The sequence below is a fragment of the Styela clava genome, chromosome 2 (assembly GCF_964204865.1).
Source record: "Styela clava chromosome 2, kaStyClav1.hap1.2, whole genome shotgun sequence".
NCBI lineage: Eukaryota > Metazoa > Chordata > Ascidiacea > Stolidobranchia > Styelidae > Styela > Styela clava.
Genome location: NC_135251.1, coordinates 16,897,504 through 17,185,861, shown reverse-complemented (window position 1 = coordinate 17,185,861; position 288,358 = coordinate 16,897,504). Strand labels below are relative to the sequence as shown.

General features: G+C 34.7%; 16 protein-coding genes, 1 long non-coding RNA gene and 1 other non-coding gene across 25 annotated transcripts in view; 7 read left to right on the top strand and 11 right to left on the bottom strand.

Moving 5' to 3' along the window:
* The window catches only part of LOC120335691 (protein phosphatase 2C-like domain-containing protein 1), a 10,317-nt gene extending 9,548 nt beyond the window's left edge, over window positions 1–769 (bottom strand). Inside the window, exons 1-2 of the mRNA XM_039403269.2 lie at window positions 606–769; window positions 1–83 (exon numbers count right to left, since the gene is read on the bottom strand). The exon at window positions 1–83 is cut by the window's left edge and continues 35 nt beyond it. Of these exons, the coding sequence (XP_039259203.2) occupies window positions 1–83; window positions 606–726 (204 nt within the window). The 5' untranslated portion in view covers window positions 727–769. The remainder of the gene's footprint in view (window positions 84–605) is intronic.
* A 145-nt stretch (window positions 770–914) lies between these two features.
* LOC120336911 (putative ATP-dependent DNA helicase HFM1) lies at window positions 915–6,233 on the bottom strand. Its single transcript, XM_078109916.1, has one exon. The coding sequence runs from the start codon at window positions 5,435–5,437 to the stop codon at window positions 1,601–1,603; it is 3,837 nt and encodes a 1,278-aa protein (XP_077966042.1). The 5' UTR covers window positions 5,438–6,233; the 3' UTR covers window positions 915–1,600.
* Window positions 6,234–7,685: 1,452 nt separating this feature from the next.
* On the bottom strand, window positions 7,686–12,578 carry LOC120335567 (uncharacterized). The gene is made up of 2 exons (XM_039403098.2): window positions 9,856–12,578; window positions 7,686–9,477 (listed from the first exon to the last, which is right to left on the bottom strand). Exons 1-2 carry the CDS (start codon window positions 12,560–12,562, stop codon window positions 7,841–7,843), a joined length of 4,344 nt encoding a protein of 1,447 aa, XP_039259032.2. The 5' UTR covers window positions 12,563–12,578; the 3' UTR covers window positions 7,686–7,840.
* Window positions 12,579–30,218: 17,640 nt separating this feature from the next.
* On the top strand, window positions 30,219–32,584 carry LOC120336293 (F-box only protein 48-like). Its single transcript, XM_039403938.2, has 3 exons — window positions 30,219–30,604; window positions 31,071–31,187; window positions 31,916–32,584. Exons 1-3 carry the CDS (start codon window positions 30,509–30,511, stop codon window positions 32,087–32,089), a joined length of 387 nt encoding a protein of 128 aa, XP_039259872.2. The 5' UTR covers window positions 30,219–30,508; the 3' UTR covers window positions 32,090–32,584.
* Window positions 32,585–33,599: 1,015 nt separating this feature from the next.
* LOC120336292 (cation channel sperm-associated auxiliary subunit gamma-like) lies at window positions 33,600–61,578 on the bottom strand. Of its 5 annotated transcripts, none has more exons than XM_039403935.2 (25): window positions 60,685–61,578; window positions 59,707–59,874; window positions 59,295–59,465; window positions 58,966–59,037; window positions 57,452–57,711; window positions 57,163–57,346; window positions 56,998–57,085; window positions 56,646–56,831; window positions 56,161–56,352; window positions 55,419–55,532; window positions 54,363–54,764; window positions 53,952–54,097; window positions 53,499–53,588; window positions 52,495–52,649; window positions 51,729–51,854; window positions 51,493–51,634; window positions 51,018–51,162; window positions 46,103–46,258; window positions 45,425–45,590; window positions 44,366–44,541; window positions 43,611–43,741; window positions 43,141–43,249; window positions 35,277–35,393; window positions 34,503–34,565; window positions 33,600–33,729 (listed from the first exon to the last, which is right to left on the bottom strand). In XM_039403935.2, the coding sequence occupies exons 2-25, from the start codon at window positions 59,830–59,832 to the stop codon at window positions 33,662–33,664; spliced, it is 3,585 nt and encodes a 1,194-aa protein (XP_039259869.2). In that variant the 5' UTR covers window positions 59,833–59,874; window positions 60,685–61,578; the 3' UTR covers window positions 33,600–33,661. The 5 variants fall into 5 exon arrangements, 4 of the variants coding, with proteins under 4 accessions (XP_039259869.2, XP_039259870.2, XP_039259868.2 ...); XM_039403936.2 differs by having other exon boundaries at window positions 59,740–59,874; XM_039403934.2 differs by lacking the exon at window positions 59,707–59,874.
* Window positions 37,182–39,313, top strand: LOC120337733 (uncharacterized). 2 transcript variants are annotated; one of them, XR_013473849.1, is made up of 3 exons: window positions 37,187–37,463; window positions 38,213–38,380; window positions 38,777–39,313. XR_013473849.1 is itself a non-coding variant. In XM_078109802.1 (2 exons), the coding sequence occupies exons 1-2, from the start codon at window positions 37,418–37,420 to the stop codon at window positions 39,253–39,255; spliced, it is 525 nt and encodes a 174-aa protein (XP_077965928.1). In that variant the 5' UTR covers window positions 37,182–37,417; the 3' UTR covers window positions 39,256–39,313. The 2 variants fall into 2 exon arrangements, 1 of the variants encoding a protein (XP_077965928.1); XM_078109802.1 differs by lacking the exon at window positions 38,213–38,380 and having other exon boundaries at window positions 37,182–37,463.
* Window positions 61,579–67,124: 5,546 nt separating the features above from the next.
* LOC120335258 (uncharacterized) lies at window positions 67,125–78,405 on the top strand. Its single transcript, XM_039402742.2, has 8 exons — window positions 67,125–68,353; window positions 68,583–68,705; window positions 69,053–69,169; window positions 70,319–70,491; window positions 70,998–71,062; window positions 74,688–74,738; window positions 75,195–75,270; window positions 75,805–78,405. Exons 1-8 carry the CDS (start codon window positions 67,508–67,510, stop codon window positions 76,634–76,636), a joined length of 2,283 nt encoding a protein of 760 aa, XP_039258676.2. The 5' UTR covers window positions 67,125–67,507; the 3' UTR covers window positions 76,637–78,405.
* A 470-nt stretch (window positions 78,406–78,875) lies between these two features.
* LOC120336896 (endoribonuclease Dicer-like) lies at window positions 78,876–114,485 on the bottom strand. Its single transcript, XM_039404676.2, has 38 exons — window positions 114,325–114,485; window positions 113,376–113,544; window positions 112,574–112,701; window positions 112,262–112,399; window positions 111,133–111,258; window positions 110,314–110,517; window positions 109,416–109,659; window positions 108,766–108,880; window positions 106,696–106,774; window positions 106,087–106,196; window positions 104,936–105,139; window positions 104,152–104,469; window positions 103,429–103,549; window positions 102,959–103,137; window positions 102,534–102,714; window positions 101,976–102,081; window positions 101,178–101,287; window positions 100,273–100,452; window positions 99,168–99,266; window positions 97,930–98,044; window positions 97,485–97,695; window positions 96,677–96,832; window positions 94,992–95,183; window positions 94,341–94,705; window positions 93,222–93,465; window positions 91,210–91,336; window positions 89,940–90,063; window positions 86,839–86,967; window positions 85,799–85,900; window positions 85,181–85,231; window positions 84,992–85,104; window positions 84,277–84,499; window positions 83,764–83,927; window positions 83,009–83,243; window positions 82,426–82,610; window positions 81,590–81,805; window positions 79,798–79,991; window positions 78,876–79,240 (listed from the first exon to the last, which is right to left on the bottom strand). The coding sequence occupies exons 1-38, from the start codon at window positions 114,358–114,360 to the stop codon at window positions 79,084–79,086; spliced, it is 6,150 nt and encodes a 2,049-aa protein (XP_039260610.2). The 5' UTR covers window positions 114,361–114,485; the 3' UTR covers window positions 78,876–79,083.
* Window positions 114,465–119,867, bottom strand: LOC120336898 (nucleoporin SEH1-like). Its single transcript, XM_039404678.2, has 2 exons — window positions 118,764–119,867; window positions 114,465–116,199 (listed from the first exon to the last, which is right to left on the bottom strand). The coding sequence occupies exons 1-2, from the start codon at window positions 119,834–119,836 to the stop codon at window positions 116,115–116,117; spliced, it is 1,158 nt and encodes a 385-aa protein (XP_039260612.1). The 5' UTR covers window positions 119,837–119,867; the 3' UTR covers window positions 114,465–116,114.
* A 6,076-nt stretch (window positions 119,868–125,943) lies between these two features.
* On the top strand, window positions 125,944–128,796 carry LOC120336343 (uncharacterized). The gene has a single exon (XM_039404007.2). The coding sequence runs from the start codon at window positions 125,989–125,991 to the stop codon at window positions 127,255–127,257; it is 1,269 nt and encodes a 422-aa protein (XP_039259941.2). The 5' UTR covers window positions 125,944–125,988; the 3' UTR covers window positions 127,258–128,796.
* On the top strand, window positions 128,778–137,255 carry LOC120336342 (WD repeat-containing protein 76-like). The gene is made up of 13 exons (XM_039404005.2): window positions 128,778–128,903; window positions 129,573–129,717; window positions 130,113–130,222; window positions 130,718–130,871; window positions 131,763–131,896; window positions 132,518–132,711; window positions 133,205–133,358; window positions 133,736–133,894; window positions 134,319–134,440; window positions 134,894–134,989; window positions 135,301–135,456; window positions 136,236–136,395; window positions 136,790–137,255. The coding sequence occupies exons 1-13, from the start codon at window positions 128,844–128,846 to the stop codon at window positions 136,946–136,948; spliced, it is 1,803 nt and encodes a 600-aa protein (XP_039259939.2). The 5' UTR covers window positions 128,778–128,843; the 3' UTR covers window positions 136,949–137,255.
* A 142-nt stretch (window positions 137,256–137,397) lies between these two features.
* On the bottom strand, window positions 137,398–153,106 carry LOC120336341 (uncharacterized). Of its 2 annotated transcripts, none has more exons than XM_039404003.2 (18): window positions 152,854–153,106; window positions 152,583–152,693; window positions 152,356–152,421; window positions 151,628–151,775; window positions 151,382–151,510; window positions 150,570–150,777; window positions 149,295–149,467; window positions 148,214–148,410; window positions 147,557–147,666; window positions 146,531–147,072; window positions 145,911–146,128; window positions 143,322–144,683; window positions 142,293–142,859; window positions 141,049–141,188; window positions 140,031–140,202; window positions 139,337–139,508; window positions 138,089–138,232; window positions 137,398–137,905 (listed from the first exon to the last, which is right to left on the bottom strand). In XM_039404003.2, exons 1-18 carry the CDS (start codon window positions 152,866–152,868, stop codon window positions 137,721–137,723), a joined length of 4,659 nt encoding a protein of 1,552 aa, XP_039259937.2. In that variant the 5' UTR covers window positions 152,869–153,106; the 3' UTR covers window positions 137,398–137,720. The 2 variants fall into 2 exon arrangements, with proteins under 2 accessions (XP_039259937.2, XP_039259938.2); XM_039404004.2 differs by having other exon boundaries at window positions 142,293–142,856.
* On the bottom strand, window positions 151,025–151,160 carry LOC120336982 (U4 spliceosomal RNA). The gene has a single exon (XR_005568918.2). It is a non-coding gene; the product is annotated as a U4 spliceosomal RNA (small nuclear RNA).
* Window positions 153,107–158,365: 5,259 nt separating the features above from the next.
* Window positions 158,366–160,429, bottom strand: LOC120335377 (uncharacterized). The gene is made up of 3 exons (XR_005568664.2): window positions 160,368–160,429; window positions 160,170–160,231; window positions 158,366–158,484 (listed from the first exon to the last, which is right to left on the bottom strand). It is a non-coding gene; the product is annotated as an uncharacterized LOC120335377 (long non-coding RNA).
* A 3,008-nt stretch (window positions 160,430–163,437) lies between these two features.
* LOC120335547 (protease-associated domain-containing protein 1-like) lies at window positions 163,438–165,078 on the top strand. The gene has a single exon (XM_039403073.2). It carries the CDS (start codon window positions 164,229–164,231, stop codon window positions 164,808–164,810), a length of 582 nt encoding a protein of 193 aa, XP_039259007.1. The 5' UTR covers window positions 163,438–164,228; the 3' UTR covers window positions 164,811–165,078.
* Window positions 165,079–165,819: 741 nt separating this feature from the next.
* Window positions 165,820–167,919, bottom strand: LOC120335548 (large ribosomal subunit protein uL29-like). Its single transcript, XM_039403075.2, has one exon. The coding sequence runs from the start codon at window positions 167,834–167,836 to the stop codon at window positions 167,465–167,467; it is 372 nt and encodes a 123-aa protein (XP_039259009.1). The 5' UTR covers window positions 167,837–167,919; the 3' UTR covers window positions 165,820–167,464.
* A 1,637-nt stretch (window positions 167,920–169,556) lies between these two features.
* LOC120336684 (uncharacterized) lies at window positions 169,557–181,434 on the top strand. Of its 2 annotated transcripts, XM_039404415.2 has the most exons (12): window positions 169,557–169,746; window positions 170,070–170,207; window positions 170,504–170,647; window positions 171,360–171,500; window positions 172,252–172,386; window positions 175,477–175,614; window positions 175,945–176,067; window positions 179,102–179,221; window positions 179,595–179,717; window positions 180,012–180,134; window positions 180,487–180,639; window positions 181,027–181,434. In XM_039404415.2, exons 1-12 carry the CDS (start codon window positions 169,695–169,697, stop codon window positions 181,248–181,250), a joined length of 1,614 nt encoding a protein of 537 aa, XP_039260349.2. In that variant the 5' UTR covers window positions 169,557–169,694; the 3' UTR covers window positions 181,251–181,434. The 2 variants fall into 2 exon arrangements, with proteins under 2 accessions (XP_039260349.2, XP_039260350.2); XM_039404416.2 differs by lacking the exon at window positions 172,252–172,386 and having other exon boundaries at window positions 169,569–169,746.
* Window positions 181,435–182,924: 1,490 nt separating this feature from the next.
* Window positions 182,925–281,845, bottom strand: LOC120335318 (uncharacterized). The gene is made up of 124 exons (XM_039402809.2): window positions 281,678–281,845; window positions 280,972–281,053; window positions 277,378–277,456; window positions 276,187–276,412; window positions 274,670–274,846; window positions 273,561–273,729; window positions 272,403–272,524; window positions 271,884–271,994; window positions 271,343–271,417; window positions 270,639–270,782; window positions 269,948–270,085; window positions 269,536–269,704; window positions 269,172–269,278; window positions 268,253–268,424; window positions 267,750–267,878; window positions 267,091–267,223; window positions 266,329–266,469; window positions 265,352–265,607; window positions 264,580–264,774; window positions 264,045–264,250; window positions 263,287–263,425; window positions 262,024–262,176; window positions 261,155–261,304; window positions 260,446–260,680; window positions 259,367–259,597; window positions 258,435–258,570; window positions 257,883–258,075; window positions 256,839–257,021; window positions 255,776–255,973; window positions 254,821–254,970; window positions 254,210–254,333; window positions 253,607–253,761; window positions 252,723–252,858; window positions 252,109–252,217; window positions 251,581–251,703; window positions 251,153–251,399; window positions 250,416–250,638; window positions 249,635–249,860; window positions 248,987–249,149; window positions 248,124–248,408; window positions 247,229–247,468; window positions 246,655–246,816; window positions 245,897–246,065; window positions 245,085–245,263; window positions 244,258–244,413; window positions 243,469–243,695; window positions 242,411–242,648; window positions 241,776–242,006; window positions 240,985–241,149; window positions 240,151–240,310; window positions 239,446–239,546; window positions 238,926–239,090; window positions 238,133–238,305; window positions 237,205–237,398; window positions 236,690–236,814; window positions 236,137–236,298; window positions 235,494–235,652; window positions 234,609–234,788; window positions 233,960–234,073; window positions 232,518–232,658; window positions 231,205–232,329; window positions 230,457–230,583; window positions 229,942–230,061; window positions 229,341–229,482; window positions 228,920–229,097; window positions 227,866–228,111; window positions 227,125–227,411; window positions 226,590–226,707; window positions 225,517–225,899; window positions 223,806–224,920; window positions 222,869–223,008; window positions 221,736–222,230; window positions 220,296–221,200; window positions 219,468–219,713; window positions 218,587–218,753; window positions 218,236–218,357; window positions 217,803–217,944; window positions 217,039–217,249; window positions 216,533–216,747; window positions 215,916–216,121; window positions 214,837–215,114; window positions 213,987–214,124; window positions 213,424–213,568; window positions 212,673–212,809; window positions 212,110–212,242; window positions 211,590–211,742; window positions 210,806–210,994; window positions 210,035–210,328; window positions 209,159–209,292; window positions 208,431–208,689; window positions 207,791–208,195; window positions 207,078–207,295; window positions 206,500–206,619; window positions 206,237–206,362; window positions 205,689–205,838; window positions 204,805–204,990; window positions 203,813–203,941; window positions 203,150–203,302; window positions 202,787–202,840; window positions 202,270–202,527; window positions 201,664–201,768; window positions 201,338–201,514; window positions 200,597–200,794; window positions 200,079–200,232; window positions 199,864–199,982; window positions 198,930–199,091; window positions 197,044–197,292; window positions 196,815–196,899; window positions 196,035–196,177; window positions 195,540–195,656; window positions 194,504–194,743; window positions 193,340–193,484; window positions 192,554–192,714; window positions 191,727–191,862; window positions 191,102–191,322; window positions 189,983–190,218; window positions 189,742–189,874; window positions 188,597–188,692; window positions 188,194–188,316; window positions 186,947–187,183; window positions 185,772–185,981; window positions 185,027–185,181; window positions 184,636–184,808; window positions 182,925–184,121 (listed from the first exon to the last, which is right to left on the bottom strand). Exons 1-124 carry the CDS (start codon window positions 281,736–281,738, stop codon window positions 183,991–183,993), a joined length of 24,147 nt encoding a protein of 8,048 aa, XP_039258743.2. The 5' UTR covers window positions 281,739–281,845; the 3' UTR covers window positions 182,925–183,990.
* Between the last annotated feature and the right edge of the window lie 6,513 nt (window positions 281,846–288,358).

The following is a 288,358-nucleotide window of genomic DNA, read 5'->3' as shown; positions in this document are numbered from 1 at the left end:
ATTATCTTTGAATTTTTCAAGAACTTTTCGTAATAACATCATATGACGTTTTGATAATGAATCAATGTTACGAGGCCCTTTGCCTTAAAAAAAAAATAGAAAAATTGAATCAAGACAAGAACAACCTAACTAGGTAGGTATGTTGAATTACAGATTAGTGTGATAATATACCAAAAAAAATTAAACCATCATTATGTCAGTGTTACAGGTCCTCTATAACGCACACTCAAACCCAAAACAAATATTCGATTTATTTTGGAATTATTCATATTCAATAATATGAATTTTTTATTATATTATTTTTAATTCTAATAATTCAGCAGTTTAAGTTTTAAAAATTTCTTGAAAAGTCTCACAAAAAGATATTCATTTAATTTCCGAAAACTGAAATGATAGAGAATCAATCAAATAATCACTTATTTTCTGACATAACTGAACTTACATTTATTGAATATATATTTAACTCTGTTGAACATGACCCAATTTATAATGTATTCGAAATTTCATATTCGATAATTATTTTTCAAAATGTATTCAAAATAGGAACATACTGTGTTCCCGTTATCACCGGCCGTAAAGCATTATTACTAATTATTCAAACAAACCTTCCTTGAAGCGCATAATCCTCATTGCCCTATGATGCTTCCGATGTTCCAAAACAGAAGATAATGGGAAATAAGTTTTACAGAAATTACAGCGCAATGATAAATCATTTAATTCTTCCATCACTGCTATTTTCACAAAAAACTGAAAAATTTATGAAAAAATTGAAACAAAAGTGAATTAAAGCAGAAAATATAATAACATTTTTCAATTAAAAAAAAACGAAGGAACTGAAAACATAGAATTGAATAACATTAATTAAACAATCAAACATTTCAATAACAAAAAATAAACTATCTAGAAATTGCATAAACTAACACTGAAAAACTTCAAACAGAAAAATATTTTATGACTGTTTCATGCATTTGATTAAAAAAACAAATTTCATTTCATTCTTATATAAATTCCATCGTCAAAAAATGTTACATAAACTATAGTCAATGACATTAGATTCTAGCATCATATTGCAAATGCACATATTTAAAGGTAGTTTATTAACAACAATAGTTCTCTATTTCATTTGTTTAAAATAATTATCAAGGATTAAAAAATAAAAACATTTCTTCAATTCGTTCATTCAGAATATTTGCAAAAATCTCAATGAAAAACCTGAAGACAAACCATTGAAATAGAAATTTGTTTACTAAATCTATAGAGGTATATGCCCATATTACTTTTTATACAAACTGAAATTTACTTTTCTGTAATGCTTTTCTGAATTTCAAAAACTCAAATCTACTTTTTTACCATCAATCTACCCCATTTGAAATGATTGCTCATCCTTGTATATAATTCTATTACCTGAAATATATGAAAACACTTACATATATGTAACAAACTGCCTGTAGAAAGCGTCGTTCAGAGAAAAGTGTAAAACATAACTAAAATAAGGAACTAATGACTGAACCCAACTGCAAAGAACTTCTAATGCTGGATGTAGTCTTACAGTTAGTATCTGTTTTGGGCAAAATTTCTACCCCTTGCTGTGATATAATAGTTACAAATCGAAAGAGTCCAAAATGCTAAAATAAATTTGTTGAGCTTTCTCAAGTTCTTTTTTGTCCGCTTTCTTAATGCTTGTCACTAGAGGATTGAATGTCTCATTTGATTTTGTAGCTGCTGGAAATATATCATCGAAAAAAGACTTTGGTGCACAATTTTCTTTTTGTTTCGGAAATGGTGATTTACAAACTTCTATCACTGACTTGTGGGAACTTGTACATGGTATTTCAGATATATTATCAGATGTTTTACCTCTATAAAAGCAGTTTTCTTTGGATGATGATGATGTTTGTTTCATTGTAGGTGTAAATGTATTTGATCTTTGGTTTGAAATATAAGAACAGCTGGGATACATTTTTCCAGAAGCTTTTGATGTTATAGGTGTGTCATCAGGAGTTTGTCTCAATTTATCATACGAAATATCTGAAAATGTTGGCGATAATAACTGACGCTTTACTGGGATGGGACTATTCTCTTCTGCTGTTAATAGTACATCATCTGAAAATTCATGATCAAATGATGAAGATTGCTTTTCTTCATTTACAGTTTCCTTCAACCCATCATCCCAGTCGTCCCAATCCAAATCAAAATTTGGTTGAGCATTAGCTATATTAAAATCATCCACAGAAGAATTTTTCGCATCAGGAGCAAAATACAACTTTTTTCGAACCAAATTTGTGTTCACCGTTTCATTTGATTTTCTCTTATTGACAAAATGGCTTTCAAAAGAATTCTTATTCTTAGTTGTTACACGTTGGTTTTCATGTTCACTCAGACCCTCCAGATACATTGAAATAGCCGAGTCTGCATCTTGATTTTCAGATAACTCATCATCATTAATATCAATAAATTCAGGCTTATTATTCCATAAACATTGGCTTGAACTTGGGACAAAACTCGATGATTTTTTGTATGAAAATTCCTTCATCCAATTTGAGATATTTTTTGAAGAATATCTTTTTTCTGAAGCATTTTTATTTGTATATTTTGATTTTAAATTTTTTTTCTGAGTTGATTTTTGACAAACTTTTTTCTCTGATGAAGGGCTAGGAATGCTTTCAAATGAATCAAACAGTACATCATCATTTGAAACGGGAATACCATAACTTCCATGCATTGAATTATTATTACCTCCAAAATATCTGGATCTCTTGTAATCTGTGTTAAAATTGTCTTCCATATCATAAGAGGTGGATTGTGTTGTTCGATTGGCAAAAGGTTTATATGTGCATTCGACATCTAATCCGGCCCATTCCTGACTACACAACACCAATTTTAATTCAAGATCATTTGCCATCCGTTTGACTTCAATATTAGTTGACCATTCCGAGCGCAGCAAATCCGAATCAGTAAATTTTCTTTTGAGATGTAAATTATTATTGGAATCTCCTATGATCAGTAGAGAAGTATGCTTGCCAAAGATAGTTTGTTTTCTTCTCAAATCATAGTGGTTTTGTATTGATACCCGAGCTCTAAAAGTTTGGGATCCAAACCCACGAGATCCAAATTCTTCAATTGAAACTTGATATTTTGGCAAATACCTTACTGCATCTTGTAGTTGATTACCAAAAGGCGGATGTCTGTTTACTATCAGTTCCAGTTCTCTTGGATTTCGTTTTCCTACAGCTTCAAAATTCCTTATGCCACCATTTACCAAAGCAGTTGCAAGAACTGGCCCTATCCCAGGAAGTTGTTTACAAACATAAGGAGAATCGTCCCACATTTTAGCTTTGATGCACTGGGAAAATTTAGCAGCATTCAGAAGAGAATTGAAGTCAGTATTTTGGAACTGTAGTTCCATAAAACATCTTGACACACGAGATGCAATTCGAAAAATCTTGTTCATATCTTGTTGCAATGCAAACTCTTGCAATGGAAGGTTTCCCAGAACAGCCTGTAATAGACAATTTACTTTCATTTGTGATGTTTTTATTCGACTTTCCATCGGATATCTAATTGTCATTGATGTTTTATTCTTGTTGAGTTTATTTAGTACAGATTTCTCGCTAACTCTCAGATTAATATCTTGAAATTCTTTGCAACTAGAAACCAAGCCTGTTAATTCTTCAATAGTTGGACTTGATTGAAATCTGAGAAAATTTTTCATAGTTTCAAATGCAATACAATATTGTGCCATAAGACGACCTGTGGAAGTAGTTTGAAGTACGTTCGGATGAAAAGATTCATTGATATTGACTAAATTTTCAGATGCTAAAGCATTCAAATTACTGATGCAAAGGTCCTGTAAATGACTCTCAATTTCTGCAGTACTAAGTCCAGCTGAATATCCATAATGTACTGGATTTCTCAGTGCCCTAATGTATAAAAATGTCGATTTTATCCACTCCAATGCCAAACTAGCATCAGGAATGGTTCCAAGCACAATTTCTGCATTTAAATGTTCAATGAGATGCTTATGTAGTGAGCTTTCAATTTGTTTTGTTCCATGAGTTATGTTTTGATATTTTTCTCGATTTTTTTGTTTTGTCATAATAACTGCTGTAGCAGTTGTATCAAACTGTGGTCTGCCAGCTCGCCCAACCATTTGCATAAGTTCTGACTGTGAATACTCTTCACATACACCACCAATATAATGACTCGTCGACTTGATGATCACCAAATGGGCAGGAAGATTAACACCCATAGCAAGTGTGCTTGTACTAAGTAAAACAAGAATATGTCCTTGGATAAAACCCTTTTCAACAAGTTCCCGATCATGAAAATCTAATCCAGCGTGATGGTACGCCACACCTTTCATCAAACAATCTCTTAGTTTATGGCATCTCACAAGGTTTGCAATTTGATTCAGGAGTCTTTGGTGCATTTCATTGACAACAAATCTAGAATCACAAGCCAATCTAGATGCAGCCTGCTCCACACTTTTCCTAGTTGAACAAAACACTAAAGTTGGTTTATTCTCACAGTAATTTTCAATTACATTGCTGAGTTTGTAATTCAAGCTAACATCAAATTTAAATTCCGAGTCTGTATAGCATGGATAACCCAAAACAACAACATTAAGCTTAACAGGTCTCAAGTCATTACTGAGTAAAAAGTGAGTGGCAGGTAGGTCAATTGAACCAAGCCAATCTGCTATATCAATAACATTAGGAATTGTAGCAGATACTGCAACAAATCTCAAAGCATGATTAAAATTTGATCCTGTTTTCATAGAAATATGGGATCGATTTGTTTTCATTCTACTAATGACAGCTTCCATCGTAGCTCCTCTTGATTCGTCATTCAGAAGATGAACTTCATCAATAAGAAAAAGTTTGATCTGACTTATAAGTGTTATATTATTGTGCCAACGTCGAGTGGTACTGTCCCATTTCTCTGGAGTCGTAAATATAATATTAGCCTTTTGCAATTCAGCCAAATCATCGTTGTTCGAATCTCCTGTGAGCTGTGTACATTTTAGATTAATAGATTCAAACTTATGTCCCCATTCAGAATGACGTTGTGCACAAAGCGCCTTAATTGGGGCCATGTATATAATTTTTTGTTCACTGTGAGGCCGTGAATATTCATCACATTTGAGAAGCATCCGGATGATAGCAAGCTCAAATATCATAGTTTTTCCAGATCCTGTCGGTGCACAGACGACAAGTGGATTATCAGTGTACAAAACGTCATCAAGAACAGTTGACTGAACAACATTAAAATATGGTATTCCGTCAAAAACATGCCGATATTTTAGTGGTATTTCATCCGTTGATCGAAGATTTAATCTTGTAAATGCTGACTCATCTGTATCACTTGCAAATGGGCTTCTGCGTGCATTTTCTGGTGATTGAACTTGCAAATGATTGTCAAACTGGAAACCAGCCATATCATGGAAATTATGCTACGTTCATACAATTAAAAATTTGAAGAATGCATACCATCTAAAAAATTCCCGGTTCAGATTTATAAGTTAAATATATCTATGAATAGCCTGGTCACTTAGATTATAGCGCAATGAGAATAAAAAGATCAAGACAACAAGAAGAGATGTTTATAAAATAAATAGAATTGATAATGACAATGGTACAATAACAATGTATGTCTTATATTCTAATGAAATTCATGGGTAAAATAAGTCAGAATAGCATAGCTAAATGATGAAATGGTCGATTCCACTGATAAGACACTCATTTTGATTTAATTATTAAACATATTTTTCAGGAATTCGTATTTTATTCATAGAACTATCTCTTTTTTTATCTTTAATTTTGCAAAAATATTTCCTTCGTTTCATGTTACCATGAATCGGAACATAATTATCATTTCAATAACTGAAAAGTACCGTAGTCTATAGTCTACATCTTCGTTTTAACAAACATTAGTTTATCAACATCTAAGTTAGTTTATCAACTTCAATGATGTTGAACTTGTTATTTCATTTCCATCTTTACAAGATTAATATACTCTATCTAGGGAAGCTACCAGAGATACTCCCTTCCACGAACTCTTGCCACATCAGAGTTTTATCCATTCATTATCCACGGCCTATGTCAGAGGACGCAGCTTCGCGCAAGCAGACGACTCATTTTGGTCTGGCGTCGTTGCGTCATAGAAACCGCGACGACCCATGGCCATTTGACCCGCGCTTTAAATGATTGATGAGCTATTATATGTTTAGCAGTTATTTTGGATGGAAACATGTTATTCATAAGAAATGGATATCGGCTTTTATATTTTGTATATTTGAAAATCTCGTAATTCATTATTTTGTAATTTTTTTCGATGAATGAAAATATAAGACATCAATCAATCAATCAATCAATCAATCAACATCCCCCGAAAATAAGCCCTATTTTGTGGAAGAAAAAGGAAATAGGACGCAGTGTTATTTTCGGGTAAACACGGTAATGATCAATTTTGATATCTGAAAATCTTTGGCACAATACCACAAGCAAAGTGGTATTATTTTCGTTGTATGGCATCAAAATATTTGGAGTCTGAGTAGATTCCAAGAATATTTATTTAAAAAATTGTAAGACCAAGATATTTATGTAGCTATTAACCCTCTTTGGGCCCCTTTATCTTCTAGAAGTGGAAAAATCTGATATTTAGTGAAAGCAATACTTTTAGATCATATACTATAAATTTTTAAAAATTTTCAACACTAGTGCAACTTCTGCCCAGAAAGGACTAATTCTAAGATATCACATGTATGTTGTTCAATTTTCAATACTTTGCACCAGTATGTATACTACGATGATTGAAAATATTAATGGGATTGTTAAACTTATTTCATGGCTCGATTCAATTATGATTAAAAGGCGCATTAAAAGTAAACAAATGTTAATATAGATCATGTTTTTGCGCTCTAGGACATATGAGTTGACACTTTCGTTTACCTATTTCTTCAAAATTATTTTGAAACTGAATTTCCATATATATTGAAATGCAAAAATAATTTTTAGCGTGGAAATCATTTTGATCACGCTACGCTGCGTAAAATTAGAAACCAAATTTTTTTGGCAGCAGAAAAATCGTTAACAATTTGTGTATTTATTCAGTTTTATGGTTTTAATATTTTTTGCACTGTATGTCTTCTCTTTTTACTTCAGACTTTCATTTGAATTCATCGATCGCCCCTGCCCCCACTCTGGAAGACGCTATAAAAACACGGCCAGCGGTAGTTTTCTGCAGCATTTGTATTCTGGGGTCAATTCCAATTTTGTGTACACATTTATTGTTTTGCTCAGCAATTAGTATAGATTGGTTTATGAGTGGATCGCAATACTTTTATGGTGTTGTCGAAAGTAGAGAAAAACTGTGCTCCCCCGAACGTTGAATTAGCTTGGAGATAGTTAACTAGCTAGCTGTCCTCTGCAATTGCTCTTTACGTAGTCCAAAACTGCCAAACACTAAATGGGCAAATTCTCTAAGTTCCCGTGTACCGCTACTATAGACCTATTAATTGCAATGTTTTGGAACATTGTAAATGTCATTGGGCGTCAATAACCAGGAAAATGCTGTAGATGGAGTACGGAAATCATATGGAGACAACTCTGCGGTGCTTGTTTAGTTATTTGCTATATAGGCAAGTGGTCCGTCTATCCTTACAATAATAAGTTGATATAGAAAAATCACTCTCTGCATAATTTATTGATATAACAACAACGTTAATGATGGGTAACGCGAATATTACAAGCTACAACTTGGAAACAATAAACACTATAAATAGGGATATAAAAAATATATCTTTATGACAAATCATTAAATCAAAACTACATTTTTAAAATCATCTAACTCCAGCAGACGATTTGGACTTCTGTTTTTGTAAAACCATTTGTGTGACCTTGCGTTTATACTGAAGAGCTTTTTTCCGATTTGCTTCATAGTACTTCTTTCTTTCTGCATCACGCTTCCTTGCGACGACTTCAGGGAGTGATTCATATTTCATTTTGCTTGACATCTTCATCTCCTTCCATCCAAAAACTCTGTCTGCTTTATTTTTGGGTGCAGCATTAGTGATTTCTTGTGCAGATGGTCTCGGTGAAACATCAGCTCGCTCATTATGGAGAGCTAATATCTGCTCGTGAATCTTTTCTTCCAAATCTTTTAATTTCCTCTCTTCTGCGCGTAAAGCAATATCTTCCTGTCTTTCCCATGAACGCAAAACAAAATCTCTTTTCTTGTCCAAAAATGCATCTTGTATGTTGACATCAACAAAACCCATCTTTGGCCTGTTGCTCATGCTTCTTTGTCTCCATGGTGGCATATACTCATATGGTTCATACCAGGCGACTGGAGATTGATTCAATTTTTCATCAGGTTGCTCTCTAGGAAGCTTCTCTGGCGTAAGATCAACAAAAAATGCGCATGGTTGTTGCTTCTGAGGTATGTTCTCTTTACCCTCTCCTGAATATATTTTTTCTTTGTTTTTTCGTTCAGCAACAACTTGTTTCGGGGTGACTTGGTTGCTCTTATCAAATGATGAATAAATGCGTTCTTCTGTCGATTCAGTATTACTTAGTTTTGTGAATGAAGTTTGACTTGCAGATTCAGCATAAATCTTTCTTCGATTTCGTTGCGTCTGTTGAGGGATATTTGTTGAGTTAGTTCGAAATACTCTGATGTCATCTTGTAATGTTTGTGCAGATTTGTTGACAAGCTCTTGACCACCATCATCAAGTTGACTATGTTCAATGAACATTTGCTCAGATTTTTTATGAAGATTTTTCTCGTATAATTTCCGTAACAACTTCTCCATCAATGGAACTTTGGTTGAAAATGTTTCAAGAAGATTCATGAGCTCTTCATCAGAACTTGAACTAGAAGGTTCTTTGTTAGTGACAGGCATACTGGCACTCACACCTGTGTTTCTTGTTCTTGTGGACTGTTTACCAACATTTTTTTCTTTCATGAGAAGATTTTGCACCTTTTCTGTTGATATTGAGTGCCTTTGTGGAGCTGAAAATATTGGAGGCATCGTAGGTTTCTCTTTTCCGAGACGAACATATGGTAGAGGTGCAGGTTCTATAGGGGTGGGAGATGGAGTTGAAACAGACTGCTGATCTCTCTCAACATGTTTCTCATTGCTGCCAGTCAAGCCGAATCTCAGATACCCATTAGCTGAATTTCTGAAATGCCCAGATTTCTCATCCTCACTATCATCAGAAGACTGTGACAAAGTAGTTCTACGGTGGAGTTCAGTGTCACTCAAACTCAGGTCGAGGTTTTCTTCCTTCCTCTTATGCTTTGGGGTCGATAAATTCTCAAGTAGAGTGTTTTCTTCATCAGAATCATCAGAGCAAGACTCTGGCTCGAGAGGTGAGAAGTCTGTGTTTACTTCAATTTCTGTATCCTTCGTAGGTTTCTGAATTTCAGCTGATTTTTTTTCTCCCTTATTTTGTACATTCTCTGGTACATCGGATTCTGTATATGCAAATAATGAAACTCGGTTATGGTTGAAAATGCGCTTTTGTAATTGCATTTTCAATACAAATCAAATGAATTACGGAATATGATGCAATTAACAAGATGTCATATTCTAATTTTTCAACCTCTTATGTACCACAGTATAATATCATACTGTGCTTATTTAAATATGATCAAATTCAATCAAATCACAATAACTCAATGAATTTACTACTGTGGTATCTATCATAGAATGAAGTTCCTGGTGTATGATTTTGCAATATCATTGCCAAAATTAAAGATCTGTTTAATTGAACCATTTTGGCAAAAATCGTTTCAAATTCAGTTTAATTTTAAGTATTTTCTTCAAATACTTCAATGAAGATTTTGACTTACCTTGTTTCGATTTTTCTTGATGTTTCTGCTCAGCCACAAGTTGATCATACGTTGGAAGAACTTTCCCAATACGAGGTTTTTCTTTGACAATTTTTGGCGTTATGATTCTTGGAGATTGATAACCTGATACTCGAGGAGTGGTAAAAGAATACTCAGGGTTTCTCATAGGTCTTTCTAAACTTTTTTCTGGAGTGCTTCTCGTGAGTGAGGAATATGACCTTTCCTTAAAATGAACCGATCTCGGTTGAGATGATTTCTGTGACTGTTTGAGGTTCAAGGAAGATGACAATTTTAAATTTTCTGTTTGAGCTTCGGGTAGTCTTCTTCGCTCATAACTGTGAGGCGGAGTCAAGGATTTCACGGTGATATGATCTTCAGATGTATTTATGTTAGTATCTCTCACTAATTTTTCACTAGATTTGTCTGGCATCCGTGGTTCATACATTTTGATTGAAACATCTTTTTGAGGTGTTAGTTTCTTCAATTTCACTCCATCTTGTCTCAAAGATATGCTGGGACTTTTTTCTGTATGAAATGGTCGTTCCCCTCTCAGCCGCTCTGGTCGAAAGTATGACGATGTTTCTTGCATATCCTGGTTTCGGCGAGGAATCTGTGTGGTACACGGTTTTGAAGGCCTAGGTAAAGGACTTCTGTATTTTACTACGGGTACAATATCAACTTTTTCTGGTTCCTCCCATGCAACTTTTCTTGGTGTAATGAATGAATAAGGGGTTTGAGTTTGTGTAACTTCTGGCTCAAGCTTTTTGTAACTTTCGTTCTGTGGTGTGAAGATATCATAATTTTCTTTTGGATAATTACCATAACGGCCGACAATTCTCGACGAAGATTTATGAGGAGTAGATGAGCCCCCTACTGGGTAAGAACGACGGGAGGAAGCTGATATACTTGCTTTTCCTTCATTTGAAGGCTTGCCATCAGAAAATCTCATAACAGGCATTTCATGAGAAGTTTTATTTTCTTCCATTGGTTTTGACTGTCCTGGTTGACGAAACAGAGTTTTCATCGCTGGTGGTGTTTTTGATTTTGAATTTCTGAGAGACTGAGGAGTTTGTGTCAATGAGATTCGGTATGTCTCTGGAGAACTTACATCTGATGAATCCGTATCTATTTCACGAGCCTGCATGGGGGATGACTGTCCAAATTTAGTGAGAGGCTGTATTTCACGAGACGGTGTCAAGGCACCAGGAAGAAACTGCCTTGTGTATTTCCATAAATTAGTTTTTTCAAAATTAGATATTTCATCACTGAAATTAGAATGTTGAGAAATTTCATTCACGTTGATATCTGATAAATCCCCTGTTATCATGTGCTGTTGTGCTGATTCTTCTCGCAATAAATTTTTAACCTGTGCTGCAAGACTGTCGACGGTGCTCGCAATGCTGTGTTCAGAAACAGTGTGTGGCCCTCTGAGGCCACTAGACTTTGAATTGAAAATTTTTTCCTCTTGATTTACAGCAACTGCTCTCTTCACTTTTTCCAATATTTCTTCATCGCCCAAATTTGCTGGAAGATCCAGTTGTGAATGGTTTGTAGCAGAACCTGCTAAGGATTCATGAATAAGTTCCTCAGTAGGTGTTGCATTGTTTACATCAGAATTTCTACTCCGTAAAGTGATATTACTTTCATGAGAGCATCTTTTTTCTACTGGAGTCGGCAAGCTATCAACTTTACTTAGCGACGGTGCTTTGGTTGAATTCAGAGTACCATTGGGAATTTCAGATTCTGACAATTTAGACAATGGTAACTGACGAGGATACGAAAACGGTGTTGAGTGAATTGGACCTCCACCAGAACGAAGAGTTTCAAGTCTTGTATTACTTGGTTGGTGTGATCCAAGTTCCGATAATTTTTCAGGTTCATGTTCATGCTGTCTTCTTTGAACGTATTTCTCTAAATGTTGAAGTTTTTCTGGATCATCTGAAAACTGAGGAGTGTTTGGATCAGAATCAGAATAAAATTTAGCATTGCCTGTTATTTTAGCATTTGAATTCTCAGAACTAGATTCATCTGATGAAGTTTTAGTGACCTTTTTCATATATTCCGACAACACAGGATAAGAATTTGAGGCGATATTAGATCTGCTATTTTTCATGGGATTATCCACGACTTTTGGTAGGTCGCTGTATTCAGTACTATCAGAAATATTCATGATGTCATCAGAAGAATCTTGTCTGAGCTGTATTGGTTTATCTTCAGCTCCATTACCCTCAGGATTACCAAGATCATCTCTATTTCCTCTAAGAATAGAGATATCGGCACTACTTAGTTTCACAGTATCATCAGATTTATCCATTTGCTCTTCTTCAATCGACTCCTCTTTTTCATCTTGTGTCTCGACCTCTAATTCTGTATTCATATCACCAGGTGGAATATGCTCTTGATCCGCAGTCTCAGTTGAATTTTCCACATCTTTAAAAAGAGTAAGCATTTTCTCTTTTATTTCACTATCAGTAGATGCATTTTCATTTGCACAGCTTAGTAACTCTGGCTTTTCCATAGATTCTGCATCATTGTCTTCTTCTAGTAAACATCGAACTTTGTCAGCAATAGAATCATCTGCTTTTAAAATTTTTGACAACCCACTTAGATTTGACAAATCTGCTGTATTGTAATCATCAGTAACAGATTCACTATAAGCACTTTCACAATTATCTTCAGCAAGTAAACTATTATTAGGATTATCCATCTGCGAATTTAAAAAGATTTGTTTGACATTAATTAACAAAGACATTATTTATATTGTATTTTTCCAACCTTACACACCTTGATGGCAGCATTGCACAAACTTATAAAAATACCATCAGGATAAAAGCAATCTATATTAGAATAACTACATAGATAAAATGAAACCATTGAATAGATGAAAGATTGGTCACAGTCATAAATATAGTCTTGACACATTGAGTTATTCATAACGAAGAGAGTGATCCAATATCTGGAAACTTACACCTATTCTTGTGCAAAATATAAAGATACCACCAACAAATATGAGTCATTAAACCTACAGTCACTTCAAATCTTAACACTAACCAATCCCCTACTGCATTCATTATAAATGCAACATATAATCTCCTTTTGACATATTAATACCAATTAAACGTGGATTAACAGATTAAATGCTGTAATAAATTGCAATAATATTTCAGATTCAGTGATTATCGATCAGGTGATAGGTAAAGTTAAATTTCCAATAATAAAAGGGGTATATTAGTAATGACTAGAAAAGTAATTAATGACAGGAAACTTTGGCAGTTAAATTGGTAAGGACATCACCTCACTGATTTAATGAGTGAGTGTATAATATCTCATTTAGACATGCCATTTAAAATAATCATATCCACATTTTTTGTTTATGATGATAAAAGGCAACTATTTTAAACAATGAAGACTTGTATTGGTTGGAATATAGTTTTTCGTCATCGAAAATACTTCAGTACAAGAGTGCATAATATTATAATTAAAAAAGTACATCTACTATCCAATCCACAAAAATTCTATTTCTTCAGAAGTGATCAAACTTTTGAAATGCTCTACGGTAATTTTTTTTATTATAAAAATCATCAAAATTTTATTTGATTACATCAGTTGCAAATACTTACTGAGGGCACTAGCGCCCAGGGATGGGAAATTTAAAATATTTATTATTCCAGAATACTTTAATCGAATTCTAAATGATGAATGTTATTCTAATTTCATTTACAATGATCTAGTCAGAAAATAGTGGTTATTCTTGCACCACATTGCTAGATGTATTATGCATTGAATTTTGGCAGCAAACAGGCATCTCCTGTCTAAATGAAGTTTGAAAATTTGAGCAATCTCAATAATATTCAAATCAGGACTCACATTATACCGGTATACTTTGATAATGAACAGTAATGTGCAAAATAAATAAGAAAAACTTTGAACTAGCAGTTTTTATTATTATGATTAAAGCGATATATTCAGATATCAGACAGACACATTTGTGAGAATTGATTAGACTGCCTCACCACAAAAGCTAACTTAAGTAAAAATTTACAACTGGCAAAGACACCACTGACTACTGAGTAGATCAAAAATAAGACCTACTGCAGGGATGGGTAAATATGGCCCGTCAAAGCATTTTGCACTGGGCCCTTGCCTTTGAAAAAGGTTGTGAAAGTTATACCACTTACGGTACCGGTACCGGTACCAAATTAAATTTATTTTTAAACTTTATTTAAAATCTGAATTGTTAGAGTAATATTCTCATGTTTTGTCATATCTTCAGTTTAACATTCCGGTTTGCCTAATTTGCTTTGTCAAATAAATTACAGATATTAAATGCGACTTCCTGCCTTTACGCCAACTGCAGAACTGGTTTATCATTCCTAATAATGGAATAAATTTCCACACCATTTATACTAATTTTTTATTAAAAGTTTCAGATATAATTTCCTAAATTGTATCGTGCTATACTTTAAATACAAATATAATTAATGCCTTGGCAGAAAAAATAACATCTTATCAAGTGGAACCGGATAAAGCGATAATTTTTACCACAACCAACCGTCGTAAAAGAGTACGAGACTGCAAGCTTTTTTGAATGTTCGCTCCGGAAAATACGTTACCGATTGGTGCTGGCAAGAGTCTAGTCCAGGGCTACTCAACTGGCGGACCGCGGGGGTAGTTATAAAATGGCTATGTCCCATATGTCCGCTATGTCCCTACTAAAATGGCTATGTCCGCTATGTCCCTACTAAAATGGCTATGTCCCATCTAAAATTGCGACTCCGATATTTTCCTACTAAAATGACTATGTCCGCTATGTCCCTACTAAAATGGCTATGTCCCTACTAAAATGGCTATGTCCCATCTAGAATTGCGACTCCGATATTTTCCTACTAAAATGACTATGTCCGCTATGTCCCTACTAAAATGGCTATGTCCGCTATATCCCTACTAAAATGGCTATGTCCAATCTAAAATTGCGACTCCGATATTTTCCTACTAAAATGACTATGTCCGCTATGTTCCTACTAAAACGGCTATGTCCCTACTAAAATGGCTATGTCCCATCTAAAATTGCGACTCCGATATTTTCCTACTAAAACGGCTATGTCCCTACTAAAATGGCTATGTCCCATCTAAAATTGCGACTCCGATATTTTCCTACTAAAATGACTATGTCCGCTATGTCCCTACTAAAATGGCTATGTCCCATCTAAAATTGCGACTCCGATATTTTCCTACTAAAATGACTATGTCCCTACTAAAATGGCTATGTCCCATCTAAAATTGCGACTCCGATATTTTCCTACTAAAATGACTATGTCCGCTATGTCCCTACTAAAATGGCTATGTCCCTACTAAAATGGCTATGTCCCATCTAAAATTGCGACTCCGATATTTTCTTACTAAAATGACTATGTCCGCTATGTCCCTACTAAAATGACTATGTCCGCTATGTCCCTACTAAAATGGCTATGTCCGCTATATCCCTACTAAAATGGCTATGTCCCATCTAAAATTGCGACTCCGATATTTTCCTACTAAAATGACTATGTCCGCTATGTCCCTACTAAAATGGCTATGTCCCATCTAAAATTGCGACTCCGATATTTTCCTACTAAAACGGCTATGTCCCTACTAAAATGGCTATGTCCCATCTAAAATTGCGACTCCGATATTTTCCTACTAAAATGACTATGTCCGCTATGTCCCTACTAAAATGGCTATATCCCTACTAAAATGGCTATGTCCCATCTAAAATTGCGACTCCGATATTTTCCTACTAAAATGACTATGTCCGCTATGTCCCTACTAAAATGACTATGTCCGCTATGTCCCTACTAAAATGGCTATGTCCGCTATATCCCTACTAAAATGGCTATGTCCCATCTAAAATTGCGACTCCGATATTTTCCTACTAAAATGACTATGTTCCTACTAAAACGGCTATGTCCCTACTAAAATGGCTATGTCCCATCTAAAATTGCGACTCCGATATTTTCCTACTAAAATGGCTATGTCCCTACTAAAATGGCTATGTCCCATCTAAAATTGCGACTCCGATATTTTCCTACTAAAATGACTATGTCCCTACTAAAATGACTATGTCCGCTATGTCCCTACTAAAATGGCTATGTCCCATCTAAAATTGCGACTCCGATATTTTCCTACTAAAATGACTATGTCCGCTATGTCCCTACTAAAATGGCTATGTATGTCCCATCTAAAATGGCTATGTCCCATCTAAAATTGCGACTCCGATATTTTCCTACTAAAATGACTATGTCCGCTATGTCCCTACTAAAATGGCTATGTATGTCCCATCTAAAATGGCTATGTCCCATCTAAAATTGCGACTCCGATATTTTCCTACTAAAATGACTATGTCCGCTATGTCCCTACTAAAATGACTATGTCCGCTATGTCCCTACTAAAATGGCTATGTCCGCTATATCCCTACTAAAATGGCTATGTCCCATCTAAAATTGCGACTCCGATATTTTCCTACTAAAATGAATATGTCCGCTATGTTCCTACTAAAACGGCTATGTCCCTACTAAAATGGCTATGTCCCATCTAAAATTGCGACTCCGATATTTTCCTACTAAAATGACTATGTCCGCTATGTCCCTACTAAAATGACTATGTCCGCTATGTCCCTACTAAAATGGCTATGTCCGCTATATCCCTACTAAAATGGCTATGTCCCATCTAAAATTGCGACTCCGATATTTTCCTACTAAAATGACTATGTCCGCTATGTTCCTACTAAAACGGCTATGTCCCTACTAAAATGGCTATGTCCCATCTAAAATTGCGACTCCGATATTTTCCTACTAAAATGGCTATGTCCCTACTAAAATGGCTATGTCCCATCTAAAATTACGACTCCGATATTTTCCTACTAAAATGACTATGTCCCTACTAAAATGACTATGTCCGCTATGTCCCTACTAAAATGGCTATGTCCCATCTAAAATTGCGACTCCGATATTTTCCTACTAAAATGACTATGTCCGCTATGTCCCTACTAAAATGGCTATGTATGTCCCATCTAAAATGGCTATGTCCCATCTAAAATTGCGACTCCGATATTTTCCTACTAAAATGACTATGTCCGCTATGTCCCTACTAAAATGACTATGTCCGCTATGTCCCTACTAAAATGGCTATGTCCGCTATATCCCTACTAAAATGGCTATGTCCCATCTAAAATTGCGACTCCGATATTTTCCTACTAAAATGACTATGTCCGCTATGTTCCTACTAAAACGGCTATGTCCCTACTAAAATGGCTATGTCCCATCTAAAATTGCGACTCCGATATTTTCCTACTAAAATGGCTATGTCCCCACTAAAATGGCTATGTCCCATCTAAAATTGCGACTTCAATATTTTCCTACTAAAATGACTATGTCCGTACTAAAATGGCTATGTCCCATCTAAAATTGCGACTCCGATATTTTCCTACTAAAATGGCTATGTCCCTACTAAAATGGCTATTTCCGCTATGTCCCTACCAAAATGGCTATGTCATCTACTACATTTTTAATATAGCCATGCATATCTGAGAAAAAAAGCTAGTATATGTCTTGATGCAATTAAAATAAGTTTATTGCTTAGGCATATTAACGAATTTTGTCAAGGGCCGACTCTATCAAGGTCTACATATTTAATAGTCATTAATGAAAAATTATATTTTTCGAGTCTTTCTCTTCCTTTTTTCTCCCTTTTTCAATCCAGCTGTTTGTGATGGAGATATTGTTTGCAATTTACCATCAGTTGATGAACAAAGACGAGGAGGACATTTATCAGGGGAAGACAACTGAACACGTTGTAAAAAATCTTTAAAATATTTATTTCGTTCGACTTCCGTCATCAGCATCCAAGTGTATACGGACAACGAAAATTGGGCATATGGTCCGTACAACGTGTATGGCCCTTGCTTCAACAGTGCCTTTCTCACATCGGTATACGACGACTTGATTATATCACCAAGCATGTGAATTAAATCAGGAAGTTTATGTTGTCTCCAATTGGCAACGCATTTCAATACATGGTTTAAGGACTCGTTGTTGTTATTTGTCCACAGGTATCCATTTGTATGTGACTTTTTTTGCCAAATATTATTTTTAAATAACGGAAGAAATCTTGTTTTGAGGTATCCAACAATACCTTTGCACCTGGTTTTACAGTACGATACGACTTCTTCAGTCTTTGAATCAAACTCTTTTTCATTTTGGCAATGAAACAAACCAAAAATTTCACTAACAATTGATCTCCGGAGGTTTTCACTGGTACCGACCTTATCCTTAAGATAATTTATTAAATTTTCCCTCATGTGTCTGCTGCAAAGGACATGAGTTGAATCCGGGAAAGAAGATGTGAAAGCACCGTGTAGGGCCGATTCGTCATCTGTACCAACGGTCAAGTTATCCAACTTTCTACCAAGTTTGGATTTTATGTTGGTAAAAAATTCTGTAAATGTGGATTTGTCAGATTTGTGGTGTAGGACCGAAAAACAATGGGTGTTCACCGGATTTACATGACAGCAAGGAAAGATTTTTGAAAACTGTAACTGTGACGTAGACTCGTCCTAAATTGAAAGTTTTATCAATCCCAAGAATAGTTTTACCTGAGCAACAAAACCGCTTCAGATCCAAGCATTGCTCTTCAAAGAATAAAGTTACATTAACAGATTCCATTTTACTGTGGGTTACTTTTTGTACAAATTCGTTTGTTTGCGCCATGTTAATGACCTCTAATATCTCGTCAGCGTAATTTTTATGATATATTTTTATTCCTGCTCCCTGCTTTTTCTTTTTTTGATTGAACCTCGCATTTTCGATTTGTCTTAGATTTCTGGGGTTTTCCTCCGCATGTTGTTGAAAATTAACATAAAGTTTTTTTGCAGTAACGCCTTCACATTTAGATATAATATTTTCCATAACGTCTGCTGATGTTCTTATGTACGCCTGTTGGTTTATCTTTGCATTTCCATGGGGTGTATGACCAGGAAATATGCCCTTGTATTCCACTACTGCCACATTCATACCAATGTGGCCATCGATCCAAGTGATTCATCGTTCATAGCCAGTCGGTTGCCGAGCATAATAACGTCCAATTCTCCATATTTCACTCGTTTTGGGTTGTGGCTCAATAACTGGATATGACAGTTTTTTTCCGTGGCGCGATCTTATGCAAAATCTCCCCCCTTTCTCATAAATATATTTAACCTCGTCATTTTGAAGTAAATACAGAGCGGAGGTATAATTGGTTTGTTTCCAGCTTCCGCAATCGTCTTCGAAAATTTGCTTCACTTTTTTCTCTTTTCTGCGTATGTTTTCGTTGTGATCAACTATGAAATAACAGTTGTTTTATTCCCCCGTTGGTATTCTAGGACTAACTTTCACGGTTTTGTTTTTGAATATTTTCAACAATTCTGAAATATCCAAGAAAATACTAAACGGAAGCTCATGCCAGCCCTCGTCTACAGTGTTTTGGTCAGGCTGCGCATAAATCATACTGGATATCATATTTTCAGATTCTTCAGTGTGGCAATTTGAAATCTCCAGACCTGGTCCCTCCAGATCAATGCAAGTATTCAAAGACAATTTTTGACTTTGTCGAAGGTGTCTCTTTAATAAAGGAACAAAGTGATTGGGTACGAAATCAATAAAATTTGCAGAAACATTTGTTGTAGTCCACATTAGGTGAAAATATGGACCCCGTCTCGAAGAAACCTCCCTACCCTGGATACTTATTGAATAAGCGGGAGATCGCATGTCTGTTGGGCCGGTAGAAGGCTGAAAGGAGTTGTATGAAACTTTCAATGCGGCGCTAAGAGCCAATGAGCAATCCATCCCACAATGGCTGCCAATTGTCGCTGCACAGTGTAGTACGTTTTTCAGATCCAGAGTAACGATCCTAAAGTCTTTAAGGACTGGATGTAAATTTGTACTCTCGATGTCGTAACACTGGGGATAAGACAGAATTTCAATAATAGTTAAGAAGCAAAGATGAAGGAAATGATCCTGTGTACCAAACAAAGCAAAAGAAACTGCCTGATACAGGCAATTTCCATCACCTATCGTATATATCGGTTCATATTCATCTAAAACCGATGGCGACAATTGTTGTAACAGAGTATTGGACGGTTCATCTAATTCACCCTGAAAATTCCTCGATTCTGGAAACTCAGGAAGCTTTACTTTATGTGCGTCCATCAGCATTTGCTCCTGCTCAGCTATTTCTTTCAGGAATTTATATACATTTTTGGTATCAAAACTCACACGATCAATTTTGTTCATAACTCTTCTCATCGACACCTCGAAATCATAGCCATGGTCAAGAAAAACACAAGATTTACAATAGTAAGATAGATGTTTTTCTCCCCATTGTTGCCGTAATTCGGTTTCTATCCGGGCACAATCGAAATGGCACCAGCGTTCACAACCAGAACATTCAATGCAACCAGTTGAACAATCCAAACCGCAAAACAAGCATTTGTATGATGACTGATACATACCTCGATCCGGCAGAAATGAAAAAAATCGTTGTGCCAGCGTCGACAAATACAACATGGTGCCAACTCGCAATAAAAAGATACCACACTCATGAATTTTCCCAGCATAAACAATAAATGTGTTTTGCTAAATAAATTCTAAATTATACGCAGTCCAACAAGTACTTTAAAAATGCTATCTTAATTTTTGATAATTTCCTTGTCTCTTTCTTCTTTACGGTATAGTCATACTATGTGGCAACGTTGGGAATACTAGCTTGGAAATGTCCTTTGTGACGTCACTAATACGGAATATATATTTACAGGGTGGTCCAAGGTTGTCGCCTCGCGGGCCACAAAATTACTTTTGCATTGTTCGCGGGCCACAATAGTGCCAAGAATAGGTAAACAGTGCAATACAAAACAAACACTTTTATTGTGCAAATACATAGTTATCACTCAGACATAGCCATCACAGGCTAATAGAATCCGCATTCGATTTTTAGTTTTCTATGATGTCTACCGTGTTTCCGCGAAAATAAGACAGTGTCTTATTTCAATTTTCTTTCGAAAAATATCACTAGAGCTTATTTTCGGGGAATGTCTTATAATTTTATTCATCAAAAACAAAATTAGAAAGTACAGAATTAGGAGATTTTCAAATAAAAAAAAAATATTGAAACCGATATCCATTTACTTAAATGACACGTTTTCCTCTCCCACACGTTTTAGATTAGGTAAAAGATAGAAAGCCAGATAACGATTTAGACTGCCAAGCACATCATTCAACTTCGCTAGTTGCCTCAGCTAGCCATAACACTAGTCAATTCAGTGACATTATTGATGTAACAAAATGTCAAAAGTTTTTTCTATTCAATTTTATTACGAAACAACACGAAATGCGATTTTTTGATTACTCTCCGAATGTGACGCGGGCCACAGATAATAAAGCGGCGGGCCACATGTGGCTTGCGTGCCTGGGTTTGGATCACCTTGATATCTACCTTATAGGTAAGTTTTAAACAAAATATTAACTACTATCATTCAATTTATTTTGACATTCTAGAATAGTTGATTTTAAAAATGTGCAAATTTTAAATCAAAATTAGAACTTGAAAAATTGCATCTATAGTCTAGAATCTAGATACAAAGTAACAGTTGATTTGATGTTAATTTCAAAGTCTCTTTTCTTAACCCTACGTCACAATTGATTTTGTGGTGATGATCATGTTCGATATAAATCTATCAATTTTGATCCGATATTCCAGACATAGCTATTTTAGTTGAAACTAATCGGAATCGCAATTTTAGAACATAGCCATTTAGGACTTTGCCATTTAAGTAGGGACATAGCCATTTTAGTAGAGATATAGACATTTTAGTAGGAATATAGCGGACATAGCCATTTTAGTAGGGACATAGCGGACATAGTCATTTTAGTAGGAAAATATCGGAGTCGCAATTTTAGATGGGACATAGCCATTTTAGTAGGGACATAGCGGACATAGCCATTTTAGTAGGGACATAGCGGACATAGTCATTTCAGTAGGGACATAGCGGACATAGTCATTTTAGTAGGGACATAGCGGACATAGTCATTTTAGTAGGAAAATATCGGAGACGCAATTTTAGATGGGACATAGCCATTTTAGTAGGGACATAGTCATTTTAGTAGGAAAATATCGGAGTCGCAATTTTAGATGGGACATAGCCATTTTAGTAGGGACATAGCGGACATAGTCATTTTAGTAGGGACATTGCGGACATAGTCATTTTAGTAGGAAAATATCGGAGTCGCAATTTTAGATGGGACATAGCCATTTTAGTAGGGACATAGCGGACATAGCCATTTTAGTAGGAAAATAGCGGACATAGCCATTTTAGTAGGGACATAGCGGACATAGTCATTTTGGTAGGGAAATATCGGAGTCGCAATTTTAGATGGGACATAGCCATTTTAGTAGGGACATAGCGGACATAGCCATTTTAGTAGGGACATAGCGGACATAGTCATTTTAGTAGGAAAATATCGGAGTCGCAATTTTAGATGGGACATAGCCATTTTAGTAGGGACATAGCGGACATAGTCATTTTAGTAGGAAAATATCGGAGTCGCAATTTTAGATGGGACATAGCCATTTTAGTAGGGACATAGCGGACATAGTCATTTTAGTAGGAAAATATCGGAGTTGCAATGTTAGATGGGACATAGCCATTTTAGTAGGGACATAGCGGACATAGCCATTTTAGTAGGGATATAGCGGACATAGCCATTTCAGTAGGGACATAGCGGACATAGTCATTTTAGTAGGGACATAGCGGACATAGCCATTTTAGTAGGGATATAGCGGACATAGCCATTTCAGTAGGAACATAGCGGACATAGTCATTTTAGTAGGGACATAGCGGACATAGTCATTTTAGTAGGAAAATATCGGAGACGCAATTTTAGATGGGACATAGCCATTTTAGTAGGGACATAGCGGACATAGTCATTTTAGTAGGAAAATATCGGAGTCGCAATTTTAGATGGGACATAGCCATTTTAGTAGGGACATAGCGGACATAGTCATTTTAGTAGGAAAATATCGGAGTCGCAATTTTAGATGGGACATAGCCATTTTAGTAAGGACATAGCGGACATAGCCATTTTAGTAGGAAAATAGCGGACATAGCCATTTTAGTAGGGACATAGCGGACATAGTCATTTTAGTAGGGAAATATCGGAGTCGCAATTTTAGATGGGACATAGCCATTTTAGTAGGGACATAGCGGACATAGCCATTTTAGTAGGGACATAGCGGACATAGTCATTTTAGTAGGAAAATATCGGAGTCGCAATTTTAGATGGGACATAGCCATTTTAGTAGGGACATAGCGGACATAGTCATTTTAGTAGGAAAATATCGGAGTCGCAATTTTAGATGGGACATAGCCATTTTAGTAGGGACATAGCGGACATAGCCATTTTAGTAGGGATATAGCGGACATAGCCATTTCAGTAGGGACATAGCGGACATAGTCATTTTAGTAGGGACATAGCGGACATAGCCATTTTAGTAGGGATATAGCGGACATAGCCATTTCAGTAGGGACATAGCGGACATAGTCATTTTAGTAGGGACATAGCGGACATAGTCATTTTAGTAGGAAAATATCGGAGACGCAATTTTAGATGGGACATAGCCATTTTAGTAGGGACATAGCGGACATAGTCATTTTAGTAGGAAAATATCGGAGTCGCAATTTTAGATGGGACATAGCCATTTTAGTAGGGACATAGCGGACATAGTCATTTTAGTAGGAAAATATCGGAGTCGCAATTTTAGATGGGACATAGCCATTTTAGTAAGGACATAGCGGACATAGCCATTTTAGTAGGAAAATAGCGGACATAGCCATTTTAGTAGGGACATAGCGCACATAGTCATTTTAGTAGGGAAATATCGGAGTCGCAATTTTAGATGGGACATAGCCATTTTAGTAGGGACATAGCGGACATAGCCATTTTAGTAGGGACATAGCGGACATAGTCATTTTAGTAGGAAAATATCGGAGTCGCAATTTTAGATGGGACATAGCCATTTTAGTAGGGACATAGCGGACATAGTCATTTTAGTAGGAAAATATCGGAGTCGCAATTTTAGATGGGACATAGCCATTTTAGTAGGGACATAGCGGACATAGCCATTTTAGTAGGGATATAGCGGACATAGCCATTTCAGTAGGGACATAGCGGACATAGTCATTTTAGTAGGGACATTGCGGACATAGTCATTTTAGTAGGAAAATATCGGAGTCGCAATTTTAGATGGGACATAGCCATTTTAGTAGGGACATAGCGGACATAGCCATTTTAGTAGGAAAATAGCGGACATAGCCATTTTAGTAGGGACATAGCGGACATAGTCATTTTGGTAGGGAAATATCGGAGTCGCAATTTTAGATGGGACATAGCCATTTTAGTAGGGACATAGCGGACATAGCCATTTTAGTAGGGACATAGCGGACATAGTCATTTTAGTAGGAAAATATCGGAGTCGCAATTTTAGATGGGACATAGCCATTTTAGTAGGGACATAGCGGACATAGTCATTTTAGTAGGAAAATATCGGAGTCGCAATTTTAGATGGGACATAGCCATTTTAGTAGGGACATAGCGGACATAGTCATTTTAGTAGGAAAATATCGGAGTTGCAATGTTAGATGGGACATAGCCATTTTAGTAGGGACATAGCGGACATAGCCATTTTAGTAGGGATATAGCGGACATAGCCATTTCAGTAGGGACATAGCGGACATAGTCATTTTAGTAGGGACATAGCGGACATAGCCATTTTAGTAGGGATATAGCGGACATAGCCATTTCAGTAGGGACATAGCGGACATAGTCATTTTAGTAGGGACATAGCGGACATAGTCATTTTAGTAGGAAAATATCGGAGACGCAATTTTAGATGGGACATAGCCATTTTAGTAGGGACATAGCGGACATAGTCATTTTAGTAGGAAAATATCGGAGTGGCAATTTTAGATGGGACATAGCCATTTTAGTAGGGACATAGCGGACATAGTCATTTTAGTAGGAAAATATCGGAGTCGCAATTTTAGATGGGACATAGCCATTTTAGTAAGGACATAGCGGACATAGCCATTTTAGTAGGAAAATAGCGGACATAGCCATTTTAGTAGGGACATAGCGGACATAGTCATTTTAGTAGGGAAATATCGGAGTCGCAATTTTAGATGGGACATAGCCATTTTAGTAGGGACATAGCGGACATAGCCATTTTAGTAGGGACATAGCGGACATAGTCATTTTAGTAGGAAAATATCGGAGTCGCAAATTTAGATGGGACATAGCCATTTTAGTAGGGACATAGCGGACATAGCCATTTTAGTAGGGATATAGCGGACATAGCCATTTCAGTAGGGACATAGCGGACATAGTCATTTTAGTAGGGACATAGCGGACATAGCCATTTTAGTAGGGATATAGCGGACATAGCCATTTCAGTAGGGACATAGCGGACATAGTCATTTTAGTAGGGACATAGCGGACATAGTCATTTTAGTAGGAAAATATCGGAGACGCAATTTTAGATGGGACATAGCCATTTTAGTAGGGACATAGCGGACATAGCCATTTTAGTAGGGACATAGCGGACATATGGGACATAGCCATTTTATAACTACCCGACCGCGGTCCGAATCTGGACCTTTCGACCATTCAATATGGACCGTGTCTGAAGCATAAGCATCGTTTTAGAGTTTTCGTTGATGATTTTGATACTATTTACATACACGGCTAAACAGTTTGCTGCACTGGTACCGATGTGCGACATTTGTGTCCATATTTGTGAGCCAATCATTGCTCTTGTATTTAATTTAATAAAACATTTGTTTATTTGATAAAATAATTTTCTGAAATGTCCGGACCCCTGTAATTTTGAAGTTTTGTAAACGAACCTTCGGTGGAAAAGTTGAGTAGCCCTGGTCTATTCTACAAATTATCGTGCCATTTTCGATTGAATTATTCGATTCAATTTGGAAACTTTAGAAAAATGCTTATCAAATAATTTTGTATTTGGCTCTGCATGAAAAAAAATACAAGTTGAGCATATAAAAAATCACATCTTTTAGTCATATAGCTTTAAAAATATCACATCCTTTCCCCTCGATAACTCTAACTGATTTGTGATTTTAAACATGACTGTTAGATAAGGCAAATTTGCAAGCCAAAAGATATCTTTAAAATCAGCAGTCATCGAAAGTCTTTTCTGGGTTAGAAGCATATCGTGTGATAGTATGTATCTTGCAACATTCGGTACGGTACACATCCTATTAATGGGGTACACCCTTCAGACGTTTTGGTACACCCTGGGGCAGGGGTGGGCAACTTCTCTAGTCGGCGGGCCAGATGTGGGAAAATGAAGTCCTCGGCGGGCCGGATCATTACAAAAAATACTTCGGTATCCAATCTTTGTTAAATGCTCGACACTCTCTGTCAATTTTACGTTTCTTGGGATATTCCATGGTTAATAAAACTTAATATAAAATCTAATTTCTAAAATCTATTTATATTTTGAATCTGAATATAACTGATAACAGTAGTAGGAGAATGTTTACAACGCTCTCTGCTTTGACCTTAGATTGTTTGTTTAACAAGTGTGCTAATGCAATTGTTTTGCACTAAGGCAATTGTTTATTTCACCAGCTCGCACTGACAGTGCGCTGAGAGTAGAGCAATCGGTAACTTTCAAGAAGCGTCGGACCACATTACAGAGTGTGTTTGGATACAGTCAGCGGGCCGGTCAAAATCCCGTCGCGGGCAGGCCGCGGCCCGCGGGCCGTATGTTGCCCACCGCTGCCCTGGGGTGTACTATGCACCCGGTTGGCGAGCACTGGACTAGACTCACTAGAGCAGTGTTTTTTAAGTGCCGACTTCCGTCGCGGAGTATTTCTAAGTGTTACATACAGTTTTCGAGTAGATCGTGACATTACCATTTCGTAACAGTAATACTAATTATGAAACAATGTAACAATTAGAATTATGCGTCGCATCCCGTTAATTATTACATTAAATGAGTACGTCCCTGCATGTTGGAAACTGTGAGTAGGCTACAAGGCATATAACCTAGTATATATTTACGATATAACCAATTTGTTGAATTCGCGTATACAGTAGCAAACACGCCGGTTCATGTAGTTGTTAACCTTATGTCCAATGAGTTGTATTTTGAATATTTGCTAAACAGGGTTAATATACTCCAATTTTTTACCCTAACTTTGTGTTTGAATATTCAAGCTACACACTGAATAATTAAAAAAGAAGAGGTGACGAAGTAAAAGAAAAAAAAATGGAAAGCTAGAAAAGTTGTACGGAAAAAACATCAAGTGTGGTTTCATTAATGCAGGAAATGACTTTTAGTCAAAAGCACATTGTATTGAGTGTAAATGTTACGTTGTGTGTGAGCTTGGCTCCTATCAAGCCTCGACTTTATCTGATAATATCCAACATGCAAGCTCAAGTTTCGCATCGATAGTAAATTACATGTTCTCTTAGGCTTTTTTGGGTACCACTGCTCGGTAACCATTTTTTCGTTTCTCGTTTGTTCGTTCACCCTGATATACTATTTTCCATTTACCATTTATTGTAATTTAAAGCGTGCACTTTCAACACGGTGAAAAAATAAATTACTACATGTAAGATTTCAGATTCTCATTTTTTTTCGAAAAATTCTCAAAATTAAAAACTATTGTACAGTCGAAAACAGAATCCTGAGTCCGTATAGGTGTATACTTCCTTCCGACAATAACCAGGCAAATTGTCAAGGTCCAACAATCCTCAACCAGAGCCTGTTGAGTGCGGTAGACCTATTCACATCCTCGACAGAATCGTACCTAGACACAAGATCACATGTAATGTTTAAGTAGGGTGACCATATTTCCAAACCCCAAATGGAGGACACATCATTCGGTAGAACCATGTTTTACCTGTGCCTGATATGTATACATTATATATCTACTAAATATCTAGGCTTAAATATGGAAGTGACAATAGACGATGTGACGACAATGCAATAATTTGTATTTTTGTCTTGTCAACATGCAACTGTAAGCTAATCTTGCCTTCATTCACCTTAGAAACGGAAGTATCGTATCCGCAAGTAATTCACTCCGCTTCGCTATTAGTCTTCATAGTCACTTTGAGTTTTATCTTTTCTGAGGCATGGATTCGCGCGGCGGTGTGGCTCAACGGATTAAGCGTTTGGAATACGCTCGCCACCGCACCTCTAATAACTCTGCGTGGGTTCGCAGGTTCGAATCCCATGCAGGGATGGTTATGTGTGAGAGGATTGCTGGACTCCTCGCCGTCGTTGGGTGGTTCACGTAACCGCTGGTCGGTTACGGCTTCCTCTACCACCAAGTCCATGCTTCCGAAAACAGACAATACAGTATCACTAACTAATCCCATACCCGACTTGGAATGGTAACCGGACGAGAGGCCGTGGTTCGCCATATGGATAAGCCGTCTTATCGGCTTTCCTCTCCCCCGGGATAAATATGTAAATCCTATCCTATCCTATACTTCTGCTTTAATTCTTGTGTAAAATGGGTTTTTACTGGGTCTACTGACGAAATTTTTTGCCAAAATCGAAACTTCACTAAATTGCGAAATACATATGAAATTACGTAAAAAATAATTGCAGAACAACACGATTTTTCATGATAAACGGCTATGCATAACAAGTATGCATTTAACCTAGGGCAGTGCTTCTTAAGTTTTGCGGCCCTGCCGAACCTCTCCACTATTGTGCAAGCTCCCGTCAAAGGTTTAAACTAGGATCTCAATCAGAACTTCACAAAGGGGAAGCTAATTTTCTGCAAGGTTATATAAAATGATCATTGTGGTGTAACCTTAGAATTAGATACTAACTAATACGATGTGTGTGTAAATAGTGATTGTTGTGTCACAATGGTGTCGCAGCAACCATCTTTTGTTGTATAGAAGTTGCATTTTGGAGATTCGAAAGATGATATGATACCTCAAAAATGTTGGTAGCTCGAGTCATTCGTGTCCAAAACTTCAAACTGCATCCGAATGCGGATTGAAACGTTTTTTTTCACGGATTTTTGCCAAAATTGACATAGCCTACATTATGAACTAGCGCAGTTTTGATATGAGTTTTAATGAAATGTACTGAATTCAAGATGTAACGGTCATTGACATGTCCAGTAAAACATATATCTGCGCGAAGCTACACCCGGCTGAGCCATTTCACGAGTTGTTTAAACATATAAGATTGTATATCTTCGATGGACTATCGTAATTTTATTATTTTTTCTTAATTAGTAAGCTGGGTACTAGAAAGATTTTATTATATATAACTATTGTAGAGAACCTTCGGCGAACCTCTGGAACAGCTCCTCCAAGTTTCTACTTACTTTGGAATTTTCTTAGCACATCAAAAACTGTTGAGTATATCATAAGAGAATTTTGAATATTTAATCCCGCGAAAAAGGAGGACATTTTGACTTTTTAGAGCGTCCTCGGAGGACACAAAATTTTCAACGAAAAAGGAGGACAAATCCTCCAAAAGGAGGACGTATGGTCACCCTAGTTTAAGTTCACTAAGTTCAAATACCGTATTTGCTCGTTTAAAAGCCCGGGCGCTTATTTTTTTAAACATACTCACTAACCGAGCCCTTATTCAAACCGGCCCTTATTCAAGCAGGGGCGCTTGTTATTTTTAAATGAAAATTACACCCAAAAATACCGGTAGATAAGATCGATCGTTACAATAATTAATACCGTATATTGTCATTTCCAGTTCTCAAGTATGATTTAAACGAGAATAATGAAAATTTTGACTTTTTCTACGCACCGCAGGTACAAATCCGCAAAAAAAAAAACTTTTACACCGGGCGGGTATTCAAGCACCGGCCCTTATTTATTTTTATGTCCTGTTCACACGGGCGGCTATTCAAACGGGCCCTTAATCAAGACCGGGCGTTAAAACGAGCATTCACGGTATACCAAAAGTAATTGCATAAACATTTAATACTCTTTGTATAGAGTTCGTTCGCTGTTGGTCGAAAGTGGCTGAATTTTCGAAATTGTTCGACACAATGGTTTTCATTCAAGAATGATAAATCAAAATCCTCATACCATCAGCTGTAGCGTGGTTGCGCAGTATCCACAATAAACTTGTTATGTCGGTCATTTATTTATCATAAACGTGAGACGTTTTCGATAAACATTCGGCGTCTGTGACGTCATATTTAAATGGCCAACAGCTGACAAAGCCGCAGGGCGTAGTAAACATTACCACTCGCCGCGCGTATTTGTTAACGATTACGTTGTGCAAGTTAACGGAATTACGTTCACATATTCAAATTTCATTGAATATTTTGTATGAGATATGTATTTTGTAGTACATATATTTTTTTTTTTAAATTAGACATTTTAAAATAAAAAGTAAATGATATCATTTTAATCGAACTTGAGGTAATTTGTTTGTTATCGTGTCAGCTTTTGATTAATATTGTGACACGACGAGTAAAAGTGGTATCAGTGACGCTATTATTGATAAGTTGGTAGGCTTTAAATATGCGAATCGTTCGTGTAGTGCGGCATGCGTGAAAACTGATATGGAGACGTGGGACATAACAGAGAGTCTTCCCTTCAATCTATCTGAAGACATATTTTTATTACTGGACATTCCGAGTTTGTGTTCTGCCTCTGAGGTAAGTTTTTGGTATGATATTGGATGAAATCATTCGACTTCAAATTTTTGTACCGGTACTAAATTAATCACTTTAAATTGCAAAAGATATGCGTACAGATTTTTTGTAGAGTATAGTATCACTTTCTTATCAATGTTTTTTTCCTGTCATTTCATAATTTCTGATTGGTACTCGAAAAACTATAAGGAATAATTCAGATGGATTTCAAAGCTTCCTCATTTTTAAGAGGACCATTTCTATCAATATTTGAATCTCAGTTTTGGTATTTCTATTTTAAGTAGTTGAGTTCTAAAGCGCTTTTTTGTTATAGGGATAAACAAAGTGAATGTGTATAATTATTTGCGTCCGGCATTTTTTTACAAGATTTAAAGATAGTTTTTTTGTACATTTGAGACATTTCTTTATCTGGTCGTTCAGGATTATTGTATGAAAGTAAAAGTGAACAAATTGACTATTTATTTGTCAGGTTTCTACACAATGGAATCATTGCATCAATGAGTCTGATTATGTTTGGAAGAGAAAATTTTTAAGTCTTAACTCGTGTTTATCTGGCAGTAAAAAAGTAGAAACATTACAGTGGAAGGTGAATATAAATTTTGAACCTGCATTCTGTAATATTGTCTCAAAAGCATTGTTTGAATTGAATTAATCTTTATATTTTTGCTATTTTACTCAATGACCATATGTTTCACATTCTGGGAATCAATTAAATTGATACCTAATCCCGATTGATTATTAACACATGACTAGTTTTATTTGAAAGAACAATTTTTATATGCTAGATGACTTAATGTTTAATTTAAACTATGAAATCAAATATTTGGTGCTTGCTAATTTCTAAAACATACTGCTACTGCTGACAAGGTACAAGTAGACGAATTACTTTTTGTCAAACATGAAATAATAGAGATGGCTGTAGTGTTTCCCGGCTTATGTGTTGATGAAACATTTTAGTTAGCTAAAATTGCTGTAACAGGGTTACTTGAAATTCACAAAAGTAAATATTATGACATGAAAGAATTTGATCACAGTCTTTCTCTGGTACCCAAAACTATTTCCTAACCAATCTCTCATAAAAACTGCTAGCTGGTTCATAGTGCCAAATGGTGAAAAAAAATTTTAAATTGATGTTGGCTTTTTGTCCAGATATCAAAGCATATAATTGTACATTGACAAACATCTAAATATCAGTAATAAGAAGTTAATGCATTACCATCCACTAAATTTGGCAAACATTTCAAACTACTTTACTCTCTGTTCTATACTTTGAAATGATACAATGAACGGTATATATTAATGCTCACTTTTTAGGAAATGGCAATCCGAGAATATTACATACAACAATACAAGTCTGCATGGCTTCGAGGTCAATTTAGTTTAATAAACTGCTATAAAGATCTCAGAAAATGTACTGAATACATTCAAGTACAAAAATTGACTACGAATGATTGGGGAGAAATATTTCAACGAGAGCTGGATCGTTAATCAACTACAAAGCACATAACCAGTCAACGCGTTTTGAATTTTCCGCTAATAAAAACTGTGGTCTAATATGAACAAATTGCTAGTTGATTGGTCTCACAGAGTTTTTTTTTAAAGACTGATCAGCCCCCGTTAGCAAATTTTCATAAAAAGATGTTCGACATTGCGTTGAAAAAATATAGTACAGAGCCCAGTGCATATCTACTCGTCTGTATTTGTTATATTATTGTATATTTATTTTTATTCTATTTTCCAAACTTGCACTTATAAACAAATGTCTTTATCTTTATACTTTTGGATATAGAATAGTTGATTTATAGAACCCTGCTCTCTGTTGCATACTGGGTAGATATCTAGTCAAATTTCATCGGAGAGCGCATTTTAAAATCATTATTTTATCATCTTAGTTCATTTTTGTCAAGAAATTTTATCAAAAAAATCACTTTATGTTTTGTTCTTATGTATACTATATGAATAAAAATATATATGTATGGGGAATATTTGTGTGCTTCACTGAGTTCGTGGCAGGCTGAGATCTTAATATAAATCTATTAATATATCTCAAAGAAATATAGGGGTTTCAAAATTTGGAGTTGGCAAAATTTAGAATATAGAGGCAGCAAGCATTGGGAGGCGTATATTAGTATTGGGTTGTGACAAGTTTGGCTATTCTGGTCCAGAGTGTTGTCCTTTGTTGTAATAACCATCAAATTTTCCACACAGGACTTGAAAATTTTTTTTCCTCATGCAAAGTGTATTAGAATATTCTAACACTGTCTTACCCATTGTCATCCTATAACACAAAAATCAAGCAATGTCTGAAAAGTACTCTTGTTAAGTTTTTTGTAGGTGACACTTGTTACTTATTAATTTTACTTACACTAACCGATTGCATCTACAACATTCTCACAGGAGTTGAGGATTATTGGAGCACAGTGCCCAGCATGAATATACATGTTGGCAAATGGCAATCGTGCATTGTTTCCATGAAAGGTTGACTTGATATTTGATGCTATAAGACAGGGGTGTGCAACCTTTAATACAAAAGGGCCATTTACAAATAACTGGGCGAGACCGCGGGCCACACGTTTATTTAACATAGGCTTTCTATTAGTAGCAGGAACAAAAATTTTGGTTATTGATCTTATGACATGTGTTGTTTGCCTCACACAAGACAGCTGTTAGAGCACTGTAACGTCACAAGCATAGATAATAAATTGGACTCAGGTATAGGTTTTGCAATGCAAACGGAACTAAATTAAAAACTCTTTACTCGAGTCACACACCATTCAAATATGGCACTTCTCAGCGGGCTGCACAATTTTGCCTTGTTGGCCACAATTGGCTCGCGGGCTGCAGGTAGCCACCCCAGCTATAAGATTGTCACGGTGATGTCAATTTTAGCTTTTATAAAAAGTTTTCCTTCAGTGACTCAAGATTTATACTGATCTACCCTAGACAGTTATCAGGCTTTTCTGGAAAACATTTCTTTTATAAAAACAGTGTAGTCAAAACAATGGAAGAACAATAATATATTTATGATGAACAAACGATTAAAACAACGCATAAATAATTTCAATTTAACTTCAGTGTTTGAGTAGAAGTTCTAGAGGTGTTACTTTTCGTGTTTAAAACTCCATGAACTGCAATAAAAAACAAGGTATAAACCAAGGCTCTTTAAAAGGTGGGTCGCAAAAGGGCTCAATGGGGGCCGCGGTAAAATAAAATACGCTAAAACAAAATATCGACCAATTTGAAGATTGAGAACCAGTACTGAGACCCACACTCACCGAAATAGAGAGAAGATTCACCTTTTTGTTCAAGAATATGCAAGCTCATCAATCTCATTTAAAGGTATTGTCAATTTCATTATTATTTTTAAATTTTAGCTGAATCCTTTCACTTTATTAGTATTTTATTTACTGGGCGTCACAAAAAATTTGTACTTGCCAACTGGGTTGTAATGAATAAAGTTTGAAGAACACTGGTATAAACAATACTGGTGTTGATAGCATTGACCAACGCTACTATGAAAGACAGTATAGTAAATAAGTTTTGACATATAATAAATAATTAATAGTCATACTTCGCATATCAACATGAATGTAGCTGAATTAGAAAACACACCATGAATGCCAGAGGGCTTGGCACATTTATCAAAAACTATTCTTAATTACAATTTTGAACTTATGACCATGTGTTTGTGTTCCACACCTCCAAACTCTTCCAGTATGCAACCATGCTTATCAATTTAGCATCACAGCAAATTTTCGTATGTCTTCACTTCACAAATTAAACTTTAAATCTGGTGAATCACGATTTTCATGACTTTAATACACAGTGACTGTGTTTATTTAAGCTAAGTTTAAAATTCTTTAACATCAGCACATGTAAATATATCCATTATTATAATTACCTCTTAGAGAACTTCTTTTCACACCATGTTCTTCAAGGTGGAGACTTTGAGCCAACAAGGAAGCTGTAGAAAAATTTGCTCATATATAAATAAACAATTACCATGGGAATTTTTAAGTTATATTCGTGTTCAATGTGTATCACATCAAAAGTTTTGAGACATAGCAAACTTGAGGACAAATTTGCTGTTTTGTTACAGTGGTCCAGCCATCTTGAGAAAACCTAGAAAGCCCAAACTGTGGCTAGGCATGTCCAATGACCACATCCCCTGCTGTTTGCATCATAAAGTTAAACTATCTATACTCCCGTAGTATGTGTACCAGGTTAGTGTTAGGCCATAACTTTATTCCGATTTTCCTTATTTTAGTTCTATTACGAGTTCAGGGACTGTCTGTGTTAGCCTGGCCATATACCCCCTGTTTATAAGTTTCAGTCCCTTCACAAAACTTCATGTAAAATTGGTGAACAAAATTAGTTACCTCCATATTAGTACACATACTTTTGGAGCGCCAAACTATCTACTGGGCATTGTATGAAGTGTAACCATGGTTTTCTGTGATACCGAATAATTTGAAAAAGCATTGTTTTGGTTGATTTTTTAAAGCACCTATCAGATGTTAGATTAGGTTTATTTTATTTCTGACCATCAGATGAATTTTAAACGAAAATATTCCATATCCCTCCCAAAATTAGATATTTACTACATAGTTATAGTTTATCACCAATTTTGAATGTATTTAAGTACTTGATTCGTTCTTGACATCTTTATACTCACATTTATGTCCAGTGCCACCAGGTAGGCCAGCAGTTTGTATTCCGCCAATAGTTAATCTTCTGTTCAATATTTCACGGAATTGGGGTGGTGGTTCAGCAAAATCTTCTTCACTGTCACCTGTCACAATTTTCAATGAATTGGTCACAATATTGACTGTTAGAAATCGAAATTTGATGATTTTTATAAGCATGATTTTACGGAATGAATAAAAAATGAAATCTAACAATTATGAATGTACTTCTTTTGGATGACAAATAATAACAGTATATCAGGACCATCAAGGTATACATCTGAAACAAATACGTGGCTAACAAACCCCATACCTGACATGGAGTGGTAACTGGACCAGTGGCGCAACCAGCGGGGGGGTTACGGGGGTCGTGTCCCCCCGTTTGAAATTTGTTTTTTTATTATTGTTCTACGTTAAAACAACGTCGTTCCACGGTCATAACAATCCGGTGAAAACTACTTTTTTCCAGTGCTTTATCACCTCGACGTAGTTTAACACCGCCCGACTTCAATCATACCTTTTTGCTGATAGTTAGGTAATAATCGCTATCCCCGCGTAAATGTTTGTATTCGAAAATGAGATATGTTATCTCAAAAAAGTAGAAATCGCGCGCTGTCGATGCGAATTGAAAGCGACAATAGCATAATGCTATCTCTCTCTCTCTTGTGACGAATACTCTCGTGCTTCATCATCTTGACGCAATGTAACGCCGCCCCTCTTCATGTTATAATAATGCAGTAGGAACTCTGAAAATCTGGATACGAAAATTATTTTCGGAAAAATATTGCTTCGATTAACCTAAGATTTTCTACATAAAGGCCGAAAACCGAAAACGCCGTAAACATCCTACCGCCCCCGTCCACGTTCTGATTTAAAAACATTTCACAATTATTTCATTTTTTATCGCAATCGAAAGCAGCCATGTGAGGCACGGCAATAACTAACAGTCGTCGTGAAAGGTTTTCAATAAACTCTGACTTGAAGTGCTTATAAGACGTCGAGGACGTTTTTGGTTGAAATTTTTTTACATTTGTTATCGTATATTTCAATTTAGTCAAGATATGTTGTGCGTCTCGGCAATAAACTCAAAAGCAAATCCTGTCCTAATTAATTGTTTTCATCCTCAGTTTCGATAGTTATCGAACTTAATGGGAAATTTTTTAATTTCTTGCAATCTATAAAATAGTTTCTAAATATTATTTGGTTTCTATCGGAGATTTTATCGTTATCCCGAGTCCCGACGTCGTTGATAACAATATCGTTCATTTTAAGTTGGAGGTATTGGTTTATAATCAAAAAATTATAACACATAGCATGAAAAATTTAAATCAACGCTGACTCAAAAAGTAAAACACGTTTTTCCATCTATATTCTCCATTGTTGGCGGACGGAAATTTGGGAACCGGGTTTAACTAATTTGATTATGATGACGATGGTAAACAAAAGTACACAAACATACCATATCGTTCTTAGTTTTTAGTCAGATTCAGATATTTTATTTCGTCGTGCATGAAACATTGTCAACAAATAATAATAAATTTAAATAAATCAAAAATAAACAATGTTTCGCAATTGACGAGGAGTCGCGAAAGACTATTAAGTCATCGTGTCAGCGACACCTATATGCTGGATTACAGCAACAGATATAGCAAAAGACTTGGGTTTATCACGTACAATACGGTACTAAAAAGCATAGAAACAACAACAACGGATGATAAATAAAATGCGGAAATATGAAGAGCCATGAGGACTTTAATTAAGGAAACCGGTACCGCTTGACGAGCGCAAGGGCGCCATCAAGCGAATGCGATATACCTCAATGTACACAATTAAACGAGAATAACGCTTATTAACATGACTAAGCACTTTGAAAACTGGATCGACGTGCCCAGCAACGTTAATTTCAATTTGACAGAACTTTACTGGCTTAATGAACTGATGCATGCTGAAGCATGCATTTCTTTCACATTTAGGTTATATGATGAAAAGTTGTCGAAAGTGAAAAACAGAACTTGGCACATACAGAGTAAATGACGATGCGAATTTAGAATACAGTGGAAGAACACGATTGCATCCCGGTATGGTACCGGTAACGGTTCAGGGAATATACGACTAGAAGAAGATCAGACACATGAAAAGGCAATGTTTTCAGACTACTGGCAAAAATAAACATCAAGGTAATGATTTTTCAATGCATGTTTGAAGGAGATGTAGTTCATTGATCGAATACTGTCAGTGAGCGTGTTCCATAACTTGACACCAACGAATTTGATGGAGTTTTGAGTAAGCTTGGTGGAAAAGCGATCCACAAAGTAAGAGCCTTTAGCAGATGACCGTGTCCCATAGGAGTGAATACTGCTCTGCTTTGAAAAGTAGTTAGTGAATGCTGCAGGGAGTTTATTGTTATGGTGTTGATGCATTAACTTTAACACTTCAATTCTATGTATATCTACAAGTTTAATAATTCTTAGTTTATTATAAATAGGACTTAGTTGTGTGCGATAAGCAACATCAGAAATAGCGCGAATGGCCTGATTCTGCATAATTTCTAATCGGTGCAATAAAGATTTATCAGCAGAGCCCCATGCAACTAGGCCATATTGAATATGGGACTGGAATAGGGAGTAGTAAACCATGCGTAATGTAGGTAGCGATGTAAATCTTTTAAGTTTATATAATATCCCAACCGACTTGGATAATTTAACGGCCAGGTTTGAAATTTGTGTATCCCATTTCAATTTGTTATCAATATATATGCCAAGGTATTTATAAGAAATAACGTTTTCAAGTTGTGTACCATCAATTTGGATTGACAGACCATTTAGAGATTTACGCCTATATGGTGATATCAACAATGTTTTATACTTTTCTATATTTTTTGTTAGTTTGTTCGATCTCATCCAATTAGCCACCTTTGCAATTTCAGCGTTTGCTCTTGATTGAAGAGCTGCATGGGATTTGTCGCTGTCGAGGAGGCTAGTGTCGTCAGCAAACAATTTGGTTGAGAGCGAAGAGCAGTGAACTATGTCATTGACATATACTAGGAAAAATAATGGGCTCAATATACTACCTTGTGGAACTCCGTGAGTCACTGGTAAGAGAGAGGAACAATAAGTTCCCACTTTGACATATTGTGATCTATCGCTTAGATAACTAGTAATTAGTTTATTTGCTTGTCCCCTGATGCCATAATGATTCAGCTTGTAAATTAAAATGTCATGATCCACAGTATCAAAAGCCTTTTTTAAATCTAAAAATGTTGCGCTAACGAACTCTTTTTTCTCTAATTTATCATAAACATAAGATATTGTATCTAAATTGGCGTGGGATGTCGAATGATTATTCTGAAAACCAAACTGAGATCTGTTTATAACATTATATTTAGTAAAAAAACTAATAAGTCGCCTATGGATCAAGCGCTCAAATATCTTATCAATCGATGAAAGGATTGATATCGGTCTATAATTTGGAACACATTTCTTATTTCCAGATTTGAAGAGGGGGATTACTCGAGCAATTTTGAGACACGAAGGAAAGATTCCTAACGAGAGAGAACAATTAAAAAGTTCAGCTAAACATGGCGAAATGAGGTCAGCAACAAGTTTAAGGAACCGAGCTGGAATATTGTCTGGACCTACTGCCTTCCTATCTTTCAGATTTTGTATTTCTATTATCACTTCGTTTGAATCAGTCAAACTCATGAAAATGGACTGGCTTACACGATTGCGAAGAAAATGTTTGAAGCTAGTCATATCATTAGAAAACTTGTCTGAGAGACTGGACCCAACCGTTGAAAAGTACTTATTGAATTTGGTAGCGATTGAAATACCATCTTTAGTGATACAGCCATTCTCTCGGAAGATTTCATCAACATTTGTTTTGGATTTATTATTTGTATGTGTAATTTGGTTAACTATCTGCCATGTTGTCCTTGGATTACCTTTGTTTTGGGCAATAAGATTTTGGTAATAAATTTGTTTTGCTTTATACAATGTTTTTGACAAAACATTTCTATAATTTTTAAAGTAGGAGCGTTGAGAGCTGTTACCTTTCAGAAAATGGGATTTGAAAATCTTATTTTTGTGTCGAATACAGCTATTTAACCCTTTACTCAACCAGGGCTTTAGTTTTAACCTTTTCTGTCGTCGTGAAAGTGGCCGAAGGGGAGCATGGCGATCAATTAGAGTATTGATTGATAGTATAAATTCTTCAAAAGCACTATTGTAGTTCAGGGCATTCAATTGAAATGTATCAAACAAGTTATCAAAAATGCTCTGTGCATCTGTGCGAAAAGGGTCAATCGAGAAGTTTGACATGTCCCTAGAAATTATGCAATCATTTTTATGAATAGGTGTTACACCACTAAGAGAACACATTATTGGGAAATGGTCTGTTATATCTGATAGAACAACATAGGAATTAATTTTCAAATTTGTCAAATTGGTGTACATGTGGTCGATCAATGTTGCAGAAGTTTGACCTACTTTAGTGGGTTTGGTTATCAAGGAGAAGGCATTATGAGAAATGAGCATATTAACATAATTGATAATTTGGACATTACTGGATGTTGAAAGCAAGTTAATGTTAAAGTCACCGACTATCAAAAAGTGTTTCTTAGCCAATTTAGCTAAAGATATTTCAAAAATATCAGTGAAATAAGTTATGTCATTACGAGGATGTTTATAAATAATGCCAATAACCAATCTGCTAACAGTATTTGCCAAACTGATCTCAAACCACAAATTTTCGCAGTTGGAATAGACGATATTATAATCTGTAATTTCATTAAACGTAACGTCATCCCTGATAAAAGCAGCAACACCACCTGCTTTAGTGGCAGATGGGGCATGAAGGAAATTATAGCCATCGATGGTATTGAAGACATGATTTTGGGGTAATTTAGATTCGCTTATAGCAATTATATGAGGAGGTGATGGCAAATTTGATAATAGTGTAGTCAAATGATCTAAATTCTTTTGAAGGGAGCGAATATTCATATGAAAGATCACCAAATCAGATGATGTTTGAATAGAGTCCAAATTTACAACCTCTAAATTGTTGCACAGAAGATTATCACAGGAGAAACCCGATTGAGAATAACTACAGTGACCAGCCATTTAGATGACTAAGATTATATGAAAGTAATAATAAACAGATAGAAAACATATTATTTGACCAAGCCATGTATAGAAATAAAAATACATGAACAAAATTAAATAAACAAATAACCTTACTTGATTAAAGAAAGGTCATCGTCAGTTATAATGGGGATGGTGTTAGTCATTTGATCCTTTTTTATAAGTACTCTTCCATTGTGAGTCCATAAGTACTTATAACCACATTCATTCTTCAAGTTTCTGGCTTTGAAGAATAATTCTTTATTGGTATCAGTGAGGTTTTCAATTACAAATATTTTGGTAGATCTTGCAAGATGTGGAAAATCATCTTGAATGTTCGATGATCTGAGCTGGCGACGATTTTTCAAAATTTGGTGTCTTGTTTTTCTGTTTATGAAGTTTACAATGATTGGCGATGGTTTTTTGTTGTTATATTTGGACATCCTGTGGCAGTTCGAGATGTCGAATGAACGCAGCGGAACATTAATTCGGGCTGCCACTTTAATGACCAGATTTTCACAATTTTCATCAGCTGCATATGGAATGTTATGAAATTCAAGATTGTTGAGTCTGGATCTGCGGTCTTGGTCTTGTTGGCGTTCTGTTAGAATATCAATTTCTTCTTCAAGATTTTCAACAATATTTTCGAGTTCACGAATTTTTTTGTTATTTTTAGCAGTAACGTTGTTTAGTTCCTTATAGTTGGCATTTAACTCGTCAAATTTTTTGGAGATGAAGTCTTGGCTTCTTTTTATATCACTAACTTCATCTTTTATTATGCTTATGGAAGATAGCTGAGATTTAACTTGCTTAAGAGACTCATCAAGCGACAATAAAGATTCCTGGATGCCGATGCTAGTTGGAGTGGTGGAAGATACATCCATAGCTAGTTTTTCCAAGTGTTGCTGTATGATTGTAGGTATTTCGAGCCTTAATGTTTTAAGCAAAGTGCTTTCAAGTACAGAGACTAAGTTAGAGACATTAGATTCTGTTATATTGGTAACTGTGGAAGAACTGGCAGCAACGCGATCTGTGGGACTTCTTCGCTTTGGTGGTTCAGGAGGAGTGTCACAGGATCTTGAGGATGACATCATGTCCGTCGCTGATTTCACAGATCAAAAAAGATGTTATGTTCCAATATTGCTGCAGGCTCAAGTTCTATTCCAGAAGTTTAACATTTCAGTGACAGAAAATCCATTGAAGACTATTATATTAGTTCAGTAGTTACTTTAGCTTATATCTGCAAACTTAATTATACAGCGAATATTTCTCTGTCCTTTCTTCTTTCTATGTGCATATTAAGATATTAATTGAACTCTGCGCTGATTTGAATATTTCATGTCGGCTGTTATGTATTTTTGTTTATAAATGAATACCGCTAACTTTAACTGAACTGATGTTGTCATCAATGCCGGATGCCGACGAAATCCGCGATAGATATTAAATACTATTTAAGAGCTATTTTATACGCGCTAAATTAGAAGAAATGAAAAAATTTCCTGTTATGTTCGGTCACTATCGAAACTGAGGATGAAAACAACTAATTAAGACACAATTTGCCGAGGACGCCTAAACCATCTCGACTAAGTTAAAATACCCGATAAGAAATCAAAATCAATCAAAAACGTCCTCGAAGTCTTATAAGTTCTTCAAGTCGGCGTTTATCGAAATTCTTTCATGTCAGGAGTAATATATTGCCGAACCACACATGGACGACGACGCTAGAATACGTGCGCCATATTCGGGATTATTATAAACACGAAAAAACAGTATTTGAATTTAAATTCGATTTGGACATTCCTGCATTAAATTAGTCAGTTTTTAGTTGTGTTTCCAAAAATTAGTTGTAAATCAATTATTTTAATTGTCATTATGTCTTCCGGTGAGCTTCAGTTTAGTTTAGAATTTTTCCGGGGTTAGGGTCGGGAAAAGGTCCATTCGCAAGAAGTGCATTTTGTTTTTAGTCTTGACGAATTCACCCAACGAGCAAGGCGCGGCACGAGGGAAACACTGGAATTTATTCAAGCCGTGTTTTCAACGTTGAAAATAATTAACAGCTTTTCGTTAGCAATTCGCTGGAATGTAATGAACGGCGTTTTGCTACCCACGAGGTGCAAGACATAGCGAAGCGCCGTTAATGAACGAGTGCAAGGTAAGCGAAAGGCTGGGATTTAATCGATGGCGTTTCCCTTTTAACCATAAGCAATTTATCGTGGTCAGCGGGACGACACCTAGTGGCCTTGCGACTTACGTAGTGGTTGCACTGTGTAAATTCCGGTCGGACCCCCCCGTTGAAAACAGCCTGGTTGCGCCACTGAACTGGACGTGAGGCTGTGGAACGCCAGTGGTTGTAGCGTTAGGCCCAACTGTGGCGGCATCGTACGATAAGTTAAAATCCCGTTTTCTAATCCCAGTAACCAGACGTGGCTCTGGAACACCATCATTTTGTGGACACAGTGGTTGAAGCATTACGCCCAACTCTGACGGCGTCATAAGTTAAAATATTGAGTTTTAATCCCATGCCCACCACTTCACACAGTGTGTAATTGGGCATAGCTTCGTATATATAACAGTAGCTGCTCGAGCAGAGTCTTGTTTGGAGCAAATACATATGATGTATAAAATCAAAATGGAAACTTTGAACACATCATAACTCGTCCACAAATCGAATTACCATACCCTATTATAAATTGAAATATAGAGAAATCGTTATATAGGTTATGCTCAGGTGTCTTACTTTCATAAAAATCTTCTTTTCCCAATAACTTTCTGAAGAACTGATGTCCACCTCCAAAGTTCCAAACATAATATAATATGGCCAGGATGAATAACACTGACAACATCACCTAAATAAAATGAATTTAACAACTTCAAATTAAGAAATTATAGTATGCTTCATTCAGAATGCTACAATCCAGGTGGCAAGACATATTTAATAAGAGGTTACTGTTCAAGTACGCTACTGTTCTAACATCTAATTCAACAGATTGGGTCCATTTGTACAGATGCAAGTTACTGGATATTTACGACTGCATGATCAAACTAATCAATATATTATTGGCACAAATATCCCAGTTGAGAGTATTAAGTTGTGTGAGGTGGTGTGCGAAATATAAAATTTTATATATGAATATATGATATTATAATTAATAAATAGACACACATTACTCAAAAACCTTTCTAGATTGCAACTTAAAAATTGCTTACCAACATAAGCATTAGATGAACTCTAGGACTGAGTTCGATTCCAATTAAATGAATCATGAATCTCATTGTGTAATCACAATTGGTTGATGAATCTACTCCTTTATTGGAAACTTCAATTTGAATATAAAATTCTAAATAAATGCGAAAATGAAGGTGAAATAGGAAATCTGAATAATATTGTGAACGTGATTAATTTCTATGGAATACTATTGCATGAAATGAAAAAAAGCATGAAATTTCTTGAGCACCCATATATGACATCTTATTCGATATGGAAATATTGAAATGTATAGTGAAATACCATCAATAGTTTTTTCTATATTTGTGACTGTGGATTTGCACACACTAACTGCAACAATACTGTAGCAGTGATTGAAACAGCATACTGAGTAATTCAAAAGCAATAACAGATTCACTTTTATTCATTCGATATATTCACAAACTTTTTTTCTTAGGACAATGAGCCTAATATTCATTTCGGTTGATGTTGTAGTCGTAGACACTTTCAAATTATTTCTTGGCCATTTAAAAATATATCAATTCACAAATAAAAATCAGATATATGTTTTAGGTTGTACGTACATCTAGGCAACGTGCAAGAGTCTTATGGTTCCACCTATTACAGCACTATTAAGTTAGTAAGGTATTCATAAAAATTCAGTATCTCGTAATGCCATTCATGTTAAAACATTGTTGGGACTAATATGATGTTCCATGTATTACCAATATATTTTCTCTACCAATTTTCCATTCACCTCCAGGATTGTATGTTCCAAGTGGTATGTTTCCACATGGAGAATCAAGACGACATTCAAATACAATACTAGCAGGATCTTTAGCATCAAATATCAATCTGCCAGTTTTCTCATCTTTCATTCCTTCACTTGAACCCTCAAGCAGAACACTCCATATCAGGCTCAGAAGACTTTTACTATAATACCAATAAAGTTATGTTTATATTATCAATGAAAAATAGACAATTGCAATCATATAATAGGAAAAAGGAAAACTAGAACTCAGTAAGCAGGTATTTGGGTGGTTCGCATTGGATAGGATTTACATATTTATCTCAGGGGAGAGAAAAGCTGATAAAATGACTCAATCATATGGCGAACCACGTCCTCTCGTCTGGTTACCAGTCCATTTCGGGTATGGGATTAGTTTGCCAGTTATTTGTTTTCAAATTCATGGACCTAGCGGTGGGTGGTCAGGCTAAGCGTTAGGAACACGCTTGCCACCCCACCTCTTATTACCCTGCACATGTTTGCCGGTTCAAATCCTGCAAGGTATAATTATGTGCGCGGGGATTGCTGGTAGTTCATGTAAGCGCTGATCAAGTAACAGCTTCCTCCATCCATCGAGTCCATGCATATGAAGCAAATAACTAACCAGACAAGATGCTGCATTTTTAACATATGATTAAGTCGCCACATGACTCTCCACTCCTTGGTATCGTTATGATGATCTCACCCTATCTCATGTAAACCCGACCGTAGACATATTCCTAAATCTAACCAATCCTGATAAACTCTAGACATGGTAATAGTGACAAAAAGATTTAAACAGTGGAACATGGTTAGGCTGCAATGTGGTTATAAACGACTAAAAATATATTCAATCCCGGCTTTATAATTATAAACCATCAATTTTATTTAGTAACTTCTTCGAATAGTCTAACTATAAATCACGATTAATATTTATGATGGTATAAGTAAGAGAATATCAACATGGCTATGAGTAACTGCATATCCAAGGTATAGTTTTGCAGAAAATACAAAAGTGATTATTTTATGAACGAACAAATATTCACTTACCTATCTCCTGGCCTGTAATTATATGACAAAATCTCTTCTTCATTATATTCTCTAACATTTTGAAGATATCCTATACCTCCACCTACTATTTGTAAAGTATAATTTCCATCGAAAATTGACCGCTCCCCAGTAACAAGGTCTTCAACATAGAACGCTGCAGCAAACTCTGAAAATATTATAGTTAATTAGGAATGAAAAAAATGAATTGTTCATCATCCCTGCAGAATTTGAACCTGCGGCCTCCCTCCCAAAAATTATAGTGTGATGTCCTAATTTCTACTCGCCATTTACCCATGTTGAGCTAAACCAGTGTTTCTTAAACTTTCATGATCCGTGGCCCCCTCTCAAATGTTCTCAACTTCTGTGGCCCCTCGTTTTTCTATATTTTTGCTCCTAATGCGTTTCCATAAATAATTTCATGTTCCACATTTAATAACAAAAAGCCAGTAAACAGAAATAAAAATAAATGCATTTCAGTCAAAGTATTGAAAAATCACAGTCAATTTACTTTAAATTAACGTCGTCATTAAAAATGGCACTTAGCAAAAAACTTAACTAGTGGCCCTCTGAGGGCCCACTTTAAGAAACCCAGAGCTAAACTAACAAGCTGAATCTGACAACTATTGGTACATACTGTTTTCATGTTGAAAATTCTTCAAAACTACAAATTGTAATTACCAGAGGTTGTGAAGCATGGAACATCATCTTCCACATCATACAAGCATTCAAAATTGTCAGTCCTTCCTCGATTAAATAAAATTTCTAATGAGCGTTGGGAGTCAAACATCAATCGACGAGCAGGTGGGCATCCAACTTTGACCAACAAATTTTGTTCTAAATATCAGGAAGAATTTACTGAATTGTGCAAAAATATATATCCCATATTGCATAGAATTTATAAATACTATGCACTCAATATCTGTAAATATCTCCCAATAGCAGTGTTCACTATTAGCGCACTTTTTTGCGAAAATTGCGAAACACTTTCGCAACTTTTTTTAGGGACTGCGAAATAGCACTTTTTTCCGATTTTGAAGAGAAATAGCACTTTTTTCCGATTTTGAATGGAATAAAAATTCAAAGTTAACAAATATTTTTGAGTATTAAGTTGACAAATAAGTAACATACTAGTACTTTTGTAACTCAATTCTGCATATCATAACGATATTTACCAGAATTCTAACCTATGAGATGCAGACATAGGAGATAAAGCTTTTGCATTAACGGCAAAATTCTTGTTTATAATATGATTATTATACAAGCACACCGATTCCGCTTCTCCCGCAAAAACGCTCCGCGTGTTTTGAAACCATATGTTGGAATACTACCCAGTGCGTTTCTTTGAACAAGAGTGGTCATGTGACTATCAATGATATCGATGAATTCAAAATGACTATAAAAGTGTTAGTAAAGTGTTATAGTCACTTTGGATGAATTGTGACCAAAGTGCACGATTTTTAAATCAGACGAAACTTTTAGCAGCATGTCACAGATTTGCAAAATCACCAAATTCACAAAATACCATTAAGTGCCATTTTATTGCAATCACAATGTTGAAAGCACGTGGCATTTTCCGGAATTTTGCGATATTTACACAACTATTTCTCATTGATATGCGAGTACGGGTGGGCAAAATTCAATAATTATTTGAATTGAATATTTTTAACCAGTACCGAATAACAAATATTTTTGGAACGTCGGGTGGAAACATTAAAAAATCGGCAACAAAGCCTTTTTACTGGTTAATTCCGTTGTAATCGCTAATTGATCTTGTCACCGATCGTTTTGGCGGCGATATCCAGGTTTTGGTAATCCATATTCTTTTTTACAAATATGAATTCTTGCGGGTCGGCGGACATCGAAGTTGTATATTTCGGGTTTACCCGTTCGTTCACATCGGCAACAGCTGTTGAAGACATTGAGGACTCAAATTAACATTTGCGTTGGGTTTAATATTACCTATCAAGATTTGTAAATTTACCGTCCCAATTTTATGCGAATGGTAATATTATTGTCGATACCGTGATGCAGATATTTATTAAGACGATAATTAACTTTCTCATGTATTTCTATGGTGATAAACTTCGCAAATCTGAAATTGTGCCAATCCTGATCGTTGATTTAAAATAGTGAATGAATAATTCGGTAATAAAGGCATTTCTGCGTGGTCATAAGACGAGATGACGTTAATGAACAGCATTTCTTTTACAGGATATTTTACGTATTCGACTTAATGCTAAAAAGATTGGGCTCCAGTGCTTTTTTTTTCGAGTGCTCGAGTGTCTAATAGAGGTCAGGTGCTAATTGTAACTAATTCCCTCAAGTTTCAACTGTTTTCAACAAAACAATACCCGGGCGATAATTATAGCTAAAATGTTACCGAGCAATTCACAATTTTATTTATGGAATTTGCAAATTCACCAGTTTCTTGACGATTTTGATAATGTCACGCCCTAATTATTAGTGCAAAAAAGACTCCCCTCCTTCCGCGGCGGTTTGACGGGTTCTTTGTTCCATTCTTCAGAAAGTTCTGACAGAGGGGATATAGAATACTGAATCCGAAGGGTTGAATCCCTGTCCACTTACTGGTGATTTTCCGTTTTGGAATGCGTGAAACATTCTCTGTTTTAAATTAAATGACGTTTCGCGGGCTAGAGTTTTCCCCGAAATGATGTGTACCAGACGTTAGTTAGAGGATAGATAAAACATTAGATTAATACTTTTCGTGACGCCTCGTTTTCGAAAATACAAAGTTATATCGCAAAAAATGCGTTTTGATACATTTGGAATGAAACATTATTTACGGTTAATTCAGATCTTATTTTACTCTTCATGACACCCGATATCCGAAAATACAGTTGTATCGCGAAAAATGTGTTTTGTTACATTTAAAATAAAACATTTTTGCGATTAATTTAGATCAAATTTTACCTTTCACGGCAACCCGTTTCCGAAAATACAAAGTTATATCACAAAAAAATGCGTTTTGTTACATTTATTTTGCATTCCCAATAAAATACATATTTTCCCTAATTTAAAGTCGTCGATGAATCTGTTCCTGTCATTCAAGCTCGACACACGTTTGGACGAGTGTGGGGCGGTTTTTTGGTCGACGATAAATTATAAAGTTGCCACACGTTATTTGTATAACGATAATAACTGAAAATTAAGATTTTATAATAGAAGTGAATTTGTCTCAAGATGGTATTTTACGATTCTTGCCCACAGAAAATAAACACGCTGACAGGCTTGGTTATAATTGATATTCGTTTAATTCATTTTACACTATTAATAAAAGCGCCACACCATGTATGGTCCGCCGGCCATGTATGGTCGAATAAAATGTTCACATATTCGAAACATGACTTGGCCAAGGATGGAAGGATCACTAAAGAGCTAATAGAAAGTACATACGCGAGGGTATGATATTAATATCGAGAATATTTGTGAGCATATCACAGGACGGAAATATTTTGCACCCGGCTGTTTGTTGGCAGAACAACGATACGCTAAAGTTAATTGATCGAATACGGGGAAGTATTTATTTATCATCTCACTTACGAACATCCAGGTTTTGGCGGAATTGTACGATCATGTTGTCTTTCTTAAATAATAAATTTTTCAATAAATGTTCATTTTACTTTTGCGTCTTTATTATATGTCGGGTTTTCATTTATTTTAAATTCGAAATTGTCCGAAATACTCCAACAGGTGTATAGGTACAATAATAATAGTACTTACCAAAGTACTTACCAGGGAAGTTTAATACACACGATGTGTAAAAGGCGTCGTAACTCCCGTTTATTAATTATAATTTTTTTTACATTCTGCTTAAAAAACAACGGCAGTCATCTCACGTAACTCTCGCCACCAAATCTTTTTTGTTTTGTATGGCATCGTCTTGGCGACGAATTTATTGCCGACTGAATTTTAATTGTGTTTTAGGATAAGTTATTTTCTGTTTGTTGGTTTCTAAACTTTACAAACTTGGGTAGCAATTACTATTAATGTGAGATTTGTGCATATGAACGATTGAATATCGTGACTAGATGTCCGATATCTGAGAATGCGTAATTCTCTTTCAACATTAATTTTCAGGATATCAGCGTTCATGTGGTCGAATAAAAATTATTTATCAAATGGATTGGTATTTCGAGACACTCTCAAAATTATTTGGGATCCACTATCATATCATTCGTTTATTTTTTATATTCATGTTTTTCTCAAGAATCACCCTCGTTATATTTAGTGTACCTTCGCAAAAGAAAACTCTTTGGTGTCATCGTTCCTATTAGTGTAATTGAAATATATGGAAACCTCGCAAGTGGCGTTGTGATGCGAATATTTGATACTAGGTCAGCAGCATTACAAAGAGTGCTATTTATGAATGCTGAAAGTACATGACATTACTAAACATTTTGCCAATATATAATGTTTTCTGCCTGATTTAAACTAACTCGCACCCAAACCAAGGCATGTCGACATTTAAAAATTACTTGTCTTTGGGTAAGCTCTGGAATAGTATAATATAAATGTAAATGAGAAATTAGGTCACGCTAGTTCACGAAACGGGAGGATTTTCAAAGTGATCTTGTGTAATATTTCGGAGAAAAGAGTTTGGAAGGAAAATAGGTCAACCTATCTCCTAAAACAGGGGAGTATCCAGTGTAATATTTCGGAGGGAAAGTAGGTTAACCTATCTTTTAAAACAGCGGGTGGCGACTTTCAAAGTGGTTCAAAATTAATAATTATCAGATTAGGTTTAGGGATAAATCGAAAAGTTGAATTTCCACCGCACCTAACCCTAATTAGTTGATTGCTATTTATATTTGGGGAGGGGGGATTATTTTGCACGGGATTTGTACAAACGATCCACCCTGTATCTAATATGGTTTCCAGCCTGCCTTGTGTCTGTTAAATGGAAAGAGTAACAAATGTAAAAGTCTTTGCTAATTACGCGAGTAAGTAACTGACACGATGATACATTGCATGAAAGTTTTGTCCGCGGCAGGTGTTAGCAGATGTCATTTGGTTGCCGATGAATTCGCTTGTTTTAATTAAACATGAATTCGCTTAAAGGGAACTGGGTTAACGAAAAGGCTTCTCTTTAATTCATAATAATAACCGGAGGAGCGCTTTTTCGAGTATCTATGCTGTTTTAAATGGGTTATATGAAAGGCTAGGGCACCTAACTTGTTAAAATCGGCAAAAGCACTTTCGCACTTTTTTTTTGGACTGCGAAGCACTTTCGCACTCATAATTTGCTTAGAGTTAACACTGCCCAATAGACATTTTATTTAGTAAAAGGGTAGCTTATACTCTAGCCATTATATACTGGTAGATTTCACAAATAATAAGATTTCCATTTCTTTTTCTGTGGAAAGTTGATGAGATGGTTTCATTGTGAGGTGAACCATAATCTGTTGTCCTGTTATCAGTCAATGTTAGGTATGTAAATAGTTAACCAGTAATTTATTTTCTGATCTATTAACTTAATGGTGGAAGAATCCGTAACCGACTGACAGTTTTGTGAATACCTGTTTAAGTAAAGAGTAATATATGATATTTATATTAAAATAAACTCGTAAATTACCATATGAAGTTCCCTCAGGTACCGTTGTACAACAAGAATATTTTGAAGATGGTGATGCAGGATTCCATGGATAAAATGAAGCAGACACAGATGTCAAATGTTTACCAGGTGGCTTGTGGCTGGTTTGTTTTCCAGTTATGACAATCTTGAAACAAATTTTTGTAAATATGTTTATTTGTTTCACAATAATAGGATATTCAGACAAGGTGCGTGTGGTGTTATAGTGCGGTGAATTAGGTAAGCCTTAAAGTCATAAAATTATGATTACATAAAGTTTTGAAAAGTATAGACATAGATTGATTATTGCAGAAGGTATCATTAGAAAAATTATTAATAAAATATAACCAACTAACACACATAGAGTAGCAGATTTTCCAGGTACCTAATTTAAACTTATGTTACTGTAAAATGAAAAAATATATGAAGAATCTTATTCAAAGCACTCTCAAAACTCAAAGTACTCAGTTTAACATACCATGTAAAGTATACTAAAAGGTGTCTGAAGTCGTACAGGGGTTATGTCAATTGCATTATTGTTTGAAGTAACAATGACCAATCGCAAGTCATTAAATGCTATATAACTATCCGACAGTGCATGTTCAATTGTTATGTTGAACCTGAAAATTTAAACAAAAAATCTTTTCATAGTAATACATATATATAAAAACCATGAAAAATTTGGCTATTCTGGATTTTTACTCAATACGATACCTATATTCTTGATTCTTGTCCAAGTATATTACTGATGGAAGGCCACATGTTTCCGCATTCCAGGTTTCATATTTTCCGAGTGGTTGAGCAATTTCATGAAGATATTGACCTTCATGTATATACATCCTTAAAATATCAAGATCACTTCACTTTGATTTCTTGTTAATAACTAAGAACTGATGTGTAAAACATCTACAATAGGACTTTCATATTTACGGCATATTGGACGAGAGTAAAGCCAGTAAGACAGATTAATAACCATTTGGCAAACCATGTTTTTTTTTAACTGGTTATCAGTCTGTGGCGGGTATGGTATTAGTTAACTTTGTATTTGTTTCAAATACATGGATTTGAGGCTGCAACATGCAGTACATGAAACACCTTGCGGCGATGAGGAATTAGGCATTCCTCTCTCACATAATTTTTTCCCCACATGATTTAAACTTACGAATCCATGTAGGGTAATCACATGTGAGACGGCAAGTGATTCCTAATGCTTAACATGATGCGCCAACCGCCGGGCCTTTGTATTTGACCATGATATAATCACAATGAGAATTGAATTGTGATTATATCATGAATAAAAACATGTTGTTGAATATAAGATAAATGGATATCATAGCAGAGGTCTATTTTTCAAAGCCCTGAAATGAATTTTGCATCAATGCATTAACAAGAAGAGGAAATAGACAAAAAACATGTCGAATGATTAAAAAGATCTGAGCACATGTCAAAGCAATTACGGTAATCAAAACTGACATCCTACATGGGATCATTCGGTAGAAAGTCAGCTATTGCCAAAAACTTCAAATATTGTTTCAATGGTTCGTCGTGAGTATACCACCATCTATTGAGTTTGTAATTCTCTTTTTCACGAATGTAATCATTCTCATTCAACCACCATTGCGTTTGATTGATTTTCTGAATATGAATATGTTAGTGTGTATGACATGTATATGGGTATAAGGGCAAGTATACTGAATATATAGTAAGAAAATAAAATCGAACTATAATACTGCACATTTAAAAATTTACACAGCAAAGACAATAAATACATTAATTGGTATTAATAAGGACAAATTTGAACAAAAATTCATTCATTCATTAAATGAGGTCTATTTTGGATAGGATTTTCATGTCTATTATGAGGAAGAGAAAAGTCCATAAAAAGGCTTAGCGCCATATGGTGAACTATAGCATCTTGTTCGGTTACCAGCCCATGTTGAATATGGGACTATTCAACCAGATATTTGTTTCACATGCATTGACTTGATGGTGGAAGGAGCCGCAACAGACCTGTGGCTTTAGCGAACCACCTTACAAAAGCGAGAAGGCCAGCAATCCTCTCATACCTAATTATCCCCACAAGATTCGTATCTGCCAATTTCTCAGGGTAATCAAGAGGTGTGGCGGCAAGCGTATTTATAGCGCACGGCACAATACAACAAACATAGAGATATTTATTATACAAGAAAATTAACTTCAGACTCTAAAACATCAGACCATAAAAAGTTAGTTGTAAAATTCCATATTTCAAAACAAAATTGTCATGATTTTCATAATTGAAATCAGTGTATTCACTATAATCAAAATTCAAGTTTAAATCAATAACTATATTCAATTCCATGTAATAAAGTTCTGAAGACCCTGTTTCCTACTGTGAAGATAATTTCTTCAACCGACCATTTCAAATCTTATATAACAATTTGAATATCTGTGACTCACCATAAACTATAATTTGGAATTGTATTTCAATTAGACTGTGCTCACCTGTCCAGAAAAAAATCTCTGTTTCACCGCAAAAAATGTAGCCAATGAAGTTTTGTCATAAAGATGGGGGAAGTATGGATTTTTTTGAGCCTAAAATAAAGCAACTTTTAATTTTAATAATTTTCAAAAAGACCATACAGTTTCAAAGCCAATCAATGAATTATTCAAAAATAAATTGTAAATTAAAAGCAAATAGTTTGTTAGAATATTTCATAACTTGGTCGAGAAACTGTGATGTGACTGTTGTGGACAAAACTTGGAGACATTATATGAATTTCGTAGAAAAATTTAGAGATATCCAAATTTCAAAGCAGGTTGGATATAAGAATCTATTTAAAATTCATTCATTGTGAATTATTGGGTTAGAAATATTTTAAACTTTTCTTGATTGGAAAAATTTGGCAACTGATATTAAAATCTGAATATGAGTTCACATGAATGATATACTGATACCTTCGGCATAAGTTGTGGAGGGTAAATAGAGAAATGTCTTATGCGTGAATATCTGGTATGATTGATATGGAACACAGATGAATCAGCTTCACATTGAAGTGATAACCTTGGACAATTGTAGATTTTATCACATTCTAGGTTTGATTCTGAAAAGCACATAAAAAAAAAGATACATTCAAATTATATCAACAAGTCATTTAATATAAAACGTTACTTTGGAAATGTTACAGTCTGACCAAGCTCTTTTTATTAAAACACAGACTAGCTCAAATTTAGTACTCAGTAAGTCAGTATAGTAACTTACTGCTTGAAAATCAATTTCGAAAAATGTGAATGTAAACAATTCAAAAGAGTAGTACGATATACTTCACTACAAAATTATAAATAATGTAATATGAATCATACACAAACCTTTTATTTTAATTTCCTCTCTTTTAAATGCATATTCATTTCCATTTGTAACATGGTAAGTCAGGCCATATAGCACATCAGATGAATCAAAATAAACTGCCAAGTGTGCTTTTTCTCCAGTACTAACTTGAGTTAATAAATGAGAGAAATGTTTTTCAAAAGGATAGGCAGAACCGACCCATATTTTCCCATTTGACGTCAAAATACTATAAATGTTTTTTTCATTAGGAGAACTGAATTGAATAGCATGATCAGATTGGCCTGAAGATTGAGCATCAAAGGAATGAACCCAACCAAGTATGCCGCTTCGAATGTCATAAACAAGTAGAACGTTGCCCCAAATGTACAATGTACCATCGGGTCTCGTCAAAGTACTGATTCCAGCAATTTCAGTTGACTGACCTGAAATTTTATATCACAATGTCAAGAAAATATGAAACATATAATGTTTTTTACTAATAAATCTTAATTTGTGCAAGTTTGATACTATCAAGTGTACCTATCAGACAGAAGAACTTTTAGTCCGGAAGTTTTTTCAAATAACTTCAGTTATGTGGAATCCACCACCTCATTGCTGTTTTCCTGATAGTTTTGATAGTTCCTGATAGTCTTATGTCGGTCACTATTTACTAACGTAAAATTCTATACTATAATTCTTTATAGTCTATGTAAATCTTGGCATTTCAGTGATCGTCTGTAACTTTGCTCAGAAATTAGCCCTTTTTGTTTCTGAGCGAGTGTGTGTGGCCTTTCTTTGGGCACATTTCTTACATACATACAATGTATGGTGTGAATGGATAAATGGAGTATGATAAGAATAACAGCAGGTAGGCTCGATCACACACATTACCCAACATTTAAAAATTGATTTGACTTCCTCAGAAAGATAAATTTACTTAAACTCATAGCTAGTATATATATTTAAAATTTACCATAGTTTATTACATTGATTGATTACAGTAATATAAATTATTTAAACTGGTTAATCAAATTCCATACACCAATGAATATTTTGAAAAATTTTGACAATAAATGTACAGGAACGTAGTACATTACCAGAATATTCTTCAGTTTGAGATAGAAAAACAAGATTTTCTTTATCCTGAATTGTTGTTGGAAGCTTGTTCATTATTGTAAATAATTTACTCCATTGGCCATTTGTTACAGAACCTAGAAATTGAATATGTTAAATTTATCGCGCAATGGAGCATGTGACTGTGTAATTAGTGCTTTACAAGAATTTAATCTTACATATACCGTAGGTGTGTTCAAATGTGAATTATAACAAAATGGTATGGTGTTTTCAAAATATAGAGCATAAAACTTATCAACGGATTCAGTGTTAACTGTAATTTATAGGTCATAGCATGCAAAAAAAAGAGCTGATTTTCACACCCAACCCTACCCCTCAAAGATTTTATATATCTTGCTTATATTATACAATGCTTATATTTACTGTATCCCGCTGAGGCGTCGAAATGTGTATATATATAGATATAGGCTATAACAGGTATCAGAGTCAATATTGTAAATCCCGATGCAATGCGTTTTCTTAATAATGTTACATGAAAAAATGTGACCTAACTACAGACACAGGATGCTAGCCACAGAATGCTTGCCAAATAATTCCAACTTAAAGTATTATCATATGTGTTATTCCCTGAAATTACTTTTTTATTCGGTACGTATCTTGGGTTACGATGTGAAATCTTTGATGTATACACCTATTATGATTAAAATGACTAATTTGTAATTATTGAATATTCAAAAGAATTCAGCCCTTGTCATAAGTCTTTACCTTTATATTTTACAAGAGTTAATTTTGAAGTAGAGATGCTCTGCAACAAAACAAACAGTTCCAAATAGGAACTTGCATCAAATGAATGTCCAATTATACTGCAATCTGATTCAGACAAAGATGCCGACTGACAAACATTGACACCGTTTGAATCATTCAATTGCTTCATATATAACACTGCATCTGGTCTATCTATCAAATAACATGATAAAATATTGTTAATTAGGAACAGTTTCTCAAAGTGCATTTAGCATACTATAAATTTTCGATTTGTTTTGGTTGTCAATAGTCATTTATTTAATATACAAAGTACAATTTTCTTTGAGGTTACCGGTAATTCAATAAGACTGGATTATGCAAATCATGCCACAACAAATACACACTGGCAACTAAAATCAAAGTCAAATTTTACCCAGTGCAATTTGATCAGTAAGTAATATTTTTAAAATAAACTTCATTTTGTATTAGAATTAAAAAAAACTCACTTGCATCTGCAGAAGTAATAAAAAGTTGCTTTTGACTCGAAACAACTATAATATCTTCAGAATATGATGGAGGTGAAACAGTAGCACGCTTTAGACAAACTATGTTCTCCTTGGCATCATCATAAATAATTGAATCCCTGATAACTTTCCAATTATCACTCTTTTCCGCAACCAGAAGGAATGGCCCTGTAATAAATTGACTTGCAACCTAGGTGATATGACAAACTTCCATCTCATCAAGTATGATATGCCTAATTAATCCTATTTCTGAATTTGGGTGTAAGAAATACCATAGGTGTCCATAAGTATGCAAAATGTTCCTATTTAGATAAAAAAAATTCCCATGGAATACCTGCCTTGCTCATATATAAAATCCTTTTTTGAAATGGAATGGCAAAATCATCATAATCAGAGCATTGAGTTTCCTGAGAATTCATCACCTGTTTCAAAGATCATCAATGTTATAGTAAAAATACAGATACCCAAAACAAAAATAAAATTTAAAACTGGAACCCACTTCTTCAGAATGGAGATGCTCAAACTCATCAAAGGAACTAAGAAGGATATTCTCAACATGACTGAACACCATAGAATATCCGTTTGAAGACATTTCAGGAACCCATTTATGTTTATGAGGTGGATAAACAGCTGATATTATATTTTTGTCATACTTATTGACAAAATCACCATGGAATGGTATTCTGTAAAAAAATATATCAGAAGTATTTACATGGAAAAAAAATATCCCAAATCTGTAGTATTTAACATATATTTCATATTTACATGGAAATTTAAGTCACCTTTACCTTATTTCTTGTAGCATAATATCACCAACAACAAGATAAGGCAGTGAAAAGTGGATAGTTCTCAAATTTTCTGCCATAGGAATCGGATACAGAATACATAACTTTAAGGTAGGTTCTTCATCAATTTTATAAATCATTCCTTGAATTTTTAATAAACTATTTCCACTGTCAAAGTTGTTTTCAGTTGTAGATGGATAAAATATTTTTGCTGTTGGTATCGCTGTACTTGAAAGCAACCTCATCATAGCCATGTCCGATATCTTCCAAAAATAAATCATGTTTTGTATTAATACATGGTGACCCAGTGGTTAAGGCGTTTGACTCACCTACTCCCCTATGATAAAATCTCTGCTCCAAATTCAATGCCCAACCTTTCACCCAGGGTGTAATAAATGCCCAGGGTAGACAATGTCGAACAGGGAAAATTACGGTCATTTCAAACTATAGTAGTTCTTTACCTAGCATTGGCTGCTGGTGCAGAGCCTAGTTAGCGGCAAAAAACGTATATACCCAAGTCGCATGAAAAAATCAAAATCGTGTCTGGCTGGGATTGAGCATGGAGTATAGTGGCCACAAAATGCGCAAAGGCGTCCTGTGAAGAACTTTACTCTTATTTTTTCAGTGGCATGATTTCCCCGCTTTTCTTAATATCTCTTATTCCTTTTACCTGACGTTTCAAAATATATCTGCATAAGAATACTAACAATTTTTTTTACCAATCTTTTACCAAAATGGCGGCGTCGCTGTCCCTATGGTAGTCAAAAATGCAAGAATTAACAGTACATATGGGTAAAAAAAATTATACGCTGAAATTAATTGTCAAATATTAGAAAGATATTCATACGAATAATATTATTTGCTTTACACATATCATGCTGATTTTGAATGACGACAATCCTTCAGTTTTATCAAAAACAAATCATTTATTTGGGTGTCTTTTTTTATCGCAAAAGTCATGTTAAACTGATATATTTTGCGCTAAAACCCGTGACTGTCGTTTGTGAATAAAATCACGGCAATTGATCACGTGACTGTGCAATTAGCGACTGACAGGAATTATATCATACATTTACGTGTGTCTAAATACGAGTTATAACAAAAAGGGATATGGTGTTTTCAGAATATGCATCATGAAACTTATCGACGATTCAGTGTTAACTGTAATTCATAGGTCATAGCATGCACAGAAAACCAGCTGATTTTCACTGTCAACTTTACTTATCTTTATATTTTGCTTTATAGTGCTTATATTTACTCTACCCCGTGAAGGCGTCGAAATGAGTATATTCATTAGGTCAGAGAGACACACAATCTATTCTATATAGTCAATCCCGACGCATTGCGTTGCGTTTTCTCAACCATTTCGAAACTCGCTACACTGTCTCAATAATCATAAAAACTATCTGCCGCGTCATGTTTTGAAGAGAAAAAAATTTGTTTTCTACTCGAATTTATTATTATTTTTTATCTTTCGCTGTATTGAGTATAAAATATAATTTGTTGATATAACTCACTTTTCCGTTTTCATCTGATATCTGCACCTTCGCAAGATGAGGAATCATTGTCTGATTTTCGCTTCCAGAATCCTGGCAGTACGTCATTGAAATAAACAAAAATCTGTTTTTGAGGGCTTTTCTCTGTTTTTACACATTTACTGATAGTACATCAACTCGTTTGAAATCTAAATATGGCGGTTTGAACGTGGATTAAATTTGGGCCGAAATTTATGATTTTCGTGTTTCAACATGTAGTAAATTATCTCGGAGTAAGACATAAGAACTCTTTTTTTCAGTTAACGCAAACTTCCTATCACAGTTTTCAACAGACAAAATATCTTGATCACCTGGTTCGAAAAATCTTGCGGGATGGACGCAATGTCTACTGCGCGCGACGCAGCATCAGGATGACTGTCGATTTGGAATTCCTCTTCAAGAGTAGTAACTTCCAATGTCCAATGGAAATTTAGTGCAGAAACACATCGAAGCCACACCCATATGCAAAGAACTATCATCCCCTGAAAATTATTTACATGAAGCAAAATGGTTATCTAGAATTGTCATTTTGCTGAAAGCGAATATTCAAATTTGTATTGATCTTCATTAACGGTTTCTGTATGATTTAGTCGGAATTCACTGGTACATAGTTGTTTTCCTGATCCTATTCACTTGAACTGCTTAAAATCCCATGCCAATAATCACTAATTACTGGCGTTTAATGCGCCAGTTTATTTATGTAAAAGTTTAAATAGCGCTTACTATTTTGATGGTCCCCAAGTTTTCTTTACTTACTACTGCAGTTTTGTTCACTTGAGCTTGCATTGAGCAAATTCGCTGAGTAATTGCAGAAAAAACAGGTTCATTTAAATATACAACAGTTCTCATTCATTCACTTTAGTGGCCTCCGTATGTTCATTTCCAGAATATCTGTGGTTTTTGGTATTGCTTATAAACGTTTACTGGTAAAGCTTACTTCAAGAACATGTTAATTGGAAATTACTAGTGCCTACCAAAAGCGACAATAAATTCACATGACTTAGTGATCGCTTGCGACTGCTCTGATGGTGATCATTAAACTTTTATATGAGGAACCGTCTTTAAAAAATCTTATATAAAAGGTATTCAGGATAATGATAATAAACCCAAATCGTATTTTAAAATGAAAAAAAAAAATTAATTAAGGCATTTTGCAGTCTGGTATTTACTTATTATTCACTTTTTGTAAGCAAATCGGTGTTGTTTACTGATATTATTTACGATTATCACATTTGTCAAAATGGGCGCAAAATTTGGCAATAAGATAATATAAAAGTGCAATCAAAATCAGCATATCGTTTCAAATTGTATTCGACATTCCCACGTCGAAAGAAGCTTCCATATTTGGGCATACCTAATTGTGGCAAGGCTTATCATAAAATTATATAATTTCTAAGATATAGCTATTCTAATCTAGCGAAATCGTAGGGTGGTGAAGAGCGGCATGATTAGTCTAGCAGTAATCATCAATAGATCTCCATGCTGCCTTAATTACTTGAGCTATATCAACTTGGACACGAATTTCACGAGTTCTGCGGTGGGATTCGCACTTACAAGTTGCATCCGAAGAAAGTCTTGGATGCTAATTAGCCACCAGCAAGTTTTAACGCATCGTATGATTAGTCTACCAAGTCTTTATCATATAACAGACTCTTGAGATGGTTTTATACATGTATGCAGATAGAGTTGTATAATCCTCACCGTTCGATTATCCGATTCCATATTAATTCTGTTGACCGATGATGTACTGGCGATCTTCGTACGTAGCTTGCTGCCCCAAAGGCTAAATTTTCTAAACCTCATTAGTGACGTGGTAAATCTCCCCCAAATCTTCATTGTGACGTACAATCTACTTGAATCTCGCAGGAATGGCGTTTATGTGCTACAGTTACATCAGAGCAGTTATATAATGACTCTGGTTATTTTTAATTCTTCCATAGGTTTCCCTTGACCTCAAAAAATGTAATATATATTATAGGTTATATATATATTATCGCCCGAGAAATCTTGTCAGACACGGCTAACAAACCTAATTGTATGTCACGTTCGCACTGTTTATTCAGAGAAGTTATCTATTGAACTCAAAATAATGTGTTATATAGGTCCAACGACATTGTTTTAAGTCATTGGTGGGCATTAAATGCACTGAACTCAGTGATTAAATCCTGTCAGTCACGACTGATCGCTTCCTTGTGGAGCGTGTTCGTTGTACTTTGATGGCGCAGGCGCGCAAGTCGACCAAACATAGTGTTAGCTGATAATCCGAGGATGTTGGTGTATAGGCAGCTAAGAGCTTTGGCGACCTTATTGTTGTATTGAGTCGAATTAACACGAAATAAAACTGATGTGCACTTATTGAACGCCAAAATGAAGACCCGAGCTGTCGTACCTTGGGCTGGTATTGCTGTGTTATCAGATTATGATAGTTCTGTAGTTGGATGAGAGTAGGCATTCACCTTTTTCACATTTTGGACGGCGAGGTTTTAAGACAATATGGGTGTAATTTCGATCTTTTTACATTAAAATTTCACATTACATTTTTGTTGGGTGTTATTTGAGCAGTTAGGGCATTCATTTAACATCACAATTTTGTTAGGCGTTTTTTAAGCAGTTACGGCGTTTACTTCACTAGACCCCATTTGTAAATTTAACCACGGTAGGCCTATCTCGGGTCTCGTGTAGTTTCGTACCTAACGTACTTCTAGTGGGCGTAGCATAACAATGTCAATCCTAATCCCCATCTGATTACGCCATCCAAAAATTAAATCACTACGACATCACAATCACGTCATAGAGCTTGCCAAACATACGCACGATCGACCGAAATGGCATTGGCGCCGACGATAAAGAACTGACTGACGTTATCGGTCTCTCTCCTATCGGAATCGTTGCGACGAGAAAACGAGAGAAATAACTGTTCGATTTCGGGTGCTCGTTTGCGAGTCTTGGATGGCAGTTCGTATAGTTTGGAGGGCTCTATTACGTCACTGTGACGTCGTAATGACGTAATTTTCGGATGGTGTAGTCAGGTGGGGGTTAGGATTGATACGTAAAAAAATTGACATGCTACGCCCACTAGAAGTATGTTAGGTAAGAAACTACATGAGACCCGGTATCTCATGCTGTAAAATAGGCCAAGGTATAGTACCAAATGATTCAATTGACTTATAATTTTAATTCTGTTATTTGTAACGCCTACTATTCTCTCGAGCTATAATACTACTTTAATGGTGAAAGTTTAACAGTATTGTAAAAGATGCCTCATACTAGTATTTATTCATATGATATAGTAGTCCAAAACTCAAATAAATAGTGGTGGCGATAGGTAAAGCTCCTAGTATTATTGTTGATTGAGATATGCAGATATGATCTGTGATCAGTCGAGCTGAACATCAACACCTTTTTTTGGAATTAATGCTTTTTTTACATGTCTCAAAACAACACTTTAATACACTTACACTTTATTATATATTTTTTATTTACGGGTGCTTGTTATATTTTGAACAATTTTTCTCTTAGCTAGCTATAAACACAGAAGCAGTTACGGGTTGGAATTATGAGATAAACCCATAAATACTATGTATCAACTACTTCCACCATGATATTAATTGATATAAAAACGAGAGGTCATCTTTTTGCTTATCCTTTCTCCTGGAATGAATATAAATATCCTATTTCAACTGTAGCTGTATGGAAGTTGATTATCTAAACAAAAGAGGATAATGATTTTTAGCATATCGGCCATATGTATCCAAGCTCAGACATAATAATACAGATCATAAAGAATGACGCCAAAAATGTCGAGGTAATTTGCAACTTATTCTAGAGAGAACGTGACTTTTGTGCAAAGCATCCTAAATTATTGAAACTTTTGAGTACAGTCATAAACAGAGAGAAGTTTGTGTGTTACATAAGTTTTCTTCGTTTTTTCATATATTAGGTATTTACATATTTTAAGTAATTAACAAATTTATGGTACTATTTTTATGTCACCCTTCATCATATGTAAATAGAGTAATTGGTCATCCTCTTTATGGAATCAATATATTTTTTTGAAACAAGTAGCCTACAGGAGTGGTGACTCCTATGGGCCGGGGCCACGGCCCATCTAATTGGGCCACATGGGCTGTGGCCCATAGCTTGATGGGCCGTGGCCCCATCAGGAAAAATTCAATTATCTTAACAAAATTTTCAATTCTTACCAAATTGTCAATATTCGAACAGAAAAAATATACTCCTGTAGTATGTGTGCCAGGTTAGGTTTAGGACAAAAAAAATTTAGATTTTTTACATTATAGTTCTATTATGAGTTCGGGGACTGTCTGTGTTAGCCAAGTGAATAGTTTCTTTACACAATTCGATGGGCCGTGGCCCCGGCCCATGGGCCGCAGAGGAGTCACCACTCCCACTCCAATTAGCACTCCCTTGCTAAGGTAAATAGACTATTCAAACCTTTTCAACTTTCGACGAGTATAAAGTAGATCATCACTAAAAGATATCTGAACAATTACTGGTTCACAGGAGAAGATGTAGATTGTAGATTTTTCTAGATTTAAGATCATTTAATTAATGGCCGTCGCAATGAATGTCTCATACCAGTGGTTCTCAAACTTCTATGCATTGTTGCCCCTTACGGCACTCTCTGCATTATCATCGCAGACAATACAAAAAGCTTCAAACAAATTAATTACTAACCCAATTAAAAAAGTAGACTAATCCTAGATCCTGTCATTGTTAATGAGACTGACAAGCTCGGGATCATCAACGAGTTTCAAATATTTGGAGATGTTTTAGTCAGGTACAATCTTGATGGAATGGTTTTTGTTTGTTTTGATATTAATGCTGGAGATGAAATAGGCATGGTTTTATTTTGTCAAAAGTTAGCGGGTGTTCGCCAGGTGACTTGCACCAAAATATATCTTATTTATCTTTTGTAAATTTAACTTTTCAAGAATGCACTATCACCTTATAATATCACTTTCGCTCCCATGGATTGTTTCCAATGTTTTGCTGTATGTATGTTGTGTATGTAATAAAACAAATATACCGGTGCAAGCTAAATTTGGATTGACATTGGTATATTAAAACAACACACTGCATAACTTTGCTTTCTTTAGGCTATATTTAGTCTGTTCACACTCATTAATCACTGGTATTATTTGTTTGGTACATAATCATGTTTCATATCATTGTTAGTCTTAGGTCAAATGATATAAAAACTAATGTCTTGCTTGGACATTAAACATTCCTCAAAATTACAGAACTAAGAAATTATAAGTCTTTATTGGCACTATGATTTCATATTATGTAACTCCAATTAATAGTCGATAGTATTTGTGTTATATAATCCTTAGTGGCATCTTGAGATTATCAGGCCCAATTTTTCAGAATTCCAAGCAGATATATGCCTTCTTTTACAACTGAGAAGTCAGCAGAAATTTTTTTTTTTAATCATGCCAAGTTTCGTGTTAGTCTTTGCTTTTATAATTTTTGAATTTGCCTTCACCATTGCTAGAGAAAATACAAATTTTTCAGAACTATTCCCATTCTGTAGTCTAGTCTAGTGCATTCAGATTAGGTAACAATGTGTTCCATTTGTCACGGCATGTTTGCATTTCTACAGAAGAAATTCCACACGTGGGAATCGGCTTCTGTGCATCAGTTTCGTTTGTTCAACGTGTGGCGGATTATCGCATTTAGCAGACGGCGACCAATTAAACGCGGGATACCGTGATACTGTTATCTCGACTTTTACCGACTTTATCTTTGTGGGACTCGGCATTACCTATTGTTCAAACAACCTACAAAATTTTGGCAATCCACAATTGAAGTTTAAAACTATGATTCTACGATTAGAGATGATAGTGGACTCTGTGATGGCGTAGGCATCCGTGACATTTCTTGACTTTCATGAAAATAATAACCGAAGCGCGCCTTCCGCTACTTAGTCAGCGACGTTTTGTTGTTTTGCGATACGTTTTATTTATTCTTTATGGTCGTAGCTTTCCTGGTATTAATTCTTCATGTTAAACTCATTATGTATATCAGGCGGTGTTTTCGGCGTAGTTTTACTAATATTATTTAGAAATTCACTATTATTGTGATCCGTATTTGTGCATACATTATAAAATATTTTAACTTTACAACAAAGCCAGGGTGCAGGGCTGCGTATAACGCTCGTTGGAATCCTTTAAAAATTGAACAAATAAAGGAAACATAATTTTATACGTAAAAACAATTTTCATGCCCAGGGAGGGAGGAATACAGAATTTCAAAATTGAAAAATAGAGTAATATGCCGAAACAAGTTGGGAACATTGGCCTGGTGTTTCGGTATATAGGTATATATATATTGCCAGTGCCGAGAGTAGTGAGTAACGTTGCGTCTTATTATATTTATTTTTCTTTAAAATAGTTTCAATGGCACGATGTGAATAGGAGATGGCGAAGCCCGGCCCCGTTTTGACTTACGAGTTGAATCAAAAATTATTTTAAATTACGGCGAAATTGAGAATGGAATCGTTTTTATTACATATAACCGCCTTTAGTACGGTAATAACTCGTTCGTGATTCGACCGGTGCTACGGCAAGTATCAGTCGGAACATGGAACATAATGGAGTTGCGTCACCTGTTACCAAGCCAACGAATCATGACGTCGCATTGAACAATATCAAGCAAAAATCGACGACAATAAATTCCATACATAGAAATACGTTTGTGGTAAGATTGAAACCCACACCAGAGAATTTGTTACTACCCAAAACGAATTTGTTACAACTTTTCAAAAATAGCGACGCAAATATGTTTCCGTTGTCAAGGCGTTGGGAATAGAAAAGATAGTCGTCAACAGAACTTTGATTAAAAATACGAAAAACAAGATGGCAGTTCCAGTCAGAAGGGATGTCAAGTCGGCAAATAATAACGCTACAAGAATATCTGTGAAAATACCTACCACAACAATAAAATTGACGACGTCCAAATCACCTCTATTTATCCGTGGACGCCCACAAAATATCAAATAATGAAAAACAAGAGACTGATACAGAAAAGAAAGTACGTTAATAACCCGTCGCGCTTAATATATAATACACTTTGCATTGCATTTAAAAAAAAAATGAACTAAAGGGTGATCGCGGTGTTGATGCGTGTTTTATTATCAGACTATGTTAATTGCATATATATAGACCCGCATTAGGCTAAAGGCACGTTCGGTTACTGTCATCAAATATTACATGAGCGTGACTTTATTAGATTGAACCCCTTGGGAATGGCGTTGTTTTCGAACGAAGACATAAAACGCCTGAAGCAGAAACGAGAAACAAGAGATATTTTTGAGCGAGATTTGAAACGCGTGCAATGAAGCAAGGAAGTGAGTAAAGGAAGTCTTAATCATCGTCTCCATGGCAACAAGAGTGAGATGCAAGCCGCGTATGTGCGTCGCGTCACACCTCGGGTCATTCGCAGTTACACTTTGTTTTAGCGAGTAGTGTGTCGCACTGTAGCGCTTGTTTCAAATCTGATTAATTGTTCTGATTGATCTTTAAGCGTTTTGTGTAGACCTACCTTTGGTGGATTGTAACTGGTATTTAGCAATTGTGATAAATTTTGGAGTAATTATTAAAATTAATTTTAATATGTATGTAATGTATTCGGCCGTTAATACTGAAAATATTCTTGCCCATCCAGCGCGTCACCTAGTCCATTCCTTTTATTTAAAACGTAATGTTATCGTCCTTTACATTATCGCTATGATTTAAAATGGATTTGGGGACATCTGAGTTTTGCGATATACTATTTTACTAATTGTAGTAAAGCCCGTGTTAACGTGAAGAAGCAAGTACGAGTGTAGGTCGTATATAGACTAATTTGTCAGATGTGAATAAATTTACTGTTACATATTTTACGAGGCTGTCGCATTCTGTTTCGTCTGTCTTTTCCGGGTAACGATATCCCGTGAGATTTCCAAACATCAATTTTCTAGTTCAGACGAAAGACATTTCGATTTGCTAGTCGTTGTTATCAACAGTCAGCTAATGACCTGTCGCCGTCATTCGCCGCTTGTTCCTTAGTTAACCCTGCTAAAACGCTTAATATGAGTTATACTATTTAGGTTCATTGTGCGTGTCCGAATTTTAGCGTTATTACAGTTGAGAGGCATAGCTTTTCATGTTCGAGTTCGTGATTTGATGTTAATATTCCGCCTAGCTACCGTTACTACGCAAGCGAGTTAACTTATAAATATATAAATGTGCTTTTTACTCTTATTGTAGGTTTAAATTGCCGATAATTGCTTTTGGCGAATCCGTGATACGTGTTTCTATTTGTTGCTGGGATATTAACAACGAATGTAAAATTGCGATTTCAATGTGATACGAAGACGATTAATCAAGAAACACATGGGCGATTGGAATCTTTAATTATATCATTGTTTTCAATGTTTAGGTGTTTTCTTTGCATTCGGCTGTCATCTTTTGCGAACATGTTGTGATTAAATTCTTATCGTGCTTAAGATAGTAATATAATTATGATTCTTAATGAAATGTCGTCGCCATCGACCGGTGCTACGGCAAGTATCAGTCGGAACATGGAACATAATGGAGTTGCGTCACCTGTTACCAAGACAACAAATCATGACGTCGCATTGAACAATATCGAGCGAAAATCGACGCCAATAAATAGAAATACGTTTGTGGTAAGATTGAAACCAGCACCAGAGAATGGAGACGGTAATCAAATTCCCAAAACGAATTTGTTACAACTTTTCAAAAATAGCGACGCAAACAATGTTTCCGTTGTCAAGGCCTTGGGAATAGGAAAGATAGTCGTCAACAGAACTTTGATTAAGAATACGAAAAACAAGATGGCAGTTCCAGTCAGAAGGGATGTCAAGTCGGCAAATAATAACACTACAAGAATATCTGTGGAAATACCTACCACAACAATAAAATTGACGACGTCCAAATCACCTCTATTCATCCGTGGACGCCCACAGAAAATCATAAAGCATGAAAAACAAGAGATTGATACAGAAAAGAAAGATGATGATATTGGAAAGAATCTTGCAAATTTTATGAATTTCAAACTCTCCAGCATTGTTCCATCTCCCATAAAGCAGGAATCAAATCATGATGGGAGTTTTCAATTTTCTCATGAAAATAAAAAAATCAATAACCCTTCAGATGATGATCTTACAAGCTTATCATGGCTTATCGAAAATGATAAAAGTTTGACAAAAACTATTCGAAGTTGTAATCCTGATGATGCTGGTATTAGTTTGAGTGGTGACGAATCAGGAGAAGACGATGATATTGGATATGCCGAGAATAAAGCTGTTTTCACAGCTAAATCAAAAGTAGATTGTAGTGGCCAGGTAAATAGTTTTGATTCACCTTTTATTAAACTATTGTATATATTATGCTGTGGAATTGGAATCTGAGTCTGGCGTGTTCGTAAGTGTTGGGCCAGGCTTATAGATTCCTTATTCCTTTTATACCTCACTTATATAGCCTACATTAAATTGACAAATGGTTCAATTCAAAATTCAAATTTTTGTCTCTGCTCATTATATGATTTATTTTAATATATTTGTCTTAATTAAGGGTGGATTCGCGACGAGGCAGTATGGACAACCTTACAGTCCAAATGGAAAACCTCCATATTCGTTCAGTTGTCTTATATTTATGGCCGTTGAAGATTCACCTGAAAAAAAGCTTCCAGTTAAAGTAAGTTTTATGTCTTTGACTTAAAAATACTATAAATACAGAGATACTGTAAAAAGGTCTTTATAATGTTAGTTAGTAGGTTATTATTTACTTAGTGAATGGCTGATAATGTTCGAGAGAAATTATTTCAAATACAAAATGCATATTTGTAACTTTGTATTCCTTTGAATTCCTAAGTAACCATTAATGATGCTATTTGATCATGTTCAAAACTTTCTTCTCCTGGGAATTTTTCTGTTGCAAATTGTCATGTTTTATTAACATTGTGTCGTGAATTTAATTCAAAGCCATTTTCATTTTTTTCAAATTCCTAACTAAAGTCATTCATCATCTTCATACATTTTCAGGATATTTATTCATGGGTTTGCAAGCATTTTCCATATTTTCGAACTGCACCTTCGGGTTGGAAGAATTCAATAAGACATAATTTATCTTTGAATAAATGTTTCAAGAAAGCAGAAACGGTAAGAAATGTCTTGGTTTTAGTAATTTTCCTCCCGTGTATTTTTATATCCCAAACTGATAAAGTAAAAAATAACTTAATTGTGTTCTCTCTCACTATATTATAGACAACAGTTTTATTTAAAAGACTCCTGGTATATTTACATTGATGCTAAGTCTCTATTTCGCCTACAGAAAATTAGACTCAACCCGCTATATTATGGAATTGATAATCCTACACTGAATTGTATTCCCTGTTTATTTATGATAGGCAATGATTTTAATTTTGTGTGTATTTGTGTAAATTTAATACTTTAAAGGAGTATTTATCATTTTTTTATTTCGTTTATTAACGGTATATATATATATTTACTTGCAAGAAATGCATTGCTTGTTTACTTGTTTGTAGAACATGCAAATATGCTTTTTCTTTCCTACAAAAGATAAATTTACGTGAGGATTAACCCGAACAGTTGATAATTATTATTTTAATGCCAGTCACACTATGTTTGTACAAACTGCGTCTCTGACAAAGTAAACACCATGCTTGCAAATTCTAGTTTTAACAATCAGAAAATACAGACTTGAGCACGTTTTGACTATCTACCTGAAGTGCTATGTCGCACATCAAGATAGTAATTGGTTAGAATAAGATAGCTTTATGATGCAATTATCCTAACCCTGACCTGGTACACATACTACGGGAGTACCTGAATATGTAAGTCATAGTAGGTGAGAATAACTGCATCTCATGATAGATAAAAAATAGCCATGGCATGAAATATATTATCACTTGGCTCCTAGAATTATTTTTAATATTTCATCGCTACTGTCAGCAATCAGTAAATAGAAAATTGTTTGATTGATTTTGGAGTGTTATGATTTTGATTGTACATTACTTCTCATTTACATGAATATTTTCACATCTACTCGCATATAATAGGATTTAGAGGCATAGAATCCTTTCCAACTAAAGGCTTGATCATACACAGGAATATGTTCGTTTTAGTCCACTGTAAATTGTCCTGTAATTATTATCATTTTTCTTCTATTGTATAGAACAGCAATGATTTGCCGCACATTAAAACTCTACCCATATGTAGCAAATAATTTGAAATTGAATGATTTATTGCATTGTGTTGTTATTCAATATCATATTCTATTATTTTTAGAACAACAATACACATGATGCAATAAAAGGATCTCTTTGGTGTATAGATCCAGCTTATCGACCAAACTTGATACAAGCTTTAAAGCGAACACCTTTCTATCCATATCTGTATCCAGGAGGAATGTGTCAGCGTCAGCCGTTATCATTGAATAACCTTGCCAGCTTACTTCCAGGGTATGTTTCCTTGCTTTGTATGACAGGGGTGTGCAACCATTTTTGTCGGTGGACCATAGAACCAACTTCAGACATCTAGCTGGGCCACACAAAAGAATTTAGTTTTTTTATGTATATCAACGAAATAAAAAATTTACGCAATGTTAAATTATGTTACAATATAATGTTGTAAGCAAGCACTATGAGAGCCTGCAGCAGCGAAATACATTGGCGGCCACCAGAGCGCCGTGAAAGGCCAATAAAAGAGAATGCGGGTATAGCTTGGCCTTACATTAATAAAGGCACCGGGCAAAACGGCGAAAGATATAGCGCAGCGACAAGAGCAGAAATACGTTATGTAATTTTACCCGAGTGAGCGTATTTTCAAACATAAACTGTTGGATTAGGATTTTATGTGTTTTGACAAGAGCTACACTAAATGGCTTGGTGGGCCATGTTGTGGGCCGCGAGTTGAGATTGTTTTTGTTGATGTTTTGCGGTGCTAACTTACCTAGTTTGTTTTACAGAGTGAAGTCTGGACGAGTTCCTCTTTGGTCTCCAAGCATGACTCCATCGCAAACATCATGGACAGGTATGTGCATTGAAATTTTTATAATATATATATAAAAATAAAATGTTTTATCATGGTAGAATACAAGTGTAAAAAAAAGTAAAAACATGAATAATCAAGATATATTGTAGAATAGAAAAAATTATGCAATAGTCTGGTATGTTCACAGGTGGATAAAGCATATTATGGTGAGGGGTTTGATAGACAAGTATCTCAACAAATTAATCCACTTTTCACATTCTGATTTCTATTGAATTTATTGAAAACACTTTGTAGCTTAGTTTCAAAGTTTTATATGAGTCCTACATACACCAGAAAATTTAGCTAACTTTTTGAATTATTGGTTTATATATAGGTCTATCTTGTGGAAGTAGTTTTTATTGTTTCTTACTTTAGAAGCATTTGATAGTGAGATTTAGATTATTAGCATCACTTCATTAAAGTAATTAATAATATTTATGGTAGTTTCCAATTTTTCTAAAATTTATAGCAGAAATGGCATAATGCTATTTAAAAGTAGATGTTGTGAACAATTAATATATCATGTTTGAGAATGTACTTGGAGATTATGTTGATTTATATCATATTTGTATTTTGTGTATTGTGTGTGATAGTAGTAGTAATTCCAGTTAAGTACGGTACTCCTTAAATCCACGGCTTTTGTACAATTCCCGCTCAAGTATGTTGACATTATTAAAAAGGATTGCGTTGAGATATCAGGATTAGGAATATAACATTATAAACAAAAATAGACTTAGCGCAAATTCTATGCGAATATTTTTGTCATTGTAACCTTGTAATCTACAACATAATTCTTAGATATATCGACTCTAAGCCAACATATTTGAAAATTTGACAACAATACAATCTTGTTACTTGCAACAAAGGCGCCCCACAGTACACACACGTTATCACGTGATACTTTCGCGCCAAAAAACAACCACGTTGGGCGTCGTTACATCTGTCTTGTTTGTTCAATCAATTATTATCCTTTGCCTTCGTCAAGGACAATTGGTAATTTTTCATAGCAAAGTCAAGTGAAATAAATACTGTTACGTAAACATACATTTGTGTGTCCCAGAATATTAGGTTATTAAGAAAATGGATCAAATGCGCCGAGTGCGATGTCGATTCTTGAAGGCGTATTCGGTATCGAATTTTTCGTATTATTTTTATAAACTTCGCTGTGCTGTAATTATAAGCTCTTTCTGTGCTTGAATCACTTTAGTATGGAATATGGCATGTATATACATTCACTCGAAATTCAGCGCCACACTTAATTTTTTATTCGCGATGTCAAGCAGATGTCATTTTAATAAGATGAAGCTGTACACGATTGTATGTCAATATTTAATGGGTAAACATGAGCGCCATTTGTGACTTTCTCATTGGACTTTCCCGCGCGAATTTGTATTGTCCCTACACAAGATTTCCATCTGTATCAACGGTAATGATTGTGTTAGATTCACGATTTTTTTATAAAAGTTTACTCGGAACTGTAAATTTAGTACATTTACCGGCTATCACGAATTTATTATTACGCCTACCAACAGCCGAAAATTCTGCAATATGTTGCGATGTTTTATACAGTTAGGTACTTATATCAGCGCGCACGGAATTTCATTTTGCTGTCGATAATTTTAATAATAAATTTTTGTGGAATATAACTGCATTGTTTTTGTGGTAGATACGATCGTTGGTCACTTGAATCAAATTTTGAAAGTTGCCGTGTATTTAAAAAACATATTATGTGCTAAAACTTACATGCGACACGTATCGCCTTTCTGTTACTTTGGACGTTTTACATCAAAACACCATTACTTTGTTCAAACAAAAGTCTTAAAATCACGAACCGTTACGACAACCAGTTATTAGTGTTGTCATGGCAACTTTTAAACTGGGTTTCGAATTTCTGTTCCCCTCGTTTCACTCGAATGAACGTCATGTTGTGAAACACACTGTGAAGGAATTTGATCAAATTTACTAAATAAACAGAGCCCATTCAGCAGATTTGAAAAAATTTCTGCTTTTATCAAAAATGATGTCTGGTTTTTGTGACTATGACTTGGCTTTATGGGGATGTATTGCTACTCCCAAGTTACGTACAATTTTATTTTGAATGATTTGACAACACCTTATCATAAAAAGTTTATAAACTGCTCACATAACGCCGTATTTTATCACATTTGAAACCCATGATACGTTTAAACTTTAAATAAAAGTGTACATTAATAACGAACGCCATATACGATAACCTAATGCAGTACACTTTTAAAAACAATGATTGTTGAGTTTCACAAAAGTCGCAAATTACGCTTTGAAATGTCTTCGGTGATTGTGTGTGAAACATAGCGCGATCTGTTTGCGCTGCACGTGTTACGCGCGACTTTGCTTCAATAGTAGATCATTATTTAAATAGTTCACCTGTGATCTAATACGCCGACGGGTCCATATTTTGTAACTGGAAAGTACCTGTGCATATAAGAATGCGATTCTTGATCGATGGCGAAATTTGAAATTCGTCGTGTCAAAATTAATATTGTTAAAAGATGTGTTGTGCGTAATCTGGTACGGGTCGCGTGCTGAAGAAATTTTGTTGTTTGTGATCGTAACTATTAATTATTGCGCAGAGTTATTCTTATACTTGTTTCACTTTGTTATTTGTTATACTTTTGTTAAACTAATAAATTTAGTTTGAAAAATCATAAAATGCCTATTAATAGAAATTAGAGAGTGAATCAGAAAATAATATGATATTATGCGACCAGGGCTGTGGAATCGTAGAAAATTTATAATTGACTCCCTCGGACTCCGGATTTGGAAAATTTGATTTTTGATTTCTACTCCGGGTTGTAAAAAATTTGGACTCCCGACTCCAAGAAAATCAAATTTTGATAGCGGGAATTTGGACGTAGGCAAACTTCGTAAATAGTCTTTTTGAGGACGCTCTGTAGTTTGTAAAATTAACGTTTTTTGAGTTTTAGTAGAAAGTTATGACTAATTTTATCACCATCGAATGTTTGTAATTCCGACTCGGGCGAATTCGTAATTTCGATTTCGACTCGGTATGTGACTGAGTGCCTTCACACAAAAAATGCAACACAAAAAATGCAATGCGTTAACTATTTCACTCCTTTAGCGCCTATTATATCGATATCGAAAACAAAAACATCTCGTTAATATCGAGGTGTGAATAAGACTATGTAGTGTTGCACCATGCAACAATAATATATGACCAAGCATAATACACATAACAAATCGGAACAGAATTTCGCAAGGGAATACATGCGGGATATCAAGCTAGGCGAATAATCATTTTTCATTGTATCATTTAGTTATTGGATATGTGTTAAAATGGCACAAAATTTATACTGATAATTCCCGTAGTCTTATTTCTCGCGTAACGATTTAATAATAATATTTATATCGATGCTTATAACGACATTTGCACTAGAGTCGCACTCCAACGCGCGAAACGGTCATCAGCGCGATCAGTTACCACGGACAACATCACACGCTAATAAACAGCCAGCTGCCACATGTCGTCAAAAGTGAAATATTCCTATATATATATATATATATCATAATAAAATACTTAAAATTTGTTTGTATGTGTTAAATATAATGTCGTGTTTGTGCTTTATAGATCCAGACGTTGCATCAGCAGCCCTCAACTTAATGGGATTAAAAGGGACAGGTATGTATGGCGAAATCCATATTTTTTGATACTGAAATTAGATTTGTGATATCATACACATAATGTGAGAGGCTGCCTTTATTTATGACAAAAATAAACATGTATATAGATTGGGGGCTGGAGAATCTAAGAATGTAATCTGGTAGACAGGCATAAATAATTAAACTAACATCCATAGTTGATTTTGACACTACTAGCACTATTGATGTTCAAGTCATTTTACTGAATTATAACCTCATGTTCTAGTATTTTCTTCATCCCGGCGCATCAGAATTTTTTAAATAAACGACTAGATCATGACTTCTTATTTGATGCTTTGTATTTTTCACTATTTACCAGTATGTAATTTGTATAGAAGATTTCATTTTGGGCCTGACTAGCTTTTTTGCCCAAATATGTTATTTAAATAAGGTTTGAAAATGACAATGGCTCATAAAATGAATTTTTTTTACATAGATACTATTGATCAACAATCACCTAATGTGAAGAGTACCATTCAGGAACTGACGGCAGAAATATGCAGTAGGAGCAGGTATGTTGATAATACTATGACGATCGATATAATAATAAAGAAATTAAGTAAATTCAATTATCAAAGTAAAAAATTGTTATGTGTTCCTTCGTATTTTTGATCGAGTCACTTGCACTCACTCTGTCTGTAACTTATGTTTACTTTGTTTTATATAAATGTCCTTGTAAATTTCTAACTAAGGCTATCCATACTTCTACTTTATGGTTAATTTCAATTTGAATGTTCTGATTTGGGGCAATACCATAGTACAGGGTGGCGTTCATGAGGTCTTACAATTTTTTAAATTGTGAAGGTATTTAATTTGTCCACACCCAATACCCAATATAGTTTGTTTGCTTCTACAGGTGTATTAAATTAAATTTGAATAAACACTGATTAAAACAAATATTGAAAACTAACTTCATACCAAAATTGTAATTGTAACAGGACTTTATGAACACCCTTTATACGCTCAATTTTTTGAAAAGTTTAATACAAGTTAAGTATTTTTCCATACCATATCAATTCATTGAGCTTATTCGATTCTTTTTTTAGAGATATAATTGGATCCATACCAATCGTAATAACCGATCCTGCTGATGATCATACCTACACAACAATATCCCTCGCACGACATCGTGAGGAAGAAACAGGTGATAGATGTACCTCACCAGACAGTGATAAGTCCGCACCAGATGCTGCATACGAGTTCGAAACTTGTGGAACGGATTTTGAAACAGAAGACGAGGAATCTGGCTTGTATGGTGAAGAGTGCGATCTAGGTGACAGCGGATTCGCAAGCTTGCGTGGTGGAAAAAAAAGAAAAGTAAATGATACCTCATCGACAAAAAACAAACGGAAACGAAATTCAAAATCAACGGAACAAGAATCTAGAAGACAGTCTAGTAAAAGCAGGTCGAAACGAAGCTCCCCGAAGCAGGGTTTAAAAGTTCGTTTTCAAACAAAAAACAAATCTAATAAATCTGGAAATAGCAAGAAAAGCTCAAAATTTGATGATACAAACAGCGATGTTGACAGTGGAAAAGATTCACCGAAAGTGGAAATCAAATCAAGGAGTAGAACAAGAAAACGTTCTCTTTCTAAAGAAAGCACATCTGAAAAAAAGAATAGTAAAAAAGTTGTTCGAACGAGGACTACACATTCATCACCTTATGGAACAAGATCGTCAACACAGACAAGACACAGTAAAAGAATTGCTGCATCAGAACAAGGAAATGCGCTGGAGAAAGCATCTGCTAGAAAGAGAAGACAAGATAGTATTTCCATAAATTGGGAAGATGAAGAAGAAATTAAACTAGCTGCAGGATCTCTATTGCATTTAGCGGGAGTGAGATCCCCACAAAGTTCGTGTTTATCAAACACATGAAGTTTGAGAACTAATGAACGCAGAGATCCAAGTATAGGCTTAAGTCATTGCAATTCAGTGCTTCCGTCCTTCATCCCATCAAGACTCATCTCTAGTTATTAGTCAGTAGAATTCGTCATAAGTAATTTCTTTGTAGTACTGCCATCTTATCACACATATAAATCATTTTGAACAAATTTTTGCGGAAAAATTGTACAATTCTTCGATATTTAAACCAGTTAAATATCAAGCTGCTATTTTCCTTTTACATCAATTAGTAGTAAAATTCAATCATCATTTAACATCTTATTAGTACCTATGCAGGTTTATCTAAATCAGTCTTCCGTCATGATTTTTCTCTATCATTGAAAACCGTTGTATATTGTAGTCGAATCATAAAAAAGTGCAAGAATGTTGTATTGTAGAATACTGCCATGCTTTTTATTGTGTTAATCATGAATCAATATTTTAGAGCTAACATCTTGCCCAGGTTTTCATTCAATAGCTCTAATAATTAATAATGTATTTTGGGAATCATCACTCGTTTGTTCATGTTATCATCTTACAGTAACCGCAGTTTAGATCTATTTAATTATTTCAATATTTTAAATAATCAAGGGATTCTTCGATTATGAATTAATTTATAAAAGGGGTATCAATCTTGTTTACGCCTTGGCAAGTTACAAAAGTAAAATTTACTCCTTCAACCGTGCAGACTGTCTATTCCAGTGTGTTGTAAGTGCACTATGCTACACTGTCTCTCTACAGCGGGAGCATGATACAACACCCAACTGCGCAATAGATTACTTCGCAATCTTCTATGTGGTCGACAGCCACATTTGGCCATGTACTTACTTGCTGGGAAAATTAACTCTGAATACAATGCAAACATTAGGCGTATTATAAGATTTTTGTTTCATCTCTTAAATTTGAATTGTGTCTTTATGGTAACAGCTAGGTAGGAGATGCTATACAATGAGGGTTTTCACTGCCAATAAAATATTTTACCCTCAACATTCAAGAGACAAACCGATAATTTTTGTACAAAATTAGCCAGTATGGATATTCCAACTATTAGTTTGATTAAGAGAAAAAAGATTTTGCTCTCGAAACTTATGCCATATTTTGAAACTCAATCTTATCAAACATATTACATGGATAGCAAAAATAAAAAATTTTGTATTCTGAAAAGTCTGCCGTAAATTGTAGATGCATAAGAAATATTATTGGTATATATTTATGGAGTCTTATTATATATACTGCATTGCATAATTTATTCATTAAGCTGCTATTACATTGTACATATCATACACAATCATCCATTCTCATTTTTATGTTCATGTTGCTTCAATGAAAAACTGGATTTGTGATTTTGCATAGTTTTACGCTATGCAACTATTGAGAGAACGTGATTTGTCAATAATGCAGTTCTGTTATAATTTTTATTGAATGTGTTTTTGTATGGTTAATTTTTGCTAAAAAAGCGAATTAAGTTATTAAGAACAACTATCTTTGTGGGCATGAACAAGTAATTATTATTTTTGTTATCACTAAGCCATCAGCTGTTTGTTTACCCAGGGTGAAATATATTTTTTTTGTCTGCGGACATATACAGATTGTTCCAGTCATAAAATTTAAATCATTTGTGCCTGAATACAGAATAATATATTTAACTCTGATTTATTCAATGAACTATGTGAGCTGTTGCTTTTATTTTATCATTTGTCAGGGATGAATCCAATCATACAAGTCATGCTTGAAAACCAATTAAAAGCCATCTTTTTATTTTGCTTCTGTTGTATTTTCTTTTTTCTTTTGAAGGTGTAAAGTATAATGACTGAACCAAGTAACACTCATTTTTGAAGATATGGTTTTGGTTATATTGGTCATATGAAGCGTATATTACTACAGCATTGGCTGGCACACACCTCAAAATGGCCGCTACTATAATTAATATAAATAAAATGAACCATTATTTTGATGAAGTATTTATAGAAAACAATGAATGTCCTTAATACGATTCAGTCAGAAATATTGTTATTATGCATGTGTGAATAATAAAGGAGTTACTGAAACAAATCTGCTTGTTCAATGAGGGCACTATCTAATTTTGTTCGCCTACTTTATTACAATCAAGTAATGTTTGTGTGAAGGAACCTCGGAATAGGTGAAAGGCAGCTAGGGAGTTCAGTTTTATCTTCCTTCACCTCCGATGAATACTGATGTGCCAGACCAACCCCCGCAAAGAAAAATCTTGAACTAACAGTGCAGAATAGCCTTTGTATTGAAACATGCTGACGTCATCATACAAAATACAAAACAGCAAAAGACAATGATCTGATGTAAAAATCTGAACTTTGTAGAGGTTTCATGATTGGCTTAAATACATGAAGACACAGTATTCATTCATACATGCAGGCTGAATAACAACACAAGACTGATTGGGGGCTGATTTTTAAAACACACACTCAGACATCATCTGCTTGTGATTTCAAAAACCTCAATGCTCTTCTAGCAGCAGCGGATTTGGCAATTCTGTAGCTTCTGCCGACGCCTTTAAATGATCCTTTGCCGATAACTTCAACAGTGACTCTCACTTTACCATCACATCTTTTTTCAGCCCAGCTGCAAAATAAAGTGGTTATATTTAAATCACGGACATAGCTTTTTCGAAGATTTCTTTTCCGTATAACGCTGGAATGTTGAATGAAATTTGAAAGATCTAGCAACAAGTTTCCTCAAAGTAAGGTTTAAAGCCCTACAGTGTTGGGTACAAATCAATGTCAATCACTAAGCTAAATTTTTAGTTGAAGATTCCCAAGTCACTTTGAGTCTTAGATGATAAATGATGGGTTGTCAATGGGGCCTTCCCAGCACTGCCCGAAACTGAGAAGAGTACCTACTATTTGTTATTGTAAGCACCACTGATCTGCTAAGATCAATGGACTTTAAAAAATCTATTTTCAATTATGCTTGAACGCTTGAGTCATTTACTCGACTTGAGGAACCATTTACCAAGTGACTCGAGTAATCTGAATGGAATTACTCAGACTCGTGACTAGACTCTGAATTTGGGGACTGCTAGTACATCAAAGAAAAAAGAATCAAGATTAGTCTGAATCTACAATTCTGTGATCTAACTGTGGCTATTGATCCAATGTACAAAAGTACGGTAAGGTTACCTGAATTTTGCAGTCTCTGGTTCCATTTCCAATAATTCTCTGACTGGGGCACGTGGGACACATGAGCTGAATTTTTCAATGAGTGGATTCATCATTGGTTTATAAACTCTCCAGACTTCATCTAAATCCATCCCACTATCCATGTATATTGCTCCAGCGACTGACTCAAAAATATCACCAAGAGCTTTCGGCACCTATCACAAATTGAGATATTTCAAAGTTTATTCTTACATACAACATATTTTACTCTGAACAAGGTCCTACACAAGCAGCCCCTGCTAGGTAAGGAGTTACTATAGTCTGGAACAGGGGTGGGCAATTACTTTTCTCAGTGGGCCAGTTACAGATAATAGACTTTGTCACTGGGCCAGAGGTTCAAAACTCAAAGTGGAACTGTGAATGAAAAATGTAATTTGCAGGCCCAAACGCTAGTTTCGGGCACTAGTCTCGGCAGCGACACTACTTTTAGAATGACATAAATATGGGTGAGTTTGAGGTATAAGTGGCTCGTTTTGCACATTATATTCGAGCGGAATATACGTGGGGAATTACGGTATTTATTTTAGCAAAAAATTCATTTTTTCATCGATATTTGCAACAAAATTTATATTCATAAAAACTAAAGTCATAATTTCAGCGGACACAAGTGGGCCAGGTCGAACGCTTCAGGTCGTAGTTTGTCCATCACTGGGAATCTTCCCGGCTTGTCAAGGCTTAACACTTCAACCACTTTTTCAAATGTTTATTAGAGTCAAAATATTGTCTTATAATCAAGGTGGTTTCAAAAGAATGTTACGGTTATTGCAAAAACCTAAAATACCAAAGAATACTACATTACATGTTCAGGACTGTACTCAACTAATATCAATTCACAACTTATGCATAGATGGTATAATTTATCGCTCAAATTTAATACATTCGAACACATAGGATAGTTTATGATACTGACGCAAGGTAATAAAATGTTAGTAAACAAATGTTAGATAAAATCATAATGCAAGTAATAAATGCAGCTATAAATTGCAACAATAAATTTAAGAGACAGTTGGTAAAACTTTAACCAAATACCATCTTGTATCACGATACTGGATGTTTTTAAGAGATTCAAATAGGGATTTAAGAGAAATTCAAAATAACGTGATATCTAGTATGCGTGTAAAATTGTATTTCAAATAAACAAGTATATCATTAACAGTATTTGGTGTCAAGTACTGGTGAATGCAATAAACTGTCAAAACTTGAAAAACAGCGTCAAGAAATGATGTCACTGTGATATCATAGTTCTACGTGCATTTTTTCATGCATAATGAAAAATAGGCGTTCAAATGTCAATTTGAGTACGTTGAGTGAATTCAAGTAAATCCACTCTACTCACAGACACTATGTTGGCATTGGAGTTTAAAAATCTCGTATTCCAATTTTCAACCTATGGCTACCACTTCATTCAGAATGTAATTATTCAGATATGCAGTCTTTATAAGAATAGTAACTTCTCTCATAATTGCTCGTGCAGAGACTTGTTAATACAAAAGATGCCATATAATAAATAATAAAAAGTAAAATAAACAATTATCTTGTTGGCAATTGGTTCAAAACTAACTTTGAAAAACTTCGGAAAAACTAGAATTGTTCCAATCCGACATTGCCCGCCTAATTTATCATACTCAGAGTAAGGTTCGTGCATGGGATTGGAACTCGGGATTTTAACCTGCAATGCCATCATAGTTATCCATGATCCATCCATTTTTCCTACATTTTCTCATGCTTCATTTAAAAAAAAAAAGAATCGCACCTCCACATCTTCATCCTCCTCTTCCTCTGCATCATCTTGATCTCCAAATAAATCACCAGGAGAAACAATAACAGGATTCCCCTCATCTGAACCATTATTATCTTCTTCCGAATAATATTTCTTGGCGAGTTGAGCATCCATACCTTGTGCATCGTCTTGCTGTTGTTGATAGCGAACAAAACCATCAATAATGTGGTGCAATTCAGGAGATACAGCCTACAAGAAACATTTTAACAAAATATGAAAGACAATTCTAGTTATGTGAGATTGTTACAGACTGTAATAAACCATCACCAGAGCAGCACTCTCATACAAACATGTAGGTAAACAAATACTAATTACTAAGCAGTGAAGCGATGATTACAAAGGTGCGGCAAGACAACCTGATCAAAGGATTCACACAAGTAGGATAGGATATCAATTTTTTATTTATCCTGAGGGAGATGAGAATCACCGTTAGATAACTTATCATATGCTGAACCATGGCCTCTCGTTCAGTTATCAGTTTTAAGTTGACAAAGGAAATGTTTAACCACTAATTTGTTTCAAACTCATGGACTTAATGGTAGATAAAGTCGAAACGGACCAGAGGTTACAAGAACCATCCAATGTTGGTGCAATCTTCTTGCACATAATTATAACTCATAAAATTCGAACCTGCAAATCCACACAGGGTAATCAGAGGTGCTATAACAAGCATATTCCTAACACTTCGTACGATGCACCAACCGCCTAGCTGAACCAAGTACTACCATAACATTAATCCTTTCATCCGCTCTTATTCCACTAACATTTTTCTTCAAAATAAAGTTTATATAATGATGATTCTGTCTGACCTTGAAAAATTTATGAAAATCGTGTCGAACAGCAAGAGAAGCAAATATGGTATTGTTGACAAGTGCGGAACGAAGATCAGTGAGGGCACCAGGTGAATGACGTTGTGATGGATCGTTATATAACCGACGAGTAATAAGGAAATCAAGGATCGCATCACCTAGAAACTCCAAACGTTGATAACAATCTGAACAAGAGGAAAATATATTTCAGCATTGTTGAGGAGGTTCTAGTTATTAACTCAACCAGAGTCGCATCAACGCATCGAAGCGACTTAAATCATCTAAATAAAATGGGTACTCAGACCTAACTCAGTCAGTATACTTCAGACTTAAAAAGGACGAACATTATTTTTCACAAAAGCCTTATTGACTTGTCTTATTTTAACCCTTCTTAGACATTGAATTACGATATTATGTATGTGTATTTGTAATGTGACTAGCATGTAGAATGTATGATCCTATTTGGACGCAAACTGCAAATTGTTTTTCTATCAATAAAATGAATAATATAAATTGAAACATGTAGGAAATATCATTGACCACATAGTAGTTACCATTTCCATCCCTATGGCCTACCGCTTACCTGTGATAGTATTCAGATAATATGACGCATGAGTGAAAGCCTGCAACAAGTATCCTTTGTTTTTAAAAGTGTAATTTATTTTTTGCTCAAACGCTGCAAGATCTTTGGTGAATAACTTGAGTTTTCGTAGTCCAGAAGGACTTTCATCCAAAAGAACGTTAGTTGGTTGTTTCAGGTATCCATATGAAGGCTTTGCAGCTGTTGACAATTTATCTTGTGGCAAGCGAGGTAGCACCTAGTCAAAGGTAAAAATTATAGTCAGAATCCATCAAAAAATAATAGGTAAAACCTATTATCATTAGATAGTTGATGATTACAAATAATTTCGACCATTTGTAAATTTACTACTTTGTAGTTCCTTTTTGATATACATTCAGGACCATTGATTTCGCTTGACATTGCCTATCCAATGTATAACACCGTATCTATAAGATGGTGGGCATAAGATTTGTAGTTTCACTAATATCGTTCAGTTTTTTAGTCGTATTGAAATACAACTTTATACACACATCATAAGACAGAGTGCGAGTTGTGCGTAGCTCTTGCTAATAATCTTTTGAAAATTGTATAAATGGCAAAAACAAAGTATTTTACGCCTAGTGAGGAAGAAATAAGGAGAATATATAGCAAAAAAGGTTTGGAACCACTGCTACAAAGGCTGGCCATCTTTTCATTAATACAATGATTTCACTTTAAAGACTAAGAAAACTGCATGCCGTCACCTACAATTTAATCGTAAATATTCATAACTCTACCTTGAGTCCAAAGTAACACAATAAAAGCTGAGCAGAGCGGTGTCCACAAGTCGTTAAATAAGATCCAAGTATTGCTTCAACACAATCAGCAATTGATTTATCAGCCAAGGAGTGTTGTGTGTGAAGATCAATTAACAAAGGATCAGTTGCACAAAGAGGTTTACCTAAAAATGATTGTACTTCCTCAAAATTCAAAAGTCAATAAAGAATGTTATAAATCATATTTAATTGTACATACAGGATGACCTCGAATGAAACATAACCTATTTTAAACATGTTAAAGTGAGAAAACAACATTTGTGCAGACATTCTAAGAAACTGAAACTTTTCGGTATACGGATACACAAACAGAATTTCCAATTTTCTTCATTTTCGTAGAATTGAGAAATTTATGGGTTCTGTTTCTTTGGGTCACCCCTTATGACTCAAATAGTATTGCGAAACCCAGGTTGAAAAGCACTGCATTAATAAACAATACATTGCAAAAAATTTAAAAAATTCATAATATTATACCTTCCGCATCAACAGGAGTCCAGGTATCAATCACAAATTCGCCATTTTGATTCCTCTGATTTTGTTGTTCATTTCGTAAAATTACGTTCCTATCGATAAATCTTCCAGTGAAGCTCGGAAAACCATTCTGTCTTCTATAATCAGAATGAGAACTTCCATTCAGTCCGTTCATTCCTCCGACCAAACAACCTCCCAACATGTTATCAATCATTTGAATTTCATCCTAAAACGAGAGCACCAACTTGAAATAAAAAATATGAAAATGTTCTCAAGCAATCGCTGAAAAGCAGAGTTGTGAAATATTGAACTGAATAGATAGGAGTATTTAAAGAAACAAGTCCTAAGTAAACAGACTAATATTTGTTAAATACATATTTTGTAGTTGTTTTTAACTAATTTGTAATAATAAACTTCATATAAATAAGAATAGTTTCAGTAGGTGTTCGCGTTGCAAATCAAATTTTTCAAATGATAAATTTTTATAAGCATCCTTGCATTATATGCATACGAATCCACTAGCACAAAGGCAATGAGGAAGGATAAACCTCTACTGATAGATAAATTTTCAAATTAAAAATATTTCAATCAAGGATTTTAAATGACAAATTTTCAAATCAAAAATTCAAATGATAAACGGCATTGGCATTTCCGGTGCTGACCACATTTTCAATACCTCAAAAATCTCACTCACACTACATTTTAGTTGAGCACAAACCTCGTCAAACACCTCTTCTTCCTCCTCATCTTCACTTATATTATTATTCAATATTTCTTCTTGTTTCTCGGTTGAGGATGTATTCTCATCTGATGATGATTTTTTGTCAGGCACTAAAAAGAACAATTTGGTAAACGATCAGCTAAAAATATAAAATAATCATTCAAAGAACTTCATTTAAATTCTTACTTTTATCCACGCTGGGCGACAATTTCTGACCAGGAACACCAGTCCAAACACCTGTGTAATAGGAAAAAAGTTTTGTTTCTAATGCTACAATGAAGTGAAATACTTGATGCAAATTAGTTTTAGTATCGAAGAGGTCTGTTTTGTTAAATTGTTGTGGTGAGGTGAATTTATCAATTTATCAAAAAAACACTTTTGTTACAAAAATAATAGACAATCATTTTCAAATTTTCAGTAGTAAAATTTGCTGACGCCACCAGAGGGATATTTTTTGTTTCAAATTTTATTTAGGTGAAAGTGTTGGACTCAATTATGACAGCATTGCTTGCATGTAAAAATCTCGGGTTCAAATCCCCCTGCCCACCCCTTTATAGAGGGTGTAATGAATTGCGTCGGCAATACTGAACCTGAAAGATTGTATTCCTTCTCAGAAAAAGTAGTTTTTCACATATCAATTGCTTCTTGTGCAGAGCCTTGTTCAGAACGAGAGGCATTTATTCTCTCTCGAGATAAATATGTAAATAATATCCTATTTTGAACGTGGACATATTGTTTAAAAATATTCGATAACAACACTAATATCATCAATTTCTATCACAAATTACCTTTCTATACACTTACCAATCTCCATGTCATCATCCAAACTATCATATTGTGAATCCTTATAAATATCATCATCATTACCAGTATCAGGACCATAGATACCACCACCAACAATGTATCCTAAGAATAAAAGAAAACGAAAATAGACTATATAGAAAGGATATGTATGGTGAAATGTTAGTGGTTATGCCCTTAACCAAACCATGAGTGCATTACTAATGAGCCACAAGGGGCTCCATAATTGACGCATCATTAGCTCGGCGGTTGGCACTTCGTGCTCAGGTCATAGCATCTCTGATTACTATGCGTGGGTTGAAGTTGAAGCAGAGATTGATTATGCGCGAGATGATTGATGAACTCCTCGCTGATGTAGGGTGGTTCACATAACTACTCGTCAATTACTCCTTCTTCAGCCATCAATTTCAAGCATCCTATAAATGACCTATTAACCAACTATTCCTATAAATGGCATGGAGCCCCAATATTGACTTTCCCCCTCTCCCTGGATAGATATGAAAAATCCTCTACTATAGAATGATAGGCCCGTCGAAATATATTTCTGATTATGAAATTCCTTCTGAAACTTTCTCAGAACCACCACAAAAGTACTGGGGGTTTATATAGTCCAGTTATAATCAAAATTTTGTTATTGAGCCAGCTCTCAATATATCTTAACCAGATTTGTTCAATTTCAATAAATATTCACTTCGTTTAATACACCTGTACACTGTGTTTCCACCATTACTTGCACGAAGCACAATAAAGTTTTTTGCGTTCCAGAAGCGTGTGTGAAGGAACTGAAACCTATGGGCAGGGGGTATATTCACTCGGCTAACACAGACAGTCCCCGAACTCGTAATAGAACCAAAATAAGAAAAATCGGAATAAAATCAAGGCCTAACCCGAACCTGGTACACTCACTACGGGAGTACCAGTTTTATTTCACCAACTAATATAGGATGTTAAGAATAGGAATTTACTTGGTTAAAGTCAAACTTGCTGGTCGCTAAACTACTCTATTAATGTAAAATTCCCCCTTTGAATATAAAAGTTCTCACCTGGAGGCAGCCAATTTACTGCAGGATCAAATATCAGGGCAGTCATTTTTCTAGGCAAGTTTCTTTGTTGTCCGATCCTGTATAAATTGTAGTTGGACACTTTCTTGCTCCTCATGTATGATAGTTTACCTGCAGAAAGATTAATTATAGAATTGATATAAGTGAAGAAATAATAAAACTCAAACCTGCGATGCCACTATATTCAAGTATAACGCTTTAACCACTATTTAACACATCTATAAAAATTACATACATATAATATACATCCTCACATATTAGCCGAGTTCAAACCAAAAATACGCGCCTAACTCTGATCGCACTAAAGCAGGGGTTCTCAACCTGGGGTTCGCGAACCCCCAAGGGTTCAGAAGGAAAAGATTTCCAGGGGTACTTGGATGGTAGTCGAGTTTTCCTGTTGCTTCTTTTAATGTCCCCCAACAAAGAAAAACTAAGTAACCACCAGGGGAAAATGCATAGATTTTCCCTGATCTTGCGTTGTTGTGATTGTGACCAGGGATGGCCATTTCCGAATACTAAACTATTCCGAATACATTCTAAAATAATGTTTTCGAATCTGGAATTCCGAATACATTCTAAAATCGGAAATAACACATTTTTGTTTTAGTTTATTAAAACCCAGTAAATTAGGAAATAAGCTTCAATAGAAATATCAGAATGAAGCCACAAACCAACAGTATATGTACACAAAGTAATTGATAGTTTATAGCTATCAATAAAAAAATAGCAACTTGTGACACAGTCAGTTCATTAAAATTATTCACTTTGTACAAATGACCATATATGAAAAGATAGCTACTAGGAGTTGTCCGACGCTCTCTATCATTGGTACCATGATATTACGATAATAGTCAAGTCTATTGACAAAAATACTACTTTTCTGAGAGTAATAAAATTTATTGGCAATACAGGCAACAACAATCGAAAATCCATTATGTCTTCAAAAATTCTAATATTTAAGCCTAGAGTATTCTACTAGGCTACCTACCAGTATATTTGTATATAAATTTATGTGAACCATTATTGTTATTGTGTGTAACATATTGTTGTGTTTGGAATTAGAAATGAATTAGTAGAGAATAGATGACCACCACTGCCAGAGCGCAGCCTGGATTTTCGAATTGGGAAATTCCCATTGCCGCCTGTAACACCCACCGCGATTCCACGCTCGTTAAAAGAGCCGTCTTTTCAGCGTATAATGATCATTCTGTTACGTAAAATATTCAATCCATGACAACTACGACATTCTAAAATATCATTATATATTAATTTAATGTGTCCAACGTAACTCGCGGTTGCTTCTTCTTACGTCAAAAAAAAACATTACTATTCGATCCACGGGGATCTGTGACCTAAAATTACGAGATAAACTGCCTGATGTATTTAATTTTGATACGTATTTTTGCAATATTGCCAACTCGTTATCGCCGTTAGAAAAATCTCAAATAACTATATAAAATCCTGTTAAGTGTAGAGTATAATTCATTTCATACAATGAATATACATATGAAGTTTAGCAGTAATTTAAAAATACATATTCATCGCCGCGATTATGCCACCTGTTGAAAGAGTCGACTTTTACAACAAATAATATAACAACGAATATATATTTTTCTGTTGTGCAAAGTGATGAATTCGTGACCGACACGGGCATATTTAAAATGTCTTGCTTTATTAATTTATTGTCTTCAATTTAACCTGCGGTTGCGTCGACAAAATAAAATCCTCACCACTCTTATATACCATTGCAATCCGCGGTCATAAAAATAAAAACGTGAGGTAAACTGTCCGATTAAATATTGTTTTGATCCGTATTTTGCGCATTCGGCAGATTTTTAGATGTACTTGTTAATGAATATTAATAAATATGCTGTAATATCTCAGAGTAAAATTTATTTCATTACAATAAAATTGATTGAATATACTTTAGATTAATTATATTATATACATCCTCACAACTCGGGGAAAAAGTCGCGTTTTGAACCTTGTATAGTGTTAACAGAAAATATTCGACGGCAATTTAAAGTAATGGATAATCAGGCCCTCAATTAGTGACCAAATCCCGCCCTCAATTAGTGACCAAATGTTTTTTCTAAACGCCGACCAAACATAATGTGTGCCAGAGGCACACGAAATTTTGCGATTTTCACTGCCTAGGAAAGCGTTTTTTTACTTTTCGTGGGCCTCAGTAAAACTTATATTGTTTACAGTTTTATTTTCAGTATTTTAAATTGTTTCTATCGAGAATGTTGTCATTCAACGGAAACGTCTTGGAAGCGGCGTCGAAAATGTGTGACGTCACACAAATATCCGATATTCTTATGAACTTGAATTCCGATATTTGAATGACGAGATATTCGAATGGAGATATTCGAATACATTCGAATACTTTATTCGAATTGGCCATCCCTGATTGTGACGCAACAATGTGAAATGCACGGCCTAAAGGCAAACTGTGAAATCTCAAGAAAAAAAATGTGCTGCGAGCATTGCAGAAAGTGATATGCTTATTGAAACTTGAGAGAGATTTCAAGAATTCATTAGTTAGGCAGAGGACAAGGAAAATAACATCAACATGAAGATTTAAATTAGTTACAGCAGTTGGTCAATAAAAAGTTGTTGCAACAAATTTTCAGTCAATATATCACAACTTTGTTTGTTGTCTGATTACTGGGGGTTCACATTGATTATTTCGTGACTCGGGGGTACTTAAAAGAAAAAAGGGTGAGAACCCCCGCACTAATGGGTCGGCTTATATGCGCCTAACTCTGATAGCACTCAAACGAAATGACATTATGCCAACTTAATTCAATCAACCCTTTGCTGTGATAGGTGCATTACGATGTGTTACGATTTGTAGGGTGGGCTTATATGAGAGTTCTTATGAAATCACTGTTTTGGGGCCTGTTTTTAGGTAACCCGCTTATATGTGAGATCGGCTTATATGCGAGGATGTGTGGTATTTAATTTTAAACCCTCCAATTTGGATACTTTACAATTGATCCCGGTTTTTACACCAAATTATAAGTAAATATGATAATGTGTCCAGAATACTTCACTTTGACAAAGCAATATTATCATACCTTCGTGTGCATCTGGATAAGTGCAAAATAAATAAACAGTAACAGCATGTTTCAGAAATGAATCACCAAGCATTTCTAATCTTTCCAGATTGAATCCATCACTTGCATTTGAAAGAGTCAAAACCTGAAATGCAACAACAATATTATTAAAATTTTGAAAAACATGGTATACAAACTTTTCGGCATACAAACCAGTCGTTTTGGACTAGACAGTTCAAACCACAAAGTGGCTATTGGATCGGACGTTTTATACTACGGACTGTTCAAACCACAAGGTGGCAATTGGACCAGATGTTTTAGACTACAAACTGTTCAAACCATAAGGTGGCAATTGGACCATATGTTTTGGACTACGGACTGTTCAAACCACAAGGTGGCAATTGGACCAGATGTTTTGGACTACAAACTGTTCAAACCACAAGGTGGCAATTGGACCATATGTTTTGGACTACGGACTGTTCAAACCACAAGGTGGCAATTGGACCAGATGTTTTGGACTGCGGATTGTTCAAACGACAAGGTGGCATAAGATGGTTTATTTACGAGTTCAATTTTTGGTTGCCTCGCCTGCTGTTCAAAAATAATGATATACAAATACATGCCAATTTATGAGAGATTTGGGCATTAGGGATTTAGGTTCTTTACGACTGGTAATTGCAGTATACCAGTGTCAACAGTTTACCAGTATGTGTTGATAGCGTAATGAATGTTCCCAAACATTAAACAACACTCAAGGTGACAGAAAATTAAACTTACGACTCAAATAGACTTATGTCACCACGTTGTCCAAAAGTTTTGTGTCAGGGGTGGAATTTTTCCTATGCATTTGCATTTAGCATTACTAATATTCTTTAGGTATTTAGTATTATGGTAATACATACCGCATTTATAAATAGTTACAAACACATTACAAACTATTCAAACTGCACAAAAAGAACAAGAAAAAAAAAAGAATACGAATAACGTGTATCACAAATAATAATCCATTAGGCTGAAGACTGAACAACAAAGAAAACATTTTTTTTTGCAAAGCGAAGGAAAATGAAAAATTTCGAAATAAAAAAGAAAGGATTGTACTGAGAATTGTTGGGGATCACGGTCTTAGCCAGTTACTTCCTTGTTCAACCCAAGATCACAACTTCACACAAATTGTGGAAACTGCATAGGTCATGTCATGCTAGAAATGGCTCTTCAAAACCATAATAGCATTTTGTTAAAAAATAGAAATAGAAAACCGTTAAAAAGAGTCCAACATGGAATTCGATCATACCTGTAAAATCAGCCCTGGGCTTGGACCAGCTAATTCAGATTTGTATTGAGAAGACAACTCATCAATGATCGAACTGGGAATTGTTTTAAATAAAGAATCATTGTCTGACAATGGTAAACAATCTTTCCTGTAAATAAATATCAAATATGATTTGATGAAATTACACTGGAATTAAACTCACCTCATTCGAACACAAAATGAATGATATCATATGAATTCCTACCAAAATATATACCGAATTTTCCCGAAATCATGCCTATATCGAGAATAGGCCGACTCCCTAAAAACGGCCTTAAAACAACGATTTTATAAAAAATCGCACATAAGCCGGTCCCACGAATTGTTACACGCCGGACGCTTAAGAAAAACGTAATAGAGAACAAAATTACTGTAACGCAAACATTTCTCACGTTTATCGTTTCTGCATGTTAGCGAGGGCCGTAGGTTGATTATTACCGGTAACTCTTACTTGTTAATTTATGTTAATAAAATCTATATTGCTTTTCAATGTGTCGTGATTGTGTCGGGAGTTTAAAATAGAGTTCCTGAATTAGCATAAAACAATTTCCTCTGATCGCCACAACGACGATTAATTTCGTTCCTTGTCCGTTTCAAGGAAAGAAATAACGCTGTATTAACACATTCTTATAAATCACTACGAATCTTAACACGCCAGACGCCTTAAGAAAGGTGCAGAAAGAAAACAAAATTGCTGTAACACAAATATTTCTAACGTTTATCATTTCTGTTTGTTAGCGACGGCCGTAGATCATTACTCGTAACTCTTACTTGTAAATTCATGTTAATAAAGTCTATATTGCTTTTCGAGCGTCGTGATTTGTATTAATGGAAGGGATTGTTGTCGGGAGTTTAAGAGAGTCCCTGAGTCAGCATAAAACAATTTCCTCTGATCGTCCACAACGCGGTTAATTTCGATAAGAGTCCTTATCACCGCCCCTTAACGGATAACATATCCATATCGTAAAGGTGATTAAAAGTCGTGCGCCGTTAATTGCCTCTATGGCGAAAGTGCACCAAATAATAAAGTTTTCACCAAGAAACAACTGGCCGTAAATCGACACTGTTGCTGTTATATAAAAGAAACACAAGCAAAAACAAACAATCACAGCCTGTACAAGCGTCACGTGTTAAACATCAATCACAGACTGTACAAGCCATCAGCTGTATGATAACACAATTCACTTTCACAAGCGAGTGTGTGTGTGGCGACGCTTTTTATCGTGAGAACTTGGTATGGTTTGAAGCTTTCGGAATTACCGGCAAGTCAGCATAATATCATCTCGTTGCGTGATGAAATTCTCATACGTGAATGAGCCGATTTTTTTGGTACAATCTGAGTCATGCGCGTATACGACGGACCCTTAGTTTGGCAACTTTTTTTTTGAGTTTTAAACTCAGCCTATACGCGATCATATACGGTAAGAAAAAATTCAAGAACTTTATCTGTGACAGTGATCTTAAATACTGTAGATAAGGACATCTGTTCTCAAAACCAACTTCTGAAGTCTCTCATGATCTTCTATAAAAATACCTAGTTCACCTAGTGCAGTAGTTCTTGAACATAGGCCTCGCTCGCTTTTTCGAATTTGTCAAGTCTCGTGCTCCCAAAATAACTAGCTAACAATGGGATACAAATAACAGATCTTAAGACGAAGAAAGTATGCCTTTTTAAAAAAACGTGTATATGGAGTAAAAAAATATGTGTATGAAACATAAATATCACAAATAAAGAAATGTAAATATCCAAAATAAGGTAGGCAAGATCAAATCTAACAAATATTTTTATTTTTAATTAACTTAACACCCCCTCCAAAAATTATCTACGACTTCCTTGTGGGTCGCGCCGCTCCGATCAAGAACCACTGCGTTTAATGACAAAAAATTTGGTACAGTCAGAGAATTAAATAAATCACAATTTTTTTTAAATTAATTTTGCCATCGTGAATGGTACTGTGACAGCCTCTGCTCAAGAATTACACATAATTACATACCTTTTTTTCCTGATTTTCTTTTTCGATTTTTTACAATCTTGTCCAGGAATATCAAACACGAGTTTATAGTCATCTGAATCATATTCAAAATCAAACTCAAATGAATCGGTTTCATCGGAGTCTTTGTTATTTAAATTCAATTCAATCGAGACAGATTTCTCATTGGAGTCAAGATTGGAGGAGTTTGAATTGTCAGTCGTTTCAGATTCAGGCACGATACAAGATTCATGATTTTCCTCAGTCTCTGTAATTGATAATTACTTCACATAAATCAGAACTCTTCATGCTACATATCACATATTGCCATACTGTTATGGCAATTGCAAGATAGGATTTTCATATTTATCTTCGAGAAGAGGTAAGATAATAAGACAACTCAATCATATGACAAGCCATTGTCTCTGGTCTGGTTACTAGCCCAGGTCAGGTATGGGAATATTTAACACGCTATTCGTTTCTGATGCTTGGACTTGATGTTGGAGGAAGCCATAACCGACCAGAAGTCGGTTTCGTGATCCAGCCTAACCTCACCCTCTTATACATATAGTTATCGGCCATGGGTTTCGTGTCTGCTCACATGAGCAGGTTCATTGGAGGTGTGCTAACATGGATATTCCTAAAGCTTAGTATGATGCACCCACCTCCCAACCCTGTGAAGGTTTTGATTTCTATAAATTAAACAATGAAACGAGGCACATATGACGTACAAGCTGTGTGAATTTTAAATGAAATGCATTGTCAGTCTAGATCTTGGGTTCAAGCCTCATCATCACCATCTCACCCAGGTATAATAAGTTGGGTGAGTCAATGTCGAACTAGAAGGAATCTGTTCTTCCAAAACTAGCAGCTACTTTCGTATTTGTAGCTGTTTCTAAAGATCTTGTTCGCAGTGACAATATGAGAACATCACATGAAAACATTGATGGAAGTTGATTGATCAGTTTATCCAAACTGATCATTTAACGGGCTTATCCTAGGAACTTTGCACGTATAGGACGATTTATAGTGCAAGCAGAGTTATGCGCGTATAAGCGGAGCCCTTAGTTTGGGAACTTTTTTTCAAGTTTTAAACTCGGCTTACATGCGAGGATGTACGGATGGTAACATTAGAAAAATTACCTTTATCATGAATTTCAGATTCATCAGTTTCTAGATCTTTAGCAGTGATATTGTTTGCATTATCACCAGTAGAGGGCTTTGTATTTGACAGTGTAAAATATTCTTGAGCATTTGACAAAGAAACATCATTTTCTTCAGAAACCATTTCAGGAACTGTAGCCAATGCCCCGCCATCGTTGTTATCGTTCTCTATCGAATTCTCTGGATTTTCATCAGATTCTTTCAAAATTTTTTCATTAGGAAAGTTACTCCAACCAAAATCTAAATCGGGCCATTGTTTACCGAGAGGTAAAGAACCTTGTCCAATACCAGAATCCTCATAAATCTTGTGTCTGAGTTCTTCCGCTACTAAGATAGAAGATAACCTGTATAAGATAAAGTGAAAATAGAAATTACAAGACTCAATCCCATCTTAAGAAGTTCCACAACCCAGGTCAAAACAATTCTCAGAGTATTATTATGTTGAAACTGAACCATAATTTCACAATATTGGCACGATGGACTACCGAAAATATTCCCATTTTTCCAAAAACAGTAATTCCATGAACATCTTTGGATATCAGTGACTGCCTGTACAGGGTTTTGTGGAAAAAGGCCAAATAAAAAACTTCAAAACAAAATATCCAATAAGTTTATTGTTACTGCTTTTACCTGTATACAATGGATGGAATACAAACTGCCTTTCTCCACAATGAAGCAGGAATAGGATGCAAGTCACAAAGTTCAGGTACAAGAATCTGCCTGTTTGTCAAAGTTTCGTATTTAGCTCGTTTCTTCTCTAAACTTGTTACAGGTAGTACCTTTCCCTTTTGATTCATGTAACGTGGGGTGAGAAGATTTAACCTGAAAATATAAACCATTAGAAATACAGCGAAAATAGAAAAATTTTTTTAAATTCGTATGACTATTGCTATTCATTGCAAAATGGGCAATTGTTTGGTGGTTAAAGCGTTAGACCAGGGCTACTCAACTATTTTTACCCAAGATCTGCATACCAAACTTTAAAAATATTTGGGTCCAGTCTTTCCAGAAATTATATTTCGACATCTTGAACATGCACTTCCTCGGCCGACTAATGAATATTAGCTAATCAAGATTGTTTATTATGGCATTATAGTTCTTTTCATATATATTTAAATCTATGAAAGTGATTTTATGAATGGAAACTTCAAAAGTGGGGCTAATGATCCAAAATAAAGAATTAGGCACGGACCGAATCAAATACCCGAAAGGTCCGGATTCGGACCGCAGTCCGCCAGTTGAGTAGCTCTGCGCTAGACCATTGGTGTGCAACAGGCGTCTTGCGGGCAACAACCCGGCCCACCAAGCCATTTAGTGTGGCCCTTATCAACACTCACATTTTTCCCCCATCAAGCATAATATCCTAATCCGACAGTTTAAGTATATAAAAGCGATCACATCGATAGAAATACATAATGTATTTTTTTTTCTTGTTGCTGCATTAAATCTTTTGCCGTTTTGCCCAGTGCCTTTATGACTGTAGGGCTAAGCAATAGTCGTATTCTCTCCTCCTGCCTATCCCGCGGCGCTCTGGTTCTTGCTAATGTATTTCGTTGCTGCACGTTTTTATAAGTTTGTTTATAACATTATATTGTGATGTAATAATCCGTAAAAATGTTTTGTGTGGCCCAGCTAGATGTCTGCAGTTGGTTATATGGCCCACCGACAAAAAATGCGGCACACCTTTGCGTTAGACGAAACCATGTTGGCATCGTAGTTTGCACTTAGGCTCAAATCCCATGACCCCCACCTCACCCAAGGTTATGTAATAAAATAGATAGGCAATGCAAAACCGAAAATATTCTGATTCTTCGAAAAATAGTATCTCCTTACGCATCGCATCGTTAGATATCAGTGAATGCTTATACAGGGCTTTGTTCAAAGTGAACGGTGTGAGCGTACAAGTGTTATATGAAATAAGGAATATAGGCAGCAAATGTTGAAGAAAAATAGTAAGCACCATCCATTAACTTGAACAATTTTTCTTCACAACTAATGGACCAGTCGATTTGTATTTTCAGATAAATTTTTGAGGGGTTGTAAAGCTACCGTAATTAAAAATAAAAACATTTGTTAGATTTGATCTTGCTCGCCTTATTTTGGGTATTTACATTTCAAAATTTTTTCATATCATTATTTTCATTTATTTCATTGTTTACAATGCATCCACGTATTTTAAATGTGTTTTTTGAACAAAACATACTTCCATCTTACTATCTGTAGCTTATTGTTAGCTAGTTATTTTTGAGGTGGGTGCAAGACTTGACAAATTCCAAATGACTTATGTAAACTAAATTTACTTATATTATATTTACCTCGAAGAAGTATGATCAACGTCCAACAGTGGTTGTTTTAAGCAGCTTATATCAAGTCCATATTTGATCCTATAATAATGATGGAAACTCTCGTACTCAGAAGATGGAAAACTGCTATATGGATTCAAGTCATCTTTGATTTCAGCAACATAGAATCTGGAATGTAAGTCAAAGAATAATGGTTAATTTACCTTTCATTTATCGAATTTTCTGGTCAAATAAAACTTGCTAGTGATACAGTCAGAGAGGTCAAAGTCCTGTATAAAACTAGGTAAAAGAATTTTGATGTGCTCAGTGCAGCTAATGATGGGCATATAAAGGTGAAATGAAGTAAAAAACCTAAATTAATACTGATTAAAATGAAACAAACCTGGTTAAGATATTTTAAGAACTGACTTCATAACAAAAATTTTAATCGTAACGAGCCCTGAATATATCTATAGAAGTTCCATATTGTGCAAAAGTATATTGTTTTGTCGGCGCTCAAGAAGTGTGTGTACCAATGGAAGTAACTAATTTTGTTCGCCTACTTTACATCAAGTTGTGTAAAGGGACTGAAACCTATGGGCAGGGTATATATTCACTTGGCTAACACAGACAGTTCCCCCAAACTCGTAATTATAGAACTAAAATAAGGAAGATTGGAATTGAATTATAGTCTAACCCTGACTGGTACACACACTACAGGAGTACCCGTTTTGTCTCAGTTTTCAAATCTAGCAGCTAATTTCGCTTGCCGTTGGTAACTTGGTGAGATGAGCGTACTCTGCTTCTGTTTTGAGTGAATTCTCTTAAAAACGCAACTTGCCTATTTGGTTGATCAGGACTTCTATATTTGGCAACAACCACACCATCTTCATATTTTGATCTCTTGAAAACAAAAATATTTTTTCCTCCTTTTGATTCTAGTAATCGATGTCGAAACCATGGATCTGATCTCATTCGGTCATCGATTCGTCTTTTGGAATCAACTTCACACATGAATTTCCAGTCAATGTCAAGATCAGAGGTAGGTGTTTCTGGAAGGTATGTTCAATATGAAACTGTTTATAGCTATTCCGGGATTTGTTTTTCTTGATATTCCTCATCCGTGAGTAGAGTTTCTACTGTATCCAGTAATTTCCAATAAATAAAATACTAACAAGAATTAGCTCTTGTGTAACCTATTATCCTAAAGTAGTGGAAATGTCAAAAGCATGACAGTAAACTATTTCCATTCTTACTCTTATCTAAGAAAACAATATAAATCTTACTCTTATCTAAGATAACAATATAAATTTGCGTTGGAGATAAGTCAGGTTTAAATATCAGAGGTACTCTGTCAATCCTCAACATATCAGAGAATAGATAGTGATGAAAAGAACGAATCTGAAAATATAAAATACAACAATTGTTTTGTAAAGAAAAAGAAAACAAAAAATTATTACCCAGATACGACTGAATACTAGTTCTTCCATGTTACTAAAAGACACAAAATATTCTCTTAGAAAGCAGCTGTACTAATGAAATAGTCAGTATTTCAAGCAAGACTGCGGAGTTGAAGTTTGACATGTTTTCATTGGAGTCAAGAGTCGGAAATTCATACTATTAATGATGATAATCGAGAAATGAATATTGTACAAAAATTCAAAAAACTTTTGAGCTCAACAAGCAAGTCTAACTGTCTTGCATACATCAAAAATTTTATTATCAAGATTTGATTTTTATGAGAATTCAGAGTCAAAACTTCTATCAAACTGGAGTCAGAATTATTTCAACACCGAATCGGAGTGAACTGCCTATATGAGCTGCCGTACTCTATCGGTCGGGAAATTTCATGCGCCAAAGGTATTTGATAGAATTCAGAATTCCCAACCGGGGGACACAGAGCTGTTGGAGTGGGAGGAGGGTGAACAATGGTGGGTGCAAAACTGAATCACAATGAAACCTCCCATTCTTCCTAGATTCATTGCTTGATAAGGGTGCCATGGGTCATTAAAAGTTTGAAATCACTGCAATATTTGAAGATACCCCGATGGTATTGACGAGAACTGAATTAAGTCTCACTTTCAATCATCCTTTACTGGCTTACTATGATTTTATATAGTTCAGTACCTCTTTATACACCGGTTCTCAACCTATTAAAATTGCTATGGTTATTAAACAAATTATCTTTCATTTATGTCGCTATATGTGAATTTTCAAAAATTGAAACGATATTATTGACACTGAAGTAAATGATTAATAAAGTAAAAGCGTTCATTTTTGCAAAAAGATATTTTAGTTTCTCCATTGAATGAATAATTTAATGGGTCACAGAACTTTTAATCAATGAAATTGAGCCACAAAAAAGAAAAGTTCGGGAATCGCTGTCTTAGTATTACAGTGATCTGCCATGAGTAAACTCGTTAATAAAAAGCGGAAAATAATGACATAAAATTCAGGTGAAATATCAATTCTAATGAAAAATTATTTTATACAAATAATTGATATAAATTTCTGGCATTCTTACCATCTTAATGTGATGTAATCCAAGGCTGATGAATGAACGACATAATTTCACACGGACAGATTCTTCACCAGATCTGGTGAATATAGGAAAACCTAAAACCTAGAGATAAGATAAGCATCAATCAGTGATCAAAGATAACATTGTTCAGATTCATTACATATAAAATGGAAATATTATAATATCAATCAACATAATACACAATTTCTAACGAAGCTTAACTATCCTATAGCAAAAGCAACTTTTTCATACAACGCTTCTTTGCGCCCTTTGCTCGGAACAAGTCCCTGTAAAAGAGGTCACTGATACTTAACTACTATTCTCCGAACGAACGATATCTTTCCAGTTTGTCATTGCCTACCCAATTTATAAAACCCAGGGTTAGGTGACGGGTATGGAATTCAAATCTGACATGTGAATGAATCGCTACGCCAAAGGGTCAATAAACCATTGACTTCATCTTATTGCAGCATCCTAAGGACACAGGTCACAAATAGGCCCTGCACTCTGAGCAATACAAGAAACTTGGAATAAAGGATAGGCAGTTCATCATATACCACATATTTTGCTAGGCTAAGGTAATAAATCGAGAGTTTCTATAAATAATGCAACAGTTTCAATCGAAATTCAACTCAACAAGTTATGTATTAATTCATTTGGAAACAAAAAAGTGATAAATACTAAATTATAGTTGTATTGGAAGGATTATTATTTACAATATTTGAATGAATCTTGTGCTATTGATTTGATTTCTGCGGGACCAGCTACTTATCCTTCTTCTATGCATAAAATGCAAAAGAGTTGTAGCAAGAGTGAAGACAACTATTCCATTCTAAGTAATTGAAGAGTCTTGCTTCACAATAACAAAAATATACTTCTGAAACGTTCAGTCTGACTGCAAGACTTTTGAATCACTTAGAACCGTACGTACATTCACTAACATAATATTCATATACATTTTGCTCTGCAAAAAAAGTTTTTTAAAAAAAAAATCATCAAGAACAACCAATGATTTATGTTACGACAATAAAATGCCCAAAATTACTAATCTAACAGGTGGATAATAAGCATGGATATTCTAGGCTGAAAAACATAAAAGACTTCTCACAGGCGGTAACGGTTTTGCAGATAAAATTCCAAAGCATCTTGTAGTTTCCTCAGGAGCATGCAGTTTCCGCCTTCGTACATTTAACTCGTCTGGCATTCTAGTATGTAATTTCATTTCAATTTCATAAAGAAAGAGAGGTATATCGGGACGAGGTAGGCAACCGGAAAGAGCAGCTGGGACCTAAATATATATAATAAAAAAATAAAAACACTAATGCATTGTTAAGTAATCTTCTACAAGGTGCATCACACTTTTTATTTGAAAGACGCTCTATATATGCAGAAAATGGTGAATGTTGAATCGTTTTTTTAATATGCTCTGAGAAAGGCTTTGCACAAGTGGCCACTGCTCGTTAAGGAGCTGTTATAGTTTTGAGAGAACAGAGGCATGAGATTTGAACCAAAGATTTTAACCTGTGATGCCATAATATTTAAGTAGAGTTATTTACCCACTCATTGCCTCCATTCTCACTCGCACTCTAGGTGAGGAGATAGGGTCAGGTTGAACAATGTCTAATAGAAAACTACCATTAGCCATTTATTCGGTAATTTGTGTATTCACATCTTGAGTTATTTTTTATTTTGAATGTTATTTTGATCATTTTAAGATACTTTTTTCAAAGCTACATCATGATGATTTATTTACTGTGCACCACATTTTAAAAGTAAAATTAGCAAACACAGGTCTGAAAAATATTAATTAGTTTAAATTTTAATAGCTTTTCAGCATTATTACATTATTACAAATTCCAAAGTTCCTTGACTCTTGCCATAACATAACTCATGTGTGTGTGATAGATGAGTGATTACTGAACAGGCCTAGATCTAGTAGCTGCCTGCCCAGAGCCTTGTCTGAAGAGAAAAGTTGTATACATATATATGACATACTCCGTAATTCAAATTTACCTCCTTTTCGTAAGTTTGTCTCCGTTTAGTTGTTCCAGGTCTTCCAAGTACGCTAGATTTCTCTTCAGGCCAGGGATCAAGTTCCTCAGCATATTTGACCATTTCTTTACCTTTGAAATATGGAATGAAGCAATGGGCATCATCGTGGGATACTTTGATGGGGAAACTATGATTTGAATTGAATGGATTTGTTTATATTATGTGGGGTATTTCTGAATTGGCCGGACATAATTTAAATGCAATTGAGTCACGGCATGCAAAATCATGGCAATAATCTAACATTGAGGAAGGATGTTGGTCGCAAATAAATAAAGGTTTGAGAGTGGCAACCCAAGACTGTTACTAGTAAATACCAATATAAGATTGATGTAAATTACAAAGTGCAAGCTTTGGTACTTTTAAAGATTCTTGTTGAAAAACTGCCATTCACTGATAATAAACTTTTTTGATCTTCTGCCATTACAGACCAATGACCATCTTTTGATACAAGTGTCAAAGCTATAATGGTTTTAGTTTTGATTATAGGTAGTGCCTTATAACCATTTTCATGTTTGGCTGTTAGGGATGGACAATTACAGGAAATGAGATTTTCTCAAAACCTTATAATATGACATAAGTTAATTTGTTTCTGCTGCGAAAAATTTTGACTTGTGAGAAATTTTAATTTATAATGTATAAACATCCTCTCGCTCCTGAAATTCCGGCTTTCCTGGCACATAAAATATCTCACAATGACAGAGATTCAACACAATCATTAAAATAATAAAATTACATATATGAAATTGCATATTTTCTAACCTATCGGCATAAAATGATCATCCAATTCTCCTGCTTTATGTAATACTTTACACGCTTCCAGGGCAACTGCTTTTTGTGCAAGTAATACTGATGACATTTGAGTACCCTGAAATCAAAAAGGTTCAATCAATATTATGTTGCATCGTGCCAAGCATCAGGAATACGCTCATCACTGTAGCTCTGATTACCCTGCGTGAGTTCGCAGGTTCAAATCCCATGCAGGGATGGTTATGTGCAAGAGGATTGCTGGACTCTCCGCCGTGGGGTGGTTCACGTAACCGCTGGTTGGTTACGGCTTCATTCAAAATAGAAAAATTTATTAAAACAGTAAAAATACACCCCTCTTTAAACCCAACACTAATTACGTGAAAAAGCTAAAATATGGTTTAAAGTTAGATGTGAAGATCTTTAGCATTCTGTTATATTAAGAACCCACACAACAAGTCTTAACCTGACGGGAGCAGCTATTCAAATGACAATATAACCATTACTACAATTAACAATGGCAGAATTCTTCTCAACTTAGTCTTTCATTTAGTATCTTTTATCCTTACTTACCTTGATTGGATTTTGTACATGTGCATTGATTGGTAACTGAAGTGAACATTCAAAATATTGCTGCCTTGTTCCATTGAATAATGAAGAATCCATATTGCGAGCATCTTTGCTCGAGACTTCAAAAACTTCACATCTCGGACTAAGATGAGTGAATGGATCACTAGGAAGTCGACTGCAATATCTGAGATGAACATAAAAATATACACAACTGCTAACTTACAATATATGTGGTGTGTTCAATTGCAAAGGGAATTGATCGATATCCTATAAGCAGTTCCCAAAGGTGTGGCGATTTGCCAAGTGCACTTCGATAATTAAATTATGTTAAACTTGACTAAAATATTATCGAATATTTTACATATTGAATTTATTAAAAATGTTTTACTGTTTCTTATTTTAAAAAGCCACTTCTTCAAACCTCATACCTGTTAATAACATGAATGGCAGAATCCATAGTTACGCAAGTACTAGGTCCCGAGTAATAAGGTGGAATATTATCTTCATCTTCAATATCAGGATCATCTTCTGCCACATCAAAATAATCGAAATCAGCAGGAGGCGATTCTTTGATGACTTGATTCCCATAAACTGAATCTTGTAAGACCTGGAAAATGTTTAAAAACAACCGTTATATTGTTGCTTTTTTGAATAAATTAAAATTTGACCAGGGTTGTTAATTGGATAAAAGACACCAAATAACAGACAGGGCTGTTATATGGCAGTCGTATTCTTGCCTTTGAAATAAGCGTTGATGGGCAAACCAAAGACTGGGCAGCTTTGTGTAAAACCGCGATATTGAGTTTCCTGGTAAGAAAGATAACTGTTATTTATTCAACATTGTCACCTTTCATACGAGGTTGAAAGATGCTGAATAATTTTTGATTAGAAACAATACCTTCTCAATCTTTTTATATTCTTGCAATCTTGTCATGAATTCATTTTTCTCTTCTTCATTCACTAACATCATATATGTTGAATTATTTGACCGTACACGACTTTTCGAAAGAATATATGACCTAAATATCATAAAGGAAAAAATTTATCAAAAATAAATATTTTCATGTAAGTTAAATAAAGCAAAAAGATACTGTGAAAAAATGCTTTTCCCACTAAATTGGAAGTACCAAACCCTGTGAAGCTAGTTTAAGATTGTTTGAATTAGGGCTTTAAAGTTCGAGTTGTGCACATTTTTATTAGAGTCGGAGCCGTATTTTTAAAGCCGTAAAAAAGTTTGTTGTTGATTCTGATTTCCCCAGAGTCGGGATTTTCGACTTCCAATGGCAAAAAAATAAGTCAAAATTGTATATTGAAGAAGTCTTGAATACGCAAAGTTTTGTTATCAAATTGTGGCTTTTTTTATAGTTTGGAGCGGAAGTTTCTTATAGTTTGGAATTGGGAGTCCGACATAATTTTTTTCAACCCGGACTTGTTGATAAAGTTTCCATACTTCCCAGCCAAGATATGAATAAAGATAAGTTTGTTGAGCAGAGGACAAGTAAGTGCTATACTTCAGGTGGGTCAGATTCATTATAAAAGATCAGTACTTCCATATTGGAACACATACTTCTAGAGCGCCAAAAAACTGTTATAGCCAAATGGAATTCAGAATCAAACCTACTTATATGTATCAGGAACATCAAATCTCAGTACTAAATTGCATTTAGGTATATCAGCAAATTCTTCTAAGCAATTGGTAGATATGAGTAAATTGATTTCGTGACTTCTGAAACTTCGTAAAACTTCTTCTTGCTTTAGTTTTTCAGAGTTTGTTGCATTGTTGTAAATATCTTGAGCGACGTCCGTTTTTTCCAAAATATTTGTACTAGATGTCGGTGAGGTAGCGATAGATGTCATATGAGCACTGGATATGTGCCATAATTCCGAATCATCTTTACTTGCTTCTTTCAAAAGTCGTTGCAGCATCAAAGCTACATATCTGCAAAACGGGCATGCAATGCAATATGTGGACACAAAAGTACTGCTACCAATAAGGTAATGGCATGGCAATCATCAGAATAGTGAAATAAAATTAGGGATGAGGAAAACGGTTAATTTCCAGAATCCTGAACCCTTTTCATACTTATTTCCCTAATAACTGTAAAAAACAGTAAAATATGAAATATATTCACAGCAACGAAATATAAAAGTAATAGCCTTGTGATGGAATTGTGATAAACATAACTAATATATGATTTATCATTTTACATATTTTATTTATCATAACAAATGTTTTATTGTTTCTCATTTTAAATGTTGTCTATATAAATCAATAAAATTCTTCTACCTTTCATATGTTGAAAACTTTGTTTTTCATTCTGTTATTATTTTTATGAACATCATTGTAATTCAAAATCGTGGAATTTTTCCTCATACCATGGTCAAAAAAGACTCAAAATACTTACTTTTCTCTAACAAAAACAATACCACACAGAGTATTAGCATGATGGTATTGTCTGGAAGATCTTGTCATTCCTGGTTTAACATCAGCTTCCTTTTTTCCATCTGTTCTTTCATTTCCATTCTTCAGCATCATCTGTTGTTCCTCTTCCTCTTCATCTTCTTCTGCATCAGAATCTTGCCACCAGGATACATAACTAGCTTCTGATCTGGGATGATTCAATGTGAAAAATAAGAAAAAGTGGTGCTCCTGAAGTATGCGCACCAAGATGTCGCATAACCTGAACCCTAACCTGGTACACAACCTGAATTCAGGTTGTGCGCCATCTTGGTGCGCATACTTCAGGAGGTCCGAAAAAGTTCTATAGCTATTCTATACAATCTAAATACACGGATTTGCAAAATTTGAAACTCCCAAACAGACTACAAGATCATTTTTATTTTCTCAATCTGGGCATTTCCCCCTTGGGGGTTCACATAGTGGTTCTCTGAGTGCATAAAGCAAGGGCCTCCATTGGGCACCACTTGTGATGGCCACATTGATTTATAGTATGAATTTATAACTACAAATTTTAATGATATATGACGTATAACTATGATTTGTTTAATACTTTTGACTTTTTTGCATTTGTACTTTTACTTTCATTGGTAGGCTTTTTCATATCAAACATGTCGAATGAAATAACCGATGGAAACATGTTTGAAATAAAACTAGGATAGGATTCATCCCGGGGGAGAGGAAAGCCGATAATGCGGCTTAATCATATGGTGAACCACGGCCTCTCGTTTGGTCACCAGTCCATGTCGGATATGGGATTAGTTAGCCAGTTTGTTTTTAGATGCATGAACTTGATGGTGGAGAAAGCCGTAACCAACCAGCAGTGACGTGAACCCCCCTATGGCGGCAAGGAGTCCAGCAATCAGGAGATAAAAGCGATGAATGGTGATGAAGTGATGAATGGCCTAGTGGTTGACGCGTTAGACTAAACTATGATATCACAGGTTAAGATCTTCCCAACTATTGTAGCAGTGGCTGCTTGTGTAGAGCCATGTTTAGGGTGAAAGTTCATAAAAATATAAGCTTTATCCAGCTTTTGCAAGAACATAGTCTAGCTTTGTTATGGGGCAATCCTGGCTACATATCAAGACAACTCACCTATCATTGTATTTTGATACTTTTGGATTTTCATTTTTTCGTTCAGGTTCAGCAGTTGGTTTGTATTCTTTCAAGACTTGCAGAAGACGATTGACTTTTGGAGAAACAAGCTAGAAAGAAAACAATATATAAGACTGTAAAAGTATTGATACCTTCAATATTGTCTAACTCAGTGGTTCTCAAACTTTTATGAACTGTTGGCATGTTGGCCCTTTACAGCACTAAATACATCATTATCACCACTCAGGCAACATGAAAAAAATGTAAAAAGTTATTAGCAATTTTATTGCAAATCAATTAAATAGTAGACTAATCATAGTACATGTTATTTTTTATTGAAATGGATGGATTTTTTTTAATATTTGGCGACATTTAGGTCAGGTACAGTCTGTTATCATCCCATGTGCTATTAGAAGGGCGATTACTATGTTTTGATAGCAATAGCGTCACGTCTGATTTGCTACATGTTGAATGATGAAACAAGTCTTGTGATTATTCGGATATTTCAAAATTGTGCTATCGCCCCGTTATTACCCCTTCCGGATTTTTCGACCTCTTTTGTATCTTTTTCATTCTTAAGGAACGATATAACTAGCGCATCACATTTACCTTCAAATCACTTTTTCTCTGACTTCCCATATATGTTTGACACAAAGCATAAACTGCTCTGAGATGGGAATCTGTGTGCCTGAAAATCAATAAAAATCTGGTTAAATTACACCAATATAAACAATGATAATGGAAAAATAAAAAAAAGAAGTCAAGATCATTGTCTGATCATGGTCGAGTTTTTTCATTTCAAATAACTCAACATCGATGAGCAAGGTTGCAAAAAAATTTACATACGGTTTTGACTCAAACAATTTGAAAAAGGTTCAAAATCCAGATTCTGGAAAATTGAAAATTTTGACTCAGGAACGCAAATTTGAGATGACGACTTAGTATTTGACTCCATTATCAAAAGAAATATTGAAAAATCAGACTAAACAGACCTGCTTCTAGTGAGCTGTGAATTGCCTACAGCAGCGGCTACCAAACTTTTTGTTCGTGTGGCGCCAAATCATCAGGAAAAAAAACTCACAGCCCATTTTCACAAAAAAAAATGCTGCTTTCAAATTAAACTCAATTTTGTGACATGTAGGCCTAAGAAATAAAGGCAGAAGGTCAACTCTTCTTCCTTATCTCTGCCTGATTTTACTTTGAAATGCCAAAAAAATCACTCTGTTCGCCAAACTGCATCCTGCGATATTGCAGCAACTAGTGTCTAGCTAAATTGTTACCGTATGTAACAATAAAAGCAGATACTACGTAACAGAAGTAAACAACATAGAAAGGTGAAAGGAATTTATTTATTTACATACAGTAAGAAAAATAGAACATTTATAATAAATACAATTCGTAAAATATTCAATCATATTTTAGTCATGTTTAACACAATTCTGTTAATTTTCGTAGCACACATATCAACTCGCCGCACCTGTTGGGAACCACTGACCTACAGTATATCTGACGATAATATATACTCAGGTTAGTGTTGAAGAGGCTCCGGTCGTTGACTAGACTGGAGTTGAAGTAATCTAACAGAAAAGACTCGTTCTCATACTCAAATAACTGCAACTTAGTGAGACATTAATATAAGATTGACACAACTTCGGGATGACCAGTGGCGTAGCATCCACCCCCGCAACCCAAATGTGCATTGCAAAAGCAGTAATGCACATCTTATAATGTTGATGTTAGTTCTGCTCAAATCGTTTTGTTACGTTACAATGCCGGAGTCATCGATTTTCAGCGTCGTGTGGTTTGATCGCACCGGCCACCGGCACAATTACGTAGGCTGTCAGATTGATGTCGAAAGAAAAACCTCTTAGTGGCGCACAAAAACGAAGAATAAAGGGAAGAAGAGGAGGAACGTATGAAAAAAATTATTAAAGTAACCAAGATAAACGAAATATTTAAACCAAAATTGAACCAATTAGACTTGGGAATACCGAACGTAACTGGGGAGGAATTAAGCCTAGCACCGGCGGTATCGGTAGAAAACCACATGCGTGTTCAATCTCCAAAAATGATGGCGCCGGCGCGAATGAATTTTCTTGCAAAACCTACACGACAATGATCACAGGTAAGCTACTGATTTTTGAAGCAAATTGAAAAAATTGATATGACGAAGATGGTGAATGAGTTTGCTAACACGAAAGCGCAAATTTTAGGTTACCATTGCTTTTTTATAGCGACATGTTATGCTTTTTGAGGAAATAAAAAAAAAACTTTGTTTCAGCTTATGTCCGAGAGTTTTGAGGGGCATTTCCACGACTTTTTTATGCGGGGGGGCCCACGAGAGTCTTGCTACGCCACTGGGGATGACTCAAGGCTTCGATGAACAGTGACTCGACTTCATCAGCAACTCAAGTTTAGGAACTTTTTTTCAACACTGGATCAAGGCTGATATAAGATTGTCGCAGCCCATGGATGCAGTTTTATAATAGAAAACTTTCAAACGCAAGAAATTTCAAATGAAATGAATGCAAATATACAATGGAAAAGTATATTACATTGAATCTTACGCTTTTCTAGATACAAAACGCGATATTAACAATTTTACATGATATTTTACGTCATCCATTTTAAAACTTAACTACAATTATTGAGATAAAGCAAGAGAGATTTGAAGCATACCGTAGCAGCATAAATTTCCATTTATTGACATTATCTGTACATTTGTCGAAAGAATCCTGATTTCTGATATTTTTTTGAAGTTGTTTCAACAAGAGTATGACAAGTCTATGCGCACCTACAAAACAAAAAACATTGTTATTTATGTCCGGCGAGAGAAAAATTATATTTACAGAGCACAGTAATTCACTGTAATGTGTGTCACACAGTTACATGTTTTTCCCATGCTCAATGCAGCATGGTTGGTTCATACACAGCTTGGCAATGAACACATCTTGCTAAGCATTTAAAACTTTTTACCATAGCACCTCAGATAACCCAAAAGATCGAATCCCAAGGGGTATAATTATGTGCGACTGGACTACTTGACTCTCCGCCGCCGCAGGGTGGTTCATGTTACCGCTGGTCGGTTACGGCTTCCTATACCATTGAGTCCATGCATCTGAAGGAATAACTGGTTAACTATTTCGATACCCAACCCAACTGGTAACTGCATGAGAAACTGTGGATCAGGACATCATCGTTGCCCATCTCCACGGTTTAAATACAAAAACCATATCCTATACAACCGGTGTAACAGAGCTAATTGGACAAAAGCTTGCATCAAAATTTAATCACACAAACTTAACATATATAGGTTTGGCGATACTCACACCATAAACCAAGGATGTCCAACACTAACAAAACTTGTGATAAAACAGTAAGAGACATGTTGACCAAGTTATCAACATCAATGTCAGGTTGAGTGCTTGTATCGGAAATTTCAGGGTTTCTATCAGTATCTGACGTTTTTTTATCATCATCCTCAAGATTATTTTCCTCCATAACATTCTGTTCTTTTATACAATTTTCCTCCCTCGTTTCCTCTGATTTAACTAACACAGTTTTTGATGAAATCTAAAGTTATATTGATTTTATAAGAAATGATAAATGATCAATTGAGTACTGGACCATAGGAAACCTAACTGAAACAGTAAAATTTCATTTCTTAACAAAATAGTACCGGTAGGTCTTTAACGATGGCTGCTAATCTAGAGAATCGATCAAAATTAAGATGCAAAAACGAATAAAAGGCCGAAAGTATATTTTTTGAGGTGCATGACTTGAAAATTTACATTATTTATATTTTATTGCTTTAGAATACAATGAATAAGATGACAATAGTGATGTGTTGACGTGACACAACCAATTATTCAACTAATTGATAGGAATACATTTCAAGTGTACCCTGTGAAAACCTACGCAAAATTTGGATCGTGTGGGGGGGTGATCAGATGCATGTTTTATAAGTGATTAATAATAACTTCCTCGACAATCCGTGTCCCATGTACAGATTACACAGGGTTTAAAGTTCAATGGTAAATTAGCTACGGTAGTTATTCCTAAATATAGCACTGACAAGTGGTGAACTGGCGGTCTTAATATTATGTCTTACATAACTTTATCCAGATAAAAATGAATAGGATGTGTGTTTGTAGTCCAACAACATTATTGTACTTTCTGTAAAAATAAATATCAAATTAAATGAATTTATACAACTAATATATATACCTTGCATATTTTCAACCACTCAATTGCAGGAGTTAATATTTCTCTTATTTCAGAGCAAATTTTGTCAGGTTTTTTTCTTTTCAGTTTGTCATCATTATTATAAATTTCTACTGAAGGTTTTCTTGCAGCACAAAGAACAATTTTTTCATCTGGTTGTGATGGAGAAAATCCATCCAATGCAATCAAGTCTGTCGCAGTCTCTGCCTGAAAAAGGTAAAAATATTATAATTTTTCACAATCCAATCCAAGCATATGCCTAAGAATATTGCCAGATTGAAACAGTAAATATTTTTCCAATAAGATATTTATAAACCTTTTGCTCTGAACAAGACTCTGCACAAGAAGCTACTACTGAGTGAGGAGCTCCTAACGCTTGGAAGAACCAGAATTTTTTGATTTGATATCACTTATTTGAACCAGTGATTTTAACCTGTGATGCTATCAGAGTTAATATTAACAATAAATAATAGGATATAATGAATTAAAGATTTTAAAAATATCATCTCCACTATTCTGCATCTCAGTTTCAATTTCTATCAATTAACGATGAATTCTGCAAATTTTTCTATTGCCCATGACCCTACTTTATAATAATATTCAAAATTCTATATTCAGTAATATTAAATTTAAATGCATTTTAAAAAGTAAATTATTCAAATAAAGTCACTTAATCACTTCAACATAAAATATTTAATTATTAATATACCAAATGCTGACATTTATAAACAGGCATGTCCATAAGTAATGACTGTATTGATTGAGACTCATTTCAATTAGAAAAAGAAAAATTAGTTTCAGTCATCAGAAGGGTTCTATTACCTTACAATGAAGTAATCTCTCCATTTCATTGATGTCTTTTTCCAATACTGATGCTGAGCCATTTTCTCGTAGTAGCGAACAAGTTAACCCCAGAATGTACGGATTTTTTCCCGCTTTGTCAAAAACCTTTTAAATAATGTAGAAAATACAGTGAAAGATGCCTGACTTAAAATCAACACAATATTTCAAATTTTTCTACCTAAAAGACTAAACTTAACAAATTCAGATTACCTAAATTACACTAATCAAAATTTAATCTTCCATATGTAAAATTGAATTATATTATTTTATCTATATTGATAAGATAATTTCACATTTAACTCTGAACATGGCTTCATACAATAAGCCAGGGCTTGGTTTAAAATCATGGCTTCCTTCAAACTGTGGCTACAGCTCCAGTGCTTCATTTTTTATGTCAGAGCTCTGGCTCCAGGGCCATTAGGGTTTTTAGCTCGACCACAAACATGAAACATCAGTCCAATAGCAGTTATACAGGGGTTTCAAATTTGGAAATTAGGCATTCAAGTATATAAATTCAACTTCAAACTTTTTATGTAGTATTAGAAAATTATAAATATAATATAGGCAGGAAAGAATGGATTTTTCATTAATCATATTAGGCATCAGTTGCTGAGGCCCATGAAAGTTTCAGTAGGCCCCAGCCACACTAGTTATTTTTTTCTAAGCTTGGCTCCCGCTCTGGCTTCATGTTCTGAATTCAACTCCCCAGTCCTGCTAGAAGCCACTGAGGCTACTACGTACACTGAAGCTATTGCAAGAAGTTTTCTTTAGATAGGACCAAAAAAAATGGTATGATGCTGCCTAACCAATTTACAGCATATGAAGTGATGAGCACGGGGTTCGAAACTGAGAATATTTCACCTGCTACAATAATATAGGTCCAATGGTGAAACCACTAGGTAAATGAGAAGAATCCACCACAATATAATCCTATAAAAACTAACTATGCTGAAGATATGTCTAATACAAGAACAAAAGTTTTCTAAAAGTTTGGCACTCATAATTAACAACAACAATTTCATGTTCAAATGAATATAAAAATAGGTAAAATTACGTATAATTTCTCAAATTTATCAGCCAAAATGATAAAAATCTACGTTTTTTATACCTGTAAAATCTTTCTGTAGTCACTGTCAGGACTTAAAATCGTATGACAATCATCCAATATCAAAATACTTGCAAATTCAATATCAAACATATTATTTGTAATAGCTTCAGAAAACACTTCAGGTGTTGTCACAATAATCTGTAAATAAGATTATATTCAAGAAATGATAAAAGATTAAATTCCCACTCTCAAATGTATTTTCAAACACGAATTCCACACAAACTCTTATAGAAACATCTGAAATAACAATAACAAAACTACATAATACTTGAATAATCAGATATGAACAAATTGTTATTTTTTTTGGCTCACCATGTTTTGTAACATAATTTCATCCCATCCCCATGAGTCAAGTTGTGAACCTTTATCAGATGTAATTGATGCAATGCTCATGTCAAGATGACATCGTAGCTTTAAACCATACTCACGAACAAAATAATCTTAATATATATATATATATATAAAATTGATATTTAGTCAGAGATATTTGAATTACTTATTAAAATGAATGCTGGAGGAAGAATGCAAAAAATGTTTTTATGGAATAAAAAAATCATGCTCTATTACCAACCTCAGTACATTGAATTTATAAATCTTATCCGTGGTATTACAAATAATGGTAAAGATTAATAATGCCTAATTTTGCCTATGTCATGCTGAAAATATAGGATATGATAAAAGGTAGTACGATAAGAGTTTCGAATCACGAAAAAATGAAAAACTAGCTAAAACTTATCTGATATCATGTGGTTATAAATAATCAACATGATGCTCAAAAACGGATATACATAGTGTAATAGGATAGGGTTTTCATATTTATTGTAGGAAGTGTAGAGATGATAAGTTTGCTTAATCCTATGGCTAACCATGGCCTCTCGTTCGGTTACCAGTCCAAATCAGATATGCGAATAGTCAATCAGTTTTTTGTTTCAAATGCATGCACTTGATGGCGGAGAAAGCCGTAACCAACAAGCTGTTACTTGTATCACCATACACAACAATCTTCTGGTAAATAATTATCCCCACTCTTCATTTTGATCATAGTTGATATCATTACAAACAATTTATAACATCAATTCCAAAAATAAACAACAGTTACATAGCCAACACTCACCTGAATAAAACAATACAAATGCATTTGTTTGTCTACCATCACTACTATAAGGTCTGAAAGATTCTCCCAATATTTCTCGAAGATATGTCATCCATACAAATGATTTTGCAGATGCTGAATTCAAGCAGGCAATCGTATTTCTTTTCAAAGCTCGTTCTACCAGCTCTATCTGAAATATTAGTAATGAAGTTGTGGGTTAATACCAATAAAAATTGATTTTAATAAATGATATAAACCACTCATGGGTGAACCTTCAGAGATAACACATTTTACTGTTTCAATGTACTTCACTGTATTATTGTATTTTACGAACCATAAGGCACACATGAAATATTTTTTATTTCGCAACAATCCGATGGTGTGGCTTATAAAGCATGTGCCTATTGTATGGATCAGGTAGGGATTTATTGTCTCCAGTCAAAACCAGTACCCAGTGTGTCTTATATTGCCTGATGGGCCTTATGTATGAATAAAAACCCAATTTGAGCAATTTATTGTCAGCGCACCATATGGTCCGGTAAATATATTTTGAAATTGACAGCATGGTTAAAAAAAAACTATTCATATAAAGCCCTCTTTTGAAAAGTGAACTTTTTGCTATTTTGTTTTCCTGCACTCACATCCTAATCCAAGATGTAGTATTAGAAATAATTTGAACTTGCCCAGTTGAAATATTGCACGGAAAGCACACAAGAGTATATCTGCTAACTGGAATTGTTTAAAATACTTAACAGTGCTATCAATGAACAGCATGTTGGGCTTACATGTACGAAAGGCAAAGCCATCCAAAATGCTACAAATCTCAACCTCATCAATTTGTTACTACCGTAATTGACATAATTGTGTGGAAATATAATCATAGGACGACTATAAATATTTGAACCAAAGATATCATTTCACTATGCAAAAGTTCAACAACATTTGACTTAATTTCACAAATTTTAAATACCTGATAGGGCCTGGGTGTAAATACATTTGCAGGCATCTTGCTTTATTCTCATATGTGGATTATTCATGAATAAAAGATCACTGACATTTATGATTCTAGTGACTAGTCCATTATTTGTTTTAAACAGAATTTTATTGCAACTTATAAATAGATAAGAAAACCAAAAAATTACAACAATCAGTGATTAAATGAAACTATGCATTTGTAAGTTAATAATAAAGGAAGAACATAATGCAAGCAAATATTCAGTGTTTCCTCACAGAGTTGAGATAGGCAACTATAGATTTCACATTAAACAGTTGTTTTCATTCATACAAATGACTACAATTAGATTTTTACAAAAGCTTTTTCCAATAACATTATCATCAAGAACTTCAAGTTAAGAAGCATTATGGAATATAATTCAACCGGTATATCTAAAGCCATAAACACAATGTACAAAATATCAATTCCTATTATTAGGTGGTTTAAAATATATGGAGATATGATGACCTAGTGTTTAATGATGGACTAGCTAAAGTATGCGGGTATATCTTGTTCTAGTCGGGTGTTTCTCCAACTGGGCCCTCTGCCCCCTATGGAGCAACAGTGGTTCTCCGAGGGAAATGAGCAGAGGTGTATCCCGGGTAGCATTTGCGATGATTACATAAATAATAGTAAATTAATTTTGATTAGTAAATTTAACGACTGCAATGCTTAACTTTCGTTCATTGGCTTTTTTGTTTTTGTTAAAATAACAGATTGGCTCTCGTTAAGAGCAAACCTAGATACATTTTTATAAAAAAGAGGTCCCATGGCGTGTCAAAAAGATTTTGGAACTGAGCCATGAAGCATAGTCCAATCATACACAGCACTTCACTAAGTCAGATGATGAAGTGAATTAGGACCAAGTTATTCCAATCCCAAGGGCTTTCTACATCTAGGTGCAACAGGAGTGATAACTTTTTTGTGACTCTAGATCCAGGCCACTCAAAAGAAGCCAGGCCATGAGAAATTTGGGGCCAGGCCACATTCGATTTGAATGATATGTGCAGAGTGAGTTATGAAGCACGATATGAAAATTTGAAATCCTACAAAGTGGGTTACAAAGCATGGTCTTGAAAATATTGTTAATGTTTTGAAGTGTAAACCCTAATTTAGTGAAAATGTGAAGTCAGCAAAAACACATACGTAAATATACAGTATATCAGAATACTCAAAATGAATACATTTATAAAAAAGAAATGGAGGAAGAGACCAATTATAAAACATGGGCCACAGATTATACCAATGTCCCATGAAGTTGACTGCTGAGTCATTTTATTAATTGAAATAATAATCAGTAAAGGGTATTGGTGGCATCCACTAAATACTGGTAGAACCAAAATGTACTGGCAAAAGACATGGGCAAAGCGGATTAATAGGTGGGAAAACACAGATTTTCCTGTTTTCAGACAAGATTGACAAAGAAGCCATGACCATTACAGGATAATAGCGTTCCCTTTAATTTAACTGTAAAGGCAATAAAGCAGGTCCCATATGACTCAGGAATTTAAAAAATAAAAAAGGAATAGACTTCTAGTTTTTCTTCCATCTGCAAATACTAAAAATATGAAATTTATTGGTCCATTAGTTACAAAAGTAAATTTTTTAACAACAACAACAATTGCAAATCGATTCACAAGTCCACTGAGTGTCCAAAAACAAATTTTATTCATTCATTATATTCATCTCCACTGCAGTAAAAGTGATGAAATAGATTTTAATAAAGTTCGCCAACGAAGTTGATAAACATTATCACTATAGGAACATCAATAATAAGCATTTTCGAATCGAGGATCGATAGGTCGAGGTGATGGTGGTTCTCTTCCAGGCACAAATCTCATGAATCCACTCCTGAAAATTCACAGCATGATAGTCTACGATGGTTTAAAATTAAACATAAGAACATACATCTCACATTAAATTAGGACTTTCCCAAATAAATTCAATAATTCTCTCAAAAAATTGTAGATTTATCAAACTCCCAACTACAGGGATATATATACAAGGTGACCCATAAAACAGAGCCCATAAATTTCTTAATTACGGTACTTCTATGTAATTGATATTTATTTAACAATCTTAAACTTCTGTTTGTGTAAGATTCTTCGCAAAAGTTTTAGTAATCTAGGACGATTTGCAGAAAAGTTATGGTCATTTCTAGAACAGTGGTTCTCAAAATTTTTAAGGCACGAGCCCTTTTTGGAATTTATTAAGTCAAAAAATAACTAGCTAACAATAAGCTACAAATAACAGATAGCAAAGCGAAAGTATATTTTATCTAAAAAACCTGTTGAAAATGCGTGGATGGAACGTAAATAATGAAAAGTTTTGAAATGAAAATATCCAACAAAGATTGGGCAAAATAAAATAGGCAAGATTAAATGTAACAAATATTTTTATTTTTTATTAGCTACACGCCCACTCAAAATTGTCTATGCCTCCCTTGTGGGGCGCGCCCCACCGTTTAAGAACCACTGTTCTAGAATATGCTCCAAATGACCAGAACTCTGTTTTTTGATCCCTTGTAGAAAAAATTCATTTTGTTTTTCTCCATTTGATTTGACAGTAACCATATTTAAAATCATAGGCAGAAGGAACAAATAACTCCAGATACATGTGTGATCAAACAAGAATTAAAAATAATCACTAATTGTTAATATTCGATACATAATTTCAGCATAACCACCAAATAATTTAAAATTCTGAGAAATTGTGTCAATGCGATAGCAGAAAGTAAGATTTTTCCTCAAACAAAAATTGGCACTGATTGCAGATTGTTTAATTAAGAAAAAATATTAAAACTAGAAAAACAACAGAAAAGGCTGAAAGAAAATGAAAATAAATGGCAGTTTCAAATAAAAAATGATGGTTATCAACAAATTAGATATACCGGTATTTACATACCAACTTGCTCAAATACAAATAACACCCAAACTGAAACTACACCTATGAGCGCTGCATTACAGACACAGTACTCGTGGTCAAACTGGTCAAATATAATTTTGGTGACATTTTTTTGAGAATATATATACTCAAAGCAATGTATCATAAGCAGTGTTCCCTCTAAAGTGTGCGCGTGTGCCCGCGGTTGCGCACTCGCATAGATTTACTGCGCACAGACCTATTTCGATGTAATGTAACAATGTTCTCGGTTGGCAGGTTGATAAAGTTTGTTGTTGGCCCACCCATTACCCGGTTAGAACGCTAAAATTTCTTCATTGGTATTTGCACAAATATTAGTCATTTCAAAAAAAGTGCGCACACACCAAAACTTCTGCGCACACATACTACAAAAAATTAGAGGGAACATTGATCATAGGTCATAATCTTCTGCGAAATGGCCACCAGTAATACTCAATGAAGTTGGAGTAAACTTACAGTTAATTCACACCAAAGCTGCTAGCACCTGTGAATCTCATGGTACCACAGTTTCCACTTCACAGCCTGAGCATATTATTCACCATGTAGGCCTGTCCTATACATGTGTTTTTTGGTTATATGTCAAGAAAAAAAAACAGAAAATCATGTCACAGTAATATTTTTCAATTACGATATGTCCAAGGCATCATGAATTAGTTGCGAATAGATAGATTAATAGCCCCAGTTGCTATTTCAATGGTCCCCTCTGTTAATTTAATATTTAGGCACTGACGATGATTAAAAAAAATCACTGATATCCTCGCATATAAGCCGAATACAAAGCTCAAAAAAGTTGCGAAACTAAGGGCTTATACGCGCATAACTCTAATCGCACTAAAAATTTGGCTTAATAAAAGCGCATAACTCTAATCGCACTCAAACGAAATGATATTATGCTAACTTAATTCCACTCAAACCATGCTAATTTCCTACCAATAAGGGCGTATGATTTGTAGGGTCGGCTTAAATACGAATTTTTTATAAAAATTCACCGCTGCTGAAAACGTCAATACCGATATGCCAACATTCCATAATAGACGACAATGCTGAAGGGCCTTTTTACGGGGTCGGCTTATATGTGAAATCGGCTCATATATGAGGATAAACGATAATTCTCAATCTTTGTAAGCCACCACTTTACCCTAAGCAATGTCTAGCAATCACCCCAAATTTGTGACAATTTCACTATGTATTGCCCTAGCAGCCTATGCTTGACTGAGATGAGCAATACTACATTACCAATCTAAATTAGTTCAATATGCAATCACAAATTTCACTTTATTTCTATATGTACAATTTTTTTGAATATAGCAAATACATAACCATGCCTCAAAATTATATAAATTATAAGACAAGATTATTGGGAACAAAGCATATGCAAACACTCAGAATTGCAAGTTTCGAATTGAATGAAATTAGAAAAAATATTTAAAACTTGCAAACATGCAGAATTTTATTAAAAAAGTTGTCCACCTCGAACATTTCCACCAGCATACCTGATAGTTTGTTGAGAATTGGACAGTCCTTTATCATTGGAGCTATTTTGTCTTGAAACATTGCTTTGTGTTGTTTTATTATCTTGCAAATTTTTCAATGTTCCAACTTTTCTCCAATTATCTAAATAATTAGCTTTCCAGAGATGAACTTTTCCATCATCTCCAGACGATGACAACACCGTACCAAGAACATTCCAACTAACTCTCCATACTTTGCTATTGTGAGCATCAAATTTAGCGACTTCACTCACAGAATAGCTAGACGATTCAGTTCCAGATGTTTTAGAATCACTCAAAAGCTTCATAACAAAAATATGAACACACTTTGACGCTACGGCAAGCGTGTGTCTCATCGCACCGTAATTCGGAGCAAATTCAATATCATTAACAGGATCCGTTATTGTCATTATTGTGTGAACTTTGACCCAATCACGATTGATTTCACTGTATTCATATATTAAAACCTTGCCGCCCACGGATGGGTTATTATCATCACTACCCACTGCAATCATTGAAGGATGTTTGTAAAAACTTGAGGGGTTCCAGGACAAACAACTGCAACCTAATTTCAATTTGATTTGATGCTGAACAGACCATTGAGCCAGATTCATAACATCAGGTGCTTCGTAAACACGTACAATTCCATCAGCAGAGCAAGTAGCCAGTTGTAGACCGAGATGTTTTGGAGCAAATTTTACATCAGTTACAGATGTTCGACTATCCACAAGAGACGATTTACGTATCCATGATCTATTATTTTTCAATGTTGTCGTATCAGTAACAATCTCTTCCCATACAGCAGCAGTTCTGTCAAAGGAACATGTTGCAAGCACTTGCCCAAATTCAGGGTGAGCCCAACATACTTTCCAGACTGAACCATTGTGAGTTTTCCAGCTGGAACTGCAGTACCAATCACCATCATCATCTAAATCCCATACTTTGACAGTTTGATCACTGGAACAAGTCGCCATACGCTTTCCATAATGATCGAAAGCAAGGTCATGAATAAGATCCTTATGTTCGGCATTGATCTTAATGGCACTAAATTCAGCTAGTGATTCTGTATCATCCATTTTAGCTATAAAATTACTACAAGTTGAGATATGTAAAATATAAATTTTGAGTAAATTGATTGTGCTTTCATGATTGTTCTGATTAAAATTTAATTTAATTAAAATTAAATTTAAAATTTGGGCAAATTTTGAGTAAATTGATTGTGCTTTCATGATTGTTCTGATTTAAACAGCCTCCTTGTAGCTCTTGGTACTGGCCACTTGGTATTCATTAAGAGATGGGTACCCGCGATGCATGCATGTCTTTAGTTAGTGGTTCAAATGTTTTGCATCATACTCTCATTAATTCAATTTTTTTGGTTGTGTTTTATTGAGACGTTATTTCAAAAAAATAAAAAAGGAAGTGATGCAATAATAATAGTAAACGGCAATGGTGTTAGCTTGTGATCAGTTTAAATGGAAATTATAAAAACAAAAAATTTCTGAAGTTTAGAACTCATAAATATTTTACAGCACTATCCGGCTTGTAGAATTGAATAATAGAGTCAAATAGAATTCTTTTTACACAACAAAAATCAATAGGTCTACTTCAGTGGTTCTCAACCTTTTACTGACCGCGTACCACTTCACTGTTTTTCACTATGGCCGCGTACCACCGACAAAGCTTCTTTTTTGGCGTGAGGAAAAAGACACAAGAAACGTGTTATTTAGTAGTAACGGTAGTATTTTATAATGTGGCACTACATCCTTTGTGGCGTGACACACAAAACGGACAAAAACATGCCCATATCGCTTCATTTAAGATGGGCAATAGCGGGCGATCTCTAGAGACAATGACTGATAGCGCACCAGCGCTATGTGGATGTTTCTCCGACCCTTGACTCCGGAAAATTTACCACTATACTTTACAATTGTAAACTTCATGCTTATTCTGAGAGTGCTTAGATGTGTTGGCGCATATAAAATGGTTTACGTGTTTGGAGTCATCATTTTTATTAAAATTAATCAACCATGTGCCGTTTGCAGGTACTGATATAGCTAGGGCTGCCATAACGTCCTTATTTCTAAGATTTGTCCTTATTTTGAAGGCCTTTGTCTTAGAAAAGAATTTTTTCCTTATTTCTAAGAAACGTCCTTATTTCGACATGTGACCTTATTTTACGGGTAGACGTTCTAATATCGGGCATTTAGATTGGTCAAATCGAATGATTGATTTGCTAGAAATGATATTTTACAACATCATTGATTGCTACGTGAATCCATAAGTAAGAACTGAAAAATAATTGACACAGTGACAAAACAAAAGCCTACCGACCAAAATCACTGCGTGTAACCTGAATTAAAATACAACTTGAAAGTGAGATGGAACAGATTTTTTCTAAGAATAAAGAACTGCTGGAGCAAATCCTTTGCAAAGTATGTTTAGACACGCACTAGCATGAATACATTTTGTTTATTACAGTTCGTTCTTTGTTATTGTATTATTATGTTTCCCTGATGTCCTTATTTTTGGGTTCATATCGATGGCAGCCCCACATATACCGGTAGCTAAGTTTAGCTTTGTCCATCACAGCATTTGCGAGATTCAATTTCGATTACTGCAACTAAAGTAAAGCTCTGCGGGAGACATAATGACAAATAAGTTAATTAATTCACAATTATTTCCTTAAAATACAACTGAAAACTGACAAATATATTTCAAAACTACAAAAATGGGGCAATGTTTGCAACCATGCTTGAATATCTGTTTGAGCGACAGAAGTGTCTGTGCGACTGAGTGCAGAAATTGCCATTGTTACGTGTTGCGTCATTATTGACTTATTGCTGATTGGTGATAGTTACGGAAATGAACAAGGAAACTGATGCTTGGGAAAACCTTCATAAACGCTGTTCAGCGAATACATACAGTAAGGAGGATAAAGTGTTGTCGACATATTTTAGCCAACTGAAAGATTAATTGTTGCAATAATTCAAATCTGCTCGTGTACCACTAGTGGTACGCGTACCACAGGTTGAGAACCATCGGTCTAATCTAGCTTTTATTTAAATTTTGTGTTTTATTCAATTCTGGAGTAACAACCACGGCCATTTTTATGTGGACATGATTAATTAAGTGGGTACATAGCCATTTTAGTACTTTAGTAATAAAGGACATTTGGTAAATACATACCGATCACCATTTTCTGATTATAGTACTGTTAAAGCGTGAATGTGGGACATGGTCATTTCATAACGACTTCAAATACAGAAATAATGCCCATATGAATGGTTCATTACACGAAAGTTTACATTATTACAGAATGAGAACTTTTATAATTAACCAGACATAAAACATTGACTAAGACATGAAATATTTTAGCAATTGCAAAAAACAAAAATTAACATCTAATTTCATGTCTAAAATAATACTTCGCATAAATTTTGTAATTCCTAAAGCATTTTTTTACTCTAGAATTTTCTATATTTTTTTTACACATAACGGCCATTTTTTATCTGCTTTTAAAGGAGAGCAATACCAGGAGTTTATTTGAAGTATAATTTCTCATGATCCAAATTTTATATCGCACTATAAATAATAAAAGAATAATTACATTCAAATCTACAATAGTTGATAGTTACCTACTATAAGACTAAATAAAGCATAGGTTCTCAAAGTGCTCCGTACGGAGCCCCAGGGCTCCGCGAGTGAAACCCAGGGGCTCCGCGAGCTATTCGATTACTCTTCAAAATACTGACTCAAAATTTTGTAACTGTTCAAAGAAGCAATAACAGTTTTGATAACATCTGACAACAATATAGCCTCGAAATATGGTAAAGGGCCGGAATTAAAAAATGACATTATTTATGAGCAGTAGCGCAGCCAGGATTCTTAAGAGGGAGATGGTTCAAAATTGGAATCGGAAATTTCCGCGCAACATTTTTCGCGATTAAAAAAACGGATAACGAGATTTCTGTTGCGTAAAATATTCAATCCAAGACCGATGGAGCATTTGACGTGTCTCGTCGGTATAATGTAGTTGTGCTCATCGTTACTCACGTTTGATTCGAGATTACTATTAGGATTACTAAAATGAAAGAATACTATTCTAAAATAACATAAAATATGTGATAAGCTGCCAACTATAAATAAATTGGTGTCGTATTTTTGCGATCTTGGTATTTGTCAAACTTGATTTGTTCTTTCGCACTTGAGATTATTTTTAAGCAAGATATCGCTGTTTAAAAAATCACAATGTCTGGGGAAAATACGAACAATTGAAAATTATTTTATTGCATTCAGCTCCGTCGGTAGTTTCAGAATGAAAAAAGGTACATCGCGGATCGCGCGCACCATTGATTGCGTGCGGCTGCGTCGGTAGTTTCAGAATGAAAAAAAAAGGTAAATCGCGCGCACAATTGACTGTGTTTCGATTTCGCAGCTACTACGATGAAAACCTAACATAACACCAAATTTTGTGATTTACAATGTCTATAGAAGCGTTTTCAATCTGAGGTGAGTCTGCTGAAACCAAAGTGTGATCTTCCATTTTAAGTTTCAGTTTAAATATTTTAGAATGCCGCTTTTCAATCAAGAAATTTGAGTTGTGGATTTACCTTTTTATTGATTATTATTTTTAGCATTTCGTCGCCGATGACTATAATAATATGGTAACATGTTTTTCACATTGAACTCATAATTCCCCACGAGAACAAAAAAGCAATTAACGTCGTCATTGTGTAACAATACATGTATATGCCGAGGGAAATTTTTGATTTAGGGAGAATAAACAGCGGCGTAAAGATGTTTAAAACACGCCATGCTGACGGAAAAAATCGGCGATTGTAACAAAATGAAATAGCGCACGTTACTAACGGCCTTTTAATTAAGTCTTCCAAAAATGTCAAAAAAAAAAAGATTCGATCCCTAATTTATTAATATGTTCGTCAAGTGTCAAATTTACAGCTTTAGTATAAAATTTAGATTTATTTATGACTTGTGTTAACCCTATTAAAAAAGGTTCAGCATTTAGAATAAATAAAGTACTTTTAACTTGCTCGGGAATAATAATCTGAAAGTAACAATTTTAAAATTTATTTTGGGGCTCCGCGAATAATATTCAACCTTTCAAGGGCTCCGCAACACCAAAAGTTTGAGAACCCCTGAAATAAAGGATCATTAAAATTCAATAATACTGTAATAAGGCAAGAATCCTAATTTATATTATAATTTATTTTAATATAACTAAACAAACAAAATCAATATAAATATAAGCGCGATTTTGTAGGTATAAACCTTTCTTACATTCAGGCCAATCAGCCAGTCTATGCCTAAATGAATGCAACATGTCATCTGCTCCAGCCTCCAGATATGTATATGACTGTTTCAAAATATGTGTAATGAGTCTTGCGATATTTTCTCAAGGTAAATCAATATTTAAAACTTTATTTGCATCTGTATATAGTAAATACTAGGATAATAAATTGAAAAAGAATAAATGAATATTTAAAATGAACACATCAATGTTGAAAAATAAATGTCTAGTATAGAATTATTCGCAATGGTTATTGCGGGTGAACAAAATCGGACTCTGTGCACCACAATTACGGTTGTTCACATTTGATTGAAATCCCGCCATTTTTCTGATCTCAGCACTTCACTGCATTCAACTTTTTGGTTTACAGGTTTATGGTATGGATTTGTTTTGGATTATCATTAGATTACAGCAATAAATTTATTTCTGGAATATATAGTTAAGTATAACAGGATGTTAATGTTAATCCAAGTGTAAATAATGTCATAGCAAGAATTAGAAAATCCATTTCAGTAAGGAGAAATATGGAACAATTTAGACAAAAACCTAGTTAGACTATATAAGATTATGAACTTATCATAATCTGCAAGAACCTATGAATAATTGTATAAATTTTTCTTTTCCTGCTAACAATAATTAAAAAACATGTAAAATAATGTTTATTTACTGTTAAACATGGTGAACTTTATCTGGAATCAACAATGGCTGAATGGAACAATATACAGATATGAATTACCGGTACTAACTACTATATGATGTTTATGAATATAGACTAGCCTACTTGTTTATTATATTATACGTGACTATAATTTTTCATCATTTATTTATTTTTATAAAACTGTTTTGAATCCACAATGTGAAACCTTAAAAAAATAAAAAATAGTCTATAATGTATAACAGGATTTTCTCAATGATTCATATTTTACCATCCGAATTATTAATTTGTTTCATTCATTTATCTTTCTGTCGGTAGGCTAGACCTATTTCAGTATTTATATTTTATGTAACTCTGTAACTAAACTACCAGCTGACCAGTGCTGTAGTGCCTAATTCCAGAATTCTGTAATTTACGCTCACCTCGGATATTGTTTGAAAAGGTGCTCATTATATGTGTACAGACATAGCATACACACAAAGGTGCTTTAATCACCCTTATGATATCTGTCTGTCTGTCTTGCACACTTCCAAGCTTCTGCACTTAATCCAATATTCTGGTATTCAAGTTGTCGGTAAACAGGTAAACCAAACTAGGAAACCTAAAACAGTTTAGCAATTATTAATCAATCAAATTAGTCTATCATAGTAGTCTACCATTTACTGTTAAATTTAGAAATGTCCACTTGATTCTGTGATTTCTTCGATACAGTATAGCACACTGTACTCATTCAACATCGAGCAAATTGTTTGCCGCCTGTCAGGAATAACCCCCACATTAAAAGACATAAATTATCTGATTATAGCAGTGAATACAACGCCCTCCTATACAAGCCAGTCTCCATATCGGCAAAGCGGCATTGCGCAATAAACTAAAAGGAAGCTCAATCTAAAAATGTAACTACTGGATTCCTTGTAAAAAATACTCCAATTCCCCAAGGGAAAAAATTTTACAGTAGCATTCGAGAGTTTTTGGCAAAAAGCGCAATTGATTCAAATTATTATCGAGACAAGCATGTTACGATCTGCCATTGTTTAAAATTTCTGATCACTCTGTTTTATGGTATATTTGGCTCTATTTTGTCAAAGCATCACAGCTCTGGTCCTCAGCTGTCTTCGCAATATTTAAGGCATTATTAACCTTTATTTGATATAAATATTCAAATATCCAATTCATCAGCCAAGAATTTCTTATTATAAATACAGAAATATGATTTTTTCTTTCAAATTTCAGTTTTATATTTTAAGGATACATTTAAATATATAATGTCAGCAGCTGATGAAGACACTGAATTACGTGATTTACTTGTGCAAACATTGGATAAAAACGGTGTTCTTGGTAAAATCAAAGCTGAATTACGAGCAAGTATATTTTTAGCTTTAGAGGCACAAGAACAAAATAAGACTCCAAATCCTTTGAAAAATACAAATCTTCAAAAATTTGTACTAAACGATGACGGAAAAGCATGTATTGGTATAATTAATCAATTTTTAGAATATTTTCATCTTGATTACACAAGTGCAGTCTTTGAACCAGAGACAAATATTTCAAAAGATTTAATCCCAGATGAAAATAAAGTTCGTGATGTTTTACATTTGGGACCAAGCGTGGATAGAGAACCATTGCTAGCACAAATGGTGAACAATTTAAAAGAGAAAAAATCATCGACACCACAGGGACTTGACAATCATCAGATACAGTTTCTTAGAACAAAATTTGATACTTTTGATCCTGATCATTCGGGTTTAATTAGCCAGAAAGACGTCACATCAGTTGTCAGTCTTGCTTGCCCACTTTTTCATCCTTCTATTTTGGAAAAATTTGTGGCTGAGGAATTCAGGAATAAATATTCTTCAAATGTGACTTTTGATGGTTTCATGAGTGTGTTTCAAAAATTATATGAAATGTGTAGCTCAATTACAATGGTCGGTAATCAAATAAGACCAAATTCTTTACCTACTAGAGTAAAATCACCTGAAAAAAGATCATCGTCTGAAGAATTCTATATGAAGCAGCCATCTTTTCATCAAGTACCATCTTCACCAATTCCTATGTCTGATCCTGAACCAGCGAGAACCTCCGGTGCTGATCATGATTCTGGCGGTTTACCTTCAGCCTATTTAATGCCAACCAATATGGCACCACACGATGGCAGCAATAGTATGGATGTGAGATATGATAATGATTTAGATTTACAATCTAGAAAAAGGGATCCTATTGATTTAAATATAGATGGTACTCGGGGGAGAGGTGATTTACCTGAGGGTTACACAGATACTCCAGCTATGAGTCCAGAATCCAGCAGAACAAGTGATGTTTGGCCAAACAAGAAACAAAAAACAGATGAACCTTCAAGTCATCAACAATATGAAGATGACTTCAACAGTGAACAAAGCATTTCTGAAGATATTCAAGACATGGGAGATGATTTACTTCAAAGTAGTGAAAAAGACGAAAGCCTGGATTTGACAGAGGATCGAACAGTATCAGAGATTCCTCATGCTGATTACATGGAAGATATAAGGCACGGTTGATGATGATTGTAGTATTGATCTTGTATTTTGCACAAAATAAATGATAAATTTCAATGGAAAAAGAAAATTTATATGGGGTTGTGAATGTGATTGTACTCGGAGTGACTATCGATGAAAAATAGGCTTCAAAGTTCAAAGAATTTATATTGGTCTTTGTTTAAAGAATGTTTTCAAGCACAACATGCAACAACCACGATTGATTACTGTTATTTTTACTTGATATACAAGTTGAAGGATGCTCATTAAAATTTTCATATATCTAGTCTAAATTATGCTTCTACCAAGTTAATAGAAATGTGTAACCTCAATAAAACATTTATCATTTGTTATTATGTCAATAAAAACATTCTGTTCCTCAATTCCTAGAATATTCTAGTAGTGTTTGAGTTTGAATTATAAAACAACGAAAAATTTCTCTCAAATACCATGATTATGTACCTGACTTTTGATACATGAATGAAAGCGATACTATTTGGTAAAAAGTAGGTAGTACATTTAGTGATGTTCAAGATAAATCAGATATTTTATATGCATTTTATGCATGCAATTTTGCAAAATCAATGCATTAAATGCCTGATTTTAAAAATTGTATAAAAAAATTTTTCTCGAAAAAATATATTTGTGCCTTTGCCGATCAATTTTTAGTCTAAAATCAATTTTATTGAATCCTATCTCACCCAGAGTGTACTATATTGTTCTGGTCCTTCCAAACTATAATACCTCCTCACCCACCGGGGCTTCTTGTACAGAGCCTTGCTTGATTGGAAGGAATATAAATATCCGTCATGAAAAAAAACTAAGAAATCAATCCAAACGAGTTTATCTCAAAATTTACTGCACTGTAAATATTAGTCTTTACCAATGTAATACCGGTAGGTGTTATTCAAATTTCTCAGTTAATAATTGAGATAGTAGTAGGGTAATAAATTTTTTGGCCTCCATTTTCATTCAAACTATGTTATATGATATTTGATGGCATTGCTATATTATAACTTACTGTAATTGTTCTAACATTTTATTTCTATTATGAATATTGGAATATTAATATTGGAAATAATTTTGGAATATTTCCATAGAAAACTAAGTTTTAATTGAAATTAAACCATAATGGCTGCTCTTAAACAGACTCGAAAAGTTTTTTTTACATCAGTTTGTTTAAATCTAGATCAAGAACGATACCTTTATATAACAAAAAAGAAGTGGTTTTCGAATACATGGAATTATATTTAGTTTTGAGTAGGTTTTTTCAAACATGACATGTATTGGACAACATTTACTTAACAATATATGCCTATTATAATTTTACTATCTAACTTTAACATACAACATTCTCATAATATGAGGTGTATGTTATTATAAGTGATCAATATTACTGTATTTCAATTCTTATTTATTTATTCAAAGTGCTTAATCATTTTGGTTTTACAAACTAGGATACTCATATTCAATGAAAATCATAAGATTCATTCTTAGCCAGAATTGAGTTTTTGTAACACATTTTTTACTTTTTTGCTGCTATTGTTTATTGATTTTTTGTAGGTCATAGTTAAACTTATGTAAGATTGTTTTGATGTTCGTCGGGCAACATGTCAACAATGCGACTAAGATCAAAGCGTTTGGAACTCACTGGTAACACTACGAAACATGTAAGTATGTGTGCGTAAGACAGTTGTGAAGTCGAACAATTTTGGATGCAAATCCAAACAATGACTTTGAGCCATTTTAAAAAAAAATGACTTCAGACAAAAATTTTGTCTTGTCCCTCGACCAAATATTGAAGGAAATATTAACTCTAGTGCTGAACCTGGATAAGACCTAGTTATGATACCAAAAACTTGGCATATGCAACAATGCAAGCCCTTTTTTAATGGCTTTTGAAAATGTCAACTAGGTACTTTTTGACTTTGATCTTCAGTTACCGGTAAATGTTTTGAATCTTATTATCATCAGTAATATATTGAAATTCTGACTCCAACGTCAGTAAAAACATATCAGACTAGTCCTGGTCTGTAATGAGGAGTTTGATGCTCACATTGATAGGATGCTAATACAGGAGGAATATAATTAACCTTTGAAGTATGCTTCATTCAATAATCATCAGGAACATTTTCCCTGAACCCTGGTTCAAAATATTACATATATGTTTATCATATAATATTTCTGCGTTCATATTTTCAATACCCTTTCTCTAGATTATTTAAAGCAAATTATTTAAGAATGTAAAAGACTTTTAATGTTTTGAACTTTCTAGATATTCACGTTTTGTAATTTCTAGTGTTCAATATGAAATAAACACAAAATTTTGATTCATTCAGAAAACACCTCTGAAAAAACCAACTATCGAATGTTCAATTGATGTTACACCAATTGGAAATAATTCACAGTTTGGCAAAGGAATACCAAAACAATCAATATCTGCTGTCAGACGATTAGATGAACTTTCACAAGATGAAGAAATAAGTAATATTGTCTAAACTTTTGATTTATTTTTTTTTTTAAACCTTGCACTACTAATATTTACAAATATCAAGTACTGATCAACATTTTGGTAAAAAATATTGAAGCAAACAATGTCTGCTGTCATACTACTCAATAACCTTCAGAATACACAAGATGAGGCCCAAAGTACGGTAATATTGTTCGAACTGTTGAAGTGCTGACATTTTTTTCAAAAAATCTTTACTACTGTCTAAGTGTCTATTGATCTTTGTAAATATCAATTACCCTCCTAAGTATTAAAATGATGAATGGTCTGATAGCTTGATGGTATCTGCAACATTGTTAAGCTCTGTTAGAGACCAAGTCACAATTCAAGAAACAATCTATTTGAACTCTTCGTTACTTCTATATCTTAGGTACATCTGCCAATGAGAGCAATAAGGAAAATATGGAAATGGACATTGAAGATATTCTATCGGATTCTTCTGATTCAATTAACACCAGTGATGAAGATGAAGATACAAGGGTAGGAGTTCTGAAATAAAAATTTTGAATATTCATTTATCAAATGTAGAAGATAAATACTATCTATTGATGAATTTGAGTTTTACAAAGGCGAAAAGATTTACAAATGCATCATAGAATATCTGATATTGTAGCAGACCCTATTCATAATGAAAATCTGTGAATGTATTCAAATTATTGTTTCTAACTTGAAAAGTACTATATATAAAGTTGCTCTTGAGATTAAGTTTGAAAATTCTCATTTTTCCATTTTGTGGTGCGGTGGCCTAGAGGTTAAAGCATTGTAATTGACTATAATAGCATCGCAGGTTGAAATACCATTCTCACCATCTCATTTGTAGGTGATTCAGAGCTCAAATGATTTTGGTCTTTCCAAACTATAGTAGCTCCTTACTTCGCGGTGTCTACTTGTGCTGAGCCTTGTTCAGAGCAAATGGCATATATGTACATAATATAAAAAATGTAATTTCCATTAATTGAGTAGGTATTTTATTAGATGGAAAAGTATATGAAGAGAAAAAATCGAATCATGGAAACAAAGCAAGAAATGTTGAAGAAATTAGCAATTGTGGAATCAACAAAGGAAATTCGAAATGCAATGATCAGAGAAAAACAGATTACTAAAACAGAGAAATCTGCCACAAAACAAAGTATGCTTTAAATTTCATCTCAAACATCCTCTATTCTATGCAAAAGGTCTCGAATACAGTGATACCTTGGTAGTCAAACGACTCGATACCTGAACGATTTGGTAGTTGACCAAAATATTCTAGTCAAAAATACTGCGGTACTCCAACAGAAATTTGATGCTCCGACACCCGAGTGTGCCACTGAGTGAGAAGACGTTACCCAAACCATGCATCTCTTCTGTCTCTCGACCATTCAATAATAAGATATTTGGACACGAAGGTTAAAATGAAGTAGTACAAGTATGCAATCTGTAACAGTGGACTACCGGTACAGCAATCTTCATGACTAATGCAAAAACTGAACCGCGATTAGTACGCAATTTTTGATGACGTCATCCTCATCGCTCACAATAACAAATTCCATTAGAGCCGAAAGAAATTTGCTCAAACATAACTCATCCAAAATTTTTTATTTTTATTATGTACTCATTTAAATAAATATTGTTGTCAGGTACATGATTTGTTAATATTTTGGGTATATTGTACTGCATAAGGATGAATTAAAATAATTACTATTGTTTCCATTGTGCCATTGTGTACATTGCATACAAATTGGATATGGAACTTCATTGTACAATGATATCAAGTTCAGTTTAACAGTAGTAACTAAATACTCAAAATTAGAAATACATTGGAAGTTCGAATGTAAATCTCAGTTTCACAGATATAACCATAATTGTCCAATACTATATTGAATATTTGTGTTATATTTGTGGCAGATAGTGAAACCCACATTAACATACAATACCCTGTTAGATCCAATTCACTGCGAACTCAAGAGGGGATTTCGATTGAAACATAGTCCACTTATAGGGTCATTATGTCTGCTATAATATTTTCCTTGGTATACAGGGGCAGGAATATTAAAAAAGAAAGGAGGCAAACCCTTGGCGGAGTCAAATATACAGCGAAAATCATTACGATTATTAAGAAAAGATCCCAGAGGTGTTGATCTGCCTCCAGAACCTGTGGAGATCGAAAGAGATGTGAGTTTTCATTGTTTTGTCGCATATTCAACTGATGATGTTAAAAACACCTTGTCATTTTTTCACTGAAGTCTGAGCTGGAGTCATATTTTCAAATTCTACGAGTCAGGATTTTAGACTTTCAATAGCCAGAGGTCAGAATTTCCAAATAAACTCGAAAAGCATTAAGTTTACTACACTTCATAATTGTATATTATTAAAGAAGAGTTAACACTGAAAAAATTTTCTGACCTCGATTATCGCCTTTCAAAAGTATGGAATTCTGACTGTGATTCGAATCGGGAAAAATAATGCTCCTCCTTCAGACTTGTCTGATGTCACGGCCATGTCCCATCTAAAACTTGTTCAATTATATGTAGGTTTCGGTTTTTCTTCCTAAAGTATTAAGTCCAATAATTTATATATTACTGGTTGTCATATACAGTGTGTTCATGTAGTCCTGCATCAAATTTCCATTGGTAAAAGAATTTCGCTGTGCCTCATGCAACTGATGTTGAGCATGTGAAAATGTATTGAATGAAGTAAAAAAAACGAAATAGTGATTAACACAGAACAAACCTGGTTAAGACATATTGAGAACTCACAGAACACGCCATGTATATTGTTGATCCATTTCCATAGCCCAGAAAGCCTGGAACCGAATTTCCTATGGTAGCTGTTGATTTTGAAGAAATTGGCATAAATTCACAAGATAGTAGTGAAGATGAAGATACCAAGTTTCTGAAAAAATCCTATACTGAATATGAACGTTTTATGAAAGGAATCAAAAGATTGAACGATATATTTGAATCACCAGCGAAAATTGATTTGGACAGGTTGGTTATAAACAAGAATAAAATTATTTATAATAATCATCAAAAGAAATTGGAGCTTATTGGAAAAGTATGGCAAAGTTTGCGAAAAGAATGCACTTAAATTAAATTATTGAATTGCCCTTTTTATTTATGGTATATATTAATGTAATAATTTATATAAACGATAACTGTCTTTTGCTAGAACAAATTAGAAAACTTATGAAACAAGTTATTGCCTACCCAATTTATCACACCCTGGTGTACATGGGATTTGGACCCCAAATGTGTAACCTGTGATGCAAAGACAGTTAAAAGTCTAACACCGTTGTGCCTAGTTGGTATTCGAGAATAATGTTACAACCCAATTGTGATAAGGTCATATTAAAAAACTTTGATGGTTATGGAGCGTTTTGATTCTAACTAGCTTTCCGGCCCTAATTATAACACTACTAAAATAAAAACTTCACCATTTTGAGACTCCTATGAATGTACAAATTTCTTTTCTTATCGACAGATATAAAAAGTCACTCAAATCTTTGAAAATAAAACCCAAATATGTTCAAAAAGTGGCTAAAGGTCGTGTTTTCTCCATAGCGATTCATCCTTCATGTACAGAAACTTTAGTAGCTGTTGGTGACAAATATGGGAATCTTGGATTGTGGAATCCGGTAAGTGTCTTCAAGTACAATGTAGCAGGCTATTGTAGCCATTATATAAGTGGTTCTCAAACATCTTTAGCCACGTCTTTTTAGAATTTGTCAAGTCTCGCGCCCAACCTCGAAAATAACTAGCTAACAATAAGCTACAAATAACAGATAGTAATGCAAGAGTATGTTTTTAATCTTTAATCGTAAACTGGAGGCAATTATAGATTTTTCTCGACAATGCAGTCCTGATATAATGTAAAATTTGTATAGCACACAGTGTTTGTTTAAAATATATATTATTTTTGGGAAATATACATTTTTCTTTGATCACTGGTCAAGTACCTTCAATTAGTTTTTCCTGTTTCGTACTACCATAATTATTTTTACATTCTGTTCAGGATTTAAACGATTCAAATAACGGAACATATATGTTTCAACCTCATATAAACCCAATAAGTTGTTTAAAATTTTCTGAAGCAAATTCAAAGAAGCTGTATTCTTGTAGTTATGATGGACAATTAAGATGCATGGATTTGGAAAAGTCAGTCTTTGAAAAGGTAAGTTAAATCACAAAGAATATTTAATTTCATATTATAGTTCCCGCTTGTTCACTTCTTTATACCCAAGATTTACAAAACAGATACCTGGCTGTTTTGGCCTAATTTATTAATTGATAATTTAGTAATTGGGGAGCTGACTCTGACAATCGTCTTGTTAAATGTTATTTATTTAATTAACTAACAGGAATGGCCAAAACCAAATATCTATTTATGATTCTGAATATATTTCAACGTAATATTTGTAAATATTTCCTATATGAGTCGGATTGGTTCTTGATTTCACTTTTTTTTCAAAATGAAATGAAGGCTTATTTGATCAAACTACAAATCAAGAATTCATATAGTTAAACTTCAATCACATCATATAACCGATTCTGGAGTTTTTTAATAGTTACGGTATTATAATTTTGTGTGTTTCCAGGCATTTATCGATGATGAGTATTGGGAAATGTCTGGTCTTGATTTCTTGGAACCTGATCATACAATAATAGTCAGTAGATCGGATGGAAATTTGTCCATTGTAGATACAAGAACTGACCCAAGGTATTGATATCTATAAAGCAATAATTATTTTTGAGAATTTATTTTACTCAGTTTATGGGCTTATAGAATTTGACAACTGCTGCATGCAATGAAAAAATTCTAATCTTTTTTGGAAATAGTGCTTTTTCTTCAACTTTTAGTTACACTGGGTGCTAAGGTGCTGGGTGCCTGTTACAATTTTCTTATGAAATCATTTCTCAATATATCATAAACAGGTTTTATTTTATTTCAATGTGTTTATTTTGTGTTTTTTACTTCATTTAATACACTCGTAAGGGCCAATTGATTAATTTATTTTTGCTCTGTATAATTTTTGTATATTCTCTAATTAGATGATCGCTAACTGGCATGCCAGAAACCACATTATATTATTAATATATTTATGCTCTCTTGTCAAAAAATAATCAAAATTTTTGAGTTTGCTAATATAACATTTACCATTATTTACAACAGCAATGTACAGACTTTTGAGGCCCATGACAGAGCAGCAAAATGTGTCAGCTGTCATCCGTTACAGAAATATTATGTTTCAACTTCACACAGAGATGGGTAAGTACTTTTTTTACAAGCAATGTAGTCTTATTGGATTTAGAGTATAGTTTAGAATGAAACAAAACTATTACTAACATTTCGCGTTTCTTCAGTAAAGGTTATTATAATGATACAGGGTGTTTATAAAGTCCTGTTGCGAATTATGTTATGAAGTCATTTTTTCCAATATATCTCAATCAGATTTTGATTAATCAGTGTTTATTTACCCAATTTAATACAGGATAACACCCTGTGTATTAATATGGCTATATAATGTGACGGCTTCTATTCCTGGTCTAAGTAAATAAGCAAAACCTGTGTTTTGATAGATCCGTTTTCATCTTCGATATTCGAAATATAAGTAAGTCGATGAAGTGCAAGCCCGTAGTTACAATACGAGATCATGCAAGATCCGTCAGTTCTGCATATTTTTCACCGATCAGTGGAAAACATCTTCTTACAACAAGCTATGATGACAAGCTCAGGTATATCTGTCTAAATTGTATCTCTTTTGACAAATATCACATAGACAAAAATTTTCAATGGGCTTGAATTTAGAAAAGCAAAGAATGAAGTGATCATTTCCATATTTTTCACATCCCTGGTTCGACTTCTTGAGCATAAATTATAATAGTAATAGCTTTTTGGAAAACTAAGTTCATGTATCTGAAACAATGATATAACTATACCCAACATGGACTGTCATATTGGCTTTTCTTTCCCCCAGTCCTCACAAATGTATTTTTAAAGCGCAAGACACTGATAAAATCTGCTTTTGGCTATCAGAGTGCAGACTAGCACTTTAAATCATTTATAAATCATGAGTCATTTATTCGTCCCTGAAGCAGTTATTCTGTCTTTATAGCAGGGGCCGGCAAACTTCGGCCCGCGATCTAATATTTTGCAGCCCTGTAACAGTTTTTGATGCATAAAACAAAAATTGATCGTAAATTTTCTATTGTCTGCACACTAATTTATGTCGAGACAAAGTTGCCTGTTGATTTTAACGCCTGGGCCATTACACAGAATCAACATCCCCCTAATTGATGACAAGTGAATAAAAACAATAAATGTATTGTGTTTGATAATAGTTGTGAAAAATAGCCGCATACACGTCTCATTGTGACAGAATTTTAACAAAAGAATAGGAATTGCGAGTGCGCCATAATGCCTTGAAGTCTAATGCCTGCACCCTACCAGATAGAAGTATACTTGGCCCCTTTGTACATAAATTTCGCCGACCATTGCTTTCGTATTGGTACAGAGTATTCAACACTTCAATCATAAGTCAAAATGCAGTAGAATTGAAAGGAAAATGCTTTCACAATAATAACACAGGAAGATGGTTGAGTAGTTTTCGAGCTGCATGGCACCCGGCATCAGATGATGTTTTTGTCGTGGGAAGCATGGATAGACCAAGAAAGGTATTTTTTACCATTTTGTCTGGAAAACTGTTGATCAGTTACCAAGGTTTATTGGTTGTTATCCTTGAATTGTGGGTGATGAGTGCGGACTTGTCACTGTTTCTGTAACTGGTTGAAACCCACATGTATGATGCTGGCCCTTTTTCCTACCTACCTACAAAAATGACTTAATAAATGGTTTTTCGCTTATAAGTTTTGCGAGTGAAATTTCTTCTAGTCTTATTATATACATTTACCGAAACAAACCCCGAGAAATTATTTACATATATATGATTGAAATAAGCAAAATTGTGTGACCCTTTTCCACATCACTTACTACCTTATACCAACCAGGCTTGACTCTTGAGACTGGGGTAACTGTTCAGTACACCTTAACAAATTTAATTTATTACAGATCGATATTTACGATTCGTCAGCGAATTATGTGTTTGAAGTTTCAGATCCTGAACTGCTGGGAACTGTTTGCTCAATAAATTGTTTCCACAAAACTAGAAATATTATAGCTGGCGGAAACAGCAGTGGGAAGATCTACTTGTTTTCTGATAATCTTTAAGTTCGAGCTTAAATATATTAAATAAATGTTTTTTTATTCATTCATTTATTATTTCAATACCGCTGTTGTGCTTATCGGACATCCAGCTTGCTGCTGTACCCAACATCAATTACACCGAGTATACTGATGACAAGGTAACCTTATCTTGGATAAGCAGTGCTCACTTTATCTAATGCTAATTCTCCAATGAGATCTTTTATTTGATGTTTTTCTTCTTTATAAACTTTTTGTTCTTCACTAATTTTGCGTGCTACTCAATTACAATCATCTTTTGAGTTTACGAATAAATATACACACACAGTTTCGATTATGGGATTTGAATAAAATGACTGACGACTGCTAATTTTTAAGACCATAAATGCGGAAAAACTTTCAGAAATGCAGTACAGAAGAATCTAGTTTGTGGCTTAAGCTGTCTGTAATCAGTGCCCAGATTTAGCAACCACAGCTTTTGTACCATCAAACAATATTTATTATTAAACAAATAATTACTTTCATTCAAAGGAAAAAGAAAGTGTGTTTGGGGGCAAATTAGATGTCACAAACACTCCTCTTGCTTAGGCAGTAGCAGTATCATAGTAGTTTGTGCAAGACGGACAAGACTGTGTAGCAAGTAGGTAAACCACGCTTAAAATTTTATCTCGTGCCTCCCAGTTATTTCCTGAGTTGATGGCAACAATATCCATGATGCGTTGAAGTCCTTATAAACTCTGATGCAACAATATATCTCTCTCGTATAAAAAAAATATTCAAAAATAAAAAAGCAACTCCGTTATATAGATTGTCCACCATCTTCAGATTTTGTATCACCTTCTGAAGCCACTTGAACATTAGCCACGTTGTTCTCGGATAGATCAGTCGTCCCTTGTTCGACTTTGTTTTCAGTGACGTTCGAGACTTTGGACAGAGCACAAGGCGATTGGGCTTGCTTGCTGATAGACTGGGCCGCTTCAGCAGCTGTTAAACAATGACTCGTTAAAGCATTCTTTATAAAAAGAATAACAATAAACATACAAGACTTCAATAAAAATTTATTTCTCTCGGATGAAATTCTTACAGACATAAGTAAATACACAATGCGAGGATACAAATAAATTCAGATTCTTTTATTTCTATAAATGCTTGGAGAACAGCTACCACCTTCTCTTTCACGTCTCTTCGCTCGTTTCCGCTTTCTGTCAATATTGGCAACCTCTTGTTTGAGTTGATGATATACTTTTCTCATTTCAGCCATGCGAGACTGCAGTAGAGCAATACGTTCATCCTGGGACATGTTTTCCAACTCTAAATCAAATATAACAAAAGCAAAGTTAGCAAAATTCTTAATTCATATTTATTTTAACACAACAAGCTTTCTAGTCCAACAAAGTTAGATTACATGAGTAAAAATCTGCTAGATTAAATTTCAGCAGAATTATTTCTTATTAATGATCTTGGCATTTGTGAGTCTTGATTAAGTCTTTGATATTTCTTTAAACCAGAGATGACGAACCTGCGACCCAAAGGATTTCGTCTGATTCAGTGTATGTTTGGCAAGTCATAAACCTTTAAGATCCGTATAGAGAAAAACGCCATCTCCAGTATTATTTATATTACTGGGAACGCTATTTATACGCACGATATACTTCAGCTCATAGAATTTCTTGGAAAAATGCGTACGGTTAAAAAAAAATCGGTTAATCGTCACAGGATGGATTCGTTATATTTCCGGTTCCGAAGGCTTGCAAAATACGGATCTTTTGTACAAAGCCCTCGCCGCTAATGCAAAAATCTGAAACTTGAGAAAAACACCTCCGCCACGTTCTAAAATAGCAAATTAGTAAGCCTAATTATCCAGTTGCGCAAGGATTTGAGAATTCCAATATCCGGCGCAAACTGTATTCCCAGCCTTCACCCTCAACTGGATTATTTTTATTTGAGTGGAGGTGGTGGGTGGTGGTGTTTTTAACTTATCTGAAGCATTATTAACTAGAGTTATACATATCTCATAAAGGAAGGTTCGATAAGACGAAGGTTGCAATACGTTCAAGGGTGCAGCCAGAATTACCAAGGAAAGTTAAGAAAAAATTTCAATTAGGCAAAAAATTTATTGACTGTTCCATATATATGTTATGCTGCAACATATAATTAAAGACTTCAGCTGTAAGGATGCATGGATTTTAGTAATTTTGTTTATTCTTCGTTTTTGTTGATGAAAAACAGGTATCACCAAACTCATTTTGTTTTGCCAGTATTAGGTTTGCTTTTATCTATAATTATAGTTTATACAATTCAAACTATTCCACAGCAGCGGTTCCTCCAGCCCTTGGCATGTTTCACTTTGGTTACAAAAAAATTGGAAAACTACTTCCCTACAACAATGCATAACATAAAAGTTTTAAAACCTACTTTCTCTTGGCAAAGGTGGAGGAGCTGTAGGAGGTTCAGGTCTTGTTTTTGCTCTTTTCTTCCTCTGTTTTCCACTGTCATGCCTCTTCCTAGTTGCTTCACCTGTTTCATTATCTGCTTCATCTTCGCTTTCAGAATCTTTGTCATTTCCACAGCTTAGTCGACGGTTATTCTGTACGATAATAATAAGGACATATTGTATATTAGGCTTGAGACAACATCAAACTTCCAATTGAATAACTAGAAATTCATTTTAAACATATTTTTCCCTGATACCACCGATTACTCAAGACTTGGCTCTGATAAATGGGTAAAATATTCTGACAGTAAATAGACAAGGTTCATTCTTAAATTATAACCATATAATATTTCTTCAAATAAACAATCTAACAATGAGATAGATTCTTTTAAAATGTGACATTGTTTGTATCTTAGCAATCAATATATTATTTATAGAGGATCAAAATTCATTGAAAAAGAGACTTAGCTGGCTATTTAATGCATATTTATTTTAAATATTCAGCAAGTCCTGAGACAGCTCTTGTCAAAAACAAATATATGTATCGATAAAATGTAAACAAACATTTCTGCAATTCGGGGGCAATGGTGGATGCTTAAACCAGACACTATAATGAATCGAAGGTATTATAAACTATACTGATAAGTCAACTAGTCAAACAAAAATAATTCTTACTCTATTTTTCTGATTTGTTCTTTTCTTTCGTCCCCTCTTCTTCTGCAAAGATTGAGCTTGTGTATCATCTTCTTGTTTATCATTATTTTCTGTCTCTTTATCGTCTTTTCCTGTCACTGATTTCCCAGAATAAGAAGGTTGCTCATTTCCGCTACTGCTCGTATTCTCCATGCTAGAAAATGGAATGCAGTCAGTAATAAAATAATTGTCGCTCCAGAAGTGTGTGTACCAATATGGAGTTAACTAATTTTGTTCGCCTACTTTACATAAAGTTGTGTAAAGGGACTGAAGCCTATGGGCAGGGGGTATATTCACTTGGCTAACACAAACAGTAATAATACGGTAACAGTAGGTAAACTCGTAATAGAACTAAAATAGGGGAAAATTGGAATAAAATTAATATAATAATCCAATATCAAGCAAACTGAGTATAATACGTTATTCCATGAAATATAGTGTGGAACCTGATAAAGAACCTGAAGGCCTACCAAGCATTGGCGAGTTAAGTCCTGTGACTCGCATGGTTTGTGTTTGCATAGGGAAATTCAATGATACAGGGTGACCCAAAAAAGAACCCAGTTCATTTAGAACAAATTCTAGAAAAAATTTAACTTTTGTGCTGGAACCCATGGGCAAAATCATACACAAACAGAAGATTGAGTGTTGAATCAATTTTCATAGAATTAGGAAATTTATAGATTCTGGTTTTCAAGATCATGCTGTGAATATAGATTTGAGTCACAAATAGTCAAGGAACTTGACTGTTATGGAATATTAACTAATACACAATTAAGTCGGTAATCCTCACAGTAACCACTCGTTAGAGAGGTCCTAATTTTTGCCCAATTATTCATTCATTCAAAATTCAAACCTACACACAGAAAGAAGCAACAATAACCACTCAAAATTATCAATTGATGAATGTGAAAATGTACCCAAACAACACAACCAATCCTTCATTATATTATGTATTATCTCTTAAAATTATGACAAGAAAATAGGGTCCCTGCCTATATACCTTTCTTTGCGTTCTTCCCCAATATCCATAGCATCACTATCTACCATAGGTGAATGTTTTTCAATTTCCATATCTTGATCTTCTGATACATGAGTTGGAGATTGCTCAGGTGTAGTTGGTGGTGTGTTTTCAAGAAGAGACTGAATATTAAAATGGATCATTATATACAGCAGGGGTGTGCGGCGAGCTAAATTAGTTTTTAATTTAGTTTGATCTGGTTCCCTTCGCGTTGCAAAGCTTATATTCGAGTCCAATTTATTATCTATGCCTATGACGTTACAACGTCTTCACAGCGAAGCGAACAACGCGATTCACAAGGAAGCTGTCACTTGCCGAGCAGCAAACAATTGAAAGAAAAATACGGAGCAGACGCTAATGAATTTGTAAGAACAGACAATTGAAGATTAGGCAACTGGAAAGCAGATTGAAAAAATGTAATATTAAGAAAAGCTAAATGAGTTTTGGTTCCAGCCTATCAGTTGATTTTTTTGAAATCTAATCTAGAATAATATTTGACAGCAAAGTATTTGAAAATGAATCTTGGCGTATTATACCAAAAGCATCTCAACTAAGATAACTTTTTCAATTTGAAAAAAGTCATGGCTTCAAATATGGCACTTTTCGGTTACATTTTTCTAAAATGGGCGTCATATCAAATTGCTAGCACTGCATTTAGGCAAATTTGGATAAAAGTAGTCGGGAAAAGAATCCAGCAGCAAATTTCTCACCGAATTCGTTTAAATTGGGTGTGACAATATATTTGGATTACAGTTTTAAGATATTTATGCGTTTTCTGCAAGGAAATGATGACGACATGAGATCAATAACTGAAAGAAACTATTTTGTGCCTGCAACTTATAGAAAGCCTATGTTAAATGAAGGTGCGGCCCGCGAATTTACCCAGTTATCGATATTTGGCCCGCCTGCGAAGGGTTGCACACCCCTGATATACAGGATACAAAGTCGGCAGAATTTAACTTAACTTAAACAAAAATAGAAATGTTATTTATGAGAGCACGAAAGTGGGAACAGTTCTTAAAAAAGAAAAACATAATAAGCTGTGGAACACTGGATGAAATTTGTATGGTGACTGATATTTTTTCAAATTTGTAAATAAATAAATTCAACTTTGCTAGAGCGCTCGGTTGTCCCTAGGTCAAGATAATTTACAAGATATTGAGAATTACTCGTTTTTTATTCTTATTTTCTTGCGTTTTATAAACAAATTATGAAAACATACTGACCTTACTGCTAGAAGGTGGATTTTGTGGAAGTGTAGTAACATTAAGGGATGGTGCATTGTTAGTAGCTGGTGAATTTTCATGATTGATAGTCGCCACAGATGATGATGGTCCCTCAGTTGCAATATCATCAGATGCTGTCACAGTTGGAATATTGCTCTGTTGTGTATCTGGCGGTGATGCTGATTTGTCGCTACTTGAGCTTTCAACTTTTTCTTCCGACTCAATTTTTTCCACTTTCGGACTTTTTGGTGGTTCATTTTGATCAGCAGCATTATTATTAGCCTTACGTTTTCTGATTTTTCGGCGATTCGGTTCATCGTTACGTTCATCTGTTTTCCGAGCAGCTGTTACCTTTACTTCTCTTTCGTGAACCAGAGATTCTGTCTGCCCTATTTCTATTCCTTCCTTTTCATCTTTGGCAGAAATGATTTTCACAGGGTCGAGAGGATGTTTATTATCATTTGAACGTATAAGTGACTGACTAGATTTTTTGTGTTTTTCAAGTGCAATACTAGGTGCTTCTTCATCAAAATTATCATACTCCGATGTCTGTAAACTTTCGACCTGCTGTGAAGCAAAATTTACAAGATAAAAATCCTCAGCTCATTTTGCACATAATAGTATGAAGGATGACAATTAATAAACAGATCATAAAAAGTATCTTGTGTTGTAAATATTCATTACAAAAAGTCATTTCCAAATAAGAATATCACATATAAAGGGGTCATGTACACAAATAACAAATAAAAGTCAATGTATATTCAATGACTATGTTTAGGAAATGCAGAGAGGTTGCAGTCGGGTGATGTTTTGATTGATTTCCATTTTTTACAGTTTTAAGAAATTAGAAGAGGTGCTTTCTGGTAACACTTTAATTGCTCAAAATGACAACTTTTTTGATGAAACCATTCTAAATTATTCCTAACATGACTTTGCCATCTAATAACAATGTGAAATATTCGAAACGGAATCATAGAATAATTAACAATTCCTAGCTACAATAGTAATAAAGAAACAAACACTAGATACCTTAGCTTCCAGCAGCGTTTCAGTTAATTTATTTTTATTATTGTTATTTTTGTCATTGCCATCTTCCACTTCTGATTTTGTATTAGACTTTTCCTGAGTTTTCGTACCCTTAGATTTTGATTTGTCGCGATTTTTTGTCGTCACAGGAGAATTTGAAGCAGCAGGTGATGATAATAAGATAGGGGATGATTTTTCTTTAGACGTAGCTTCACTTTCTGTAGAATTTGAAGAGGATGTGGAAAGAGAAGGTGACGGTGAACGCTGAGATTTCCTGACAGCAGAAATTGGATGGTTAGTGAATGGTTTGCACAATGTTGGAGTTGATGGTTTTTCTGTTGGGGATTCCGAAGTGGGTGTTGGAACCGGTGAAGGAGTTTTTTCATTAGAAGTGCTGAATTTTCGTTTTTTCGGTTGATACCACGAATCAGACAAGTAGGCTGGGGATTTTGATCTACGAGTTGAAGTACGACGAGGCTGCTGTATGGGTGTGGCAAGGTCTTCTTGTGTATCATCACTGTTGTCATCGATAGTTTCATCCTTCACAGTTTCTTCCTCAACTATACTATTTGTACTGCTACTGCTGTCAGTGTCTTTCTCTGTACTTTCATTGCTTTTAGATTTTGCAGTTGAGAGCTTGCTTACTTCATTTTGTGCAGTCTCCGGTTCTGTCTTTATCACAATTTTGTCTTTTTCTTCCAATTTTTTTACTGCACTTTCCTTTTCCCTTACAGGTGAAGATTTTCCATTCGTTTTTTCTTTTGAACTGCAAGACTTTTCGATCGGTTTTGACCGTACCAGTACTGGACTTCTGTTATGTGGTTCTGGTTTTATCTGTGGAGATTTGGAACGCTTTGTTCTTTGTGATCCAACAAGAACTGGAGAACCAGCCCGAGCTGAGTTACCATATGAAGCAGATTTTGAACTTTCCGAACTCTTTGCTGATTTTGCGAGTTCTTCAGACAGATTTTTCTTCAATCCATGTGAAACACGTGGTTTTGATATGAAGGAAGGCAGCTCATCGGTGATATGAGACAAATCCGTATCAATGGAAAACCGTTTTGACAATTCAATTGATAACCCAGGAGAAGGCATGATGTCATCTTTACCACCTGATGAATGTCTAGAACTGTTTGGTGTTTTAGGTCTACGTGGTGATTTAGTATGACTAGATGGGCTTTGTGGGATAGAATGATCATCTGCTAAGCCCACAATACGATGGGGTTTTATTATTTCATCGTGCCTTGCATTCCATCCCTGATAATGAACGAGATACTCAGTAACTTCGCCTGGACCTTCTGGTGGTTTGACTTGCAGAATCTTTGCATCATAGATTTTGAACGTCTTTCCTTGGCCATACTTGACCTGAAAATGCAATGAATTTAGATATTCTTATCGAGTTGCAATGAACCATTGATATTGTATATTAGGCTTACTGAATAAAATAAGAGTGGTGAAAAACTTATTGCTCAATGAAATAATTTCAAGTAAATCAAACAAATTATAATGAATAATATTTGAAAAAAAAAATAAAAATTCATTCCCGCATATGTTATAAGCAGGGATTCCATCGATCTGGAACCAAAAATAAGGACTGGAAAAATTTCTGCATTGTGAGCAGAAATAGCTGGCTTTCCTATGGCCTCCAGGTCAATGTCACAATTACAGACGTCACAGTGTGCGAAGCACTCACCCTTCAAGCTTCGTTTAACATTGAATTCTTTCCCGTATTTATCACGAAAGAAAATTTAGGCTAAAATACATATAGCTAAAAAAACACCACGACAAAACCTAAGGATCGCCACACTGACAATGCTTCATGCCTATCTGTGCCTTGCTTCTTCTATGATGCCACAATAAAGCCTTGGGAATAAAACAAACAACACAAAGCTTCCTTTATAAATTCCAAATAAGACAAAATAAGGACACGCAAGCCAAAAATAAGAAATGAGGACGGTATGGAACCCCTAGTTACTTATAAGTTTGCAATTTTCAATTAATTTTTTTAGATTATGGTACTACATGGCATGAAATTCTGCACCTTTAATTGTGATGAACTTGAATAAAACTTCATTTTTTCTATAACCTACATGGTTGAGTTAATGTCATATATAGTATGACTATGAACACAAAAAACATGGAATAAAAAGACAAAAACATACTTGTAGAACATCCTACTAAACCATATCACACAAAATAACTCTGATCGCACTAAAAATTCGGCTAATACTCACATAACTCTGATCGTACTCAAACGGAATGACATTATGCAAACTTAGTTCCAACAGCTACAACTCGTTTAAATTCATATGGTCGGCTTATATGCGACTTATTATACATTTGTCGTTTTAAGGAGTCGGCTTGTGTGCGAGGATATACGAGCGATTATTCATGCCTTTCAAAAAAAGGTCCTCCACAACTGATATCTAACAAGATGTGAGAAGCTCACTCCTTTTGGACAGAACCTTTCTGATTCAGAATCGCCTACTCAATTCATTACACCATATATGAGGTAGTGGGCATGGAATTCGAACCCAATTTGTGAATAAGGTCCCTCACTCTCGATAATAACCATTAAAATACAGTTTTTACCTTCAATCGATCTCCTTGCACATACTGGGTTGACACATTACTTGTACTGTTTCGTCTTATTCGTTTCAATACTGCAGATTCCATTGCACTTTTATCAGAGTTTTTCTTGTCCACAGACTCTTTCTTTTCCGTTTTAATGGATCTAGAACTATCATCTGGCTCTGAATCTGGACCACCAGGACTTCGAAATCTCTCTTCATCTTTCTTTGAAGTGATAGCTGATAAGTAAAAATAATATATGGACATGTAAATGGAATAAATAATGAGTTGTGTAGTGTTTTCATTGCTAGAAAAATCTTGAGTAAAAAAGACAACAATGTCGTGTTATTGCTTTTATTGCAATGTGCTTGTGAAGATATATTTCTACTAAAATTTGAGCTGTCAAGTTATAGATATGATAAACAGCATGTACGTATACCCATGACTTAAAATATTATTTTAATTAGTTTAAATAAATATTTGTCAGTTTTATACTAAAATACTAATTCAAGATCACTTTATTTACATGATGACAGGCAAACTGAAAAATTAAAATTTCAAAATATCCTAAAAAAATTTCAGTATATCTCATCTCACTATTCTAGAAATAAAATTCTCTAATCAAAACAACAAAAACTTACTTTTGGATGTCTTTTTCTTTTCACTTTTACCACTAGACACCGTTGTAACATCAGATGCAGAGGATGATTCAGATGCCCTTCTTCTTTGAGCAGTTCTACGTTGTTGAGTGAGTGCTTTCAAATCAACAATATTTGGGGAATTTCGACCTCTTGTTTTTCCCTCTGCACTTGAATCCAGGCTTTTATTTTTTTGTGCATCTTTGTCTTTCAGCTTAATTTTTCTTTTTTCCTGAGAAGTTTTATCCACCTCTTTTTTTATCACTTTTTCTGGGGGTTCTTCTTTGATTTTTCCTGTGACTTTTTTCTTTTCTTTTGATGCTGAATTTTGTGACCCTGGCACGTTGGACGACTTTTTCACAGGCAGAGGTAAATGCTTCCAACTCATGCAGTATTCCTCGTAAGCGCCTAAGTATTTTGCATATGCAGTTCGAACGTTGTATCCAGCGGCAGGGTTAGGCTTGGGTATACCAAGGTCAAGATATATTTGTTTCCAATCCTTTATAGATTTGATAGAAAGAGATCCTTGGCGTTGTTCAACAAGTCTAAAAATATGATTGCGTGTTAGTGGAATGAATTATTTTCGAACGCTTGAAGTGTATTACCGTAAGTAATACATCATTTTACAAAGTTACAAATAGTCTAAGTCGTGGGTGTGCAACCTTTAATACAGGAGGGCCACGTACAAATAACTGAGTGATACCACGGGCCGTAGCTTTATACCTCATAAGCTTTCTAGTAGTTAGAGGCCCAAAAATGTTGGTTATTGATCCAATGACATACGTTGTTTGCTTTGCACATGTCAGCTGTTAGGACATTCTAACGTCAAATGCATGGAACGTCAGTATTTAACTATATTAGAGCATTCAAAATTTTTTGTTCAAATTCAACATTATATTTCCTATATAATACAACTTAATTTCTCAAAAGATTTGACACAAAAATTAATATCTATCAAATAATAATAAAAGTTGTGAAGTCAATTAACGAATAATTTATAGCAGGCTAAATCTGGAAAATAGCACTTACCCGTATAATAAATGCAAATCAAGGTCTTTATAACCAAGTACTGGAGTTTTATTGATGGGAGTTCCACGATCATCCATAAATTTATATAGAATTTCTAAGAAATCATGATTCTGAAAAAAGGTTTTTAGTTAAATGTAGATTCTGATTATTAACTGAAATCATAACTAGAAATAAACACAAAATAAAAAGCATATTTTTTACAATGCTATCCTCCTTGATTAACACAAATCTATAAATTATAATATATTTGAATAAATGATTAAATGTTAATTTTTATAACAAAAACGTATAATATATATCCCACTGGTATTTTAATTGAAATTATGAACGAAAATTTATAAATAAATATAAATTTGAGAAATAGAACATCCAGTTAGTATGACTAGAGGTTGTAGAAAAATTTGTCTCAAGACTCCTGATTATGAAATAATGAATTTTGACTTTGATGAAAAGTTCGACTCGAGGGAATATCCAAATCTCAATAATAAAAAATTTGGGATATAGAAGCCATCTTTAATGGAATGCTAGAAAAGCTTAGTCAAATTTTGACTGCAATCATAACCATGAAAGATCTGAAATTCTGACTCCCGATTCAGAGAAATTCAAAAATATCCCCCAAAATAATCCCAGTCTATTGGTGAATAAACTTTTGTTTACCTTCTTTTCCTCCTCTTTCTCTTTTTTATCATCTTCATTTTCATCCTCTTTTTCTGATTTTTTCTTGTTTTTATCATTTTTTTCCTCATCGCTACTTTCATCATCCTCACTGTCACTGAGAATATCTTTAATATCGATTCTCCACTCATCAGACACAACTCTTGAGTTTTGCCAATTTTGAGCATCAAAAATGACATCTAACATACAAATAAATAGGAAAAATTGATAATTTTTTCTTATAAAAAAGGCATAGAAAAAAGTTGATAGACTGAGTGAGATTCATAACTTTGTAACATATGAATTCATAAAAAACGTTTGAATATTTTCCTTTCAAAATTGAGCTAGCTTTGATTTTCTGTGATACAATTCATAATGCATCAAGTTATGATAAGAAAAAGTTTTAAAACACACAAACATTCAATCAATGTGACATATTGGCTTGTTTTCAAGAACATAAACAATCATGGCAAACCAATATGAAAAGTATAATACCGCCTGTCATACGTCTCTTTCAACATTAAAAAATATATTAATTTTAGAAGTTGATTAGCAGAAAAATTAGATATCAGATTACCATGTAATTAAAAGTTTGGGAAACATTGATTTAACCTATTAATAAAGGTGATATCCTAACACAATTGAAGCACTGCAGAACTCTTTATCCCCCAATTGTATAAGATGACTAAACGAAAGAATATATGACATGAAGTGTGTTCCAGGTAATTGAATAGATTACATGCATGAATTTGTCATAGTGAGTAATTGCTATCACCTGGTCCAATATATAACGATTTTTATTTATATTTGATATGAATAACAAGCAATATAAGATTGATAGCACATAAAATCATGATGCCCATTTTGCATATTGGTTTTAGAATGACTGTATTGGGTGTGATGCAATAACCAAAAAAATTGAATGGTTAATCATTGAGTTAACTTAGGCCAGGTAGAATGAATTTAACATAGAAAATATTATGAAATTTGTATGCTTTTCATGTCACTTTAATAGGCAGAAACAAACAAATATTAATTTAACTAGTTTGCTGGATGTGTTACAAAATTTTCTATTATGGCATACCTTTCCATACACTGTCAAGTTTAGTTGGTATTGTGCTTGAAGTCATTTCTTTAACGCTTGAACGATTTACTCTCAAAAACTTCCCTGTCTTGAATGATCGAACAACGATATGATTGGCTGCTAGATTTCGATGTCTTTCATAACAAAGAGGGTTGACAACTAGCCCTGGGAACCTAATTAAAGTATAAAATATGGAGTATTAGAGAGTATATACCAAACGTTTCTCATTAAAAAATTGCATACACATATTTTACAATTACGTTAGTATTTCAGATTATTGTTTTCTCTGCCTTCACTGCAGCTTCATACATTTCACTTCCATGATTCAACTTAATTTTTTAGGTGATGGAATTTTTAACTCCCAAGTTTACACAGTATATAAGCATAGACCTGCTCTATATGCAAAAATGCATCAGAAATTGAATAAACTTTCAATAAGGTGGAATCACACATAATACACAATTCCATACTACAGAATAGTTCCTATAACAAATTTGCTTATAAACAAACAAAGGGTGGGTTAATGCATCAACACAACATGATGGGACAAATAAAAATGACATTCCAAATAATCAATCTTTTTTCTTTCCACAGGAAACTGCCCTCAGGCATACGAATGCGCATGTTTATATGAATGTAAACATAGGCCAAATACATCATTGCTTTTTCATTTTCAAGATCTTGTGAAACATGCAACATACAGCGAGTCACAGTTTACAAAAATACAAAATTGTATGTTTTGGACTGTATGTCACCAAATGGTTTCAAATACAGAATGATTCATGATTGCAAATTTAATATAAAACAATATTTTCAGTAACATGAATAATCATTCGAAACTCCTATTTCTGAAATAAAAAGTTCGACTAAGAAGCAAAACAACATGACAATATCTTTCAAGTTCAATCGGCTATAAAAATTGCTTACTTTAGTCAGGGTGACTCAAAAAACAGAACCCATGAATTTAATTATTTCTACTGAAAAAGGGAAAATTTATTTCCCACTTGAACCTCTGATCATGTATGATTGTACCCAAAAATTTCAGTAATCTGGGACAATTTGCACAAAAGTTATGTTCTCTCTTGAATATGTTCCACATGACTGTGGTTCTGATTTTTTGAGTCACTATGCAGATAGTTACAATTATCACAAAGGCAAGCACAATCACCAAGTTATGTGTGAATTATCACACATAATGAAATGAACAATTTAGCCAATGCTCTTGTTTTACAAAGATATTATGAAATACAAAATCAATTACGCATTAATCCATACCAGTGTTTTCTCTTGTCGTTTGGCTCCACAATAACAACTTTGCCCATCAATGGATCTGCCAACCATCGTTTACGTTTTTCATCATCATCCTCCTCTTCCTCTTCACTACTAGATTCTTGCTTATCACTTTCATCTATTGTTTTCTTTTTACCTGTATCTTTCGGGGGTTTTTCTTTTTCAGGAGTCCTTTGATCTTCACTTTCATCATCTGAAAAACATTGAGAGAAATTTTAATGATCAGAAATACAACTTTATCTTTCATAACAAATTCTATACTGGAAATAAGCTTGGGGAAAAGAGGTTCATGGGGACTTGAAAATGGAATATTCTCTGACCTTCAGGTCAGTGGTTAGCTATCTCTGCTCTAAAACCCATAGCGTGGCAAATCCAGTGAATTAAATACCAAGAGTCGCTAACTGGTCCAGAATAGTACAGTTACATGTCTTATAGGTTAGATTCTGCAGAACCCTACAGAAATTGCCACGAGTGACGTCTCGCTCACCAGGGCGGGGTATTGATAATAGTTTTCAACTAGCAATAATCGCACTCGGATAAACTTTATTGGATACAATACTGCCACTACGCAAAGCTGATGGATAAGTTATTGAAATTTTGAATTCTTCCTAGTTTGAATTGCAGACTTTTAAAATTGATAATCAGAGGCAACATTTCTGACAGAAACTAAAAGAGTTGACTATGCATACTCAACAGACAATTGAAGACGCTAGCATTTGCTACTAAAGTTTCTGTGTTCAAAATATGGTCTTCTGAAATTATCTATCTTTTACTTTGTATATATATTAGATATTTACCATATTCATCTTCTACTGGTCTCCTCCGTGATCGACTCTTTTTCATTGCAAGAACAGGAGTACCAAAATTTTCCGGATCGGTGAGTGGTAGATTATCGAGAGTTTCACTCTTTGCATAATGACGATCACCTACAATTCAAAAACAATAATATAGAAAACTCCTAGGATAAGTTATGGAGTAATTGTACCCATTTTACTACAGTAAAACAAAAAGTATAATAAATAACATATTTATTTATAAGTCACCTTTCAAGCATAATGATCCACGAGATAATGTCCTTTCATCTCCATCATCAAAAATAACTGTATAGGAACTTTTGTCCTTAGCACTTTGTATTGTACATTCCTGCCAATCAGTTTGTTCAGGAAATAAAGCTTCCACAGCTGAACCAATCTGTCAATGCATTGAGTAGGCTAATAAAATTTATTGAAAATTGGTAAATGTTACCAGCAGTACTAGTACGCCCAATTCAAAGAAGGAAATTCTATAACCTGAAAAAATGACACTATTTCACAATTTTTAATGTTAAGTTCAATATAATACAGAATGCGACAGTTTTGCTACACTCTTTGGAGCTGATCAAAAAATTGAGAACATGACTAAAACAAATTTTGGTACTCCCGTAGTATGTGTACCAGAAATAGGGTTAGGCCTATTTCATTTCGATTCTCCTGCTCCTGCTCCTTCGATTTTCCTTCTTTTAGTTCTAATATGAGTTCAGGGACTGTTTGTGTTAGCCAAATGATTACACACCCTGCCCATAGGCTTGCGTCCCTTTACACAACTTGATGTAAAATAGGCAAACAAAAATAGTTAACTCCTTATTGGTACACAAACTTCTGGAGCGCCCAAATTTCAATAATATATTCAATTAATAAGTGAAAAAGATACTTTAATTCGTTTTCTCAATTTATGAGTCTTGAGGAAATAATTTTAAAAGATGTATAGAAGGCAACACACATAAATAACTCACCTTCAATACGCCGTTTATATTTTCTTCTGATAAATGACAACTTTTGCCAGTTTTCTTGCTCAAAACCTACAAATTAAAAAAAAACATAATAATATGGATGAAATTATAATTCCAAAATCTCAGCACTGCTATATGAAAAGGTAAATATTGCATTAAAATAAATTTTTGTAAATGAACCTTTTTGTTACTAAATTCAGAAATTATATGAACTATGTAATAAAAATTACCTTGTAGGAAACATTTTTCTTCACAACTTTGATTTGAGCTTCACAGAATGCCCCTCTGTATTTAGCGCTGACCTCTGTTCCAACAGTTAAATGATACACTCCGGTATCGTCCTTTAAAATCAAAATGGTGATGAAAATGGTTGAGAAAAAAGTTTTGAAGTTAAGAACTTAATTCAGATAATTGAATAAGGAAGGTGAAAACAGAGGTAATATTCATCAGAAAGCTGGAAAGTGTGTTATTGTTACCTAATTCATAGTTGTAAATACTCACCTTGAGATTAGACATCGTTTTCTGAAAATTGTGCAGGATAATGCAGTATGTAGTTTGGCAGATGTTTGGACATCAAAAAATAAGAAAGATTATTAATTGATATCTTTCATTCAACAGACAAAACAAAGAAGCAGATAACTGGATAACAGATTTCACATTTTCTTCATTTCCATTTTTTTCTTAATTCTGCAGTTAATGTATTTTAAACTGTCAAAACTTTCTACCTGCTGACCTGTGTAGTCCAGATTCAGGCATTGAAAATAACGAAAATAATTAAAAAATAAAATACTCAAAGATGATATTACTGGATTATAGTACAGTAGTATGAATAACCACTGAGCTTCAGGATTATGGTTGAATAGGCATTTCAGCAATTTCCAGAGTTTTGGGTTTCAATAGCTTCGGGCTGTCGGGACATACGGTACCGGTACCGGTACCGGTACGGTACCTTACAGCTGTACAGACTTGCCTGTTGTATATTCAGATATACCGGTACCCTACCAGTATCAAACAACAGAACAAGGCTACTAAATACTGAAATACTAATAAAGCCTAGATGTTAAAACAGTTAAGTACTCCTGTATTCTGATCTTGGACTGCATGAGAAAATAATAGAACCTGACTCTGAGAACAGGAGAATGGAGCTGAAAAGTCTGAAAGCTGGAATGTCTTACCGTGCTTCAACTCCTGAACTCCGAAACTAGCGAACGTTCAGGCAGTCTTTAAAATAAGCTGATTTTGAAACCAAAACAAAATTGCTCTTGCAATCTCGTGCCTGCTGAACGTAAAAACAAACTGGATAACAACAAGACGGGGCCAAACGAAGTCAACAATTCTGTCCCCGAACCTTTCCAGATAAGAATGCTCTGATTGGTCACTGGTTTTATGACGTTTTCACAGCTGCGAGAAAGAAATTGAAAAACCAAACACCGTGACGCATTGAAGTGTTTACCGCTTGTGTGCAGAGAGAATCAAATTTATCCAAACACTGAACATATGATGGAATTTATGTAATTTTTGAAACAAAGTTAACTGTTGAATAAAGTTGGAACGCTGAAAATGCTCAAAATAACAACATAATTTAACTTCTTGCTCGCTTCTAATCTCGCCCAATATTTTATCCCGGTTTCAGATTCAGTTATGATTCAGATTCAGTTTTATTAGTTTCTGTTGATAGAAATTTATAATTTGAACCCGGCTTCGATGTCATTGCCACTGTATTTAGGATAGGATACAACTTTTTTTTATTCAACAACACACAACACCTGTCACAAAGAAGATATGTTTTCGTCGAAACAACGTTGCTTAATTAAATGTTAGTTTTGTTAAGAACAAAATAAATTTGAATTAGATGGTAATTAATATTAAAGTAAAAAAGCAATACGTATTCAGTGTATTTTTGTTAATTTGGTTGATTTGAATTTCACGATGAGGAACGAGTAGAATTGAATGTCTGTACGTGGAGAGAATAGAGAAGGCGGTCGTATATAAGAAAGAACTTTTCTGTGGATCCAACAGAAAACAAAAAAATAAACGCTCGAAAAGACAAATCCGGCAAATTGAAGACAACGTTGCGTCATTGTTAGTTTAGTTGAAAAATGAACAAAATGAGACCAACGCTTAAATATATTCAAATGAATGTCAAAATGCAGTAGGCTTAGTGTTAAATCTATTACGGTAGTCTTCTTTCCGCAACCACGAAATCGCTGAAATGCGATCGACAAACCGCCACACGCTGCGCACAAAATTTTTTTGAAATTAATAGAAGAGCCTTCTAGCGACAACAACAATCTCGAACCACTGAAAATTTCAAAGCAATGGACCTTTCCCCGAACGTTGACCCCAGAAAAATTCTTTCTATACTTCACCATTGCAAACTTTTCGGGGCTATTTTAAGAGTGCTTTTGCGAGTTGGCGTCTGTAAAATGGGGTATGTATTTCTAACCATCATTATGCTTCATCACATACAACAATCTGTTTTTTATTAAAAGTACCGGTAAAGAATTTTAGCCTAGTCTATCATAGCTATTTCTACACTAATTTTTTATTACTGCAATTAAATTAAAACTCCTAGGAAGACAGAGTTATCATTGAATTATCTGATTTATATTTAAGTTTCTGAAACACAACTGAAAACTAACGAGTTCAAAAACGCGAAATCGAGGTAATGTTTACGACCACGCTTAAAAATCTGTCTGAGTGAGAAAATTGTCCGAGCGGATGCGAAAGGGAGCATTGTTACGTCACTTTTTGCATCTACTGATTGGCCAATGTCACGAAGTAAACAAGGAAGTCGATGCTCGAGAAAGGTCCATTGGTCGAGGTTGAGAGAAAAGCGATTTCTTTACAAGAACAACACCAAGACAAAGAAAATATTAACAACAGCAATTTAATAAAACAATCAGTAAGTCCAAATCAAATTAAGGAACCGTTTTAGGATATCTCTGTAGAAGAGTCAAGCTTAGAAGAAGGCAGTCAATGGAGGTAGAAAAAGGTCATACGATAGCCAAGATGCCATCGTGAGCAGTCTAGAAAAAGTAATCAGCGAGTAAGAAAAAACTGACATATAAAGGCAAAGTGAATTAAGTAGCCTGAATCTTATACATCAATCATACATCGGCTGAGAAAAATTCCTAGAATCCCAACTTTATTCAGTCACGTAGGTCTCAGTCATTACCTTTACAACTACAGATAAATAAAGAAGTGTAGAATTTTGAAGGTATATACAAAGTTAAAAACATCGCAAAAGTCAACACTATTAAAAACTTGAGCCCAAGAGAGCAAGGGCAACACTAAAATGCGGGAAACGGGAACTACGGATAATGCACTAAAAAGCGGGAACAACGGGAAATTGCCAATACTAAGGGAAATCTCACAAAAAAGTGGGGAAGACGGGAAATCGCTTTAAGGTGCGGGAAATATGCATTTTAGAGAATGTTTAGTATAAATTGCAATAGAAAGCGAAAGCAACGGATAATATACGCTCGGGGGTGTATGTACGTAATAATTTCACAAAAAGCGGGAATGGCAGCAAATGGCTTTAAAGTACGGGAAATATTCATTTCAAAGTATGTTTAGAATAAATTGCACTAGAAAACGAACGCAACGGAAAATATTCGATTGTGTTCCTCCTCGTTGCAGAGCCGCAAAAAAAAAGTTTTTATTTAAATGTCTCATAGATATTGGGTAGGCACGCGTTCTGATGAATAAATATTTGACCCGTCCCTTCATTCTGCTAAATTGGTAATAAAAGGTAATGGCTTATGTAAAAATGAAGTACGATCATAGTCATCTCGGCTACTTTTCACGTTTGTAGGGAAAAATGTTGAGCAACTGCCGCAATGCGTTTTTTGCACTGACCATGTCCAATGGTTCTATGTAGCCCCGTCAAGCGAGGCAACATATTTCAAATATCTATTTGCTTATCAGTTTACTTAAAAAAATTGCAAAATAAAAGCAAAATAAGATTCGACAACATGGGCAATTTCAAATGAGTTCAAAGGTGATATTGAATGCGTCATTTGTAGATGTCCTGCGAATAGCAAGGACCAAAATTTCCATAACATCGAGACATAAATAAAACATTGTCTCGTGGAGTGTGATGATATTCCGCCGAGAAAGTCTGCGGTGTCAAAGTTGAACGGGTCTCCTTGTCCAATAGAAATGCGCTTTTTCAAAAATAGATTCAGATTTCCGGTCTATCATCATATAGGAAAACAACAACAACAGCAAAATTGACGTAGAAGGTGTAATGTAATGTAAACTCTGATACGTTTTTTGACACTTAGTGGACATAACGATCGTTTCAAAAATATGTTGTTGTTTTTATTCTTATTATTGGACACGTTTAGTGGCCATAACGATCGTTTCAAAATTTTGTTGTTGTTGTTGTTGTTCTTGTTCTTTGACACATTTTTAAAAAGTCGCTTTTCTTATCGAATACTGGACCAATTGCTTTGAAATTTTCAGTGGTTAAAGATTAATTTTTCCACTAGAAGGCTATTACTTTTATTTATTTCAAAATTTTGCGTGAATTCTATGAAATTTGATATTTCGTCTAAAATTTTGCTGTATTATTTTTTATCCATGGGAACACGGATTTTAGTCAGTGTCATGACTGGCTGTACATTTTGATTCTGCAAAATTCTGGCTACTGGAAATTCAGAACTTTTTTGAGGGTACCGGTAGCGTCAAGGGTACCGGTAAGGACTGATTCGCTCTGGTCTAACGTGTCCATATATTTGTGCGTAGCTCTCTTGTTCTTCGTCATCATCATTATAAAATCGCTTTTTTCTTCGAATACTGTTCCAATTGCTTTGAAATTCTCAGTGGTTAAAGTTTGATTTTTTTCTTCAGAAGGCTATTACTATTATTTATTCCTAAATTTTCTATGAATCCTATGAAATCTGATATTTCATTCTAAATTTCGCTGTTCTAAATTTTCACTCGAAGGAACACTCTTGAAACTTATTTCTAGCGGTTGCATGATCAAGCCTGGAACACTCTTGAAACTTATTTCTAGCGGTTGCATGATCAAGCATGCAGATACGGATACGGTACTGCGGTAGATTAACGTACCGCAGTGAAATTGACTTATTCCTTTCGCGATCTTACTATTGTAGTATTGTAGGTTTTCTAGCAAATTTAGCCTACCGTATTTGTTAATATTGATAAGAGCAAATTGAATCGAGTTTTTATATGCAAGAGAAGAACCTTTCCACGATCGAATAGCAGGCCTACATACAGCAACAGGTACTGCAGTACTGGTAAGGTACCGCAGTGAATTACGCTCCCATCTTTTCGTTACAGTTCTGATGTAAACAACATAAATTTTGTAGCCTACCTCATTTTTTTATTTGATAAGAGGAAATGAATTGAGTTCTTATATGACAAGGAAGAACCGTTCTGTGAAAGAATTTCAGATACTGGTAAGTTACCGTACCGCATATTATTATCGGAGAATCGATATTTTATTTTTATTTTACCCTGGTACCGTAATGGAGAAGTGACTTGGATCACTCGGTATTTCAATTCACGTTGAAATTGGAAGTGGGACAAATCAGGCTTTTAGTGGCCCGGAGTAGGCTACCTGTCAATCAAGTCATCGATCTAGTCACACTGACTAGAGTGATTTTAGCGTTTAGAGACCGTTAATCTCTGTTCTTGGAGCGGGAAAGCGTTTGCTCGGGTATTGGAAATTTTTTCAAGTGGCATTGGGGGTGGGGGCAGTGCCTCCGCTCCCTCAGTGGTGAGAAAACGTGTGGAAAGCCACGCCCACTTGTTACTTAATCCTAAAAAGTCGCTTTTCCCTTTAATTACTAGACCAATTGCTCTGAAATTTTCAGTGCTTGAAGATAAAAATTTTATTTAGAAGGCTATTACTTTCATTTGTTTCAAACGTGTCCATATATTTGAGCATAGCTCTCTTGTTTGTAATTTTGAGCGTTGAATTGTTCTATTCGATGAATAACACTGATTTTTACACGGATCGTCACTGTCTTGAATGTTCTCACGGGATTTCATCTTCTACACCAATTGCAAAGCCTTTATTATAGAAAGTCTTACCAATTATTATTGACAGGAAAATTATTCTTTTTAAGTAAGTCCATATGAAGTCCGTATCGCTCTCTCCTGTCCATACAAAAATAATTTTATTAATGTTACTTTTTACCTATCGATCATTAGATCGGTAAGTATGTTGATAGGTATTTTTCTGTCTGTTTGACTGTATGTTTGTCTGTTAGATGCACGCGATATCTCACGCAGGCGTGGTTGAATCTGCTCCAAATTTGCATGTGCATTCATCATATCTCGCACCAGAAGCCTATTGATTTTGGATGAACTATGTCGTATAATTAGCGAGTTATTAATCAATTAGTGATGAAACACGCGGTGTCACTCTAGAGTCATGAATCGAAACCGCAGTTTCGATCGATAAGTCTTTGGTCTCTGACCGATATTCTCGTTTATTGTATTGAAGACTGTAATTTTGGTTTGCAAAATAACAAATCTCTCTTTCGCTCTCTCTTAACAACCGCCCTACAGGGGTGGTAGCACTAAAGTCATATTGGGGTGTTAAAATAGGGCTGACGAAATGCGGTCGTTGAGTGTCAAATTGGGGGTGACGAAATAGGGTCGTCGAGTCAAGTTAGGGGTGACGAAATACGGTCGGTGTGTGTCAGATTAGGGGTGACGAAATACGGTCGTTCCGTGATGTCAGGTTAGGGGTGACAAAATATGGTCGCTGCGAAGAAACCTTGATGCTTTAATTTCCGCATGTCAGAATAGTAGCATCACGTTTTGAACTGGACGTATATAATACCAAACATAGCGTATATTCCGGTAATTTTATGAAAAATAGATATATGTATCATAGTCAAACGTGATTTTGTATTTAAACTTAATTGACCACAATTATCTTTTCACTTTTCAATACAGCGAAATTGAACGTCTAATACAATTAAAGCAAGTATAGGGTTGACGAAATGCGGTCGTTGTGTGTCAAAATGGGAGTGACGAAACAGGGTCGTCGATTTTTCGAAAACTTTCAATAAAATCAGCATTACGATATATGTACAAAAAAAGAAAATAAAAAAACATATAGATTCGATTTTACCATGTCAGAATTGTAGCAGCACGGCAAACCGCTGAGTGGCCCGCGCGATATTATTCGGATCCCAATGTTTTTCATAAATCTGAGCCATTATTGAAACTTCTAATAAAAAGTTATTCCTCGTCGTTTAAACTCGCGAGAAGCACCACCCAGCTATCGAAAGCTTTTCTCATGTCCCTTTGTGGGCGTAATTGCTGGAGAGAGATGTTTGAATTTATTTTAATCGTCTGCCATTATTTCAATCCGATTTTCTGTCTTTTTTCTGCGAAGCTAGAAGAGGCAGTTTCCATGACCTTAATATTTAACAGCACTTACTTGTGCGAGCGAGTTTTTTCACAGATGAACCATGTCAAATCCCCCTGAGATCACTAATTTCGCTGATGAAAAATTCGCTCTGTATTGCTACCTCGTCCATCGCATCGAATATTGACAAACTTATTGGATAAAAGCGCTGTCATACTTGACATTGAAATATATATTTGCGTAGTAAAAACTTTTGACTTTACTGTATCTTCGTATTTTCATTGTGCTTATAATTTTGGTTTGCGGGTTTTGTTTGTTTTTCATTAATCTGCAGTCGGCGTAGTAAAAACTAGAACATAACCACCATGTCAAGTGGCCCGCGCGATCTTTCGTGAACTAAATGTGGCCCTTCGGCCAAAAAGGTTGGACCACCCTGCACTAAAGAATGTGTTTCACTTACTTTAACATCTTCTGAATAGCGTTTCATCTCTTGAAGACATTCTCATAGAATTCGGTTCCTAACTAAAAGAATGAAAAACCAGTGTAAATAACATTCTAACATGGATATTCTCCCTCATATTTTACATGATGCTTATAGACCTTATTCATACGAAAACATTTAAGCTCAATTTTGATATGATTGCTTTTTTATACCTACTTTGTTGCTCCGAACTTTAACACTCGAACAACTTGACTATTGCAGTGACGTTTTATTGGTAGACGTTACTTTGAGTCATTCACCATTTACATGTTTTAAGTAACCAATGCCATACACTCACATGAAAACGTTCTCTTATTATTTTAGTCATCAATCAAAAATGTCAAATTCGTTAATATCATAATTGATCAAGCAAGTAATTTGTCTTAATTCATATCTAGGTATCTTTAATTAATGCTTATATCATCCCAACCGCTTGCCAACTAAATTTATGGTTTCGGACTAACCTACAATATCACATCCTAGCTGTCTTATCACATCTAAAGCCGCTGTCTTTCACGTTATAAATATTGAGTGGTATTGGTAATTCAATTTTTGGGGAGCACGCATTTGGAGCTTTTCAGTTTGTGAAAATCAGGGGGTGGCAACATTTAACTAATTGTGGGCCAAAAATCGAATCTACAACGCGGACAGAAATGATTTTCCTCAGAGAAACCCTTTCCATTTGGCATTGGTAGAATGTTGCTATTATATTTTAGCATGCGAACCAACTAACTAGGTGTGTGTGGCTTATCTAGGGTGTGGCAAGCATGACTCGTGCCATAGTCACTGTTTGGGCAGGGGCGCAAAAAGAGCGGAAAGTTTTAATCGTAAAATGTTTTAATAGAATAATTTCGAATTGGAAAGAACGGAAATTGTCAACTAACTACCAAGGGAGACGCGGCGAGTGGAAGATAAAAGAGAGAATACGATATACAATGAGCAACCGGGGCAAAATCGGCGTCGCCCCGTCGACGTTCGGCGAAGGCTTTGCGAGCGAAAAATGAACCATGTCGGGAAAATATGGCTAGTGTAGACAGTCTGTGCAACCGATATTGAGGTATTTTTCGAATATTTTTTATTATACCGAAAAACAACCGGGGCATTGCCCCGGTTGGCCCTATTGACGCGCCGCCACTGCTGGTAACTGATCTCGATGTCCACATGATCGTATTGATTCCAGTTGCTATAGTATACAGTCTATAACGAGAATTTGTTGCTTACAATTATATTTTGTTGTGTTATTGTTTTCTGTTTGACAAAACAAATAAACTCTCTACTTAAAATATGAGAAATCTGTTACTATTTCGAGATGTTCAAGACTTAAAGGGCAAAACGTAATAATATATCAAACACACCTTCACATTAAAAAATTTATTCAAATTAATAATAGAAAAAATTTGAAAGAAATTTTAATAATTATTTACAATGTTTAGTTAAATTTAATTAGCTGATTTTGATTTAATTCAAATTTGGCATACGACTCGATCCCTCTGCATAGAGAGATTTCGTTAATATTAGTCTCTCTATGCAGAGTGATCCAAGTCGTACGTCAAATTTAAATTAAATCACAATCACTTTGCACGATGACATAAACATGTTTCTTTCATGTCATTTTATGCATAATTAAGTAACATGAAGTATTAGAAATAGGAAAAAAAATGTTTGACACTATTTGAGGACATGGAAATTTTCTTAAAACAAATTCAACTAACTGTAAAATATTCTGTTATTCGTTTTTCATATCTTGTTTTAAAGCTCCCGGCTAACACAAACGTATTTCAAGCAACATTGTACAACAAGATAATAAATATGCAGACGTATTTCATAACGCTGGCATCCGAATTGTGCCTCCGTTTTTGATTTTTTTAACTTCATTGAATGTTACATCTAGGGCGCGAAATTCCAAGAGAAGATTGTTCCTTTGAGCGTTGACTGTTATTACAATGCGGCGTGCTCTTTTCCGAAATTTTGGTCCGTGATCGGTTCCTCATTCATGCAATAAAACATTAGATGCATGCACCATTTCATGAATCATAACTTCCTTTTCAAGGTTTGTCATCGACGATTTCATAAAGAATTTCTATTTAATTCTATATTTCCTGGCGCCCTTTATTTAGGTTGATAGTAATTAACAGAGGCTCAATTGCCACAATAAACATATAAATACTCGGCGATAGTGATTCTTGATTTCATCCAGCTCGCTGTCACTGATTGCGTACCGGCACTCTACTGCCAGATTTACGGTAACTTGACATGCAGTGATATTTTGCCATCTACATTCTGACACGCCTCGACCGTATTTCGTCACCCCCAATCTGATACCACCACCGACCCTAATTCGTCACCTCTAACCTGACACCACGCAACAACCGTATTTCGTCACCCCCAATCTGACACGCACCGACCGTATACCCCCCCCCCCCCCCCCCCAACTTGACTCAACGACCCTATACGCAACGACCGCATTTCGCAAGCCCTATTTCGAAACTCCTAATATGAATTCTATGCTACCAACATAATGTTTACGAATTTCTTGATTTTAATTTTATCGTACTAAACTTTATTGATTAAGTCATATTTAATTTTTAATTAATTTTAAATTAATATGCAAAGATGATGTGCAATTTTTCAAATTTCGGCAGTGAACGCGACGGGACGGACACGTTTCCCTTGTCAGTTCGCTGCGAGAAATTATGTAAAAAGGCGGCGGACAACCGTCGGGACTATGGTGTTCAGTTTTTCTGTATGACACAAGCTCTTTTCACTTTCAGTGCGCATATTACCTCAGAGTTAGGCTATATCGTAACGCTATAAGCAATTTTGTGGCAGATGCTAACAATCTATTTGAATAGATTACTGGATAAACGTCATATTACAGTATTACTGTATTATCAAAATCATATGTGAATTCCTCAATCTATCAATGGAGCAAGCGATCGCCAAAGCGTTTACCAGAAATTCGAAGTGGGAAGACAAGGACGATCTTCTTGATGTTGTTTATTGGAGCCGGCAGATCATCGCAGTGATTGTGGGCGTAATTTGGGGACTTTTCTACATCAAGGGAATATTTGCTATTCTAATGTATTGTGCAATAACTGCTACTGTCATCAATTTTTATGTAGTGAATTTTCAGGGACAAGATTTGGACGATTATGGTGGATTTATGGAGCTAGCAAAAGAGGGATTTATGTCTGCTTTTGCAAGTTTTCTTGTTGTTTGGATTATAATATATTCATCTCTTTATAACTGAGATTGTACTGTTGGTCAACATCCCACTGAAATGAATTCAGGAATTAGTAAAAATCATGTCCAGTCTGGGTGATAGTGAAAATGTTTATGCCACTTTCATTTGGTGTCAGAATGAAAGACATCATTTGATTGGCGAATGGGTATATGGACAGATGATTATAGATATAAGTTTACTCACTTTTATAAATTACTCACTTTTCAAAAATATAAAATAGTCCTATTCTACTAATTCGCAGAATTTAATTGATATGTCTAGCAGTTCATACATAGTTGAGTTGTAATATTGCGTTTACACACAATTTTCACTTCAAGTCGAATGCAATTATTTTTTGAAATCAAGTATGTGTTTTGATGCCTATGGTACCAACAATTATACATGCCTAGTGGGATTCTAATTCAAAAATTTATGAAAAGTGACGGATAGAATAAGTATATTTTAATCAAGATGTACAAATTCTTCCCGTCTTGCTTCAGCACTTTTATCTAGGATATTGCTGGAGCATATCTACTTCTACCATGAATGTTTATATCATATACTATATGCCTATTTATTTTAGTTTGGTTCATGTTGTTATTTTGCGTTTTTATTTATTCCGTAGAAAATTCATTGAAAATATGATACAAATGTCACCGAGCAGTACTAAAACAAGGGGAAACTAAAGAGGATAAATGATCACCATTGTACCAATATAATATACTCATATTTTATTTTCATGTTGTTTTGTTCTAAATAATAAAACTCTTATGAATCCATTTCTTTAGATACAGCCATAATATGCATTTACGAAAATGGGTTATAAAATCAAAAAATTTATGCTGTGTTTGACATTAGCAATAGTTGTAGGATGTTGCCTGCAACAAACATTTGGTTATGGTGTTCATGAGCAACTTTGGCTACATGTTATATATCCTGAAGAACTATCTTATTATTTCAAAATACTACCTGCAAAAGACTTTGGTGGTGTACTTGATAGGCCATTGAAGGGAATTCCGATGATAGTAGCAGATCCATGGGAAGCATGTACTAACACCATAAATAATGGTAATATTATCCGAGGTCGTGTGGTGCTGGTGCGACGTGGAGAATGCTCGTTCGTAACAAAATCTTTGAATATGCAAAAACATGGGGCAAAGGCAATAGTGATAACGAACTACAATGAAAGGGACATCGACACATGGATTGACATGTCGGATGATGCAACTGGTCGGGTTCAGGATGTTACAATTCCGACTTTTTATCTCTTGGGAATGGATGGTCATAAGATGAAGCAAGTTTTGTCCGATCCTTACAGGAGTTTTGCTTTAGTAAATATCCCTGCTAATGTGACAAATCCATCCGGTATCTTGCAACCAAAATGGGACATTTGGTGAATCCATTAAATAATATAATTTTGCTGTTATATCATTTATTTCTCAAGGAAGTGGATTTTGATCACTGTGTAGGATAAATCATTTACATATATTACTTCGTTCATATAAATCATTACTCTTTCCGAATTGTTTACAAATGTTGCCTAAATTAACATCCAAAGTGTTACTGTAATAATACATGTGCCAATTGTGCTATTTGATCAGCTGCTAGTTTTATGTTTTCCATTAAACCTAATTTCCTTAAATATGATTCTGTGGAATATCAATATGATGGCTTGAGAGTGGAATCTGTGCTTTTTATTAAAGCTCGGCGGTGTGGCTAAGTGTTAGGAATACGCTCGCCACCGCATCTTTGATTACCCTTCGTGGGTTCGCATCCCATGCGAGAGGATTGCTGGACTCCATAGGGTGGTTCACGTAACCGCTGGTCGGTTACGGCTTCTGAAAACAAAATAACTGGCTAACTAATCCCATACCCGACCTGGACTGGTAACCAGACAAGAGGCAGTGGTTCGCCATATGATTAAGCCCTCTTATCGAGGTTCTTCTCTGGATAAATTTGTAAATCCTATCCCTAGTCATTCATGTCTTACAATTCAATGGAGCCCAAAACAAAAAGTTATCTGTATTTCAGGTGTTGCAAGTTTGAATACCTCCAAAACAAACCTTTAGCCTTGGTAACCATTTCAAAGGAGTCCAGCAATCCTCTTGCACATAATTATCCTCCACAGGCTTCAAACCCATGCACAGGTAATCAGAGGTGCGGTGACATGCCTATTACTGCAAGTAACCCAATCAATCCTGGATGGCTGACTGCATATTCAAAATAGTTTCTTACTAACACCAAATATGTCCACATAATTGGCTGGGATGGGAAACTCGGAAGTAGTAAGGTTACTAAATTCTGTTGAGACTTTAAATATTCAAGACCGGAAGTAGTAAGGTTACTAAATTCTGTTGAGACTTTAAATATTCAAGACCAGCCGCCATCACAAATTCGCAATCCCAGTTGTAGGTAGTACTTTTTCATTCAACCAAATTATTTTCTTTGCCCAGTTAGGCACTGATAAGAAATATGAAGGAAGCAAATTCTGAGAACAGAACAGACTAATATTCACATATGCAAGATTGATCAAAACCAAACTATATAATATTCATGACACATTTAGAGATGTATGGCACATCTATGCTGTACAACAGGCCAATGTAAAAATAAACTTTTAATAACAAACTGAATTTCAAAATATGAGTCCTGAGATGAAAATAATTTGGTTTATTTTCTATGGCAATTTTTTGGAATATCCGAAATTTTTAATATTATGTCAGGAATATATTATATAAAATGTATGTGCTTGATACATACTCATTGTATTAGCGTTATTGATATAATGTTATATATGGCATAATGTGGTGCTAATGAATTTAGACTTTCACCTTCCCATCATGTGTGTGTCGGGGACACTCCTACATATATACTCTTCATGAAAAACCAAAGTCAGGGAAGGAAGGAATCAACATAAAATCTAGTTGCGCAAGCTTTCCACTCCCACCCAATTTTACCATTTCTGAATCCAATAATTTAGATTTTCCGAAATTACAAAAAGAATCCGAATTTATAAAACAGAGATATTAGAGCGAATAAAACATATTTGGTAATCATATATATAGTAGTGACTACCTTATTATTTTCTATTACCTAAGCTGTCATTGGTGAGGCAGAATCTTTTGAATATAATTAGGGTTTCCCTAGAGCAAGAAAGTATTTGGCAGTGCAGGATCCTATTGAGAAATCAAATGGAATGAGTACCAAAACAATGTTAAACAATAGTCAGCCTTACACAGATCACATATCAAATTGCTAGCCTACAATAGAATGAGATTGGGACATATACTACGGGGCTATTTTGAAAATGATTGGTTAGGGTAGACTTCTCAGTGCAGGAGTGATTCAACAAATCAATAACACATCACTAGCTACTAAACTATGGCAGTACAGCACACTATACAGATCGGGTGACATTGTCCCGTTTCAGAGGAACCCATTTCACAGATGATCAGACACCCCTCCTTTGGGAGACATCTGGACACTGTTGTCCCTCAATATTGGTAATAATACAGTAAAAACGCGCAAAATACTACAGAAAAGCGCAATCTATAACGTCATCATTCAATTCCTTGGGAAAAAATAATCTGATTTATCGAAGGAAAATTGCAAAAAACGGCAATTTTGGTCACGTGACAGCCGCGAATAATTTAGATTATCATTGAGACAGGCATGTCGCAATATGAAGCATCTGACGTGGTCCCAGACGCCCCTCGTTTGTGAGACACATAGGGTGTTTGTTTTATTGAGCAAAATGGAGGGAAATTCTTGGAATTTAGATAGTGTGCTGTACTGTATGGGGACTCATTAGCCTGTAAAAGAATACACCAAGTTCACATCTACTGTCGGACTGTTCAAAAGACTAACAACTGTTATTACTATATTAACTGTTCCTCTAAGACACTTTCAGTCAAAATATACAACTCAAACTGAAATACCGTATGTATATACAGTATGCAGATAATTCAAGCAAACCAGTCAATCATGTTTTTTTTAGGTTTTTTATTTTAAAACTGTGGTAAAGCAGCTAATTCATACCCTAACATCCCCTTCATGCTTTGACTGCATATTTTCGTTGTGGGTAGATGCGCAACTTCCGCAGTTCTTTGGCTGTTTTCAAGCTTTCTTCATGCTTGTTGAGTCGCCTTCGGAGTGCACGAGTCTTTTTGGGTCTCAAATCCTTAGGTTTGTACTTCTTCCCTTTAAAGAGTTTACGCAAATTATCTTTTTGGGTTTGATTGATGACCGTCAATACTCGAGCAATGCTCTTGCGTACCAGCCTAATTTTTGATAATTTTGAGGCCTGTCCGCCAGTAACTTTTGCGACCCGCAATGTTGAAAGTTCCTGTCTGAACTCTTCTAATTGTTTCAGTAAATCCTCCTTGGACTTCCCTCGAAGCTCTCTAGCCTTTATCTTGGCCATGTTAGTAAATCTTTACGCTTCTAGGCGGATAACCGACAAAAAAGCAACCAAAGAAACAGCGGCGTGGACCGAAAAGAAAAATCCAAGTATGTTTACTGCGACATCGGCCGGAACAATTTTTGTCAAATTGTTTCTGCAAGATGGCAGCAAAGCGTATGAAAGAAGTATACATCATTATACACCAGCTTAATACTTGTCTTAGGATGAGATAGGGTTTACATAATTATCCCGGGGGAGAAGGAAGTTGATAAGACGGCATAACCATATGAAAAACCACGGTCTCTCGTCCAGTTACCATTCCATGTCGGGTATGGGATTATTTCTCCACAGAAATGGCGCGGGGCGAAATTGGCGCATCGTGCTAACACAAAAAACAAACACTCTGGGAGAAAATTCAAAATAGTCGTCAAAACCTCAAGTGGGATTTGAACGCGCATAAGAAAACTAGTATATGGGAAGCACCTTGTGATATAGAACATCAACCCAGAATTCCATCTATTGAATTTTTCACCTATTCGTCTGTTTCATTTTTTTTTTCAAATTGCTACTTGCGAACTACATATTGAATACCCAACAGAAAATCATAGCAATGAATATTCTCTCGGTATGTTATTTACAGTGAAAACAGTAAGCAACAAAGCAGTAATAGTTTGGTGGACTCGGTATCCTTCGTAATATATACAGATTGAAAAAAACATTACCCATTTATTCACGTTGCCGTCGAACAACTCAGACTAGCTCTCTACTGCCAGTTAAGACTAACACAATTATGTCTGAATTGACTCATGTGGGGTTCGTTTGAAACCACTGAAAAATATTTAAATATAAAAATCTATTTGAATAATTTAGATAACTTCATCGATAAATGTGATCTATTTACTATTAAGAATTCACTTTCGAGAAGTTTTTTTATATTTACAACATTGCACGTTACATATCGTTAATTTATGGCGGCGCACCGTTCGTCTCTCTGTGGCGAGACAAATTCACGAAAATGTATATCATCATCTCAGCTAATAATATTATTTCAGTCAGCTGTTCTTCATCCAAAATTCTGTTCAACTTATTCAACATTGTAAACAGGTATATCTGACTTTCGATGGAGTCTCATATTTTCTGAAAACTCCACCTTGGTAAAAACAAAAAACCATAATCATTCGAAAACGAAACTCGGTGACGCAATTAGAGATATCCCAACGCACTATTTTAGTAAACATAATAACTCCCTCAAAAATGGTTGTTTTTTATTTACAAGTCTAAAACAGGACAGAGGGGTTTCCTAAATGACGTAAGGAAATGTAAAGGTGAGAAAAAAAATAATGTTGACATTCCAAATAAATGCTGACTGGCACGGCACGTAGGTGTCGATAACAGCAAAATACTACTAAATTATGAAAAGTCGTTCCGCGTGGTGGTATATATGTATGTATGTTTATTCGTCTCGTAATAGTGATAAAAAAATAAATGAACGATTATTATTATTATTTGAGACGGGATGCATGCACAAGACCGTACTGGCCTAAAACACAAATGATCATTGAATTATACATACGAAAAGTATATGCCATGCAACGAAAGTTGATTGATGGCCAAATCATGTATTGTCAGTAGTAGACGGCAGTTTCTTAGTACGAAACTAGGTGATCAGCGATGCATCGCAAGTTATAGCCCTACTTGCGACGGCGGTTTCGATAACCCCAATGCGCGACACAAACAGGAAATGGGGCAAGTTTTTCGTCTATGCATGCTCGACCGCATTTTTGACACGAGAGTGTTATAAAACACCTAGACTCCAAATAGCTGGGCTATACCTTTTGCAAAAGATTTCGGCGGTTGGTTCATCACACCGAAATTAAGTATGTTTCGTGAGATCGGGTTTTTGATAGTATATTTTATATACGGATGCCAGGGTAAGTTATAATTTATCCTCCATTCCTATGATTTTGTATGTTTCCATGTTAATAAAATGTTATGTTTAATTATATATATATTTTGAAAGCACGAATCTTACTGAGAATATAATAGCATATGATACGCTTTTAGTGCTGTTCAATATCGCATAGGCCTACCTACGCTTATCGATTTTTTTTCTGAATTGTGATAAGTATTCAATTTTTTTTTGTCATATATATATATAAAATATGTATTTATTTAAAGAAACTAAGTGTACCTGACTACTACTTTATTATGTGATTGAATAATTTTTTTTATACTGAATTGTTTGTTTTATTAGCACGCTGTTTTGACAAATATAATGAGGTTTATTATGAAACGGGAGCCAAATTTAGGCGAGATAAACCAATGGGAGACACAACGTTATTGGGAACGTACGATTGTACCTGTAAAGCAGGAGGATACCTTCATTGTTATGGTACGTATATATGGTACGGAGTCGAATGTCATAGCAATTTTGGAAAATAAGGCTTAATTTATCATAATATGACAACATACAAATTAGTAAATCAGTTCACTTATTTCAGTGGCATTTTCATCGGGACAAAACCGAAGTTAATAAAAAGGGGGGGGGGGGGGGGGATTCTAATATACTGGATTGCATTTTTCGCCCACGCGTAACAACATCATACTATGACTTGTTTGGTGTGATTATTATTGATCGCGACGTAAGTTTTCTTTCTTGCTACTACTACATTTTTCTGCATATTTCAGCATTCAATATACCCTGCTGGGACGTGGTGGAAAATACGTTTATTCCTAAGGGTGAAAAATTTGTCGCCAACCTTGGCGGGAAACGTATGGAATGCACGTGTGTAGGGGGTCGAGGAGCTTTCAGAAATTGCTATACATATGAAAGTAAGTTGAAAACTCAGATTCGAAGTTAGGTACTTGACGTTTCATATTATATATAATACAAGTTCGAGCGTTGATGAAAAATAATTAACAATGCTTAATAAAAGATGACTACACCAGATTGGTGAGCCATTGAATATACCAATATAGCACTAAGCAAAACTATACATTATTTTATCAATAATGACCATACATATATTATACATTCTGGTCATTGGTGACTGGAGAACGTTGTAAACAGCATACGCGGTTGGGACAGCATAAAAAATTTCTATCATAGTTATGATATTGGATTAATGTTGCAATAATCGATTTGTATTACAATTGTTTTTTCCCAAGTATGAAAATCTTCTAGGATATTAAATTTGTTATAAAAAAGCATGGAATTTTGAGTCAACGCTTTAGCCTGACCGACAAACATAAAACTGAAATGCATAATTACAAGTTCTGACAAGGAGGAATTCTTACTCGAAATATTTTGATTACAATATGAAATTCATCACAACGATTTAGACATACTTATTGATTGAAAAACTCCAGAAAATGCATTATATACCACGACTGCCATGATGAAAACATCGTGCTCTACCAAGTTATATGTGGTTACGCTATATATATCGTACTTTCCTTGCAAGGGTAGCTATACTTAACGTCCCAGTCAATGAAGCTAATTGTGATCAGTTTTTGTATTTTATTGTAATTCATATATATATAGGTGACGGCTGCTTTGACATACATGCAAATAGGAAGGTGTCTGATGGTGAATATTACACGACGCACAGGTTTGGAGCCGAAGTATCATGCATCTGCGAAAGCGGTAAACCAGCTCGAGCCTCGTGCAGTAGAGTAACGACAGGTGAGAGACACCTTAAAAATAAAGCAATGTTAAAGACACGCTTCGATGCAAGTTGCAATGAGCAATTTTTTAAGAATGGCAGAATAAATCATTGTAAAAAGACATGCTTCGATGCAATTTTTCAACAATGGCTTTTTATGTATGAACATGTATGCACATATAGTGGGAAGCTTATTATTTATGATTGACTGCGTTTGCGAAATTTCGTTGAAAGTAGGATAGTAAGCAAAAATAGGTTAGGATTATAACTTGCAATGACTGTAAAACCGTTGTTATCTATCTCGATTGCTAATAAATAACTTATTAATAAAGAAATAAAACTTTGTCTGAAACACAATTGTTCGCGAGTGAAATTGACTGTTGTTATAATGGGTGGGTGCAAATGTTCGTGAATGCCATTATACGTGCGTTCAAATGTCCGTGGGTGCAAATGTCCAGGGTGCAATTGTACGTGGGTGCAAATGTCCAAGTGTGCAAACCTACATGGGTACAAATATCCGTGGGTGCAAATGTCCAAGGGTGCAAATGTCCGTGGTTGCAAATGTCCTGAATGCAAATGTTCGTGGATGCAATTATACAAGCGTGTAAATATCTATGTGTGCAAACGTACATGGGTTGGAATTTCCGGGGGTGCCAAAGTATACAGGTTCAAATTGTACTTTCCTGGCAAAGGTTGGTTCTATAATTACCGCTCTAGTTAGCGAAGCTAATTCGGATCAGTTTTTCTTTTTATTTCATCATAATTTCATAGAGGCTGACGGTTGCTTTGACGAATATGCAAATAAGAAGGTCCCTAACGGTAAATTTTACACGGCGCAAAAGTTTGGAGCCAAAGTTTCATGTCTCTGCGAACGCGGTCAAGCCTCATGCAGTAGAATAACGACAGGTGGGAGACACATTTATATTCGATGCAAGTTGAAAACAGATTTTTCAGGAAGGACAGCTGAATAGTGAACGGTTGCTATAAGGCAGGACATGCAACTGTTCATCGCAATTCACCAAAACGAAATATTATAATGACGAAACTGTTGAACAACTCATTAGCTATCGTAACTAGTAAATAGTGTTGCTCGGAAATGTCTTCTCCTACATTAATGCTATAGTGTTTGAATAAATCAAGCAAACCAAGTTTCAATTACATTAAATAATTGCGTATTTCAAAGAGTAATGTAATGTCGAACTTCCGCCATTCATAATTAACCTAGGCTATAATACCTCAGCTAATCACAACCACATCGCAGTACCAATACAGATATAAGACGTCATAGAAATAAATACATCCCAGTGTGACATAATATGAAATCAAAGATGTCGACTTCGCCCTCACGAATAATAAGGGGATACGAAGTCTCCTAGGGCCGCGAAAATAAGTTCCACGGGCCGCATCGTGACTAAGGATGCCAAGTATGAGTACTTACAAGTATTCGATTCTTATCCGATTCCTAAATTTTCGATTTCGATTCTCGATTCCGAATCTCGATTCCTCGACATATTACCGAAAAAATATACCCACCCAAGCAATACCATATGAAATCAAGCAAGACAGCGATGTTCAAATTCTGGACGGACAAGAAGGCCGAAACTAAGTAGTATGGCTATCCAATCTGCCACATGAGACAAAACCGCACAAAATAAAAACGAATCCCTCAGAACCCACAAAGATTTTTAAAATAAATAAACGTTAAAGCCTACTAGCGATATTTATAATATATATATTATATATAGTGAAGTTTGCGTTGTCGTAGCAACTCAACATAGCAGCGAAGCAGTTTATACATATATATATGTGAAGAAATTGCCACAAAACGTTACACATTGTTTGCAATCCAAGTTTCAAACTCGAGAATCGATTCCGGTGCATCGGAATCGATTCTAGTCGATTCCGCGAAGAATCGATTCTGTAATCGAATCCGGACTCGATTCCGCCATCCCTAATCGTGACACGCGGGCCGAATGCTACACACCGCTGCCACAACGCTTTTCATGTATGCACACATATAGTGGGTAGGCTTACCATACGTCCCGTTTTAGGCGGGACAGTCCCGCTTTTTACCGTCTTGTCCCGCCGTCCCGACAAGTCAGTCGAATGTCCCGCTTTGGCGTTTAGTCAGCATAATACACGAACATTACCAATTAACATGTTCTCGTTAATGTCGTTGCAGTGCAGCGCAGCGCTAGACCACTTACTGGAGGTGAATGCGTTATTCTGTTCGTTCTGTTGTTTCCCGTAACGTATTACGTGTAAAATCAATACTAATTGGTCCTGTTCTGGCGTTTACGTGAATGTAACATTGAACAACGTCTTTTTGAAAAAGGTGTTATCTACAGAAAAGCATGCTTGGGCGAATAAGTAAATTCTCAATGCTTGAAAACGGCAGACTATTCAATTCTTCTTTCTTCTTTATGTTGTACATAAAAAAATTTCAATCCGAATTATTTGTATCGTTAACGTCAATTCCCTTCTATTTTTCGAACTTAACCCGATATTTGGACAGAGAATATGCGCATGAACTCTCGAATCTCGATGACAATATGCTCAATGAAGACAGCCGGGATGGCTGTATATGTAGGCCTACAGCGCCGGATTAACCATTAAAAAATATAAGCACGTGCTTAGGGCACCAAGAAAGGAGGGTCACTACAGAAGTTTTAGAGCAGAATTTTTATATAGTTTATCGGCGTTTATTAAAATATTACGAGTTCACCAGATGACTCAAACTTCAAAATTTTCGCTTATTTTTCGTCTTCAAGTATCATAACCTTCTTTATTAAAAATAAACACTGAAGCTTATTTATTGGACACGAAATGGGCCTATGAGTCGTTTTCTTAAATTGTTGTTGTTTTTTCTTTCTAGTATTCTCCTTGTTGCTGCATTTTTGTTTTAAATTTTTTTTTTCCTTCAACAATTGGACCAATGAACTATTTACACTATTTGGCGGTTCCACGATCGCATTTAAACGATCTAGTGGTCAGCGAAGTCGGGAGTTTTTACACAGTGCTCATCACACGGTGTCTGGTTTGATTTCAAGTAATATCTGTCACGAAAGAATATAATTTGAAGCGACATTAAACGCGAGATGCGCAGAATACAACGGTAATTCTCGGGAATTAACTTTAAAATAACTGATAGATTTCTATTTCTTCTTTAAAAGAACGCCATCCCTGCAACATAATAATAGTCTGATTAGAGTAAGTAAACTCGCGATATTTCGATCACTTTCGGGTTTTCTCCGACTTGCGGCCCGCGAGACCTCCTCAAAAGTTTTTGCGGTCCTTCAACCTAGTAATCTTGAACCACCCCGTGGTAGACTACTAGGTACAGGTAAAATTTCAAACTACAGTTTTGACTTGTATCCTTTGGTATTTCGATTCACTTTGAGACTGGAGGCATGCATCTTTATTGTCGCACTCCCTCTGGATTGGATCTCAACCGATATATGTATCATATCGGCTGTAAACGACCGATATATATATATCGGCTATATATAACGGTTAAAATACCTAAAAATGTTCGTAAAAGTTTTTTATTTACTGTTGGTTGTAATTATTTTTAATAGATAATACACTTATGTGGTTTACTGTTTTAATAATTAAATTATACATGAGGGGGCACCAAAGTCTTCAGTGCTTAGGGCACCGAAGGGGCTTAATCCGCCCCTGCTTATGTAGTAAAATCGGAAAAATGTAAAGTTACAAAATCACAGCTAAGGGGTCGTTGTCGTTAGAGGCGTCCCGCTTTGAAGTCACAAAAATATGGTAAACCTAATAGTGGGAAGCTCCTGTCTAGCAGTTTAGTATGGCCTCCACCAACTATTTATTCATACTTCAATAATTATAAAGGTTAGGACTAGAAAATTCCATGTAAAAAGTTTATTTATGTATGCTGTAAACGTACAATACGTAAATGTCTTGTTATCATAAACACTTACAGTTTTCGTTATGAGACATAATGTTTTTATATAACTTATTCTACAGGCTGTAGAGATCACGAATCAAACAGGTTGGTTCAAACAGGAGAACGATATTTAGTTGAAAGTTATAGTCGGATTTTTGAATGCTCGTGCAGTTCAAGCGGACGACCAATATCTGGAACTTGTCAAATACAAACACGAAGTAATTATTGTTTATTCAAAAAAATAGATAGGATAATTGGACACGTGAAAGGGGTTTAGTGGGGTGTTATAGGTTCCTCCGCCGTTAAATGGTACCACTAAAATGCACGGAGATAGCTACTCCCAGGGAATTATTGATGTGCATTGAGCGCACTCCATAACGGTTAGCGCGGAACGAAACACTTCAGTTGTTAAAGTAGAGGTTACCTAATTGAAGCTTTTGCCCTAATAAGGCCTAAGCGGAGAAATTTTTATTTTCTGTCCTCCGAATCACTTCATTTCACAGCTTTTTAGCACTATTAGTATATTCTTTTATTTATTCACTTTTCAGGATTTGAATATGATCCTTGCAAAAGCGCTGATTGTCATCCCATGGCTCGTTGTCAAGCACGAGGTAGTTCATATATTTGTGACTGTAAATCAGGTTTCCGAGGAAGTGGACGTTATTGTGCAGGTGAGGAATTCCGACTGACGGTACTCTTGGTAACGCCATAACATTAACTAATATTCGCCCAGTTATGCTGTCCAGTAGACTGGAACGTGGGTGTCTTGACAATAGACCTTATTCATTAAAAACCCATCCTACGCGCAAAAAAAAAGTGATGTAAAAAAATATTTTTTTAACATTAGCTCTTATGGGGAATGTGATCACCAGAGCAGAAATTTGCATTTTATGTAATTTTCTAGATATCTTTCATTGTATACATGAGCAGTTTTGAGGATAGAATATTTTTTACATCTTTTTTGATATTTTTATTATGATAAACATGGTCAAGATTTTTAATAATCGTTCATTGAAATTTTAATGAGCGCGGTGTTTCCGATGACGTCATTATCACTAGACCATGAAATTCTGCCAACGCGCCGTGCTCTGTGGGATATGTGCTCCAACTGCTTGGGACCACAACTGGCGTTCAACGAAAGACCTATTTTGGTTTTAATTGGATGTTATATATTTCATGAATTCCATGTATATTTCTGGTACATCTTTCAAAATCCAATGGCCTAACTCAGTTCATATCTTGACGGTACCTACCATGTACTGTACCTATCCCAAAATTGGTGATGTTCATGGCTGGATTTAGACCATGAGAGGCCCCTTCATATTTTTGAGCTCAGAATTTCTCTCTGAACAACACCACTTTTAATTGCTTAAAATTTAAAAATATGAAAGCAAACTTTTCATTCTCCCCATTCATGGGTGTGAATTTTTAATTAAAAGAATGATAATTTACTTGAGGCAGTTTTGCTTTCAATTTCTTTGATCAAACAACCGCTACAGCCATACTTTAACATAGAAACTTTCAGCAGAATGCGCATCATAATAATTTCCCTTATTATGATGCAAACGACGCAATAATGGCTGTTTACAATGTGGTTGAAACTTGAAGAATTTTCTACTCTGAAAAGCTTGATATATATATACTTTTTGTAGGGTTTGAACTTGTCAAGTTTTCAAAAGAATTACAAAATCTGAAACCGAATTTCGAGGCTCTAGGTTTCAGCCTGCCTAGCCCTATTGGTAAATCCAGCCCTGGTGATGGTCCCTACAGCAAATTTCTGGCCCTAATCACTCAGCAGATTGAAATAAATGGTTTTCAGCATTTATTAGCAAAGATAGATATTTTAATTAAACTTATAGTTCAACTTAAAGCCTGTATAATGATATTATAAATATATATCTCATTATTACTGCACTGTGAGAAGGCTTCCCACACTATCAAGTCTATAAGGTTTCAGCGTCTTCCAATGTCTCAGATGGAAACTTCAGTCTTCATTTCGCATATTCTTTTCATTGATGCCATTAGCATTTGAAGCTTGACTGATTCCAATGTACCTTTTCCATTGTTGTTTAATGTAATATCCTAAACGTGACTTCAAATTTTTTTCTCACTTCAATCATCACATGTTTGAATACCCGAGCTGACTTCTACTGATTTGTTATTAATTACAATTTTTTTTATAAATTAACTGTCGTACTTGCTAAGTGTCCACTAAGTGAAAATCTACAAAAAAAAAGCAGTGGTTTAATAATGGACTACATTTTTAACCGAATCCAAAAATATTCCGTAACTTAGTCAACCCTTCCTCCGAGGAGTTTTTGTTAAAACATCTTAATTAACTGTTAATCTTGATAGCAAACATGGGGGGCAGGGGGGATCTGACTGTGATGGTCGTATCGCTCACCAGTCTATACCGAATAACTGTGTGTTTTGTATATGATTTTTTTTGATTCAATGCTTGTATTCTGGTTGACAAAATAAATCTCCCTCTCGTATTCAGTCATGTTTCTTAACCTAGTTACGAGACCGGTATTGTACCATTAAAGGTTGGAGATATTCATCTTTTTTGTATACCGGTACCGTACAACTTGTCCTGCCTATTGGCAAGATGGCCAACATTTTTGTTCGTAGGCCTATTTCAGTATTTACTAAATAATTTAGTTTTCACCTCTTGCAGCCTTGGTACGGTACCGGTAGTTTAAATAACACGTCAGCATGCCTTCAGTAAATGATTGCTAGCTGTACAGGTATAAATGCATAAAACCAGTAAACAAACGTGATAGAAATGGTACGGGTTATAGACTGTCAATGTTAAACGCTTCCAGTACCGGACGGACACGAACCCAAAGCGACATTAGGGCCGCATTTGCAGCGCATATCTCACAGAGCACGGCGCGTTGGCAGAATCTCATGGTCTAGTGAGAATGACGTCATCGGAAACACCGCGTTCATTAAAATTTTAATGAACGATTATCAAAAATCTTGACCATGTTTATCCTGATAAAAATATCAAAAAATATGTAAAAATTATTCTATACTCAAAAATGCTCACGTATACAATGAAAGATCTCTAGAAAATTACAAAAAATGCAAATTTCTGCTCTGGTGATCACATTTCCCATAAGAGCTAATGTTAAAAATTTTTTTTTTATATCACTTTTATTTTTTGCGCGTAGGATGGGTAGCCGTTGTATCGTATCGTTATTTTTAGCCACAAGTTTGCATTGAGGGCTGACGTCATTTTTGGTTTGTTTTTCGTAATATAAGCCACTAAAAGGTCATCGCACAATTACGCGGTATTCATGATACAAAAATCAATGCACAAATACAGGAACACGGAGGTCTCGCGTTGATACAAGTAAAGTCTGAGCTGGGCATCAAATTTGCTGAAAAGATCGGAGGACAAACGTCACAAATGATGGCGTAATATACACAAAACAATCTAAATTTGGGGTGAAACATCGGGCCCCATACAACCCAAAGGAATAAAGTTGTATACTTCACGGAGACTTCATCTATTTTTAAATACTAATCATTCGAAATCGATTAGACTAGTAGTGAAGAATGGCGTTTTTTTCCATAACAATTTTTACCCAATCTTAGCAAGAACAACAATTTTGCAAAACGATTCATAAAATAGAAATATTTCTAACATACGTCTTCTGTTGATGCTTGTACTTTAATAGTGATGTTTGTCGTTTTCAGATATCAATGAATGCAGTAGTAGAAACCGATGTCATGAAAACGCAAATTGTAACAACACAGAAGGTTCATACACATGCACTTGCGAACCAGGATATATAGGCGATGGATATCAGTGTACAAGTATGTTAAAACCTGAATATTTTATCCTAAATATCTCATAAAAATTAAAAAATAAAACAGAACCAAACTTCTGGTTGAATCTATTATCTTGATAAATTGTTGCTGAAGTACTCGATCCCAGTCCATCGTCATTTCAATTTGTTCAAAGATTTATTTCTATTCTTTCCGAAAATAGATAATTTAACCTTTGGTACTTCCGACGACTATGCTTTTGAATTTCTGATCGGCTGAAGTGGCAAAGTATCGCGTCTGCTCTATACAATAAAAAAATAATACGATTGGTGGAATGCCAATTTCACAAAATGTTATCGATAAGCATTCAAATCAAACAACATAATATCATAATATATATATTGAAATGCTTCTTACTTAGGACATGATCCTTGCGACGAAGGTATTGTGTTTTGCTCTATGAATGCGGAATGTATACCTGATCAGAATACGTATCAGTGTGTTTGCACGAGAGGATTTACCGGTGATGGATTCACCTGTCAAGGTAATTGAAACTAATCTGCGTTGAAAGTTACCCAGTCATATACCGAAAACTGCATTATGTGTTGCGTCATCATTTTGCTTTCTGGTTTGACAAAAAAAAATAAATTCTCTCTCTCTTTCACTCTATTCAAAAACAACCAAGCTAATTTGAAAACGTGTGTTGTATATATAAGGTAAATGCGTGCACATGTAATGTTTAAATTTCCAGGAAACGGACGAATAACATTCAAATTGTGTGTAACATTTTTGCATCTAACGAGATGGCTAAATTTGCCATAAACTATTATCTTTCCAGACACGGATGAATGCGAAACCGGCGCATCTGATTGTGATGTAAATGCTTTATGTCAGAATGTACATGGGAGGTATAGTTGTACGTGTAAGAAAGGTTATGAAGGAGACGGACACGAATGTAAAAGTAAGCATATATATTATTGTTGGAATTGATGTCATATAAACTAAAAAAAACTAATAAATGTGCCGTGCATTGGAAAACGTCAGAATATTGAATTATAACACCGAACCAAAGGTTTTAGATACTGATACGGAAGGCGCTATGTTTTAAAAACAACTGGAATTATCCGGTTCGGACATATTCTACCAATTTAATACACCTTGGGTACACGGCGGTACGACTTGCAAGGATCCTTACCAATTAGGAAACGCAATCTGTAAGCTTTCTTCAACAGCTTGCTTCATATGGCACTTTTATATCTATACATAATAATTTAATCAATAGTTTGGCTAACTTTCAATCTTTTTCTCTAAAGAAATGTGTCTTGATGACGTGGATGGACAATATGTTTCTAATCACAACGTTTTTCTCAAAATTAAAAATGGTAGACGCCTGACATGTACTTGCCAAAATGGTAATGCGATTGAAGGATCTTGTCATGGAACAGGAGGTGAACCAGAAGAGCCAAGTAAGTACATGGTTACTACATGGTAGATGTTTATGTCAAAACGGAGAACCACAAGCAGATACTTGTACAAGGCTAACAAAACTAGTACAAAGTAAGTTGGTTACTTTGTTTATAAAAATTAACAATTAATTTTTACCGTCGAAGTGTGGCCACATAACCGCTAGAAAGTTACGTCCTCCTCCACCACTAAGTTCAAGCATCTCGAATAACTGGTTAATCCGTATACCTGAAATGGACTGATTATCGGACGAGAAGTTGCGGGTTGCCGTACGATTAAGCAGTTTCATCAACTTTCCTCTTTTTTGGGGATAAATATGAAAATCATATCCTGACACAAAATATGTACTCTAGGAGTCTTAACTTTCATTTCGCACCTGCTTTTGTCAGCTACAACTTCTCCGGAACAAAATACTACAATGTCAACGACAACAGCAACACCAAGAATCACCGCGTCGAAGGAACTCCAATGCTACGATCGAAATAATCGCATATATTACAGCTTAGGTCAAAGCTATACATGGAATAGAGGAAGAAGATCTTACTTGTGTGTCTGTACCAAGCGACGTAATGCGGCTATATCTAGATGCAAACCTGTTAGATATACGTCATGATTTGTAAACAAAATACTTTGATAAAACAAGTCTAAGACGGAAGATAGAAAGACGCAAATTACAAAAACTATTATTGTGAAATGTTTTTACATCGATTCCATTTTAACTAACTAAAACCCAAAATATCTTAAGACGTTTGAGTCTTCATTTGTGCTGCAAAAACAATAAACAGTTATATATACTATCCAATCGCTGCAATTAAGTTGAAGTTAATAAGGAAAAGTGTAAAATCATTCTCATTACGAATGGTCGAAAGTAGCGCCGGGTTATTGTTATTGTAAATCGATGCCCGCGTTGAGCCCGTCGGCCGAGTTCCCATCTCGAAATTATTTGTTTTAACTCGATGATTCTGCCTTCTACTCAGAACAAACAACAGCAGCTCATTTTATAGTGACAGCATAACGCTCTCACTCGCTGTGACAGACTGTTCCATCCCACTCAATAATGTCATGTTTTGGATGCGTTGTCGCTGGTGCTAATAATAATGCTTGTTGGGGTTGGGGGTTATGCACCTCGAAACTACAATTTATTATTACTATCAAAGAATTGCTATTTCTGTAGCAACAGAAGGAAGTGATTTAAAAATGTGGTACGCATCCGATTGTTCCTCCGTGCTTTTTCAATGGCGAACTCGCCTGAGACAGCGCAAACTCCGGCTAAGCACAAACTAAAGAGCGACAAATGAGCTTGCAGGAAGCTAGTATTAATTTATGTTATAGAAAGTTAATATATGTCTATACAGCGAGGAAGACAACTATAAATTGTCAATTTTAAATAACGAGGCGCGCATTTTGTAGTTCGTTTTGACACGACAAGAAACGAATTTAGCCAAGGCGCAATTACGGGTAATAATTAGCGGCGCTTCGCTATCACCGAGGTCCAATTTTCTCGCCGTCCAGACGAGATTCCACTACGTCATAGTAATGCTCAGGTGGTTATCTACATTGGCATCTGAGGCATCGTATATTGTTTGAAATCCGCTGCTTTCTCCGATAAAGTAGCGAGCACCTTGTTCGACAGCGTTTTACCAAGTTTTGGGGTTGGTAAAAATTTTGGAACTCCGAGCGTTTGGGATTTGCCCAGTTGCAAAAACCTTTGTGATTAATGATTAAATTGGGTGGTAAATTCGAAAGGTATATGACGAAAAGGTTGAAGCGAAAAATTTCAAAAGAATGAAATACAGTATATCAACAGTGACAAATTTGAATATTTTTATGACAATGGGCCGATAGCAAAGAAAAATTGAATTTCACGTTTTTCCAATAATGTACTTGTTTTAAGTGATATTGCCTCAAAGCGCGCAATTTTGTAATTTGTTGACGAGAGCGACAAAAATATCACGCTTTAATCCTGACTGGTGGTATTAGCCGTTACTTCTTCAGAATTCACAGGGCAGAGGTGAGTAAAATTTTACTTTGTGGTTACAGAAGTACTGCACGCACAGAAGTGGTCCCAGAAGCGTGGTGATACCTTCTATGGAAAAGCTTGTGACTTAGGGTTGCTTCGGACAGTTCGATGTATCTAATATTAGATAAGTTTTACTGACGAATCTGGCGAGATTAGATTTAATAGGATAGCTTCAATTACATTTGATTCAGACCTTTCGGCTTTCATCAAAAAGGAAATCAAATCCTATTATAACCACCTAATACACATAAAGGAAAAAACTGATTTGTGCATAAATATATTTTTTGGTATCAGTAATGAATTACAAGTGAAATATGAAGTACCTGTGATGTAATAATGAGAGAAGTGAACGGGAACTTTACAAAAACTAGGTTAAGCCAAGCTTTCAATCTAATCTAATTATTGCTCAATAACAAATGCTAAGGTATGCTTCATATGTTGACCACAGTTAAACTTAAGAAATATAGAATCCAATTTTTCACTAGATACTGCAAAAGTTTAGAACATAAAACTCTATTTGTAGTAGACACATCCGAGTATGGGCCTCGGATGCAGGAAGATGCTGTGTTATTGATTATATATAGCTTATGAATGAAAACCGATATTGATAAATAGATCGGATATACAAAAAATAGAAAACACACAACTTATGTGAAAACATAGCATTATGCACTGTCACCGTTTTCAGTAAAATGGAAGATTTAGAAAATAATACAAAAACTGCTCAATTTTTAGTTTAAGTGAAGAAGAAACACTAAAACAGATTTTATCAAAAAAAGTTTTCAAACTATCCTGAAGAATGGTAAAAAATACAGTGGATGATATGTGAAAAAAAAATAAAAAAAAATCACTGGAATTTCAATGCAAATGATATTCGGAACTTCTAAATGGTACGATAACATGGTCACACGACTAATATATTGCTAATTAATAAACAAGCTCGTACAAAATTTCATTTAAAAAGAAACAGAAAAATAAAGACTAAGTGCATGATCTTAAAGGTGCAAACAAAACAACATAAGTGCCGCGACTGTCGAGATACAATAAAAAAATAAATTATACAGTGGTTACTATTTATAATAGACAACTTCAATGAAAATTTACTGTTAAATAACTCACTTTACTTGATTTTTTGATTTATATTTAGCTCACGACTAACTATGAATTTCTAATTTATTTCAAATTCAATTTTACTAGTAATTATGAAATCTGACAGAAAAGTAAATTGCTCTGAAAATATCTACGAACTGCAAAACATATTTGAACTAATATACTGCAGGCTTTTTATTCTACAAAAAATCTATTTACAAAGTACTAACTGGAAGCGCAATTTTTACAAATGCTTCATTTTATCTCCAAGATCTTTGTCCAGTTGTTTGGATTTGTTAATCATATGACTTCTCCTCAAACGTAGTTTATGGAAATGTTCTTGTTGATCTTCTGTAGCAGGAATCTCATACGAATCTGAACAGATGAAAGCAGAAATATTGGTTTAAATGGGTTTAGGATAGAATTTTCATGTTTATTCTGGGGAAGAGAAAAGCAGGCAAGAGGACTTAAATAGATAAAATCGTGGCTTCTCGTTTGGGTACTCCCATAGTTTGTGTACCAGGTCAGGGTTAGGCCATAATTTGATCCTGATTTTCCTTATTTTAGCTCTATTACGAGTTCGGGAACTATTAGCCAAGTGAATATACCCCCTGCCCATAGGTTTTAGTTCCTTTACACAACTTGATGTAAAATAGGTGAACAAAATTAGTTACCTCCATATTGGTACACATACTTCTGGAGCACCACTGACCCTGTGATGACCCAAAACCCTTTGCCAAGGACCAAGGCCTTAACACATCTTGCTAAGCGTTAGGAACACAACCCGACATTGACCGAGATCGGGATGAGATGTCGTGGCTCGTGATATGATTAAGTCATTTTATTGCCCCTCCCCCTCCTCCCCACTTGGTCAAACGAGGAAACAAACCTTCATCAACTGCTTCCATTCCTTCAACAACACGAACTAAATCACTTGAATTATCAACAAATTCTTGATCCACATTATCAACATCATTCTTAATTCTTTCAACTTGCTGTTTCAAAACGTCTTTTGCAGATTCACTCTTTCCTTCATCAAGTGGAAGAACTTTAGCAGATGGACTAGAAAATAACCAAAAAAAAATATAAGGATTCATTCTTTGGGAGGAACCATGCAAATGACTGGTTTTAAGATTGCAAGATTTTAAAATCTACTTTAGACATGCAATTTGATGCAACCATTTCACTACCATGCGATAAATATTAAAATTCGTGTCTAATTTCACAATGTCCAGTTTGCAAAAACATGAAATAATGTAGAGAAAGTTGATTTTTATTACTTAATAGGTGTGTTCCCAAGTCCTCTGAGTTTTCTTAGTCTTTCAGCGACAGCATCTTTAGCAGTATCGTTTGCGATGTTAGATGTTGTAAGAAGTTTCTGCACCTTCTGTTTGCTTTTGAAATCATCGTATTGAGATATTCTGTGTTGGACATTCTGGAAAAATTGTAAATATGAAATAGTGGTTAAAGCGATAGACAATGATGGCATCACAGGTTAAAATCCCATGACCCCCACCTCACCCTGGGGTGTAATAAATTGACAATACTGAACAGAAGAAAATATTTCGATTCTTCAAACCTACCTAGCTCTCTATATACCTAGCAGAGTAGCAGTAACATCTTGTTCAGAGTGAAAGATGCATAAATATGTCATATAAAAAAATGATACTTCTTAGTTAAGAAAGTTGAAATTATGTTAGCATACCAGGCTAAGATGCTGCCCATGTTTAGATATAATTGTTGGAATCACTATTTTCCACACGTCAAAAGTTCAAAAATGCTTTTTACATACAGGTGGCCGATTGTACATAACCTTACTTAGAGACAAGGTGCGGAATACCCCATGAAAATGAAACAAGACTAAATGAAGAAGTCTAAATTCCAGCTCACAAATTTTCAAATATAACTATATCAAACATCATTTATTTGGCAAGAATACGGAGAGAAAAAATATTCACTCAAATTATAAGTAAGATTATTTTACTAATTAATTATTTTAACAAAATCCCATCCAAACAGACTTACATCCTTTGAAAATTCTTCAGAAGATGGAATGAAAACTTTAATGTCAACAAGATCTTCCAGCACACTTGTTTTTTCTTCCAAAGTTTTAGCACTTTCTAGAGGAGCGACATCAAGACCACTGGAGCTTGAAGCACCGGTATATCTAGTAGTCGATTTCTTTGCTGCTCTAGCTCTTGCAAAAAACAAGTCTTCACATGCACTCTTCATTCCCTGGAATGATTGTCATGTAGTTTAGTAACTTGAATTTATAGAAGAGTGATATTTTGTAATTACCGGTACTAAAAAATGAAACTAGGAATAAACTTATATATACAAAATAGGAAGTATATTTATGAACTTTTGTTAGATCATAGTCTTCTTGATCAACTTATCTTGTTTTGTTTAAAGAAGTTAGACCTATGATCTATTGAAAGCTCAGAATTATTCTTGTTTATCACTTTAATACTATCTCGTTCAAGCATCACTGTAGCAACGGCCACATAGAGATTCGCAGTAGGAAGTAGCAAAATAGGAAAAAAACTGCAGTTCAATACACAATATCCTTCTACCAAGGATAAGATGGACGGAAAAAAAAAAATTGAAAAAAATATAAATTTAGGACATTTTGGTGTCAACTACGGTAAATATCTAAATTTTAGTATTTATTACAATAATTCATAATTTGATTGTTGTATTATAACTTTTTCCTGATTTTATGAAATGCAACTTCACACTCAGCTCAAAGAAAAAAACAATTTATGATGACAAAATCTTTGGCAGACGTATGTCCTTTTTAGATGTTGTTTTTGTGGACATGACTACCTGTGTTGGCATCATAGGATACACATCCCAAGCTCAGATCGCATGCCCAACACCTCAACCAGGATGTAATAAATTGGGTAGGCAATTGCGAACCGGAAAGATTTCGGTCATTCAAAAAATAGTACCAAACTTACATAGGCTGCTTGTAGAAAGCCTTGTTTGGAGCAAAATACATGAAACGAGTGTCATACAAAAAATTGCCTGTTTAGAATGGCTACTCAACTTGATGCTTTAATTTAGTTTTTTGTATAGTTTATTTGAATAAATTCATTTGGAATTCTGAAATTCTGACACGAACAAATTCAAACTTTTTACTCCAATTCAACATCCCTTGTTGTAGCATATAATATAGAAAATGAAACAACGTAAGTTACCTTATAAAAAGCTCTCAAGAAATATGGATCAGAATCATCTTCCATTTGTCCAACTGATATGTGAGCCATCGAATGCACAATAACCATGATTAAATCTCCTACAGATGTAAGACGTTCTCGACGAATGAATAGAGTAGAATTAGGAGCACGTTGATAATGTATAGATCGACGGAAAGCATTTTTATGATAGTTGTTGTTTGGCAATTGGCTTGCAAGAAGAAGATTGACTTCTTCCGTCTGTTGAATAGAAAATAAGTAAGTTAGGTGGGTTCACATCAATACAATATAGCTTAGGCATAAGGTAAAATCTCGGTGCTCCAGAAGTGTGTGTACCAATATGGCAGTAACTAATTTTGTCCGCCTACTTTACATCAAGTTGTGTAAAGGGACTGAAACCTATGGACAGGGGGTATATTCACTTGGCTAATAGTTCCCGAACTCGTAATAGAGCTAAAACAAGGAAAATCAGAACAAAATCATGGCCTAACCTGGCACACACACTATGGGAGTTCCAAAATCTCACCACCTCACCCAGGGTGTAATAAATTGGATAGGCAATGCCGAATCGAAAAGATTCTGAACGATACAAACTATAGGTCCTTACATCATAGTCTTGTTTAGATTGAAAGGTGTATAAATAGGTCATATATAACATAATATACAATTATATACTATTTGTGTTGTAAGTATAAGGTAGAGCATTTCTAACTAATTACTTGAGACAAGATGTACTATTTGATTATATGAAGAAGTGGAATCGAAGAAAAATGCTGTGGCATTGACAGACATTTGAATCCAATTACAGCTTATTTCGAGAGGTCACTTTGTACGAATGCAATCGAAGAATGCACTTAAACGCCTTTTCCAACACCATTTTGCCCTACTCTTGAACAATTTACTGAAACCGTTCCTTCCCTGGCTTGCTATCAATAATCCTTCCACCAAAAAAACCAAACAAGATAGATGAAAATATGCGTATAAGCCTTAGATACCCCAGAGAAAAAAGTACGTCTGTAGAGCGATTCTTTAAGATATTGCTAGATATCAGTGGCTACTCTTATCTGGCTTTGTTCAAAGTAAAAAACATGAGTGAGCGTTGTATTCCGTTCTATGCATACATACATAAGTATTATGTCATAGACAAAAATTTTTTGTCACCCCTCAAAATTTTGGGCTGGCTAGAATCTTGTGGGACATAAAGGCTGAAACTGATTTAGCTTGTTATGAATTACAAAAATAAAACTTACCTCCAAAACCTGTTGCATCATATTTGCGACGAAAACTCCAAATCGATAAATAACAAATTCACTTGGTGATATTTTATTCAGATCAACTGGATCTAGTTTGCCATTCAACATCCATTGCGCATCCTAGAATTAAAAAATTCAAATTTGCAGAATATTCAAAATTCTTTTATCTAGACTAGAGGGTATGCTGACAGTAAATGAATAATAGATGAGCACTAAAAATTTTTTTAATGGGACAATTTCAGAAAGTTCGTTATTCATGGCAGTTTATGAATTTTGCTATAATCTGACATTTATTGCACTAAGGTAAGAGATATATCATTAATTTTAAGTCAGTACAAAATCTCAAATAACCATCAAAGCTGGTTTATTAATGCTGCTACATGATAATATTCATAGTTACCTGAATATCAATGAAAGGTGTTGATATTGAACTCTTTACTCCTTGTGATTGTTCATTCAAATGTTTCTTCAATGTCTCTTCCACTGATTTTAATTCCTATAACAAAATGTCAGTGTGATAAAATCAGATTGAAATTGTAGCTTGTATGCAATATAGAAAAATAACAATTCTTGATATCAGTCAGGTATCTAAATAGTGACTGTAAGATTGAAGAACATCACATCACAGTGTCATAAATTTGTGTTGTGTACAAATCCCTAAACTTCGACTCATGAATTAGAATGAATCTGGCCAAGTCAAGTTATTGTTGTAACAACATTATTTAATGTGGTAAATTTTATTTCATTCAAATTTTGAAGAGAGGTCATTGCGTTTAAAAGACTCGAGTGACTGCTAGTCTTTGAAAAAGGTGACTCAACTCTGACTCCCGTTCCAAATCTAGCAAGTTAAGTTTCATGAGTGGTTAGCTCATGCAGCGTCCAAGTCATTTCATTTAGAGACTCGAGTAACTAACTCGAGTATTTCATCAATCATGACTCGAGTCGAGTAAATGCCTCAAAGCCGCCATCACTGCCTATTTGTTGACCATTTATAATTGTCGTTAAGATAACTCAATTCAGTGCATAGGATCTACTAATCACAAAAACATACAAGAATTAACCTCTTTCCCAAAGGTGGGTAAAGATTTTAGATCAGGGGCAAAAAATTTTGCCCACTTAGACTGACGAGCCATGTAGAAAAGACGTAAAAAGTTACATTTTATGAACAGAATTTTATTTACAGTATTACAAAAGTAAAAGTGGAAAACAATAAGCCTCGTACCAAAACTAAATTTAATAGGAATTTCAACAAATTCATTGTGCTATTTTTTAGCTAGAACATCAAAATTCGGTTTTAGTTTGTTGTGGCAATTGTCAACCTAAAATATAACATTGACCACGATCATATTCCAACAAGCCTTTTGCACCGTACCTTTCCAATAACAACCACTATGAAGTGCATGCAGAATTGGTTAAAAGCAGAAATTCATGATACCATCATGAGGGCCAGATTGAATAATCTAATGGCACGGATTTGGCACGCGGGTTGTAGTTTGCCCATGTCAGCTCTATCAAAATAACCATGTTTGTAAAAATCATACAAACCTGGAAGAATGGAGAAGCTAACATCAAAGCACTCCAGTCTTCAACTGATGATCCTGGTGAAAGAGGAATTATTGTTGATGTTCCTGCTTGCTGGGATGACATTGGGTCAAATGATGCAATGGATCCATCCAAGCTAGAAAAGTTTTACCGTTGTGAATTTTGAAATAGTCAGAAAGAGATTGAATTAAAGTGGGTAGAAAGTAGGTCAGGCAGAAATTGTGTTTGAATTGAAAATATATACCTGACTGTCTCTTCCTGTTTGGCTCTTAATGCATTTTCAGTTTCTTTCATTGCTTTTTCGCCTTCTTTAGCAATTGCTTGCATTTTAGCAGCTTCTTGCATTTGTAATTGTGCTTGTTGTTTACCAACTTCTTCTTGCAATTTGTTTATTTTTTCTCCTTTACGTTTCTTACGTCTTTCTTCCAATTTTCTTTGCAGTTCAGATCTGCTCTTTGCTTTGTCTTTCTCCAGTTGTGACTGCAAAAATTATTGAGTAAACATGGTTGATCATAGATGATCATAATATGACTGTTTTATTACCCAAACTTATTTAATAGTGCTGATGTAGGATTGATTCTAAAATACCTTTTTGCGCTTTCTTTGTGGTTAAAGCTTTAGATTTACTTATGCTAGTATCGGAAGTTTCACACCTTGGGTTCAAATTCCATGACAATTAGGCCATTACCTCACCCCGAGTGTATCAAATTGGATAGGCAATCTCAAACCAGAAAGATTCTGGTCCTTCCAATAAATAAAAGCTTTTTATGCATCATTAGATATCAGTAGCTGCTTATACAGGGCTTAAAGGGAAATAAATGAGGTAAATAAAAAAAAAAAATTTGATTTGATAAAACTGAGTTACAATAGAAATACATTCATAAATATAATTTAATAAAACTCTAGTTGGAAATGAATTGTATGTTTGCATGACCAACGGCTCATTCTTTGTTTAGCTTTTTTTGTTCAAATTATGGATCGATATATGACGATGCTTAGAAAGTTCAAAAAGATCATTAGAAAATTTATTTACTTAAATATTTAGGTTACCTTTTAGGTTTAGGTGAGTGAATAAGGACCACTTATTTTCGGCAAAACTTTCCAATTTCAATTCTGTATACTTTAAGCCTTACTTGAAGTTGTTATGTTTGCTCTCCTGATTTTATGATCAGCTTTTATTTATTTGTTTTCATCAATTATTTTATTGTCTGTTCTAATTCCTATGTAGTCGAAATAAACTTATACTTATAATGTTTAAATTGTTTTGTTTATTCCACTTTTATTTTTTCTGTGTGGGATGGATTTCAAATGACTAATAACATCTTTGCAGCAAACAAACCAATAGTAAGTAGTATATACTGACTTGAAGTTTCTTGACATGTTCATTGTGTTCCTTCAATAATCTTTGTTTTTCATCTTCATCAATATTCGAGTGAAGTATACCTTCTTCTTTCTCACGAGCTTCTCTCAATTTCATTTCACTGTCTTGTTCGAGTTTCTTCTCCAGTTTCTCTTTCTCCATGAGAGACTCAGATGAAAGTTCTCTCTCAAGGGCAGCAAGTTCACTATTCATGTGTTTGTTTGCTGAAATAAATTTTTTTTTTTCATAGAATTTGATCGCACTCATAGAAATAGGCGATACTCATCTCTAAGCAGTGACACCATTGGCCACTGAGATTCTGAGAGTTCCTGAGTTATACAGATTTATTTCGGTGAAATGGTGTAAATGGCCTACACTATGCCAAACAGAAATGATTTCAATTTTAAGTAGTTGTCTAACTACTAAGTGGCTAATAGTCTATTAAAAATTGTATTGGTAGGCTTAACAAAGAATTACTTTGAGCAACTATAAATATAAGTTAAATCCCAGAATATAATATTATAATGTAATGCAATCACTGCATACAATAATTCGATTTATCAAACAATGAATGAGAATAGCATAGTTTTATGATGTGTCTTTTTCGAACAATGAACAATATCAATACCCTCATTCTCCTTTCTACGTCTTTCTTCCTTCATTTGTTCAAGTTTTCTTTCCATTTCTTTAGCTTTGGTTCGACGGAATTGTTCAGCCTCAGCTGCGGCTCGTGCTGCTTCATCACTGTATTTCTTGATCAACATCTAAATTAGAAGAAAAAAAAATGTTCAGAGCATTATCAACTACGAGAGAATGAAAGATAGGTATTCTGCCATAATATGGGAAACTTGATAACAGGTTGATAAAGTTGAGTTGACGATAAGATGAAATAATCACATCTTAACACTGGTCCACGTCCAGTACGGGAATAATAAATTTATCATTCAATCATTACAGATGCATGACTTGGATGATGTAGGGAGTCATCATCTATTAGGAGTTACATAACCCACATTATAAAGCCAACAACCCCCATCAAAACCTGGTGACAAACATATAGGTACCAATATCAACTATATTCCATAGTCAGTGATTTTAAAAGGGGATGAAAGAGATACAATAGGAGGTGATAAAAGCAGGAGGGATGATATGTGGGGATTAGCGCATTCTTGAAAGACATATGACATCTGGCCAATACCATCCATTCATATGTATGAAGGAAGATCACGATCACTCTTGATTTCCAACATCTTATTTGATAGAAAATTGGTTTTGTCCTTCCATCAGAAAATGGTATGATTTGGGATTTTATCTGGTCAAAAAGTTTTCCAAATATTGCAAAAACTTGTTAAAGATCACCAAGCTCATTCATTTGCATTAAAAATAATATCTACTACTAATTTAGTCTACTTGTTTAATAGATTTAATAGATTGTTTAATAAATTATCAAAATACCTCTTCTGGATCGAGACTTCTCAAAGTATCAGCAAGTTCTTGAAGATGTTTTTCTCTCATCTCGAGTTTACGTTGAGCATGAGAAATAGTGAGAGGAGCAGTAGTAGCAACAACAACTGATTTTAAATATTTATCACTGTCTTGATCAAACTCTTTGAGTTCTGTTTGAAGAAACACAAATATAAAATAATGAATTAAATTTTCTTTTCCTATTTCAAAGAATGCTACATGTGCAATAATAATATAAAATTTGTGCCGAAACGTTTTGAGACGTTGAATGGAAATAAAATGGGAAAGTCGGATAAAGTAAGTTTGAACAACAGGACATAATTGTTAGGCCTCTGTGCCCTAGTTTGCAGGTTCGAAGCATGCGAGGGATAATTATGTGTGAGAGGGTTGCTGGACTCCTTGCTGTCATAGGGGGGGGCCCATAAATGCTGGTCAGTTACAGCATCCTTCCCCATCAAGTCCATTCATTTAACACAAATAACTGGTCAACTACCAGATATGGACTAGTGACTAGACTAGAGGCTGTCATTCGTCATATGATTAAACTGTGTTGATAGCTTTCCTCTCAACCAGGATAAATATGAAAATCCTATCCTATCTTTGAGATAACTAATTCACTATATATTACAATGTACTAAAATTCGTTAAATGTTATGGCACCACAAACGGGTATATATATATATCAATGCTTATTACAACAGAAGCTGTTTGGCAGAAATTTAGACAACATGAATACGAGTTGATAACAATTATTTCATAATGTAAAATTATTTGTACCTTTCTCTTGTTTAGCTTGCAATTTTTGTTTCAGCTTGATGACTTTATTGGCAGGTTCGCCTGCATTTTCCAATAACAAATCAGCAATTTCTTTTTCATGTCTTGCAACCATTTGTTCTCTGATTCTGTCACGATCAGCTTCAGCCTGAGAAATTGAATATATATTGGATGTTACTCAATTCTAAATATGGGCTAAATTTAAATGTATATGAATAGAACTTAGATAGCTGAATTGAAAGAATTAAAAGTAAAAATCACACTTTCATGTAATTAGTATATATATTATAAATGAATAGTTCAAATGTCACAAATTTTATTATTGCTCTAAACTGCTTTTCTGAAGAAAAACTTTGGTAAAACAGAACATTACAGAATAGAATTTGTGGAAATGTTATGCAATCTTTCGAACTACTCAATATAGACATACTATCCTTGCTATAGTATTCTTGCATTATTTGCATGCAAATCCACTAACACAAAGGCAAAAAGTAAGGTAAATTAGTCAGATACTAGACAGATACTCTAATAAACCGAATTGAAAATAATTGCAACAAAAAATTATAAAAAAGAAGGAAAATAGACTAAAATCCCAAAACACCCAGAACAGCACATGTGCCAAAGTTTGGCCCATGTTTACGCAACCTGTATTATTTATTTACTGTATTATATTTACACAACCTGTGACAGACTTCGTAATCCCCCTATTTTTATATTCTTTATCTTATTTGAAAGGGCACTATCGCATTTTTTATTTTGTATTCCGTCACACTGCGATGAAATTTTCACAATATTAATGTGGTGATGGGAGCCGTGATGTACTTGTGATCAAAAAATGATGATCGAGTTAAAATGTCAAACAGCATGAAAGTAAGGTTAGTTTGGAAGTTCGACACTGATTAATGTCTGAATATGTCATTTGCCAGATTTGTCAAAGGACAAAGCAGTAATGAAGGAGTATAACATCAAGTGGCATTATTTTACAAAACAATCCGATAGTTACGATAGCTAATGAGTTGTTTGATGGTTTAGACCTCAGCGTGAGAATTATTTTACATTTTGGTCATAGCAATTAACAGTTGCACTCCCCTGCCTTGAAACAACTTCACTTATGCTTACTCGGACTCAGATGCATACTCACTCTGATCAATGAACTCAACTATATACCTTGGCTTTGGCTTCTAATTTAGCAGCTTCCATTTCTCGTTCCAGTATTTGTGCAAGTTCCGTCATTTCCTTCAAATGTCTTGGAAGAAGAACTTCTTGAACAAATTGTTCCATAGATGTTTCCAAACTTTTATCTGTGGCCAGTGATTGAATAGCCATTTTTTCAACTTCAGTGGTTTGTTTTTTATGATCTTCATTTCTCTGTTCTTTAAGGGCCAACATTTCTCTTTCTGTGTCCGCCTGAAGACAAAACAGAAAAGATAACATGTGGTTATCATAGAAAAGATAGGATTATTAATAAGAAAATGTAGATATTTTGAACTCTATGGCAAATGCAATAAATGCGCAACAATTTTATCAGGTGTAATCACCACATTTAGGGCATTTGAAAAGCTTTTGTGATCGTGAGCATTCAGAAGAATCTTGTCAGTTCCTGAGAATCTTATTCAATCTGTATTAGCCAATTGCTGGACCAACAAATAATGTATTCACTACAACCAAACTCAAAATCCTGAGAAGAAAATGAATACGTCTCAAATATTTTTTCAAAATGATTTGTGCAAAGCAAGGTTCGTGCACTCCTCAGAGAAGCACTCATCTCTGAGTGAAATGACAATGGCTACTGGAACTATACAGAGCAGTGGTTCTCAAACTTTTTGAGGCCCCTCTTAATTGTCTACATCTCCCTGGAGTTATGGGGGTACTTTTGCTCCAGCAAAAGCTGCTTTTAAAGTTAACGAGTATAAGATACATAAATGGCACTAAGTGATAATGACACCGAATACATGAAAAAACTTACAATGAGTTGACTAGTTGTATAAGTGTTATCAATAGCATCGATTGGGCGGATTCATATGCATTTAAGGTGAGAATATTGTAATAGTGAACTTGCAAGATGTAACAGTCGGTTAAGTAGTTGATAAATTATGTATGTCTGAGGAAGTTTGACTTCGAACAGACAGAATATTTGCAATGAAAAGCATCAAGACTCTTGTATTACTTAGAAAAACCATATTAACTACACACAGCTACTCACGTTTTGTTGAGCATCAAGTTGGTTTTGTTTTCTCAATTTTCTTTGTTTCATGCGTTCTTGCAAAGCATTCAATTGTCGGTTTTTCTCAGATGAGAGAGATTTATTCAATGCTTCAGCCTAAATAATTATTAATGGGGTATGTTACGGGCTCACAGCTATGCAAGAAGAAAATAAAAAAGTTATATTTGAGGGCGCGGTGGCCTGACGGCTAAAGCGTTAATTATGATGACATCGGAGGTTTAAATCTGGGGTTCAAATCCCATATCCACCACCTCACCAGGGTGTAGAAGATTTGGTACGCAATGATGAATCAGAAAGATTCCGATCCTTACAAACCACAGTAGCCACATATATCAGTGGCAACTTGTGAAAAAAGGAAAAGAATACATGGTATAAAATATGACATATTCTGAAAAAACTTTCATCAAAAATTTCATTCATATAGAGAAATTTAAACAGTGATAAAAGAAAACTAAACAATCAGCAATCTAGTACCTGTTTCTGATATTGCTTCATCAATTTTTCCGTTTGTTTTTCATTCAAATTTTTCTCCTCAGCTTCTGCTTGTGCTCTTGATATTGCTGCTTGTTGTTGAAGTTTAGCTTGTTCTTCCATTTGTTTCTCGATCTTTGATGTTTCTAATATAACCAAGAAAAAATAATAATTAGTGGCCATGAGCAAAGTACTATTAGAAATGAATAAAGAAGTTATACATTATGCAGTAATGCATTATTGTGGAGGTAATTTGATTGATAATTTAATAAAATTACATAAAAACAAATATATAATCCTTCTAGTTACTGCATAAAGTGGTTAATTGTCTGGTTTGAGTATCCTATAAATTACTTTATCAAATATGATTATTATTCATTTAAATCTACCCAGAATGGATTTACAGACTTTTCGCGCTTCAAGGTGGCATGAGACAGTTTGAGTTATGAATTCAATATTCAGTCACTTTGGGAGTTGCTCAATATTAATAATAATATACAAATACATGTGAATTTATAAGACATTTGGGCCGGCACCGGTAAACTGCAATAACCAGTCATACATTTTTTTTGCAAATGGTGTACTCAGTTAAATAAAATATAGATTCCTTGAGTAAAAGTGAATTATGAAGTATAACAATACACTACTGCACCCCAACCTAAAACAACAAATATTCCCACAGGCCATCTAATGGTCTAAAAAGCCTGTATACCCATGAAATGCACAATGTGTAACATCTGTAACTTTGACAACAGTCAAAGTTATATTTTTATTTCTACATACCTTTGTTCACTTCATTATCTAATTCGTTCTCTAGCAACTCTTTTTCTTTCAGATGTTTTTCTTCTAATATTGCTAGTTTTTCGACCTGAATGATTCAAAGATAATTAAAATACAAACATATGCAGAACCATGCTCAGAGCATGAGGCCTATAAAAGTGCCGTATAGAAAATACAATTAAAAATCTTAATCGCAGTTCCAATGGTCATTTCATCTATAATTTTTACTAACTTGTGCATCTAACAGTTCATCGTCCAATACAGATGCGACATCAACTTTATGTCCTTCTAGATTAAGTACTTGTTCCTCTTCAATCTTTTCTAATGTTCCAACAATCTTCGCTTTTGTTTTTTCATCAGTGCCTTCTGGTAATGTGCTGTTTGATGTCGTGAGTTTCATTTGTTTTGCAACTGCTTTTTCCTTTGCCATTTCTTCTTTTAATTTCTTTCGAGCTTCCAGTTTGGCAAATAGTTTTTGTTTCTGCAGAATATTTCATAAAATCATGGGATAATTGAGTAAAAAAAAAATGAAATTTACAGTCAAGAATATCAAGTAGTTGATCTATTTATTAGTGCATTGGCCCTAGTACTGTGTACTAGAGATGTACCGATGTATCGGTATCGGGTATCGGTATCGGCAATATCGGCCATTTTTTCGGTATCGGCCCTGTATCGGTATCGGTTAGATTAAGGCCGATATTTCCGATATATTTACCTTTTTGATATGGTCCAGAATGTTTTAAAAGATAAGTTGGAATACTACTTTTTAATTTATTTTTTGTCTGGAGAGATCGTGAGCTATGAGACATACATGTCCCTACCCCCGCAAGAGAATATGATTCACGTATTTTTAGCTATTTTCGCTGTCAAATTTTTATATTGACATTTTTAATATTACATAGTAATTATGAAGAAATATATCAACACGGCACATAACAAAAAGCAATTAGGCGCCCAGTTTTAAATCATACAGTGGAATTGGGGTCCTTATTAACGGCACATGGACTTTTGGCACGGGTATAAATTCTGACTGTTTGTCGTCAAGTACGAGTGTCATTTAGTCCGACGTCATCGATAAACTAAATTCCGACACAATTTTCCCTCTACGCAGATATTAATTTTGTTTAACAACACAATTTCTTTATAGATATATTGACATGACCGCCTAGCCCTAGAGGGCCTAGAGTCCTAGACTGTCTCAAAATATATGATAGCAATTGTATAATAATATAAAATAGTAAAGTAAAAAAACATCCTCGACGGTTATAGGTAGGCCTTCTTTTGGTCGGTGCTGGTTGATATTCTTTCATGTTGGCTTTGACTTATTGCGTCGACTATTACGATTAGCCACGAAATAAAATATTTGAAAAATGCTTTTAATTTGAACGTAGGACGGCGGCTCTAGAATGTGTGGGTGATATTCGATATTCTCTTAAACACGAATAACGATATTCGAAGGTCGCGATATTAACATTAAATTCAAATTGGACATCCCGGCTTATGAGTTTTCTAATTGAACACCGAGATTACTAGCGTTACTGTACAGTGTATCTTAATCAGTTGAAGCAAACACCAAACATTAATTTCATATTATGTGATATATCATTTTTCGATCTGAAATAATGTGTACTATGAACAACGCTCAAAGACCATTGTTTTAACCCGTCTGCCCTACACAGCACACCTAATTAAGTAATATTTACATAGTATCGGTATCGGAATATCGGTAATATCGGCCTTTTTGTAGTATCGACGTATCGGTATCGGTATCGGCTTTTTTAGCTGGTATCGGATCGGTATCGGCGACAAAAGTGGTATCGGTACATCTCTACTGTGTACTGGACAGGATATCCCAGTGGAAGCATTAGACATAATTACGTTCGTATCAAAGGTTACACATCTTGGGTTGAAATCCCAAGCCCATCACCTCACCCAGGGTGTAATGAATTGGGTAAGCAATGCCGAACTAAGAAGACTTCGTTCCTTCCAATATACACCCCTTAAACAGTAGTAGTTATTAAGTTCTTCCATTGATTGTTGAAATATGTCGGTATACAAAATCCCAGCTATGCTTTTTATGTCTTATTTATCTGTATATAACCTTTAAACTTCACAAACCTGACTTAACTTCTGTGCATTCATTCTCAGTTGGACATTTTCAGTCATTTGTTTATATTCAGCAATAATTTTATCACGTTCTTGTTCATCAAGATCTTTATCATCTGACAGAAGTTCTTTCAGTTTTTTGGCACGATTTGCTTCACTGACTTCAAATTCCGCCTAAGATAAAGAAAACCTAATTTATTTATGTTTATTGGAAAAAGCTACCGTAATTTTTTTAAATTTTGTTTTGACTGTAATTTTAACAACATTTCCTTTAAAAGGTTCGCCGACCTTTTTTGGCCACAGACCATTTTTGAAGCACAATGAATGGCAGCGGTCTCAAGGTACAAAAATCGTTCACTTTATCTAGATTTGTATATTAAGCAACAATAAAATACCGTTTGTCCTTCAATGTTTGCAACATTTAGTGAGAACCTTGCCCCTGTACTTCACCACTTTGTAATAATTGGGGTCTACATTGGTAGTCAAAGTGGATTTGATTTTGTCTTCAAGTATGCAGGTTTTCATTATGCCATGAATGCGAGTAAGTTAGTTAAAAAACTAAAAAGTCTGAACATTGTAATATTTCTTATCATTTCTCTGTATAGAAAGGACCATCATGGCTGATATATCTGTGGACTCACCAGGACCCTCAAATGAGTCCGAGCCTCTGGGTTGAAAAACACTGCTTTACAATCATAGAAAAATCTGTTGTTCAAGTCGTTAATTCAATAGTCAGGTTGATACAATAGATTCATATTACCGGTAATCACTATTATGAAACTGTTTGATATGCTAATATAAATGTTAGATCGATAAACACTTGTATCCATAGTATGAAAAAATAGACAATTTGGAGACTGAAGATAAAACTGAGAAGAATAAATAAATATCAAAACTTGATACGATGTACGATTTATATTACAAATCAAATGTGAAATCAAATAACCTCTTCAAATGCAGATAACACGGCAGCTTCAAGTCTATTGCTATTGGTTTCTTCAATTTGTTCGACACCAGCAGAGAATATTTCCAATTCCTCTGAATTCAACAAGCCACCAGCACCGCCTGTATAAAAATGCAAATCAGTCATAGTGATTGAAAACTTAGAACACTGTTAAAAAATTAATTCTGAAAGGGTATAAAATAAAAAGTTAAAACAACCTTCTGAAAGTGATTCTCTTCTTATGGATTTCTTTCTATCTCTTCTCATCTTCATTTTCTCTTTCATGTTTGCTCTCATGCTATTAATACGATCATTATCTCTTTTACCTGTGCTGAGAAGTTCACTCACGTCTTCTTGTGATATCAGAGATGCCTGAAAATTTCAGAATAAGAATATGTATATATTTCAACACAGAAGGCTATGTGTTAAACATACAAATCTCTAAAAGAGCAAATAACTATAATAAAACCAACTGAAAAATATTGCTATTTCTTAATGACAGGGGTATTCAACGTGGGTCAATGAGTAATAAATCATAATTTAGCTATAATGTTCCATTAAATAGCACCCGATGGCCTGGTAGTTAAAGCCATATGTTGCATGACAACGCAGTTTAAAATCTCGACTTCAAATTGAAATATTCTGTTTCTTTCAAAATAAAGTAGTTCCTTACATATCAGTGACTTCGCGTACAGAGAGCCTTGTTGAGAGTACTAACAAGCATGTAAATACTCACAGCTCTTGATGCATTCAATGCTTTAATTCTTGCTTCCATTTCTTCATCCAATTTCCGTTTCTTCTCATCAGGATCATCACCGTCTTCATCTTCATATGCTTTCAATAATTCAGCGATAAGTTTTTCTTGTTGTTGAGCGAGAAGTAAAAGATCTTTATTTACTTCTTCTTCATTTTCAGAAGTGATGTCGGTGACAACCTAAAAATATGAAATATATTGTATCGCATGTTGTTTATGTATAGCATGACAGGAACTAAAGCAAATGTTCACAACTGCCAATCCTCGACCTGGTTGTTCCTCATGAAGAACAGATTGTTTTTCAGCATATTTCATGAAATTATTGAACAGAAAGTGGATGGGCCCTTTTGGTGCCGTTATTAGATAAAAAAAACTTTGTTGTTTTCGTTTTTTTTTCCGTTTATCTGTTAGCTATTGTATGTTCATTGAATATGTTTTTAGTAAGAAGATATATATATATAAATACATATATATATTTGGCGATTAAAATTTCGATTAAATATATTTGTGCCACGAATTAAAAAAAAAACTGTCTCCATCATAGATTGAGTGGGTTGAAATGTCGTATTGCTAATGCAAAATGTAAGTCCTAAATAAATAAAAATAGGAAAAAAATAAATAAAAACATGAGGTAGCATAGTCTTAATTTTCAGATTCTTTAAAAAATATGGTTCCAGAATAACTCTGCACAATCAAAATAATATGAAATAATTAACAGTTTACCTTCGACGGATCAAGTCCAGCTTCAGTAGCTTCTTTCAGTTGTTTGTCATAAAGTTCTTTCTTTCGTCTTTGTCTTTCTTCCGCAAGATTTTTACGCAAGTCAGCAAGACGTTTTTGTTTCTCTTTTTCCAATGATTCAGCAACATCTCGGATCTTTCCTGCATACTCGAGCATGACCTAATGAAATGAAAAATAAAGGCTGCAAACTAGCAACGATCTTCAGTACCACTGGTGCCTCCTAACTTTATGAAAAATCTGATTATAAAACATGATGTTGTATTAAATTTTCTGAAGCTTTGAGTATTTTATAAATAATGATCACCCACCTGTTGTTTTTCTTCATCAGTTTTACAATTCTTCAGTTTATCTTTCAATTCATTCCTTAATCTTGCAATTTCATTCTTTTTCTTCTGTTCTACGTCATTAATAATCTGAAATAAAATCAATATTAGAATGATGCCAATAAATTGCCTTGTAAAAAAGACAAAAAAAATCTTTGGATCACTCAATCTTCTCAGAACGAAGCAAGAACAAATGATAACAAGTTTTAATTATAGAAAAACGTAGTGTAATTAGAATAATAGTTTTTTAGTTAGATTAAGAAAATGACAAAACTAAGCAATCCGTTGTGTGTGATTATAATATTCCTTCTAAAACACTATATACGACTGCAGAAAATATTGAAAATAACATGAAAAAAAAAAACAGAAAAAGTACAAAAAAATTGATGCTGTGTAAAGCTGGTATCGAAATTTGAAGCAATATTCAACAATGTATGTTAATAATATGTTACAGGAGCTGAAAAACAGAAAATAGTCATTTTGCTCATATTCCCAAAACAGTGTGTTAGAGCCCTCGGGATGTACTATTTCTAATGTCACCTTCCAAACATTTATCATTTCTCCACCCTTCATTGAGGAAACAATTTTTACCTCATTAATTTTCGTGATTTCTTCACTTCGCAGTTGATTTTCAAGTTTGGCAATTTGAAGAGCATGTCGTTCCATCATATCTCTCGCTTCTGCAGCACCTTCTTTTTGTGCTGCAACGGCGCCATCTAAGATACGTTTGCTGCTCATTCGGCGCATTTGCAGTCTTCTCAACGCGGCTTTGTCATCAGGATCAGATTTTCCTTCCACCAATCCATCCATTGATATTGTCTGATCACCAGCACGAGTAAGAGCATGTTCCTAGAACAGATTAAATTATGAAAAAGGTTGACCCTATATTAGAATTATCAGAATCCAATAACCTTCTTGGATAAAATTAAATGCTTTTATATGTTTGCTTAAAGAACATTGGCAAAACAGGCCTTCAAAGTGAAAGACACTCACTAAAAAGTAAGGTTGCAAGACAGTACACAAACAGTTAAAAAATAAAAAAAAATGCAAATACAAATCTGAAAAAAACTGATATATATACATACAATATCCAACAATTGAATGTCACCTGTATAAGCACTTTTCTTCTATGTCCTGAAGCATGCAGCAATTGACCATCAGCCTAACAGATATAAAATTTTATGTTAATTGTCATCTGTGCATGAACCAAATATTTGGTCACATAATATGAAAATCTCAAGGAACAACATAGAATAGTCATGAATTACAAAACAGAACATTCGGAAAAATTTAGATGAGATACTGATAATATAATAGATTACTTATGTCAACATAACATTGCTTTATATACTTGCACATAGTTTTGAGGAAAAAAGGTAGTTTTAATATTGCACATGAAAAATCACTAATCTTCTTGAAGAGAAAATGTTGAAAAAATGTTGAATGTACTGCAGTATGCTTTCCCACTCACCCCATATATTGGTCCTTCCCCTTCGCTATAAATCTGTAGAACACCAGGTGCACCAGGTGTGATTTGCTGACCAAGTGCAGCCTGCCTTCTATGAGAAGCAAGTTGTGCTTGTTGCTGTATGGCAGTTTGTCTTATAGTTTCCAAAATCTTTGCCTAGAAAATATAGAAATGCATTATTTTTTGTAGCAAAAGTATAAACGTAAGTTGGAACATATTATGTGGAAAATCGGGTCATATAGTTCTTCCTAAAATCTAAAGTAAAATAAGTGTAATATGTGAGAAGTGTTGATGTGATCTTGATTTGCACAATTTTTTGATACGACTTATATGCTTTTATATGCTTTATATGCTTTTCACTCTGAACAAGTAGCCCATGCTGGGTAAGGAGCTACTGTAGTTTGAAATGAAATTTTAGGAAGCGGAATTTATTACAGCTAAATGGGCAAGAAAGGGCATTTGAACCCAAGAATTTACCTTGTGATGCCATTATAGTTAAGTCCAGCACTTCAACCACTAAGCTACCGTGCCCAGATATTTCAGAACAATACTAAAAACATAACAGTGTAATTCTAAAGCACACTGATTACTCATGAAGCCTATTAAGTGATTAATTTGACAGATAACTAACTAGTGATAAAACCACGTTATCAAAAAAATACAAACTTGTTGCTGAGATGAATGAGTCTGTTGAAGAGCCGTCAACATTTCAGGAGCAAGTTGAAAGTTAATTCCACTTTCCAGTAATGCTATCAATTGTTTGAGTAATGGAACAAGCTCGTTTTGTCCACCCATCTGAAAATATATAGTATATAGGAAATAATGTAGATATATGATGGGAATGTCCTATTCATTAAGGAGAGAGAAAAGACGATGAACAGCTTAATCGCATACCAACCACTGTTATGTCGGGTATAGGATTAGTTAACATGATATTTGTTTCAGTTGCGTGGACTCGATGGTAGAGGAGGCTTTAATCGACCAGTGCCTAAGTTAAGCATCCTGTGATAGCGCGAAGTCTAGTGATTCTCTCGCACATTATTATCATCCAAAGCATTCGAACATGCAAACCCTCACAGGATATTCTTAAGTAAGAAGGCACACGTATTCCACAATGTGAAAACCTATGAGCCTACACTAAATACAAAGAGCTGGACTTCTTTGGTATATACAAAAATTTCAGGGTATTACTGTTGTAGAAAAATGTACTAAAAACGAAATGTGCAAAAGGTTTATTTCAACCGTCAATAAAAAGGGTGGCATCAGTAGCGCCACACTTCGAAATAGAAATAATATCACAATATGATGTGTTTGTTTTTCTTCTTCTCGGGTTGAGTTAACATTATTTTGCATAATAATTAGACAATCAGGGCAAAATTCATACAAATCCCCTTTCTAACTGTTATAAGAATATAATTTTTTTGCTGTAATATCATTCAAAACCGTTAATTGTTAGTTTATATATTATCCTCTACTTTGATGTCAGCTTGTAGGAGGTTGTTTTATGGCTTGAGGGTGTTTAATGAGATAGGGTTGAGATGGCAATTTGAGTTATGTTGGGAAATTTAAGAAAGAGAACTCTAGCAATGAGAACACTATAGATACTAAAAAAGATTGACTGCCAACAAATAGAGACTTTTGGTTGTGTAGTTCTGTACCTGTAAATCATCCCCATATACTCCTGCAGCTACAACTTCATAATCTCCTGCAACAATAGATGATCCTTTCAATAATTCACGAGCTTCAATAGCAAGTAACTCGGATATTTTTCTGTAATATTCCAACGTCGCAATGTTGATGTTCGAGGATTCAATCTTGTTTTCCAAGTGACCCAATAATTCACTCTAGAAATGGAAATTATTATTAAGATGATTTTGTAATTTTAAAATAATTCAATTTAATCATTACAAATATTTTAAATTTGATCAATTTCAATATTTTTTTGATTAATTTTATAGTGTTGTAGTGTTGCTCTTGTAGTGTTAGTATAGTTAGTTTGAGAAATGAGATATTGTTTAGCTCAAAACATTTAGTATGCAAAGTTTATGATATTTTGAACATCGTATGTATATACAATTGTGACACTCTGGAACTCCGAACAAGATTTTTTGACAGTCCAATTTACCAGAAACATATTTTTTAATTGTTTAATTCATTCGAATTGATTCTAAAATTACTGGTATGTATAAAGTATTCCAATAAAAATGATCAATTTTATTATTATTTTATAAATTATAATAAACTTTAAAAAATAGTCGTCAATGTATATCATCGAAGGAAATGATCTAGAAATTAATTAATATAATTAATTACTGACCGCTTCCCCCCCAAAAAGAAAGAAACCATAAATTTCTCGATTACCACTACGAAACAATTTATTAGTAATCCCGTAGTTATACATTGTGGATACTAAAATTAAGAATTGATCAGTGCACTATACTAACTAAGTAACATCATAAATTTTGATTCGAATCTAAATATATTTCAAAATACCGCACTAAATCTGTATGATAAAATAGAAATTTTTGCCAATTGTACTAACCTGAATCTTTTTGTGAGCTTGTTGATATCGTAACATAACTGCTTCTTTTGCCGTTGCTGTAGCAACAGGATCATGAGCATCAACGCATTCAAGTAATCTTTCAGTCTTCCTAGTTTCCTCCATTTGTAGTTTGCGTATGAAATTACGAACCTGCATAATAAGGTAAGTTAAATATGGCAGGAGAAATGAAGATTATTAATTTAAGTAAGTGATGATTTATTATTATGATGATATCGGAACAAGCAGTGTTGGGAGCTGATTTGAAATCATAATAGCTCCAGCTCCTGAGCTAAAGTATATTCAAACTGTGTCTCCAGCTACAAAGCCTCCTTAATTTACCATGAAACTTCACCATAATGTAATTTCACTATCATATCTATCATTTTATATGTTAAATGCTAACTACTGCTTAATATAGAGCTACTATAGTTTTGGGAAAACCGAAACTATTCTGGTCCTACCCAATGTACATCCTGGGTGGGGAGGTTGGCATGGGATTAGAATCCATTTACTAGTCTGGTAAAAGTAAAAAAATAGGCAGAATTCACCATTTCCACAAGTTTATTGTAATCGTTGTGAACAGTTTCCTCATTCAGTTTTTCTTCTTCATCATTTTCACCAAGAATCGCGAGAACATCGGGAGGTAATACAACACTCAGTTCGTCTTTAGCAGCCTACGAAAATAATAACATAATAATTCTTCATTCAATGTATTAGGTCGTCTTTTGACTGAGCAAGGAAGAAAGGGGATTTTTGGATAACTATAAATACTGTCTGTTTCAAAATTTGTCATCACAAAAACGTATCATACCAATCTTCTTTCGGTTTCTCTCTTCAAAGCACCAGATAATTGATAACAAGAATCTGAAATTGCTTCCAGATTTTCCTCAATTTTTTCAGCAGTCAGTGATTCAAAATTCATAGTCAAATCCTAAATAGAGAATGTAAATACAAAATCATTCGTTAAGCCATGGATAGAAAGAGTTAAAAAAATACCAGTTTCTGCTTAACAATTTTCGATAAAATGGGCTTTTTATTGTTGCAATGATATATCATCGACACATCAGTTTCTTTTGTTTGTGCAGAAGACTGGATGGGTATACAGACTTTTCGAATCGCTGACTTCTCGTGGCATACAACGGTTTGGGTTATAAGTTCGATTTAAGCCATCTTGGGAGTCGATTAATAATAAAAAATACAAATATATGTGGATTTACAAAACATTCAGGCATATTCACCACAGCAGTGACATATACCGGTAATCTGCCGATAATAAAATAATCCCGGTTAAGATATATAGATAGCTAACTTCAAAACAAAAATGAAATTGTAGCAAGACGTTATGAAAACCCTGTAAATAGAAAAACATTTTAAATGTCAGAGACTTACTTGTACTAATACAGCCAATCTCTTTTCCAAATCAGTTTCCCTCTGTCTTTGTCTTCTCCAAAATCCTCTTCTTGCCGCATTTTCATCTTCTAGCATCGCTAGTGATCCAGGTGCTGGTTTTCTTTGTCTTTTATTAACGAGACTTCCAGTTTGTACAATAGGAACAACAATTCCTGAGTCTGTGTTGATTTTTGCGCCAACCACCTTGCCGGATTTTGCTAAAATATAAAATAGAATAGAATTTGTAACTTATTGCCCAAAAGACGATGAGACGTCTCAATTATATGGAGTGCCATGGCCTCCACTTATCAGTACATGTCAGATGAGGGATTAGTCAGTCAGCAGTCATGTGAATCACCCTATGGCGGTGAGGAGTCCAGCAATCCTCTCATACATATTCATACATCACAAGATTTGAACTCACAGGGTAATCGAGATGTGACGACAAGAGTATTCCTAATGATTAGCACTAAAAAATAGAGGTATCAAAAATAACCGTTCAAAACTACGCCAACAGTAGACAATATTGTGCACTGACAACAAAGGAACTATCCTTCATTACTTCAGCAAAGCCAAACATATCCTAAATAATACTATACAAAATTTGTCAAACTCATCAATTTTGTTTGGACTGAATTTTTGAATATAGACACGACCTAAAATACCAAAAGCAAGAAGCAGATAAAAAGAATGCTCCCAAAAAAATTACTAACATGTAGTTTGATCCACTGTTTTTGCTCCAATGACAATTGGTATCAGTCCAGCACCATTAGGTTCATCCATGCTTCCCCCAAGCGGAATGATGTTCCCAGTAAATTTGGCTTTATCAATTCCTAAAATAGGTACTTGCAGATCAGAACCAGCAGGGTCTTTCATATCAGTACCAACAAGGATAGGTAACAACTGTCCGGTTGCTTCGAATTCCATCATTCCAGCTGCACCTCCACATGAAGCGAGAATATCAGCACGCTCTTCGGAACGAAGTAAATCGTGAGATTGCCGTAGCATGTTTCCAATGCTTTTACCTCTTGCAGCAGAAAGTTCTTTGATCGCGTTTTCTAGTTGTAAAACCTCCATTCGAGCACTGAATGAAACGCCTTGTTCGTTGGCTTCAGGACCTGGATTTTGAGAAGTTTCATAAAAAGTTGGGTTGAAAATTCGATTTGAAACTGCAAACCCACTCAGGGTAATGAGTTAGTCAAGGATACACCCAACCCAATGCACCACAAGTATCTTAGTTTATCAAAACAAGCTTTAAATTATAACAATATGCTGGGAAGAATTAAGGCAATCCTAATACAGAAATCAACATCTTCGAACAAATAAATAAATATGATAATATAAACATCTCACCTGTTAGAGCATCCAAATAAGCCTTCAGGGAATTTATGACTTTAACTTCACATCCGAGTACACTAGCATCAAGTAAAGCATTATATCCGCCCGCACATGGCACTACATCGATGTCAGATGTTTCAGGTATGACAAGAGGACGAGCAGAATTCAAGCGTACATCTTTTCCGCTCAGAGGCTCTTTGAATGAATTACCAAATAAAAGGGGGACTCGCAACCTGGAGCTAGATGATGCACTCGACATTGTGGTTCCACCCAACTGTAAAACGCAGAGATTGAAATAAGATGATTATCATTTCAAAGTTGTAATATGATTTGAATAATGTTATTGATAATTCCAATATACCTTAAACGAGGTAAAGTCCTGTTACATTTTCATATTTTGTTATGAAGTCAGTATTCTATATATCATAACAAGGTTTGTTTAATTTTATTCAGTGTTCACTTGAGCATTTTTACTTTGTTTAAACATCTTTACATGACTATCAGTTGCATGAAGCACATCAGAGTTCTTTTACCTATCGTAATTGAATACAGGACTTTATGAACCACTTATACATTATAAAAACGGTATTAGGAATGGCTAAATAATTAGAATACTTAAGCTCGATTCAAATTGCAAATTCTGCAAATGATTTTCGGGAATATTCAAATCAACAAATCACGAAATTCAAGTTTTGGCATGTTCTGCTATCTTTTTCTTCTCTGAAAAGGTAAAAAAAACCTACCGGTTTCACTTTTCCGTTTTTGTCAAATGTGAGTCCAAGTATGATAACAGGACGATCAGAATCTCCATCAATCATTAATGATCCAATTTCCATTGCTGTTGGTAGATTTGTAACTGGACTGTTGAACGAACCACCTGGGAATAAGAATAGTCAATAACACTGAAAACTGGTGAAAAAGATAACAAAATGTAATGTTAGCTGTCAGTTTTTGGAGTATTCATAAACCTTCACTTCAAACTCGGCTCAGGACATGTAGCCAATGATGAAGACTTTAAGATTACTATGTTTTTAGAAGGAGCTGTTAAGCTTATCATGCCCTATTTATTGTACTATCTTTGAGGTGATGCAGATAGGGCTTGAAACTAATATCTTTATGTCGTAGAACCAACATTCAACACAATCTTTCCACTTTGTGAATAACTTCCAAGTGCTTAGTAGAGCATTGGACTTGACTATGTATGTTGCAGGGAGCTCAAAATCAATACCCACCACCTTACCCCTGACAATGCTCTATACGGGAAAGATTTAGGTTTTAAAAAAAAAAAAAAGTTGTTTACTGTGTAATCAGTGGAGCTTGTACCAAGAGTGAAATGTCTGATAAAAAAAAAAATCGAGAAGATTGTTGGGACCCTCGACAGCACAAAGAATTCCACAGAATCCCTGCTTGTTTACGGCTTATGCCATCAGCCATAACTATGCCATAGCAAATTGAACTAGACTTATCTCCAATTAAACAGAAACTGGTATCTATACCAAAACAATTGGTTTTCCATCCGCAAAAGCCAATTTGTCCCCTTTCCCTTCTCTCAAAATGAATATAAACCTATACAAGAAATGGAAAGTTACTTATTACAAGAACAAAAATGACAATCTTACCAACTGGATGAATAGCTCCTGTAGTTGGATGAATAGTGACTCCACATATTGGTACAGTAAGTCCAGTTCCAGGATCAATCATCGGAGCATTGTATCTCAAATCAGCTCGTCTTTCAAGATTAGGTAAGTCAATAGTTAGTGGATTTCCAGTCGATTTATCGGTAGGATAAGGCACAAATGGAATGAGATGTTCTTCTGATTTAGACATTTCACCAGATGAAGCGTCAACAGCGCAGATAACTCTTGATGAAATTGGATCGTATACAAGATTTCCGTGTATAGGAAGCACACAGCCTGGAAATATTTTGATGTTTGAAATTTGGGTAATAAAAGATGCAGTAAAAAAAGTTTTTTTTATTTCATAAATGTGATACATTTGAACATTTTTTTGCTCTGAGCAAGGCAGTACAAGCATCCACTAGGTAAAATATATAAAATATATAAAGTTTGAACGAACCCGAATGCCTACTTAATCTATTACACTATGGGTGAGGCGATGGGCATTGGATTAGCACTGAAGATTTTACCCAGCGATGCAATCATAGTTAAAACCCCCACTTTAACCTCCAAGTCATTGTGCTAGACGAGAGACTCATTGAAATTTGTTATCGAGTATTTTTGCAAATGCTATGTGTTTCATTGTATATTGTGCAGGATGGCAATATAAGGTGAGAACTGGTAAGTTTTAATTAAAATTCACTTGAAATTGCAAATCAAAATTCTTGAATATCATACTATATGAGTACTATAAATGTAATGAAGTCATACTACCTGTATCAGGATGTACAAAATATTCTCCATCGGGAATAACCATAGTTTGGCCATTATGCAACAACATTTCAGTATTATGAGAAGGAATAACAAGTCCAAGGATTGAATCAAATTTACAAGTGTTTTCATCGACTGCTAAACTGCCATCGGGAGCAAATATTTCATTTCTTGACAAAGGTTGTCTTGTACCTGAAAATTTGTGTCATTGGAATAATTTCTAGTTGTTTAATTAATCATATTTTTAAAAATATTCGCCCTAAGCAATCTACTCAGAAGTCAGAGAAAAAAATCACTCAAATGTAAAGAGAGCGAGAACTATTATTTCATTATTTGTTAAGACTGTTATTAGACTTAGAAAGACATGTCTAAAACAAGTCTTTCATGTAAAAAGATGTTGTGTCTCACAAATGCTCGTGCGAATTGTATTCAATTGTTCGCTCTGCATATTGATTGGTAACTTGTGGAAATTGTAATGTACAATGCTAGGTGCTCGCCAGTGTGTATGGGCTTCTAATACATAGTGATGCAATGTAAAAATATGCCTACTTTTGTCACCACAATCCATTCACTACATCCAGAAAAATTTTGTATCTTTGGAACTTTTGTTTGTTTCACTAATTATGACAATTTATGCCAAAATATCTCATCTTTGAGATACTGATTAGTACCGTAATTGCCTTTCGAGTATTTTGGACGAGCCTTCAAATGTGGAAATTAGTCCTTCACAAATTTACATTTAAAATCTGAAATATAATATAGAATGAAAACACAACAATGATCTTACGTGAATCTAGCAATTTAGCTCCAGTAGCATCTCCTATCACTCCCCAAGCACCAAGTCGAGTGCATTCTTCTGTTACAAGTGTTGACATTCTGTTTGTTAAAACTCCAGAACGACCTGATACTTGGAATTGAATGTCTTTACTGTCAAGAGTTCCTACGAAGAAAAAACATTGTCATTGTCTATATCATATGACAGAGTACAGTGTGTCAAATGTTATGACAACGGCTTATAAACGACATATACAAAAAAACCTGCAACCTACAAAAACTGTGATTTTCGCATCGCATGAATACAAAAACGTCTTGAATATAGAGATTTAAACACTACTGCAAAAATCAGTTTAGTAAATATGGAAAAACAGTGAATAGCCCAGCCCGTTAGCCTTCATAATACAATATATCTTAAAAAATTCTTTTTGGTAGCCGAATTATTATTACATCAAGTACATTACAGTAATTTTAGGATGATTTTGCTAACACTGTGGCTCATTTCATTCAATACAAAAAAAAATAAACAGCACCTTCTTGCAATGATTTAGCTGCTTGATCAAGTGTTCTTCGAGCAGCATGTAATGCAGCATCAAAATTAACTTGATGATGTTTTCTCATTCTTTCATCTTCCATGGAAATATCTCTCTGCTGTTGAAGTATTTCCTGCAACAAAATTAAAAATAATCAATTTCGACACAAAAACATGAGATATAAAAATATAGTGCGGAATGTTATCTTGTTTTGTTTCTGTCAAATAATATCTGAAAACATGAAATTCTGTACATTTGAGTTGATGTTTTTCTGAAAAGAATTTGCCGAATTAAGGCCACATGTGCTCACTCACAAATAAACAAAAATCATCACTTGACAATGTTGTGCGTGACCATCGAAATAGCAAGATCTACAGAAATTTTACAAATTTATAGTGGTGCAATATGTGCTAATGAATGTTGGTTTATTCAGTCTATATACCAGAAATGCTTGTACCGAGCCGTCTTCAAACATATGTGATATGCAAAATGAATAAAAAAAGAGTTTAACATAAAAACCAGTCATTTAATTTTCGCTTTGCTTGAAAAATAAAAAGAATTACTTTGAATTTTTCTCCTAGAAGTTTTCTACGTTCTAATTCGATATCTAATTCCTCTTTCTTTCTTTCATATTCAGCAAGTTCTTCTTGTGTTGCAAGAGATGCTCGTCCTTGTAGATTTAATTTTGCAGCCCACAAATCTGAAATAATAACATATAAATTTATTTTAATATGTTGGAGTTATTAAAATTATTCTGTCATTGGTAATTTTTATTGTATTTGTTGTCTTAAACTGCAATATATCTTATGTTAATCAATATATGCAAGTGTTAATGTCATCAATCAAAGAGAGTTGGTGACTTTTTTTTTTCAAATTGTTTTCATGAAATTATGTTCTACATGTGATTTTCTTGACTGCAATGATTGTAACATCAAATATTGGGAGTTTTAGGACAAGCTTGTGATGGTTGAAAATTGGAAAAAATTGCATTTTAAATCATCACAAGCGCCCTTCAAGCTGGTATCTGATTGAAGTTTGAAGAAATATTCACAAAAGTATTTTAATAAAAATTTGCAGAAGTTTAAAAATCGAAAATATATGTTTTTATCATTTTCTTAAAACAGGTTTTTTAAGCGGTTAAAGCCCTCAATATTCCCATATTATCAGATATTTGTGTTTGGCGTGACTTTCAAACCAAATATCTTTTTCCCTGCGATGCCAACATTGTTGGGCTAATGCTAGGTCGTCTTGTATTTCTTACACCTTTCTACATTTTTTGGAAGTTTTGCCACAATATTGTATTGTAAATTGTACCTTTCAATGATTGTGTTTGTTGAGCAATCTTCTGGTACAATCCTTTAATTTCATCTTTTTGTCCTGATACTTTGCTAGTCACACCATGAGATTGTTTTGTCAATATGTTGTAAAATTGTTGACTGCTGAAGTTTTCCACATCAACCTATATAAAGTATTCAAAAAAAAGTTTTTATCAACTGACGACCAAATGCGCAGATCAATTATACCAAATATAAACAAAAAATTTGGACATTCATTGATGTGAGGTTAGTGTAATATAAATCACTCTTTAAGCAATTTAAGCAGGGTTGTGGATTCCACAGTAGCTTGATATACCGTCAACTGCCGGCACCAGTACAACTCGAACTATTGCCAAAGGTCCTATAAATTCTAAATGTCCTGAAAATTAAACTCACAACTCCTATGTCATCTTGTGGTACAAAATGTCTGTAGAGTGAAACGTTTTCGTCCAAAAGTCTGTATAACTATTTTTATATGTTTGTTATAATGGTTTTTGTTATTCATATGTGGTTACTCTAATATCAAGCGTGATCCAATTTTTTACCGAAATATAAACAAACCTGTCTCTCATAATCCCAGAACTCATCATCAGCCATATTAGCAGAATCAGAATCTACGTTAATAGCTGCAGCCATGATGGCAGAATCACCTGCATTTATATTTGGATGATATTTCTTGATTGAATGAACTGTGGATCCCTGAAAATGATAAGAAAGGAAATGAGTTTACATCATAGCTAGCTGCAAATGGAAAGGAAAATAGCCTTTAAATGTTTCACATATCTAGTATATATATCTGTGTAGTTAAATACTCAAGAATTCTGTATAGCAGAATAAGATAATATTTTAATTCTTATCCCTGGAAATAAAAAACGACAAGAAGGCTTAATCATACAAATTACTGTGGCCCCTTGTCCGATTGCCAGACCAGATTGAGTATGAAAATTAATAATTTATCAGTCGAGCATTTCGGATGCATAGACTTGGACTGTGGGAGGTGTGACCAATAATTGGCAACATGAAACCACCCTATCATTATGAGGAGCACATAATTACCCCCGGACCCCTGTGAGGTTGTAACCTATAAAGCCATCCAATGTAATCAGTGGGGTGATGGCTCCCCAAAGCTTAGCATAATGCGTCACCTGTCATTCAATTAATTTAAATCTTAAATAAGCCAAATAGATCCATTTTGCAGAAAAATTTCTATATTCGGCCAAATTGTACTCCATAAAATCCGACAAAAGTGAAATTTCAGTATAAAATAAGAATTGTTTTTTTGAAAATCGTAGATACGAATATTTAAAATCCTGAATAAACCGGTATTTCACTTAAATTGAAGACTTTAAACTTTTTCAATCGCTCTCCTGACCAAAAATTAATATACGCTTATAGCAATCACAAGAAATACCTTTGATGAGTATGTATCCAAATTGAATGCATATCCCACTGCACGATAGTAAGCTGACAGGAATGATGTTTTAGCCCATCCATATTTTCGGAATAAAATGAGAGCTCCGACCAAAATTAGGATTAAAAGTATTGAAGTCAGAAGAAGAATTGTGATTAATATCCAATCAGGTGCAAGCAAGATGGTGGAGTCTAGACTCAAACCAGCCTGTATCATATATCTCGGTGTTTGTGGAAAAAATGGTCCAACTTCTGTACATGTTCCACCCACATCCATAACTGAAACAATAAAAACCTTGAAATAAGTAAGAAGTAGGAATGGATATATGTCCCCAATCGTTATTTAGAAGGCATCCTCCATAAAGGGCTATTGGTCTGCCACATAGATTGCAGGATTTTTGGGTAGCTTCACAAGATATGTAATGCTAATCAAAAGCAATGTTTAATAAACCGTATTTTAGGGACAATAGGGGGGCGCCTTAAATATCTTTTATTCCTATAAATTGTCTGTGTGCCTAATGTATGGATCACGTAGTGCTTTATTCTTTTTTGCCTACATTCAAATCAGTATCAGTACGAGTTGTGCCCTATAGCCCGGGTGTGCCATATGTATGGACAAAACCCCAATCTAGGCAATTTATTGACGGTGCAACTCATAACCCGATCATGGTCCGTAAAATATGGCATGTTCTTTAATGTGTTCAGATTTCTCTAGCCTAAATGAAAAACAGCGATAATTGTGCAAGATTGTGTTTAAAAATTCTAAAAACAAAAAAGTAGGTCGTAGTGATAGTGTAAAAGAATAAATACATGTGTATCGATGGTGTATAAATACATCAGGCAAGTAATTATCCCCCACGGATCAGAAAGAACCTCTTGCGAACCATCCTTACCCATCTCAGGGTAAGCGTGTTCCCAACACTTAGCACAATGCCTCACCTGCCGATTCATTTTCGTCCTACACAGCAACAGGACCAATGAGCTCAAACTAAATTTTATATATCCTTACAAAATGGCACAAAATCAGTTATTGCATACTGGCTAAACTTACGAATTGTTTTAAAAAATTGGTAAATTTACCTGCAACATATGTCTTTCTGTTGTTATCAGAACTCAGCATTAAAGTATAAACACCAGGATCAGAAAATTTATAAGAAAACAATGTAGTTGTGCTTCCCGTTAAACTCATTTGCTCATCTAATTCACGAAATCCTCCAAAATCAAAATTTTCATTGGTGTTGTATAAATTGTTTTGATCGTACATTGGATAGTTTGCATTGCTGACACTGGATATTGCAAAAGAACAGAAATATTATAAAAAGGATAGAATAAGATTTTTTTGTATTTATCCCAGAAGAGAAAAAAGCTTATAAGATGGCCTAATCATATGCTAAACCACAACTTTTCATCCGCTTATCAGTTCAGGTTGGGGATGGGGATAGTTAACCAGTTAACCACCTTTAACTGACTAGCTGACCAGTCAAAAATCCTTTCGGACACAATTACCCCTGATAAAATTCGAATCTGCACAAATTTACAAATCTTATTGTTATCCCATGTTTGAAAATGTTATTTTGAAATGCATAAGATGCAGCGTGGTTTTCTATTTTTTTTAAATAAAAGTGTCATAAGACAAAAATTTGGCCAAGATCTTATGATCAACTTTCCTCTGAATAATTCAACCATAAAATAAATACCTGAATAACATAGATGATCCAAACTCAACACAAGTAACTGGATTCAATATCCCAGAATAAACAGTGGTTGTTGACGTTTCAAGTAATCTTCTTTGTATAGCTTGAAATGATGAATCGAATTCATATTTAAATACAGGTGCTTGATAGTTTGCACCAGGATACATTGAATATTCATCTTCCAATGACCGGCGACGACGTCTTGCTGCTGCAGCAGGCTGGTAAAAAAAAGGAAGAACAAAATGTAAAACGAAGCTGATCTATAAATTGTTATAGTCTTGATTGATTATTTAAATTGATTATTTAACTGACTTCTGTCAGTTAGTTCTACTCAAAAATTTCAGTAAGTAACAAGTTTTGCACAAAATTCAGAATAAATTCCAAATGATCTGAATTCGTCAATGTAGGTTTTAGTCACAACGACCTGTAGATCACATACATACTACTCTAGCACTGTTTAAAGTATCTTTTCAAATATAAAAGGAACAGAATATAATATCTCAGCCCACCTTCAAATTACTGGTAAACAAACTGTTAGTCTGTGTTGAATCAGGGTCATAAACACCAAGAAATCCAGTACCAGCCACTTCAGTGATGAAGAGAGGTGTACATACTGCTGTGCCAGATGAACATTGACTACTTGATATTGCATTTGCAAAATTTATGACGTTTAATTCATCAGTTGTATAATATGTGTAGTTGCCACTTGAATCCAATACCCTGAAACAAATATAAACTACGATAATATATTTTATTTCAAAGTATATTAGATCCTGCATGATTCCAGATTTTCAAAATATTAGAGAGGTAATTCCCAGCCTTTTTCGTTAAATTGCTCCCTTTGCCTATATTGAAATTTTTCATTCCTTTCTGACTATGCATTGAAGTACTGTATTCATTTAATCTTTATGGATCCTTAGCTGGAATTAGGCACAAGTCTGTCGTACAGTTCAAGTATTCAGTAATGTGAATAAATAGGTATTATAGTAATAATAAAGAATTGAAGAATATTAGTAATACCACAGCAAGTACAAAACAAAATTCCTTCCTAAAAACGTCAAAAATTACTCACTGGGGTGGAATTTCTTCCTGGTTGGGAAACGCGTGAGGAGTTGGAGTGTGAAGTTTGCTCAGGGAATGTTTTTATAGATACTAGAGCCTGAGTAGCTTTCCAAACTCCTCGGAATCGGGAGTGAGAGTCGAAACTTGATTATTCTTATCAAAATCAAAAATTTCATCATATATAAAAAAGCATAAGTTGACATAATTTTACCTGATTTGTGGAATATCAGAGACCAGTGGATCAGGACAACAGAATTCAACAAGTGAAGGTTGCCTTGCACGACATTGAGCATCACATATTGTATCAAGATCATCAACCAGACATTTGCAAGTTCCAAGTACTTTATCAACACCTGAAAATCGCAGTATATTATCAGAAAACAAAATTAGAAACATGAACACAAAAATTTCACAACAATTTTTATATGACGTATTTATAAGTATTTTACTCCAAACAAAACTGTGCAAAAGTAGCCATCACACTACTAAAACTCTGATGTATCAGAATTTATCCTGTTTGGCATTGCCGACTTGATCTATCAAACACTAGGCGAGGAGGTGGAATTTTTAACTTGCGACATCATCTATGAGTCTAGCGCCTTCCCACCTTATAAATGATACATACCGATACTTGGAAATTATACCTTGATATGCTTCAGGTGTTTGGCAAACTTCATTTCTACAGTGGTTATCCCATTCTGCATCCGTGAAACACAAACCGCTCTGAGTTCGAGATGTTCCGTCAGGACATAAGTCATAAATTTCCCTGCAATAGAAACCAAATATAGTTTATGATCAGGCTTCAAATTGAATAATCCTAATATGCTGTGCTGACCGTTCAAATTATATAAATAATCAAGAATTTACCATATTGAATAAAACCAAATTTCAATGTTTCATTTAATATTTTATTCAACTCCAATATCTCCGTCTAAATATTTCCATCAAATCAATAGTAATTTCATTACCGGTACTTTGATATGAAGACAACAAACCTGACACAATCTCCATTTCTTTCCAAACTTATTTGATAACCAGATGCACAAGGACACTTTTGATCACTTGGTTGAAAATCTCTTCCAGATCCTGAACACTGGCATGCTGATTGTCCTCTGCTAGGTTGAGTAGCTTCACCGCCACATGGGAAACATAATGTTTGTGCCTGGGAAGGTGAGATAGATGTTGTTAATAAATAAAAATAAAATAATGATTAAAATTAGATATGTTTATTTCTGAATGGTTTAGAATTCTAATTAACATCTAAGTAAATTTATTTTGAAACAGGTTGCCATACTTCAGCAGAAATGTTACAGAATAAAATTTGCTAAAATGCATACAAATCCACTTACAGAAATGAAAAAAAAGAAGCAGTAAATATGTACACACTACTTCAACCAAATTAAGCCAATTTTAAATAAATCTCGGTTTGATCTTGATATATGACCAATTCGATCGAATAGGAACGGGAGCCTAGGCTTATAAAAAACACACCCCTTCCAGAATGATATTTATCAAATTTTTCTTAGAGTAACTCCTTTAGGATTTATACAGATTACAATAAGAACAAAATTTTTTGTTCAAAAAATTCACTCACTGCGGAATTCAGTATCACACAGCGGTTTTCCAAATCGTTTTGTCTTAAACTGCTTCAGTTTTGAGCAGGTTACTGACAGATAATAATGCACTGGTATAATTCTATATAAATTCAGTAGCTATTGGCACTCATGTGGTCAGGTGCAGCTTTATCGACAGATCAGGCTTCTTTACTTCAGAGCGAGTGAATATGAAATTGCTTTGAGCAAATTTCGATGAAAATAGAACCACAACTCATCACACATTGCTAGTTTCTTTTTATATAAAAGAACAAGGAAAATACCTCCAAATGGTTGAAATAATTGACAGCACATGGGATACAAAATTGATCAGTGTTATCTTCTGCGTATTCATTGGGATTGTACGTTCCAGTAGGACAAGCAACAGGAAAAGTAGCTCCACTCCGACAAAAATAACCAGGCGGACATGGATATGAATTCGTTATATTGGAAGTAGCATTTTGAGGTTCTGGTTCATCTGTTGTGGCAGCTTCCTTACATACAACTCCAGCTCTACAGATTGTGCAGTTCTGAATAAAAAATAATTAAAATTATGATCACTGGTAGTTTTGATGCTAGTTTGAATATTTTTTTTTATGCTAAATTTAACCTGATTAACTTTAAAAGATCTTCCTAATACTTGACAGTTGGCACATTGTGATCAGAGTCAGTAACACCTCTGATTAAGATGTGTCGATTCGCTGATTTAAATCATGTAAAGGGACAAGTATGTGCAACAAAAGGATTACTGTCATAGGCTGGTTCGCGTAAACGTTGGTTATGGCTTCTTGAAGCATCAAATCTGTGCATCTGAAATCGATAACTGTTTACTATTCGCATACCTAACATGGACTGGTGACTGAACAAGAGAACTTGGTTTTCCATATAAGCTTAAGTCGTCTCATCAATCTTCTCCTCAGGAATTTTGATGATGTATTTTAGCTTAGGTTAGGAACTAATATTCTGACTTAGCATGTGAAATGGAAATTATTGTAAAATGATGGTTCATAGAAAATATGGCACCAAATGTTTTTTTTTGTACACCCAACTCAAACTTTTGCTGTCAGATATTTTCCTTAATGAATTCATAATATATATAGCAATAATCTTACTTGTCTACCATCAGTTGCACCAAAATATCCAGCAGCACAGGGTGAGCAAGTATCAGCGAATGAATTTCGTTGAGATCCATCAATTTCATAATATCCCAGAGGACATTTGCTTGGTATAATTGCTCCTACTTCACAATAACTTCCATTAGGACACGGAATAGGTGCAGGCGACCTTTCAGGACAGTAAAAACCACCAGGACACAAAATTTTATCTTTCGTTTCATTGCAGTAATACCCAGCTGAACACCATTGATAAGTCGCCGATCCAGCGGGACAATACATTCCAGAATCACAAGCTACGCCAGTCACCGCTGAATCAGAGCAATCGTAACATACCGTGGTGGCATTGGGGCAGTAAAAACCAGCAGGACATGGATAGCACTGATCAATGGAAGCAGCCCCGACATCGCTCCTATAAGTACCCGGTATACATGGAATTGGCTCCAAAACTGATGTAATGTTAGGAACACCACCTGTACCAACTGGACAATAGTGACCCACTGGACACGGATATTGTGTAGGGTCAACAGTACCGTCATTTGAGCACCAGTATCCTGCAGTACAGGCATCACATTCCCCTGAATTTGTTGCTTTTGTTTTGTTGGAATAAGTTCCCTTCGGACATGGAGTCATAGGGACACTGCCTGGACAGTAATGTCCAGGCTCACAGTCTAAGGGGATCGTGCTATTCGCGCATGTATATCCAGCAGGACATAAAGTACAGTTGTTTTTCGTGCTTGCACCTATGTTACTGATCACAAGACCTTCTGGACAAGTGAAAGGATCGATTGTTCCCTCTAGGCAATAATATCCAAAAGGACAAGGAGATCCCATCTCTGGTGAACTTCCATCTGGTGTGGGAGTTGGATTTCCACTGATGCAATAATATCCAGCAGCACATGGTCCTGTGTTTAAAATAAAAATAGTTATCAGTTAAGATAAAACAGATACTATGATTAAGTCTGAGCATATTCACCAATATAAAAGGGGTTCAGTATAATCTCAATTTTGGTATGAAGTCAGTTCTCAATATATCTTCAACGGGTTTGTTTTATTTTAATCAGATTATTTGAGTGTATACAGATGTATACATACATACTCTTTGAATACACCTGTAGGGACCAACAAACTATATATATATAGCATAAATTTCGTTTGCAATTTAAAAGTTTTTAGTAATTTAGGTCAGGAACTGATGTTATTTGCTACGTGTACAATTAGATTTTACTGATTTCATTCAACAAGCTGCAGTCGAGACAAATGCCCCAGTCTGCAGGACAATTTTAGATATATCATGTCCATGGTAATATTTCCATCTGGTGTGAAATAAACAATCGTATAACAAACCTCAATTTAAGCAAAATTGTAAAAACATGTACCAGTATATTTAGCAATTGATAGAAACCTCAAAATGGATCAAATTTCTGGATAGTAGCCTACCTGTGACGTTACCATGAGTACAATAAGATCCAGTTATACATTGATTACAGTCATCTGGAGATTGTAGTGCTGAAGCATTTCCATATGTACCATTTGGACATAAAATTGGGCCGCTCACATCAGCAGGGCAGTAACTTCCAATTGGGCATTCTTGAGGAATAATTGTGCTTTCCAGGCAATAAAAACCCATTTCACATCCAAGGCATGCAGAAGATTGTTTATTAGGTTGATATGTACCAGGTGTACAAGGGGTTGGATTTGAGGTCCCGTTGATACAGAAATGACCCTCTGGACATTGATATTCTGACGGTTCTGCGGTTGAAATATTAGCATTGGCGGGGCAGTAGTATCCGGCATGACAATCTCCTGTCTCAGTTGATGCAGCAGGACCCTCACAATATTTCGAAGCACTACATGACACACAATCAGAAAGAGAAGTCCCTCTAGTGGTAGTTCGCATTGTACCTGGTGGACACTCCATCGCAGCTCTAGTACCTAATTAGAAGCAGTACCGTAGTTGATATAAATTTGATGACACAGAACACACAGAACAAGCAGATTATAGAACTGAAACACACACGGGTATATCTATCTATTAATATCTAAATTTAAGAAATTTTATAAAAAATATTTACATGGCTTTCACTCTGAACAAGGCTCTGTACAAGCAGCCACTTCTAGGAAAAGAGATACTCTAGCTTGGAAGAACTGGAATCTTTCATGTTTGGCATTGCAACTTAAGTTATTACATCCGGGGTGAGGTGGGGGGCACAGGATTTTAAATTAAAATTATAGTCAAATCCAATATTTTAACCAGTAGCCACAGCGCCAACAAAATATGCAAGTAATTGACCATGTAATAAAATGCCATAAAAAAAAACTCCTTAGCAATTAAGGAACGAGACTTGAATTTTTTTGCAAGGCTTCTGATTTGATGCTCCGAATAAATCATCACTGATACATACAAACCTAATATGTAGGAAAACACTGAAATCATTTCAGTTTGGAACACATTCGACCAAATTACAAAATTTGAACCCTCTTAAAAAGGTAAGTGACCAAATAGCCACAGACTAAATCTCCATATATTCTTTACTGAATCCTCAATTCTAAATTCAGAACATTTTTTTTACCTTGAGGGCAATAATAACCAGCAGGACAAAATCCGTTTGTACCATCATTAGGTGTGCTACTCGTTGCTCCTTCAACACATAAATAACCAGCTGTACATAGTTTCGATGATGGATCAGTAAGAGCAAGTTCATCACAGTATCTGAAAAACATTGCAAAAAGAAGGGAATAAAGACATGTCGCAATTTTGATAGACTTCAAAAGTACTTTAAATCTGAATAATGGTTTGCAGCCTTTATTTAATCAACATTTAAGAATGTACATGGGATATCTTTTACATTGAACCTATGATGAAAAAACAGAACTGAACCATTTAGAATTCAAATCACACAACGTACAACTTTTTTTTTTATAGAAACAATGTATGGTGATTTAAACTTGACAAGGGTCTAAGAATGCAGCCGCAAATATAGCCCATAATTCTGGCGCAAAACTTCGAATTCATTCATCAAACATTATGCCAAGCATCTCCAAAAATAAAACCTTGAATTAGAAATCAGAATCCCAAATATGCTGCAAAAAGCTCAAACCCAATAACTGACCATATGCACTTGGTTTGTTACGAACAAATGTGGATACAACAACCCATTTTGAGAATTTTAGAACCAATCGATTTTCATGAATTCGTTTGTTGATTCTAGTTCTCAAATGAAAATGCTAAAATTATAGACTATTGGGTATGGCACCAGGGTTGTGTGTCAGGTTTAGAGTTTCGTATGTGCAAGTGCAAGCACCCAAATATTAACCAGTTATACCTCAGTTCTGCTTTAGTACAGTTTTAATGTCATTTTTCACTGGAAAAATGTGAAGTGCCAGTCGTCTATATTATTAGGCTATGTTGGTAAGTGCTTTTCATTAGGATATAAATAAAATTTAATCCTAAATGTGATACAATGAACCCCCAGATTCAATGCTTCTATACAGTCCAAATTTTCTTACCTTCCTGATGGACATGGAATACATTTTGATGCTGCATCTAATCCCGTCTGATTTGAAAATGTTCCTGATCCACATTGTCCGAGATTCTTAGCAGTTTTTGCAACACAAAAATATCCTTCAGGACAAATCAAAGGTGTTGACATTCCAGTATCAGGACAATAAAATCCAGCATCACAATCTTTACATACGCTTTGTCTCGTCTCCGATTGGTAGGTACCTTCCTCACAAGCAATTTCTTTTACAACCCCAGCCGGACACCTATGACCAACTGGACATTCATAACCAGTGGTGTTGTCAACAGGGTTTGAGACAGATGCTCCACCGATACAAACGAAGCCAGGATCACAGTTATTCGTAACACCAGTAACTGAAGACTCCTCTGTACAATACTTCCCAGCAGCGCATGCTTTACAATCCTCTACTTTTTTGTTGTTTGTAGTTTCGGAAATTGTACCAGCTGGACAAACCTCAGGAGAAGAGCTTCCTTCTATACAGAATGAGCCTTTCGGACAATCATGTTGAGTGCTTGTCACTGCACCACCATCACAATAATACCCTGCGTCACAAAAACCATCTCCTGTTCCTTCTGTCTGTCCTGGGTTGTAACAATAATATCTCGGAAGACAATCCAGACAATCAGATGCTGAAGTTCTTCCCGTTTCATTATTATATTTTCCAGCTGGACATAGGTATTCATTTTCTGCCTTAGTTTCTATAGGACAGTAACTACCGACTGGACATAATGTCGGGGTATCCACAGGCATTAAAGGACTTGTTGGACAGTAATATCCCGCCGGACAAGACTGACAATCGCTTTGCTTTGTTAAATTTTGAAAGAATCCTGTATTACATGGTATAGGTGCAGCGGGATCGCCAGATGGACATTTATAACCAGGTTGACATTCATTGGAAGAGTTTGTGTCTGATATAGAACCTTCTGGACAATAATACCCTGGTGCACAAGGTCCATTTACTGTGCTACGACCAACAGAGTTACAATAACTCCCTGCAGGACAAGCAAAGCAGTTTGCAATAGATTCACCTCTTACGTCTGGTCGGTATGTACCTATAGGACATGGCATGGGTGATGGAGTGGCCTCTTCACAATAAAATCCCTGAAAACAAGAAACATGTTACAAATATAAAGAATGGAAAACTGTTTATAGACCTGATTTATAGGCCGCAAGCCTATAAATCCTCCATTGATTTGAGCAGCTGCAACATTTAGATAGGCTATATTTTTTATTGTATTGGCATGGTAAATTTTCAATACACATCCAATTGATTTATTTTTTATTTTTTTTACTAATAGTATTTGCATATATTTTTTCTAAATACTGTTTTTGCTACTAACCCTATGTGGGAGAAGACAAAAATATGGGTAAAAAAATAAATTGGTGTTGTATTATATGGAACCTAAAATATTGACTTGCTCTTAAAAATATACCACCATCAGTGCTAAAAGTTCCCATTAGCACGCAAAATTTATTGGTTTGTGATTAATAGATTTTATTTCGAAAATTAAATAAAATGTCACTATTATAAACTTTTAACTGAATTTACCAGCATGAAAGATCACTTAAAACTGCAAACAAACAATCAATAGACAAACCTTTGCATATTATAACCAAGGCATACTCAATATCTTAAAATTCCCATGTATGTGCATTCATGCATTCCTTATAAATAAATTCTTGTAACCTTTACATACCTTGGGACAATCTTCTTGATCAGCAGTACTTGAACCGTTTGGACAATAAAACCCAGGAAGACATTTACCCGAAACCTGATCAAGACTCGGACTTTCGCAATAATATCCAGCTGGACAAATCATGTGATCTGTAGTCCCTTGCGGACAATAATACTGAATTTCACATGGGGTTCCATCTTGGGGTGTTTTTGCCCCACCGGTACAATACCATCTAGCATCACACAAATTTGGTTCAGGATCAATTGTCCCAGTGCCAGGACAGTAGCGCCCACGAGGACAAGACAGACAATCTGATTTTTGTGTTTGTGTTGTCTTGTTATTGTAGGTACCAGCTTCACAAGCATACTGAGTTGCAAATTCTGTTCCTTGTGGACAGTAGTGGCCTGCAAAAAAAAGTTTTATATAACTATTAGCTGGAGTTATACCTATCCTTGTGGGGATTTTCATTGAGATGAAATGACTTGATCATGTGGCGAACCACAGCCTCTGTTCTAGTTACCAGTTCATGTCGGGTATTGGAATAGAAAACCAGTCAGTTGTTTCAAGTTTATGGACTTTATGTGGAAAGAGCCGTAACCGACCAGCAGTTACGTGAACCACCCTACGACGGTGAGAAGTCGATACTACTCTAAATGATTTAAGAGTCTTGCTGCACACTAACAAAAATATATTTTCGTAAATGTTTCATCTGTCTAAAATAGAACTCCTTCAGACAAACATATTTGAATATAATAGAAATAAATTTGTGTCAGTGTGAAGCAAGACTACTGAAACACATACATTGCTTCGTATCAGAACATTTTGTAATCTAGAATTTTTGAAAAGTCAAATTAATTACCATAAGTCAAATCAATTTTAAAGGTAATGTTATACAAGTTTTTATATGACCAAAAATATTGTCAAATTTAATGAAAACTGTTATGTTAAGGTAGAGAAGGCAACTTTTAAGTCTGTTATCAAATGAAATACAAATTTCCCCTGCTCAAAACAAAACTTTGACATGTTGAAACATTACTTATTCATGTACTGCTGCAAGCTGACAAACAAAATAGTGGAACACACATAGTACATACCAAGTGGACATATATTCGGCAGATATTGTGCTGTTGCATTCACGCAGTAATAACCAGGAGGACAAGGTAAGCAAGCTGATTTTCCTGGTTCATCAATATATGTTCCAGGTGCACAAGGCTAAAGAGAAAAATAGAGAATTTGCATCTTGTTTAATGTTAAAAGCAATTCATTATAGCACATGATGTTCCACATTATTAATCTGAACAAGGTTTTGGACAAGCCGCTAACTAATGCATATGAACCTGCTATTTTTTGTAAAAAAACTAAAAATATTTTCGATTCCATATAGACTTGGGTATGAATCTGTCTATCTGTTGAATTTGCCATGCAGCCATTTTGTAAAAAAGGTAGAAATATCCTGAAAACAACTTTGGGAAAAAAGTGAATCGCACACATATAAAGTAATAATGCATAGTCTTAACTATACTATTGATAGAAATCAATCCATTAAAGCACTCCATGATGCCACCTTGATCCATGACCCTTGGTTAAAATGAATAATTGAAGTGTATTCAAGAATTGCATAAAGCATACCTCAGGTGCTGAACTGCCAGCTTCACAAAAGAATCCGGCAGGGCAAATGTTTCCTATACTTGGATAGGGTGAACCAAATGTGATATTGCATACACCATCCAAGTTAACAGGCTGATTTGTCCATACTCCAGTTTCACAGTAGTATCCTGCAGCACAATCTCCAGATGTTGTAGTTTTTGCTGTTCCTTCGCAGAATTTTGATGAATCACACGCTTTACAATCAGACACTTTCTGTCCGCCAGGTGTTGGTAAATAGGTTCCCGTCGGACATGGTTTATAGTCAGAACCTAGAAAAAAAAAAAAAAAGTAAAATATGATGGCATAGTGGTTAAAAAGTTGGCATTGCAGGTTACACAACTTGAGTTCAGATCCCATGCCCCCAACCTCACTCATTAAATAATAAATTGGTTACGCTATGCCAAACTGGAAAGACTATGATACTTTCAGAAATAGTAACTTAATGCAGTGGATGATAGGAGATTATTTCGAGTTGATCAAAAAAGTGAAAGTATAAAAATGTTTGCTCCTTTACTACTTAAAATACTATGCTTTTTTTTTATTGTATATTAATACTGTAAATTAGTACTATTGAAAAAAGGTTTTTGAAATGCAGTTAAGTGTGAAATGGTACCTCACTCCGAACATATCTATAACTGAACTATAATCTATAACTCTCGTCAAGTTTATATGAAGTAAGTTCAAATTTGCTATAAAGAAACAAACCTCATAAAATATTTTTACCTGTGCCTTCCGGACAATAATACCCTTGCGGACAATCTACCAATAATGAACTGCCATCTCCTGATACAATGTTACTAGTCAAACAATAAGAGCCAGCAGGACATGGAACACAGTTTGATGATCCAGGTGATGGTGCATACAATCCATCACCACATGCCTGTGGTTCTGAAGATTGTACTGGACAATACATACCAATAGGACAAGTTATTTGCGTGGCTGAACTGCTTCCATTTGGACAGTAATATCCTGAATAAAATACATGAGATTAAATCAGAGGTTGATATAAGAAAAAACTTGAAACTTTTCCAGCTGTATTACCCAATTGACTGTAAGCTCTTATCCAATTTTTATCAGTGTACCATCTGAACAAAAAAATTTTATGCAAGAAAATTTTTTCATAAAACTTCAGCCCTTAGTGGTTTACTAATCGTACCAAGTTGAACTTTTTAAATATACTCTTTTGACACAGAAAAGTATAAGCGAAAGTTTTTTCCAACAACACCCAGTTCCCTAGCTGTTTATTACTTATCGATCTTAAGATCGGTAAGTATATTGATAGGTATTTGTCTGTATGTCTGTCTGTGTGTCTGTGTGTGTGTCTGTTAGATGAACGCGATATCTGGCGAACGCGCTGTTGAATCTGCTCCAAATTTTGCATGTGCATGCATCTTACCTTGGACCAGAAGCCTATAGATTTTGGGTTAATTATGTCGTATAATTAGCGAGTTATTAACTAATTACCGATCTAAGATCGATAAGTCTTCGATCTCCGACCGATATTCTCGTCTATCTATTTTTCAAATTTTATTACAGGAACTTGATTCCTATGATCGTTGTATTCGCAGTTATAACTTGTTTTGCCTAAAAAACTTGGACAATGAAAGAGTTTGTTGAAATGAAAGAGTTTATATATAATTTATCAATCCGGTACTATCTAGTTCAAGGACACATGCGGATCCGAATTAGAGTAGAAAAGGAAAATAGACTTGCAATTCAATTCACATTATCCTAGTACCCTGAAAATGAAATAAGATGCAATAATTTTTTACCATACCTTGCTGACATTGTCCTGTAACATTAGTTTGACCTGTAGTATCACAATAAAATCCTTCTAAACATTCCAAACATTCAGATTGGGCTTTTAAGCCTTCAGCATTGGAAAATGTTGAAACCGAACAATCCGTAGGTGTGCTACTTTTTGCAGGACAATATGATCCAGGTGGACAACGCATCTAAACATCAATTTATTGCATTTTACACCTGTATGAAACAACTAAGTATGAAGATTCCTTCTACCAAAGTGTGTTTAGCAAATAGTGATTCCCATTGTAAAGACTGAAGCAAACTCAAAAAAATTCTTCAAATCAGGAATACATTGCAGCCGAAGAGTCGACAAATCAAAGTCACCTTAAGTTAAAGTAATGCAATCGTTGTCAATGGTGCTTGACAAAAGTAATATTTATAATATTATTTACCTCTTGTGCATTGCTTGATCCTGTAGGACAATAAAACCCTGCTTCACAATCACCTGCAACTGATGTTAAATTTGTTGCATCACAATAGAACCTTGCAGTACAATTAGTGCATTCTGACGCATCCATCAAACGTGGAGTGTTACTGAAATAATTGATATGATACCATAAAAAATCCCATTCGCAGAATCAAAATATCTGCACAAGACCTTAGAACTTTACAGTGATCTTTCGTCAGAAATATAGGATTTTTTTCGTCCATCTTTGTATATGACATTTTATATGTCTTTGGCTCCGATTAAATTACAATTTGTACAATCAGCACTACTACTAAGTAAAAGGCTGATATATTTGGAAGCGCCACTTTAGGCATATCTATTTTTGTCTTGTAGGGACACTGATAGTGAATGAGTGAGAGTTGACAGCGAACCAAATTGCATAAATCCTGTATTTACTGTAGTCCAAATTGAATCTTTCGAATTTTTTTTATCATGATTCATATATACATACTAAAATTTTCATATACAGTTCTCAACAAGCAGCAATATGAAAATTAATTTATTATTAGATTGGGCAATATGTGAAGCTAATTCAAATCACTAACCTGAAGGTTCCGATTGGACATCCGATAGGTTCCGCAACTCCACCAGGACAATAAGATCCAGGTGGACATTCGTTTGCTAATTCTGTCGATAAGTTTGGAGCCACTGAATCTGCTGAAGATCTGTTAACACACAGAATAAAAAATGCAGGAATTTTCGTGTCAAAAACGAAAAATTTACAAATTCTCAATTCCAAATATTGGTGAAAGGTAAGAATGCTACCAAACAAGAACAGATAATAGTAATATGAAAAAAAAACGTTTTTTGTATATAACGACTATTCATGATTTTCAAACAAGGCCCTATGAAAGAATCCCATGAAATCAATACAAATAAGCAAAATGCTAGAAATTTTGAGTGAACTAGTGGGAGTGGAATTGGAATCGGAGATTGTAACTTGCGATGCCAACAAAACTAAGTCTAACATTTTAACCGCTAAGACATAGCTTTGTACAAATAATATCATAACCATACTGCAGTGAAACAATACTATCAAGATAGCTGTAAATATATATACCTGCAATAATATCCAGGATTACATTTCCTATATGGATATGTCAGACCAGTTTCATCACATGCATACGTTCCTAGGCATTTGATGCAACCTGATTCAGTTTGTAAACCTGTTCCGTTGTAGAAAGTGCCTGAAAAAAAATGATTTGTCAAAATAGTCAAGAGAGTATTCGGCACTAAGCTGCAAATTTGAAATAAAGCAACACTGAATGGAAGTTTGGTTGTTTCTGAAAAAATGGGGAAATGCAAATAACATCTTTTTGCAGTAATTATTCGATCCTCAGATATTTTTTGTGACAAGTTATCTCAGATTCAATAATTTATACTTGATTGTTGATTATGGATCAAATTTCTTGACAACCTTTAAATCTGTTGACATCAGCTTTATAGTGCTTGAAGATAGAAGAGGTCACTTGTACGGAAAACTTTTCTTACAAGGTTAATATGTAATATCAAATTTTGCTGTTTTTTAATCAAGTTTTGGGCACACCTTTCCATTACAGCAGCGTTTACACATGTATTTATATTTACCGAGTATATAATTGAAAGGAATAAAATTTAATTTAAAAATATGATGATTTTACGTAACATTTTCACAAATTTCTCTATACAGTGCCATATATAGTGTTTTAAACAAAATTTAAGCCACAAGTTATTAGATTTTCAAGTAAAATGTTATCAATTCTTCATTACAGAATTTCTTGTCATCAGATTTAAAATGAGAATAAAATTTTCTGCTTAGTCTACAATACCTTTAGGACATGGGAATTCCTCAGCATACTTTGTACCATTCAGACAATAGTGACCTTCTGGACATTTAACAGCACATGGACTGACCACTGGACCAAATGTTGCATTACACACACAACCTGCTGGACATAGTTTGCAATCTGGTTGTCCCAGTTCATCTTGATAAAAACCTGATGTACATGGGTTTGGTAGATCTGAGCCTTCGGGGCAAGAATGACCTCTCGGACATGGTGTTGAGATTGGATCTATTTGTATGTCTCCTCCTGGACAGTAATAACCAGCAGCACAAGGCCCAAATGGAGCTAAAAGCCCAGTATTATTGCAGTATTGACCAGCAGTACAATTGGTGCAATCAGAAGCACTTCCTAATCCTTTTGCATTGCTGAAAGTCCCTATAAAACAATCTTCTGGGTATTCTGTACCACGAACGCAAAATTGTCCTTCTGGGCATGGATACCCTGTTGAATCAGTTCCATCTGGTGTAGGAGACACTGAATGTAACACACAATAGAATCCAGCGCTACAAAATCCTTCTGGTTCAGGTAATTTTGATTTTGAGCAAAACTTTCCAACTGGACATGAATGGGGTGAGCTTGCCCCAGCTGGACAATAGTACCCCGGTCCACATTCTCCGCCAACTGTCGGATCAGTGGGGTCAGGCACAGTATTATTTGATATACAATAGTATCCTTCCGAACAATTTCCATCTGTTGATGACATTCCCATTATGCTGCAATAATGGCCTGGGAGACAGGGAGTGCATGCGTCTGATGATTCAGATTGGTTGTTTGGATTAAATGTCCCAGCCGGGCAAGGAAATTTCTTTTCAGTATCAGTATTTGCTGGGCAGTAATGACCAGATGGACATGGTTTATCTATATATGTTTCGCTTTGTGGTGGACAATAATATCCAGCTTTGCAACTCTTACAAATCGCTGCACCTAAAGTATCGCTATATGTCCCACCATCACATGCTCGAGGCGTGATTGACCCTTTTGGACAATGGAATCCGAGAGGACAAATTCCACCCCAACCAGTGTTTTCTTCACCAGGGCAAGTACAATTATCACCAATAACAGTTCCGTTTGTTGGTTTCCTTTGATTAACTCCAGAAGTGCAAAAATAACCTGCAAAAATAATGAAAAACAATCAAAATTGATAGTTGATAATTTTTTCTACCTGGCTAAACATATCATATAAAAAATGAACTAGACAGTTAAATCTATCAGACCTAATTATTTTTCATACCTTAAATGGTGGCTTCAATAAAAACTTGCTACACTTGAATTACAGTCCAAATTTAAATTCACCATACCTTCATCACACTCTGCATTTGGTGCAGTGAGTACAGTTCCATCACAAAAATATCCCGCTTCACAATCTAAACATTCAGCACTTGCAGATAATCCAGTTTCATTGCTGTATTTACCAGGTGGACAAGGTTGCCAGTTATTGCCTAAAAGTGTAACAATTTAGTCAAAAACAAAAATCATGTAGCCTACCCATTTATAAACATTTCACAATAATCCTTTTTTAATCTAGAAGGATTGGATAACATGAAAGTGAAAGTGATATAATGAAGACAAATAGGCAAATGCTCAAAAAAAATTTAAAATCATCATTTAGGTTTAATTATCAATAGAATTAGCTCAAGCAAGATAATTTGCACTCGCTTGAAACTAAATGAAATTCATCTCCAAGTTATGGAAATGTCAAAAGCTTGAAGCTATATAGATTAACTCTTTTGTTCCGTATAACGAATATATTCGTACTACCATCCTTGGTCATAATATTTATTTTCGGACTATTTTACGTTTATGTTCATGTTTTGTGAAGTATTCCGCACTAACTAAAATCATTTTAGGCATCCAACTTGGATCTGTGCTTGATCTGTCAACATTTTTTTTTTGTAAATTTTTTATTTTACTTCTAAGTGAATTTTATTTGTGTAGGTATTTCAAAGCTTAGAGATACACGAAAGTATTTGTCATTACTTCAAAAATAAGTCATTTGAACGAGCGGGAAACAATTTCGCGCACATAATAAACAAACAAAGATTCCAGACAACTATCGTGGACATGCTCTCACATATCATTGACTGGTTTTTCTGCAAAGGTGACATAACGCTCTTTCAGAAGAGCGCTGGGAATTTTGTTTCTTTGTAACACGTGTTCATCGAAGCGATAAGAGTGTGAAACGTTCTCTCAAAATTTTTTGAAATTTCTCTCTTCTTACCGGCGTAGGGTCGAACGGTTTGCGCCTACGTCATTTGGGCGCGTTTTAGTAGGAAGACGCAAAAATAAGCTTTTTAAAGAGATATTGGGGGTGTTCCTCGTACGTTTGGTTAACTCGTCATTACATATTATAAAATGGTACAAAAAGTCGATTGTATACAGCGGAAAAAAGGGTTGGTTAAGGGTGATGGTGAACTAGAACAAAGCAATATTATTACATTTGGATGGAGTGAAGTTCAAGAGTTGAAAACTTTTGGTTCATGGGTGCGATGGCCATTAGGCGTTAAACTTAACTATGTGACATCGTAGGCGAAAATGAGGGATTCAAATCCCATTCTCCCCATTTCACCCGGCCTGATAAGGTGGGTAATGCCGGTCATCTAAACTAGTGTGGCTGCTTGTGCAGAGACTTCCTTAGGGTGGAAAGCATATAAATATGTCATACAAGAAAAGCAGTCAGTAGAGATGTTCAACTTTTGATTGCGTGTCGACTTCACAAAATTCGGACAATAGCAAACTCTACCTGTTCCATTCGGGCAAAAATATCCAGCAGGACAAGGTTGTATATTAGAAAGGTCATTCGCATCAACTGGTAGACAATAGAAACCACCTAAACATTCATCACATGAAGATCGTCCTGCAAAAAATGTGAGTTTTAGTGAAGCCCAGTTATGCAAATTTACTCACCAGAAAGAAGACAAGTTTAAGCTAAGCAAAGAGTTATTATTTTGAAACTAAACTCAGACAAAATTCAGCTATGAAAAGATAAACTATGCTCAGTTAAACAAAATTCTTATACAGAACGCCTCAAAGAAGTAACTCCAAAAATTTTGTAACTGCTTCCACAAAAATGAAAAATTTCATTCAACACTTGAACTTCATTTTGTGTATGATTTTATAAAGAAGTTTCAGTAATCAAGGATGCTTTTCACAACAGTTATGTTCTTTCTAGAATAGGTTCCAAATGAACTGGGTTCTCTCGTTGAGTCACCTTGTAGGATTCCATGAGTAAACCAGTGCGTCCATGGAAGAACACTTAAATGTAGTAGGTCAAATAGGTCCCAGAAAAATATATCAAATCCTATATCCTATGATATAGCAATGAAGTTCATTTAAAATAATAGACTCTAAAGCTAAAGTGTTCATTATTTTTCATTTTTGGTGAATCATACCTTCAGAGTTAGTATAAGTTCCTTCCAAGCATTGTTGATAAATTGCACTTCCATTTGGACAATGAACTCCATACGGGCAAATGTTATCGAAAGATCCACTTTGACCTTCTAAGCAATAAAATCCCCCCATACAAGGATCTGTAACACTCGTCTGAGCAGATCGTGGGCAATAAAACCCAGCTGAAAATAATATTATTTCCTTGATTATCTTGGAGATTTCTGAATGTATATATTAGTTAAACTAGTGCTTTATTTAAATCTTCATTTGAGAACATTTAATATCAGAACTTTGTTCATTTTTGTGTAGTCCAATGTTGGCCAGGTTGGGGAAAAATTTAAGAAATATTGAAAAAAAGGAACTTCTTGAATTATAAATAGATTTGGTGCTATATTACCTATTTTGTGAAAATAAGGAATCTTTATATTTAGTAAAAAACACAATAAAATGTATATGCAAATATATTTATACAATAGATAGAAGGATTTCGTTGAGAAGGGGCATTTACCATTTGAAAATTTGTGACATCATGATAGGAGGTCCTATTTTTTATTTCAAAAAATGGAAATATTCATTGTGACATCATATCAAATTTCCACAAATACATTTTGATGTAAGTGTGCTTAAACATAAATATATGAATAATGAATATAACATTCAACAATATATGTACCCATCAATAGCCTAGGTCTACACTATCTAGTAAATTTCAAGTATTTTTATGAAGAATAAAACCATACCTGTAGGAAGATAACATAAATCAACTACAGTAAAACTCCTACAGTATTATTACAGTAGAACATTTTGGTACAAATAATCATTAGAGACACTTTTTTCAAGAATTTAAGAATCACAAAGATTTTATTCCTCTTTTTCATTTTTTTTACCTGAGCAAGGGGTGCAATTTGTTCTCATTGTCAAACCAGTTTTATCACTCCATGTTCCTGCAGGACAAGGTTGGGGACCTCCTGCACCTGACTCACAAAAATATCCTGCTTCACAGAGAACTTGGGTTTGATTGCCTGATCCAGATGGACAATAATAACCTAGAAAAATGAAAGTATATATAGAAAATAGCTGGGATAGATAAAAAATGAAAAGCAACAAAATGACTTATTAACAAAATCTTATTACATAAAAGTAATACCTAATCTGAAAAAAAATATCATCAAAACAAAAATACACAAATTTATATTAAAAGATATATAAGTTCAATGAGTTGATTTATTTAGCATTGCAAGACAGTATATTATTTGTCTAAAAGTAAATTCATAAAAATATATCAATTTAATCTCAAAGCTTATTTCAATTTTTTTTTCATCTTCAATATGAAAATGTTAGCACAATGACCTAGTGCAGTAGTTTTCAACCTTTTCAGTGGAGCAGAACCCCGATGAAACATTCAATAACACTCAAGAAACCTCTGTTCAATAGTTTAATTCCTCATGCAAAAAAATAACATTCAAGAAACATCATCTAAAAATTACATTCAGATTCATTTCAGCTCACTCAATATTTAACATGTATTACCTTCTTTACAAGGAAATCCATCAGTTGTCATATTTTCAAATGGACAATAATTTCCTTCAGTACACGGCAGACATGCTGATGAATTAGTGGAACCAGTCTCTGGGTTGTAGGTACCGATACTGCATGGATAAGGTGATGTTGTTCCTTTCTCGCAATAATGACCTGATAAAGTTAATTCAATGATATTTTCTATATCGTGAACTCAAAATTTTGTACAACTTTTTGTTGAATGGCCCTGGTCAATCCAATGTTATTAAACCACATCCCATTAAAACCGTAATAACGAAAAAAAGGTATGCCAGATGGAAAGATAATAGTAGAATATAATACTTAAAAATAGATAAGTTTACACAAGATGGTTTGAGTTAAAAGTTTGATTTTCAGTTGATTTGTGAGCTGCTTAAAAAAAAATTCTTTTCATAATTATAATTATAAAAATCCTATTGTATCCTAAACCCTATCTGATTAATATAAATTTTCCAAATATCTAACATACTTTAACTACTAAAATATATTTGCTAGGAATTTGTTACTGAATGAAGTTATAATATACCTGGTGGGCATGGCCCTCTTTCATCTGCAAACTGAATGGGTGCTGATGAACTGGAACCTGATTTACAATAAAATCCTGGATCACAATCACCAGTTGGTGAAGGAAGTCCAGGTATCTCACAGAATCTGAAATGATGACATTTGATTTGAAAAAGTTTTATCGAATTAATCATTTTTGAGGGCCCAGTAGTTGTGGCCTCTTGATGCCCAATATATCTTTACCTCAACTAAGAACAGCTGGAGAAACGAGACAAGTGTGATATAGTGATAAGGGTGTGCTGTAAGGCAAAGGGAGACGTCTCACAAGTGATACACTGTTCAACTGTCACCATACAGAACCTGGTCATCTTAGTGCATTTACCATTCCATGGTATTGATATAAAAACACTACCCCATAAGAATCCTAAATTTCATGTGATTTATTCAACCAAACAAAAATATCAAAAGCTTTCAGAAAGATAGGGACACATAGGCTATTTTATCAAATAAATAAAGATAATCAATTGCAAATCATACTTTCCACCAGTGCATTCAAAGCATGATGTTTGTGCTATTCCTCCAGTTGTATCTCGATATGTTCCTGCGGGACAAGCAAACTCCTTAGCTCGTGTTGTACCATTAGGACAAAAATGTCCTTCAGGACAGATGGAAGATGCATTGTAAATAACAACAGGAGCCATTGTATTATCACAGTAATATCCTTCCAAGCACTGAAAAGTTAATATTGGTTCTTGGTAAACATGAAGTATTGACAAACTGTGACAAACTTTATCCTTATTTTATCAAGTTGATTTTTTAAGGATGTATGACATTTAAGGATATATAGTTTAAATTCATTTTGACAATTCAGGGTTTTGTAACATTCAATGCTATTTGGTTAGCATCCTGCAACTGATTAATGTAGAAAAATATTCTTATACATGCACTGCAAATTATTTTCTCTCCGCATAGCTTATGCATAGATCACTCTACGGCAGTGCTTCTCAACCTTTTTCCCATCACAGCCCTTATTAGTTAACTATTTTGTGCTCCCCTGCCACCTCTTCTTGTACTATCTCAAATATTTTGAAAAAAAGGATAAGGGGAAACAGATATAAAAGTAAACTTTAGTTAGCTGAGCATTGCAACGTATTTGTAAACAGAGGTCACAGATGACAAATTCATATTGAGTTATGATTAAATCATGACAAAATCGTAAAATATTTCTCTAGCCAGGTTTTAAAACAGCTTAGATATAGTTAAGGAAAACATACAAATACGAATCAAATGTAACAAATATATAATACAAATTATACAAAATTATGATGCTTATAATTAATATTAGGTTAGTTGTGCCAGGCCATGGGAAGAGAGTTCATAGTAGCAATATTATCTAATTGACATACAACGGAAGTGGCTTTACTACAAAGTGTCCTTCATATAAATTCAAGATGATAATGCTTACTGTTTTACAAGTTGATTGAGCTTCTTCATCTTGATAATATCCAGAATCACATCTGACTGGTTCTATAGATCCTTGCACACACATATGACCAACAGGACATTTATATGCAGATGGTGTTGGAGATATAATATCTCGAGTTGTTCCAGTGCAATAATACCCAGGATCACATAATGCTAGAAATGAAATATATTATAAATAGACAAAATAAAGTTACTTTAGCATCACAAAACTGCGAGTTAAAATAATGACGACTAACATTGACATTGAAAAAACGTTGTAAAAGGTGGCAAAGACAAATATTTCTTGGTGCTCCCGAAGTATGCGAACCAAGATGGCGGACATCGGAACGTAACATGGGTAACAGGTTAGGGTTAGGCGATAATTTTTTTCCAATTTTCCTTATTTTAGTCCTATTATCAGTTCGAAGACTAGCCAAGAGCCTCCCGTAGTATTTATACCTAAAATTATGGCCTAACCCTAACCTAGTACACATATTACATTCCGATGTCCGCCATCTTGGTTCGCATACTTCGGGAGCCCCTATTTCTTTGTTTAGCAGTATTCAAAACCTGTTTGCTTGATTAGCCAAATTCCAAGAAACAGTGTCTTCTTTTACAGAGTGTTGTTCCGAGTGAAGGTGTAAAATGTGGCATAAAAAAGTAGTGATTTTATGGTAATTTATTAGATATTTGATATATGAAAAATTAAATTCGAACAACTACCTATATTTTAAATATAGGATTATGTTATTGCAAAAAGTTTGACAAAATTACATACAAAACGTCAAATTTACCTGTTGGTGTTTCTGATCTTGGGTCTTCACAATAATAACGAGGATCGCATGTAAAACAATCAGCTTCTGATTTACCATTCGTAACATTTCGATAAGTACCTGATGGACAATCATATGGCAACCCACTTCCTTGTGGACAATACTGTCCCTTCGGACAATCACCGCCTGTAACAAAACAGTAATAAAATTCAACTTTAAAATTAGCCAAAATTCTGTTTGAAAGGTTTACAATGACAAGAATAGGGATGGGCAAAATTGCATAATTTTATCAAATTGAATAATTTGAATATATTTAACAAATACCAAACATTCAAATACTACATAATTTTACCGAGTTAGATCTATTAGGTTAGCACATTGAATAAGTTTTCATTGCAGTTATCTTACTTCTTCCTTTTAATCTACATTTTTGGGTGCTTTGTTTTTATGTTGTACATATATAGATTAAAAAAAACATTGTAGTCTACTATATCCTACTAGATATTTTTACAACTAAGATCCTGAAATTCACAAATCATACCTGCACTACTTCCATTAGCATATGAAGATCCAGCAGTACAGTAATATCCAGCATCACATTCAGCAGTTACATTTGAAAGTTGAGGTGTGTCGCAGAAATGCCTGTTTCAAAAAAATATGAAAGCATTGCTCAAATATGTAGACATGAGGGAATAATGATTACTATAATTTCATCAAAATTCCATTCAAATGTTCAAAATAATTTAGTAGGTGTCATATGAAAAAGTGTACTGGATGTGTAGTGTACCATAAAACTGGAGGTAAAATATCAAGATACGTAGGCTGCCAAAAGTGAAAAAATTAAATTACTTTTTAGCTATTATTTCAATCTTTGAGTACTGAAAATAGTAAATTGAAACAATAACTAAAAGGAAAAGCAATAAATCGGCTCAATTATATGGCAAGGGCATTCACAACACTTAGCACCAATCACGTAGATGTTAGGATAGGATTTACATATGTTTCCATGGTATTGGTCCATGTCAGGTATGCGATTAGTTATTCAGTTATATGTTTCAGATTCTTGGCTTGATGGCTTAAGGAAGCCTTAACCGAAAAGTGGTTATGTGAACCACCCTACAGCGGCGAGGAGTCCAGCAAACCTCTTGGTAAGGTATGTTGGCAAGCGTATTCCTAACGCTTAGCACGATGCGCCACAGTGCCTAGTCTAGAAGCCATGTTGGTTATTAGGCTACAAAATTCTTACCCAGCTAAGCAAGTGAATGGTTCACTTGATCCTTCTGGACAAAAAGAACCAGGTTGACAAATGTTGGCTGTACCACTAGATGAACCTTCTGGACAGAAATGACCAGGTGGACAGGAAAGAGTTGGAGTTTCAGTTCCTGGGTTAGGACAATACATTCCACCTGAAATAGATTGAAATCAAATAATTTAGTTTTTATATATTATTAAAAAAGGAATATAAAGACTCAAACAAACAAGATACAAATGAGAATATCGGACGGAGACCGAAGACTTATCGATCGAAAGTTAGGGGATTCCCCAAAACAGAAACCGTGGTTTCGATTCATCCGCTCTTACTCCATAGCGACACCATGTGTCCCATCACTAATTAATTAAGAACTCGCTAATTATACGACATAATTCATCCAAAATCAATAGGCTTCTGGTCCGAGATATGATGAATGCACATGCAAAATTTGGAGCAGATTCAACCTCGCTTTCGTGAGATATCGCGTGCATCTAACAGACAAACAAACAGGCAAATACTTATCAACATATTACCGATCAAGATCGATAAGTAATACGATATAAAGTACCATAGAGCAGCAGTTCTCAACCTCTTTTAGTTTGCGGAATGGTAAAATGTCAAAAGTATTTTTGCGGACCGGAGAACCTCAAAAATCAGGCCAAAATGTCAAAAACACAAAAATTATTGAAGGAATGTAATTATAATTATACCAATTTAAAAGTAAATTGAGCATAAAAACATATTCTAAAAAAAACATTTTATCATGGAAATTCTATTTTTCACACCGTAATTTTGATTTCTATCAAATTAACAAAATAACTGACTCACCTGTGCATAACACACAATCACTTTCTTTAGATTTTGTTGTTGCATTGTTATATTTTCCAGCAGGACAAGGATTTTTCATAGGAGTGTCAGTTCCCAGCAAACAATAATGGCCAACAGGACATGGAAACATTGTATAATCTGATGTTCCAACCTCACAATAATATCCTGAAATAAAATTGACAATAAAAAAAAATTACTCAGATATGTATGTCATATTTTTAACTAGTCAATGAGATGTCTATATTTGACTTTGTAAGGCAGAGACCTCTGGTTAAAAATCTAGTATGTCTATTGCTCATCTCGAGATCCTCAACTCACAGAAAAAGAGAGGTGCTGAAATTTACTCAAAGCATCTCACTCTCCTCGAAATATAGATTGATCTCTGATCAAAGTAACAGATGATCACTAAATTGCCAAGAGCTACTGAGATTACAAATCATATTAGTCTGAAATTGTTCATTAGTAAATGCCGATTGACACGAGCCACGAGTTCTCCTTATAATTGTGACATGTATGTAGCCTTGTCCCAAAGTGAAATTGTCAAGGGTTACATAAAAACTTTGGTACTCCCGTAGTGTGTGTACCAGGTTAGGGTTAGGCCATAATTTTATTCCGATTCTCCTTATTTTAGTTCTATTACGAGTTCGGCAACTGTCTGTGTTAGCCAAGGGAATATACCCCCTGCCTATAAGTTTCAGTCCCCTTTCACAACTTGATGTTAAGTAGGCGAACAAAATTAGTTACAGTAATCATTTAGCAAAATATCAAAACAAATTATTATCTTCACAAACCTTCAGGACAAGGATCACAGATGCTTGAACCATTTGCAATTGAATAATTCCCAGCAGGACAAAGTTTGGGAAAAGTAGATCCTTTTTCACAATAAGATCCAGGTGGACATTTCCCACCATATCCTTCTTGTACACCATCATAACACCAATCAAGAACTGTTGACGAATTTGAACCGTCAGGTTCCGACCTGTCCATCCCAGACACACAGAAATATCCTGGTGCGCAAAGGTCTGTAAAAAAAACAAGAATCGATTTAAACAAAGAATATAGCACTGCAACACAATAATATGAAAAACCACAGCTCTTGTTCAGTTACCGATACATGTTTGATTTCAGAATAGTTATTCAGTTATTCTTCTTTAGATGTTTCAATTTGATAGCGGAGGAAGCCATCATCGTAAAATGTTAGATGAAATGCTCCAGAAATCCACTCACATTTAAAAACACTCTCAAAGTGAACATCCAAAATATTGCAATAAAATGTATAAAGAACTTTTCTAGGATCAAAGGTCCAGGAAATAATCTCAAACAAAAACAATCTCAAAATATGCATATAAAGTTTAGCAATGATAAAAAGAAAAAAGATATTCATAGGATCAAGGATAAAAAAAATATCCATCATTGACTGCGTTACCTGTCCAAGTAGATAATCCAGGTGATTCACAATATTTTCCTCCAGGACAAGGCTGACATTGGCTTATATTTACTCGATTGATATCAGGATTAAAGGTTCCACGAGGACATTCCATTGGACTTGTGCTTGTTCCAGCAGGACAGTAGTGACCAACAGGACATGCTTGTATCCCTGAAGCAGATGTACATGTCCATCCTTCTGGACATGGTGGACAATATGTTGCCATGTCCCAATCCACCTATAGATTCATTCGAGTTGAAATATGTGTCAGGATTTTATGTACTGAACATGATATTAGTTCATTTAATGCTTATCTTCAGAATGATAGTCAACTTTATTTCATTTTCTCAAAGTTCAATATAAATTTATATATAGATTTGTAACTAGAAGATTCACATTTATCTCTCTTCAGTGTAACAAAAGTAATTTTCCTTGTGGTAATAAAAGCTTTTAGTTTTCCTAATGCGTTGCTTCACAGCCATTGTTTGTGGGCTATGCTGTGGGTGGACCTGGAACCGTTTAGAAACCATGAACTGATGCGCTTATGATTTTAACAGATCTTCTGCCACCTTGATGATTACCTTCAAATAAGTGTCTAACAATGTTACTTCAAGTTATATATCCGGTGAAGAAGAAACATGTGTGTTTAGCCTATTTAATTTGCAATATATAAAATACAACAAAAATTCATCTTTTTGGCCAAATTTATTCTACAGCAAAATTATATATTGATCATTATACAAAGATGTGCGGAGGAGCATAGTGGTTAAAGCCTTGACTTCACTATGAAGGCATCACAGGTTAAAATCTAGGAGTAAAATCCAAGAGTGTAATAAATTGGATAGGCAATGCTGAACCGGGAAGATTCCAGTTTTTCCAAACTATAGTAGCCACATATCTAGTGGCAGCTGCTTTTGCAGAGCCTTTTCGAAGCAAAGACATACTCAGTATATAAAAGGATCAATTGGATCATAGATACATTGCAGCATCACTTTGAGGTTTTATCAACATGGATGCATACATTTATATTACATATTGAAAACAATCAATTTACTTACATATGTACCATCTTCACATTGTTTCGGAGCAGACGATCCATTTGGACAATGAAAACCGGGCCCACAATAGGTTGAAGGTGTTGCATTCACACTTCCTTCGTTGCAATAAAATCCACCGGCACAATCTCCTTTTGGTTCAGTTAGACCTGTTTCATCACAGTATTTACCAGCTGTACAAATTGTACACTCAGACTCTGATTTTCTTCGAGTTACATTCGAATATGTTCCTTAAATTTAAGAAAAACTTGGTAAAAATTTTGTTTCTAACATGGTTCTCAAAAGTTTCTCACTACTTGAGTAACTTATGCCAACTTGAGCGCAAACTTGAGTATTAGCTCGCAGTAAAACGAATATAGGCATAGTTTTACTTCTACATTGCTATTTAGTAAATTTTCATTAACATCATATATCATACAAGTGTCTACTTGTATGGATTCTTATGTAGAACGCAAGGCACCATAAAAATATGAAAATTTACTATAAAATATGGGGTCATTCATGATATTGCAATATTTGGTTTACGTATACCGGTACTTTTAACTTGAATTGTTGTGATTAAACTGTGGTATTTCAACTCCACTTGAATTTGGACTTGATCAATCAATACACTCATTAATTTAGGATTTTGAGTTTTTGTTCATACAAATCCAATCAAAGCGTAGCGTTGGTTACGGTTTTCTTCACCAAGTCCATACATCTGAAATGAATAACTGGTCAACTAATCCCACACCCGACATGTCTATCCTATGATTTCTGGCTTTAAGATTAATGAAAGTAATTAATGAAAACCTATTGGGCAGTCTTCAGGTGATATTGTTCCTTCCAAACAATATTTTCCCATTGGACAATCTTCTTGTTGAGGACTTGTAGAATTGAGTGGACAAAAATATCCTGCATTACATGGGCCAGATGTTGTTGTCATGTTGTATTCTGCACAATATTGACCTGGAATTGAAATGAATATACGTAAGTTATATAGCATATTTAATATGGTTGTTAGTGTTTTTTCTAAATTGATGATAAAAAAAGTTGGTGAATTGATTTAACAATAAGTTTAAATATACTACCTAAGCAAGACAAACTCTGCACCAGTCACTGGTCAGTGTCAGTGATTTGGTTGAAATAATGTGATTTGCTCAAGCACTGCAGTTATGTAAACTTCCCTATTATGCGCCCATTTTTCCAACCACAATAACATTACAGATAAAACTAGGCAATTTACTGGCATTTACGATGTCACAATAATATTTAAAAGAGTTTCTTATATGTTAGGTTGGGTTAGGGTTAAAAAAATTCTCATAAATGGGAAAACCTTGAAAGCAAGGAATGATATGTATCAATAAACTGTTTATGAACAAATCTAAAGAACGTTTTTCCACACAAAATGATCATGACAGAAATATTGAGAAACCAGAGCAACACAACTTGTTTGAAGAGAAAAGCCTGATGGCAATGGTCAAAGGGGTTTCTTAGTCGTTTATGCTTTATGTTTACACACAAATCGATTTATCGCAAATTAGCTGCAAAATGATTGGCATAGCTTTGGATTTAGTTTGTTTGGACAGCCAAATTAGGCCATACATCCTTATCCTAACAGTATAACATATAATCCTCACCAATTACACATCCTTGACATTGATCTTCAGAACTTCTTTTGCCAACATAATCAAATGTTCCTGGTGGACATGGTTCTGGTGTTGAAGTACCAGATGGACAATAAAAACCGGTTGGACATTCCCCTGTAGTAGAAGTTTCATTTGGAGTAGCTGATGTTGAACCACTCTCACAGAAATACCTGAATTTAAACATGGAAATATACCAACAAGTTTGGTACTCAGAACATTATGTTGTTGATGCTGCAGAGTCAGGGAAAATTCACATTTGACACCACAAATTGAAAACATATCAACACTGACTTTGGATACAGACTCCAGGTTAACGAAAATTTTGACTTCAAAATTCCAGCTCAGTACTCTTGAGAAAATCAAATTTTAATAATAAAAACTTAGGCAGTTGTAAGTCCTCTATGATAGACAGTAAGAATGCTCAGTCAACATAATTTTTTTAAATTTTTGCAGAAAATTTTAATTTTGCTCATCACCATTAAAGTCTGAAACTTCAATTCATACTCTCGAATCCGAGAAATTCCGTTTTATTAATGTTTTATAAAAAATTTATTCTACATCAGTTTATTATATTCAGAATCAAAGTCCAATGTTTTTACAAACATAAATGATATTATATTTCTCTCACCATTTTAGTACCAGCTTGCAATATTGTCTTTAATGCAATTTTCTTCAATATGCGATTTTATGAAAGAAACTACATATTTATTAACTTTATTTCATTTGAGAATAGTTACTTGTTTGCTTATAAACCATGCAATAAATTAATGAGTAACGATTAGAAATTTCAATGAATGACATACCCTCCATCACACAACAAAGTAGGTTCATCCAATCCATAACCAGGACAATAATGTCCACCTCTACATGTAATACATTCACTTAATACTTTGGCTTCTGTTCTGTTATTGAATGTACCAGGTGGACATGGATTTTCATGGTAAAAAGCTGTTCCTTGCGGACAAAAGTACCCTGTAAATAACATGATAATTTTGACGACTCTCACAAAAAATAGTTTTAAGCTTGTATACTTGATTACTAAAAACAGCATTGCATCTTGTTAGAAAGAAGATAATGACGGATATTTTTATAGGTTTGAATTTGTGAATTGGTATCATAAAATACTCATTGCGTCTCAAAATAAGCAAATGAAGTCTGGCAAAAAATATTATAGAATAAAAATTATCAAGAAATATTTGAAAGTGACATACCGTAAAAATAATCAAAATCATATTACATTCCCTATTTCGTATTCCACCATAGTTAAATTTAACAACTTATAGGATTTTTGACTAAATAATAACGATTAATTGTTCCAAATGAACTTGGCGGAAGAAAAAGCTGCAACAGACCAGTGGTGTTATGTGAAGCACACTACGACAGCGACGATTCCTACAATCGCACAAACTTTTTTTCATGTATATAATCATCCCCCATGGAATTCAAAGTATGAGCCAAGCATAAACGGCAAAGCAATGAAAAGCGTGTACCTCAGTAATGATTAGCAGGATGTGCCAATTGTCAAAATTTATTTGCAGTAAAATTTAAGTATAAAAATTACCTTTAGGACAAACAGTGTCATTGAAAGAAATGAGTGGACCAGGAGAAGCATCACAATAATACCCCGCTGGACAAATCTTGCAATCTTCTTGCTGTGTTAAATCTTGATATGTTCCATTACCACATGGCAGCTGATCTTCAGAACCAGCTTTACAGAAGTATCCTATGAATGTAGAATGAATAAAATTCTTAAATGCCCAAAAGCACAAAAATCTGTAAGATGAGTATAACTTGTGAAAAGAAATATAACATTTATTCTAAAAGTCACAAGCCACAGTTGCACTGTGGTGTGTGTAGTTGATTAGACAATAGGTTGGAAGAAAAATGGCTGATGTCCCTGTGAAAATGTACAGATATACAAATATACAGTGTAATATTCAACTTTTTACATTCTCATAATTATCAATACACAGGATAGAGATAAATTGTAACACTGAAATAGGAAGTCATGATTTCTTACAAAAGATTGAAAATAATAATAGGGTATGTTTAAAAACTATATAATAAATAAATAAAAAAATAAAAAAAAAATTGCTCACTTTATACAGAAACTTGATATTAGAATATTAATTCACCTTGATCACAAATAAATGCTGTTGGTGTTTTCGAAATTTGCCCATAAGGACAGTAGTATCCAGCAGAACAATCTCCAGATACATCAGGTAATCCATATGCATCACAATATTTTCCAGGTTTACATTGTTTACAATCACTGATATTTTGACTTCTTGAGGTATCGACGTACGTACCAGGAGGACAATCTTCTCCTACGCTTGATCCTTCGATACAATACTTTCCTGGTGGGCATTCACCACCTTTGGACAAAAAAAAACTGGTAATAAAATGAATCAATGCAATACCAGTTACCAGCCCATGTCGAAAAAGAGAATAGTTAACCAGTTATTTGTTTCAGATGCATGGACTGGATGGGGGAGGAGGCCGTAAACGACCAATCACCCTATAATGGCGAGCGGTCCATCAATCCTCTTGCACATAAGTTATTCTATGCAGGATTCAAAACTGCAAACCTGTGCAGGGTAATCAGAGGTAGGATGGCAAGTGTATTTATTCCTAATGCTTAGCATGATTCACCAACTGCCAAGCCACCAGTGGTAGCAGACATATCCATGCTTATTTATGATTAGGTCATGTAATTCACTTCCTCTCCTTCAAGATAAATATGAAAATCTTATCTGCAAACTCTTAGCGCATCAATGATTACTAGCCACACTCTTTCCATTTTTAGTTAAATACTATGCTTTAAGCAAAGTTGTGTTGAAACGGAAATGCTTATCATTAATTCATAATATGAATTGTGTGAGAGAGTAAAAAGAAATTGAAAATTAGAAAAAAAAACTCTAATCATGTCCAGTTACAGCTGCATCTAAGAATACAGTTCCAATGTTATTCATTTTGTTCAAAGCACCCCACATTAAGGACTAGTCTGTAACCCAACATAAACAATTTTACCTGTACTATCAGATCCAGTAGGTTCAGCAGATGAGCTTCCATTAGCACAGAAAAAACCAGCAGAACATAAGGCCTGAGGAGATTCTAATTCAGCTCGACCACAATACCATCCCGGGTCGCAAGCAATTGGTTCTGCTATGCCTGGTGGACAGTACTGACCAGCGACACAACGACCACCTCCAGCAGTACTATTGGTAGGTTTTGATGTTGTAGCAGAACCTTGACAATAATATCCACCTGTACAGTTTCCAGTGGGCTTGATAGATGCAGGTTCGCAGTATTGACCTGGGAAATGTAAATTTCAATATAACTATTTGTGTGTACCTAACTTAAATTGGGTGAAACGTGGAGATTTTTTTATCATTTTTTCCTATAAATTGTAACATCACGCCCTCCCCCATTTTCCTTCCCCCAAATAGTGTGACTTATTAATTATAACATTATACTTACACGAGTGAGGCCCCGCAAAAAAACAAACAGAAAACAAAATTTCTCAATGATACTATTATGAGAATAGTCAAAAATTCTCTTACACTCGAGATTCTGTTTGTGTATGATAGTACCCAAATGTTTTAGTAATCCATGGCGCTTTGCACTTAAGCTGGGGTCTCTCTGGAATATGTTCCAAATGGCCTAGATTCTGTTTTTTGAGGGTCAACATGTCCTACTTCTTAATTTAAATTTTGTTAGAGCGGTCTGATGATAAAAATCAAATGATTAACATTGTATCATGCGCCAAATTTGAAAATTGAAGTTTTTTTCAAATAACTTTTTCGATCAACTTTTTATGCAAATCCGCCATTGTAAACCCATTTTAACAACTGAGCAAGCGATTAAATTTCACGAGGTAAATCAAAATTTACCTGCTGGGCAAGGCAAGCAATCATTCAGACTTTTTCCTTCTTCATTTTCATTGTATGAACCAGCCGGACATTTATAAAAATACATTGATATTGTTCCATTCAAACAATAATGACCAGCGGGACATGGTTGCGGAAAACTTGTATTTAATAAACAATAAGATCCCTGTAAAATAGAAAGGGCTAAATTACCGATTTAGCTTTTTAGGATTTGAATCTCCATGGTAGACAACGATTACGAAGTATTCTTTCATTTGCTAGATAACGTTGACTACATATAAAAATAGTGAAAATTGATACATGCCCAAGTAACAAAAGGTAGAATTCAAAATAATCTATTCTAGTTATCGAGAATAAATCTACGCATCTGAAACAAATAACTGATTGATTATCCCCGAACCCGCGGGAACTGGTAACCAGACAAGAGGCTGTGCCATATGATTGAGCCATCTGTCAGCGTTCTTCTTGCCTGGGAAAAATATGAAAATCCTAACCCGATCTCCTGATCCTATCTTACCGATTTGTATCAGTCTATTACCATCCTCGAAATTTCGGAAAAATTATCTTATATTAAAACCTTCTATTAATTGCTAGAAGTAAATGAAACTCATAATACAACATCAAGCTTTGAAAATACAACAACGCACTAACCTCTGGACAAATTTTGCAGACAGACTGGCCTTCACTATCAGTATAAGATCCTGCAGGACAAAGTTTTGGAATTTCACTTTGTTCAGGGCAAAAGCTTCCTTTAGGACAGATATCACCCCATCCCGAAGTAGGATCAGGGTTCGGTACTTGTGATCCACCAGTACAGTAGTATCCAGGTAAACATGGGTTTGTTTTAGTGGTTTGTCCAGTTCCAGTGCAATAATATCTGATAATAATATACCGGTGCATGAATAGGTTAAATAGAGCTTCATAAAATTTCTTTTATTTATGTTTTAGGAATTACAAATTTGCATTTTGACTTTTGTAAATACATGGTTACCCACAAAAAATAGAACCGATATCACAAGTTTTATGGTTTTGTTTCTTATAAAATACTAAAATCATTGTCTGATGGATTTCTCAAATTGGTCCCTTAGCTCCTCAGAAGTCTGCTGAGGGCCACTAGCAAAGACATTCACTGGGTACCATTCGGTATGACTATATTAATTGAAACTTGTTTAAATTTGTTTAATTCTATAACCTGTAATGCATTTATTCTTATACTTTCGTTCGCTGGCTTTTTATTATTAAACATGATGAATAAAATAACTGATGGAAATGTGCTGAATACAAAACTGTTTTTTTTTATTAAAGAGCAGTGCGCCACTAGACATCACTGAAGAGAGACCACAGATCATGGAAAATTTGAGAACCACTGGTCTGATGTAACCGATAGAAAAATACAAATCCATTTTTCTCAATTTGTAAACAAGCTACATACCCAGCAGTACAAGTAGTACAGTCTCCTTCTGCTTCAAGTCTCCCAGAATTTGAAAATGTTCCGTTAGGACAATTATATGGTGCTTCAGATCCAGTAGGACAATATTGTCCAGGGGGACATGGTCCACAAGTGTATCCGCTAAATATCCCGCCAGCTGTACAATCACCAGTTGGTGTAATGATACCTGCAGCTCCATCAGAGTAGTATCCAGCACGTATTTGACCTGTTGGGAACATTCAAAACAATATTGAAAATTTGGGATAAATAGAAATAAAACAAAAACAAAAAGTGATTGTTGAAGCCCAAATTGGCATACTTCTAATCAAATCTAGAAGTCTATTGACTGGAAAAGTTCAGAATGATGCAATAATACTGGTGATGTTATGTGATTGCAAGGCATGCAAGTGACTCGTGGTAGGAAGGTTTATGCTTATAAGTTATGTTTGAAAGAACAAGGACAATTTGTCCGGTCTCAAATTCATTAGTTTATTATTCTATAGTTCAGCTCTTAGTTACTACTTTTGATGTCATATATATATTCTGAGTTGTATATCTTATAGAAAAACCATGGCCAATTTCACTGAAAATCGCACACAGCATAAGATTTCACAGTGAAAATAGGAGAATACCTCCAAAAAGCAATTTCAGACATCTGAAATATCTAAATTCAGTTCAAACTAAAAATTCAAATGTGTAGAATCTACAGAACCAGATTATTGAGTACATAAGCCACAAACCTTTAGGTGCAGTCAATCCTTCTCCATCACAAAAATAACCTGCCTCACACGGTGTACAATCAGTGATTGCATTCAGTCCAGTTTTATTGCTGTATGTTCCAATAGGGCACAATGGTGGGTCAGTTTCCAGCTCACGTTTGTCAGGATCAGGATCAGTTCCAGAACTACCAAGACAGTAGCTGCCTGCAGCACATAAAACTGGGTCTTGTCCGATTTTACAGAAGTACCCTGGATCACAATTCCAACACTGTGAATATAAATAACACGAAATTGATAATTGATTGGGAAATGTCTTCTTCATATCAAATTGTAGGTGTGGTGACATAGCGGTAAAAGCACTAACACTTATTGTGAGGGGAGAATCTCAAATGGCAATGGAATAATATGATATTATAAAAGAAAAGGGTGAAGTCGGTTTTATATTATACCTCAATCATTCCAGTTTGATTCGAGTACATTCCAGTAGGACAAGGTGTTTCCTTGTCACAACCTCCAGGACAATTGCAATAATTCCTTTCTGGGCATCGATCTCCTCCTTCAGTAGCCTCATCCTAAAATATAAAATTATACTCAATAAGAAATCAATTTTCATAAACATGTCATTACAAATTAATGATAGTCCATTGAATATTTCTTATACAGGATTACCATGAGAGGTAAATAACCTAATTTTGCAACTACTTTTTCTCAAATGGGTCACACAGCATTTGTTGTTATCTGTAATTACTAATATCCACTAAGAGCAATAAGGAAACAGAATTAAAGAGGATATTCATTACTCGAAAAAATGTTAAGACTGTTTAAAAACTTTGGTTTCTGGTTATTTTAAACTGTCGCACTGAATAAAATTTTGCCCTGTAAATATTTTTACTTTGCTATTACTAAACATTATGTCCTGTGAATTGTACAAAATAAGAAACTTTATTTTGGAGAAAAAAAAACGTCTTCTGCCTCACCTTAGGCTGTGGAGAGCTCGCACCACCAGAACAGTAATATCCAGGATCACAGTCTCCAGTTATTGCAATTAAACCACTACCGTTACAATACTTTCCAAGTGAGCATGGCCTGTGGTATAAAATAATACTATGTTAGTACGTAATAGTGAATTTTTATCTATAATGTTTTGAATGAATAACAAAATTGACAGGTGTGCATCGTGGTTTGCAGGGTTAAATCTTGTGAGGATAACTATGTGTAAAGGCTCATAGACACCTCAGAGTCAGAGTGGATGCATTTGGTGTCTTAATGGTGAAAATATTAGACTTAAATCGGGTTTAAATCCTATGCCCACCATCTTACTCAGAGTACAATAAATTGGGTAGACAATGCAAAACAGAAAATATTACAATCCTTTTAAAATAGAGTAGCTCCTTACTTATCAGTAACTGCTTATGCAGATCCTTGTTTAGAGCGAAAGGGTATAAATATGTTGTGTACAAAAAATTATATAACCGCCGGCCAAATAACGTCCTGTAATGGTAACTAGACAATAGTACTTACTTGCCATATGATTAATAAGCCCCCTAAATGGGGAATAAAATTTACAACTAAACATATTTAACGAACTTACACACAGTCTTCTTCCTTAGCTGCACCAACAACAGGATTGTAAGTTCCTGGCGGACAATCCTTCATTGAAGTTGCACCTTCAGTGCAGTATTTTCCAGCATGACATCTTTCACCAATAGATACATCTACAGCACTACCTATAAAAAGAAAATCAAGTCTAATGTAAATTAACTGAACCAAGAACTATTATTAAACATCACGCTTTAGTTTTTTGTAAAAACATTTTTTACATGGCGCTCTTTCAACATTTTGGGCATTGGCTTTTACTAATAGCCAACGATATGCGGAGAAAAATTATTTTTTAGAAGCATCGTAAGCTTTTCATTTCGGCATCATGGGAATTCAGCTAGATTGGGCCAAAGGATTGTGTTCAAAAAACAATGACAAACTAAAATACTTCATAAAATGCTATTTATTACTGAACAATGATGATACTAGAAGAACCTATATCCGTCAGGTCAAGATTTGTTCGAGTTGTTTAAAGTCTTGTGGGACCAAATGCAAAACAGTTAGCGCAGGACCAAGCCTGGGTAAGGATAAGGATAAGAAAATTAAGACTTTATGAAAGAGAATGAATTTATCCTTTTATTTTACTACAATTTAAATATGCACACAATCACAATTAGAGTATCTTTATTTTAAAAGTCTAGAATTGGAAGCCCATGTATGAGTATGGCGTCTTCTTAAATCAAATAAAACTTATTTAGTGACTTATGAATTAGAAACCCACAAGAAAAAGTCATACATTTACCTGAAATAAATCATTTGGTAATTAGTCATTCAAAACAGCAATACAAATTTATCTGAGTTCATAGGTTATTGGGTCATTCCGAGCAACAAAATAGAAATAAGCTATTACTATTATTAATCAAATATAATATCTACCTGATGCAGCATCCTGTGAAGGTTCTCGTAGAAAAGATCCATTATAACAAATATAACCTGCCGAGCAAAAACCTGTAGGTTCGGTAGCACCAAGTCGATTACAGTAATAACTGATCGGACAAGGAAGGCATTCTTCTTTAGTAGCAGCATCAGTGCTTTAATAAAAAACGTTTTTAGGTATATTACACAGTTCATTCTAATAATTATTCAAGATTTTCCCATCAGGTAAAGATAGTAAAATGAAATATAGAGTGGTAGAAATAGTGTTGTATTTTGTCGTAAAGTCGTCTATGTTGGTGCAATGTGAGCATTGAACACAGCTATGATGGCATCGCAGGTTAAAAAAATCTCGGGTTCAATTCCCATGCCACCTCCTCACCCAGAGTGTAATAAATTTGGCAATTCTGGCCCTTCCAAATTACAGACTACAGTAGCTCCTTATCTTGCATTGTCTGATTTTCATCGGGCCTCATGACTTTGATAGAAATAGCAAAAATAAATCAAATCTTCTAACAAGAATGAGGGTGCTATAAATTATACTATATGTTCTATTATAGTATTACTGTGAAATATAGAAATATATAGTAATGAATTTTCGCTCACCTATTCTGAAACGTTCCAAGTTCGCAAAGAATTCCATCAGCTTGATATGTCCCAAGATAATCAGTAGAATTCACATCATATGTAAAATTACTGTCCAGTGTTGCAGGAGACGGGCAATAACTTCCTAAAAACAAGAGATTGAATAAAGCATTAAATTTAGGTGGAAATTTGTTAATAAAATTGAAATAGTAAGTTTCAAAAATATCTATTTTTAATAGTAAATATATTTGTACAATTAAAAATCACATTCCTATTTATAAGAAAATTTGCTCAAAGTCAGGTCACGTGCACTCACTCAGAAATATAGGAGATTGATTTCTGAGTGAGACAGAGGAGATTTTAATCCAAGCAATATGATATATGCCTCACGGTGGGGTAAAAATTTTTATTGCCAAATTCACAGCAAGGCAGGTCATATTTATCTCCTAAGGATAATTTTACCATCTGTTGCAAACCCCTTGTTTAGAAATATCATAATAGTTGACCACGCTTACTGGAGAAACCAAAAAATTTCAAAACATTATATGTATGTAATAAGTAAAAGGAGTTAGACAAACTGATATTGTTTTTACTGTTACAAATACATGAAAATTACAAAATAAAGAATTTACCTTTAGGACAGGATAAGGTTTGATACATTCCAACACTAGGACATGTACGTCCAGGTGGACACGGTAAACATTTAGCACTCGTAGCTGCTGGTTGATACGTTCCTATAGGGCAATCTGTTTCTTGTACAGAACCATATCCACAGTATGTACCTGAAACAATAAATTTAAAAAAAAACTTGTTATTTGTGGACTCTACAAATCTTTCTGTGATTAAAAACAAAACTATGGGTGAAAAATACTGAAGCGTGTAGGGAATCTCTCAATTCAACAAAATTGTACTTTTCGTGAATATGAAAAAAAATCATTAAAGTGTCCATGGTTAGCCTTGCAGGAATAAATAATTTATGGGCAAGCAATAGATATAATTGGATAAATCAGAATCAAAAAATTCAATATTCTGAAATGTGAGATGTGCGCACACAAATTACCACATTTATAATAGACAAAATATACTATAATTTCTGTATTATTACAAAGTGGTTATAAATTCATATTTCAATAATATGCAATGATATAGAATATTTCCCCCATATTGGGCAAATATGAGCAGAGCTGATTGGTTGGCGTTTGTCATATTTCATTTCAACAAAGCCAGAGTTGTATTTTTGAACCGAAATAAATAATCAAATTCAAAATTTTAAATGCCCTGGCATTCAGATTTTATAATAGTGATAAGAAAAATCAAAATTTTTTACAAAAACTTCAAAAAATAATTTAACTAAATTAGCATTCCTAATTCCTAATTTTTGGGAGTCCAACTGTGTATTGTCAGGATAGATATACATGGTGAGAAAAATGGCTTGAATAGTCATATGATGTGAGATTCATACAATAGGCACAACTGCGAACAAATGATTTATGGGTGACTAATACATTTTTTTTATCAACAGTTATCTTTATATAAAACTATTGTATAGCATTGGCAGTAAATACATTTTGATTCCTCACAACATACCATTAGAACATGAAATATTATTTGGTGTCGATGATCCAGCCAAACAATAATAACCAGGGCTACATGGACCATCTGGTTCTGGACTTGATGCAGCAGAGCAATAAAATCCAGGATCACATTGCTTGCAATCTTTTGCTGTTGTTTGTTTAGATGAATTACTGTATGTACCAGGAGGACAAGCTTCTTGTTCAAATGATCCTGTAAAATGGAAAAAGGAGTGTTTAGTTGAGGTTGAGCATAGTAAAAAATACAAAATGACCAATCGTTTTTCATTTTTTTTCATATGAAGTTCAGGGCATTTACTGATACGCAAGGAGATTCAGCATTGCTTAGCCAATTGAAAAAAACCTGGGTGAGGTAGTTGCCATGAGATTCAATATTTTAACCTATAATTTCATCATAGATAGGTCGATCCGATGCACAAGCATCACCACTTAAATTTGACTATATCTTTGAATAAACAGCTACTACCTTGAAATGATAGAAAGCATTGCCTAGAGATTTTGCTACACCATGTGTGGCACCATAGCATAGGTAGACCACTGTGCTAAACAAAAGGCTACAACTTAGAAACTCCAGCATTTCTACAATACAGCTTATTTTGGCTATGTAGTACGGTACTTAAGGGCCGCAAGCAATGGCCTTCACTAGGTACCATTTGGATGACAACATTAATTTAAGCCACCCAGGGGGTCACGATGCAGTTCTTTGGGGCCCCACGCATTGGGCTTCACTCAATACCATTTGGATGACCACATTAATTTAACCCACCCAGGGGGTCACAGTAAGATTTTTTGGGGCCACAAGCAATGGCCTTCACTCGGTATCATTTGGATGACAACATTAATGTAACCCACCCAGGGGGTCATGTGCAGTTCTCTGGGGACACAAGCGATGGCCTTCACTAGGTACCATTTGGATGAATACAATATTTTCAATTATATTTTATGTGATAATTTAATGCTTTGATATAATTCATTTATTTTCTATATTATCAAGTGTTGAGTATTTGAAAGTGGGATATTTTGAACTAATAATTGGAGAATGAATTTCCATTCCATACCTTGCGGGCAATAACCACCACGTGGGCACGCTTCACCAGTGGTACCATCAACAGGATTAGAAGTATTAGCTCCGCCATAACATAAATATCCTGCATCGCATTGTCCTCTGGGTACAATCATTCCTTCCCCATCACAATAATATCCTGGATCACATTGTGTACATAGATCCATGGAAACGAGACCTACAAATAATCGAAAAGATATTGAAATGCATTTAAAAATCTGTTTTTGTTACCTATAACTACAATAAAAAATAATTTGCTTCAACACTGCTCTTAAAATAAGCTTCAATTTAGATTGAAGTCCACAAATGTTGGAGGGATACATGTGTTAGGTCTAGAAACACACACATTATAATACAGCGAATTAAACTTCACTAGAGCAGGGCTTCCCAAACTTGCGACCTCTTCCAGTATATTGAAATATTCCGTGACCCCTGTTAAGTCGGTATTATTGAGCATGCATGTCGCTTCTAAATATTTTCTCAAGAACCTCATTTATGTGGAGGGGGTTAATAAACTGACATTCAAGATCACATAATGTTATTCTGTGTAGTTTCAACAACAAATTAAATGATCATTGCTTGAAGGGCTATCATATTTACTTCTTAGTGAGTGCAGTTTACAATGAGAAATTGTCCACAAAATATCAATATAATAAGTTATCATCCCCTATCTTGATGAATATGAAATTGAAAACCTTAGATCATAAAGAAGATTTTTGTCATTGTATTAAAAAGTTGTAACTTTTTGTCCCAACTCTAAATTTCCAATATAATTGAGCTAAGATTTTTTGAGATAACTGACAACATACAGGGTGTTCATAAAGTCCTGTATTAAATTGAGTAAAAAAATGTCAATGTACTTTGCACTACTGATGTTAGTGATATAAAGCTGTATTGAATGAAGTAAAAAAAACTATAATAAACACTGATTATATTAAAATAAGCATGATTAAGATATATTGAGAACTGCCCCCATAATAAAATTTTATTTGTAACATGACTTTATGAACACCCTGAAGCTTTACACAAAAGTTCATACCAGCATCATCTCCATATGTTCCTTTTGGACAAGGTATAGGTACGGTCAATCCTGGAATGCAATATGAACCTTGTGGACATTCCACTGGGTTAACCGAAGCTATTGGACAGTAGAATCCTTCAGGGCATGAAAAACAATCATCTACAGTTTTTCCTTGTGTTAAATTTCGAAAGGTTCCTCCAGGACATGGTAGCTGTGATAAACATGTTCATTTCATTTACAATAAGTATAGGACAGGATTTACAAATTTATTCAGGGGAAGAGCAAAGCCTACTAGACAATATAATCATAGGAAAAATCACGGCCCTTTGTCTGATTGTCAGTCCATGTCAAGTATGGGAAAAATTAACCAAATATTTGTTTAAGATGCTTGATGACGGAAGAAGCCGTAATCGACCATTCAAATTATTTAGGCAGGAATATGCATTGATACACGACATCTATAAGATGTGATTGTTAATGTTAATATCTTTGATATCAATCAAAACAAATGAAAAAACATGTATTCTTCAGAAATTTTTGTAACTAAAAGTAAATCATGGATTTTCATACCTGATTTGGGCCATATGATCCAATATATGGAAGAGCTGTCTTAGTGTCCGGATATACATTAGGAATACCAGTCGGACAATAATAACCTGGACTACAATCACCTGTGGATTCCCAAGATGCTTCAAGGCAAAAGAATCTTAAAAAAGAAAGTTAAAATAAGTTTGGGTAATTGTTTCATTAGGCAAATTTAACGGTGGAAAAAATACGAAACAAGTAATCAGTTATATCTACGAAGAGCCCAGAAGAAAACAAAAATGCAACAAAAATGAGAATAGACAACAGAAAACTCAAATATGAGGTAAAAGAAAGTAAAGCGCCTAACAAGAAGTAAAAAGTCAATTCAAGCGAACAAATACATATTGACCATATAATGATAATAATAAATATTGATAAGTTATATAAGTTATTGCAGGTCAGATATTGTAGGAACTTAAATCCGCGTCCACCACCCTACTACTGGCAATACGAAAAATTAGTGAGATTGGTGGTTATAGTATAATTGTAGGTATTTTGATAAGTCATTCAATCTACAAAAAATAAAAATAAAAAATCTGAAATGTCACAGAAATGATCAATTTCTTTCTGTTACTGATGCACTTAAAAAGAAGTAAACAAATTGGAATTTAAAATGTGTGTGACTATAAAACATGTTCCCAATAGCCTGTGAGCAATATGTCAATTATATCCTTATCACTGGTTCAATATTGAAGGAGTTTGTGACCATGACCACTTACTGTCAGTTGAAACTCATTTTCACGGTCATTTTAACTCAGTATCATGAACAGAAAATCTAAGAAGCTGCTTGAGTAAAGAATTACCGGTATTCAGATCTAAAACCTTGACAATAACGAACAATTATATTATCCTGTAATTTAAAAGATATTTGTAACATATTTTCATATAAGATACAATGATTAAGTGAACAAAATTACCCTGCATCACATGCACGACAGTCTGTGATACTTCCTTTTTGAACATCAGGATTGTAGGTTCCAGTCGGACATGGAATCTCTTCTGGTGTAGCTTCAGGACAGTAATAAGCTTTTGTGCAATCAGTTCTTTCACTTTCCGCTTTCAAACCAGCTTTGCAATAATATCCAGGAGCACATTTTTTATCATTAATCATGTCGGAATATGATGTTGTATCGTTGTCACAGTAGTATCTGAAAAATGACGATGAAAAATCTTTTCGTCAATCAGAGATTCCAAACTGATTTTTTATTCTAATTTTCTAAGGTTCTAAACACTCATTGAGAAGGTGAATTCGAAACAATTAAAAACTAGAATTCATTCTGAAATTGCCAATAAGACGTAATTTCCATTTGTTTTTCTTAATCAAATGATGATTTGGGAATAAAAATGGAGATAAGGGAAAGTACATGAAATATGTAGATAGATTCACATATCCAAAATATTGTTAGGTTCATTATATCTATACTCCTTCAGTCTGCTAACAGTATAAGAAGTCGTAGTTTCCCATATGATTGGGATGTTTTATTATTTCGTTTTTTATTTATACAGAATTATAAAATTACTCATTTTTTATATTCAACATTTGTTTGAATAAAATATTTCATTTGGATATTGAAATAATATATTATATATATATTGAGTAGTACTCTGCGACTTGGCGGTTGGCTTGTCATGCGAATGTTGGAAATACACTTTTCATCGCACCTCTGATTATCCTGAGTGGTTGGCAAGTTCAAGTCCCATGGGGGATAAGTATGAGAGTGAGGATTGCTGGACTCCTAATCACCACAGAGGGTAAAGTAACCACTAGTCAGTTATAGTTATAACAGGGACTGGCAATTAAACCTTATTAGCTTTCCTCCCCCCGTAATGAAAAAAAAATTATATCCAACTGAAGAGTCATTCCTAAACTGTTGATGTATAGCAAAACAGCTGACATTGATATGAACCAATTTGTTAAATTGAAAATCATTGGTTCGTCATAAAAACAGAATTTGTGACTTTCTATTTCAAATCAAAAAGTCAGATGGAAAATTACCCAGCTAAGCAAGTTTCACATTCAGAATTTCCAGGTTTCGAATAAAGTCCTTTTCCACACCCTGTAGTATCAACAACACCATTCAAACATAAAGATCCACCAGGACAAGTCAAACAATCACTCTCTCTACCAGCTGGAGTCCCAACAACATTCCCGCTTGTATCTGCCCCATATGGCATGTATGTTCCAAGGGGACATTCCACCGGATCTACAGTGCCTTTCTCACAATAGTGCCCTGGATAATATGAAAAGTATTTTTGGTAAGAATTTTTCAAGAGGATAAAATCATCTTAAAATTTGCATTGCAGGTTATTTTACTATTCTACCTATATAGGAAAATAAAGACTTTAGAAAAAAGATATTGATATATGTGATTGATGCAATGCTTAAACTATGAAAATGTATATACATGTATTTTTATATTTCAAGTATCTTTTTGTGTATTCAGCAGTTGCTATATTAGGTTAGAGAAAAATGAGAAGGCATCAATTAATCTAATGAGAAAAAATGCTAGGCTTTCTTCCTTGACTTTATTTCCTAATTATAATTACTTGAAAGATGAGGAGTTTTTAAATGTTAAATATGTTTGTATGTGTATGTATAAACTCTTTAGAGTTACAGAGTAAAATCTAGACGAGCACATTGCCAACATCCTAGGACAAAATATTCTTTCTCTTTGAAGAATAAAATAAACTCAATCATACATTACCTTGTGTACAATTCATGCAATCAGTGACTGCAGATTTTCCATAGGCTTCATTATAAGTTGTGTTTGGACATGGATGCTGATCAGGAGCTGCAGTACCAAGAGTGCAGTAATACCCAGGCGGACATGCACCGGTAACATCAGATTCCCCACCTGTAGAAAAAGTCATTTTCAATAAATTGCCAATATCAACACACTATTATGCAGATAAAGATAGAAAGTAGTTAAAATACAGACCAAGTCAAACCAAACATATTTACTACATTATATTAATATTTAGCATGATCAAATACAAAGACTTGAACTTTTTTTTAAACATATTTCAGATTACTGAAACTTTAGGATACAATCATATGCAAACAAAAGTTAAATAATCTCAGTTTCATTTTCATTTCATTCATTTTCATAGTTTTCATTTCATGTATTTAAGAAAATATGAGTTCTGGTTTATGGGTTATCCTGATTATAATCACTGAATAAATTATGACAATGTCATTCTTTGTACATGGTGTTTAAATGAAGACAAGAAAATTTGTTATGAAAATATAGATGCCAATATGATACTATAGATAAGTCATTGCTTAATTAGGAATGCAAATGATATATATAACTATACCCATATTCATATAAATAGTTTAGTATTGTATAATTATGATCTGCAACTATGAAATCCAAACTTTTTACACAAACTCAAAAAGCATGAAGTTTAGTGGGCGTTTTTACAGTCTATTCTAAAAAGTCTAAATTTCTGTTGAGCAAGAGATGGACCCAAATTCTTTAATTCTTTGGACATCATCAATGAGGTAAGAGTTAATGGCAGATAGACTAAATCCCTGTACTATGAATCTCCAATAAACTTTGTAGGAACGTACCCAAGCAATAAAATCCAGGTTTACATTGATCACAATCCTCAAGTTTTTCATTATTTGATTTGTTAGAATAAGTACCAGGTGGACATGCATATCTTACTGGTGTTGGTGTGAACATAGGACAGTAATATCCTGACCAACAATCCCGAGGCACAGCTGAAATATAAAACGAAAAATTATTAATAAAGATATATATTTTATTTAAGATGATGCGTTTTAACACATTGCGCTTCGACAAGGTCCTATACAAGATTTCTAATGATATGTAAAGAATTACATTTGTTTTCATTATAAGTTTCATCGCTCCAGAAGTGTGTACCAATATGGAGGTAACTAATTTTGTTCGCCTACTTTACATCAAGTTGTGTAAAGGGACTGAAACCTGTGGATAGGGGGTATATTCACTTGGCTAACACAGACAGTCCCCGAACTCGTAATAGAACTAAAATAAGGAAAATCGAATTAAAATTATGGCCTAACTTTAACCTGGTACACACACTACGGGAGTACCTAAGTTTCAACTCCCAAACATGCAGCAAACAACCAAGCAGCCTACATGATAATTCATTTACTTGCCTGGATGCTTCAGAGAATAATTACGTCAAAAAACTATGTTACTAGTAAATGCATACTTTACAACATTAATACCAAACTGTGCATCAAGACATATTAATCTACAGAGCATCACAAATAACCAATAATTCTTAAAAAATGACTCATTGCGAGCTTTAGAAATGTCTTGTATGGATCGAGTCAGTTAAATGAACATTAAGATAGAAAAAGCTATACTGGACATTCAACACGTGGACACAAACAAGATCACATATCCAACTCATGTGCATAATATAACTATTTTTTTGTCCAAAATAGGAGTGAATAAAGTTAAATTTTCCATCAAACGCCCCATGATTTGTATTAGAAAAAGTTTATGCAGCATGAGTTCAAAAAGTTTGGAAACCTGGAAATAATAATTAATCATGATGGCATAGAAGGTTACTATCTTGGGCTCAATCTATATTACCCACCACCTCATCCGAGGTTTAGGCAATATCAAATCTGAAAAAAAAAACGGTCCTTCCAAACTATAATAGATCTTTCTCTAGCAGTGGCTGCTTGCGAAGAGCCTTGTTCAGAGCAGAAGTTGTATGAATATGCACATAAAAAAATTACTAATAACTTATCTCTGAGGTGAGCAGTTGACCTTTGTATTTATTCCCAAGACATTAAGCATTCTTATTAAATTTTTTACATAATAAAAAAACGTACAGGTATTAATGGTGCAGTAAAATCCAGCAGGACAAGGACTACAATCTTCAGTTCTTGTCAGGTTAGTTTCCGCAGTATATGTTCCAGGTTGACATGGATAAGTATCTGGTGATACAGTTCCAGCAGGACAATAATGACCCTTGATAATGAGAAAAAATATTTACTGTAGAGATAGTATACAGAGATAGAAGTTCAAAATGAATAATTGAAACGAATAAAAGGAATATTCATTCCATCACAAATTCAGATATTTCTGAAAGTTGGGCGCAGTGGCATAATGGTCGTAGCGATAGACTTAACTATAACGGCATTGCAGAAAAAAATCCCAAATTAAAAGCACAGGGCTCCTTGTCCAGTTACAAGGCCATGTAAGGTATTGGTATTTGGTATAATTAACCAGGTGCATATAACACAACCAATTGTGTTGTATGCATGGACATTATGCGATAGAGGAAGCCGTAGCGATCAACATTATGTGAAACACGATGCAAAGGCGAAAACACCAGATACATTCACACATAAAATAAACCCAGCGAACCAGTGACACAGCCCTGGTTTTGATAAATTTGAATCACATTAATGCGACCCATTTTTACCGCTCGTTATAACCATTTTGGTTCAGGGGAGCCAGAGCTTCGAGAACAAAGATTCGCATGCGGCTCCAGAGTCGCAGGTTGCCGATCACTGTCCTATATAATTGGCTAATCCCTGAAGAACACTAGTTAAAGAAAATCTTACTTTACCACAACAAAAGTTACCTGAGCACAATCTCCATTTGGATTTTCAAGACCTGTGGCGTCACATGACCGTCCAGGATCACATAAAGTGCAGCTTAATTTATCAACTGAACCATTTTGTGGATTGTATGTGCCCTGAGGACAAGGTATTGCTGTAATTGATGGAGCAGTCTCACTTCCCCATGGACAGTAATGACCAACAGGGCAAATAGTACATTGTGTGGCATCTGAATAGAACAAATTCAATGTCAGTCAAGGCTTGATATAACGATTGAAAATACCTGAGAAAAATGTGCAAATATATGGCAGTGAAATTTAAAAAAAATTCTAGCCCAATGTAAATAAAATTTGAAAGGTTAAAAGGGTAAAATAATTCTACCAGATGTCATATGAGAATGTGCTAAATTATATCTAATTCTGAATCGAAAAAAAAAAAACATTTATTCATCATAGACAATTCTGTATTGTCACCAATAGTGCCTCAGAGCTCTTTTATTCTCATCAACTTTGTATTCTCATTCTGAGACAATGTACCTCAAAACAGCAAAAATCATACTTTCCAACCCATCAGAAGCACCATACGTCCCTGGTGGACATGGATTCCTATGTTGGGTAAATTGACCTTCAACGCAATAAAATCCTTCCGGACAAACAGCAGGAGTCGTAGTGGCACCTTCACAATAAAATCCAGCTGGGCATGGCTTGCAATCTGTTTCTGCAACACTTCCTTGTGTGTCATTGTATGTGCCACCTGATAAGGTATAAACGAGAAACATTTATTTTACTGGTTTTTTATATTTATAAATTGCAAATAGTGATTTGTGGACCCAATGACCTGGCAGTTAGAGGGTTGTAGAGGGGTGTGTTGGCAGGTTCGAATCCCATACATGAATAGCTATGTGCGAGAGGATTGCTAGACTCATCAACGGTGTAGGATGGTTAACATATTCACTGGTAGGTTACAGCTTCCTCCATCAACAAATCCATGTTTCTGAAAACAAATACCTGGCTAACTAATCCCATACCCGACATGGACTGGTAACCGGATGAGAGGCCATGGTTGGCATATGATTAACCTGTTTCATCGGCTTTCCTCTACCACAGGATAAATATGTAAAACTATCCTTTCATGATGACTACATTAATTTTAAGTAATTTGACTGTAGTTCAACTTTTGCTATGTAGTAGTTCAACTATCAATTATTTTACTTTCGTTCATTGGCTTTTTCTTATTTGAGGTGCCAAATAATATAACAAAAGCAAAACAGGGGGCAATAAGTTTACCAATGAAAATTAGTTAAAATAAAAACCTAAACAAATCACTTCACCTGGACAAGGAAATTGTCTGCAACTGGCTGTACCAACTGGACAGTAATATCCACTGAAACACTCAGTTGAATTTCCATTAGTTGAGCCAGGAGTTGGACAACAAAACCCAGCAAGACATTGTTTGCAAGATGCAGCACTTATTCCTCCTTGTTTATCATTGTAAGTTCCTTCGGGACACTCAAAATCATTTAAACCATCACACCAATATCCAGCCCGACAAATGTCATCAGGTGGATTGGGGACAATCGCTTCGCCCTGAAAAAAGACAGTATCGTATGAAATAATTAGCAACCAGATTTTACTAATTACTCCAAAATCCTAGTAAATTTAGACTTCTTTTGTAAAATATCAATGGTTTCCAACATTTTTTGAAATATCTCTCCCTTTGCCTATTTTAAAAACTACAGTATTTATTCCTCCCTCACTATCCTCAATAGATTTTTCACTATAGCTACTCGCAAGTTGAACCTTGGCTTTAATGAGATTTGAACAAGTGTAATAAGTATAACATAAATAATAAACTTGATAAAACTACACATGAATACAGAGTAATATTTTTGAATTTTCTCCACAAAAAAAATCAAAATTCAAAAGGAGTAAAGAATTCTTCTTTCAGGAGTGAAGAGAATTTTTTTTCATTGTGCTGAAAAAATGCACAGTACATACAGAATGTAAAAGTAAGTTGAAATGGTTGAAGACGCAAGATTTACGGTAGGCCCTCCAAACTATGGTAGCTCCTTATTTAGCAATGACTGTTTGCGAAGAGCCTTGTTCAGAGCAAAAGCACATAAATACTTCATATAAAAAAGTAAAAGTTAAGAATGGAGGAAGACACAGAAAATTGAAACTGGTTATCAACCTGCAATGACATTGATAAAGTCTAACAGAATATGGTAAAAGAAAAAGTACGGACAAAAAATATCAACTACAAAGCTTGTTTAAAAAGACTTCCTTATCCAGGGTGTAACATACGCACCGAGCAGGTGTATCCTGCATCACATGGTTGACATGCAACAGATGTATTGTAAGAAAATGTTCCTGTGGGGCACGGTTGTTTATCTTGTGCAGGATTGGCACATTGAGATCCAGCAGGGCATGGTGTGCAACTTGGTGAGTTCTGTTATATACAATAGGTAATATAAAGTTACTACTTACTAGTGCTTTTTTCGAATATAGTATCTGTAAGCACTTTATTTTTCGAAAAATGAATATGACAGTTTCATCAGTAAAATTTGATAATTACACTTGATTAAGTTAAATTTATTTCGAATACATTTTTAGGGTAATAAATTTGAAGCAAAAATATGTTACGACAAGATAGAACAAACATCAAAGATCTTCAAGTTCACAATGTGCAGATAAAAACAAATCTTATTCTTATAACAGAGAAATTGAAGAATATATAAAATATTTGAATTTCATGTTAAAATAGTAAGTGTTCTAGACTCATCAAGAGATTATATGTTAGTAAATTTTGAATTTATTTTGAACATAATTCAATACTAAACATTAATTCCTATCAATCCTACTCAATATGTACAACAATAAGTAATATAATCACTGCAACGTTTATCGCTTTTCTTCTTATACAAAAGAAGGTACAGGGTGACTCCGCCCCCCCCCCCAAAAAAGTGAAGAAAATGTATTTAACACTTGAGTACTTCTATGTTATCAACCAAACATGCATCTGAGGGATAATTGTTACATTACTTACTAATAAATTTTATGAAAAACATACCTGAGCATTAGCATAATATCCTGTAGGACAGGGTATAGGACCACTCGTGTTAGAAGGACAATAATGTCCCAGAGGGCAGTTTGTACATGCCACTTGGCCCCCAAGTGAATAAGTTCCAGGATCACATGCAACTCTGAAATATAAAATCAAAAATATTGTTTATTTATTGCAGATGGATAGATATTGACATTTAGCATTGGATAGTTGAAAATTTAGTTCTGAAAAAACAGTAGAACCTAAATTTGTAAACCCTCAATGTCTTCAATTTTCTTTTTTAGTTTTAGCTATGAAAAATGCTCTATACAACAGTTACTACATGCATGTTAGGGGTTCCCAAACTTTCATGATCTGTGCCATGCTTTCAAAGGCTCTTAAAATTCTGTTACTCCCTGCTCTTCAATAAAACAGCAAATTTTGTTTGGACTGCAGTGGGGGAGCTGAGGGCTCATTTGAGAAGTCCTGGGCTAGGACTAATATTTCTGTAGAAAATCTGATAAACATGATTTGTCATAATTCTATATTTCAGGAAGTTTGTGAAATACTCAAATATGATCATAAAGTAAAATTCAGCTGCTTTTTAGATGAAAAATTGAAAAATCCATTGAATCATCTACGAAATTATCCGAATATATATTTGAATCAGAACATATTTAACTAACCCTTCTTCATTTGTTTTAACAGCACAATAATAACCAGCAGGACATTGTACACATGATGTTCTGTTTCCGGCAGAAGTGAATCCATTGTTACAATCTCTTTCTATGTTGGAATTTGTAAGCGGACATTCCCTGATAGAAAAAGGGTTTATCATAAAAAAATGTGAAGCCTGATCTAGCATCATTTAACAAAGTATGCGACTATGATGGGACAAAATTGGAAATATTACAACTGAACGTTATAAGAAATTTCACAAAAATTTAGTCAAAATACAGAGTCGAAAAACAATCAAAAAGTTGCAAAGATGTAATAGATTATTTTTATTAACAATCTTGGTGAGGCAACTCAAAAACTCAGTATGATAAAAACCAGTTCTTGAGAGAGAATGTCATAGGGTAATTTTTGTGAGAGTAGGGTGGTTCCAGGATTTCATATTAGTAAGAAAACTTTAAGTATTTTACTTAATATAAAACAATTATTGCTTCATCAAAAATTTTTTACTTACTTTCCAGGATCACAAGTTTTGCAAGTAGTTGTACCTCCTGCTGAATACGAACCAGGTTGACAAGCAACCATATCAGCAGTTGTGTCTGTTGATGGGCAAGCAAACCCTGCAGGACAACTGGTGCACGATGTTGCTGAACCAAGGCTGAACGTACCAGAAGCACATGGAGTACCTTGGAGAAACAGTAGTTATTTACATGGTATTTTTACTGCCTATTTGACATGTATTACTAAAAAAAATATGATAATTGTGCAAATTTCTTTGATGAAAAGACTACGTTACTTTATAAAAAATTCCACGCTTATTTTCAATTATATTGAAAGCCATGTCATCTTCATTCAGGGGTACAACCAAAATCTTTAAAAGGGGTGGGGTCAAGAATTACATTCGGCGCCTCAGATAATTACATGCAATAACTTCTATAAAAGTTGCTGCAATTATGCTACCCATCGACAGAGCCATGACCGATACAAACCTGTAAAATGCTTTGCAATGGTAGCGTGACTAGCTGACTAAGTTCATCATTGTATCACTGGTTACCATGTATGGAACAGTCTCATAAAATTGATTGTGTTTGAAAGGATTTCTGGATTCGCCACCATCAGAGGGTAGTTCATCATAACCGTTTATGGTTTTTTTATCAACCATGACCATGCATTTGCTGTATTTGCCTCGTTAGTTATGGCCATATATGATATAGAGCAGTTGCAAGACAGAGTGTGGGCTATTTTCTTCACCTCATAATAAATATAGAAATTTATATTTCTTTCCTGTATTAGACTAACCATATGTGCAATATTATGCTGAACCAACCAAAATGTTGCGAAGTTGAAAGTTTTTGCATTAAGCTGTGACCAACATAACCAAGATTAATTTTCTAACCCTACCAAAAATTTATATTCAAAACAATGATACAAACCTGAAGTACTGGTAGAAGGACATTTTTCCCCTTTTGGGCATGGTGTGCATGTCGAACTACTTTCAACAGAGTAGGTTCCTGGCGGGCATGGTATCACAACAGCTTGACTATAGACAAGATAAAAAATTTAATTCTTGTTGTGTTTGTGCCGTCTAAATAGCTTTCCTTTCACCAGGAATAAGTTATGAAAATCTTAGTGTAATACTTTAATGCCATCGGCATAATTACCTATCCCATAACATTTTAGTCTGACCAACCGATGAAAAAATTTCTAGCAATGATTAGCTCTCACAAAGTAGGTTTCGAATGACTGGAAAATGTCAGTTGATAGCGAAATTTTTAAAATCACACTCTAGATACTCACTCGATAAATGGGCAATACGACCCTGCAGGGCATTTGCTACATTCTGTTGCGCTGCCTGTTGAATAAGTACCGAGAGAACATTGACTTCCTACGGCATTTTTATTTGCACAAAAATTACCAGGTTGACATTTTGTGCAGAAGGTTGCCTTGCTTATGGCAGTGTATTCACCTGTAAAGTGAAAATGATTGCAAACAAAAATATTTTGTCAATTATAAAAGATATACAAATTCCAAATAGAGAATGGTTGCTATTTGGCTTAAACACACACAACTTCGTAGATGAACTTGCATACAATAATTAAAATATTTTTATTCAAGTTCTTGGATCTAATCAAGGAAGGCTACCCCTTTTGCTTAAACATCATAAACACAATTTATTGTAAAAATCAGTAGACTCCAATAAAGAAATTACCATCAAGACAATCTTGTGGACTTGTTTTACTAGGATCATCACAATATTGTCCTGCGACACAATCATTACATGTTCCGGGTGGATTCTCATATTGACCACTCGTACAGTTTGATGCAGCACCAGAAGAACAGAACGGATCTGAAAAGATTTAAATTGGCTATTTTACATTTTATCTATGATATAAATTATTCTGGGGTTGACTTTCACTAATGTGGCATAGTCAGAAGGTATAAGGCCAAGTATTCCCAGACCTGTGTTTCTTAAACTGGGACCATGGCCACCCTGGGGGCCACAAAGTGTGGGATCATGAGCAAAAGCCATTACCAGATATCATTGGCAATGACCAGATTGATTTTTTTAAAAATGAATGTGATTTGTTAAAATGTTTTAATTTGTTCCATTAACGAGACGAACAAAAACTGATCGAAACATCCCAAACACAAAACTGGGTATGATTATAAAATGATTTATAAGAAAAGGATGCTCAAAAAGCTTTGTTACAATTAAAATTTGGTTAAGAAGTCAGTTCTCAAATATACATCAACATTGTTTTATTTTAAACAGTTTTTTATCAATTATTTTGATTGAATATTTTTACTTCATTTTTTTTCTACTACTCAATACACTTTTATAATTTCCACCACCAGTCACACAATGCACATCAAAGTTCCCCAATAATAATATTGCTTACCTAATGCAACACATGTGGTACATGTTTCTTGCCCACCCAGAGAATATGTCCCACTTGCACATGGTGTTGGAGGTTGCTGGCTTACACAAGAATGTCCTGCTGGACATGAGCGACATGACGACTCTTTTGCATTTGAATAAGTTCCTGATAATAAAAATAGGATGAATACTCAATAATAAAATAAAATCAACACAAAACATTTTATTGGAAAAAATGGAATTGCTATGTATTAACGTGAATGATGTGCGTGGTTGCCTACTACAGGGTTCTTAGCATTCAGTCTCCTGTTTATCCCTTCAACTGCATAGACTGTATATTTGACAGCTGAACCATACTAAACATCAATTGTTCAAGGATATCAATTGGACTCTACACAGCGGAAACATAACATTTATTGTCTAAGAGATTACTTTCAAATCTACATCGCTAGTTATGCACTTTCTTGCTTGCAACCCCCCCCCCCCCCCCCCCCAAATGCAGGTCAAATACACCCCATAAGTCACCATCCAGTTGATAACTCCTGATTTAATAGCTAAAAAGTTTGACGTAACAATGTTGAACACTGGGAAGTTTTTGGTCCTTGCAAAAACAATAGCTCGTTATGTATTAAGGGTTGATTGTAAAAAGCATTGTTCAGAGAGAAGGTTTGAAATACGTTTCGTTGAAAATAGACTGATAACTTAATCAGAGTTATATAGAATTACCTGTTCCACACGCAATTTCGCCAGATGCAAACGCAGGGCAATATGATCCACTTCGACAATCTGAGCATGAGCTCGCTGCAAATACAATTTTTAAGGCATTAATGGGGCTGTTGCATTGCAACAAAATACTTAGGGTAAATTTCATTTGCATGATAGTGATTGTATTAAGTAACGTAATATATTCACTGTTACAATAGTTTGCACATTCTCACTTGCAAAATTTTTTGTGGTGGTATTAAGTAAAATAAGCTAAAACCAAACGGTGATGTCACAATAATCACCTACATGACCTGTTTGCGACCCTACCTACCTATCACTCCGACCCAATATGGGGTCGTGACCCCTAGTTTGGGAAACCCTGCTCTAGAATATGTAACCTGTGTTCGATTTTTCTAGGTCACCTTGTAAGATACATTAAAATTCCATTCCAACTAATTTAAACTTTTAAAATTTGTTCAGCCTCAATTCATATATTTAATACAATGAAAATTTTAATTCAAGTTCTTCAAATGGAAATTTCAATTTTCAAGAGATTTCTTACATCCAGCAGCACTGTATTGTCCAGACAAACAAGGTGTTTTAGCTGTTGTAGTGCATGAATAACCAGCAGGGCACGAAGTACAAGATGTTTGTCCAGAATCAGAAAACTCATCTAAAATGAGAAAACATGATAATTGATAGAGTTGATAAAATAGGAATTTAACAATGGTTACGAGATCGAAAACTTGAAAGGTTCATCATTGTTTAAAAATTCGTTTTTTGATCAAGAAAATTATCAAGAATTATCAAGAAAATCAATATTGATGAACTTATGAAATAAAAAAATTCATTACAATTTAATTTCTGTATATGGAAATGGACGAAAATAACAGCGATGTTTATTTACTGAATTGTAGCCTTTTATACTATGAAAAAATGTTTCTAGGAATAAATTTACAAAAACTATTACTAAATTGACAAAAATGGTAATGGTAAATAATTAAAGAAAATGTCGATGTCTACAAAATTCCCAGATTTAGAAAGTTGTGAAATCTGCTGCAAACCAGCATATTCCACTTACTTGTAGGACATGGATCCTGAGCAGCTGAACCTACAGGACATCGGTTACCCGCAGAGCATGTAGTGCACGTAGAATCACCAAGTGCAGAGTATGTTCCACCAGGACAATCGGTTGGTGGAGTACTGCAAAATTATGGTTATTTTAACAGCTTATGAAATATGATAATCAATTCATCTGTTCAATTTTGAATTCATCTTTATCATAGGTCCTCAAACTAAAATAACTTTCAAGACAATAACAAGTCATACCCTAAATAATTCAAGAAAACCAGTATAGTTTATGGTTATTTGGTCATCTAAATTGGGCTATATGTCAGATTATTTTTTTATATCATGCTTCCCAGCTACTTTTCAATGCTCAGACATCGTTTTATTCTCCCTACATTAAAGTGTAAGCAAGGATACCAGCTTTGATGGGTACTCCTGTAGTATGTGTATGTGTAGCGTGTAGGGTTAAGCCATAATTTTGTTCCGATTTTCCTCATAGTTCTATTACGATTTCGAGGACCGTCTGTGTTAGCCAAGTAAATATCCCCCTGCCCACAGTCCCTTTACACAGCTTGATATAAAATAGGCGAACAAAATTATTTTCCTCCATATTGGTGCACATACTTCTGGAGCGCCCTTTGGTGGTCATTAATTGAGTCAAAGAGTAAGAATTGAAGAGCACTATAGCATGGATTGTTTTTGATTTGTTGTAATGATATTGTACCACACACATCAAGGAATCACACTTGAATAGCATGAATCCACTAACTGGGTACTATGTTTCAAGCTAAATGAAACTATTTTTAATGTATCAAATTTAAGGTAAGAACACTCATTTACACATTAGTAAAATTTTTAAAGTGTACTCTCGTACTGTATAAGTGTTAATTTCTCAACAGGTTGTATTTCCTATACAGGTAAACAAGCGTATTCAGAACTAATTAATTTCAGAACAATTTTCAAACTAACACAATAGTATATGATTCTCCTTTACACAGTAATTTTCATGCATTCAACTGCGTGTCATGCTACAAGTTGAAATGGTGTTTTGCCTATTTGAAATTGCGAGCTAGTAATGCCGTGCAGCCCTTAGAAAACCTAAGTCAACTTCAAAAAACTCAGTCGGACAACATCTGGTGCTAGCAGTAATAAAAAATGGAAACTATCTTACGTTGTACTTGGGCATTCTTTTCCAGCTGGACAATCTTCACATGTTGTTCCATCAGCAGAAGAAACCTTACCAGAGGCACAGCTCGTACAAGTTGTACTTCTATCAGATGCTGCAATCGACCCGTATGGACAAAGCACTGGAGCTAAAGCTGGATCACTGCATTGAGAACCTGATAGCAAAAACAAATAATTATTAGCTAAGTAAACTGGAAGCTAAACTGATATACGAAAGTGACCTTCTTCTCTCATAATTTTTAATATATTGATCAAATTGAATTTATTTTGAAACCATTAAATTAGTAGTATGAATGGACAACCAAGAACATCTCACTCGGCCATGTTCACTAATTTTCTGAATTCTAGAACTTTTTCAAATATGATGAGGTAAAAACTATTGTAGGATGCACCTTTTCAAGACAAATCATACAGATTTTAAATTTTTCGATTTCTTCATTAGATCTCGAGTTATTGGAAACAACATCAGAACATATTGAAAATGTTGATACTCAAATGTTCAAAGTACGTTATACAATCAATAGAAGTTTGTGACTAGCATGTCAGCTTTGGGGTCATACTGAACTAACTACAAGATTATTTATGCCGCATTTAAAAAAGTTTGCAAATACAGCTCATGTGGAGTTCAGAAATTTAAAATGAGCTGGAGGTCAAAGGCCAATCTTGACAAATCAGAAACAGAGTGAAATTTCAAGCCCAGAATGATGCCTTTTAATCGAGACCTAATGCATTTACTATGAAATCTATGACGACTGACCCCATTACATTGCATAATAAAATAGCTGTATATATATTAACAGCAACTCAGTCAGGTAATAATTCTAACCTTAAGTTTCGTGTGAAAAGCGAAAAAAGACATAAGCTAATCAGGCGAAAATAGGTCACCGGATATGTTGTTAAAATATAATTGGCTAAAATCTACAACTTTTACCTATGGCAACCATGTTACAGGTAGTAGAACACTGAACCAAACCAAGCACCTTTAATTCTCGTTTTGGTAAATACCAGTAGCCTTCAGCACTCCCAAATCGATATGGATAAATCAAATCATGAAATGCATGAATAAAAAAATTTATAGAATATGTAAAAACCAACCTGCAGAACAAGGAGTACATGTAGAGCTAGATGCAGATGTTGTATATTCTCCAGTAGGACATGACAGACAGCCAGAAGCTGAACCCACAGTACTGTATTTTCCAGCAGGACATGGTACCTCGGATGTTTTATCTGGACACTCAAACCCAGCTTGACAAGGAGTGCAGGTAGAGGCACCTGTAGATTAATAGTAAATTGCACTGTTGTTCAATAGAATAAAAACTGTAACTATCTTAATATACAACAAAGCAAATGATCAAATATGTGGATGCAAGAGTGTCACCAGTTGATACTAGTACAGTAGGACGTTGAAGGACAAAATGGATAAGATTTCAATATTTATCCCAGGAGCGAGGAAAGTTGATAAGACAGCTTAATCATAATTAAATCATATAAGTCTGTCGTCTGGTTACCAGTTCATGTAGGCTATGGAATCAGTAATTTGTTTCAGATGCATGGACTTGATGGTGGGGGAAGCCAAAACCGAACAGCAGTTACATAAACCACCTAATGGCAGCAGGAAGTCCAGCAAATTTGCTCTTGCACATGATTATCCCCACAGGATTTAATCCTGCGAACCCATGCAGGGTAATCAGAGGTGCGGTGCCGAGTGTATTCCTAATGCTTGGCACAATACGCCACATCCACCACCAAGCCGGACTTTTCGGAAAACATCATTCGACAAGCGTGACAGAATAAATAAGTGTTCCCCTCTAATTAAAATGGAATAACAAATTTTGGGTGGTATATCTGGAGCACAGGACCCATAAGACTTGAATAAAAAATTTAAAAAAAAGAAATAGCCTCCTAGCGACTGCCACTATATACTAAAAATATTGAATATTCTATTAGTAGCAAAAAAAGCAATTTAGTTTCAAAACTTAATTATGATACCGAAATGGAAATAAATAAAGAATGATAGTTTTGAATGATAGACAATTTTGGGTACTCCTGAAGTATGCGCACCAAGATGTTGCATAACCTGAACCCTAACCTGGTACACAACCTGAGTTCAGGTTGTGCGCCATCTTGGTGCACATACTTCAGGAGGTCCCAATTTTGTATATACCGGTAATTAATTATCATAATTATAATTTTTTAAGAGAAATTTTTTAAATACTTGGGTTTCTGTACCACCACTACATGTCCTACTTTTATGCCATGTGTTGTTGGATCTATATGAGTTTAATGCAAAGATACTGCAGCAAGAGTAAAAATACCTAACTGTACTGTTCACTTTTATTTATAAGATGGGGTGATTGGGGGCAGTGGCCAAGTGGTTAAAACGATAGACAGATTAAAATCTCAGGTTCGAATATCATGCCCAGCACCTTGGTGTCATAAAATTAGTACGCAATGCCAAATCGAAAGATTCCATTTCCTCCAAACTGATATAGCTTTATATTTAGCCTTATCTGGAAGTGGCTGATTATGAAGAGTCTTGTCCAAAGCGATAAGCATATAAATACATACAAAAAAACCATGATATACCATATTTTTCATGAAAACCAGACTACCTTCAGCACTCCATTGGCCATCTATACATGCAGTTGGTGTAGAAGCAGGAGATGTGCACTTGCTACCAGCAGGACACGGTTGACATCCAGACTGGCCCGGGGTGGAATAAGAGCCATCATTACAATCATATTCAACAGAACCTCCTCCTGGACAATATTTTCCAGCTGAGCATGATGTACAAGATGTTGAAGCACTCGCAGTACTGAAAGTTCCAGGGTTACAATCCTGAAAAAAATTATACAATTATTGACTGATGTTAAGAAGTTTCATTTCCACCAGTCAATCTATTTAGACATGATAAAAGAATAGTGGAAATATGGATAGGACATAGAATGGGATTTTCATATTTATCCCAGGAAAAAGGAAAGGTGATAAGATGACCTAATCATTTGGCGAACCACAGACTATCATCTGGTTACCAATCCATGTTGGGTATGAGATTAGTTAGCCAGTTATTAGTTTCAGATGCATGACTTAATGGCATAGGAAGTCGTCGGGTAGGTGAACCACCATGATGGTGAGTTGTCTAGCAATCCTCTCACACATAATTATTCTCCACATGAAGCGAACACAAAAACCCACAAAGGGGAGTCAGAGTTGCAATGGCAAGCATGCTCATATGCTCAGCTCAATGCATGAACTGCCATGCCTCATGATAAGTATAGTTAGAAATCATTATATGAAAAATATATCGTATTTTTACAAATATTTTTGTGCTGATAACATGATGATATACAATGGAACAATACCATGGTATATACTAGCAATTTGATTGAGTAAAATTTTATCCACCCTACTACTTGAATATAAAAATGCCAGCTAAAAAAAATTTTCCTAAAAATGGATAGGGCTACAGCCTACAGTACAACTGTGTTTTAGCCAACAAGGTCTTGTACATATGTTCATTTATCATGCAGATAATGTTAAATTTTGTTGCAAGCATACAGACTTCTTTCTAGACTTTTCAAGTTTTCAGCTAATCCCTAGTCCTCGATTGGCAAAGAGCATTTACGTTTATGAAACATGAGGCATTATGTCATCTTTACTCTGACCAAAATAAATATAAAAAATATATTCCAACCACATATCATCATTTTAGTACATATGGAACGGATAAAGAGACTAAATGACTTTTTAGTCGTTACAATAACCTTTAAAACAAACTTAAAATAATAAAAAAATAATGTTACCGAACAAACTATTGCACCAGCCGCACTATTCTGTCCCGGCAAACATGGCTCTTTTGTTGTATCATTTCCTCCAACGCAACTGGAAAGTAAAGAAAATTTAATTTCAAATAATAGAAATCATCTTGCAGTTTCAGTATAAAGAGGAAGAGTTTAATATATAGAAGTCACATTGAAATGTTTCTAATCAATTTGATCCAATATGAAAAGATAATCATAATAGAATGATTACGTAAGTATTTTACAATTCTGTCACAAAATTACTTTTTATTTTGAATACTTTCAATAATTAATTTCATTTTCAGCAAACTTGTGATATATGAAATAGTTTGACATAAATTATAACTTTCCTGTAAGATTAGCAAATTTCAAAAAAAAATTTAGAATTTGGAATTTAAGCGAATTCTGAAAATATATCCGGAAACTTGTTGGTATTAATATATATATATTATTTCTATATTTGTCAACCAATTCAAACAGATTAGTGATACAAACTAAATTACCCAATTCATATCATAACCAGAAATCAAGGATTATATTTAATATATAACATATGATTTGAAAGACAAAGGATTTGAACCCATACAAAAAAATCTAAATAAAAGGTAGTGTCCAGATAGGTTGGACAATTTTGCTCTGAATTTCTTTAAATTTGGTATAAATAATATTCCGTTGCAAAATTAATAAATTGGGAATATTTAGAACAAAAAGGTAATTTGTTGTGACAATAGAATATTTTGAATAAGCGCTTAAAATTATAGCTTGTTTTGATATGATTTGATGAAAAAAGAATCATGTTTAAGAGAAAATTCCAAGATTTGTTAAAGGAATAACTATGATGAGTTAACCACACCAATGTATTCCAGTTACTCCAAACACAAATCCCATTAACCTTAAGTTATAACTCATACATAAAAACGACAGAAGCTAATATTTGCTGAAAGATCTGAGCGTCATTTGGTCTCTTTTGTACATAGTGTTACGACATTTAAATCTAACAGAATAAACAGAAAGTTAGATGTCGTCAAAACAAACTAATCACATCTTAAAGATTTTGCGTCAAGTACTGGTGAAGTATTGCGACTTCTACAAACAATATTTTACAATTTTACATAAGACAAAAATTGAAATTAAAAAAAGTGAAACTAGAGTTTCAGTGTTAACAATGGTGTGAATTGAATGTAAAAAAATGGCCAAGATAAATTGCACTTTTCTGTCTTTGTAACTGATTTAACCAATGGTGAAGATTACAATGAAGCAGAAAAAAAACATTTTTAAATAGGTTCGTTTGTGGAAACCAGACTTTCGTTTCTCTATGGTTCCATGGTTGAAAAATGAAAAATAGGTAGTCAAATAGGGATATCATAGTCATAGACAAAAAATACGCTGATAAACAGCATGTCGGATATTAGTGAAAAATATATACCTAGATATACAGGCTACAGACAGTTATAGTATTAGAAAAACTAATATCTGAATCTTCAAAAAAGCATAAATACTTCTAAATAAATAATTTTATAAAATAAATTTTGGTTTTCAAAATTATTATATTCTTCACGTCAGAGAGCAAACCGTTTATCTTAAAAATTAAAAAGTTTGATTTTATCAACAATTCCAGTTATGAATCTTCTTTTCAGCAAGGTTTTGGGCATCATAATAAATTCCTAAAGCAAACATTCCGCTAGAGAAAGACGTAGATAGGAACTATAAGGTATGTTGTAAATGACCACAAATGTATAATCAATGATAAGCACACATTCGTGCTCAAATAATACTGGTTAAATCATCCAGAATTGAATTACAGAAATTTCGAAAGTCGAAACCGATATTTAAACATACAATTACTTTATGATGGACAAAACCACAAAAAATATAAATCAGATTCCAGACTGGGAAACAAACCAAATATTTTCTGTAACACCATGGTAGTCAACAACACAGTCAAAGCAGATCAGGACAAAAGATCACTAATATAACAAAAGGATATTGAAGATGAGTTTCCAAACAATAGGACGAGGTTATATCTTATTATCAATAAATCATCTGAACATAGTAAGCCATGGCAGTTATTAGCAAATATGGAAAATGGAAAAATAAATTGATTTGAGCAATTGGTGGGACATGAATACAAGAAAAATTGTTGAAAAGACATAAAAAATTTTGACTTGATCAACAATTCCAACTGGGTGATTTACAAGGGTTAATATTTATCATCAACCACACTTGAGCAATTGTATTTAGATGATAATATGAACAAAAGAAAGAATTATTTAAATTAGAAAACATCTACAGTTATGATAAAAGTGATTCAAAATATGATTTTCACTCAAGCCTGACCGATTCAGCTAACACTTTTTAATGAGAATGAATTAAAGTTATAAATTTTTCACATCAATGTTATTCATGCTTTGTTATGCAGATTTTGACTGATACTGTTACACACCAATTGTAAATAGTCAATTTAAAACTTTAAAACCCTTGTGTTACAGTAAGCCAAATTTATGGGTGCTCCCGAAGTATTCGTACTAAGATGGCGCACAACCTGAACGTAGTATGTGTACCAGGTTAGGGTTGTTCAGGTTGTGCCTCATCTTGGTATGAATACTTCCGGAGCGCCGATTTATGTACTAAACAAGGAATCAAACTCTTGTCTCCAATGAACATAATCCCCACTTTTTGATAAAGGTTTTGCATTGAGAGAATTACAGAATTTCAACTAATTCTCCACAACTTATGAAGGTTTAAATTTGTTTAAATTTGCAATCACCCTCATACAAAACATCAAATGTTTCATTCTTTAATTAAAAGGGAACATTCATGTCCATTCCACAGGTCCAGGCTTGGGCAGCCATAGCCTGGAGAGTTTTGTTAGATCTGGAGCCAAGCTTACAGTATTAGGTAGAGCTGGAGTCAGAGCTATCAGAAACTATAATGGCTTCATTTCCTAACCATCAACTTATTTTTCATGCTTTTAATCTTGTAATACTTCATACAAATAATATAATCTATCTTTTTCAGCTTTTAATTTTTAATACTAAGATATTTCGAAAGTTCAGGGTTAAATTTGTATATTTGAAAGTTCAAAATTTGGAACTCTCATATCATATTCCCGCTTCCACAAAATTGCATTTGGGCTGATGTTTCATGGAGGTGGTTGATGGACATACCATATTGTGGTCCCTGAGCCATAGCCATTGTGATCTCAAAGCAACTACACAGCCTACAAATGCTGCTTAAAAATCTCCATTTATACGTCTTACTTTTTCATTTGTGACAATTTTTCACGAGTTATCAAAACGTTTCATGAATGCTGGGCCAATGTTCATTTCATTTATATGAATTTCTAGTTAAACATGATTAATGAGAGAAACAATTGTCAATTCACTAAAACACAAATTATTGAAGTAGGAAATTTTCTGATAGTTTTAACTTCAAATTGGATAATACGGCCACATAAACTTTGCCCAAAAAACATTTATAAATTCATTGTCTTGTTGCAACACAAAACCGAATATCCATAACTGCACTATAAATGAGTTATTATTAAGGTCTCTAAATTCCAATTACTCAAATCAGACTTCAAGGATTCATACTTACAAATATCCAGCTGGACATTGCAGGCATTCACAAGTTGTATTGCCAGATGTATATTGTCCTGGGGGGCAGTCAGCAGCAAATGCTGAAATATGGTAAATACAGAAAAACTTTCAATAGGTATTAACTTACTCTGAACAAGGCTTTGCTTATTTATCAAGCTGATGTTCTGGAATAGTAAGACTAGAATCTGTATTACCGAATTTAAAAATTAAAAACAACTTTGTTTTTAAGATATTATTTATATTCGGAAATTTCGGACATGCAGAAGATTCAACTACCGTAATGTAAGCATCAAATCGCTATAAGAAATTAATAGAACATAATGAGAAATTCTATACTTAGAAAAATATTCTTATAATTATCCCGGGAGAACAAAGCCTCTAAGATAGCTTAATCTTATGTTGAATAATGACCTCTCTTCCATTTAGCAGTCCATGTTGGGTATGTGAATAGTTAACCAGTTATTGGTTTCAGATGCACGAACGTGATGATGGGGGACGCCCTAATAGACTCGCGGTTACGTGAACCACTTGCATATAATATTGCATTGCCCTACAAGATTCGAACCCACAAAGGATAGTCAGAAGATTGATGACAAGTGTATTCCCAACCACATACCCTAACCAATTTTAATTTAGATTGGATTTGGAAGCACCTCTTACAAAAAAGAATTTATAGTTATTATGGAAATCTAAAATATGCTTACATAATGATATCCAACTTGTAATAATCAGGAAAGTAATAAAAAGTAATAAATTCTTCATCATGATATGTTTTCTTCCTGTCTGCGACAGATGAACATAATTCTTGAATCGTTCAAATTGAAATAAAAGGATATTTTAGACTTGGTTGTTCACTTATTTTTTCACAAAATTTAACTGGCAAAATAGATTAACATCCAGGTTAAAATTTATATATAAATTGAAATAAAAGGTTATTTTAGACTTGGTTGTTCACTTATTTTTTCTCAAAATTTAACTGGCAAAATAGATGAACATCCAGGTTACATTTATATATATAAATATTGTCAGCTATTCCTTTCAATCCTCGGTATTAACGACCTTGCAGAATTTTACCATTAGATAAACTTGATCATATGAAGATTTTATCCCTCAAACCTACTGGTGGGAGAATCTTCATAAGATCAAGCCTGGATGGAAGGATCTGACCTGACCAATGACCAACCCTGACATCACCATGGCCACATTCTCAATATGATCTAGCCTGGGGGTAGAGGGAAGATCTTCATATGAGCGTGAATGTGGGGATGGATCTTTAATTGGATACTTTGTGAGGGAAGAATCTCCATATGATTCAATGAATTTTCATCTTCTAACAAACCTAAAATGAGTGTAAAAGATATTGCCTGCAGTTTTAATATGTTGGAAATATTCCAACAATATCGTCAGTAACTGAATTCCTCATGCCTAACCTCGGTAGCCACACAGAGCCAAGAAGCATACCGGTATATTATAACAGAGAAAATTGACTGACTTAAAAGTTTCAGTCCATACTGTCAAGGAAACAGCTATGACACCATATGCCAAATAATATATTCTAAACATTCAAATTTAAGAGGATTCCCAAATTTATGCAACCAATCGGTGCACAGTCGGTATGTTTATCCATGCAACATTCGAAAGTTTTTTTAAATAAACAAGTCTATTTTGATCAAGATGTTACTTTTAATATTTCGTGTTGACGTGTTATTTATATCTAGCTTTAAGGGGAAGAGTGCCCACCAAAAGAATAATGTTTTGGTATATATATATATATATGTACACCCAAAAAATTTAATTTATCATACTTTAAATGAAAAGCTCTGAAATGCATCTGTTTCTCCCACAAGGGTCTGCAGGGATTTCAAAGCAGTTTCATTCTAATAGCCATTTATTATTATTTTTTATGTCACAGCAAATTATTTTTTACCTCACTCTCGTACAACTGAAACTATACCTTCATAAGGAGATGATTTTGAAGGCCATTATTATTATGAACAAAAGCTTAATGCCAATCAATCACACAAATTTGAAGATATTCCAAAATTTTTGCCTGCTCATGTTATGCATTTTCTCTTCTACTTTGCTTGATATTGTAAAACTTTGCAGAACATTCACTCATTAAATCATATATTTAAGTTTGCAAGTGTGAGCAAAACAAAACAAAGCCTCAACTTGAAGTTAAAGAAATACTGATGCATGACTACCAAGAGACAAAAAGGAAGTTTCATCTTTAACTTGCATCAAAGATATAGCCTAGAAAGCAATTGACATTTGACTGAAAACAATTTCAGTCAAAACACATAAAAAACAATTAGCTTATGTTTTCAAAAACCAAATGGAATATAATTCCAAAGACTGAAAGTGGAAGTTCTGTAGCAAAAATGTTCAACATTGACAATTTGTAGAACCTCAGACTTCTGAATGCTAAACGATTAAAGTGTATGAGCACCAAAAAATGGACGAATACTTTTTAAAATGGACGGGAGCTTAAATACTGAAATATCAAACAAATAAATTTGCTTATAATGCAGTACCGTACCGTAATAATCCTGGTTATCTTTGAAAGTAGACAGCAAAAAATACCGGTATTAAACGCACACTCCCATGCTAGTTGGAGAGATTTGACAATACTGAAGCTAACTATATTTGGAAGTATATTTTCAATCAGTTTGTAAGAAACCAAAATCAACCTGGCCTGCCTTATGCAAATTTCGGATAAAAAAAACGTCAGCCCACTAGCATGACTTACGCCCGATATGAAATGAAGACGAATATCATCAGTCACAATTCTATCCTGTTTGTTTTGGCGTCCCTTGTCAGCGAGAAAACACGAGTCAATAATTAAAAATATCTAGCGCCATCCATCGGGTATTTCCCCGAGCATCGAACACCTTGTTTATTTCCGTAACAATAACAAATCAGTAGGGCTGGGAATGGTTAACCGATTTTAGATGGTTAACGGTTACGATTTATTTTAACCGTTAACTGACATCTCAGGTTTAAATCATAAAAAATGAACGTCATCGCAAATTTATCTTCCGTAGCGTTTAATTCAAAAGAATATTGCTAACTGTATTGGTGAGTACCTAATAAATGTGAAAAATAATTGAAGTAGCAAGATTGGTGATTATGAAAATTTAACAATAATTAATATTGAATCAGTTTTCGGTCGAAACAGATTGTTCACGATTTTATTACAAAATCGTATATTCAATGTCAACCAACAAGTGCGTAGTTGATGCTGTTTTTCTTTATATATCTCAAGGTGCAATTTGGACATCAAACACTGAAAATTTTAACAAAAATTAACAAAATACTTCCATGTCCTACCCACGCTGCATATTTCCTGCAGCAGAGCAATCACGAAACTATCTCGATTCGTGAATAATTTTGAGCGATACCAGGATAAGGTCACGCGAAATTGCAGTGTAACCATTGTGACGTAACAAGCTAAAATTATAAATTATTATGTGAAACGTCACGCTGCGGTTAACAGGTTAATTTTACCCGGTTAACGGTTAAAGTGTTTTCCCTGAAATACCCAGCCCTACAAATCAGCAAGGTTAACAATGACGGAACAATTGAATTAATAACGACGTTAGTTTTTAGTTATGTTTTCGAAAAATAGTTTAGACCAGTGATTCCCAAAGTGGGCGATATCGCCCCCCGGTGGGCGAAAATGATACAGAAGGGGCGAAAAAGTCGAAGGGGGCGATAGGGGGGCGATTTCGCGAAAACTGGTTCTGCTCGGCGCATCGTGCACTTGATTACTGTACTATGCGTGCTTTCGTGGGTTTGAATCACATGGACGATGTCACACGCGAAGGGATTGCTGGACTCGTCTTCGCAGTAAGGTACGGTAGTTTGCGTATCCCAGTGGTCGGATAATCTGGCCAGGGACGCTGAATGGACCTTTCCCCGACCTTTGACCCCGGATTCCCCCCCGGAAATTCTTCCCATACTTTACCATTCTAAAATTTTCGATGCTTATTTTAGGAGTGGTTTCGCGAGTTGTTGCCTATAAAATGAAGGATTTGTTTCAAACTATCATTCTAATTTATACCATTCAACAATCTGTTTTTTAAAAGTACCGGTAAAGAATTTTAGCCTAGTCTATCACAGCTATTTCTACACTAATTTTTGATTACTGCAATTAAATCAAAACTCCTAGGAGGAAAAGGTGATCATTGAATTATTTTTATTTAAATTTCCGAAAAACAACTAAAAACTAACGAATATAATTCAAAATCGCAAAAATGAGGTAATGTTCACGACCACGCCTGAAAGTCTGGCTGAGTGAGGAATGTGTCTGAGTGGATGCGAAAGGGGGCATTGTTACGTTTATTTTTGCATCTTGCTGATTGGCCAATGTCACCAAAGTAAACAAGGAAGTCTATGCCAGGGGAAACATCCAAAACGGCGGTTTTACCGATGAATTAATTTTATTTATTATCTACGCTCGAAGAGTAAATTACATTTTTTACGTAACAGAATTTATCGTGAGACACGTTTAGACTAAATTTTATCATATCCTAAAAATTATATTGAACAGCTACTCGTTTAACGAGCCTACAATTTAATTACAATGAGACAAATGAAAACACGCAGAAAAGTTGATGCTGAGTGCAGGGGTTTAATAGCGCAGTAAATATTCGAATATATTACAATGCAATAGGGGAAAAAATTCATATTCTATTCGAGAGATTCATCACTGCTTAATTTTTGTAAGAATGTATCTTTTTAAAGAAAATCTTTATCAAAATTTCACAAACCATGCAAAAACATTCACTTCGATGTTTGGAAGTACATATTTGGGCGAACAAATATTTATTAAAATGAACATTACAAAGAACAAGCAAAGAACTAGGATTAGTGACTAGGATTTAGAAAATCTTCCAATCTTGGCGTCGTAAAGCTATCAAGCGTGATGCTGCAACAAGACAGTGTCACATTAAATGTCATTGTAATAATTTTTTAATAAGACGACTGAGTTGAGTTCACGAATTGTCGGAGTTTTTGCACGATGTTCCGTTTTTAACTTTCAAAAAATATATGCGATTCGCAAAAGAATAGCAACCCTAAATTTTGTCCCGCGAGCGACTTAAAATTTGCCGACCCCTGAGCCATCCGAGTCCACAAATCCAAAACAAATGGCTGATTAATTCTATGGACTGGTGATCGGACTGTAGGACGTGGTAGGATGAGGAATGGGGATGACTTTTACCGAATACTGTTATATATCATGTATTTTGGTGAAGGTCATCAGGCTGTAGGGATGAATGGGATGTACCTAAATCATTATTATAAGTTTTGGAAATTTAATTTTGTTTTTATTCCTTTAATTTGAAACGGGGTGAATTTGGGGAGTTAAATGCTATAAGGCAAGAGTACGCGGCGGTTTTTAAGGAGGTAGAACCCTGGATTCTTTCATTTCCGACTTCTGATATGTTGAAAAAGGGGTTTTCAGCCGTGACACTATTGCTATCAAAACAACTAAATCGCCTTTCCATCAGTAAACGGGGTAATTTTAGATATAATAAAAAACTCGCCGAAGAACACCAAGCTCATCAATAAAAACACTATAAACTATGATTTGTCTTCTTATTTGGTCTGTAATATATTCGTTTCAGACTTTCAATTTTTTTTGCAGTGCCGGGGGGCGATGAAGTTGTATAAACTAGTTTAGGGGGGCGATGGTACAAAAAGTTTGGAAACCACTGGTTTAGACTTTAGAGTTTGAGACGAGGCCCTGAAAAACGCCTAGAAAATGAGTTTCGTAGCGCACATAAGGGAACTAACTACCTGGAAATAATTCTAAAATGTTTCTCAGAAATTTAGTAACAAATAATGCCTTGTTCCCATTTCCAAAAGTTGTACGTTTGACTTAAAAGACGCTTTTACTACAAGAAATATGTGCTACGATCTGTCCTATATTCTCTACATTTCCGGCAATGAACAATGACTTCTGCATGACGTAACAATTGATTTGAATCAGCTGTTAGCGAGCGGATGAATCTTAGTTATTACTGCTCGATCTTGCGTTGAGTTGGGTAGCCTTTCCATAGCTCTGTTATTATTAGTTTAGTTATGCTAAGACGTTGTTGAAAAGTATAAGTAAATTATTGAACATTTGTAGATCCTCACCACGGATATGGGCCGTGAGACGAGGCCTTGAAAAACAACCAGAAAATGAGTTTCGTAGCGCACATCTGGTAACTAAATAAATTCTGCTCCACAATCCTAATGCGAAATTGAATAGAAGGGGTTCCCGGAAATTCAATAACCATAGGTTTACAACAACGCAGCATAAGAACTATGCAATTCAAGAGCCCTACAGCACATTATCACAAATGAATTTCTGTAACGTCTTGCCTGACCAAAATCAGACTTCCTCAGTCAATCATAATTTATTAGGTAGATTACGAAAAATATGCCATACATGTAACCAACAACAAAAAATAATTTAATTATGTGCAGAGTCGCGAGGGACCTCGAAAGGTCTTTAAGGAGCGACAACAACAACGCTGATTCAGATTAGCGAATAAATTTTATGTAATAAGCACAAGCAGTTTACAACAGAAACAGCATAAGAAGTTGCATTCATTATTCAGTAATCAGTATCAACGATATATTCACAAATTAATGTACCAGATTTTAATTGATCATGTGAAATTATATATCTACTTAAACCCTAACCCCAAATCCATCAAAACTGTATCCATAAGAAAAACGTTCCAACTTACCCAATATTTGTCACCATAAGGGACAGCCCTATCTTTACGACCCACCTGCCGCGGTTACGGCAGCAAAATTTTACCTGCCATTGGTTTTCAATTTGCTGCCGCGGTAACGGCAGCTCGACATTGGTTTGTGGCAGCTAAAAAGTAAGTCGCCATAGGTTTGGCCGTATCGGCCATGGTATGGAAATACCGCCATGGTTTTGCGGCAGCTGCAGACGCCGCAGAATACCTAAAACTGCAATTGCATTTTATAGCACTGATAGCAGCAGGAATTAGAGCCTGCGTTAGGATGGATTGGTGGAACATTGCCGTTTTCTTTTGTAGTACAGTATCTAAAATGAGGGAGAAAATTATATTTGGAACAGCATGAGTGTAAAAATACCACTAAATACTGACTGATACCTTCAATACATATTTCATTTTATCTGATGTACTCAATGAGCGTACATATATGCTCATTGGATGTACTAATGTCATGCAGTGTTTGCATACCGGTACTAGACTATATCTATACTGAATTTCGATATATCACAGTCTGAAATGCCTTATGAACTATACTCACTATAGACTATATTTTAATACATCAACGTTCTGTCTACAACCTGATTTCTCATCTCTCAATCACTTCCAATGCTCCTTTTCTTT

Coding starts and splice junctions, on each gene's coding strand:
- LOC120336911 (XM_078109916.1), bottom strand. CDS start 5,437: ATGGCTGGTTTCCAGTTTGACAATCATTTGCAAGTTCAATCACCAGAA.
- LOC120335567 (XM_039403098.2), bottom strand. CDS start 12,562: ATGGATAATCCTAATAATAGTTTACTTGCTGAAGATAATTGTGAAAGT. Junction 9,478..9,855: donor TCAAGAAAAATCGAAACAAG/GTAAGTCAAAAT, acceptor TTGCATATACAG/AATCCGATGTACCAGAGAAT.
- LOC120336293 (XM_039403938.2), top strand. CDS start 30,509: ATGGAGACGTGGGACATAACAGAGAGTCTTCCCTTCAATCTATCTGAA. Junction 30,605..31,070: donor GTTTGTGTTCTGCCTCTGAG/GTAAGTTTTTGG, acceptor TTTATTTGTCAG/GTTTCTACACAATGGAATCA. Junction 31,188..31,915: donor TAGAAACATTACAGTGGAAG/GTGAATATAAAT, acceptor CTCACTTTTTAG/GAAATGGCAATCCGAGAATA.
- LOC120337733 (XM_078109802.1), top strand. CDS start 37,418: ATGAAAAGGCAATGTTTTCAGACTACTGGCAAAAATAAACATCAAG. Junction 37,464..38,776: donor TGGCAAAAATAAACATCAAG/GTAATGATTTTT, acceptor TCTTATTTCCAG/ATTTGAAGAGGGGGATTACT.
- LOC120336292 (XM_039403934.2), bottom strand. CDS start 60,819: ATGAAGATTTGGGGGAGATTTACCACGTCACTAATGAGGTTTAGAAAA. Junction 57,086..57,162: donor AGCATCTCCATTCTGAAGAA/GTGGGTTCCAGT, acceptor TCTTTGAAACAG/GTGATGAATTCTCAGGAAAC. Junction 34,566..35,276: donor TGGTGGCACTGGACATAAAT/GTGAGTATAAAG, acceptor ATTTTTCTACAG/CTTCCTTGTTGGCTCAAAGT.
- LOC120335258 (XM_039402742.2), top strand. CDS start 67,508: ATGATTCTTAATGAAATGTCGTCGCCATCGACCGGTGCTACGGCAAGT. Junction 68,706..69,052: donor AAAAAAAGCTTCCAGTTAAA/GTAAGTTTTATG, acceptor ATACATTTTCAG/GATATTTATTCATGGGTTTG. Junction 69,170..70,318: donor GTTTCAAGAAAGCAGAAACG/GTAAGAAATGTC, acceptor TATTATTTTTAG/AACAACAATACACATGATGC.
- LOC120336896 (XM_039404676.2), bottom strand. CDS start 114,360: ATGCCTGCAAATGTATTTACACCCAGGCCCTATCAG. Junction 111,259..112,261: donor ACTACAGAAAGATTTTACAG/GTATAAAAAACG, acceptor ATTATTTAAAAG/GTTTTTGACAAAGCGGGAAA. Junction 82,611..83,008: donor TTATCTGAATACTATCACAG/GTAAGCGGTAGG, acceptor CCTCTTGTTCAG/ATTGTTATCAACGTTTGGAG.
- LOC120336898 (XM_039404678.2), bottom strand. CDS start 119,836: ATGGATGATACAGAATCACTAGCTGAATTTAGTGCCATTAAGATCAAT. Junction 116,200..118,763: donor AATTCTCAACAAACTATCAG/GTATGCTGGTGG, acceptor GTGAATTTTCAG/GAGTGGATTCATGAGATTTG.
- LOC120336343 (XM_039404007.2), top strand. CDS start 125,989: ATGTCAGCAGCTGATGAAGACACTGAATTACGTGATTTACTTGTGCAA.
- LOC120336342 (XM_039404005.2), top strand. CDS start 128,844: ATGTCAACAATGCGACTAAGATCAAAGCGTTTGGAACTCACTGGTAAC. Junction 132,712..133,204: donor GCGAAAATTGATTTGGACAG/GTTGGTTATAAA, acceptor TCTTATCGACAG/ATATAAAAAGTCACTCAAAT. Junction 133,895..134,318: donor AAAAGTCAGTCTTTGAAAAG/GTAAGTTAAATC, acceptor GTGTGTTTCCAG/GCATTTATCGATGATGAGTA.
- LOC120336341 (XM_039404003.2), bottom strand. Junction 152,422..152,582: donor AGAAAAATGTTTCCTACAAG/GTAATTTTTATT, acceptor TTTAATTTGTAG/GTTTTGAGCAAGAAAACTGG. Junction 147,667..148,213: donor AGAAAGAGGAGGAAAAGAAG/GTAAACAAAAGT, acceptor ACCTTTTTTCAG/AATCATGATTTCTTAGAAAT.
- LOC120335547 (XM_039403073.2), top strand. CDS start 164,229: ATGGGTTATAAAATCAAAAAATTTATGCTGTGTTTGACATTAGCAATA.
- LOC120335548 (XM_039403075.2), bottom strand. CDS start 167,836: ATGGCCAAGATAAAGGCTAGAGAGCTTCGAGGGAAGTCCAAGGAGGAT.
- LOC120336684 (XM_039404415.2), top strand. CDS start 169,695: ATGTTTCGTGAGATCGGGTTTTTGATAGTATATTTTATATACGGATGC. Junction 176,068..179,101: donor AAGTGGACGTTATTGTGCAG/GTGAGGAATTCC, acceptor TGTCGTTTTCAG/ATATCAATGAATGCAGTAGT. Junction 180,640..181,026: donor AGGTGAACCAGAAGAGCCAA/GTAAGTACATGG, acceptor TGCTTTTGTCAG/CTACAACTTCTCCGGAACAA.
- LOC120335318 (XM_039402809.2), bottom strand. CDS start 281,738: ATGATGAAGAATTTATTACTTTTTATTACTTTCCTGATTATTACAAGT. Junction 208,690..209,158: donor AAAACGGAAAAGTGAAACCG/GTAGGTTTTTTT, acceptor TGCGTTTTACAG/TTGGGTGGAACCACAATGTC. Junction 201,769..202,269: donor AAATCACGAAAATTAATGAG/GTAAAAATTGTT, acceptor ATTTTATTTCAG/ATTATTAATGACGTAGAACA.